The sequence below is a fragment of the Schistocerca nitens genome, chromosome 3 (genome assembly GCF_023898315.1).
Source record: "Schistocerca nitens isolate TAMUIC-IGC-003100 chromosome 3, iqSchNite1.1, whole genome shotgun sequence".
NCBI lineage: Eukaryota > Metazoa > Arthropoda > Insecta > Orthoptera > Acrididae > Schistocerca > Schistocerca nitens.
The window spans coordinates 771670032-771898344 of record NC_064616.1 but is presented as its reverse complement, the minus strand read 5'-3'; the positions used below and the strand labels follow the sequence as shown (position 1 = coordinate 771898344).

The window sequence follows — 228313 nt, the reverse complement described above, 5'->3', positions numbered from 1 at the left end:
TCATCTTCATCTACATCCTCTTCCATTTCCATAATATTGTCCTCAAGTACATCGCTCCTGTATAGACCATCTATATAATCCTTCCACCTTTCTGCTTTCCCTTCTTTGCTCAGAACTGGGTTTCCATCTGAGTTCTTGATATTCATGCAAGTGGTTCTCCTTTCTCCAAAGGTCTCTTTAATTTTCCTGCAGGCAGTATCTATCTTACCCCTAGTGAGATAAGCCTCTACATCCTTACATTTGTCCCCTAGCCACCCCCGCTTAGCCAGTTTGCACTTTCTGTCAATCTCATTTTTGAGACGTTTGTATACCTTTTTTCCTGCTTCATTTACTGCATTTTTATATTTTCTCCTTTCATCAATTAAATTAAATATTTCTTCTGTTACCCAAGGGTTTCTACTAGCCCTAGTCTTTTTACCTATTTGATCCTCTGCTGCCTTCACTATTTCATCCCTCAAAGCTACCCATTCTTCTTGTGCTGCATTTCTTTCCCCCATTACTGTCAATTGTTTCGTTATGTTCTCCCTGAAACTCTGTACAACCTCTGGTTCTTTCAGTTTATCCAGGTCCCATCTCCTTAAATTCCCACCTTTTTGCAGTTTCTTCAGTTTTAATCTACAGTTCATAAGCAATAGATTGTGGTCAGAGTCCACATCTGCCCCTGGAAATGTCTTACAATTTAAAACCTGGTTCCTAAATCTCTGTCTTACCATTATATAATCTATCTGATACCTTTTAGTATCTCCAGGGTTCTTCCACGTATACAACCTTCTTTCATGATTCTTAAACCAAGTATTAGCTATGATTAAGTTATGCTCTGCGCAAAATTCTACCAGGTGGCTTCCTCTTTCATTTCTTAGCCCCAATCCATATTCACCTACTATGTTTCCTTCTCTCCCTTTTCCTACTCTTGAATTCCAGTCACCCATGACTATTAAATTTTCATCTCCCTTCACTACCTGAATAATTTCTTTTATCTTATCATACATTTCATCAATTTCTACATCATCTGCAGAGCTAGTTGGCATATAAACTTATACTACTGTAGTAGTCGTGGACTTTGTGTCTATCTTGGCCACAATAATGCGTTCACTATGTTGTTTGTAGTAGCTTACCCGAACTCCTATTTTCTTATTCATTATTAAACCTACTCCTGCATTACCCCTATTTGATTTTGTATTTATAACCCTGTATTCACCTGACCAAAAGTTTTGTTTGTCCTGCCACCAAACTTCACTAATTCCCACTATATCTAACTTTAACCTATCCATTTCCCTTTTTAAATTTTCTAACCTACCTGCCCGATTAAGGGATCTGACATTCCATGCTCCGATCTGTAGAACGCCAGTGTTCTTTCTCTTGATAGCGACGTCCTCTTGAGTAGTCCCCACCCAGAGATCCGAATGGGGGACTATTTTACCTCCGGAATATTTTACCCAAGAGGACGCCATCATCATTTACTCATACAGTAAAGCTGCATGCCCTCAGAAAAAATTATGGCTGTAGTTTCCCCTTGCTTTCAGCCATTCGCAGTACCAAAACAGCAAGGCCATTTTGGTTAGTGTTACAGGGCCAGATCAGTCAATCATTCAGACTGTTGCCCCTGCAACTACTGAAAAGGCTGCTGCCCCTCTTCAGGAATCACACGTTTGTCTGGCCTCTCAACAGATACCCCACTGTTGTGGTTGCACCTACGGTACATCTATCTGTATCATTGAGGCACGCAAGCTTCCCCACCAACGGCAATGTCCATGGTTCATGGGGGGGTCGGACTATGTACAAACCTATAATATACAATGAATTTGTATCTGCCTGGACTTACCTCAGATTGGCTGTGTCCTGCATTCAATTACATCAAGTTTTAGGTCACTGCCACTTGACCGGACATTACAGAATGCAAGCAAGGAGGTACAAATTTTAAACAAGATTTCCATATAGGCAAATTTCTACTGGGTCTAGTACAAATCATGAGCATACGCTCTCTTTGCCACAGAATATGAATATTCAGGTTGCAACCATCAGTGAAGAGTTGCATCTCCCAACTGACCTATGCAGTGCATAGTTTTGAGCTGGCCTGGAATTTTGATAAGCTGTTCTCATTGCCATCCTATGTAGTTTCCTATCCACATGGCCATCACCAACAGAAACTGAGGCGGAGACTGGCACACAGAAACAACTCTCTCTCTCTCTCTCTCTCTCTCTCTCTCTCTCTCTGTGTGTGTGTGTGTGTGTGTGTGTGTGTGTGTGTGTGTGTGTGTGTGTGTGTGTGTGTGTGTGTGTGTGTCCTCATTTTCACAAGGTGAAGCAGGTTTAGCATCATTTAGCACTGGTTGTTTTATTTTATATGTACAGGGTGTTACAAAAAGGTAGGGCCAAACTTTCAGGAAACATTCCTCACACACAAATAAAGAAAAGATATTATGTGGACATGTGTCCGGAAACGCTTAATTTCCATGTTAGAGCTCATTTTAGTTTCGTCCATCTACGCTCAATGGAGCACGTTATCATGATTTCATACGGGATACTCTACCTGTGCTGCTAGAACATGTGCCTTTACAAGTACGACACAACGTGTGGTTCATGCACGATGGAGCTCCTGCACATTTCAGTCGAAGTGTTCGTACGCTTCTCAACAACAGATTCGGTGACCGATGGATTGGTAGAGGCAGACCAATTCCATGGCCTCCACGCTCTCCTGACCTCAGCCCTCTTGACTTTCATTTATGGGGGCATTTTCAAGCTCTTGTCTACACAACCCCGGTACCAAATGTAGAGACTCTTCGTGCTCGTATTGTGGACGGTTGTGATACAATACGCCATTCTCCAGGGCTGCATCAGCGCATCAGGGATTCCATGCGACGGAGGGTGGATGCATGTATCCTCGCTGACGGAGGACATTTTGAACATTTCCTGTAACAAAGCGTTTGAAGTCATGCTGGTACGTTCTGTTGCTGTGGGTTTCCATTCCATGATTAATGTGATTTGAAGAGAAGTAATAAAATGAGCTCTAACATGGAAAGTAAGCGTTTCTGGACACATGTCCACATAACATACTTTCTTTCTTTGTGTGTGAGGAATGTTTCCTGAAAGTTTGGCCGTACCTTTTTGTAACACCCTGTATAATGGAGTCTAATATTGTGGGCAGACATAAAACACTCTCTCCACCCATCTTAAAGATATTTTAGTCAAAGGCTGAAAGAAAAGGAGGTGTAGAACATAATGAGACATGAATGTATAAATGTGGAAGTTCATGACATTCTTCAAACAATTATTTGATGAAGCATTTCCTGAAATATTTAATGAGATTGTCCAGGAGTAGGGTGATTATTGGCAACAGGAAATCCTCTGGAAATTCCAAGTATCTTCAGGCTTATTAAGAACACACAGAATGACCCAGACTTGTTACTTTATTTTCAGCATAACAAATAGATATAGAACAAAGTGTATATCAGTAAGAATGTAGGCAATTAAAGCTAGTGAGTCAAATAGAATGCAATATCTCTATTTGTCAGTAATTAACAACAGACATATTACCCTTTAATGGAACAGCAGAAACAGAATACAACATACAGTGCATAAAAAATATAGACATACAGATTTGTTTGGTACAGTAATTGAAATTCATTTTCACTATACACATATCAATTAAGACCATGGAATAATGTCCAGCAGGGCACTCATAACAAGAAACTAAAAAGTAGCTAAATATTTAAAATTAATGTTAGTGTGATACTTAATCCTAAGAACTTGGAATATTTTATAAACAAATGCTTTAACAGCGGCGAAACTTACCTACAACACAATTTACTAACACAAGCCGCTGTACGCCATATAACTCTATGTTACCGCTAGAGTGTTCAGTATTAAAAATAAAACTTCTAGAGCTTTAAACAACAGTGTACTTGCCAACAGAATCTATTAACAGGATAGAAGAGCTTTATTTGACAATGTTAATATACGACTGATACCCAATTACAAACCCACTACATTTCAAACACTTTAATTTTCTTCCTGCACACACAGATTAGGTGGCATTCAGAATGTAGGAAATTACAACAATTCCCAGCATTTTCATCTTTCATGAAGATAGTAAAAACTATTCAAAAAACAGGCTTTTGAATTACTTACAGCAGACTTCCCGGTAAAGAATGATTTGACTTCAGATTCAGAAAATGTGAAACATATGTGGTGGCACCATTTGTAATACCGGTAGTATTTCTGTAAAATGTTAAATGAAGAAAACATGTAACAGGCATCTTCCTAGAACCAACTAAAGCCTTTGACCAACAAATTTTGTTAAAGAAACTTGACATGCTTTAAATGTTACAGATAGTGAGGAAATGGTTTCTGTCTTACCTAGAAAACAGAATGGAATGGATTACTGAAACACCTAACTGGATTAGTAAGCATCTCTCAGAACAAGAGTATGTAAACACAGAGATTGCTATGCATTGGGTACAATACTACCCCAAGTTACCATCCTCAGCTCGAACGAATTCTATACAACTGAAGAATTCTTAGAAACTAATCAACAAAATATATGTTTTACCTAAGTTATGAAGAAAATGTTTTGATATTATATCAGCTAGTTATTTACTGTGATTCTTTTCTTATGTGAGTATTTAATTACTGTATAAAACATTGTTTTACATAATGCTGAAGAAAAGGTCTTTAGTTCCTTTTCTGCCCTTTCTGTATCTATTTGAATATCGTACTGAATCTAAAACCCTCTGTAAACTTTGACAAAGCCAATTGTATGAAAAATACTGAAAGGCTAATAAAAATATTCTATTCTATTCAAGTTTACATTAACAATTACACTTAATGTACCACACTGGCAGAAGCAATGGTGTTCTGTTGTGTATACAAACAGTTTGTACCAATAAAAATTACATTTTGTATTCAATGTGCCAAAAATAATTAAATATGGTAATACTGAATTTTTTTGTGATCTATGTTGTAGAGAAAGGTGAAATATTAAACCAAGATGTATGCAGTGCAACTGCAGTTTCCCTATCTCCTCCCACCAAGCACTCAGCCAGCATGGTGTGGTGGTGGGAGAAATGTGCAGTGAGGCTGAGTGCTGTGGCACTCATGCAGGGGCATGGCCCATGAGCCGAAGTCTTGGCCACCACTCACTTAAGGAAACATGTAGTAGCCTACTTCACTTTGTTGAGATATTTTCAACATTTGTAATCCATATAAGATCATCTTGGAGACAAATTCCAACAACTATTGAGTTTCTACTCCCAGTTTTCATTCCACTCTTTGTTTATCTTCATGTTCTCTGGATTATGGGAGTTTAGTGCTATAGTTGTGTTCTCAATTACAGCCAGTTTAATTTTTGTTGACACAGTTGTACAGATACCGCTCAGAAGTTCCTGTTATAGGTTTAGTATTGTGGATTGTTTTAACATTCTCATCGCTGATTAAGACACTTGTGTCATCTGCTGACTGAAAAATATTTTGACATTTTTCATTAGATGTCAAGTCATTTTCATATTATAGCAATAAAATATGCCCAATTACACATCCTTGTCATATACTGTGATGATGTGCAATGTTTAGGCTTCAGCCATATCCAACTGCATGAAACACACCACTCACATTCCATGGGATGTGCTGGTTAATGTGAGCTGTGACTGTGGTGCTCTGTAGTGGCAACTGTTGGCTGCATCTGGTTCGCAGACACACAGTTATTTGACGAAAATGAACACAAGTAAAATTTCTACTTTAGGTCCATTGTCCTGTGTGTAGTATGTCTAAATAAAAACTTCAGCATTCATGAAAAAGTTGTAAGACAAAAAGGAAAGTTCCATGTCCAATCAGAAAGGACACCAGCTTATAAAAGTTCACAAAATCGAAGAAACTCACTCCTGAGAGAAAGTGAACTAATATTTGCAGAACATTGCAGAAAATACTTCTTCTAAACTAACAAGAAACCCCCACATCCTCTCAGAAAAAGTAATAGTGAAAAAATTGCATACAGCATGATGCAAACTTATTACATATTACTTCATAACTCAGTGCCTCTAGTGTGGTATGCTATGATGAACTTCTGTAAAATGCAACCTTGTATTTAATGTTACAATCTCCTTAAGACTTTAACTGCCAAGATGTTACTAACTGACATTTAACAAATAATGTGAAGAACAATGCATTTTTTATTAATCCTAACATGTCTTTGCATAAAACGGCATACTTTCAAAACAGACAGGTTGTAATATGACAATAACTGCAAACAAAAATTCTTTAACTGTCAGTGTGACATTTCTGGTCATCTTGTTACAACAAATTGTGCCAATAACAATGCTTTTTCAAAAGAGCTTTGATGTCCTGGTACTCTGCAACAGCATATATTAGTAGGATGTAAGTTATAATATAAAATCCAGCAAACATGGGCTTCAGTGGAAAATAATGAAATTCAATATGGTGCCTACCAAGTTCTGGTTGTGACATAGAGAGTGTTCTTGCTGCTTATTGGTTCAACCTTCTGGAGTATATTGCTGAGATATCCCCCAGAACTTATTTGTGTTTCACAAGCTCCAATGCCTCCTCAACATGAAATAACAGGAAGTGACATTAAAATTCATACATCTCCACATAAACATGAGCTAACTGGTACCCTGTGCGGATGGCTATACTTTGTGTCCATAATTGTAATTCACCTGTGAAGTTAACAAAGTGCTGTTGTTGTTGTTGTTGTTGTGGTCTTCAGTCCTGAGACTGGTTTGATGCAGCTCTCCATGCTACTCTATCCTGTGCAAGCTTCTTCATCTCCCAGTACCTACTGCAACCTACATCCTTCTGAGTCTGCTTAGTGTATTCATCTCTTGGTCTCCCTCTATGATTTTTACCCACCACGCTGCATTCCAATACTAAATTGGTGATCCCTTGATGCCTCAGAACACGTCCTACCAACCGCCCCTTCTTCTTGTCATGTTGTGCCACAAACTCCTCTTCTCCCCAATTCTATTCAATACCTCCTCATTAGTTATGTGATCTACCCATCTAATCTTCAGCATTCTTCTGTAGCACCACATTTCGAAAGCTTCTATTCTCTTCTTGTCTAAGCTATTTATCGTCCACGTTTCACTTCCATACATGGCTACACTCCATACAAATACTTTCAGAAATGACTTCCTGACACTTAAATCAATACTCGATGTTAACAAATTTCTCTTCTTAAGAAACGCTTTCCTTGCCATTGCCAGTCTACATTTGATACCCTCTCTACTTCGACCATCATCAGTTATTTTGCTCCCCAAATAGCAAACCTCATCCACTACTTTAAGTGTCTCATTTCCTAATCTAATTCCCTCAGCATCACCTGACTTAATTCGACTACATTCCATTATCCTCATTTTGCTTTTGTTGATGTTCATCTTATACCCTCCTTTCAAGACACTATCCATTCCGTTCAACTGCTCTTCCAAGTCCGTTGCTGTCTCTGACAGAATTACAATGTCATCGGCGAACCTCAAAGTTTTTATTTCTTCTCCATGGATTTTAATACCTACTCCGAACTTTTCTTTTGTTTCCTTTATTGCTTGGTCAATATACAGATTGAATAACATCCCGTCCCAACCACTGCTTCCCTTTCATACCCCTCGACTCTTATAACTGCCATCTGCTTTCTGTACAAATTGTAAATAGCCTTTCGCTCACTGTATTTTACCCCTGCCACCTTCAGAATTTGAAAGAGAGTATTCCAATCAACATTGTCAAAAGCTTTCTCTAAGTCTACAAATGCTAGAAACGTAGGTTTGCCTTTCCTTAATCTTTCTTCTAAGATAAGTCGTAGGGTCAGTATTGCCTCACATGTTCTAACATTTCTACGGAATCCAAACTGATCTTCCACAAGGTCAGCTTCTATCAGTTTTTCCATTCGTCTGTAAGGAATTCGCATTAGTATTTTGCATCCGTGACTTATTAAACTGATAGTTCAGTAATTTTCACATCTGTCAACACCTGCTTTCTTTGGGATTGTAATTATTATATTCTTCTTGAAGTCTGAGGGTATTTCGCCTGTCTCATACATTTTGCTCACCAGATGGTAGAGTTTTGTCAGGACTGGCTCTCTCAAGGTTGTCAGTAGTTCTAATGGAATGTTGTCTACTCCGGGGGCCTTGTTTTGACTCAGGTCTTTCAGTGCTCTGTCACACTCTTCACGCAGTATCATATCTCCCATTTCATCTTCATCTACATCCTCTTCCATTTCCATAATATTGTCCTCAAGTACATCGCCCTTGTATAGGCCCTCTATATACTCCTTTCACCTTTCTGCTTTCCCTTCTTTGCTAAGAACTGGGTTTCCATCTGAGTTCTTGATATTCATGCAAGTGGTTCTCCTTTCTCCAAAGGTCTCTTTAATTTTCCTGTAGGCAGTTTCTATCTTACCCCTAGTGAGATAAGCCTCTACATCCTTACATTTGTCCTCTAGCCATCCCTGTTTAGCCATTTTGCACTTCCTGTCGATATCATTTTTGAGACGTTTGTATTCCTCTTTGCCTGCTTCATTTACTGCATTTTTATATTTTCTCCTTTCATCAATTAAATTAAATATTTCTTCTGTTACCCAAGGGTTTCTACTGGTCCTCGTCTTTTTACCTATTTGATCCTCTGCTGCCTTCACTATTTCATCCCTCAAAGCTACCCATTCTTCTTCTACTGTATTTTTTTCCCCTATTCCTGTCAATTGTTCCCTTATGCTCTCCCTGAAACTCTGTACAATCTCTGGTTCTTTCAGTTTATCCAGGTCCCATCTCCTTAAATTCCCACCTTTTTGCAGTTTCTTCAATTTTCATCTGCAGTTCATAACCAATAGATTGTGGTCAGAATCCACATCTGCCCCTGGAAATGTCTTACAATTTAAAACCTGGTTCCTAAATCTATGTCTTACCATTATATAATCTATCTGAAACCTTCTAGTATCTCCAGGGTTCTTCCATGTATACAACCTTCTTTCATGATTCTTAAACCAAGTATTAGCTATGATTAAGTTATGCTCTGCGCAAAATTCTACCAGGGGGCTTCCTCTTTCATTTCTTACCCCAATCCATATTCACCTACTATGTTTCCTTTTCTCCCTTTTCCTACTCTTGAATTCCAGTCACCCATGACTATTAAATTTTCGTCTCCCTTCACTACCTGAATAATTTCTTTTATCTCATCACACATTTCATCAATTTCTTCATCATCTGCAGAGCTAGTTGACATATAAACTTGTACTACTGTAGTAGGTGTGGGCTTCGTGTCTATCTTGGCCACAATAATGCGTTCACTATGCTGTTTGTAGTAGCTTACCCGAACTCCTATTTTCTTATTCATTATTAAACCTACTCCTGCATTACCCCTATTTGATTTTGTATTTATAACCCTGTATTCACCTGACCAGAAGTCTTGTTCCTCCTGCCACCAAACTTCACTAATTCCCACTATATCTAACTTTAACCTATCCATTTCCCTTTTTAAATTTTCTAACCTACCTGCCCGATTAAGGGATCTGACATTCCATGCTCCGATCCGTAGAATTCCAGTTTTCTTTCCCCTGATAACAACGTCCTCTTGAGTAGTCCCCACACGGAGATCCGAATGGGGGACTATTTTACCTCCGGAATATTTTACCCAAGAGGACGCCATCATCATTTAATCATACAGTAAAGCTGCATGTCCTCGGGAAAAATTACGGCTGTAGTTTCCCCTTGCTTTCAGCTGTTCGCAGTACCAGAACAGCTAGGCCATTTTGGTTTGTGTTACAAGGCCAGATCAGTCAATCATCCAGACTGTTGCCCATGCAACTACTGAAAAGGCTGCTGCCCCTCTTCAGGAACCACACGTTTGTCTGGCCTCTCAACAGATACCCCTCCGTTGTGGTTGCACCTACGGTACGGCTATCTGTATCGTTGAGGCACACAAGCGTCCCCACCAACGGCAAGGTCAATGGTTCATGGGGGGGAAAGTGCTGCTATGCACAATTAAAATAATTAAATAAACAATATGGGCACTGGGATACTGTGGGCCAGTAGACCTGTATCTGCAATCAAGGAGCTGTTTGTGACAGTGAATCTGGAAATGAAGAAAAACAATCTGAGAAGTGGATACTGAAATTCTTCTGATTGTGCAAGTCATCCATAGCTTACCAAACATTGATATATGGTCTACTGTTTCACTATAATTACTGCTACTATTAAATGCAGATGTGGCTGATGCATGTGTAGGCAGCACAAGTTAGCAGACAGGTGTGCAGAGCACCCGAGTAGGTGGCATATAAATCTGCTGTATTTGAGTGGATTGTACCTGAAGCCACTGCTATTGGTGGCGTGTACTATCCATGAAGTAACCATGGCTATCAATAGGGTAGATGTAAACTAAAAAGTTACTGTATGTGGAATTTCCCAAGCAAGTGATCATTTGGAGGTGGTGTATGGCGAGAAGGTCATAGAGTAAAAAACCAGAACTGATTGTGGTGTATTTTATGGCTGTGACAAGAATAAAATAAGATCTAAATAAAGTTATAAAACAAGACTATATGAAAGAGGAAAAAAATGAGATGATGATGCACATTTAAAGACCATTTCTGTAGGTGGAAAAGTATCCTGGGGTGACAAAAGTCATGGGATAGCAGTATGTACATATATATGTATATATACTGCTTGCACCAGGTATAAAAGGGCAGTGCATTGGCAGGGCTCTCATTTGTACTTAGGTCATCCACATGAAAAAGTTTCCGACGTGGTTACAGCTACACAACAGGAATTAACAGAATATGAACACAGTATGGTAGGTGGAGCTAGATGCAGGGGACATTCCATTCTCAAAATCATTAGAAAATTCATTCCATGATCCACAGTGTCAAGAGTGAGCCAATAGTACCAAATTTCAGGCATTACCTCTCATCACAGACAATGCAGTGATTGATTGCTTTCACTTAATGATTGAGAGCTGTGGTGTTTGTGTAGAGTTGTCAGTACTAACAGACAAGCAACACTGCAGGAAATAACCAGAGAAATCAATGTGGGATGTGGGATGTACGAAAAATGTATCATTAGAACAGTATGGCAAAATGTGGTATTAATGGCTGTGGCAGCAGACGACTGACGTGAGTGGCTTTGCTAACAGCACGACATTACCTGCAGTGCCTCTCCTGGGTTTGTGAACAAATCAGTTGAACCCTATATAACTGGAGAACTGTGGCCTTGTTGGGTACAACCTGATTTAGGGTTGGTAAGAGCTGATGATAGGTTTTGAGTGTGATGCAGACTGCTTGAAGCCATGGACCAAAGTTGTCAAAAAAGCACTGTGCAAGCTGCTGGTGGCTCTATAATGGTGTGGGCTGTATTTACATGGAATGGACTGGGTCCTCTTGTCAAGCTGAACCAATCATTGACTGGAAATGAGTATGTTTGGCTACTTGGAGACCATTTGCAGCCATTCGTGGACTTCATGGTCCCAAACAACAATGGAATTTTTACACATGACAAAGTGCCATGTCACCAGGCCACATACATTCTGGACAATTCAAGCAAATGGTTTGGCCACCCAGATTGCCCAACATGAATTCCATCGAACATTTACGGGACATGATTGAGAGGTCAGTTTATGTACAAAATCCTGCATTGTCAACACTTTTATAATTATGAACAGCTGTAGAAGCAGCATGCCTTAATATATCTGCAAGATACTTCCAACAACTTGTTGTGTCCATGCCACATTGAGCTGCTGCACTAGTTGGAGAAAAGGAGGTCTGACACAATATTAGGAGGTATCCCATGACTTTGTCACCTCAGTGTATACATAACTAGTGGATGTAACTAGAGATGAAGAAACAATAAACCCTCTTGTATGAACAGACGATAGCAGCTAGGCATTAGTAACTTCTAAATGCCTTTGTCATTTGAAATGCTTAATACATCCACTGGCAGCATCGGATTTCACTTACTGGCAGCTAAATATGATATGAATAATGAGCCAAACTTTCTAAATGTCATGAAAGAAGTACCTCATGGATCTGTGTGCAGACTATGTTTGTTCAATGTTTATGTGAATGATCTGCCTAGCTTGCTACCTTTCAAAACAGTGATGTAAGATGATGATATCACACTTATCATTTCCCATAAAGGCACAAATGCTATGGAGAAAGATGATGGAGAAGACATCTTCCCTGTTTCAGGCAAATGAATTAACACTAAGCAACAGCAAAGCGGGGACTACTGACTGGTTTGATGCAGCCCGCCACGAATTCCTTTCCTGTGCTAACCTCTTCATCTCAGAGTAGCACTTGCAACCTACATCCTCAATTATTTGCTTGACGTATTCCAATCTCTGTCTTCCTCTACAGTTTTTGCCCTCTACAGATCCCTCTAGTACCATGGAAGTCATTCCCTCATGTCTTAGCAGATGTCCTATCATCCTGTCCCTTCTCCTTATCAGTGTTTTCCACATATTCCTTTCCTCTCCGATTCTGCGTAGAACCTCCTCATTCCTTACCTTATCAGTCCACCTAATTTTCAACATTCGTCTATAGCACTACATCTCAAATGCTTCGATTCTCTTCCAGTTTTCCCACAGTCCATGTTTCACTACCATACAATGCTGTACTCCAGACGTACATCCTCAGAAATTTCTTCCTCAAATTAAGGCCGGTATTTGATATTAGTAGACTTCTCTTGGCCAGAAATGCCTTTTTTGCCATAGCGAGTCTGCTTTTGATGTCCTTGCTCCGTCCGTCATTGGTTATTTTACTGCCTAGGTAGCAGAATTCCTTAACTTCATTGACTTTGTGACCATCAATCCTGATGTTAAGTTTCTCGCTGTTCTCATTTCTACTACTTCTCATTACCTTCGTCTTTCTCCGATTTACTCTCAAACCATACTGTGTACTCATTAGACTGTTCATTCCGTTCAGCAGATCATTTAATTCTTCTTCACTTTCACTCAGGATAGCAATGGCATCAGCGAATCGTATCATTGATATCCTTTCACCTTGTATTTTAGTTCCACTCCCGAACGTTTCTTTTATTTCCATCATTGCTTCCTCGATGTACAGATTGAAGAGTAGGGGCGAAAGGCTACAGCCTTGTCTTACACCCTTCTCAATACGAGCACTTCGTTCTTGATCGTCCACTCTTATTATTCCCTCTTGGTTGTTGTACATATTGTATATGACCCGTCTCTCCCTATAGCTTACCCCTACTTTTTTCAGAATCTCGAACAGCTTGCACCATTTTATATTGTCGAACACTTTTTCCAGGTTGACAAATCCTATGAAAGTGTCTTGATTTTTCTTTAGCCTTGCTTCTATTATTAGCTGTATTGTCAGAATTGCCTCTCTCGTCCCTTTACTTTTCCTAAAGCCAAACTGATCGTCACATAGCGCATTCTCAATTTTCTTTTCCATAATTCTGTATATTATTCTTGTAAGCAGCTTCGATGCATGAGCTGTTAAGCTGATTGTGCGATAATTCTCGCACTTGTCAGCTCTTGCCGTCTTCGGAATTGTGTGGATGATGCTTTTCCGAAAGTCAGATGGTATGTCGCCAGACTCATATATTCTACACACCAACGTGAATAGTCGTTTTGTTGCCACTTCCCCCAATGATTTTAGAAATTCTGATGGAATGTTATCTATCCCTTCTGCCTTATTTGACCGTAAGTCCTCCAAAGCTCTTTTAAATTCCAATTCTAATACTGGATCCCCTATCTCTTCTAAATCGACTCCTGTTTCTTCTTCTATCATATCAGACAAATATTCACCCTCATAGAGGCTTTCAATGTATTCTTCCCACCTATCTGCTCTCTCCTCTGCATTTAACAGTGGAATTCCCGTTGCACTCTTAATGTTACCACCGTTGCTTTTACTGTCACCAAAGGTTGTTTTGACTTTCCTGTATGCTGAGTCTGTCCTTCCGACAATCATATCTTTTTCGATGTCTTCACATTTTTCCTGCAGCCATTTCGTCTTAGCTTCCCTGCACTTCCTATTTATTTCATCCCTCAGTGACTTGTATTTCTGTATTCCTGATTTTCCCGGAACATGTTTGTACTTCCTCCTTTCATCAATCAACTGAAGTATTTCTTCTGTTACCCATGGTTTCTTCGCAGCTATCTTCTTGTACCTATGTTTTCCTTCCCAACTTCTGTGATGGCCCTTTTTAGAGATGTCCATTCCTCTTCAACTGTACTGCCTACTGCGCTATTCCTTATTGCTGTATCTATAGCGTTAGAGAACTTCAAACGTATCTCGTCATTCGTTAGTACTTCCGTATCCCACTTCTTTGCGTATTGATTCTTCCTGTCTAATGTCTTGAACTTCAGCCCACTCTTCATCACTACTATATTGTGATCTGAGTCTATATCTGCTCCTGGGTACGCCTTACAATCCAGTATCTGATTTTGGAATCTCTGTCTGACCATGATGTAATCTAATTGAAATCTTCCCGTATCTCCTGGCCTTTTCCAAGTATACCTCCTCCTCTTGTGATTCTTGAACAGGGTATTCACTATTACTAGCTGAAACTTGTTACAGAACTCAATTAGTCTTTCTCCTCTTTCATTCCTCGTCCCAAGCCCATATTCTCCTGTAACCTTTTCTTCTACTCCTTCCCCTACAACTGCATTCCAGTCGCCCATGACTATTAGATTTTCGTCCCCCTTTACATACTGCATTACCCTTTCAATATCCTCATACACTTTCTCTATCTGTTCATCTTCAGCTTGCGACGTCGGCATGTATACCTGAACTATCGTTGTCAGTGTTGGTCTGCTGTCGATTCTGATTAGAACAACCCGGTCACTGAAGTGTTCACAGTAATACACCCTCTGCCCTACCTTCCTATTCATAATGAATCCTACACCTGTTATACCATTTTCTGATGCTGTTGGTATTAACCGATACTCATCTGACCAGAAATCCTTGTCTTCCTTCCACTTCACTTCACTGACCCCTACTATATCTAGATTGAGCCTTTGCATTTCCCGTTTCAGATTTTCTAGTTTCCCTACCACGTTCAAGCTTCTGACATTCCACGCCCCGACTCGTAGAACGTTACCCTTTCATTGATTATTCAAGCTTTATCCCATGGTAACCTCTCCCTTGGCAGTCCCCTCCCGGAGATCCGAATGGGGGACTATTCCAGAATCTTTTGCCAATGGAGAGATTATCATGACGCTTCTTCCATTACAGGCCACATGTCCTGTGGATACACATTACGTATCTTTAATGCAGTGGTTTCCATTGCCTTCTGCATCCTCATGTCGTTGATCATTGCTGATTCTTCCGCCTTTAGGGGCAATTTCCCACCCCTAGGACAAGAGAGTGCCCTGAACCTCTATCCGCTCCTCCGCCCTATTTGACAAGGCCGTTGGCAGAATGAGGCTGACTTCTTATGCCGGAAGTCTTCGGCCGCCAATGCTGATTATTTGTCAAAGTTTAGGCAGTGGCGGGGATCGAACCTGGGACTGAAGACGTTTTGATTATGAATCAAAGACGCTACCCCTAGACCACGGGTTACCCATTGTCAGTGGAAAACAGCTACTTCTGGGATGCTATGGCTTTTTCCACACCATCCTGCATATGCACTTGGCACAGTCATGTGAGGTAACTCTGTTGGAGGCAGATGAGTATTTCTTTGGCAGAAAAAAGCCTTCTGAGGCATGTATGGTGCAAATTTCAAAGCATTCTGCAAAATGTATTTCATTCAAAACAAAATGTTGACTGCACTTCAGTTTCTTATACATACAAAGATTAGTTGAGATGAGCATGAAACAAGTTCAGATATCTATCCTCATAGAACTGTAGACGGAAACTCTTTGAATACTCTGTGGACTGAACTAACAAAAATATTTAAAAAAAGCTTTCTACAAGTAGGAAAATCTTATATTTATAAATTACCAGTTGAAACTTAAAAACTTGCAAAAGGCTGTAGAATTCTAGTTGAAAGAGAAAGCTTCCTACATTACTGATGAATCTGTAAATAGTTGTGTAAGTGATATATTAATTTAACTGTAAACAAATAGCTACTGCCCCTATTATTCTAATAGGTGAGTGTATTGCAAAAATGTATAGCATAACTAAATTTAGCCTATGTACCATACATTTAACTGCAATGTGGTTTTACTGTAGTATGTAATTATGCAGTTATATATATAGCTAAGCAACAGCAAATAATGTCTTGCTGCTAGGAAGCTGTCTGTAGGCTAATAAATCAAAAACTAAAAATCACCATAGCATTCCATGAATATATAGTTCTTCATGGATTGTAATATTTGATTAAGGGTAACACTAATTATTAGTAATTGTGCTCACATAATACGTAAATAATATGATGCATGAAATATTGCACACTGTTGCAAGGATTCACAGAGGATAACATGCTGTGGATAGTCTCTTTGCCAAATCCTCCTCATTTTCTTTCCATTTCAACTGGCAATCTATATTCAACCCTAAGAATCTGGTACCCACAATGCATTCTAAAACATCATCACTAATTTTTAATCTAGCATCATTTCGTTTTCTATTTAACAGTTAATTTTCTTTATGACTAGAGCCAGTTTGTTTTTCATTGACCAGTTGTAGAAACCTATGAGGGCTGCATTTGCCTTTCCTGTCAATTGTTTATTAGCACAGTGTTCATGCTGTCTCTCAATAAATATTATGGTGCTTATTTGCAGCAGACATAGTCTCAATTGGAGTTTATTGTCAACTGTAATTCCCAAAATTTTGTAGACGTAACTTCTTTCAATTGTTTTTTCTATTCATGAACACCAAGAACATTTTCTTTTTTAGATTCATAGTTAACTTTCCTATGTGTTTATTATTAAATTGTCCATTGTGAACCATTCTGATATATGTGAGGTACTGTCTTTTATTTCATTTTGGAGCTCTTCTGTGGTCATTCCTTTGATGAGAATATTTATATCATCAGCATATTTAATGTACTTATTGTTAGGGCTGGGTGGTTCCAAGTCATTTACAAACAGTAAGAATGAGATTGGTCCTAGTATTGAAACCTGCGGCATGCAGTATTTATCACAGTGTTTTTCAGAATGATAGGAAATTAAATTTTTCCCTTCTTTGTACAGGATGTCAACTATTTGTTGTCTGTTTTGTAGGTATGACTTTACCCACTCAAAGGCTGGTCCTCTGACACCAACATTTTCTAACTTTCTCAGCATTAGACTGTGGTTAATGATGTCAAACGCTTTTGAAAGAGCTAGGAATATTGCTGCTATGTGTTCTTTTTGTCTAATGTGTTCAACGTTTCATTCAGGAAATTGATAATAGCTGTCTCAGTGGATTTACTTGTTGGAATCAATGCTGTGTGGAAGAGAAAAGTTTATTTTTTCAGTGAAATCTATAAGTCTTTTGCAAAAGATTTTTTCGGTTTTTAGAAAGAACAGATAGTAGAGAGACTGGCCTATAATTTCTTACATCTATTTTTCACCTTTTTTTTAACAATGGCCTCACTTTAACTATTTTTAATTTTTTCTGGGAAGATTCCCTCAAAAAGTGAGCTATTGCATGTGTCAACCATGGGCCTAACTACTAAGGGCGCACATTTTTTAATGATATGGTCTGGTATGTTGTCAGTCCCAAAGGAAGATTTTGATTTTTAGCTCCTCTATTGTTTTTAGCATCTCCCATTCATTTGTTGCGTACAGGAAGAGTGACTTATTACTAGAATAGTTTTAATCTGGTTTCAGTGGGAGCATACTGAAAGTTTTGCTACACCAGAATCTCAGCTGCCTCAGTGAAATATGAGTAAATATGAGTAAAAATGAGTATTCTTTCAGTTTAATGTTATGGTATTTTCTCTGTTTTACTCTTATTCCAGTTGCTGACCTGCTATTTTGTAGCTAAATGATAAAGGATCTATCTTTCTATGTATTCGCAGCACATTACACTTGTCTACATTGAGATTCAATTGCCATTCTCTGCACCATGCGTCAATTCGCTGCAGATCCTCCTGCATTTCAGTACAATTTTCCAATGTTACAACCTCTCGACATACCACAGCATCCTCCGCAAAAAGCCTCAGTGAACTTCCGATGTCATCCACAAGGTCATTTATGTATATTGTGCATAGCAACGGTCCTACGTCACTCCCCTGCGGCACACCTGAAATCACTCTTACTTCGGAAGACTTCTCTCCATTGAGAATGACATGCTGCATTCTGTTATCTAGGAACTCTTCAATCCAATCACACAATTTGTCTGATAGTCCATATGCTCTTACTTTGTTCATTAAACGACTATGGGGAACTGTATCGAACGCCTTGCGGAAGTCAAGAAACATGGCATCTACCTTTGAACCCATGTCTATGGCCCTCTGAGTCTTGTGGACGAATAGCACGAGCTGGGTTTCACATGACCATCTTTTTCGAAACCCAAGCTGATTCCTACAGAGTAGATTTCTAGTCTCCAGAAAAGTCATTATACTCGAACATAATACGTGTTCCAAAATTCTACAACTGATCGACGTTAGAGATATAGGTCTATAGTTCTGCACATCTGTTCGACGTCCCTTCTTGAAAACGGGGAGGACCTGTGCTCTTTTCCAATCCTTTGGAACGCTACGCTCTTCTAGAGACCTACGGTACACCGCTGGAAGACGAGGGGCAAGTTCCTTCGCGTACTCAGTGTAAAATCGAACTGGTATCCCATCAGGTCCAGTGGCCTTTCCTCTTTTGAGCAATTTTAATTGTTTCTCTATCCCTCTGTCATGTATTTCGATATCTACCATTTTGTCATCTGTGCGACAATCTAGAGAAGGAACTACAGTGCAATCTTCCTCTGTGAAACAGCTTTGGAAAAAGACATTTAGTATTTCCGCCGTTAGTCTGTCATCCTCTGTTTCAGTACCATTTTGGTCACAGAGTGTCTGGACATTTTGTTTTGATCCACCTACCGCTTTGACATAAGACCAAAATTTCTTAGGATTTTCTGCCAAGTCAGTACATAGAACTTTAAATGATGAAACTATCCAAAATTTCAACACCAGCCTGCAAAAGATAGACTGGAGTCCAGTTTTCAATGAAACAGATGTGAACAAAAAGTATAATACATTTCTAAATGAATTTATGTCTATCTTTGAAGCCACATTTCCCAAAAAATAATTAGAAACAGTCATGTAAGCACTGTCAATAAGTCATGGAACACTGCAGGAATAAAATCATCCTACAGAACAAAGAGGACGCTATATTATTCATTCAGAACTTGTAATGATCCAAAGAAATGTCAGCACTACAAACTTTACTGTAGCATCCTAAAGAAGGTAATAAATAAGTCAGAAAATATGTGCATTAAGTCTAAAATTGATAAGTCTGACAACAAAATAAAAACAATTTGGAATGCAATAAAGCAGGAAACTAACAAAAAACGGGGAACAGGACATCCATTGAAATTAAACAAGGTACCAATATTGTAAAGAAACCTGAAATGGTAGCAGAAATCTTCAACAGGCACTTTTTGTCAGCAGCAGAGAAGGCAGGCTGTAAAGGTTCTGTGGACGAGGCATTGGCTCTTTTACAGAAAGCTATCAGTAATAGACCCCCCACAATTATCCTTACCTCATGTTACAGTAAAAGAGATTGAAAGAATTATGACCTAATTAAAAAATAAAAAGTCTGTTGGTGTGGACAATATTTCCTGTAAACAGTATAATATTGCTATAAATATATAAGTCCAGTCTTATGCAACATATTCAATACATCTCTGCAAGAAGGAATAGTCCCTGACAGGCTAAAATTGGCTGTAGTGATACCAATCTTTAAAAAAAGGAGAGAAAAACAATGTTACAAACTATCACCCAATCTCCCTCTTAACAATCTTTTCAAAAATTCTTGAAAAACTCGTGCTCAGGTTGATTGTCCAAACCTAGGAGTAACCCAAGAAAATTCAGGTCCTATGTAAAATCTCCAAGTAGTTTGAAGACTTCTATCCAGTCACTCATTGACCAGACTGGTATGGTAACAGAAGGAATTAAAAGGAAGGCTTAAGTTTTAAATTTTGCATGTAAGAAATCATTCACAAGAAAAACCATATCACTATGTTAGTTGTGACACTCCAGTGGAGTGTCAATATGTTCAGGACACATGTGAAAGAACTGAGACTCATTGTACAGGAAAGAATATCTGAATGTATTTTCAAAAGATACATTTTAAAATTACTGAAATTTTTCTACTTGGAGACTATAGCTTCCATAGAAAAGATGATCTTATTTACGATAGGCCAATGGGAGAGTAGCAATGTTCATCAAGGACGCATACCACTCATCATCTGTGCTCTTAACCACAACACTACAAGCAGTGACTGTCTTGGTTCATACCCATGTTCTCAGTGTACCCGCTAACACATATGTACATTGGTAGTAAAACCTTCATATGGCTTACCTTTCTCATTTTAGGGGATTTTAATATATGTAGTATACTGTATCGTAATCTGATCCAGGGGTCAACTAACAGAGGACCTCAAAAAACTGAGGACATCATGTTGATGAATATGGGTCATGTTACTCATTTCAGTATTCCTACATTGCTGTCTACAGCCATAGATGTTTCATTTTACTCACCTGTCTGTGCATGTACTGCTTAATGAGAAGTAGATCAAGATGTGCATGGAAGTGAGAATTTCCCCATCTCAATCCATCTGACGGATGGAGCAGATACCAAGCAGAGGCTGCTGAGATGGATGATCAGCAAGGCTGCCAGGATGCTTTACAGGCAGTAGCCTGTTTTCAAACAATATAAAGGTGTCCAAGACTGGATGGATCACGTTACAACTGTGAACGACAGGCTGCTGATGGATATATTCCTTAGTCAGCAGAAAAACCTAGGAGTAACCCAAGAAAATTCTGGTCCTATGTAAAATCTCCAAGTGGTTCGAAGATTTCTATCCAGTCACTCATTGACCAGTCGGGTGTGGTAACAGAAGGCATTAAAAGGAAGACTTAAGTTTTAAATTTTGCATTTAAGAAATCATTCACATAGGAGTATCGTACAAACATACTGTCAACTGACCACCACACAGACTCCTGTATGGAGGATGATAGTAGACATCTAGAGAAGCAAATGAACTAGTTGCAAATAAGTAAGTTGCCAGGTCTGAAAGGAGAATATTCTATGGCATTGTCCCCTTACTTAGCTTGCATTTATCATGAATTTCTCACACAGCAGAAAGTCCCAAGCAATTGGAAAGAAAGTGCAGGTGACTTCTGTATGTAAGAAGAGTAAGAGAATGGACCCACAAAATTACAAACAAATATCCTTAACATCAGTTTGCTGCAGAGTTGTTGAAAATTTTCTCAGTTTGAATATAACAAATTTTCTTGAGAGAGAAAAGGTACTGTCCACAAATCAGCACAGATTTAGAAAGCATTGCTCGTGTGAAACTCAGCCTGCCATTTTCTAACATGATACCCTGCAAACTGTGGATGAAGGTCAACAGGCAGATTCCATATTCAGAGTGTTTAACACAGTGCCCAGCTGCAGGCTGTTAACGAAGGTATGGGCATATGGAATAGGTTCCTGCATATATGAGTGGCTCAAAGACTTCTTAAGTAATATAATACAGGCCACTGTCCTTGATGGTCAATGTTCATCAAAGACAAAGGTATTTTCAGGAGTGCCCCAGGGAAGCATGATAGAACCTCTTATTATCTACGTACTTTAGTGGCCTAATGGACAGGGTGAGCAGCAATCAATGGCTGTTTGTTGATGCAGCTGTGGTACACGTGAAAGTGTCATTGTTGAGCGACTGAAGGAGGATATGAGATGACTTCAATAATTTCTAGTTGGTGAGATGAATGGCAGCTTCCTCTAAATGTAGAAAAATGTAGATTAATGAAGATGAGTAGTAGAAACAATCTCATAATGTTCGAGTACAGCATTAGTAGTATGCTGCTTGAGACAGTCACATTGATTAAATATCTAGGCACAATACTGTAAAGCAATATGAAATGGGATAAGCACATAAGGATGAGAATAGTGAAGATAAATGGTCAGTTTCAGAGTATTGGGCGAATATTAAGCAAATGTGGTTCATCTGCAAAGGAGATCACATACAGAATACTAGTGTGACCCATTATTGAGTACTGCTCAAGTGTTTGGGATCCCCACTAAGTCAGATCAAAGGAAGACATCGAAGGAATTCAGAGGCCAGCTGCCAGATTTGTTACTAGGTTCAAACAGCATGCAAATATTACAGGGATACTTCATGAACTCAAATGGGAATCCATGGAGGGATGATGATATTCTTTTCATGAAACACCACTGAGAAAATTAGACAACAGGCAACTGGAACTGACTGCAGAACAATTCTACTGTCGCCAGTACACATTTCACATAAGCACTATGAAGATAAGATAAGAGAAATTAGGGTTTGTGGGGGGCCATACAGACAGTCATTTTTCCCTCGCTTTGTGAGCAGAACAAGAAAGGAAATGGCTGGTAGTGGTACAACATACTTTCCACCATGCTCCATACAGTAGCTTGCCAAGTATGACTGTAGCTGTAGATATAGAGGTGGTCTGATTTTTGGTGGAATGATGAGTAGTCAATTAACGCTCTATGACCAAAAACGCCAAAACCTTTCTGGTGGCAACAGCAAATGCAAGGAGAATAATCAAAAGACAGCAAGCAGAGGTCATAGCAAGAGTTCCTAAATACTATCAAACATCTGTAGGTAAACTAGGGGAAGCCATTAGGATTTACAAACAGCAGTCACAACTGTCAGTAGCACCTGCACAACATCCTACTAACACAAGGGGTATTGCCCAAACAATGGATGAATTTTAGAAGAATATTACAGCCAGCTACAGTCAGGATATGGCTTTCTCTCACTATAATTTAGTTGACAAAAATATTTCCTAATGCCAGGAAGGAAGCAATTTTAATGCTAATTTTAAAAACGAGAAGGGACCACACTTCCCCTAATAGTTACCATAGCATCTGGCTCACTAGGTGTATAAGGATGACATTGGAGCGTATTGTCAACTTGTGCCTACTGTGTGTGTTTCTGAAATCCCAGTAACTACTAAGTTGATTTCAGTATGTTAACATGCCTGGCCCAGCTGAAAGAGGTAATTTAATGGGCTTTTCAGTGGTACTTTTAGATGTATTATTTTATCTGGATAAGGCCTATGATACTACCTGGAGGTATAAAATTCTGCTGCAGCTCCAAAAACAGCATTTCTGTGGATGCCTCATCATCATCATCATATGGTCATTGCTATTGCAAATATTTTTTTAGGTACAGACTTCAGTACAGATTGTTCGAATGTTTCAGGGAGGAAAATAACATCCCTCAAGGGAGTGTTTAAAATGGAATTTCTCATGATAAACAGTATTACACCAGCTGTATTGAGCCCTATATAGTGCCTTTTCTTAATGATTTCTCCAGTGTCATCGATCTCATTCTCTTTTTATCTTACTTGTTTGAAAGCTGAGGGATACTGATATCAAATTTAAGGAAAAGATGAAATTTCTGGACTTTATATTTGATGAAAGACTACTTTGACTCCCATATTTCAATGACCTAAAATTAAGATTCTTCAATGCTTTCAATATTTTAAAATGCATTATTGATAAGTTTTGGGGAGTGTGGTAATGTAATTAGAAACTATGCATGATTTTAAATTAATCTTCATACAAGCAATTTATAATGCATATCTTGAAGTAGATGAGTAATATATTATGCTGTAATTTATGTTATTAAGTTATAGTGTATCTTTCTTTCTTTTTTGGTAGTAGTAGTAGTTGTTAGCGTGGTTTGCCATTGTCACTGTGTAGCAAACATTACATAGTATGGCAAATACATAAATAAATAGATTAAGGACATCAAATGATATTTCATAAAGCCTTTGTGCAGTTTCAGTTCATATGTGGATGCAGATTTATGAATCAGAGAGATCTTTGAACCCTAAACTGCTGGATACAGTACAACATATAGAAATTGTGTTATCAACAAAGCCTTATCGCACAAGCTAAATTTCTAGCTTGTGGAAGGACACTGGCCTCACTTTCCACACAATGGCTTATTGACATAGTGCACCTATCATAAGGAGGCTTGTTTGTTCAGAAATCACCAGCAGCCATCACTGTTGCCAAACCTGCACTGGAAATAGGAAATGAGATCATTTAGTTTACTTGTGTGTGAATGCCTCAAGATCTTATAGGTTTATGGAATTAAGGTCAAAAGTCAGGGGTTGATTATGGGATCCTCATGTCTACCAAGCAAGCCCAGCTTGATTTTAGAACTGATGGGGTACAAGAACACCTGTACCTTAGATCACATTTTGAAAGTGTTTTTAGACTGTCACACAGATATTGCTGATGTTTACACTAATGGATCTAAGCATGGGGACATTATACACTGCTCAGTAACACTCGCTAAATGTATGATCAGGATAGGGATCTTACAGCAGTTTTCTGTATCTTGTGCAGCACTTTTTGTTGTTCTGAGAGCACTTGAGTAGATGAGATTTTATCATGGCTAGAAATTTCTCATCTGTTCTGTCTTCCAAAGTACCATTCTCACAGATGGACAAATGTACCCAGCAGTTGGGATACTCCAGGATATCCAGCATATATTTCAAAGGCATGAGTAGGAGATATATTTCTGCTGCATTATCCAAGGTACATAAGAACTGCGTTCTATGACATTCTCCTTGTTTAGTACCACTGTGAACAGTCACCATATATGTGATAAGGAGGACCATGTGCTGGCGGTATTCACTAGTGAGTGAAAATGGGTCTGAAATACAGTTTTTTAATTGAATGTGGGTTATTTTCTGACCCGAGGGCTGGTCTGTGTTTTCACAGTACTTGTCCACTATTTTAAATAACTATTTGACAAGTATGGTGTGGATTTTAAGGTCTTGCGAGTTGTTTGATCTCCTCAAAATATTGGATGGTTTTTTTTAATGTGGTGCATAGTGGCTGGGTCACCATACATCATTAAGTTGCCACCCAGTTTCAGTAACCTAGTCACTTCTTAAATTTGTTGTCTTGCTGCTTTATAATGGATTTTATTGAGGTATTCTGCATTGTTTGTATCTATTTTTTGTGTTATTGAATTGTATGTCCTTTTTTGGCAGTGTATTTTAAATCTTATTTAAATCAAATTTTAAAGTTCAATTCTACTACCCCAAAATATGGGTAGTACCTATATCTTCAGGGATTAATTGACATACACGAAGTTAAGCATATGAGTCCATAATCTGAGACATGCCAATCAGATTCAGCTTCCTTTAATGAACACATGCTCAATAGGATGAAGACGGAGGAGGTGTGTTTGAATGCATTTCCCACAGTTTTCGCTGCAAGCATTGAACAGGTACCATACAAAAGCAATACACCCAAAAAAAGGCCACTTTGTAAGCTGTTTATATGAAAATAAGACAGCTCATTGATTTGCTCTCTGAAAGGAGTCCCATTTTTGTTGGAAGATGCCTCGGAATTAGAGTGATGAACTGTCAATAAAGGTGTAGAAATAATTCTGTGAAAAATAGCCAGATGTGAGCATTAGTTATTGGAGGTACTTGGATTACTACTACAAGAACTTCACTTACAAGTTTGATAGACATCACATGGACCCATGCTGCGCATGTGAAATGCTGAAGGTGAAGTTACAATACCTCCATCTGAATGATGTAACAAAGCATAGTGCAACAGCTGAATTAATGGTTCACATGAGGAAAAAGGGAAAGTACCATGTTATCTCTGTGTAACAGGGCTTTTCCTGTAGACAGCTTAACAGTTAATGTGTTCTGCCTTTCAAGACATGAAAAATAATCGTGAAGGAAATGGACTCATAAGTCCTGGCAAAGTATCTATCTTTCTAGCTAACTACTTAAGTGAAATACCTTAATAATAACTGAATTTAGATTATTTTCCAGTAACTGTACAACCCAAAATAAAAAGTAATATTCTATGTCAATACTTGCTTCATTTGAAGATTCTGGGAAATTCCACAAAATTCAGCAATTCTCTCTTGTGAGGGAGCATAGTCTTTTTCCTTGTAACTGGACTTTCAGAATCATCAAGCAAATGCTAGCCAACCATGACAGTGCATACACAGCCCAAGCATGACAGGGTATACACAGTCCATGAACTAACCAGACTAATCAAAGTTCTTGAACTGAAAAATTCATTGTGAAATCCACATCTTCCATGGAAGGTGGAAGCGACCCTATAACAAGATCTCTTTGTCTATAGAAACTCGACACAGGCAATGAAATGAACCTATTTCTTCATTTCATCATTTACTTTTTAAAACAGAACTGAGAAGATTCATTGCAGGGTTTGGTGAATACTTTTGGATGGAACCATTCCATGGTCCTGTTATGGCAGATGTTTGGTTTTCAATTGACTGCACCTTACAGGAGAAATAACATTCCTGGTTGTCAAGCAAACAAATACAGATACATTCAAATTGTTTGAGTTATCTTTTCAAGAGGCAGTGAAGAGATATATATGAAGATTAATCATCAAGCTGCAGAAAATCTGTGCGGTTCATTTCTTGAGTAATTCTCCTCAGGGATAAGCTGCACAAAAGACACATTTGTGCAAATAGACATGCTCCCATCAGCAACATCAAGGTTTGCGAGTGCCCACCCCAGTCCTTCATATTTTACACAAAGCCATAAATGAGGAACTCGACAGGCTACAGTAGCAAAATGTATGTATGTTCATTACAACAAACTCTTGGTCTTCTCCACGTCATGGTAATAAAAAAGAACATTAATTGGTCCCTTAGATTTGTTTGATGACTGTTATATCCATAGATTAACACCCATGTGCGAAAAAAAAATTTTATTAGGTGGAGCAAGGCCACCGCTTAATTTTACAAAAACAAAAGGCTTCTTCTCCTACCAAAATCGTATAACAAGCCAAAGAATATGCCACCTTACTGAATTGAAATATTAGCAACTGAATTGTATTTACATTCCTTTGTCAGATTTTCTCTCGACGCTTTCCGGCGGATGCCGAGGAAGTAGACAGGTGCAGAGTCCGGGGCCGATGGCCGGCGTGGCGAAGATGTGGCACCTGGACGTTCCAGCTGCGTCGAAGTATCTTTCGGGCGGCAGTCCACGGCGGGTCGAAAGATGCCTGCTTCCCTTTCTTCCTGCTATTTAACACGGCGACTACAGTCTTCCTCCGCCGATTCCAGAGTGATGATTGGCGGCCGTTGGTGATCCCTGACTGGTGGATGGTGATATCATAGTGTGACCAACCGCGCCGGAAAAAGGCTCGTGTGCCAGCACTAAGTTGCAGGCATCGCTTAACTCTGATGCGGTGGCCGACCATTGCGTATGTGTGCCTATGCGCGCCACGGCAATGACTTTAATGTAGTGAATACGCAAAGTGTTGCAGCCACATTCCCTATAACACCCTCAGAAGATATATTCTCTCATATTAACAGGGATTAAAATTTCTTAAGATAGATCTGGTGGACACTTATCTTTAATTACTGTCAGACGAATAATCTCAAAAGTTTCTAGCACTGAAGAATCCATTTCTTCTATCCAAGTATCCACATCTTCCATTCAGGTTAGCTATTGCTCCACCAATTTCTTAAACATTTCTATAACAATTAATCAGCTGAATTCTACAATGTGGTAATTGTTTGGATGACAGTGTGGCAGCCGTGCCACAGAATTGTATGAATGGACCACAGCTGCTCACAGGTGGCACAGATAGGCTGCGTCAGGTACCTAGCGGCACTCACACTTACCGAAGGGCAAAATTCTGTAAAAGTGTGGTGCATATGGGCGCAGGTCGGCAGAAACCAAGAAGCACGGCAAGCTGAGCCACCATACATCACAGATGCATTTTTCCAGATTCTATTTCTGCAAGCCATAGACCACTAGTCAACCCCAATAGACCACTAGTCAGCCCCAACGTGGGCTCCCCAACGAAGCACACAGAAGTTTGTTTAGCACCCTATACCCATTTTTGCTTTTGTTTCATTGCATTTGTGAAGTACACAGTGTCCCGCAATCGCAAAGAAAGTTTGCTTTGTTCTGGACACACATCCATTAGTCTCCCAAGGTCACATCATTAGGCAACCCACTCATATCACTGATTTGTTCACACTCTCCTTGGCTCGGTGTTCTAGTTGATCTATTGTGCAAACACCCTTACCATGATTGCCAGTTAATAGACATTGCATGGCTCATTTACTCTTCTGTGTAGAATAAATATATTTATGATAAACATTCACTCTGTCAATGCCTGTCACCAAGCTGTCACCGTAGTCTCTTACCTGAGCATAGTGCTTGGGTGCAACCATAAAGATGGCTCACTGGACAACTGACATATGAGTGGCAAAACAACACATTTCTGTTACAACATCATTGCCCAAGATTAAATTCTGCAACAACATCTGCAGACTCAACAAAAGTTGTTTCATGCATTACAGACAGCCTCATCGAAGTACAGCCTACAGAGGTGCCATTTCTTTCAAGACTCAATGCAGTACATAGGGTTTGTTGTAACCCAAAACAAACTATGACCCACAAAGATGAGATGTCGCTCCCCTAGAATTTAAATAGCTTTGCTGAAGAAGGTTAACTATTGCAGTTGTTTTACCCAAATGTGGCTTGCATTTAAAAACCACTAGATGTGCTCTAGCTTTGCACAGGTAGCACTAAGTATCTAAAGTGAGATGACTTGCCTGGTGTAGCAGTAATTTCATTTATGGGCTGCTGCGTAGAGTTATGATTAAAACGCAGGTAGAAGATACATACAAAATAGAGACCTGGTGCTTCATACACATGTGGTTGCCTTTCTCTTCACCTCAGACTCTAAAAAAGTTACCCCTGAATGTACAGTAGGCTGCTGAGAAGAGGACTGCAAGAAATGAGAGGGGGGGGGGGGACTGTGAATCAGTTTTTCTCCTCACTCCCTTTTATCCATGGCTGCAAATTATCAGTGGTATTGACCATTCATAAAAATATCGTCATACTTCATTGTCTGCCTTGTTTTGGCATGTTCCATTGCGTACTTTTAATTAAAAAAAAAAAAAAATTCACGAGCGGTCTGGCGCGACCAGTAACCACCACAATCAATCAATATGGCGCTATGCGGCTAAGTCCCGCTCAAGGTCACCTGACTTAAACAGCGCCATATGGTGAACGCCCACCCACCTCCCCAGGGGTAATAACCCCTGCAACCCACAGAAGACACAGATGCTTCAGTAAATGAATAAGTATTTTTAATATATAAAAAAAAAAAAAATATTTAACGAGCGGTCTGGCGCGACCAATAACCACCACAATCAATAAGAACTCTAAAATACAAGACCAATAAACACTACAATCAACGAGAGCTCTAAAATAGAAGACTAGACGCTCCTCCTAATGAGAAGCCTTATACATCCGCACAGCCCGGCGGTCGCAGAGAGACTGATGGCCAGACCAGACGCGCAGCCAGACCCCTGCAGCGCTCCTTATCAGCGCGTTGCGCAACCGGAAGTGAATTCTTCTGCAAAATAGTAATATTAGGACCCGTGTTGCGCCCCAGCCTTGCTCTGCGGCTAAGTACCGCTCAAGGTCAGCCATCGTAACAAGCGCAACACACGAAGTATGGCGCTGTTTACGTCAGGTGACCTTGAGCAGGACTTAGCCGCATAGCACCATATTGATTGATTGTGGTGGTTATTGGTCGCGCAAGACCGCTCGTGAAATTTTTTTTTAAATTAAAAGTACTGAATGAGGTGTTTACTGTTAGGGTAAGATTTTATAACCTCAATAAAATAAAAACCTCAAAGTCCTGCTCAGACACACAGCCGAAGGCAATCCTATGAAATGGCCTCACGGTAAGTGAGGTCTCCTTGTCAGGGTGATTAAGATAGGTTATTACATTATAGAATCGTTGCTTGAGTGGGCTACTATTTGTAGGTGCGGGGATGGTGGGTGGGTGTCACGTACTTCGTGTGTTGCGCTTGTTACGACGGCTGACCTTGAGCGGGACTTGGCCGCAGAGCGAGGCTCGTTTTCTTTCTTTACATTTTGAGTTATTTATATCTGACCTCCCTGTAGTGGTAGTTCATGCAAGCATGAGATTGCATTTGGGTGGCCTTCTACCTGATTTCTAGGATTACTGTCATTCACTGGTGGATGGCAATATCATCATTTTCACAGTGCCAGGAGGACTTCAATTCATCACAGTTCAGACAATTTTCACAAAAATATTTATAAATCATATACACAGCCTTCCCTCACACTGATAAATCAGTCTATCAATGCAAATAGTATCAAAATCCCTACAGTAGTTCCTGAGATTGGCCCAAACACACAGAGAAAATCTCTCTCCATCTCTGAAACCTCGATTGGGAAATGAAGTCACTTAAAATGAATGGGTAAATCAGCTGGTATCATTAATATAAGGGACACAGGAGAGACCTCTCCAGCTGCCGGATCTGTGCAGATAGTTTCTTCAAAGACAGTAGTTTTCATATTTTTAACCTGTGAATAGGCAGGGCTGCAAAGTTTCAGATAATTTACATTCCATAGTAGTAGTATAATCATACGTCCGTAAGCCATGAAAACAACATTCCTCTTTCCACTTAAAACTGACTGCTACGGGGGAAAAAAAAAAAACAGCACACTGTTGTGTATACAATTTTTTTAAAATATATGTGGAAGAAACAGTTTGTCTAATGGTTTACATGGCCTGGCATCTCACTGTGAAAAAGGAAATGAAACCACCCGTTTTCACAGCACAGCATTTTCATTCTTACAGTGGGTTTTAACAGAAAATCTGTGCATTGTTGTTGAAAAAAACAGTATATTTCTGTCTGAATCTTAGTAGCGTATCAAGTAAAATTTGACGTAAAACAGTCAAGAGTTGTTCGAGATTTTGGTTAACAATGTTTCCCTTTGATATATGAAGTGTATATTTATATATTACACATATTTAAAAAATGTGCAGCCAATGTCTGTCCAAATATTTATTAGAGCACCATGGAAAAATTTGAAATAAATTGGTAAAGAACATTTCAAGATTTTTACTAACAATGCTTCCCTTTTACGTATGACATACGTATTTATGTACCACATATATATTAAAAAAGTATGTAGCCTACATCCGTCCAAATGTTTATTAGAGTATTGCTAATGTCTGTCCAAATTTTTATTAGAGCATTGTGTAAAAATTTGAAATACATTGGCCATAAACTTTTCAAAATTTTTACTAACAACTTTTCCCTTTTATGTACACTCCTGGAAATGGAAAAAAGAACACATTGACACCGGTGTGTCAGACCCACCATACTTGCTCCGGACACTGCGAGAGGGCTGTACAAGCAATGATCACACGCACGGCACAGCGGACACACCAGGAACCGTGGTGTTGGCCGTCGAATGGCGCTAGCTGCGCAGCATTTGTGCACCGCCGCCGTCAGTGTCAGCCAGTTTGCCGTGGCATACGGAGCTCCATCGCAGTCTTTAACATTGGTAGCATGCCGCGACAGCGTGGACGTGAACCGTATGTGCAGTTGACGGACTTTGAGCGAGGACGTATAGTGGGCATGCGGGAGGCCGGGTGGACGTACCGCCGAATTGCTCAACACGTGGGGCGTGAGGTCTCCACAGTACATCGATGTTGTCGCCAGTGGTCGGCGGAAGGTGCACGTGCCCGTCGACCTGGGACCGGACCGCAGCGACGCACGGATGCACGCCAAGACCGTAGGATCCTACGCAGTGCCGTAGGGGACCGCACCGCCACTTCCCTGCAAATTAGGGACACTCTTGCTCCTGGGGTATCAGCGAGGACCATTCGCAACCGTCTCCATGAAGCTGGGCTACGGTCCCGCACACCGTTAGGCCGTCTTCCGCTCACGCCCCAACATCGTGCAGCCCGCCTCCAGTGGTGTCGCGACAGGCGTGAATGGAGGGACGAATGGAGACGTGTCGTCTTCAGCGATGAGAGTCGCTTCTGCCTTGGTGCCAATGATGGTCGTATGCGTGTTTGGCGCCGTGCAGGTGAGCGCCACAATCAGGACTGCATACAACCGAGGCACACAGGGCCAACACCCGGCATCATGGTGTGGGGAGCAATCTCCTACACTGGCCGTACACCACTGGTGATCGTCGAGGGGACACTGAATAGTGCACGGTACATCCAAACCGTCATCGAACCCATCGTTCTACCATTCCTAGACCGGCAAGGGAACTTGCTGTTCCAACAGGACAATGCACGTCCGCATGTATCCCGTGCCACCCAACGTGCTCTAGAAGGTGTAAGTCAACTACCCTGGCCAGCAAGATCTCCGGATCTGTCCCCCATTGAGCATGTTTGGGACTGGATGAAGCGTCGTCTCACGTGGTCTGCACGTCCAGCACGAACGCTGGTCCAACTGAGGCGCCAGGTGGAAATGGCATGGCAAGCCGTTCCACAGGACTACATCCAGCATCTCTACGATCGTCTCCATCGGAGAATAGCAGCCTGCATTGCTGCGAAAGGTGGATATACACTGTACTAGTGCCTACATTGTGCATGCTCTGTTGCCTGTGTCTCTGTGCCTGTGGTTCTGTCAGTGTGATCATGTGATGTATCTGACCCCAGGAATGTGTCAATAAAGTTTCCCCTTCCTGGGACAATGAATTCACGGTGTTCTTATTTCAATTTCCAGGAGTGTATTACATATATATTTATATATCACGTACACTTAAATAGTATGTTGCCTATGTCCATCCAAAAGTTAATAGCAGTGTAGTGTAAAAATAGAGAACAAAATCCATCAAGAGCTTTTCGATTTATTTACTAAAGTTTCCTCTTCATAATTACATGTATATTTTTTTGTACCACATATATTAAAGATATGTAGTCTATGTTTCTCCTCATGCTATTAGAGTACATGAAAAATTTGAAGTAAATAGGCCAAGTCCATTTCAAGATTTTTGCTAACAACATCAATCAATGACTTGTCTTTAAACATTAAGTATAACAGCCTACGTCTGTCCAAATGTTTATTAGAGCATTGTGTAAAAATGTAAAGTAAATTGATCAAGAATGTCTCAAGATTTCCAGTAACAACTTGAGATGATGAATCGTCTTTATGTAGTAGTATCAATTTATATACTGTATATATTTATAAAAATATGTAGCCTATGTCTGTCTGAGGGTGTATTAAAACACTGCGTAAAAATTTAAAGTAATTTCATCAAGAAATGTTCAAGATTTTTGCTAGCTACCTTTCCCATTTATATAGTGTATATATAATTATATCTCGTATATATTCAAAAAATGGGTAGTCTATGTCTACTCGAATGTTTATTAGAGTATGATGTAACAATTTGAAGTAAATTGGTCAACAACTTTCTGAGATTTTTGCTGAAAATCTTTTCCTTTTATATAGTATTTGTATCTACATACCATAGCATTAAAAATGTGTAGCTTATGTCCGTCTCAATATTTACTAGAGTATCACGTAAAAATCTGAAGTAAATCGGTCAAGAACTTTTCAAGATTTTTGGGAACAATGTTAAACTACAGCCTGCCTTTATATAGAAGTAGGGATAGGATAAGATAGATCAAACACACTGCAAAAGAAAGGTGTGACATTCATGTGATCCACAGTGTGTGTCAAAGCTTTCAGAAGATCAAAATGATGCTTTGTTCAGTTCCTCGTTTTGTCATGTATAATCCCAGAGAAACCCCTGTCCATTGGATAGATGCATCTAGCTATGTGATTGGTGCAGTTCTGTCATATAAAGACAAAAATGAGCAGAGTATCGTATTGTATAATTTAGAACTTAATCACACTTGGCCAGTGTAACTACTTACAAATAAAAGAAGAGACATTAGTGATCATAAATGCAGAAAGTAAGTTCCACACCTATTTGTATGATGTAATGTTCCTCCTTGTAACAGACTACAAACCATTCCTTTACATTTCTATCTACTTAGGAGTATTTACCTGCATTACTGGTTCATGATTTCACACTTGTTTTATACTGATAATCTTTCTTTCCCCCATATACTCCACGAGTGACCATTTCTTATCCTATGTCACCCATGCATCGTCACCCATACATGCTTGATAATTCCACCAAGTCTAGTTCTTAGTCTTTTTCATGTGAGATTTTCGCATTTCAATTTCTTAGTCATTTGCATGATATTAGTAGTTGTTCTGCAGTCTCCCATTATGTGCCTCGATGCCCTCTGTTGCACTCCTATCTCATTTGGCAGCTATCTTTGCTGGGTATCCAGTATCCCCGCAGCATACTCAAACTGGGGTCTTACAAGGGAGTGGTGCTACTATTGGCAATTCTTGAAGAGCGCAGCATGCTGTTTAAAGCAACTTGAAGCACATAACCTACTGCTAATCAAACTCAAGGTCAGGGGCTTGTAGAGAGAATGAGAGAGCATTAGCATTATTGTGATTGGTTGCATGCTTGTACTGTATTGTGTATGAGTAAGAACTGAGAAATAATGCCCCACCCTGTATTTGTTGAACTACTATGTCTGGCAAGAAAGACCTAGTGCGATAAGGACCGCCTCACGACGGCAACGAGTCTGCTTACCTAAATATCACACTATCTGGATGACGCCACCCACCTGAATACCTTAACATATTCCAAAATACACAAGGTAAAATATAAAATCACACATATGGGGATTGTTCTGTAATACATTTAATTATTATTTTAAAATTTCTTGTTCTATACACAAAAGACTAGCAAAGAGGACAGAAAACAGAAGCACCAAACTTAGGATGTATCACAGAATGGAGTGAAAAGGGACACTTTTTGTGGTTTTTAAATACTAACCACATATTTGGAAGAAAATTTGACTTAATGTTCCACCCATATGATGTTCAACCCTATAAGGCACTTATTTATGTAGTTGTATAATTTCTAATTAAAATACCACCATATATATTTCTACAAATAGTGTTTGTACCCTTCACCACACAAATGAGGTGAATAGGGACATGATACAACTTACCACTTTGTTTTATTTATTTGCTGTCCCAATGCATAACTTACCAGGATGAAAAAGACACCCGAGAAGGTTTTAAAATAAAGTTTAAGTACATCAAGCTGAATAAATTTAATTTTTAAGCTAACAATACCATTAAACTGCAGCTTACAACATAAGCAGGAAACTGAAAAAAAGCTAATGGCTTTGAAATTCAGGAAAGATGAAATAAGTACACAAACTTAATGACTACTACCATTCATCGAAATTAACATTGAACTTCATCAGATCTCTTTGTAGGAGCTGTGGATAAAGTAGACCATCTATAACCCTGTGTCTCTTGACTGGGTACCATTTCAAAGCTGATCCTGACTTCATTTTGTTTCAGTGAATTTAAGAAATGATGCTTCAGTGTGTTTCTCATTTCTTACATCTGTCACCATACCCATGAAACACGTGTGACAGAGCTTAGTAGATGAAGTAGCTCAACATCCACTCAAGTCCACCACAATTCAGTCATTTTCTTTTAAGATTTTATCTTCTGACACTAATACACTCCTGTAACTGGTACACATAACTGCTTTGTTCTACAACTTCTTGTTCAAGGATATACCCTGAGTCCGAAATTCCATGATTTGATGATACCTGGCATTAATCTTCTGACTCTTCACCACTGACATCTCAACTCAGGTCAACTCCAGAAACACTCTTAACAGGTTCCACATATATTCTTTTCTTGGGCACTCTTACCTTTGGACCACCATATGAATAGTGAAACAATGGAGTCATTTATTAAACTTTTATCTACATTTACATAACCATCAGCAGCAGGAAGCCTATCTAGTACAATCTGAGGATTTAATGGACTCACACCTGATTTTTGAAATCCAGTCATAATGTTTTCTCTTGCATTTCCCATCATGTGCTGTCTTAACTACCTAAGAAGTTAGGGAAATGCCTCTTTTGAAAGAGAGGACTGGTTTCTTCCAGGACCTCTTTTCTGTTTCTCAAATATTTGATGCCTTGTTGACTTTAAGAGTGGAAAAAGCCACATCAGGAGGCTGGGTAGGAAGACAAAACCAGTATCATTCTGCTCACATAACTCTATGGCATCCACTGACAATAAGATGATAAGCTGTCGTCACCTATAAGAATTTTTTGGCCCGGTAATTTTGAAGCATATGGTGTGATCACTGTTTTAGCCAGTCTCAAAAACAATAATGGTCTCAAACCAACCAGATACCTTTCTGCTCTATCTGGCATTTCTTGCTTCTCCCATTGCCCAAGCGTCATGAACATGCAAAGCTTTATATAAAATGTATTCTGGTACAAGCACACCATCACCTGTACCAGCATACATTACTGACATAAATCCTTCAGTATGGTTAATTACACATTTAGGACATTTTGTCCCATGTCCCATAATGATTTTCTTTAATCCAGGATCATCCAATAAATTAGCTTCATCATAGTTTATAATACTTCGTGATGGCACATTTTTAGTGTTCTCAAACCCGATGAAATAAACTTTCAATGTTTCAGGGGTAACTGTAGCTCTGAGTCTCTTAATGTTTTGGCATATCCTTTATGACAAGTCCCCTTTGTGACCTTCCAGGAAACAATATGCAAAATCTTTTTCTGAAAAACTGTTCATAAATTTAGAAACAGTTTGTCCCTTGGATTCCAAATATGCCGTAACTACACATCTTAAATTATAGGCATCTAGAGGGTAGCCCCATTCATCATGTGTTATTAGGTATTGCAGATGATGATCTTCCCCACTTCTCTCTGCAGTATGGGCTGACCACCAACTTTCAGAGGTGCTGTATTTGATCCAATGCATTTCGTATGTCTCTGCAGTACTAACCTGGGGATTTTGTATTTCTCTGCTGCTTAAGACAAACCAGTTACCTTTTATGTTAGGTTTCTAAGTTCTAGACATTTTGTGCCATATGGAGTCAACTACCCTGTAATTGATATTTTGAATTAGTTTTAGTTTTATATTAGCCAGAATAAGATGAATAATAAATTATGGCAGGCCTTCAATTGTCCCTTTTCACCCCAATCAATAACGAAAATTTATCTTAAACATGATTTACATTTTACTAAAATAAATAATGATGATCTAATGTACAAAAAATCACACAAATTAAATATTTTATCATAATTAAAAGAAAAGATAAAAGTAAAATGCAATGTACTCAGAAAGTAGCATGCACTTTCAAAAAAATCTCTGTCATGCCAACCAAGCTGCAATGAGACAGAGGAAACAACTATCTAACGGTACTTTCCCAGAGGAAGTGCTGTCTCAACACAAGATACATCGATACAAGGATATAAAATGAAATAGATGAGATCTTATGATTTCAAGAAATGATGGAATCTATTCAATATTATCATACGAAGCTCAAACTGAATTTGTCACATGTCTAGCTGTGCACGTAGAGCAGTTTGTAGGCAAATTATTTATGTGAATCTCAAAAGCTACATAAAAAAGAAAGGGGCTACTGATATCTCAACCACTTAATAAAACCAATCAAATCTTTAAATCACAGTTTAAAAGTTAAAACACTAACACCTGAAAATGCCTTCTCGGCACACATACACATGCAGCACATTGCCACCTAAACGATCTTACCAGACTGGCATCCATCAGAAAAAGGCCACGAAAAATTCTCTCCGCACCCTCAGCTCAGCAAGTCGTGTGATCACAAACAGTCATTTATGCTTAACATTTTAAATACACACTATTTGGGGGAGGGGGGGGGGGGAAGGGGGGGGGGACGACGACAACAATGCACCATGAAGGAATTATCCAAATGGGGTGGAAATCAGTAGATGAAATGTATGTGTGCAGACAAAAAAAATTATTAAAATTTCAGAAAAAATGGATGATTTATTCAAGAGAAAGAGCTTCACAAATTGAGCAAGTCAATAATGTGTTGGTCCACCTCTGGCCCTTTTAAGCAGTTACGTGGCTTGACATTTATTCACAGAGTAGCTGGATGTCTTCCTGAGGGATACTGTGCGAAATTCTGTCCAATTCATGCATTAGATCATCAAAATCCCAAGATGGTTGGAGGGCCCTGCCCATGATGCTCCAAATGTTCTTAATTAGGAAGACATCTGGTGACCTAGCTGGCCAAGGTAAGGTTTGGCAAGCCTGAATACAGTATAAACTCTCGCCTTGTTCGGACGGGAATTATCTTCCTGAAATAAAAGCTCAAGATGGCTTGCCATGAAGGGTAAAAAAACGGGGTGCAAAATACCATTGATGTACTGCTGTGCTGTAAGGGAGCCATGGAAGAGGTCCTGCTATGCAAAATAATGGCGCTACAGACCCTTTTGTTGCCTTCATGGCACAGCCATCCTCATGTATGAAATTTTCACCACAGACAGTAAATTGCATGATGTAAACTTCATTCCTGCCTCATGTTCATGGTAAGCTACTTGTTGAGTATTGGTGGGAATTTCCTGTCCAGTAATGCACAGTTAACAACTTTAGAGGAAAAATGTTCACAATTTTTCTTCTAAATACATGAATCTGTAATAATAATAGTAATAATAATAATAATGATGATGATGATGATGATGATGAAACTTCCTAGCAGATTGAAACTGCGCGATGAACTGAGATTCAAACTCAGGACCTTAGCCTTTCATGGGCAAGTGATCCACCAACCTGCGTTGTGAGACATGCTTGGGTAGCACAGTCAGTATAGCAAATTTATTCATACTGCTACACATTCATATGATGACAAAATTACACACACACACACACACACACACAGAGAGAGAGAGAGAGAGAGAGAGAGAGAGAGAGAGAGAAATACACATGCAGAAACTTCAGTCATACAACATAAAAATCAAAGCTTTGATACACAGCTAAGGAAACATATTGCATTGTCATTTTGAGACTATATGATTAGCCACACTGATACAGATGAAAACACTGTCCACTTTCTGAGTGGCAGATCAGAAATGGCTCCATTCTGCAGCTTCCATTAGCATGTTGTTGTTGTTGTCTTCAGTCCTGAGACTGGTTTGATGCAGCTCTCCATGCTACTCTATCCTGTGCAAGCTTCTTCATCTCCCAGTACCTACTGCAACCTACATCCTTCTGAATCTGCTTAGTGTATTCATCTCTTGGTCTCCCTCTACGATTTTTACCCTCCACGCTGCCCCCCAATACTAAATTGGTGATCCCTTGATGCCTCAGAACATGTCCTACCAACCGATCCCTTCTTCTGGTCAAGTTGTGCCACAAACTCCTCTTCTCCCCAATCCAATTCAGTACCTCCTCATTAGTTATGTGATCTACCCATCTAATCTTCAGCATTCTTCTGTAGCACCACATTTCGAAAGCTTCTATTCTCTTCTTGTCCAAACTATTTACCGTCCATGTTTCACTTCCATACATGGCTACACTCCATACAAATACTTTCAGAAACGACTTCCTGACACTTAAATCTATACTCGATGTTAACAACTTCCTCTTCTTCAGAAACGATTTCCTTGCCATTGCCAGTCTACATTTTATATCCTCTCTACTTCGACCATCATCAGTTATTTTGCTCCCCAAATAGCAAAACTCCTTTACCACTTTAAGTGTATCATTTCCTAATCTAATTCCCTCAGCATGACCCGACTTAATTTGACTACATTCCATTATCCTTGTTTTGCCTTTGTTGATGTTCATCCTATATCCCCCCGTCAAGACACTATCCATTCCGTTCAACTGCTCTTCCAAGTCCTTTGCTGTCTCTGACAGAATTACAATGTCATCGGCGAACCTCAAAGTTTTTATTTCTTCTCCATGGATTTTAATACCTACTCCGAATTTTTCTTTTGTTTCCTTTACTGCTTGCTCAATATACAGATTGAATAACATCGGGGAGAGGCTACAACCATGTCTCACTCCTTTCCCAACCACTGCTTCCCTTTCATGCCCCTCGACTCTTATAACTGCCATCTGGTTTCTGTACAAATTGTAAATAGCCTTTTGCTCCCTGTATTTTACCCCTGCCACCTTTAGAATTTGAAAGAGAGTATTCCAGTCAACATTGTCAAAAGCTTTCTCTAAGTCTACAAATGCTAGAAACGTAGGTTTGCCTTTCCTTAATCTTTCTTCTAAGATAAGTCGTAAGGTCAGTATTGCCTCACGTGTTCCAGTATTTCTACGGAATCCAAACTGATCTTCCCCGAGGTCAGCTTCTACTAGTTTTTCCATTCGTCTGTCAAGAATTCGTGTTAGTATTTTGCAGCTGTGGCTTATTAAACTGATTGTTCGCTAATTCTCACATCTGTCAACACCTGCTTTCTTTGGGATTGGAATTATTATATTCTTCTTGAAGTCTGAGGGTATTTCGCCTGTTTCATACATCTTGCTCACCAGATGGTAGAGTTTTGTCATGACTGGCTCTCCCAATGCCGTCAGTAGTTCCAATGGAATGTTGTCTACTCCGGGGGCCTTGTTTAGACTCAGGTCTTTCAGTGCTCTGTCAAACTCTACACGCAGTATCGTATCTCCCATTTCATCTTCATCTACATCCTCTTCCATTTCCATAATATTGTCCTCAAGTACATCGCCCTTGTATAGACCCTCTATATACTGCTTCCACCTTTCTGCTTTCCCTTCTTTGCTTAGAATTGGGTTTCCATCTGAGCTCTTGATGTTCATACAAGTGGTTCTCTTTTCTCCAAAGGTCTCTTTAATTTTCCTGTAGGCAGTATCTATCTTACCCCTAGTGAGATAAGCCTCTACATCCTTACATTTGTCCTCCAGCCATCCCTGCTTAGCCATTTTGCACTTCCTGTCGATCTCATTTTTGAGACGTTTGTATTCCTTTTTGGCTGCTTCATTTACTGCATTTTTATATTTTCTTCTTTCATCAATTAAATTCAATATTTCTTTTGTTACCCAAGGATTTCTACTAGCCCTCGTCTTTTTACCTACTTGATCCTCTGCTGCCTTCACTACTTCATCCCTCAAAGCTACCCATTCTTCTTCTACTGTATTTCTTTCCCCCATTCCTGTCAATTGTTCCCTTATGCTCTCCCTGAAACTCTGTACAACCTCTGGTTCTTTCAGTTTATCCAGGTCCCATCTCCTTAAATTCCCACCTTTTTGCAGTTTCTTCAGTTTTAATCTACAGGTCATAACCAATAGATTGTGGTCAGAGTCCACATCTGCCCCTGGAAATCTCTTACAATTTAAAACCTGGTTCCTAAATCTCTGCCTTACCATGATATAATCTATCTGATACCTTTTAGTATCTCCAGGGTTCTTCCATGTATACAACCTTCTATCATGATTCTTAAACCAAGTGTTAGCTATGATTAAGTTGTGCTCTGTGCAAAATTCTACCAGGCGGCTTCCTCTTTCATTTCTTAGCCCCAATCCATATTCTCCTACTACGTTTCCTTCTCTCCCTTTTCCTACACTCGAATTCCAGTCACCCATGACTATTAAATTTTCGTCTCCCTTCACTATCTGAATAATTTCTTTTATTTCATCATACATTTCTTCAATTTCTTCGTCATCTGCAGAGCTAGTTGGCATATAAACTTGTACTACTGTAGTAGGTGTGGGCTTCGCATCTATCTTGGCCACAATAATGCGTTCACTAAGCTGTTTGTAGTAGCTTACCCGCGTTCCTATTTTCCTATTCATTATTAAACCTACTCCTGCATTACCCCTATTTGACTTTGTGTTTATAACCCTGTAGTCACCTGACCAGAAGTCTTGTTCCTCCTGCCACCGAACCTCACTAATTCCCACTATATCTAACTTTAACCTATCCATTTCCCTTTTCAAATTTTCTAACCTACCTGCCCGATTAAGGGACCTGACATTCCACGCTCCGATCCGTAGAACGCCAGTTTTCTTTCTCCTGATAACGACATCCTCTTGAGTAGTCCCCGTCCGGAGATCCGAATGGGGGACTATTTTACCTCCGGAATATTTTACCCAAGAGGACGCCATCATCATTTAATCATACAGTAAAGCTGCATGTCCTCGGGAAAAATTACGGCCGTAGTTTCCCCTTGCTTTCAGCCGTTCGCAGTACCAGCACAGCAAGGCCGTTTTGGTTATTGTTACAAGGCCAGATCAGTCAATCATCCAGACTGTTGCCCTTGCAACTACTGAAAAGGCTGCTGCCCCTCTTCAGGAACCACACGTTTGTCTGGCCTCTCAACAGATACCCCTCCGTTGTGGTTGTCCCTACGGTACGGCTATCTGTATCGCTGAGGCACGCAAGCCTCCCCACCAACGGCAAGGTCCATGGTTCATGGGGGGGCATTAGCATGTACTGCATATCTTTAAAAGACTATGTCCTGATTGTCACTTATTATTGTGTGATTAGCTTCATATTCACATGCCTTTTCAAAACAGTCTGTTTTTTCCACAGTCACAAAAAAAGAAAGAGGTTTTTTTTTTTTTGGGGGGGGGAGTAAGTCACCTAGAACATTACTTACCAAGGTAAAATTGTTTCCAGTGCCACTGAGCAAGCACAAAATGGTGAGGTTTAGTCAACACACCTACTCTTGTTTTCTTGCTACATAAAATGTGATTGGGGTGATATACAACACATTTGAAATCAAAACAAATGTAAAATTTATTTATTTCACTAGAACACAATATAAAAATTGGCAATTTCTGATATGCTGCATAATCACAACCAAATGAAGTGATTCAACACTGATTCTTGCTCAAGAGAATCAGTGTACATAAGTGTATATTCACTACTGTGAGGCAACTTTCCTGTGTCTGTCTTACTGTTTCATTAAATTCCACAACACAGTTTTTCAATACAAAGAATAAAGAAATTAAAACAGCATTTAAAACAGAAATATAATCACATCTATAATCATGATGATAAAAATTCACAACTCTCTCCAATGTTAATTACTAATAAAGTAAAAAATTAAGATTAAATTACCTAACACATATGAGGTGGCCAGCTATGGAACTTTTGCAGCAAATGCAATCTACACATTATCTAACTACCGCACAACAAATTATAATTTTTTGTTTAAAACAATATCACATATAAAATTAAATATGCATAAGAGCACAGCAAATATGCCAGGAAAACTACTTCCACACACTTGTAAAAAATGACTTACTTGTCAAGTTTTTTATTTTGTTAATTGCTGCATTTGTAAAGTCTTTGACCCCTCACAATATACACAATGCAGTTAATACTGAATACATTCAATGAATGTTTTATCACAGGTGCGCCTGCCTCTATCTGTTAAAATTTACTATTGTATTGCACACAACTGCCAGTCAATACTAGCAAAATTGCCAAAGTTCAGGTGTTTTTTTTTCCCCTATAAAAATATATCTTTATATGTGTTTGAGAAGTTTCCCATTAGCCCTTTTCTCCTCCTCTGAATCGTACTGAAAATCTTAGAGCTCCACTCACAACAGAACTAAGCTCCACAGATCACAAGCGAAACTGAAACATGATACAACAGGTAAACACAAATTAAGACATAAGACGTTTCACTAACACACAATAAGCAGTTCTAACATAATTATTTGAGCTGCATAACATTTTCAACATGTAATTATATCATTTTCAATAAAATTTAATACTATCAAAGAAAAGGAACATATTTCCTGTTTGAGTCACTCAATTTTGTAACTGTAGACAGCATTTTCCATATCATATCTGGGTAGGCAAAGGACTACATTCTCTTTGGTTCTTGTTATTTATTCTTCTTTGGTTCTTGTTATTTATTCTTCCAAAACTCAATCAGCTACATACAAATAACTTACAGATTCGCAAAATATATAAACTCTGTAATGATACAGACTTTGCTATCTTATTAAAACATAAAATTTCCTTTTTTAGTGCAAAAAGTGATATGACTTGTAAATGTAAAGTTGAAGGGATGGTTACAGCTGTGGACAGTATTAATACAAATGGTTTTCTGGCAACACGTTCAAAATAATGGAAGCACATGGCTCCAATTTAATCAGATCAGCCCATCAGAATGGGCACCTAAAAAAGGTATGTACTAATAAAGTGTCCCAAAGACTGAGTGAGCGTGCGCCTTCGTATGTTATGTTACAGTTTCAAGAATTTAGAATCTAGCTTTCAAAATACTTATGTTCATAATTCATGAATTTAATGAAAAACAAGGGTTAAACATAAAGGGAACAATTATATGCTGTGCAAATTCCTTAGCAGTCAAGGTCACTATCAGTTTATCTCCTGCACAAAACTAACATTAACTAAAAATCAGTCAAATATATCTGAAGTAAAATGCAGCTTTTGAAGTCACATAAAAGTTCCTGGTAGTATACCTACTGGACTGGTGCCACTGGGAGAATTTCAACATAGCTCTATTAAACTTTGCATTAAATTAACCAAATAAGTTACATATGTTCAATACTACAGTATTTTACACTTGCAATGGCTTATTTCGCTCTTACATTAACCTATGGCTTTGAAATGTTAATCATGTAAATATTCTACATATGTAAATGTATTCCGTAAACTTAATTACTATACATTAATAATATTTATTTGTTGTGATTTTTTCCCCATCATTGGATGAATTTAATAGCAAAAGGTACACAAAAGAGTCACTGCTGGCAAGTATTGAGCAACAAAAGAGCTTTCATATGTATTTTTGACTTCATGAAACAATTTCCTTCAGGGATGACAGTGACACATTAGTCAATTTAGCCTCTGGTTAATAGACACTGTTTATCAGCTGTTCTTTTTTAAACTAAACCCTCTGAACAAAAGTACTATGTTTAGTATATAAACAATAGGCAATGAAAAGTGACAGACCTTCAAAGTTTAGGAACAACATTAGGCTTCACTTTTTTGATTGTTTTACAGCTTAATGTACCAGCAAACATACCTAAGAGGAATATCATGTTCTGCTTTAGGAGGAATCTGTATGCTGTGAGAAAAAATTATTGAATGGTACATGGATTAACTGAATTTCTTTCATTGTGTTCCAACAGTGGCATAGCCTATATGGAAAAATTCTGTACACAGTGGTTCTGGTGCAGAATTCAGTTTTAATAATTAGACTGTGAAATCTGTATCCTGTGAGACTTGGATTACATAAATTTTTTCCAGTTTTAAAATTTCAGATATTCTCATTCTCTTTCCTCTTTGCCTTCCCTCACACACACATAAATTTCTCAGCTTCACTTCAGAACTGGAAGTATTTTGATCCTAAAATACAACCACCTTCCCATATGCATCTTTGCTGTCTTTATCTATCACGTGTGGCATATGTCTTCTTTGTCAATGTTACATTTTGGTTACCTGACTTTTCTCTGTTCCACGCCAAATAAACCACAAATTGGACAGTAATAATATGTCACCATAAGCTCTTTGCTGTTTCAATTAATTCCAATTTGTCCTCCAGAATCTATTCAACCTTCCAAGTATAGTCATCACTCACTGCCATCAAGAACACCAACTTTGAACTGAAAATGTTAAATTGCGACCGATAACCGATTTTTTACAGTTACATACCTAACACAGGGAGAAACTGAAATCAACAATAACACACACATTAAAACACAAAAGTAATCATTTTATTCATTAACATAAAATTAATTCAATAAACAATCAGTATCAAGAAATGAAAGATGAGAAAAATTCAATAATAAAGTAATGAACAGAACAAAAAACCACAAAACAATGACTTCAACATAAATAATATCATATAACAGCTGCTGCTGTTACCATTTGCAGGCAGTTTGTAATTATTAATACAATATCAGTCTTCTTATAGGGAAATCTTACTTCAGGTACTTTTAAAGTTCATTTTCTAAGTAGGTGGAAAAGTTTGTGAGTCACGTCTCTCACGACTTCTCTGCACTGTCTTGCTTGGTAGTGCCTGACCACTAGCACTTTCAGATGATACAGTCTTTGGAGATTCTTCCCTGCTACTAGGATTGCTCACATCATCGCTAGTGTGGCTTGCCTTTCTCGCGCTACATGAGTGGGATTGTGTTCCCTGAGGAACATGAGGAAAATTCACATCTTTGTTACTTAACTTCTTTGGAGAAGGTTTTACATACAAGTCCTTTCGATACCCTTTTTTGGTTGGAGATAGTTCAGGATCCGTAAGATCTGTAACGCCCATACGGCGTGTTAACTCCTGCCACTGTTCTGTGGACTGACTTCCATGATCAGGGCTCACTGGAACCACAATCTCCTCAGCATCATCATCGAAGTCCCATACGTCCTCCTCTGTAGAGTCAGAGGGAGATTTAACTGAATGGCGAACACTTAATGATCTACCATTTCTAGTCAAATCCTGTCTCTGCGACGGAATTGGCGATGTCCTAAGGGACAACTTCCCAAAAGTGTTCTGGGAATCAGGCTCACAGATACCCCAGGCCGCATCGAACATAGTATGCCACTCAGTATATTCTTTTTTATAAGGAAGTAAAGGTATTACAAATACTGATATGTCGTCGATGCTCCCAGCTCGACCTTCGTGTGTTCTCCAATTGTCTCCAACATGTTTCCCTCTGGATTGCATTATCAAATCTTGTGCTGCTGATGTGAACCTGAAAGTGAATATGCATACTGTTAAAGATACTGCTTTGGTACAGAGGCACCAACATTAATGCAGGAAGTTGTAGCAATTTTTCACCAGCCAAAAATTAAAGAATAAAAAGTGCCGATGCTCTGAACATTAAAGGTTGATGTACAGAAAAATGAAAATGCTTGAACAATGATGTCACATAAATGGACTTTGTGGTCATATTAAGACAATTACATCTAACAATACATAACAGACTACTAAATTTCTATGATCATTTAAAAGTCCTATTAATTTTTTACCTGAATCACCTCAGTGATGAAGAGAAAACAACACACAAATTATCAGGGTGGGAAAAAAGAAAACCAATGCTGTTACACAAGAAGAAATGCAAGGATTGGAAACAGTATGTCTGGCTTGTTAATTTGTGAGAACATTTGAATGTGTACGTGTATCCTACATTTACACTGGCAACTCCCTCATTCTTCAAACATAAGATTTACAAAAGTGCTTAACAAACTAAACAAATAGTTTGCAACCTAAAAACACTAATTAATTAATACAATACGTTATCGAAAATTAACACAAAATTATCTGTATATGCACAATGTAATTTCTGGTCTGTTATGATGCCTTCATTCAAACTGAAAAATTGTGGTATAAATATGTGAAATAATTTTTGTGTGTGCAAATGATCATTGTAATTACCCAAAGAATTATCAAACAAATAAAAAAGCAATGTTATGAAACATTTATTATGTTCACGTGAAAACTTGTTTCTAATTTAGTCACAAAAGATGCCGTGAAATACAGTGTGCTATTGAATGGCACAACAAATCAAAATACATAAGAACTGTCACAAATAATTAAAGACAATTATGCAAAGCAATTTCTACTAAAATGAAATTACACAAAGTTGGACAATCGGGAAGATACTGGGTTTGTTTCTTAGTAAAGTTTAGGTAAAGGATGGAAGATCAGGGTTTCTATGTCCTGTTGACAATGTGTGTGTGTGTGTGTGTGTGTGTGTGTGTGTGTGTGTGTGTGTGTTTTTTTTTTTTTTTTTTTTTTTTTTTTTTGCAGAGCTCTAGCTTGGATAGGGCAAGGAAATCAGCCATGTCCTTTTCTAGGAACGATCTCAGAATTTATCTTAACTGATTTAGGAAATATTACGGAGAAGTTGCATGTATATGGCTAAGTTAATATTTGAAGCCTACTCCTACAATTGTGAGCCCAGTGCCTTAAACACTGTGCCATCTTATTTGGTGGACTAGCTGTACTTATTTGGGTTTCCAAATAATGATTTAAATTATTTTAAGCAAGTGCCAGTGTTCTTCAAAGAGGTGGTGACCAATTCCTTCTCACATACTTCCTTACTGATTAAATACTACGTTTCTAATAACATCATTGTGAATTAATTATCCTTAGCCTTAAAACAAACTGGGCTGAAAAATTAATAACATAAATTTGTGTCAATAGGTGGGAAAGAATGCTCATTAAAAATGTAACTATTTACGACTTCTGTTTGATCCATGTCACCAGGAAAACTCTTGATACATGACTGCCACCTTGCCCCCTGGTCAATATGGCACAAGTTGCAATGTTGAATATCAACTGTACCCTCCAATAATTTAACTTCTAAAGCAACTGCTGACAAAACTCCAAATATTAAGCTTCTAATTCCACAGTTATACCACGTGGTATCCACCATCTCCAACTTTTCCTGACATCACTAATCTCAGGAAAGATCTCATGAGATATATGCTGATCTGATCCTAAGAGCACATTGAACTTGGTGTTAGTTGCTATCGCACTCCAAATACAAAGCACATTTTCTTCATTATAAGCTGTTACTGAGTACTTGGTCCAACTTTAACTTTCATCTTCATTGAAGGAAAGAATGACCCTGGACATGGAGGAGGAAGAAGAAGATCAAAATTTAGCATCCTATCAATGACAAGGTCATTACAGTAGGAACATAAACTTGTTTTGGACAAGAATAATACAGGACTTTGGCCTTCGATGTTTAAAAGGGATCATTTAAACATTTTGTCCAAGTAATTTAGTGAAAATATGGAAAACCTAAATCTGGATGGGTGGCTGGGGACTGGTTGGTTGGTTGATTGACTGATTTAGGGCAGGGGACCACACAGCGAGGTCATCAGTCCCATCGGATTAGGGAAGGAAGTCAGCCATGCCCTTTCAAAGGATTTCCTGAAGCGATTTAGGGAAATCATGGAAAATATAAATCAGGATGGCCAGGCGTGGATTTGAGCCATCATCCTCCTAAAAGCGAGTCCAGTGTGCTAAGCACTGCACCACCTCACTTGGTGGTTGGTCATCCAAATAAGTGACTTGCTGATTCTTAAACTACATATGTTGTATCTTCTTCAGACAAGTATTCCTTTACATGGTTATCACTAAAAAAATTATTTCATGGTTATCATTCAAGAAAAGCTTCTACAATATAATGACTTCTACTTTTCAGATATTTTTTCAGGTCTCCTTCAGTATTTTTTAGATTTGGGGCACATTTCTCCTTGTAGATTTTATTTACAAATTTCATGCCCATATAGTGTGGAGTGCAAATTTCATGCCCATATAGTGTGGAGTTCTTTCATATAGTTTTAGTCTGTCGGTATGTAACATGTAGCATACTCTATGTCTAGTCTCATACTGATGCAAGAGGCAATTGCTCTAAAAAAGTTGTGGGTTTCTCTTTGTGAAAATGAGAATCTCATATACACACACACACACACACACACACACACACACACACACACAATTGGAATGTACATTAGACCTAGTTTTTGAAACAAAGGTTTCTTGTGTTGTTCTTTTTTAGCTCCCACTATGGCTCGGATGATTTTTATTCTTTTTTTTTTCCTAGTCTAAAAGCTTCGAGTAAATTGGTTTTCTCAGACTCCCAGAAAATTATACTACAACTAACTACAGAATAAGACATGCATAAAAAAAACAGTTTTTTTTTTAGCTCCATCAGTGTTATATAAGACATTCATGACATACACAAGACCGTTCAGTTGACCATGTATGCTGTCCACATGATAACTCCACAACATATTTTTATCTACTAATACACCAAGGAATTAGACACAGTTTTCTGTGTCCCGTTTTTTGTCAATAAAGCTACTGGTATGGATGTTATAAGTGCTGAACAGCTAAAATATGGAGGCACCCTACTGTAAGTGAGATTACTACACCATCTTGGGATGTCGGGTGTTCTGCCGGATATCAGCGTCGTACTTGCACGATATTTCGGTAATGTAGCTCGTTACCTTCATCAGTTGCGGCCTGAGTGGACCTGGTCCAGTATTTAAGCCTGTGGCCTTCCCCCTTCACCCGGCGCTCCCTCTGCGGTCTGCGCCCATTCGCTGTCATCTTCTGGAGCATTGCCGTTCCCTTTTCCATCCGCTGCAGTCCTGGGTGTTCTCTATGAGGTCTGCGCCCGCTAGACACGCTCCTGGGTGTTCCATCTTTGGTCTGGTGCATTTGGAATCTCGTCTGTGATACCAGACCCCCCCACCCCCCGTGTCACGAGGTACCAGCTAAGTAGAGCCTGGGATCCTGCTCTGGAATTGTTGAAGAAGCAATGGGGACAGCTGCACCACTCCACAAACAGAAGAACTGAAGGCGTAGACATGGAGAACGATCCCCATACAGAAGAGTTCCAGGCGGACCAGACCGAAGATGGAATGCCCAGGGTCGGGTCAGACGAGCGCGGACCGCAGAGGGAACATCCAGAACCACAGCGGACTGAAAATGGAATGGCAATGCTCCAGCAGATCACAGTGAGTGGAGAGGACCACAGGGGGAATGCCTGGTGCCACAGACGTGATTCCAAACGCACCAGACCGAAGATGGATCATCCAGGGGCGTGTCTGGTGGGCACGGACCGCAAAGACAACACCCAGGACTACAGTGGATGGAAAAGGGAACGGCAATGCTCCAGAAGATGGCAGCAAGTGGGCACGAACAGCAGAGGGAGGGCCTGGTGAAGGGGGAAGGCCACAGGCATAAATACTGGACCAGGTCCACTAGAGGAATAGTCTCAGGTCACACCTGATGAAGGCAACGAGCTACATTACCGAAATATCGTGCAAGTACGACACTGATATCTGACAGAACAGCCGACAACCCAACATGTCATTAGATCGTTGGGAAAGCCTAAAGAATTACATCGAGATTGCTACATTTATTCAATATGTGCTGGAGACAGGGAACTACTCCCAAAACATGGACACAAGCAAAGGTGATATCACTATTTAAAAAAGGAGACCACAATAGCTGCGAGAACTATAGAGAAATGAGTTTACTGGACACCACATACAAAGCTTACGCTAGAACAGAGAACAAGAGGGCAAAGGCTATAGCTGACAGTTTATCATGTGAAGAACAAATGGGATTTCAGAGGGGCAGATTGACAACAGATGCAGTATTCATAATTAAACAAATAACACAAAACAGAAAGAGTACAATAGGGAAACCCATCAAGGATTCATTTATTTTACTAAGGCATTCAATAATTTTGACAGAAAGAAACTGTGGAGAATTACGAGGAAAAGAGGATATCCACAACACCTAATAAACATTTTAAAAAGTCTGTACAAATACACAACTGTAATTTTAGGTATAAATAACACTCTAATGCAGCCTACAGTCACAAACAAAAGGAGTAAGACAAGAGTGCATCATTTCACCCACACTTTTTAACATTTATTTAGATGAAACAACCTGGAAATTGAAGAAGATTTTTAATAGGAGAATTAAAATTAACAATAATTCCACTTGAATTATCTTTTATATGCAGATGACACCACAATACCGGTGGAGAATGAAGATCACCTACAAAGGGGAATATATTTATTAGGCAAGGTTTGTGAAGAGTACAATTAGATGATTTCAGAAAAGAAGACAAAATCAGTGGCTTTTAAAAAGAAATACGTTGTATGGACAAAAATTGTGAGCCACAATAGAACAGGTCTAACATTTTAACTATTTAGGTTGTGACATCACATATGAGTATGAAAAAGACATAAAGAAGAAGTTGGTAAAGTTTGGAAATAAACATGGAACAATATGCAGATGTCTAAAAAAATAAACCAATAGAAACAAGATTGAAATTTTATAAGACAATGGCAGTTCTGATGCTTGTTTACGGATGTGAACCATGGGGGCTACAGGTAAATATCGAAAAAGTTACATGCAAGCAACAGAGGTGAAATTTTTAGGAGCAGTAGAGGGATGTACAAGAGCTGACAGATTTCAAAATTCAGAAATTAGGAACAACTGAATATATTTAACATCTTCCATAAAATACAAGAAAACAGGAGAAACTGGAATGAACACCTCATAAGAACGTGTGGAGAAAGATTACTTCTTTAGGTAAGGAGATTTAAGTCAGTTGGGAGTAGTAGTCAAGGAAGATTGACGAGGAGAGGTTCGCCAGCAATGGGATTGACATTATGAAACAATCTATCAGGCGATGAAGGTTAAGGTCCGAAACACACCCAGCAACCATTTGCCCTGGTGGTGCGAGTAATCAGTGAACAAAAATTTCAGAATTTTGAGTGATGCTCTATAGGTTTAAGAATAGTAAGAATTCACTGACTGGTTGCATAGTGTAACTGTTAGGGTACTGACCTGACATGCAAAAGGTTGTTGGTCTGAATCTTGTTAGATATTGATTTTTTTTAAAATCTTTACTGAAATGACTTTGATCACTATTTATCTTTAAGTAACTAATTTACACACAATTCCTTTAATTTGTATTCTTTTGTCACCTCATTTTAATCAAAGTTTTAACTCCTTCAATTACCCTTATTTTTTCCTCCCTATCATTCTTTTGCCACTGGGAAACTTTGTGCATGTGAATTTAAATTTTCATTTGTCTATCATAATATTTACACATTTGAAAATGCCGATCTGTTGGTTAAAAAACAAGAGATGGAGTGATCTATTTACACTGAAGAGCCAAAGAAAAATGTACACCTGCCTAATATCATGTAGGGCCCCCGCAAGCACGCAGAAGTGCCGCAACACAAACCGGCATTGACTCGACTAATCTCTGAAATACTGCTGGAGTGAACTGACACCATGAATCTTGAAGAGCTGTCCATAAATCCATAAGAATACGAGGGAGTGCAGATCTCTTCTGAACAGTAGGATGTAAGGCATCCCGGATATGCTCAATAATGTTCATGTCTGGGGAGTTTGGTGGCCAGCTGAAGTGTTTAAACTCAGAAGAGTGTTCCTGGAGTCACTCCGTAGCAATTCTGGGTGATGATTTTGAACTGTTTCAAGAAATACAGATTCATCAAGGAGCCACAGAATCAACTGCAACAACAAGAGAGCACACAAATGGACTTGTGTTCATGAACATGGTGCCCTTTTCCTGACTTAAGAGACAATGTGACATTTGATGATTTCACACATGTTAACAGTCATGTGGAAGTTTGCAGTGCCCCGACAGGTACTGAAATTTTTTCTGTTTCGGGTGACAAAAATGAAGAGTATGACAAAGTAGCAGAAGAAGAATATCATATGCAAAAAGCAATTCAGGGATGTAAAAAATAACATGCCATTATGAATAAAGCAGATGAAGTAACCTTAACCAGAAATGAAGAATTAAAGAAAAATGAGGACTAACTCTACTGTGAACCAATATACTTTTATTCATTTGTATATATTAATTCCTCTGTTCTTTTATGATTTACACTTAACTACTTTGTGCAGTTATTTTTGTTATTTCAACATAACAAAGATTCTGATTATGGAGGAAGCAAGGACGCATGTAAAATGAAGACAAATCATTGTGCAATCAAGACTTTATGGAAATTATGGGGCAGTTATAATTCAATTTTTACAACTCGAGCCAGAGACGAGATAAAACTATTTACCATATGGGTATCCAACTTTAAAGGAATGAAGGTCAGATTCGACACTGCAGGATTTGCAGTGTCAGTAGTGTCATCACTGTCATGCCTTGCTGTTAGGCTCCAGTACTGGTATCACAAGATGCGTTTGAAACACAAGCATCAGTGTGCATTACAGTTGTGGTCAGTCATCATGAAGCTGGACAAGGTGGGCAGGACTTTACTCATAAAGCTGTTTTATCAAAATAATGGCAACAGTGCTGCTGACCTTCACGAGTATCAATGCATTAAAGGAATATGAAGAGGTCTTCTTGCAGCACCAGGGTTGAAAAACATGATTTGAAAATTCAAAATAACTGGCGATTTGGGAATTGCTCCTGGGAAAGGCTGACGACCAATTGCAGCACAAACTGTTGAAAAAGTTACTGTTGGCATGACTGAGAATGCTGGAAGCAATGAGCAAACTTCAAGCAGCGCATGAGCTGAGTCATGGGAGCTGAACATTTCATGGTCCACCATTCGAAAAGTGCTGCGAAAAACTGTAAAACTATATGTGTATAAACTTCACATTACTCACCACCTTCTGCATGTGATGCAGACATTTGAGTACACATTGTTCTTGGGTTCCTTGACACAGTTAAAGTTCACAACAGCTTTCTGGGGCAGTGAAGGCTCACAATTGTGGCATTTGGGAATCGTTACTGTGAATGATATTCGTGAAGTTCCTCTGCTTAGCGTACGCATCACTGTGTGGTGTGGTTTCACGGCACAGCTCACGATTGTTTCATTTTTCTTTGATGAACTCGGACCCCTGAGACCAAGGACATGCAGTGTGAACAGCACATATCACAGTGATCTGATATGCCAACATGTGATCTGTGCTCTACGGGAGAGAGGTGCTTTGGACTCAACTGTTTTGAAGCACAATGAAGCTCCACCTCACATTGCTCATAGGGTCACTCAGTTACTGTGAAACATATTTGAAAAAAGCAAATCTTGGTCCAACTGTTCCAAATTACATGGCCACAAAGATCACCAGATTTGAATCCGTGTGATTTCTGGCTGTGGGGCTACCTGGGGGACAGAGTTTATCAATGGGACACTAACACATGTTGGAGGTTGAAGCTGAGTATAGCATGAGAGGTAGCCTACACCCAATATGAAATGGTTTGGGCAGCAGTAGAGCAATCTCTAGTGCAGTACCAGGCTTTCGTGGATACAGATGGCCATCACACTGATCAACATCTGTAAGCTGAAATGTAAACAAGGTAAGCAATTAACAAATGTTACCCTCTCATGCGAAAACTAAAACCTGTTTCTTTCAATGGCTTGTTCATTATTTCTCTTCCACATGTCCTTACAAATGTTTTCAAAAAGTTTCATTGTCCTACGATCACTGTTTTTCATGAGGAGCCCTTTCAAGTAGTGGAAGTTTAATTAGAACCACCCTATATTTAAGTGCTTAATAGAATGATCACCTGTCTATACCAACATTTCATGTCTTATTTCATTATAGTCACATAACTTTTCTGAACCTCAATCTGTAGCTTTATATGCTGCTATTAATTATGCAACATCTATATGAATGTATAAATGTTTTAGGAGAGGCAGTCAAGATACGCGTCCGGCTTGCTCTTTACTCATGACCCTGACAGCTGCACAGGAGTGAGGCAGCGATAATCTCATGGGTTGAGCACAGATGCTCACAAGTGAGGCAACTTGGTCATTTTTGCAGCAGAAAGGAAAGTGGCAAAGTAAGATAATGAATGGCCTACAATGAAAATTGCACGCATGATATTTATTTAATAAATTCATTATTTCATCTTCATTATATTTTCATCTTTGCGTTTTCTTGTTACCGGAGTACCAGGAAAGGTGACACAATCCATTTGTTGAGCATGTGCCAAGATATTAAACTTTTCTCTTGTATAATCAAACTCAATTTATGATGTCATTTCATGAGAGTCCATTGTAAGAAGTAACATCTTTTATGATATTTAAATGAATGATAAAATTAAAAACAGAAGATAATGTAACACAGTAAAAAAATATATTTGTAATATTGACTTCAGATAAAAACTACATACTAAATGTATATTATGTAAGTTATGGCTATTTACACAGATTCTTTGTGTTTCATCTTGCATGATATGATTGGCTCCATAAAATAATTCACTTCTCCCTCTTATTGCTATGAATTAACAAAATGTCACTGACATGATCTGGATGGATACAGCAGTGCTTCTCTGATACAACTAAGCCTGTCCTACTAAATTTCTTTTGCTTGCAGCACTTCTGGCAGGTATACACGGGATTTCTTTCACCACTTTGAAAACCTTGGCGAAAACACAAGCATTGGTGTTCCACCAAGACACAACTTTCTTGAAAGTATCACACCAGGGTCATTCATATTCAAATATCTCTCACGTTCATTTCTATACTTAGAAGTTGATGAAGGCCAGGCTCCAGAACTTCTTTATGGGAGAGGGGGTGGGGATCTTCTTTCTCTTTTAGTACAACTACACTATTTAACTACTGATGAACAGTTTTTTTTTTCCACTCGGTACTAATAGTTCCTAGAAGCATGTGCGAAAAACTGTACCCATGTAATGAGAATCCTGCAGTTAATTAAAAACTTTTTCCTTTTAGAAAGTTTCTGACATCCTTTCAGCAATTTAACTACTGCATTGTCATCTTCACTTTGGCATGAATCCAGTAAAATAAATTCCCACAGCACTGCAAAAGGCAAGCCTATTTCACCCTCCAGGTTATCTGTGGCTCCTTTAAAAGGTTTAAGCAATTTAATTATGCCATCGACTACATCAGGGTGCCATGAAGATATCATTTTCTGATTGTTTTTCTACATCTACATATTTTACTTCTCAAGCCAGCAAATGGTGCATGGTGGAGGGTACCTTGTAAAACTACTGGCCATTTCCTTTGGTGTTTCTCTCGCAAATGGAGCAAGGGAAAAACAACCATCTACATGCCACCACATGTGCCTTGATTTACTGGCCATTTCCTTTGGCGTTTCTCTCGCAAATGGAGCAAGGGAAAAACAACAATCTACATGCCACCGCGTGTGTCTTGATTCCTCTTTTTTCATGGTCGTTACACAAAATGTATGTTGGTGGCAGTAGAATTGTACTGTAGTGAGCCTCAATTCACAGTTCTCTAAATTTCCTCATTAATGCCTCATGAAAAGGATGTCATCATCTTCCCGTGGATTCCCATTTGAGTTCACGAAGCATCTCCATAATACCTGTGTGCTGATTGAACCTACTGCTAACAAATCTTTTGAATTGCTTCAATGTTTTTCTTTAATATAACCTGCTGGGTGTCTCACACACTCAAGCAGCACTCAACAATGGGTCGCACTTGTGTTCTTTATGCTTTCTCCTTTACAGATGAGCTACACTTTCCTAAAATTCTCCCAATAAACTGAAGTTGACCGTTCGCCTTCCCTACTACTGTCCTTAAGTGCAAATTCCATTTCATATTGCTTTGCAATGTTGTGCCCAAATATTTAATCGACGTGGCTTTGTCAAGCAGCACAAAAGTAATGTTATGTTTGCATTACGGGATAGTTTTTCCTACTCATCTGCATTAACTATAATTTTTCTACATTTACAGCAAGTTGCCACTCATCACACCAACTAGAAATTTTGCCCAAGTCATCTTGTATCCTACAGTCACTTAACGATGATTACCTTTGCATACACCACAGCATCATCGGCAAGCAGCCACAGATTGCTGCTCGTCCTGTCCATTACATCATTAATGTAGATAGAGAAGAAGAGTGGTCAAATCACACTTCCCTGGGGCTTTCCTGCTGATACCATAACAACATGCTGTGTTCTATTACTTTAGAAGTCTTTGAGCGACTCACATATCTGGGAAACTGTGATGCTTTCTAAATCTGTGCTGATCTGCGGGCAGAACCTTTTGCGTCAAGGCAATGTATTATATTCAAACTGAGAATGTGTTCAAGAATTCTGCAGCAAACCGATGTTAAGGATAGTGGTCTGTAATAATGTGGGTCCATTCTTTTAGGCTTCTTGTGTACAGGAGCCACCTGTGTTTTTTTTTTTTCTGGTTGCTTGGGACTTAGCACTGGGCAAGAGATTTATGATAAATGCAACCTCTGTAAGGGGCCAATGCCAAAGCATACACTCTGTAAAAATGAACTGATATTCTACCAGAACCTGGCTACTTACTTGTTGTCAACTCTTTCAGTTGCTTCCCTACTCCAGGGACGTCTATCTCTATGTCCTTAATATGGGGGTCTGTGCAATGGTATGTTTGTATAATCCTCCCGTGAGAATGATTCCTAAAACGAGAAATTTAAAACTTCGGCTTCCCTTTTGCTATTCCACTGTTGAACCAGACTGATCGACGAGTGACTGTATAGAAGCCTTCAACCAGCTTAGTGGGTTTATGTAGAATCAGAACTTGCTCAGGTTCTCAGCAATATCTTTCACTAAGGTATGTCAGCGGAAGTTGTATGCTTCACACGTCGATAGTCTTACAGATGCAAGACTTTCTACTATCTTTTGTTTGTTGACATTTGTGCATTCTTTTTCAACTGAGAGTGCATCAATCTCTGTTTCCTCAGCATTTTCCAAATTATATTATTAAACCATGTTGGGTCTTTACCATCCTTAAACCTATTTACTCGGTACATACTTATTCATGATGTGGTTTACAATCAGTTTAAACTTTGCTCATAATTCCTCTACAACTAACATACTGGAACTAAATGATGTTCATTCATTTTCTATGTGGGATGCTAACAACTGCTTATCTGCTCTCCCAGATTTCTCGATGGATTTATTAACTTTAATAGCCATACTTGTTATGATGATAACAGAACCACTAATTCTGGCTTTAAAGTGCCACTGTTGATAAGGTCAGGCCTGTTCATAGCTACAAAACCTAAAATATTTCGATTGTATGTGGGCTGTTGAACCAGCTACTGACAATACTTTTCGGAAAATGTGTTGAAAAGTACTTCACAAAATCATCTGTCCATACCATCTACAACGAATCCATACACTTCCCAGGCTACTCATATTGTCACAGAAGAAGCTGAGTAGCACAGTCACCGTGGTGTAGTGGTTATGATACTAGACTGTTGCATGGAGGGTTGTGCAGTTCAAAACTCACCTGGACTGTACAATTTTAATTTCTATATTCAGTTCGAGTACATTCTAGAAGTATCCACAAATGTCAAGACTCATTGTACTAAAATGCTATTTAACTGTATTTATACCATGTGCGTTCTGGCTGGAGGCAGTTCACTCCACACTCTTGTATGTGCAAGTGCTGAATAAACCTTTGTTAAGTGAAGTTAGTGTTTGTCATTCATCTAATTACACCTTCTATGTGACAATATACTCAGTAGATTAAAGTCACCTCTAACTATATATTGCACGATCTGCATATTTCCATGCACAGACTTTCTTTGAATGGTTCTACAACTGTTATGGCAGAATCAACTAGCCGCTAAAAACCTACAATAATTAACTTTAGTTCAGTTAGAACTGCTACTTGCATCCATGTAACTTCACTGTCAGGCTTAATTTCGACTTTCATAGACAATATTTTTGTCAACAGTACTGAACACTACTCCTCCTATGGCGTTCAATCTGGCCTGTCGATAAATGTTGTATATCTTGTTAAATGTTTTAGAGCTTTCTGTTCGGGTTTCAGTCAGCTCTCCAATACCAAGTTCTCACTTTCATTTTTTTGTGGAAGAAATGAATTCAACATCATGTAGATGCTATTCTATCTAGTTCATCTAGTTCCAGCATCTTGATCTCATTTTTTTTCTAATCTTGCCAGCAAACCAGAGTTTTTCATACATCTTATAGTTCTATGCATTGTCTGGATGGATTTGTCAATATCAGCCAATTCCTGACTAAGGAGCTTTTCATGTTATGTGTGCTATAATGCTGGGTTTATACAGGGCACTGCCCATGGCAGACATTTGTGGTGTTGAAGAGCTTTGTCTATGTTCAGTCCTTCATCTGCTACAAATGTCACTCTTCTTAGTTCCAGGACGAGATATATCTATCTACAAGGGAAGGTCATTGTATGTTATCATGAAAATTATATTCATACATGGCACTGTTAATAGAGCAACCAAATATACCTACACCATAAAAATTGTAGCAGTTATGGACTATTAAAGCAGGAGATAACAGTTGTCAAAGTTATGATTAGAATACTGTAAGTATGAATGATGTATTACACAAATGGATTATGTGAGACAAATAGTCAATAATATGACATTAAGACTCTATACCAGAGTTTACTTACTTGATTACACTATCAGAGAAAAAAAATATACAAGTCAGCAATAACAGCAAGGTCAATGGATATTCAATTCTGAAAGTGTACACATTTGATGAAAGCAGGTTGGTCACAGTTCTCATGCAAGAGTGTTTGAAGTACACCAAGAAAGTCTCTGTCTATTTGCTATCAAATGATCATGTAATTCACAATTTATCATCATCATTATTTATTGCATTAATGGGCCTTTGAGGCCCACAACAGAAGAACAACAGGGGGGGGGGGGGGGGGGGGGGAACCACTACAAACACAAAAACCCCAATAAAGGGAATGTCTGTCAATCACAAGAGAGGAGGTACATGCTGCAGATGGTACTCCATCTTTTCCAGTCTCTAGCACAATTTTCCAAGGCGCTGCCAGTTCCACTTCTTGAAGGATCGTCGTCACTCGATCCTTCCATTGCGTTCCTGGGTGTCGTCTTGAGCATTTTCCCATGGGTTGAGAGTGGAGGATTCTCTCAGGAAGGGATCCATCCACTTGCAAGATGTGGCCAAACCATTGTAGTCGCCTCTGTCCCAATAATGGTCCAATGTGCGGCTTTCCAAACCTCTGGTACAGGTCTTCTTTCTTTCTACTTTCCCATTTACCTTCCATGGTATTGTACACGCGTGCACAGATCTTTCGAAGTACCTTTCTTTCAAACGCACATACTGAATCTTCTGTTGTTGCTGATGTTGCCCAAGTTTCACAACCATATAAAAGTACTGGCCTCACCAGTGTCGTGTACAGATGGACTTTGTTCTTCTGGGATATCAGACGAGATTTAAAAAGATTGTTCAGACTAAAGAACACACAATTGGCACTTGATGTACTTCTTTCGTAACTTCACTTTTGTTGGATGATATTGAGCCCTTTAACTCTTCAACTCGTTTGAAGGTATGCCTGTTTACAACAATGGAAGGTGGGAGAACTCAACTATGTGATACTCCAAGGTATTTTGTTTTGTCCTCGTTCACCTCCAGCACAATTTCCTTAGCATTTTGGAGGAATTGGGAAGTATCAGTACACATCTGCTCTAGAGTGCTGCCAAGGATCACAACATCATCAGCAAATGCCAGAACTGTGTCTGCTCCCACCAACTCCATTTCTCTGGTTTGGCACGTGTCACACCTTACGTTTTCCAAGGCTAAGTTGTCATATCCTGCAGAATTTTTGGAGCTTAAAAAATGATGTTGTTTTAGCCTCTTTTCAAAGTTCTGTAACGCAATGTTGCTCTGTATTTTTCTTTTCTGTGCCAGCACTGTTGTAATTTTCAGGCTTGGTGTCATATCAATTGTTAATCCACGACAAAACAGACAGAAGGATCACCATTTACATCTCTTTCCCTTGGTTGTTTTGTCCCTATCTTGTATGCATCAGCAGATATTCTTCTGGAAATTTTGTTTGTGCTCTTAGAGGTAATGGCTGATAAGATGAACAACTGCTTCTCTGGAAATCTGCCACTGGTGTGCTTCATCCCTCACTGTCATGGCACTATCATTTTCTTCATATGATGCCTCTTCATCTATCAAAAGTGTAGTAACCTCTGCAATTACAGCATCTTCTTCCACAACTGTTGCTTTATTTGTTCATAAATAACACACTCTTCTACTGTAGATACGTCCTCTGCAATACCAAAGTACTCCAACAAAAGTTTCACAATTACTGGTTCAAATGGCTCTGAGCACTATGGGACTTAACATATGAGGTCATCAGTCCCCTAGAACTTAGAACTACGTACACCTAACTAACCTGAGGACATCACACACATCCAACCCGAGGCAGGATTCGAACATGCGACCGTAGCAGTCGCGTGGTTCTGGACTGAAGTGCCTAGAACCGCTCGGCCATCGCGGCCAGCTCCACAATTACTGCCTGTCTCATTGTCCATGGTGGAATACTTACTAACACTGCAACACACTTCCACACCACAAAGATAATCTGATCTACTCTAACAGAAAACAGAAACCCATCTGAAATTTGTGACCACTGCACTGCATGCAGAGTGATATGTAAACGGATGGTTTTAATAGAGAGGGGAAACCTGTTACTGCTCCACCTATTCATCGCCTCTCTGTCAATACTGTTGTACCATGGCAGATAAAACTTAACAAATAGTTTTTCTTTCTAATCAGTAAAAAAACAAAATTAGTTTCATTCTATTCTCCATGACAACTACTGTGATTTCCCCTGACAAGACTTTTTTTATATAATTCTAAAAGAATATTTTCATTTGTTTCTGTAACGCCTGGAAACTTTGCTGTGAGAAGCACATTGTTTCTTACTTCACACCTGTCCTCAGTTGACAATAATACTGATGTAGATACTGGATGTAACAGTAAGATAATGTATTTTGCCATTATTGTCAGACCAGAGATTTCAAATCATAGCGTAATCATTCTGGTCAGTAGTTTTCTTTACTTTAGGTAAGATCTCACTTCTCACTTGATTGGCAATCTCTTGTGTATGTCGAGATACAGTTCTTAGTGAATGCAAATTCTCTTCAGCCCTCACTGTGCCATACTTTGCACCAATGCTGATTAGTTCTTGTGAAAGACTAATAAACCCTTCTCCACTAACAATGTTGAAGGGCTGTAGATACAATGTACCCACTTTGTCACTCTATGAAACTGCTGTTGATGTTGACTGTATGACATTTTTGAACTTATGTCTTATAATGGCCATGGTGCTTCCCTTGTATATAAGTAATGCTTCACAACGCCCTCCCCCCCTTCCCACTCCTTTGAAACAGAACCTGACCAACAGGACCACAAGTATCCATTTGAGCCACTATCTGGAACAAAACGTCCGGATACACGATATGAACACTGAGGTGATGAAAGTCATGGGATACCTCCTAATATTGTGTGGGACTTTCTTTTGCCTGGTGGACAACTTAAAGTGGTATGTACTGCACAAGTTGTTTGAAGTCCCATGCAGAAATAATGAGCCATGCTGCCTCTATAGCCATCCATAATTTCAGAAGTGTTGATGCTGCAGGATTTTGTGCATGAACTGACCTCTTGATCATGTACTGTAAATGTTCGCTGGGATTCATGTTGGGCAATCTGGGTGGCCAAACCATTTGCTCGAAATGTCCAGAAAGTATGTGGCTTGGTGACATGGCACTTTGTCACACATAAAAATTTCACTGTTGTTTGGGAGCATGAAGTCGATGAATGGCTGCAAATGCTCTCCTAGTAGCCAAACATAATCATCTCCAGTCAATGATTAGTTCAGTTGGCTAAGAGGACCAAGTCCATTCCATGTAAAAACAGCTCACACTATTATGGAGCCACCAGCAGCTCGCACAGCGCTTTTTTGACAACTTTGGTCCATGGCTTCAAGGGGTCTGCATCACACTCGAACCCTGCTATAAGTTCTTACCAACTGAAATCAGGACTCATATGACCAGGGCACGGTTTTCCAGTCATCTATGGTCCAATTAATTTGGTCACAAGCCCAGGAGAAGCGCTACAGGTGATGGAGTGCTGTTACAAAAGGCACTCGCATTGCTCGTCTGTTATCACAGTCCATTAATGCCAAATATCACCACACTCTCCTAATGAATCCATTCGTCGTATGTCCTACGTTGATTTCTGTGGTTATTTCATGCAGAGTTGCTTGTCTTTTAGCATTGATATATCTACACAAACGTTGCCGCCCTTGGTCATTAAGCAAAGGCCGTTGGCCACTGTGTTCTCTATGGTGAAAGGTAATGCCTGAAATTTGGTATTCTTGGTGCACTCTTGGATCTCGGAATACTCAATTCCCTAACGATTTCTGAAATGGAATGCCCCATGCTCCAACTACCACACTGTGTTCAAAATCTGTTAATTCCTGTTGTGCAATCACGATCATGTCAGAAACCTTTTCACGTGAATCACTTGAGTACAAATGATAGCTCTGCCAATGCACTGCCGTTTTATACCTTATTTACGCGATGCTATTGCCATCTGTGTATGTGCATATCACTATCCCATAATTGTTGTCACCTCAGAGCATACACGAGTAGTTTTAACATTAATGAACACATATTTTTTAGTCCTACTAATGCAACTTTACAGAGACCACTCACCAAACAGCATAGACGTTGTGTTATCGACAGGCACACACCAAAAGAAAGAAAACTTGCTAGCTTTCAGAGTAATCCTTTCACGAGCTAGAATAGGTTGTGGTGGGAGTGGCATTAGGTGGGGTGGGTAGAGGAAGAGGAAGGCTGGAGGCAGAGTGAGGGATTGGGGATGGGTGGCTAACAGCTCAGAGGGAGGCAGTCAGTTTGTTGGCTAGGAATGCTGGAGGGAGGAATGGTAGGTATACGGACTAAGCATGTGATGGAGGGTTGTCAGAGTCACTGGAGCGGTGCATTTTGAAAGTGACCTTGGGACATGAATTGGGAGGGAGTGGCTGAACGGAGGAAAGGGAAATTGTTGGGTGGAGAGTGCAGGGACAGTGGATTACTGGAGGTTGAGGCCATCACGATTACGGGAGTGGAGGATGTGTTGTAAGGACAAAATATAATCACTAAACTAGGAGACAGCTTCACAGTGGTTATAAGCATTAAGGTGTTCCAAGTATGCTGATGTCTTTCATGTCTTCAATCATCCCAGATTTCTCCCCGATTAAGGAGTCTATGTCACAAAATTTACTCTATAGTACAGCAACTATGATACGGGTTGATTCTTGCAGAGAAGAAACACCAACAAGCCACTTTCAATAATCCTATTTATTCACATAACAGCATTGTTACCAGTTTTGAACTGATACACATTTATTGTTGTTTACATTAGTATTCACTTTTTTTCCCTCTTGTGGTGAAAAATCCTTGCAGAGCTGGTGCCTTACAGTCAAAACACAATGTGAGATAAGGTTTGGCCATTCCATGTCAACTCATCTGGGCCCATTATCCTGAATTTCAACAAAATTTTATGTGAACATTCACACATTTTCCCAACAAACAGTTGTTAAGTTTGTCAAAGCAATACTGGCCAAGATATAGACATTTGTTTGACTCTATGTGCAACTTTATGCAGAGCGAGCATTCATTTCTGCTGACTTTGAACTGTTACATTTTGGGCAATTTTTGTCGAAAGGAATGAAATTTGGCCATCTTCTACATATTTATGCACTTCCATAACAATAATAATGAAAAGAATTTTACGAGCCATATTCAACAAGAAAATTTTAGACAAAATCACCCGAAAAAATTTTAAAGTTTGGTTTCTTATATCTCGGGGACTACAGGGATGACAAAGGTGAAACTTGGCATGTAGTAACCTAACAACGTTGGCATGTAGTAACCTAACAACAATGAACAAAAATAAAGTTTCATTTACGTACTGCTTTCCAATAACACATAAACGAAGTGCAAAATTGAATATTTTGTAAAAAGATAAAAAATGCGATTTTTCAACCTGATTTTGCAGAAAACTTTGTCCTTCAAAACTTTCCAAACTGGGCTCATAACAAACACCATGGTTTCAACTGATAAAAAAAGTGTATTTGATTACCCAACATGGGCTAGCAATGCTAGATAATTTGAACTGAAGTTGGGTGTGAATATCGCGACATGAAAAAAAAGTAAAATTTGGATTCTTATATCTCTTACAGTAAATGCATACTGAATGTGAAACTTAATGTGCAGTAGGTTAGTAACACAAGGCCATGGAATACAAAATTTCATTTACCTCCTATTTTCCTAATGAACTACAAATTTGTTGAAAAGATGAATTTTGTGAAAAGGTAAAAATAGATATATTCAACACTGATTTCACAAATACCCTTTTCAATTAAAGCTTCAAAACCAACCCTATTCAAAACAATGTATCTCCCCCCCCCCCCCCCCCCCCCCAAAGAACAGTGGGTTTGCTTTCCTACATGGGCTAACAATGGTACATAAATTGAGGCAAAGTAGCCAGAAAAATCACACTGTGTTTTTAACTTTGGCTTCTTATATATTGTTGATTAAAGGTATGATGTACAAGAAACTTTCTACACAACAAATTAATAACAAAGTTTTTCAATATAAAATACCATTCACTTACTGCTTTCTAAATTTCCACATAATCATTTTTTCATAAAAATTACAAAAATGTATCACATTAAATCTACTTTTAGAAAATCTGTTTTCCATAACTGTCTTCAAACCAATCACAGCTGGAATGACCATGTTTTCAAGCATTCAGAAAATCTCATTTGATTTTCCATTGTGCACTAACAATACCTGAAAATGATAAACAAATTTGAGGGAATGTACCATGGCAAGATGTTAAATTGAAGCAACCCATTGTCCATGTTTCATTGCATGTGGTTTTTATTTTTAAACTGATGAGTAACATCTCACCACATTCTCTTGGCCCATGGTGACACATTGTCAGTGTCCATGTTAGAACATGTACCAGCAACCACATTGCCATAGCGGTCATGCCCGATATCTGGACAACACTAGTCACAGGTGGGTTTATTCATCCAGGTTCCCAATCCTGTAATTTGGTTTCTCCTGTAATTTGGTTTCTTAATTCAGGCTACAAAGTCTTGTGGTGGTTCCTGTCCACTTACAATGCCATTGGGTAAGTACCTCATCTCCAGTTCTCAAATCTTTAGGACTATCTCACATAGGGGGCAAGCAAAAAGTAATATCAATTTCCATTTTAAATTTCTCAACATTGCAACGTTATTGATTTATCAAAGGAACAAAACGATGCACTGATAAAATTTATGCATCCTCTAGGCCTTTCTCAATCATATTATTGGCACCAAACACATGATGCTTGTTGTGTACCGGAACAACCTCTCATTTCGATACTCTCTCTTTGTTCAGTATCAACATTTGACCAACAGTCTCAGTTTCCAGGAAATCAAATGCAGAAAGTGGCTAAAAATTTCTAAAAATGTAAACTGCAATGCAGGTAAGATACTTAGCAAATGACTTTTTAAGCAGACAGGTATCACCACAAGGCTTTGGAGCCTGAATTAAGAAATGAAATTACAGGTTTGGGAACATGGATGAAGAAACTTACTTGTGGCTGATATTGCACAACTATTGGGCATTACCCCAATGGCAATGGGATTACCAGTTCATATTCCTGAACCAGTAGTGACAATGTCACCATGGACCAAGGGAATATACCGAGACATTACTTGTCAATTTAAAAATAAAAACCACATCCAATGAAACATGAACAGCAGGTTGCTGCAATGTAGCATCTTGCCATGGTACATACCTCAAATTTGTCTGTCATTTTCAGGTATTGTTAGCGCACACTGGAAAATCAAACGTGATTTTCTGAATGCTTGAAAACATGGTTATTCCAATTGTGATTAGTCTGAAGTCAGTTATGGAGAACAGATTTTCTAAAAGCAGACAGGTATCACCACAAGGCTTTGGAGCCTGAATTAAGAAATGAAATTACAGGTTTGGGAACATGGATGAAGAAACTTACTTGTGGCTGATATTGCACAACTATTGGGCATTACCCCAATGGCAATGGGATTACCAGTTCATATTCCTGAACCAGTAGCCACTAATCCATTTTCTATACTCCCGCAACCTCAGGAAATCTCTAGCAGTCGCCTTTCTTTCGGCACTCGCGGTGTCACACACAGGGCGCGCAAAATCTCGGACACCCCTGTGTTATGTCACTTGGTGGAAGCAGCGGCCAGTGCCCCTCGCGGCAGGTAGTGCCTAACAAAGGGACAAACCAGTCTGCCACCCTACTTCAGGCTGCTCAGCGGAACGCGTCAGAGCTTTTAGCAGCTCACTGCAACATCCAGTCTTTACCTGCACATTACGAAGAACTTAGCCTCCTCTTCAACCAACTAAACTACCACGTAATCCTCTTATCCGAAACGTGGTTGAAACCACACATATCCTCTGCATCTATTCATCTCCCAGGGTACACATTTCTTAGGGCAGACAGATCAAAAAAGCGAGGTGGCGGCGTCGGCGCGTATATACGAACAGATCTCAAAGCGAAAGTCTTATGTACGTCAAATCCTGCTGAAGAAAAAGAGGCTGAATTCATGTTCATTGAAATAAATATACAAAGTCGGAAATTCTTGACTGGCGTCGTGTACAAGCCGCCAAAAATAAGCTCAATGAGTTCCTTCCAGTCGGAATTACATTCACTTCAGTGTCAATACGAACATGTCATCGTAATGGGTGACTTGAACATAGATCTGCTAAGAGACACTCCCTCCGCAATAAACCTAAGAAGACTGTTTAGTTGCAATAGCATGAACATTCTTCCATTACAACCTACACACCATACGGCGCACAGTCATACTCTTATAGACGTAATCGCAACGAAACAGACTGACAAAGTAAGAGATGTTGGTCAAACATCGGCCCCTGGCCTCTCAGCACATGATGTAATATTCCTGGCCTACTCTGTGCAGCCCCCAAGGATCAAATCGCGTTACATAACTTGTAGGAACATGAAACGTATTGACCTTGACGCTCTAACAGCCGATTGCTCAGAAATCTCATGGCATCAAATAATCAGAAAACCCACAATCGACGGCAAAATTAATGAACTTGGTGATAAACTCACTGCCCTCTATGACAAACATGCACCTGTGCGCACAATCCGTGTAAGAAAATCTCCTGCTCCATGGCTGACAGCTGAATTACGTCAAATGATGACTAATAGGGATGCTGCCCACAGGCGTTTCAAGGCAGATCCGAAACCCGAGCGTTTCGAAGAATATAGAAAGCTACGGAACAGAGTGAAACAATGCATTCGCAATGCTAAAATCAGGCACGCTCGCTCCCTTGTATGCAGCGATCTGACGCCCACGACTCTATGGAAGAATCTCCGTAGCTTGGGGGTCGGAAAGGCAAAATCGGAAACCACTTTTCATGTGTCAGCTAACGAATTAAATGAATTCTTCTCTGCACCTCTGAATACCAGCACAGCTGATAATTACCGTCCACAAGAATCCCTAAACAGGATAACTAACAACGATACCTTCCATCTAAAACATGTAACAACAAATACGGCAAGAAAAGCAATAATGAGAATCTCTTCTGATGCAATAGGCAACGACAGTATCGGTATAACCATGATTAAGAATGTTGCCGATATCTTAGTGCCTGTCTTAACTGACATATTTAATTTTTCCCTCGTGAACGGAATATATCCCACTGCATGGAAAAGAAGCCTAATTCGACCCATCCCTAAGATCGAAAACCCGCAACTGCCTAGTGATTACCGACCAATTAGCATACAGCCTGCTGTTTCCAAAGCACTTGAATATATTGTTCATGACCAAATCACTGAACACTTGCATGAATTCAGTCTATATGACAAATTTCAATCCGGTTTCCGTAAACATCACAGCACAAACACTGCTCTAATTAAAGTAACTGATGACCTGAAATATGCCATCGACAATCAAAGGCAACAATATTGACGCTACTGGACTTCAGCAAAGCTTTTGACACTGTTAACTTTGACATAATGCTCAGAAAAATGCAACAGCTTAATTTCTCTGAAAGTGCAATGAGATGGTTTGAAAGCTACTTAAAAGACAGACAGCAATGTGTTGTCTGCATAAATGAAAAATCTTCCTGGAAACATGTTTCCTCGGGAGTGCCACAAGGATCAGTCTTAGGACCACTTTTGTTTTCTTTATATGTCAATGATATTTCATCGGTTCTGTCCTCCTGTAAATATCATTTCTATGCCGACGACCTCCAGCTCTACCTAAGCGTCAGACCTGAAGATGTAAACACTGCAATCGCTCAGATGAATGATGATCTGTCTTCAGTAGTGACATGGGCGAAAAACCTGGGGCTTAAACTAAATGCAAAAAAGACGCAAGTAATCTTAATAGCCCATCAGAAATTAATAAGTTCAGATTTCCGCGAACGGCTACCTCCTATTCTGCTCGACGGTACTCCAATACCATATCAGAAAACAGTGAAGAACTTGGGTGTAACTTTGGATGAGCATCTCAACTGGGCGGAGAATACAGTCGCAGTGTGCCGAAAGACGTCTGCTTGTCTCTATGCTCTCAAAAAGTTTCGGAACATATTTCCACAGGACTTGAAACGCCAGCTCGTGCAAGCACTCGTTCTACCGAACCTCCACTATTGTGATGTGATTCAACAAGGCATGAGCAGTGAAAACAAAAGACGGCTAGAGCTAACCATGAATGCCTGTGTGCGTTACACCTGCAACATTCGCCGATACGATCATGTTAGTGCTTCATACTCCCAGCTAGGGTGGCTGCGGCCGGACAAATTGCGCGACTACCACACACTATGTCTACTCCACCGACTCCTCGAGGCGCAAACACCCCAGTACCTTGCTTCAGAGATTAAAAACCTGTCATGTCATCATAATCGAAACACGAGGTCACTCTTATTTGGTATCCTAACTGTGCCCACTCACAAAACAAAAACTTTTGCAAACTCCTTCTCAGTTGCCGCTGTCCGCCTCTGGAACAAACTGCCCCTTACCTTGCGCAAAATTCAATCTCCTGCTGCTTTTAAGAAGAAGTTGAAGCATTTCCTACTATCATCCTCATAAAGTTCTCCACAAAATTAATGTACAAGGACAATCCCCTCATCTGTCAAATAGCAAAGCTAGCGTCTCCTATGTTGCTCCTGAGATGCCTTCCTCTTCATCTATCTCTATTAGCCACGCAATATCCTTTTCCTTTATATTTCCTTAATTATGTTTCATCATGTCTCTCTATTCTTCTCCTCCCTTCACCATGAGTCTCCCTCATTCTCCCTGCTGCCAGCACTCCTATCTCAAATCTGTCTGTTCAATAATGTCTAATTATAACAGTACTTGTGATCTAAGAATATAAACTCTATATGTATGTATTTTTCCAGGTGTACCTTTCAAATTGTTTATTTCACTTTTTGTACTAGATGTAGTTTAACATGCCTACTAAAACATATGAATGTAAAATAAGTAGAATGCCTGGTTAAATGTAAGAGAGGGCCTGATGGCCCTAATCTTGCCAGGTTAAATAAATCAATAAATCAATAAAAGCAGATTGAATGTGATCTATTGTTGTAATCTTTATGAAAAACATGAAGTTTTAACTTATTATGTGGAAATTTAGAAAGCAGTATGTGAATGATATTTTACATCGGGTTATCTTATGTTACTATGTCGTTTAAGTTGTTGTGTGCTAAGTTTCACATTTATGATACCTTTAATCAAGGATATATAAGAAGCCAAATTTAAAACTTTATTCGCAGTGTGATTTTGCCGGTTACTTTACCTCAATTTATGTAGCATTGTTAGCCCAAGTTGGAAATTAAACCCACTGTTCTGGGGGGAAGGGAACGCGATAAGTTTTGTTCGTATAAGGCTGGTTTTTAGCTTTAACTGAAAATGGTATTATAAAAGCAGTGTTGAATATACCCTATTTTTACCATCCGCAAAAATCGGTATCTTTTCTACAAATTTGAAGATCATTGGAAAATAGTAATGAATGAATTTGGTATTCCACAGCCTTATCCCTTTGCTCCGCAATGGTATTCTTACAATACCACTATTTTATAAGCTTCTGTGCCTTTTCAACATAGTGGTATTGCCTAGCTACCATGTTCAGTAGCTGCCAGCAGGTGCCATCTAGTGGTGTCTCTTGGAACTACGTCGTAAATTTCATGGCTACTGTTCACTTAGCAGTTGTCCCGAAGTGTGCATTACTAGTGAGTGCCTGTGCCTGCGGCTGTTGATGTCACGTGGAATAAATATCTATATATCGGTTGTTAATACTGCTAAATGTAAGTGGTTTGCATCATTTATTGTTAATATACACAATAATAATATCCAACACTGATATTTAGAATTTATGAATGCCTTTTGTTTCTCTGTTCGGAATCATGGGTGGTATCGTTACAATACCAGTATAACCTATTACAACTATCAACAGTATTTTCCGAAAATAAGATTTACGATGTATCATGTTTTTGATCATTTACAAAGCATCATACAAACAATAGGTACAACTTAGTTAATATATGTAAGTGTGTATTACATAACTAATTATTTTGAAGGTCATTGTTAAAAATGGCGAAGCTAAATAGAATGTCTTGGAAATTTTGTGAAATTGATGAAGCCTTTGTGGAGGAACTCTTCGCAAATATACCCAGTGGGGGATCAGATGATGATCTGTTATCATCTGATGATGAAGAAACTGCAAAAATGAATGAAGCAGTTTCATCACCTTTGATTTTTGATGAGAATCCTGAAGCAATTATTGGTGATACATCCATCTCTGTTGGTGATATAGGCCTAGGTGACCCAGTTCCATGCATTCCAGTTACTGTAAATCACAATAACTCAGTGTGTAACACTACTGTTGATGTGCCTTTAGACAGGGGAGATGATTCTGAGTCCGACTTAAGATGACTTGCCACTAATATACAGGATAGATAGTGATAAACATATGGGCACAAGTAAACAACACAAAACAGAAATTCCTTTTCACAGAACCGACTGGGCCATCAGTCTCTGATGGCATAGAATATCCTGCTGAAATTTTTCGTTCCAGCTAAGCCGATCAAGAGAGGTTATAAAGTCCGGTTGCGTGCAAACCAAAGAGGGTATGTGTGTCAGTTCGAAATTTACACTGGTAAATTAGGAGAGGTCACTGAGAAGGACTTAGGAGGACGGGTTGTAAAAACACTCTGCAAAGACTTAGAAATGAAAGGTTATGAAGTGTACTTCAACAATTACTTCACCTACAACTGCCAAAGGATCTAAAAGATGACAAGGAACTACGAAGAGGAGATTCAGATTGGCGGAGTAACCCAAGAGGAATTCTCTGTCTCAAGTGGAAGGGTAGGAAAGGGATACATTTCTTGGGCAATTTTCATGCACCGGATAAAAAGTGTACTACAACCAGATGACAGAAGAATGGAACAGAGCTGTCAGTGAACTTCCCACTGCTTGTCAAAGACTGTAATGCCCATATAGGGTTTGTAGACAAAAGTGATATGGTGAAATCTTGCTATGGGATTAACGGGAAGAGTAAGAGATGGTATTTACGTATCTTCTGGCACTTTGTGGATGCCGCAGTTCTCAACTCATATATATTATTTTCTGAAGGAAGTGATGGAAACTTGATGAGCCTGAAAGACTTTAGATTAGCTGTGGTTGATGGACTTCTGCCACTGGACACACCAAAACAGACGCAAAAGATGAAGGCAACAATCAACAAATTTAAGCCCAAGATTCCGCAGGAAGTGAGGTTTACAGAGAATAAGTACCTACCAGTCAGAGGAACATGGAAGGGATGTGCCAACTGCAGTTCATCATCAAATCAGCAGCGTTCATGGTGGTCTTGCAAAACATGTGGTGTTGAATTGTGTCTCCGAGATGAGAAAAACTGTTTTTTGGATTATCACAGCCAATAAACTATTTTTACATTTGTTTAGAAGCAGTGACATTGCACTTCAGATTATAATATGGTATGGCATATGTTTGTGTGTAAGTGTAGGATTTTATGGCATTTATGACATAGAGGTATTGTGAGAATACCACCTATACTTTTGTAATTATGTGAAATTAATATCTGAAATTAAACTTGCATATAAACGTTAGTGGTCTTTTTTGTTACTTTGTGCTGAACAGTTGCAGATTTTGAGGAAAGTTTAATCTTACATGCATCAAAGAGTTATACTACTGATCAACCGCACATTCAGTTTCATGTAAAGCATGCATTTATTCTATGAAATATAAGAATTTGACATTTTTTTTTCCAAAATCATGTTAAAAATACTGCATTACCTTTCAGTACATAAATGAAATTTTATATCCTTATGTTGTTAGGTTACTACGTACCATGTTTAAAATTTGTCACACCTTTAGTTCCCGAGATATAAGAAGGCAAACCTTGAAATTTTTTCAGGTGATGATTTTTTCGAGTGATTTTGTCTAAAATTTTCTGGTTGAATATGGCTCACAAAATTCTTTCCATTATTATTCTTAAGAGAATGCATAAAGTTGTACACGATGGGCAAATTTCATTTCTTTGAACAAAATACTGCCCACAATATAACAGCTGAAAGTTGACAGAAATTCACACTCACTCTGTGCAAAGTTGCGCATGATGTCACACAAGTGACTATATCTCAGCCAGTACTGGTAAATTAATGCTAAACTTTACCAACGTTCATTGTGGAGATGGGCGAATGTTCACATCAAATTTCACTGAAATTTGTGATTGATGAACAGGAAAATGTTTTAAAATTAGGCTATTTCACGTGTACTGTCACTGTACCTAATAACAATTGAAAACAACGTAAAAAAAATCATTAAAATACCTGCAAGAATCAACCTGTATTTTGTGCACAACCATGATCTCAAAATATCAGTTTCTGACAAAACAGCATACATCTTTGATTTAGAGTGTCTGCCCATCATACATTTTTTACTTTCTGTTACTGTGAGTACCTGGTGAACATTATTTTAATAAACTTTATTCCTGTTGCTTTTCTGGTCTCAAAGCCCATCTGATATCAGACAGTCAAATTCCTTTGTGTGATCAGCCAGCACATTATCAACTTTGTGCAGACATATGATGGTGGTGTGCTACAATTCCCAAACTTCTTGGACACCAAGTGAGGTCAAAGAAGAGGCATGAGGAGTGAAAGGTCCAGAAAACCTGGACTGCTGACCAATATTGAATGTAATATAATTCCGTGATTCAACTTTTACACCAGTCACCACAGAAGGATTTGTGAATATTCAAATAATACGTAGAGAATCAATTGTGGCTTATAGTTGTAGTTATGAAATGATTTGGATGGTCAGACTGTGTTATTTCCTTTCTCCACTTGCCAGCCTGTCTCTTGTGTATGTCATGTTTCTGCAGCACTTGAAAGAACCTTTCCTCTCTTCCTGTTGGGTTGACAGTAATCTATAGCGGTAGATTGCAGTTTTTAAAAATCAGAAGGTTCTACTAAGGGAGAAAGGAATCAAGGAATTATTATTCAAACAGATCTGTTGTTCATCTGGGGAACACTGTGAACCTTAATTAGATCTGGGACTGGAAACACTGAAGACCTTAATCAGAACTGGGGTTTAAAACGCCGTTTATTAACTCTCTTGTTCTATTCTCTAATATTTACTGAACATATATAAAAATATTCTGTTGAGAACATCTACCCCTGTCATTCAGTTTTCCCACAACTTCCAATAATTTTCTTAAACATATAATGTAAATGGTTTCAGTTTTTGTTTTACTTTCTACCGAGTGCCCCCTTTTTTACTATAAGCATGAAATACTTTTGACATAAAGCCTTATTTTAATACCACTGTTCAAAAAGCATGATAATAACACACATTAAAAATATAAAATGTGAAGTATAGGCATGGACAACTATAACAACAAAAGAAAATGATGTACTAAATAAATATTGTATTCATTATTTACCCGTACTTTGCACGCTGGTCTTCTCTAAAATGGGTTAAGCTTTTCTGCACGATTTCTATAGCACTTTCGTTAGAGGTAACGTCCCATAACCCATCTGTCCCCATGATAAGAACATCCCACTCTGTAATATCCTCTTCTTCAATATCAAATACTTCAATCTGCAATGAAATCAAACAGTGCATTTAAAATTTAATGCAATTCCATAAAATTTTCATTTTCGTTTTCCCAAACTTACATAGTCATGTGGTCCAGAGATAAAAGCATCATTGTATCAATGTGTCACCACTGCTGCTGAGACTGTTGAAAAATTACAGTAGCACATGAACACACCAAGTACCAATCATACAGAGCGAACCCAAAAGACCATCAAGAAAATTTCAGAGATTGTTTAGAGATATTTTCTGAGTGTTTTGGTGTAAGATACTTGTGGTCTCTGGTGGTACATTACAACTGCATTGCAATTTGACTGATTTCTTACCCATATTTATCTTTATATCAGAATAGTACCGTAAATATCTGCTAAAAAGCGCAAAATGTTGACAGTATGCAGTGTGTGTCTTTTTTTGACACAGATTTGTTCCTTTCACTTGTCGTACTTGCTGTTGACAATAACAATAAGCTCCAGCCAATGCAGGGTTCCAGGCTGTGCTCAGTTGAAATCCCGTATCCTTGTTGATGAGATTATCGGCTGTACGGATATGTATTGCTTCCTTAATGACGCAGTTCCAGAAATTTGATGCCAAGGATAAAACATCTTTCTGGGACTGCGTCATTAAGGAAGCAATACATATCTGTACAGCTGATAATCTCATCAACAAGGATGCGGGATTTCAACTGAGCACAGCCTGGAACCCTGCAATGGCTGCTATTAAATCATGATGCAAAAATAAAGATTCTTCGCTAACAGGCCTGTCATAAAACTGGCCTAGTATGGCCGTTGGTGAGTAACGTCTGGCCGCACTTGAAAAACGCAGCGTACAGTGCACGTGCGGGAGAGCCGCTCTGCGATTTTCGGCACGAGAGTTTGAATACGGCAAATCACTGCACATGCGAGATTTCCGCATGCTGTGCATTCTTCACGCACGTGTTCTAAAAATGGGGCGTCGGTGTGCGGATACCGTCGTACCTAGCCACGAGCAAGGTTGAACCACCTGAAGATGTTGGACAGTTGCTCCAAGGAAATATTGTGGAATTTGCACAATGTGATCTGGCGGCAAACCCGTGAAGGCTATTTACAGCACATCCACTGGGGAAGCTTGATGATAATTTATTATTTGCCACTGAGAAATAACAACTCTAATATCCCAACACACTTATAATATGGTGATCTTCAGCAAGTGAAGGTGATATTTTTTGTATGGCGGCTAGTTCTGTATCAAGTAAAGGAGCCAAAATGAACATGTCACTTGAGGATGGGTTTCAGCCATCTATTGGAAGTAAATACCTGGTACGGTGGGTTGACCAGCAATTCATATTCTCTTATTGAAGACTTAGTTTTGCTGACATTAAAATATAGCTATTATCTTGACCTGGGCTTTGATTCTGAAACTCTCTGTGTTGTTGTGACGGCAATTCTAACTTTCATTCATTGATACTGATTTGAGCTTGTGTTACTTTTGGTCATAATGATCATTCTCTACTGCAATTTTGGCTATCGACTTAAGGTCGATCTCTGTTTCCACATATTACATGGTTTGTGGCAGTGATAGCTCAGTGTCAACCCATGACACTTATATGACAATGAAAGCTACAAGCTTTAATTGGAAATATCTATTTGACACAAAGCAAATTGACAGGTTAGTGTCATAGGTACTGAATGAAAAAAAAATCTTTATGCTTGGCAGAACTGCAACCATCTCCATCATGGTAAACTATTTTTAGTCTCCTTAAAGCTCGGTGCAAGTAAGTTTTGTAATATGAGGTTGCATGTTGGTGGTCAAGTTCAGTTAAACAGTACACTCAATTATGATGTTAAATTTATGTACTTCATAATATTATTTGCAGTAAAATATGAAATTTACTTTCTCTACATACAGGCTAAGATAAAAAACTACAAAAAATTTAATTTAAATAGAATACGTAATTGGAGACAAAACATGAACTGATGCAATTAAAACTTCAGATATTCTTTCCATTATTGATACAATACAATTAATAATACATCAGACTTATCAAAAATAATGAAAAACAGCTCACATATCTATCTGACTGAGTTTGTTGAAAATATGTGACACTTAAATCAGATTCATTTCCATTATCATTGGGAGAACTCTTTGCCAGAAGGTGATGGGAGTGAACCTCATTAAGTCAAACTTCCTATGACCTCTCTTAGCTGGAAACTCAAAGACTTTTATACTTTGCAAATGTTACAAATGCACCATCAAAGGTACAAGAGAAAGACTTTGCTAGTCTCCACACAGGAGACACATTTTAAACTGACTGCCACCACTGCGCTCCAAGGATATAGCTTCTACAAGAAGGATGAATTTATTCGTAGGGCAAAAGACAGGGTGGACACCTCTGTGAATGATATGTATCATTCTGCTTGCTCCTTTCACAACAGCTATTTAAGCAGTCAGTACTGAAGAGAGCAATATTATGTAATGTTGCACTGCATAATGCTTTTTGATTCTACTCTGGATAGAAAAGCTCAATTTCACCTTGTTCCACTTTGCTGTTCACCATTCCTGCAGTAAGAGATTTTTAATGCACATAATGTGCAATAGAGATCCAGGTAAATACATCTCAAGGACTGAGTTGTCGAGAATCTCACTGCATGAGAAGAGTCCAAGTGGCAAACTTGCAATTTATTGTTGCTGTGCGGCTATTTTCTGCCACTGGGCTCATATTAAGTTGTCGTGCCTTTGCAGATGCTGTTGAGTGGGAAGTAGTTGATAACTCATATTCAAGTGACCACCTCCCCATTTGGGTCCCACTCTCAGAGCAGTCCCAGAAAGGAAACCAGCACAATGGATGCCCAGAAGTGCATACTGGACACTGTGCAGTCCACTGGAAGTTTTTAAAAATTAAGACGCCATTAAGGACTGTGTGGATCACACTGCATGATCCACCACTAAAGTATGTATCACAAAGACCCTAGGCCAACAGCCAATGGGTGATAATAATCACTAAGCATTTAGGGTCAGGAGGATAATTTTGTGATGATCAAATGCAGACCATCTACACAGAACCTCTCAGTCTTTTGGGTTGTAAGTTTACAAAGAGGAATAACAAAGAGAATAAGCACAGATCATGACAAATGTTTCTGGGTTCAAGAAATCATAAGTAGTATTTCTGGCAAACAGATCAGGTTGCCAATAACTGCTGCAATGAAGCACAGATGCATTAAAACTATACTTGGATAAATCATACAGGCAATGATGGATCATTACATTTTGATCACTGGCATAGAATACAAATATCTACCTTTTAACCACTATGAAATATTGATATATAGAGACAAGTTGGAATTTCTCTTCCAACGTCAATAAGGAACACAGTTGGCCTTTTCCATGAGGAAACTGGATTCCACACTGCCTGTGGACCAGGAAACTGCACCAGAAACGATTAAATCCTGAACAGCATGATGCAATCTTAAAAAGCAGGGAAAACTAATCTGCAGGTGATTTTTAACAAAATCTGGTTGACTGGGAACTCGCCTGACTTGTGAAGCATCTCCCTCCTTGAACCAGGGAGGGCTCTACACTACCCAGTAGTTATTGCAGACAAGCTATTTTTGCTCTTGGGGTACTGGTATCATGTTCAGTTACTGTTTTCAACTACCCTAGAAACAGAAACTCATCAAATGGTTGTATGACTTTGATGTTAATTAGTACTGTTTTATGTTTGATATGTTGGGGCCATCTAAACTGATGAAATTTGGTGTCTAATTCACATCTTCTGCTGTTTGCATAAGCAAGTTTGTTAAATAATTTACCTATTTGTCTATCAATACAGAAACTTTACTTTCTAAATTTTTAAACTTTTTATATAATTTAATATGGTATATCTCCCTACTATTAAAGATATTCTTGTAATCTACATTTCAGACTTCCTGCTTTATGAGTCTGTGGGTGCCCCCCCCCCCCCCCCCCAAATCTTAATTTGCTCTGGATCTTACAAGTCTACAATAATTTTCAATGTGGTCTGGGACTGTCACATACTGTACAATCTATTATTTATTATTTGATGAAATGCAGTGAACTTAATTTTCAAAACTCATTTTGTCCTCATCAAGTCATTTTTTTTTTCCTTCTGAAAGAATGTGTTCTGTACAAAAATGTTGTTCTTGACTAAGTCTACTTACGTATACCCTCTTGACATTTCTGATACCATATTTAAAGTTTTACAAAAAAAGAATTATCCTATTTTCACCTTAAAATCCCCCTGTTATTACCTTGTCTTTGTTTTACACCTCACTTGTAAAAACCTAGCATATGCTATAGATCTTATTTAATTCTTCCATTTCTACTACCCTGTCTTCACAACCAACAGTCCTGATATTTACAGCCCCAAATAAAAAGTAGTAGAAGTTAGTTTTTTATGGTGCTTGTTACTGTTAATTTCACCAGGCTTTACACAGCAAGATGTAGGCACAGAAGTCGCTATACATGCCTCATGGTCTAGAGCCACTGTTTGAGTTAAAATCATTGACAAAACTACAAGCGCAGATTGATACTCATTGAATAGAGAGGCCGTTTAGTTGCAGACAGGCGTGATTGAAAGAATACTAGAAATATTTACACTTTCAAAGTAATCTAGTTCTGAGGAAGGACTTTGTCTGAAAGGCTAAATATTTCAAGTATTCTCTTCATTGTGCCTGTCTGTGACTCAACACTTTCTCTACGTGGTGAGTAGCAATCTATTATTTCCATATTGTTGTTATTCCCTCTTGGACTTTCCATTGTTTCATTATAGAACTACATACACCATGTGTCAAAAAAGTGAATCACACAGAAGGAGAGGAGGAAACAAAACTATATGGACTGAGAGGAGAGTATGTGATGTTATTTCAGTGATTTCAAAATCAAGACAAATTTACAAAGTACTTGGCATAAGCGCCCACTTATACCTATGACTCTAACCTAGAAGCACGCACCCATTTGGCTGGGAAAGATGTCATATAGCTGTAGTATCTTCCCCTGAGGCTACATACACCATGTGCCAAAAAAGTGAACCACACAGAAGGAGAGGAGGAAACAAAACTATATGGACTGAGAGGAGAGTATATTATGTTATTTCAGTGATTTCAAAATCAAGACAAATTTACAAAGTACTTGGCATAAGCGCCCACTTATCCCTATGACTCTAACCTAGAAGCACGCACCCATTTGGCTGGGAAAGATGTCATATAGCTGTAGTATCTTCCCCTGAGGCACGTTAACCCTCAAATGTTGTAACTTGTCCTTGCTCATCTGGATACTGAATGGAGTTGACATCTGAGATGGTCCCACACATGTTCTATTGTTGACCCACACACGTTCTATCGGTGACCCACACACATTCTATCGGGAACAGATATAGGGATTTTGCTCGCAACAGGTGTACCTCAACATCACAGAGCAAGTTCATAGAGACACAGGCAATGTGTGGATGAGCTTTGTCCCACAAACCAATACTGTTGCAGGAGGGGTAAGACATGAGGACACAGTGTCTGTGATGTACCACTGTGCTGTCAGAGTTCCCTCGATAACTACCAGCCATGAGTTGAAGCCATATACAATGACTTCCCACACTACAATGTCAATAGAAACACTGTGGTGCCTTTCCCAAAGTCGCAGCAGTACTCGCCAACAATGCCCATCCACGTAGTGCAGAACCACGATTCACCAGCACGACATGCTTGTGGTCAGACAGCTGTTAGTGTTGTGGTGTTCACGGCAGCCTACACACCGAACAGTAATTCTCAAGTCCACATGCTGCTAGTGTCCGACTAATGGTGCGGAATGACACAGAATGTTGTGGATATACCATTATTTGTTCCCAGATGGCTGCACAGATGAAAAGCGGTTATGATGTGCTTGGTGTACAATATGATGATCCTTCCTTGTGGTGGCTGACCGGGAACCTCAATGATAAATATGCCTGTCCTCATGTTCCCAAGCAGTCCAATACTGGGCCACTGTCACATCTGAAAGCCCCACAAATCTGTATCGTACACGATTTGACCAGCTACCCAATGGAGATCCACAATGACACACCTTTGCGACTTTGTAAGGAGTCTGTAATACTATCTCACACAAGTATGCAGTATTTCCATGTCCTTCAGAGCCCACTCAACATCTGATGCTGTTCGTGCCCCTTATATACCCTACCTGGCCCAGTGACAACACTAAACACAAAAAACAATAATGCACTCTAGTGGGCATTTTACCTGTCATAGAAAATTGGAACCTGAATCATTTACATACCCACTGATGGTGTGTACATGTAAAAAGTTATACCCACTGATGGTGTGTACATGTAAAAAGTTACATTGACATACAAACAGGTGTTTGGCATAATTCACTTTTTTGTCACACAGTGCAATTACAATGAATTGTGTTTCTATAAATCAGTAAGTGTATGTGAAATACTCCTACACTCTACACTGAGTTGATATTTCCTGGCATATTAAGACTGTGTGTGCTCGGCCAGGACTCGAACCTAGGTGAAGTTTGGAAGGTAGGAGATGAAGCTCTAGCAAAATAAAAGCTGTGAGAGCAGGTCGTGAGTCATGCTTGGATAGCTCAGTTGGTAGAGCATTTGTCTACAAAAGGCGAAGGTCCCAGATTCGAGTCCCAGTCCAGCACAGAGTTTTAATTCACCAGGCAATTTCAAATCAGTCCATACTCCATTTCAGAGTGAAAATTCAATCCCGATACAATGAGTTGTTATCAAGTTTTGAAATATTGATTACTGTGTGCCTTCTGTGAATGAAACTGTTACATACAGTTCCATCAATGTCAGAAGACTACAAACAAAAAAGTAATCAATGAGTAAGATATTTTTACTTGATTTATTATTACAACTGACACCAAGGAAAAGATGTAGAAAGACAAAATCTGCCTGCTACAATAAAAGTATATTCACTCTAATTTTATTTAAAATCTACATAAACAATCGAAGAAGGAACGAGCTCAGGATTTCACATTTAAGTCAATGATTAAGTCATTAAGAGATTAGCACAGTTACGAGGGCTGTTCAATAAAGAATTATCATAATTTTTTTTTTTTTGACAACATACCTTTACTCATTCTTATAATTTTGGTGGTCCTCCTCAAAATAGTCTCCCATGAATGCGATGCTCTTATCCCAGCATTTCTGCCAGTCTTCAAATACATGCTGGAAACATTTCTTGACAGATCCTTCAAAATTGCCTCCGCAGCCTTCACCACTGCTTCTGATGTTTGACAATGCCTCCCACGAAGGTGTTTCTTCATGTTAGGGAATAGAAAAAAGTCTCAACGGGCTACATCTGGACTATAGGGAGGGTGAGGGATGCGCTTCACGTTGATTTTTGCAAGATATTCAGCAACAACACTGGCAATATGCGGCCGCACATTATCGTGGTGCAGCATCCACCCTGCTTCACGGAAAAGTGGTCTTTTGCACCTGATATCGATTTGCAATGTTTTCAGGACATCTCTGTAGTATTGTCCAGTTACTGATGCGTGTGCAGGTACAACACGCTGATAAACCACTCCATGAGTATCAAAGAATGAGATGACCATAACTTTCCCAGGAGAAGCAACCACGTTTGCTTTTTTAGGAATTGGTGATGAAGATTTCCACACTGAGCTTTGCTGTTTGCTCTCAGGGTCAAAATGATGTAGCCAAGTTTCATCAGCAGTAATTAAACTTGAAAGAAACTGTGGATCTTCCTCTAACATCAACTTTAACTGCACGCAGACCTGCATGTGAATGTTCTTTTGTTTGGGAATCAACAGTCTTGGAACCTGTCGCGCACAAACATGTGTTGTGTGTAATTTTTCTGTCACCAATGTGTGGGTGGCACCCAATGAAATGTTCAGTATTTCAGAAAGTGACCTTAAGGCAATTCATCAATCCTCTCTCACAAAACAGCAGCAGTGTTGACGTTTTCTTCCATAAGAGCAGTAACTGGAGCACCGGGTCCACCTTCCTTTGAAATTGATTGTCTCCCCTCTTTAAATATTTTGAACCACCATCGAACTGTGCTGTAGGGAAGAACAGACTCTCCACAGACATCCTGTAACATTGTACAGGCCTCAGCTGAAGATTTGTTGAGACGAAAGCAGAATTTCAAAGCCGCATATTGTTCCTCGCGTGTTACCTCCATTGCAGTGGTAGGCGATACTGAACATGTCTGACCTTGCCTGCCTCTCACAGGTGGGAACTAGGGGTCCCAACAATGAAACTACTATGGCATGTTTGTTGCACATTAAGCTTACAGAATATCATTAGATTAAATTTTAGTGTGAGAAATTTTGACCATTAAAAATTATGATCAATCTTTATTGATCAGCCCTCATAGATTGAGAAAGACACAGCACAACACTGCCTGTGTCCTTTCAAAATTAACCATCCCACCCCTCATCTAAGTTACTTTGGGTCACCACAGAATACCTAAACCAGTGTGACCAGATGATGATTTGAATCAATCTCTTTTGAAATGCAAGTCCAATGTCTTAACCATTGCACCACTTTGCTCAGCATATATAAACAATATTCTTATTCATGGTGAAAAAAGGTCCTTCATTTTGCCAGTGAACAGCATTTTCCATGACTTCTCAAATGTTGGACTAGGAGAAGGAAAAGTGAAACAGTTCAAGAACTACTACAGAATGTATTACCACAGGTCAAAGACAGATAAAAATGAAAGCAATGCAATTGCCTGCTCCAATATGAAGCAGGATTATTTGACATACAGCTAGAATTGGATGCAAAACATATATCCTGCAATAGTGTATCCTTCCCTTGGTGATATTCTGCAGAAGAAGATAAAACCTGATATCACATTTGTCTTTTCAGATGACATCTGCAAATGGGGTCTCAGGCATAGCTGTAACAACTGTGCTAGCAACAGAAGTTATAAATGCATAAATTCCAAATCCACTGCACAGACTTGCAAACCTCTCAAGATAAACAGGACAGTGTCAGTCAAGACCTATTCTCTGCACAGCATAGTAGAGGTTATACTTTTATAGCTGACTTTGTTACTGCAGCTGCTATAACTATGCAACAAAAACAGATTCATACTAGATACATGTGGCATTTGAGAAAAGTATTAGCAAGTGTGCAATGGTTCACTATTTGAGGGTCGTTGGTTTCACTTTCAATAGCTCTGTAATATTACCATATGCATACATATGGGATTCTATCAGTCAGTATTTAGACAGTGTGTGCCTTAGGTGGAACTCATGTATTTGTAACTTTCTTTGCTACTGCAACTGGTACAGCTATTTCACATCACTAGATTCATTGGGTCCACAGGTGGTGTCTGATCACCAACAGGGCCATTACGTATCTGTTCTTGACATATGTGTTATGTTACACTCTGATGATTATCTCATACTTTGCATAAAATATTACAGTGGTGTGCCAAAATTAGCTAATATTGGAGATTTATGTACGTATGGCAGCACTGAACTACCACTGTCATGGATAAAACAAGTTATAATATTAGTTTGTTCTCTTTAACTTTGAATTAAGGCACAAACCATGCCTCATATTTTTACCATTAAAACAAAAATTATTTATTTCTGATATGACATCTAAACATCTGAAAGTTCTGGTAATGTTTCTGGAATTATTTTTAGCATTAGAATTACACAAAATGCATAATGTATCCAAACTTACACCATTTGTAAGAGTTTTACAGGGTGTATTTGTATTTAGTTTGAATTAATTAGTTGTGAAGGGGGAAGAGAGAGTAATTTTTATATGAACCACAATGAAATTGTGCACACTCATTTCACTAAAAAGCTCAAACAAACATTGAACCTCTATAGACTTCTATTATTTCTCTACACCAATTACTTATGCTAATTGTGAGACTGGAATATGGTAATTTCATTGTGATGCTATAGCAAGTCTGGTGTGCCAATGTATGCTGCAACACCTTAATAAGTATCACATTTCATTTCACAAGGCCAACAGCAGCCTCATACCAGGACTTGTCTAGCTCCACGAAAAGCCAAATAAAAATGAAGGTCCAATACAAAAATCAACAATTACATTTAATTCAATTGTCTCTCGCACTATCTCACTCCACAGAGCCAGTCAAATAGAAGTCTCCAAATGGCTAATTTCTTAAGTCTTACATTCTTTATACTGCTCTTTTAATTCAACAAATATATTACATAAACTGTTTATTTTGAGTCTTTGAAAACTCTTCAACCTATAGTTATTTCTTTGCAGAATAAGTATTCTCAGTTTTGGTATTTTATTGCTTTTCTTACTTCTATACTAAAATATCAATTCAATAATTGAATTATTGTAACTGTAATGAAGCATGAAAGAACACCTTAACTTTCTATTATACCACTTCATCCAAAACTACAAAGCAAAATTGGTGTTTCAATCATTATTTGTGGCAAATGCCCACATGTGCTCATTCATAAATAGTAATCATTGAACCTCTAAAAGAACTAATTCTGGAAGGAATAAAAATACACTTTTATCATTTGGATGTGTCAGCCCTCATTTACTTGTACTTGCTTTTGCAACTGCCAAAAATTTTTCATTGCTGAATAAAGTAAACATTCATAAAAATGGTTCTGCATATAACGAAATACCAAAACACACACCTCAGGTTGTGAAGATAAGAATGGTTTGACAGGAACATCAGCCACAACAGCCCGGAGATCATGGTCACCGAAACCACGGGTCACTCCGATAGTTCCCAAGACCCGGCTCTAAAGCAAAAATAAATTAATGAGACATGATGAAGTAGAGAAGCTGAAAGAAACAACAACAATAATAATAATAATAATAATAATAATAATAATAATAATGGTGGTGGTGGTGGTGGTGATCATAAAATTATTTAGAAAAAGCAATGAAGATGTACAAGAAGTTATGCTCACCAATAAATAAAACACTGATCTGACGGATAATAATAATAATAATAATAATAATAATAATAAGTAGAAGCAACATTCTCAGTAATTACCAGCTGATGGCAGACCAAGAACTCAGATTCAGTTCTGTTCTCTACCAATGGTTTGGTTGTGCCACAACCTGTTTGTGAACATTTGTCTTCACCCTCATTTGATTCCTTTAGCACCTTCTTAATTATCTGAATGCTCTTATAAAATAATTTCAATATACTTGCTATAAATGGCAGCTAACAATATAGTTGCTAATCTTTTCTTTCCTTAATTGTAATTCAAGAATGTTATTTGAGTCAAATATTTGGAACACTTATTTTCAGAATCAACTACAAATCTAAGGACAACTGATAAGCTACTTTACTGATTCTCAATTAACGTTTAGGGTAACACATGTGATGAAATACTGTGAATGGTCAACATGCTGATCACATGTAACCTGGCTGTACAACTGTCTGATCAGTGCACTGACTGATGTTTGACTGAGTTCTTTTTCAAGGACAGAAAAAGAAGTTGTGACAGTTACTCCCATTTACATATTAGCTTATATTTCATCAAAACTTACTAAATGTGCTTTCCCCTGAACCATGTTAAGTTTTGCCTTTATGAGTTCTATAAACACAAGTGAATTTAATGTGACAACAAAGACAGCTATGACACCTGTTAAAACCCAGATGATACCAACTTGGACTGTCTGTCACACAAACCATTTTCCATCATGGGGTCACACAGAAGGCTATCTTATTTATGTTCCTGTTGACAGTCATTGCCTCAATTATAAGGTTAGTCGCTGCCTTTACTTCATCCATTATCTGGGTTTACCAATTCCATGTATATTTTAACAGTCAGGCTGCCCAGTGTTAGCACATTGGACCCTCCAATTGTTTCATGTAACTGGTTTGCTTGGACCTTCACTGAGATTAATTTAACATATTTTCTCAGTTAAAATTAAACAGTAATTTTCCAGTGCATGTTTCATCTTCTTCAACATTGACCTGTATTGCACTGACAGGCAGCAACATACGTCAACATGTGTAAAGCCCACTAAATAACATCTGCATTTTGAGAGTTGGTGTGGTTTCTATGTGAAAAACTCACTATCATGTAGTGATGGGACCTGTGGTGCATGCAGGTTACCACATAAATACACAAAGAGTCTCTCATTCTAGTGCCATAAGGACTCTTTACTGGAGTAATGATTTTCAAAAGCCAGTTATCACAATAAAAGGAATTTTACCACACAGTCATTCCATACTAATTACACTACTTTGTTATCAACCCAAACCTCTCCACAAACTTTGAGAGACCTTATAACCCTCCACAATCCCTTCAGATGTATCATCCATTCTGATCAGCTTTAATGCAAAAATTATTTCATGAATCACTACTATTTAACCAAGGTCACTTACACAGCTTTTTATGTGCACAAGACGTCTACAAAACTCCATCCAAATTGCACACAGATACACTATGAAATTCTGGCAGCATATGGACCAAAAGACATTTTGCACCAAGCTGTTGTGAAATGGTGTCAACAATTTGTCCAATGTCGCACAGATGTGGGCGATGTTGATTGGGAAGGACAGCTATCAACATCAACTGCAGAGGACAATCTCCAGGCAATTGAGGAAGAACATCTTGTTGTGGGTGGGGGCAGGACGGAGGGGGGATTTTCCAATAATGAGAATGTTTGCACAGCAGTTCTCAAATGGCTCTGTGACCACGGAGTGGATTTCTATCGCCAAGAAATTGAACAACTGGTGGACTATTCAGACTGTTGTTTACAGAGGTTTGGTGACCATGTTGAAACATAATGTCACATTTCTGTGCCACTTTAAAGTTTAGTACAGTATTCAACAAAAGTTACTTGGCCTACCATAATACACTGGTGTCCAAAATAAAAGCATCGGATAGAAATTTTGTAAGGTTGTGTTTATTTTGCCGCAAAACAGTATAAACAGGTGATAGTAAAGTAGAAACAATGTAAAGAATACAGAATGTAAACAACTGCAACATGCATAATGGTAGACAAAAATGTTCTTCATTTTTTCCAACTTAATGGATTTGCACACACATTCCGACAACTGGTTAATGTGCTCAGTATGGGGTGTGACCACTTCTTGCAGCAATACAAGCCTGACAATGATAGAGCATGGAGTGAATGATATCATCAATCTCATGTTGAGGAAATGACACCCATTCTTCCTGGAAAGCTGGTCGCAAGTCTTGGAGAATGGTCGCTGGATGCCGACATGGTGCAACTTGTCTTCCTGGTGCATCCCAGACATGCTTTATAGGATTCAAATTGGGAGAGCGAGCAGGCCATGCCACCCATGCAATATCTTCCGTTTACAACAAAACATCAACGGCTCTTGCTCTATGAGGTTGAGCTCTTGCTTTATGAGGTTGATCATTATAGTCCATCAATACAAAGTCTGAGCATGCTCCAACTCCCAACAACCAAGGTCCCAAGATCTCATCATGATACCTGGCAGCAATTAAACCCTGCTGATTCACCCACACAATTTCATGAAGAGGTGTACATGTGGTCAACATAATCCCTGCCCACAACATTAGGGATCCTTCTCAACATCGGTCTCTTTCCATAATGTTTGGGTCCCAAAATCTTGTTCCATGTTCCCTCCAGATGCAAAAGTGTTGTGAATCACTTTCCAGACCAAATCAGGACTTAGCTGTGAAAAGAACACTGGCCCACTGTTCGAACGCCCAGATGGCATGTTGACGAATCCACTCTAGACATTTCCTTCTGTGAATACACATCAGAGGTACACATACAGCAGGTCTCCAACAACAAAGGCCACTCTGCCAAAGACTTCTGGACACCATTTGTCTCAATACAACACGTCCGGATGATGCTGCGAGGTCAGATGCCAGGTGCCGTGCAGTAATAAGGTCATACTGTTGTGTCCTTACATCCAAATAACGATCCTCTCTTTCTGATATCACACATGGTCAGCCCTGCCCTGGTCTTTGGGGGTCTCTATAAATTGTCGCCACATCCTAGAAATAACAGAATGGTTCACATTAAGCCTTCAGACCTCATCAGTTTGTGACTTTCCTGCTTCCATTCATCTTATGGCCTTCCACTGCAGAGAGTCTGGTCTTCTTTGTGCCTTACTGCACTGTCAGTGACTGTATAAACAACAATTGTGGTTGTGGGGCTACCCAGCAAACACAACCCCACTTGATAGGTGCCCTGACATCATTGTTGATGTGGTTGTCCATTGACCAGAATGCCAATTTCTGTGCTTAACACAACTGTATGGACATCTGTTGACAGTTTGTATGAATATATGAGGTATTAGACACAAGGCAGGGAAATTGTGGTTTGTTGCCTTAATTTTGGACACCAATGTGTGTGTACATAAGAATGTCTCTTCCCATACACATAATCATTTAACAAGGTCCTAAGTCTTGTCCAGCAGCCTGGACGCCTGCCATGGTCCTATTTGTCAATGGTTTCAAAATTCTGTGACTGCCTGGAAATCAGAGTGGTAATCTTCACCCTGTGCAGTCTTCTCTCAGATCGAAAACTCAACTACACTCCTGGAAATTGAAATAAGAACACCGTGAATTCATTGTCCCAGGAAGGGGAAACTTTATTGACACATTCCTGGGATCAGATACATCACATGATCACACTGACAGAACCACAGGCACATAGACACAGGCAACAGAGCATGCACAATGTCGGCACTAGTACAGCGTATATCCACCTTTCGCAGCAATGCAGGCTGCTATTCTCCCATGGAGACGATCGTAGAGATGCTGGATGTAGTCCTGTGGAACGCCTTGCCATGCCATTTCCACCTGGCGCCTCAGTTGGACCAGCGTTCGTGCTGGACGTGCAGACCGCGTGAGACGACGCTTCATCCAGTCCCAAACATGCTCAATGGGGGACAGATCCGGAGATCTTGCTGGCCAGGGTAGTTGACTTACACCTTCTAGAGCACGTTGGGTGGCACGGGATACATGCGGACGTGCATTGTCCTGTTGGAACAGCAAGTTCCCTTGCCGGTCTAGGAATGGTAGAACGATGGGTTCGATGACGGTTTGGATGTACCGTGCACTATTCAGTGTCCCTTCGACGATCACCAGTGGTGTACGGCCAGTGTAGGAGATCGCTCCCCACACCATGAGCTGGGTGTTGGCCCTGTGTGCCTCGGTCGTATGCAGTCCTGATTGTGGCGCTCACCTGCACGGCGCCAAACACGCATACGACCATCATTGGCACCAAGGCAGAAGCGACTCTCATCGCTGAAGACGACACGTCTCCATTCGTCCCTCCATTCACGCCTGTCGCGACACCACTGGAGGCGGGCTGCACGATGTTGGGGCGTGAGCGGAAGACGGCCTAACGGTGTGCGGGACCGTAGCCCAGCTTCATGGAGATGGTTGCGAATGGTCCTCGCCGATACCCCAGGAGCAAGAGTGTCCCTAATTTGCTGGGAAGTGGCGGTGCGGTCCCCTACGGCACTGCGTAGGATCCTACGGTCTTGGTGTGCAACCGTGCGTCGCTGCGGTCCGGTCCCAGGTCGACGGGCACGTGCACCTTCCGCCGACCACTGGCAACAACATCGATGTACTGTGGAGACCTCACGCCCCACGTGTTGAGCAATTCGGCGGTACGTCCACCCGGCCTCCAGCATGCCCACTATACGCTCTCGCTCAATGTCCGTCAACTGCACATACGGTTCACGTCCACGCTGTCGCGGCATGCTACCAGTGTTAAAGACTGCGATGGAGCTCCGTATGCCACAGCAAACTGGCTGACACTGACGGCGGCGGTGCACAAATGCTGCGCAGCTAGCGCCATTCGACGGCCAACACCGCGGTTCCTGGTGTGTCCGCTGTGCCGTGCGTGTGATCATTGCTTGTACAGCCCTCTCGCAGTGTCAGGAGCAAGTATGGTGGGTCTGACACACCGGTGTCAATGTGTTCTTTTTTCCATTTCCAGGAGTGTATTATCTAGTACCTTTACACTTCTTCATGTCACCTGGCGCAAACTGAATCGAATAAGATGTGGGATGGGAGGAACAATTGCAACACTTTACAGCTGGTTATGGTGAGGCTCTTCAAGCTGTGACTGCAACGAGGTAGCACAGGCCATTGAGAATTGCCCCAACATGCTTTCACTGGATTGCTGGGAGAACTACATCTAATTGGCTCAACTATTAACTGGTACCTTTACACTTCTTCATGTCACCTGGCGCAAACTGAATCGAATCAGATGTGGGATGGGAGGAACAATTGCAACACTTTACAGCTGGTTATGGTGAGGCTCTTCAAGCTGTGACTGCAACGAGGTAGCACAGGCCATTGAGAATTGCCCCAACATGCTTTCACTGGATTGCTGGGAGAACTACATCTAATTGGCTCTAAAGTGCTGTGCGGTTGGAAAAAGTTTGACATTAATATTTGATTTACTTCTTTTCATTTATTTAGCTGGCTACTTACAATTTACGTGTTTGTAACTGCTGGTGTACTTGTAATTGTCTAGGAACATCAAATGCTAAATACATAAAATATTATTTTGCGCATTGCTACAAGCAATTAACTGCCACTGCACCACTGTTGCTTTCAATGAAGAACTGTATTTGCTCTTAATATTGCCTGAGAATTAGCTGACACCACTACAAGCAAGTTGTCTACATATGCAACCATACCTTCAGTTAATTTATACACATCCACAATGGTGAGGAGCTGTTCGATGCATGTGTTCCAAAAACTTCAGCCACAGATCAGTCCTTGTGGGCATCCTTTGGTGAACATTTGATTATCTTAAAATTGCTCGCATTCCATTTTAGTACTCTTCCCTGGAGGTTAAGGTACAAAGTGTCTGGAATCAGTATTATCTTTGGCATGCAAACACTGCAGACCACCAGAGGTTGTCTAAGTCACCTGAAATGTCCAATATTATTGCAAATATGTATTTGTGGGTCGAGTTACTAAGACGAGCACAATGGCGGCATCAACAGGGCATCTCTTCTTGAAACAAAGTGCCACAGGTTATGGTCATGTAGCTCACTATATTTCTGCAATACATCACACAGGATATGCTGCTGAACCATGTCCAGTGCCTTGGGGGACAAGAAGGTCTATGAGACTTACAAGCTGCTGGGAACGTATCTTCTGACTTTTTAATTACAACTACTCTTGAAGTTTTTGAACACTCTGGAACTCTTCCCAGTCCAAGATAATTGTTGAATAGCTCCATACCAAAGGGGCCACTCTGTCATATTGCTTAATGCAAAACTTTGCGATGAAGACCAGCAGCACTTGGGGTCTTCTTAGGCTTAAGTTTTGCTAATGTCTTTGCAACGTCGTTTCACATGAATGAGGGCATCCTTACATTTTAATTGTAAGTATCTTCCAGATTTGCTCTTAGTCTATGATATTATGGCTTGTCAGTTCACCGTATGTCCCCAGGGAGGATCTTGCCTAGTAGAAATTCTGCGTTTGTCACCATCCCTGAGCCATATTTATATCAACCATGAAAGTGTTGTCAAAACCATCAGTTACTCTGGTTTTTACATGAGTCCACAGCCTTGATATACAGGCTGATTTTTTCCACTGTGTACAAACTCTCAAGATTAACCAATGAGAGGATACAGAACAAAAAAAGGTCTAATGAACTTATGTCCAGAAATGCATGGTTTCCATGTGCCTCAATGCAAGGATGTACACACCATAGCATGTTCTGTCTCACATGTTCACATTTGCCAGGCTGCATCCGAACAGTGTCAAAGGCAGCATGAATACGCTGTCCCAGTGTCTCCACATCTGGTATGGGCTCTGCATACATGATACTTTTGAGATGAGCCCATAACCAGAAATCACATGTTTTGAGATCTGGTGAATGAGCAGGCCATGCAACTGGACCCCCTCGTCACGACTGAGATGCGTCCGAATATTAACAGCAAAGTGGATTGGAGCGCCATCATGTAGCAGCCACTTAACCCTTCGAATCATCAATGGCACTTCCTCCAGCAGGAGAGACACAGTCACCTGCAAGGAATACCAATAGTTCCGGCCTGTTAGATGACATGGAAGGAAGAATGGTCCCAAAATACAGTCACCAATTATCCCAGCTCACAAATTCCAGCTGCACTGATGCCGATGATTTTCTGTCACCATATCATGGGGGTTCTGTGAAGACACTGACAAAACTTCTCCCAGTGTAGAAGGTCTGTTGCTAGTAAGCCCTGCACATGCTGCAAGTGATAAGGGTAGTAACAATTGTCGGTCACCTGGCTTACTCCGCAGTGGCAGGCCAACTGCCTTCCACAGTGTTAATCACATTTTCATCCAAGTCTGGATCCAAACATTTCAGGTACATCCTTCATGATTTCCTGCTTCCTGAACAAACCTGTCTCAGACAAATGGTGAAACACTGTTGCAAACACTGAATGCTGTGGTTGTTGTCAATGGGGATAGGTCTCGTGATACAACCTCGCTGCCTTCCCCCAATGCCATTTGCCTTTCTGTAAGTAAACAGCCTGTCGGCAAACTCTCGATTCGAATACAGAACCGTTGTGTACAATGCTGTTGTATCAGATCCACTACAACATGAGTCAGCAAGAGAAGTGAATCAGACACAACATTACCAATTACTGTAGCAGGAGAGGGCACAAAGACATGACGTATGAGGTACAGTACCGCCCTCTAGAAGGAAACCATGCATACTGTAGCTGTGGATACATGGTACAGTGTGTATTAGCCTGCAGTCTCTGTAACAATGTAGGACTGAATAAATGGTCTCTATCATGGAAACCATGCATTTCTGGACATAAGTTCATTAGACTCTTTTTGTTCCGTATCCTCTCACTGATCAATCCCTTGAGTTTGTACACAGTGGAAAAAACTCACCCTGTATTTTTCAAAGGTAAACGTTGTACACCATGGGCTGTACAATTTCCAGTTTCATACTATGGTGAGTCTTCCAAGTTCATCCTTAAAACTTATTTTCGTCTCTTAACTGTTCAGTTCTTGCCTTAATGACAGGAGAGCAAATCTTAAGACAGCTAATTTCCAAGTTTTACAGTCTCTTGGCACAGCTCCATTACGGGTCCTTGTAACTGTGCTTGTAGAAATGCTAAGTCCTAGAGTTTTTCCTTAATTCCATCTCTGTAAACAAGAAGAACTCCTCTCTTTCAATATTTGTTTCCAATTAAGGCCATGACCTCATCAATAAAGCCTTTGTGGCTATTTATGTCACTGTACACTTCTCTTGTGTCCATTGATGTCTAATTCCATTGGGAACCGTGTGCCCACAACCGTTTTATTGTCAATACATTTTTTTTATAAATGGGAGCATTGGTCATAAATACTGAAATCCTTTATTTTAAAGATCCATTTCAGTCTCTCCTATGAGTCCCTTCCTCCTTACCCTTTATGGTAAGAGCAATGTTGTCCTACCTCAGCATTAGCAGTACATACTGGCATGGAAATCTATTGGTCCAAGTCACGGTACGCACTCCCAACCCGATTTCCTTGAGGCTGCTGATGGCACAATCAGAAATAATCCAGGCTGTTGCAGCCACATGACAACATGCCCTAGCTGACTACAGCCCTGCACAGCCAAATGCTTTGCCAGAAAGTATGGGGAGCAACTAATAACCATGTGTAAACACTATCACTGTCCCAGGTCAGATGATATCCTTTCAGAACTGCAGTCAGTGCAACATGAAGCTCTGAATCAGCAGCACACACCTCACATACACAAGAAAAATGGTGACCATTGCTTTAAGTAGGCGACTGGCTGACTGTGGACTCTCATTTGGCACTTAATACATGTTCCTATAATATGTGCTCAAGGTTTACTGTCTAACATATACATGTAATAATAAGTAATGCAACACTTTTTTTCTCAGCCTATTTCTGTTGAAGAAATGTGGAATTCGTTGTGGGATATCGTGGCATATTCCTGCTTTAGTGCCCGTAGATTCATGAAGTTACAATAGGTGGCAGCACTACAGTTGTTGTTGTTGTTGTTGTTGTTGTTGTTGTTGTTTTCAGTCCTGAGACTGGTTTGATACAGCTCTCCATGCTACTCTATCCTGTGCAAGCTTCTTCATCTCCCAGTACTTACTGCAACCTACATCTTTCTGAATTTGCTTAGTGTATTCAACTCTTCATCTCCCTCTACGATTTTTACCCTCCACGCTGCCCTCCAATGCTAAATTTGTGATCCCTTGATGCCTCAGTACATGTCCTACCAACCAGTCCCTTCTTCTTGTCAAGTTGTGCAACAAACTCCTCTTCTCCCCAATTCTATTCAATACCTCCTCATTAGTTATGTGATCTACCCATCTAATCTTCAGCATTCTTCTGTAGCACCACATTTCGAAAGCTTCTATTCTCTTCTTGTCCAAACTATTTATCGTCCATATTTCACTTCCATACATGGCTACACTCCATACAAATACTTTCAGAAACGACTTCCTGACACGTAAATCTATACGCGATGTTAACAAATTTCTCTTCTTCAGAAACGCTTTCCTTGCCATTGCCAGTCTACATTTTATATCCTCTCTACTTCAACCATTATCAGTTATTTTGCTCCCCAAATAGCAAAACTCCTTTACTACTTTAAGTGTCTCATTTCCTAATCTAATTCCCTCAGCATCACCCAACTTAATTCGACTACATTCCATTATCATCGTTTTGCTTTTGTTGATGTTCACCTTATATCCTACTTTCAAGACACTGTCCACTCCATTCAACTGCTCTTCCAAGTCCTTTGCTGTCTCTGACAGAATTACAATGTCATCGACGAACCTCAACGTTTTTATTTCTTCTCCATGGACTTTAATACCTACTCCGAACTTTTCTTTTGATTCCTTTACTGCTTGCTCAATATACAGATTGAATAACATCAGGGACAGGCTACAACCCTGTCTCACTCCCTTCCCAACCACTGCTTCCCTTTCACACCCCTCGACTCTTTTAACTGCCATCTGGCTCTGAAAATGGAGTCTGTCAGGGAAATGGATTTCAAGCAGAGAGTTCTCACTGAGTTTCTTTTGGTGGAAAACCAGAGCACCACAGATATTCGTAGGCACCTGCAGAATGTCTACAGAGACCTGGTAGTGAACAAAAGCACAATTAGCCATTGGGTGAGGCGTCTGTCGTCATTGCAACAAGGTCACGCAAAAACCCAACCGATCTCCCGTGTGCCAGCTGGTCACACACAGCTGTGACTCTTGCATTGTTGGAATGTGAGGACATTCTCATTCAGAGTGACTGACACACCACAATTAAAAAGCTCACTGAACAACTGGACATCTCTGTTCGAAGTGCTGACACACTGGTCCAACAGTTGGGGTACTCAAAGGTGTGTGTGCGCCCGCTGGGTTCTTTGCCGCCTAACAGAAGGCCATAAAGAGCAACGAGTTTGGCCCAATGAAGGATGCACTCAGTGGGAAGCAGTACATGGATGGTAGGGAGGTTATTGATGCACCAAGATGTTGATTCCAATGTTGATCAGTAGAGTGGTACCATGCATGCAAACAGGACCTGCCAGTAAAGTCGTGTAAGGCCGTCACATTGAATGGAGATTATGTTGAAAAATGGGGTTTTGTAGTCAAAAGAGTGGGGAATAATATGGTGTATCGGAATCTTGAGTAAAACCAACCTGCTTTCAGAAAAAATATAGGTTGCATTACTTATTGAATGCCCCTCATACAAACTGCTTACATTAATTACTGCACTTGAGATTCAGAGGGCAACACTTGCTTTGTCAACTAGCACAGTATGTAGGCCCACAGGGAGCTGAAAATCTGAAGATAATGCATAATCTATGAAGTCTGTATAACTTTATTAACTGTGATATATTAAATTACTAAATGACAACTGTCACTCACCTGACTCCAAAATAGCCTAACTGAGGTTTTTACTTCAATGCTCAATTTTTTTTGCATGGAATACAGGACATGAAACAAACTACTTCTCCTTTGAGTGGAAGATGTATAAACAAATCCATGACACAGCCATGCGCATCCACATGATATTCTCCTATGCCAACTTCTTTTATGGACTGTCTGGAGGAAACGTTCCTAGCCTGTCAAAACCCCTAACCCCTTGTCTGGTTCAGGTTCATTTATGATATCTTCATCATTTGGATTCAGGGCCAAGACATCCTATCCTCATTCCTTCACAACCTCAAAACCTCTCCCATCTGCTTCACCTGGTCCTCTACAACACATGTGCCACCACCTTCCTGGCTGCTGACTTCCACCTCTCTGATGGCCCCATATAGACCTCCATTCATGTTAGACCCACAAACCACCAATAGTACCTAAGAGTACCTGCATTTCAACTACTGCCATCCCTTCCATACAGCCTGGCCACCCACAAATGACAACTCCTTTGTCCAATATACTGAAGGTCTCACAAGGACCTTCACAGCCTGCAGAAGACCCAGATGCAAGTCCTGTACAATCCACCCACCCAGCACCTTTACTCCAGTCCTGTCATTGACTATCCTATCCCACCAGAGGTTGGGCCACCAGTGCAAGCAGCCATGTCACATACCAACTCTGGTGCAATCCTAGCCAGCCAACCTACTGTCTCCCTCTAAGTGCTCTAGCTACGCACCTCAACCTCTCTATCTGCCTCTCACTTCTGTCTTCCTCAATCCACCCCACGACAAACCTTCACCTCACCCTAGTCCACCAGCTGAACTGCACTCCTAGCATCGTGCATCCAGCCGACACTGTGTAGAGGCACAGGCATCCTCTCTCTTCCCACCATCTTGCTGTAAGTTTGTTCCCCAACTTCCAGCTATCTACAATTCATCCCTCCCACATTTTATGGCATATTCAATTTATTTCCCCTTCTCCCTCACTGAATGATTGTTTTTAATGTGGTTTCCAGTTTCTGTTGTAAATTTTTACCCTACACATAATTTGATTCTTCCTTTTTTGATATATCCAGACATCTTTGTCTCTTATAAGACACAACTCTTTTCATAACTCCAGAAACTTGCTATGTTTCCATTTCCTCTGTCCAACAAGCCATCCTTTCCAATATCTATTCGCATACCTGTAAAGACTCCGTATAACCTCTCCTGACATAAATTTCACACAGCACCAACAATAGCTCCATAATAATTTTTTTAGGCTCCCCAAATCCTTTGTATCTCTTCTAACAAGTCACAGAGAAGCACTAACCTTATAAACAACTACAGTCCTGGCTCGAAAAGCTACATTCCACGTGTGAAAACCATATTATATAACAACTTTGCTGTGATAGCTGTGATACATTATTTACAGGCATTACCATGACAGAGTCAATTTATATGAATGGCCAATGTTGCCACCCGATTGCTGGATCTGCTGCTTGACACAATATAGCTAACCTTCACAGTTGCTTTGCTGCCTTCTAATAGGGACATCTGCCTATTTTCTCTCTTTGTAATGAATGTTTTCTGTCCTTGCTTCGTGTTTTATACACCACACAGAATTTTTTCATTGTCATACTAACAATCATAATTTTGTTCTTTTCATTCTTGGACATTTTTTTTCCAGCTTCAAAATGTTTTATGTATGTTTCCACGCAATTAGTTTTTCATGAAATATTCACTTCTTACAGACTGCTGCAGTACAAATATGTTCAATGCTTTTTAGCATTCACAACCAATCTAACACCTAAGTATAGACAAACTCCAAAAATCCTGAAGAGCGACTTCATTTGCCTTGTGGCCTTGTGCATGGTAAATATCAAACCTACAGGGTAGAGGTAACTCCACAGATGCGGAACCACACTTCTAAAGCAAAACCATGTGGATAAACAGAAATTTAAAGTCAATCAGTAGGAGATGGGAGAAGGGGAAAATCTGACAGGCTATGCTACCAGCATGGTAGCCATTTTGAAGCTGCAATTTTGGACGGAACTCGTAATTTTCAAATGAAAAGGGGGCCATGTGACATACCAAACAGATAGAGAATAACAGGAGAAAAACAATTAAGCCTTTCATGTGAAAACAGCTTTATTTAAGTTATGACTGAAGTTTATTTCTCACAGGTGACGTGAAAGCTGACACTGTTAACACATGTTGAATGCATTAAGATCGTCCTGATATCAGGAGAGAGGAGCACCCGTGTTACCACAGAGGATCAATGCCTCCTAGACAGATCACCCATTACCCACAGTGCAACGATGAAACTTCTTGTGAAATTCCATGAAATTTTCTCTGTCGCAGGCAAATCATAAGCTGGATGAACAAGAACTGCTATGGACGAAGCAACATCAACTGCTCTTTTGGCAACATTCAGTACGAGTCCAGAGGGCAGTACTCGTCGCACCTTGCAGGAAACAGGTCAGCTGTACATCAAAAATAATAATTTCGCCCACACACACACACACACACACACACACACACAATGTGAGTTAACTTGTAAACAAATATAGTTATGCTCAAATTAAAGGACCATTGTTTGTATCGAGTAATTATTTATCTGTTTTGTATATCATATGATAGTCTTTCCGCTGAAAAATTATGAATTCCACCCAAGAGGGTGGTTACAGCATCACGTTTTCTCCCTCTCCCTTCTCATACTACTTGAATTTAAATTTCTGTTCGTCCTGTTTTTGTTTTGGAAGGGTGATTCCACACTTATGGACCATTCTGTATTATTACAAAGTAGCACACCTGGATCCCAAGTTCTTTTAATGATTCCACATGATGTGATACACTAGGATGCATTTTTCATTTCATTTCATATAGACAAATATTCAAAGAGTACATTAGGACCTGATTAATCTCTAATTTGTGAAGTCATTTCACTCAATATTCCATTTTTGACTCAATGGAGAACTTGTGTACAACTACTTCAAACCAAATAACTCACACAATAATTCTGCACAGCTGCAGAGAAGGAAAATAGATTGACCATACACAAAAAAGAACATACCCGTTTTCCTTCACCGACAACAACAGGGTATTTTAAATCATCTCGTGTAACGATTTTGTATGCCCATCCATTCATGAACGAGTCTCGATACAAAATCTTCTTCCCTAAATCGTGCATCGTTGGTCGTCTAATATAATCTAGATGTGTGAATTCATTACCCAACAGCTCAGGTTTCAGGGCAGCCTGCAGTAAGAAAAACATAATTTATTTTAGAAAGATGAAATTCAAAATATGTAAATGATATCAAACTCTTTAAACAGAAAATGTTCATCATCATGTATACTAAATTAATCAATAAGGAAATAGCTTCCATTAAAAAGAGCCACTTGCAGTAGATACGAACGTGACCTCATGTCACACCAATATGGAATTAGTAACGACCAAAGGGACATCCCCATATATGCTCAGCCAAGGAATAGTCAGATAACCTTTCAGGTCAAAAAAATTGTGTCTACACCACAGAACTTCCTTGGTTTAGAAAAATGAATGGTTACATGCCTTATCATGCAGGACAATGAGCTGGGTATGCCTTGGAGAAAAATTTGATTTTCAATATTTTGCACAATTACTGACCGTATTAAATATTTTTAAATGTCGTCATAGTCTACTCATGAAGAGGTATAGTATTATGTTAAAAGTTTAACACAATAAGACAAGTATTACAGTAAGAAACTGTGCGTTTGTCTTAAGCAAGCATAACTGATGGCATGCAAATACCTAGACTTTATTCATACAGTATTTGTGGGTGAGAACATTAAGCGACTTCCCAGAAACTTTACAATTAATTTCAAATGTTTATGAAACTTTTTCACGTTGACAGCTTCACAAAATGATGAAAGCAAAGAAGTTTATCAGTTACTAAATTTTCCCTGTTCATGCAGTAAAACTTCAGCATCAGACATGACATTTTAATTTATTATAAATACATTTGACTTAAAGGAGACTCTCACCAAAAAGCAGAAGCACTGAGTCGTCGGTAGGCACACACAAAAGAATGGAACCTTGATAGTTTTCAGGCTTATCCTTTGATGAGTCAGAGTAAAATGAAACACACACACACACACACACACACACACACACACACACACACGCCTATGCCCCTATGTGATGCCAGCTAGACTAAAACTATTTTTTGGCAGGTGGACTGGTTGTCGTGGGGGTAATGTTGAGTAGGGTGGGTAGAGGGAGAGGGAGGCAGGAGGCAGGGAGAGGGACTGGAGGTGGGTGGCTAGTGGCACGAAGGGGCACAGCTCGTTTGCCAGCTAGGAATGAGGGAGAGAGGGCATGTATATGGGCCGGCATAACTGTAGCAGCTGTTGGAAGTAGTAACACTGAAGGCGAGATAGGGATGTCAATTGGGAGGGGTTGAAAGGACAGAGGAATGGGGAAAATGTTGCATGGAGGGTGTGAGGACAGAGGGTTACCTGAGACTGAGACCAGGGTTATTATGGGAGTGAGGGATATCTGCGCAGTTTGGAGAAACCGGTGGTGGAGAGCAGGATCCAGATGGCTCAGGCCGTGAAGCAGCCACTGAAAATGGGCATGTTGTGCTCCACTCCGTGTTGTGCCACCATGAGGTCCACTTTGTTCTTGACAACAGTTTGGTAGTGGCCACTCATGATCCTTGTCGCAAGGGTTTGGGAGTGAGATTGGCATAGGGATGGACTATGATGATGTGTAGGTTGGATGGATTACAGAACACCACTTTAGAAGGGGCTGGAAGAGCATTGGTTAAGATGTTCCTAATTTCAGCCCTACACCGAATTTTAACTATGCCAGGGTGTTTACATGGACAAGGAAAAATAATTCCCGGATTTTTCCTGAATTTCCCGGTTGAAAATACACTTTCTCCCGGGTGAAAATACACTTTTTCCGTGTTAAGTGACAGTATACTTTTTCTCGGCACTTATCAATCCTTTTATGGTTTATGGTTTTATACACCGGCATAGAATTTCCCGGCACTTCAGAAGATGAAACTCGGGGGAAAAAACACGTTTTGGAAAGATCTTTGATGTGCAGCAACATATACACTGCATATTTCCGTGTTACGAAGGTATAAATTTGAATTCCACCAAACAGCGCATGTTACTTTCCCAAGCATTAAAATCGAGATTGCCACGCGCTTTTGTAAGCCAGTCACAGCTCATGTTACCTGATCTCACCAGCTGATGACAGCATTTGACACGTGATGTAGTCAGCCAAAAGCAAGATCACTCTCAAGTAGCGCGAACACACAAATAAGAAAAATTAGTAGCTTAAATTAATGTACAATTGTTGCTACAAGAAAAGAAAAGCTATCACATATAATATTGGTCTCTAAGATTAATAAGCTGTAAGAGAAGCTCAGCTTCCACATATATTGTTGATCTTTTTTGCGCACCATACAACACATAAATGTGCCAGTAAAATTTTTTAATAACGACGTAAATGTCTGATCTTCTGGGCTCGAAATTCTTCATATGGTCATCCCCAAAGAGTTGATTTTTAAATGAGAGTCAAACGCTCTGTGATTTAAGATATTCGTCGTACACTCTCTCACATAGTTTATCTTACATAAAAGGAAATTTACTTTGAAAGTAACGCTTTTCAAAGCAATATTCGCAATATTTTTCCGTGACCTATTAGAAAGGTACGTTTCAGCAGTTGCCAGAGAGCGCCAGATAACAGGCGTCACTGCACTTGCGCAGCTAAGATGATGCAGGAAGCTCGCATGTTCGTACGTGTGAAACATTAAAAGATCTTGCATTAAAACGAATCTAATGTAAAAAACTGTCACTTCACGCTCATTGGAGGCAATTTGTTGTTAAGAAGCACTGCACAGTCTTCCTAAAGCCTTTGACACACTTTGCTGCTGGCAGACGCTTGTATGAGCACTGTGTTTTGTTGTTGTATATGTCGCATTTTCTTTGCGACTTAAGTTTTATTTTAGTTTTTTTCTCTCGTTCATGTTTTGTTGCTGCAGTATTATTCTGCAGAAGCGGGATACAGTAAATTTTTTTTTTGTTAGAGTATTGGTTCTTACCAGTCAAAATCACAAAAATTTAACTGAAAACTAAAACAATGAAAAATTCCCAGAACACAAAAAGATTCCCGGGTTTTTACCGGATCTCCCGGTTGTCCCGGGTCGTAGACACCCTGTATGCTGAACTAATCAAAGAGCTACTCTCCTTCTCCTGATCCCTACAGTGGAAACACTTCTTTGCTACTAATACCTCCAACCAAAGCCAACCTAATCCCAACACTGAACACTGCCTCTCCCAGTTCATACCACTACCCAACTACGACCATCCCCCCCCCCCCCCCCCTGCCAATCAACTTCTCACACAACTCCCAACTATCCCCAGTCAGCGTCTGGAAATACCTTACCTCCAATTTGGTCTACCTAACCTTCCCAAGGTCCCTTCCAAAGAACACTGACCTTTCAGCAGAAGGAAAGACAGCCATTTACAACCTCAAAACAGATGCTGACCTAATCATTGCCCCTGCAGGTAGAGGCGCTCTACCACTGTCATGATAGGTCACAACCACTGCCTGAAGGAAGGCCTCTGCTGACTGGCTGTCTCCTCCACTACAACTTCTGCCAGATTGATCTCATCGTGTAAGTCCAACAGAACCTCCAATCTCTCCTGAAATCTACAGGCCCTTCCAAGAACCTCTCACTTGAATCCACTCCCTACTCACCATAACACCACCCCAGTCACCTACCTTCTAAATGCTCCCCAAAATTCATAAACCCAAAAATCATGGACACCCCATTGTCGGTGGTTATTTTGTTCCCACTGAAAGAATTTCTGCTCTTGTTGACCAACACCTCCAACCAACTGACTGAAACCTAACCTCCCACAACTAAGAAACTAACCACTTCCTTCACTGACTTCCCACATCGGTCCTTCCTGCGAGCAAGTTTTCTATCTTTTGTGTGTGCCTATCGACAACTCAAAGCTGCTGCTTTGTGGTTAGTGGTTTCCTTTAATCCAAAAGTATTTACATTCTACAGGAACTTTCCTGTGACATTTCAATGTATTACTTCTTTACTAGCAACTCCATTAATGACACACTTTGCAAGCAGTATATACACACATAAAAAAAAGTTTTGCATCACCTCAGTTCTAAGAGTTCCAGAACCCGTACAGAAAATTGGAATACAGATCAACATAAACATCATTTCTGCCCTTTTTATTGCTCATGAAAACCACACATTGCATGTTGTACCACCAAATAGCGAGACCTTCAGAGGTGGTGGTCCAGATTGCTGTGCACACTGGTACCTCTAATACCCAGTAGCATGTCCTCTTGCATTGATGCATGCCAGTATTTGTCGTGGCATACTATCCAAAAGTTCATCAAGGCACTGTTGGTCCAGATTGTCCCACTCCTCAACGGCAATTCGGCGTAGATCCCTCAGAGTGGTTGGTGGGTCACATTCTCCATAAACAGTCCTTTTCAATCTATCCCCAGCATGTTTCATAGGGTTCATGTCTGGAGAACATGCTGGCCACTTTAGTCTCTAGTTAAGTGATGTTACCCTGAAGGAAGTCGTTCACAAGATGTGCATGATGGGGAGCGAATTGTCATCCATGAAGATGACTGCCTTGCCAATATGCTGCCGATATGGTTGCACTGTTGGTCAAAGGATGGCATTCATGTATCGTACATCCGTTACTGCGACTTCCATGACCGCCAGCGGCGCATGTCAGACCGACATAAGGCTACCCCAAAACAGCAAGGAACCTCCATCTTGCTGCACTCGCTGGACAGTGTGTCTAAGGCGTTCAGCCTGACCAGATTGCCTCCAAACACGTCTCCGACAATTGTCTGGTTGAAGGCATAGGCGACACTCATCGGTGAAAAGAACATGATGCTAATACTGAGTGGTGGACGTCAGAAGCCAAGTTGTGCATCATGCAGCCTATCGCGCACAGTTTGAGTTGTAACATGACATTCTGTGGCTGCACGAAACGCACTATTCAACATGGTGGCATTGCTGTCAGGGTTCCTCCGAGCCATAATCCGTAGGTAGCGGTCATCCACTGCAGTGGTAGCCCTTGGGGAGCCTGAGCGAGGCATGTCATCGACAGTTCCTGTCTATCTGTATTCCTTCAGGTACAAACAACATCGCTTTGGTTCACTACGAGACGCTTGGACACTTCCCTTATTGAGAGCCCTTCCTGGCACAAAGTAACAATGCGGATGCGATCGAACTGCAGTATTGCCTGTCTAGGCATGGTTGAACTACAGACAACACGAGCCATGTAGGATTAGTGACATCTCTGGACAGTCAAAGCGACTGTGTCTGTGATACAATATCTACAGTCAATGTCTATCTTCAGTAGTTCTCGGAACGATGGTGATGCAAAACTTTTTTTGATGTGTGTTCATATATCAATGAATGTACCTGTAAAATTATATTACTGTACAACACACAGTTCAGGAGATATGACATCATAAACATTTAGATGTGTGAAAAACTTACTTTTACTTAAAATAGAGTGCAAATTACCCAGACTATATTCACCTAGCATCTCATAATGAGAGCACTTAGCGACTTCCAAAAACTTTAAGCATGCTTTCAAACCATTTTTAAACATTCTCACTTGCATGTTTAACGTCAAATATTTAACATATTAACTCATCTGTAAGGTAACCAGAACTTTGAAGCTGTTTTTACACATGGGAGTTCAGTTCTTTAAAGATTCAGGAATTTATGGTATTGTCTGATGTCCAACAAGTCACACATCACTACCACACTGATTCCTATGGAGGCAAACCGTACTGTGACTTTAACTGGAATCTACATGGAAGCAAGATTCATCAGAGAACACATTGTGTCTCTGCCACAGTAGGCAACTGGGGCATTCTGCACCCAAGTGTCATCTTGCACAATGTAAAATTTAAAGGACAAAATGTACAGTTAAAAAGTCGTGATGAATGCCAGCCTTCCACACGACAGTACTGATGAGGGCAGAGAAAGTATAGCAGTACATCATGAGGTTCTGCAGTCCCTCCGCTTTCTGTTTCTGCCTGGAACACTCGCAGAATAAATGCAGACCTATACTGAATGTGCCCATGAAGCTGACAATACTGAAGAGGCATTAGAAGCTTGCAGAATACCATCTGTCGTACAGCTACAATGACATTTGCTTCTCCATCAGCAACTGAGCTCTGGAATGTCTATATGGTGGTGGACGTGGGGAGTTGTCTCTATTAAACTCATGCTTTACATCTTTCTTTATTATAGCACACTCTGCTAATGCCATTACAGTAAATTACTTACAGCATTTCAAAAACTACAGAACACTCATGAAGAAGAAAATTTTAAGCATAGGATGATTCAAACACGAAACATGTAGTGCAGAGACTACTTTTAATGACATAAAGTCAGAATCAGATATTATACAGTTACTCTCAGCAACTGAGGCCAAATCATAAAAGTCACAAGGAGCATTGCTAGTATTTCATGCTTCATGCCATTAGATGTGTAACAACTCATATAATTGAAATATGTAGTTTATTAGCAATGCCATATTAACAAGGAACCCAACATATTTATTTTCTTCCTCAAATTATTTTGTGAATTGCCCTGGTTTGCTTTCTAATTATATTCTGGGACATGGCATTAAAATAATCATTATGAGCTCAAGAAATTGAAGTTCTTACTGAATTTCCTCTACCCATACACAAATTTTGTAGTTTAGTGCCAATATTTTCTCTAATAATACAGGAAATGCAAATATATAAAAAGTAATTCTTTATACTGGAAAATACAATATTGCAGTTTTTATGGTTTATCATGAATGAGAATTATAATTTCAACTAATGTGCTATACATACCAAGTGTCTTACTCGTGCTCTTTCTGATTCTGGCGTGAAATCATGTGACATCGGAACGACTGTTCTATTTTTCGCTAGAACAGCCCTCGAATCTCCGGCATTTGCCACAAATAGCTTGCCCAGAATAAACAGGGCAACTAAAGCTGTGCATCCACCTTTCATTCTGTACTTCTTTTTATCCTCCAAAATCATTTGGTCCTGATATTAATGAAAAAAAATTACTGAACCAACAGTAAACATAAGCATGTGATAACAAACATTTCTCTGTGTTTTAAGTAAAGCTTTATAAAATAACAAAAAAACTTATTTGGGCTATAAGACATGTGCACATTTTCTTCCTGAAAATAAGTATGGTCTACAAGTGATTTCATTTAGACTACTTACAGCCATTATCACACACCAGGCAACAAGTAACAATATGCAGAAGTGTAGAACTCATAGCCTCCACAAGATTTAGAGAATGAAGTACCAAATCTAATTATAAACCATATTTCTGTAGCTCGTCCTTGTTTCTTAAATTATTTGATGTTTCAGTATTAAAGAAGTAATAGTATCTTTTTCAACCATATTACATAAAAAAGCTAAAAAAATCTACGGTGGTTGCAGTTAATATTAGTAATACTGGCACAGAGAAATCAATTCCCCTATAAATATGTGAAAAGTCACATGTGTTAGAGATATAACAGAAATTGACACTTCACTAGTGCACAAAATGAGCCAAACTACAGTGAAACTGGAACATCAGTTTGCAGCCATACATGACAGTATGCTACATATTTAACTCATTTTATTATGTCCACGCAGGAAGTGTTAATTTTTCTTGGACATACAATAATAGCACACACACGCACGCACACACACACACACACACACACACACACACACACACACACACACACACACACACACACAAAAGCAATACCATGTAAGCATTTGTTAGAAAAGGGTGGGAATGAAAACATATAAAAAGAATCTGGCTTTGGTGAGTAACAGGTACAGATACGACAAATGATCTTGACCCAACACATGGAAACTGGAGGCTTCCCTTAAAAACCATTCCACAAAAAGAAATCTGTGCCTTCACCAGCCAATATACCTTGATTATTGGACCATCTTGAGATGTGGCACTGTACTGTCGGAACACTGTGCACACTCCAGTGGATAATTAAATGAATTACCCAATTAGGCATAATAATTAACAAAAGTAATTATTTGGAAAACACGGTAATTGATGCAGTATTTTATTACACCAAAAATGGTGAACACTGCGTAACAATTGGAGTGCATATAATGCAGATATTTGTGCTTTAATTCCAAGAGTCTGTCAGAATTTACTGAGGTGGCTGGAAGCAAGGGTTCCAGATGGTGCGTTCAGGGGCTGATGTGGCTGGCAGCTCCTAATAGTACCAGTCAGCACAATTGGTAGAGCCAGCATGGGCTGGAAAGGGGAGTAGCAGGTGCACGGATACCGAGAAAGAACCCACAATAGAAGTTAAGACACAGTTTATGAGGGTGGTTACGCCTTAACTTCAGTTCTGGTGGACGAGTCCATCAGTGGACACTGCCCGCAGGAAAAATAGTCCACCTTACTTTCTGTTGGGGTGGACTGTAGCAAAGTCAGAGTGTTTGTTAAAGTAACATTTAGAGTTGGTCTCCAGGTCAGTAAACAGTAGAGAATGATATAATTACAAGCAGAGTTAATATCTAGTAAACCATGGTATCTCATGTCACTGCCACCAATAATTGTGATAAGTGGCACAATGTGCCACTGTTAGGAGAGATCTGGCTTGGCAGCTGAGTGGGAAAGACATCTGTCGAGTATTGCTCTGTCCTGAATGCACAATGAGCTTGCTTTGGGCACATACGGTGATAGTAACATTGTCTAAGTAAACTCGCACAGGCAGTGAACTTTAAGACTGTGTCTAAGTATATTTCTGCTGAGAACCTGCAGAGGCTTAGACACGAATAGTTAATGAACAAAGCTTATGGCATGTGCAATGTTCACTTCCATGCCTGAAGACAGGTGAGCGCGGTGTACTGGCAAACTCTTAGCTATTCAAGTGTTGTAATATTGCCGTTGCCGATGATCCTTTGGTCGTGACTCACAATTTGTGGAATTTATTTGCTTCAAGAATATAAAATTATTTATTTATGGTTTTCCTGATTATCCTGGTGAGGTGCAAAAACTCCCGTGTGCCAAAGATCACTATTGGCATCTCCCCAACATAGAGTAATTCTATTGCGGCATTTTCAAAACAAACTCTTATTCTTATTTGAGGCCTATGTACCACCGGTAGCAGCACACTCCTGTTTGAGCAAGCTCTGTGAATACTGGTAAGCGCCATCTTTGAATTTGTTTCGATGTAATTATGAATGCCCAACCACTTAATCATAGGGCTCTTGGCCTCCACAATGTAGTTCACTTCTACCATAATTTGTTGCTATTCATTCATAGTGATATTAAAATTCCCCAAGTATGGTTGTCTTGAAAACTTAACTGAGCAGAATTGACATTTTGGAGTGCAGTGTACTGATAATTGCACTAGCTGTACGTCTGGTAGGTTTTCAAGGTAGATGAAGTGTGGTTGGCCTGTAAGGGCGTAGTACTGGCAGGTAAATCAGTGTCTATATAGTGCCATGCACACCCATAAACTGCCCCTTTTCGAAGTTGGCTAACATAATTCTGTTATGTTCTAATGTACTTTCGTTGTGTTCGGCACCATCACTATAGTTAGATTCTTAATAAACATTAATCTGACCACAAGAGGATATCAAAAATGTCACAAACTCTTTAAATCTAGGTCATTAAAGGTTTAGTTTGGACCATATTCATCATACAATTTTCCTACAGCCTTCAGTTTCCTGCATCGTGAAGTATAACCTTGTGAACCAAAGAAACTGAGAAATAGTATGTGTGTGCTCTACTGGTCTCAAATTTCCCTCAGACCACATGTGGAACTGAGAGCCAGAGTGGGCCAAATGCAACTTTCTTGAAACAGAGAAAAATTTATCTACAGTTTAGTACATCACATGATTTATTGAATGCATATTATTTGAAATTATTAGTATTATTATGCAAAGTAGACATTGGTGAAACTATACTTGCAACATGAAACTAAAAAACAAATATCTTGTCTTAAAAATAATAATACAAAGTAATATATATTTCAGACCCTTGGAGATGACCCACTATGGCTCTAAGTTTTTGAAGTCAAACTAGAAAAAGCATATGTGGGTCATCTCCAAACTCACTCTTGCTGTTTAGTTCTCCATCTCCAAATTCTGGAAAAATTGATAAGAAGCTGGTGTAATATAAGGTAACAAAGACATTAGGTCTTCATATTTAGTTTTAGTTATTTTAACTGCTCTTTTATAAGCTGGTGGCAGGCACCATGGGAAGGAATAGCGAATGTGGCCTTCACAGTGTTTCTGCCCCTTTTCATTGGTGAAACACCAATAATTTTTCAGCTTTCTATTTCATGTAGTAAAGTGGCATTTAATTTTCATGGGTTCAGATGCTTCAAACATAATCCATTTAATTTGGAACCACTGTGCCTTTCCACCATCTACCGTTTCCTTGCACATTGAAAATTTACATTTTTGTATTATCTTTGATATCAAAAAAGTTGGACTGTTTCTTGTTTTCTGTAAAAGGGTTCTTTGTCCTGCAGTACTTTATGAGATCCACATAATCATCAACTGAAAATAGAGATTGGGCTTTACATTCAGCAGATTCATTACTACTGAAGACCCTGTCATTAGGGAGGAAAGAATAACCTGATTCTACAAATTTTTGATCTGTTATCTTAAACTGAGGGTGGTGGACAAGATAGGCCCACAGGGAAGCTATGTACTGTTTACTGTTTTTTCCACCAAATATGTCAGAATATGTTATTAAATGGTCAGTTTTTGTGTTTACTGAATCGCGGTAAGATAACAGACATGATCCCACTTCATTGGCACCCCTCTGACGTAATAATCAAGTGAATGTTGCTTATGACCATCTTCTCAATTAGTATTTCCACGTCGAATCTTAATATTCATTACATGAACCATTCCTGAAAAATATGCATTTTACTGGTCAAAATCACCAATGGACCATAATGTACTGTGTACTCGTGCCCTGTAATTTGTATTGCACAAACATATGAAACATCGCAAGCCACATTTACGACCTCTGTTTTTTGTATGTTTTCACAGATACACATTTCTCACTTGAATTAACATACTCTTGGTCCATGTTTCTTTTCCTTTTTCTAGTATTTTGTACTCACTGATCACTATTTTGCACATGTTTCCTTGTTTCTGTAACTATGTCACTATTTTATTGCATTATGTCAGCCATCTTGAATGTTTACATCACATGATACGAGTCATTTGTTCCGATTGGCTGTAAGGGAATTGGGATTTTATAGAGACTGTTTTCTTTACTCTGTTATTATACTGCATTATGAGGAATTTAGACCAAGCTAACAGTTTTGTGAAGCACTTAATTCAGCAAAAAATCCACAGATGGCATCAGCTCCAAAAACATGAAACCTGGATTTGTTCACTCTGGCTCTCAGCTCTTCATATACGGGAACATGTACATTGAGTAAACAATCTATAATGTATCTGTATTAATTACACAGAATAAACAACAGAAACATAGGCAAGTGAGACTGCGATTGAATGGTGGTGATCTTTCCACTGGTCATATTGTTTACTAAATTGTAAGTGACAAAGACAAATGCACTAACACAACATCCAAAAACTGGCAGAAAAAAATCAAGCAGCACTACAGGCAGACAAAATTATTATACTTACCAAGTACAATGAAAAAGAAGGCAAAACACTGAGCTTTTGAAACCACGTGTTCGTTTTTCTGCAACTGAAGAGAATATGGTAAAAAGGAAAATGGGGTCAATAAAAGCTAAGTCACGCAGGCCCTTAAATGATGAGAGGGAGGAAAGTGATACAAAATTTGAAAAAACAGACAAGGGCAGAATGCTTGTGGTGTTAAATTCTGTCAGACTACAGATAATAATAATTTCTTGTTAAGTTAACAGAGCACTATTTTATAAAAGGCAGTTGAAGAGTTATGAGAGCAAACCAAGGAAAGTCAGACCAAGTCAATACGCAAGAGTGGTTTCCAAGATTGAAAATGAAACTACTGTAAACAAATTTGTCACAATCAAAATTTGGGAACATAGGGGAAACAGTCTAGGCAGAAAAAGACAGAAAAAATACAGTAAGATCCTAGGAAAGGAAGAAGGAAGGAAGGGCTGAGAACACAGTGTAGAATGAGTATGGAGCAGCTACAGAACAGGTAACGAAATGAAGGAAAGTGGAGAAGAGGATGAAAACAGCACAGGAGTAGAAGAGTGAATCTAAGACCAAGGGAGTGGCAGGAAAAAGTACTTCTGGAAAGCAAGAGAACTAAAACTGTTCTTTCTTAGACAGCATCACCACTGCATTGACTTCTCAACCATCTTACTTTTCTCATCTCCCTCTACTGTTTGAATACTGTTTTGAATTATACTGGGTGTCTGCAAATCCCCTCTGAAATTTCCAAGAAACATAAATTGGAAATTTTTAGAAATACAGAATCATAGTTTGTTGTAAAATGTTTAGCAGCTCTCAATGTTCTTTTCTTTTTCCTGTGTCCCTTGTTGCACATTTGCGTTGGAGTGCGTAAAAATGGCGACAGAGCAGGAGAAGATGCAATGTGTCATGTGGTATGTAGAACCCAAATCTGTGGCAACAGTACTGTGGAATTATTGACAAGTATAGGAGGGCACCACTGGCACAATGATTTGGCAGTTCCCCAGTGTCTTCAGCAAGTGTTGACAGAGTATATGCTGCATTTCAACACAGCCCTCAGAAGTCAATTCATCATGCATCATGCGAATTGCAGTAAGCAATATCAACTGCCAATAAAGTTTTACATAAGTGGTTATGTCTTTCTGTGTACAAAATGCAAGTGGTCCAAGCATTGTAGCCAAATGATCATCTTCTACAGTATGCAGTCATATGTTGCATGCTGACCTCCATAGATGCTGAAAATACTTACACGAAAAAGTACCCATTTTCAGATGAAGCAATATTTCACATTTTTGGACATGTGACTCACCTCAAAATTATGATTTTGAGTTCTAGACACCTATACAGCACACAAGAACAAGAACACATCTGTGATAGCCCAAAGTTTAATGTTTGGTATGGGCTGAATGTACGATAGGATGATATGCCCATTTACCTTTGAATAGAAAACCATAAAAAGAAATATTTACCTGGACATGTTCCAACAGTTGCTGCTACCACAGAATGAAGAACTGCTGCCATCCATCTTCCAGCATTATGATGCAACCCCACAATGGAGTTTGAACAAGCGGAATGTGATAAATTACACATTTGCTGAGGGCCCCTTATCTCTACCAATGTCAAGCCACTAGATTTCTTTTTGTGGGGTTGCGTCAAGAATCGTGCATAGAAAATGTGTCAATGATACTGCTAACCTTTGTGCATGAATTAGTGAAGCAATCAGAACTGTTAATGCTGCAATGCTGACCTGTACATGGGCAGAATTTGAATATTGCCTTGATGTTCTACAAACAATGAGTGTAGCACACACTGAAATTCTGGCATAATAGAAAAAACTTTGAGAGCAACTTAAGATTTTACAACAAATCACGATGCTCTGTCTTTAAGAATGTCCAAGTTATGGTTTTTCACAATGATAGCTGTGGTATATGCAGAGCTGCACCACTGCATATTCAGCCACCACATTCGTGGATACACGCTTTGCGGGCCAGGTATGGTCCCTTCCTTACCTCAGGAGGTTGTTTGTCAACAGTAGAGTCACTTGAGCTGTTTACCTCTAAGCCTCCTGCAGCCAACTAAAGTGTCTGGGGGCACAAACCATACCAATACATGATGCACAGGTTATGGTAAACAGCACTGCAGTCGCAAGCACCTATTTGTGTCCACGTGACACCCCACCTGTATTCATCGCTGATGGGTACTTAAGTCAGTGCTCAGACCCTCAATGGCCAGTTCAGCTTTGGATACTAGACTGATTACCAGCCAGCTTCAAGCCTATGCTTTGTACCACAGTTGCTGCTCAGCCCCTCAACAGCCAGTTCAACTTCAGATTCCAACACAGCTGCTAACCACTCTCGAGCCTCCGCTTCAGATCACACTGTTTGCTGCTGCTGCCATCAGACAGTGCCTTCTCATATGTTCACCAGGATTGCAGCCATTTGACACCCATCAGCTGCTCCAGAAGGCCCCACTTCACTGGAGCTGCTGCTCAACTGTCCAAGAGCCCATTACTTTGTGCGACCATTGTAAACAAACAGTTGTTATTCCAATGCACACATCAATGACTACCTCAGTACACCACTTGGCCAAGGGCACTCCAACAGTGACACTTTGTGGACACCTCAACATGACTAGGTACTCACAAAAAGTTTTGCACTCCCTAAATATTAGCTAATGTATGTGGGCTTAGATTCAATGGGACAAGGAATAAGGGTGTAAGCATTATGAAATTAATAACACCTTTACTCTGAAATAAAAACAAAACAATAAATCAAAATAAAGTCAGCCTGTTTGAAGGTGAACATCTTTGAAATCAAAATAGGCTTCGGGTAACATTAAATACCATGTTGTTACACCTACTACCCCATCCCCTTACCCTGCTAGACCACCCCTCATTTCCCCCAAACCAACTACTGAACAGTAAAATGCTTGGATCCTCATTGGCATGTTGTCCACAGGGTAACTGGGACAGTGTTGTTCCACCTGAGGGTTCCTGTGAGGGTACATTGGAAGTTTCCACCAATTCCAAATGTGCTCAATTGGGTTCATGATAGCAGGTACCACAGGCCATTACACTTAACTGATTCGTTTTCACAATGTGGATGCAATGTACATGGGCATTATCATACCGAATGACAAACACAATACCAAAATGTTGGCTTGACGAGTTGGACAATAAGTAGTGGGATCCTGCCCTAAAATTTCCCTTGGTAATAATGAGACACATCTATCTAGCAACCTATACATGATACTGGCCAAAAACGTGACTGACACAACTTGCTGCTGAAACTGGAACTCCACATGAGAGTCATCGGTAGCTGGCCACTCCCACACTCTTCTATAATGATCATCAAAAGTCTGACAAATCCTGCACTTATCAGTGAAGGTGACCCGTTGCCCACATTATCCATGCACCACAGTGCTGAGAATTTCATACTGTTGTTAGTAATGGATACCTGGGTCATCATAGCCCTTACAGATGTCTGACGAAAGGTAGTGTATTCTCCTTGAGGTAACTATGTGCATGAATTTGTAAGTAGTGGTTATCGGCTGGTGTTTCTGGTGAGCAATATGAGGCTTATCTTCAATGCTTTGTGTCTCATAATAGGGCTGAATGTGCAAATAACTTCACTGTAGAGTACATTAATTTGGAAGGCAACTTCCTTCATTCACAGCCTTTCTTACTACAAAGTGACAAGTGTGCACACAACTTGAAATGATACTATGAGGCATGTTGATGTACTGAACAGTGCTCACGAGACACATTGTCTGTTTATGACTCAAAACACAGGACACCCTGCTGAACTGCAGTGAGAATGCAAATTTACTTTGCCCTACATTACTCTGGTGGCTGTACATAGCAATTTCCTGTGGTCAAAAAGAGTATGGACAAAGAAACCTCTTGCATGTGAGATCTTAGTAAGGCTCATTTGAAAGTGATATGTTGACAATTATGACAGGAAAATTATTAGCTGCCAATGACTTACCATGTGCATCAAGAGGGTGACTGAAAATGAGTGTCTTGGATTTGCAGAGAGCAGCCTTCTATTGGATGTATGTATTACACTTCACAAAATGGCCACCATTGACATTCAAAAAATATTCAAAACAAACCATTAAGTTGCACCATGAACACCAAATGAAGAATGGTGTGCCACACTCATCACAAAGGTTCACATCATCAAGACTGAAGGCAAACTCTTTTGGAGGTACATACCATGCAATATGTTCAGCTAGGTATCCACTCTTAAAGAATTCACATAAAATCATACTTGTGTAAAGGGGTGATGAGAACTGATGGAATTTGATGGCACACAACCCAATAAGAAACAGCCTGTCCTGGAACGTATCATGAAACTGGCTATACTTTAAGAAGTAGCTGCAGATAGTGCGATAATGTGTTTTATAGGCACGGAAAAAACAAACATCCACAGGACAAATTTGTCCAATGGTTTCAGGTGGTATGAACTGCAATGTCACACACTTTTCAGGAGAAACAGTTTGCTCTAAAGAAATGTGATTTTTATATGCAGATCAGGAGTCAAGCAAAAGCAATTTATTTTGACCAGCTGGTGGTCAAAAAGCAGTGCTCATACAAAAGCTGTAGTTCTCTTATGCCCATTTTCCCACTCTTGCTTGCTGTGGTGTAAATATTCCCTACTGCTCATGCAAGATCATGCACATGAGAAGGAATCACAGGGGGTAGAGCACTTCCACTGTTTGCAGAACAATAAAACTTCCCAGCCAATTTACCATCCATATTGTCAGTACAATTGTATATGAATCCGTTAAGGTGATGTTAGTTGATCTTGATACATCTCTCTTGATACCTATATTTCCAGGGTCTCCTTTCATATGCATTTTCTCTTCAAATCCCGATTGGTCAGAGTTAAAAACAAATTCATTACTGAACGACAGGATAAGTTTTTTCATCTCAGCTACAAATTTTTTGGCCAATTCCACAGTTTGCTGTGCATCATCAAGTTGATGCTTTGTATGAAATTTCATTATCTTACATCTTTCAATTCTGTAGCACTGTTTGAAGTTATGCAACCGTCCACTGCTTTCCTGGAGATCACTGTAATCTACATCATGTGCAATTTGATGTTCATAATGTAGTAGGTCACTATCATGCACATCCAGTAAACTGTATCATGCATCCTCGAAATGCGCAAACATAGTTTTTGTAACAAATGCCCCTTGTCCTCCCTTGAATATCTGTAGTTTTTCTTATACACTGCATGGTTATATTGCTGCAGAATTATTCAAAATCTGTTCATAATCGTTTTTTCACTATGCTGTGGATGACCTTCTATGTACATAATTACATTTAGTACCCACTTCTTGGACAATAATTATCCATTACTAGATTTCACTGGACACAGGATTTGTGGCTCCCTGCCTGACGAAGATAATGAAATACATGGCTCAACACCTGTTTCAGTATCACTTTCACTTGATATGCATGTATCAGCATCATTGTACTCCTCATGTACTAATCATATTCAACACCACACATTCCACTGACTCATCTTGCAAAAATGCTAATATTTCATCTGTCACTTCCTTCTCACTCTGTGAAATTCCTTGGGTTCTTTTATGGTGAAATGTCAACTTCAGCAATTGTTGTTGTAGATATAATGCAATGTTTGCTTTGTTTATCATTGCCATTACTCTGCTTTGTATCAACACCACTAACACTGTAGCATTCCTGTCAGTTACTTGTCGACTACGCATTTCAACTACACTCCATAGCCACACACTGCGCTCACCATTGGATACCTCCAGTCCTGCCCCCTGTTGCCATTAGCAGCCAATACAGTGGTTGCAAGGTAGACAATCTGCCGGAAGAACGAGCTAGTCAATCGGCCAGAAGAACGAGCCACTGGTTCTGAAATCTTGCGTAATTATAACTTCCTTTCATGTGCTTGTTCGGCCACCACTTGGTGAGTAGGTTTATCTATCCAATTACATTATATTGTCAAAAATTGATTGTTTTCATTGAAAAATTTAAATGTTATTTTGAAGTGAAAAGTGGCATAATTTGCTAGTTATGGCTCACTCACAAACTGGAAAACTTGTTCTGTTTAAGAACATCTGTGTCAAAAGTATCATCATCTTTATTTCAAAAACATTCCTAGCTCATAATAACTAAAATTAGGGAACTTGGAGGACATGTAGAAAAATCTGTGTCTTTAATTGTTCTACCCATGCAGCAACCACAAATCAAATAGGAAAATGTGTGGGGGTGAGGCTATTAATAGTACCAATTGCCACCACCCGAACACAATGCTAAGCATCTTACTTTAATGGAGGACTGATACAATGACTGATCAACAAGCACAGCACGTGCCTGTGCACACACACAATGATTAAGGGCTGCAGAAACAGTTGCACTGATTTAGGTTAGTGTTTGACAATCAGTTAACAGGGATTTTACTTGGCTTTGGGGGAAGATATTCTTTGAAGTAATCATCAAATTAATCAAGTGGAATATCATCAAATTTTCATGACGTAGTAATCATTCTTACTGAGGATGTACATTGTATCAAATTCCTACAAGAAAGAACCATTATTAGTGATAATACAAACACTTTATTAGCAAATTGTCCAATATTTATGGCAGTATGACTTCACATGTATTCTAAGAATATTTTGAAAATATTGAAATGTAGCTGTATTAACGGATCTTAACACAGCATATGACTTTTTTTTTTTTTTTTTTTTTTTGGGGGGGGGGGGGGGGGCAGGTCATCAGTCTACTGACTGGTTTGATGCGGCCTGCCACGAATTCATTTCCTGTGCTAACCTCTTCATCTCAGAGTAGCACGTGCAACCTACGTCCTCAATTATTTGCTTCACGTATTCCAATCTCTGTCTTCCTCTACAGTTTTTGCCCTCTACAGATCCCTCTAGTACCATGGAAGTCATTCCCTCATGTCTTAGCAGATGTCCTATCATCCTGTCCCTTCTCCTTATCAGTGTTTTCCACATATTCCTTTCCTCTCCGATTCTGCGTAGAACCTCCTCATTCCTTACCTTATCAGTCCACCTAATTTTCAACATTCGTCTATAGCACCACATCTCAAATGCTTCAATTCTCTTCTCTTCCGGTTTTCCCACAGTCCATGTTTCACTACCATACAATGCTGTACTCCAGACGTACATCCTCAGAAATTTCTTCCTCAAATTAAGGCCGGTATTTGATATTAGTAGACTTCTCTTGGCCAGAAATGCCTTTTTTGCCATAGCGAGTCTGCTTTTGATGTCCTCCTTGCTCCGTCCGTCATTGGTTATTTTACTGCCTAGGTAGCAGAATTCCTTAACTTCATTGACTTCATGACCATGAATCCTGATGTTAAGTTTCTCGCTGTTCTCATTTCTACTACTTCTCATTACCTTCGTCTTTCTCCGATTTACTCTCAAACCATACTGTGTACTCATTAGACTGTTCATTCCGTTCAGCAGATCATTTAATTCTTCTTCACTTTCACTCAGGATAGCAATGTCATCAGCGAATCGTATCATTGATATCCTTTCACCTTGTATTTTAATTCCACTCCTGAACAATTTCTTTTATTTCCATCATTGCTTCCTTGATGTACAGATTGAAGAGTAGGGGCGAAAGGCTACAGCCTTGTCTTACACCCTTCTCAATACGAGCACTTCGTTCTTGATCGTCCACTCTTATTATTCCCTCTTGGTTGTTGTACATATTGTATATGACCCGTCTCTCCCTATAGCTTACCCCTACTTTTTTCAGAATCTCGAACAGCTTGCACCATTTTATATTGTCGAACGCTTTTTCCAGGTCGACAAATCCTATGAAAGTGTCTTGATTTTTCTTTAGCCTTGCTTCCATTATTAGCCGTAACGTCAGAATTGCCTCTCTCGTCCCTTTACTTTTCCTAAAGCCAAACTGATCGTCACATAGCGCATTCTCAATTTTCTTTTCCATTCTTCTGTATATTATTCTTGTAAGCAGCTTCGATGCATGAGCTGTTAAGCTGATTGTGCGATAATTCTCGCACTTGTCAGCTCTTGCCGTCTTCGGAATTGTGTGGATGATGCTTTTCCGAAAGTCAGATGGTATGTCGCCAGACTCATATATTCTACACACCAACGTGAATAGTCGTTTTGTTGCCACTTCCCCCAATGATTTTAGAAATTCTGATGGAATGTTATCTATCCCTTCTGCCTTATTTGACCGTAAGTCCTCCAAAGCTCTTTTAAATTCCAATTCTAATACTGGATCCCCTATCTCTTCTAAATCGACTCCTATTTCTTCTTCTATCACATCAGACAAATCTTCACCCTCATAGAGGCTTTCAATGTATTCTTTCCACCTATCTGCTCTCTCCTCTGCATTTAACAGTGGAATTCCCGTTGCACTCTTAATGTTACCACCGTTGCTTTTAATGTCACCAAAGGTTGTTTTGACTTTCCTGTATGCTGAGTCTGTCCTTCCGACAATCATATCTTTTTCGATGTCTTCACATTTTTCCTGCAGCCATTTCGTCTTAGCTTCCCTGCACTTCCTATTTATTTCATTCCTCAGTGACTTGTATTTCTGTATTCCTGATTTTCCCGGAACATGTTTGTACTTCCTCCTTTCATCAATCAACTGAAGTATTTCTTCTGTTACCCATGGTTTCTTCGCAGCTATCTTCTTGTACCTATGTTTTCCTTCCCAACTTCTGTGATGGCCCTTTTTAGAGATGTCCACTCCTCTTCAACTGTACTGCCTACTGCGCTATTCCTTATTGCTGTATCTATAGCGTTAGAGAAGTTCAAACTATCTCGTCATTCGTTAGTACTTCCGTATCCCACTTCTTTGCGTATTGATTCTTCCTGACTAATGTCTTGAACTTCAGCCTACTCTTCATCACTACTATATATGACATAATACTAATAAAAGAAAAACTTATCAATTTTTGTAGCATTTCTATGCTCTTCTCATTAATTATCATTAACTTCTTCATAAAGAGCTGTCACATAAAGCGGCAGTTACACAGCAGTCAGTAAAACACACTTACAAATGCAAAATAATGTTTACACATGACATATTCATAGACTTAGTGTTTACTTTTGGTGATTTTACAGAAGAAAAGTCATGCAAATAAAGAAATCAACGTTTTTCCTATTGAACAATACTCAAATATTTACGCAGGTACAAAGAGACTGGATAGACAAGTGAGGAAAAAAGCTGCAACAAACAACACTTTGAACTGAAAACAACAACAACAGAAGATATTCAAGGCAAATGCTCTCAGATATTAATTAGGTTTGGATGTGCAAATCTGTCAACATGCAACAGGTTTACTAAACCAGTACAAATGACAACTTTCTTTAAACTACATTGCTTCCCTTTACTGTTACAATTTTTTCTCTGATTACTGAATATTTGCTTCCATTGCTTGAAAAGTGCATTATACGCTACTTAAAAACACAGCCGGATCACTATTTTTTATTAATGATCCAGACAATGTTTTTCATTCATTATACCAATGGAGATCACAATTTCCAGAGGCATGTCATCAATTATGAATTGCACTGTATGACGCAAAGTCCTTTATTCCACACCCCGTTCTCTTTCCTCATGTAGCTTTACAAAGGATTCATCCTTTTCTTAATTGTTACCACTTTTCTACAAATTTCTCCTTTTTCTCATTTGATCTTTAATACAAGACATCATTGTCAAAGAAGTCTCAAAATAGATTTGATGCAACTGTTGGTCTTTTATCGAAGTACAAATCTAGTCCAAGGGCACTCTGAAAACAATACACATGAAATCCTGGCACATACATTCTTAGTCTCAATTCTCTAATACCTTCAATCTTCTACACATACTGTTCAGAAACCCTTCCACTGTTGCAGTCTGGTCTGGAATGCTTCTAACAGAACTGGTCTCAGCAAATGCATTGAAACTGGGTATGATATACTTCCATGTGTCACAGACTTTTGACTTTCTTTTTATTCAGGGAGAGACAGAGATCAGAGGGCAAAATATCCACAGAATTTAGATACTAATAAATAAGCAGAATATTGTTATCCATGCTGTACTGCACAATCACAGGAGTGGTGTGAACTATGTATCATGTACAGAGTGCATAGTGTTCTGTGCAGCCATCAACTTTCTAATGCTAAATCAGCCTAAATCGGTGAATTTTAATCACTGCAAAAACACTGAAAGCAATACTGTGCTCCTGTTTTTGTGTTTTGATCTATACAATGAGAGTATAAAAAACTGGAGCAATCTCGGAGACACCAATGAATGTGTTATATGAGGCTATACATACAAGAGCAGGCACAAAACATCAGTGCATTGGATATGTTTTATGTCAAAATGAGTAAATGTAAAGAACTCACTGACTTTGAACATCAGTGAAGAAACAGTACGAGAATGCTTTCACATGGATTTCACACTAGGTACATGTGCTAAAGCCCACTGTTAGGCCAAATTCACACAGAATTTGTGTGGTGCAAACATCTGGCAGGTATGTGGCACTATTTCACATCACATGTCACTTTGTGGTCTGCGCCACATCCACTTGCCGTCATGAGTGGTGCACCGAAGCAACAAGTGCCAGAAGTGTTCAAGTGGCACACAGCTGTTTTCAGTAATTTGAAGTCATCTGCTGTGCCTAAAAAAAACTGTTTTATGTAGACGAAACAAAGCTACATCCACCTCTGTAGATAGTTTCTCAGTAAAACTTTTACTTTCAACACAAAAAATTAAAAACTACTGTTTTTGGATTTGCACATGTTCTCCCCTATGCAGTCTTTCTCATTCTGTAAAAAAAAAAAAAAAAAAAAAAAAAAAAAAAAAAATGATTTTATGTCATCATATAGTCTGACATCACAGATTGATAGTGAACTGGTTTATTTTTGTTACTGCCCATAGTTTTGTGGTAGTTCCCAAATAACTAAATATTTTGAAAGCTTTTCAGTGAGGAATGTCGTCACTGGCCAGTTTACGTTTGGTGGGTCTTAGGACATAGATTGCTGAGTATGATGTATAGCTACCATATCAAAATTGTTTTTAAAGATGGAAGGAGAGAGATACCTCTTTTCAGTGCTGAGTAAATACGTGATATATCTTGACATCTGGCAGCCACATGCTACGACGCAGAACACTCAACATTATGGCTGTGCACTATGTCGATTTGTGGCATGTGTTTCTCTTTTTTATGTCATTTATAAAGTCAGTTGCAATAAAGTTTTATATTAATGTTGCATTAAGAGTTACTCTCATTTTAAAACTAGAGGTAGACAATCGCACACCCAGCAACAGAGTTCGCTATATGCTGTATACGTAAATTTTTCTTGTCTGCACTAACAGTTACATTCACAAAACATTGAATAACTGTTTTTGTTCACATATTGTCGAACAAATGGCATGTGTTCCAGTTAGCAATGATTGCGAAATGAGATTCTGCTACTGATATAACTAAAGTATTCTGTGTTCTGGAAGTTTTATGTTTATCTATTTGCTGACGCATTTTATGCTTATATATTTAGGCTTTCTTGATGCAAGGTAAAACACCATTTTGCATATTTTTTAAGAGTTATTACACGATTACTTACATTATCTTTGAAAAAGTAGCACTATTTTTTTTTTCCTGGACGAACAATATTGAATTTGTGCAGTTAAACCTTATTTTGAGAAAGTGCAACACAGGTCAAAACACATACTGTTTACTGCAATACCAAATCTGCACAAGCAGTACTGGTAGCAGCAGATACGAAAAAATTTAATGCTGTTCCTGTTAAAATTATACTGCACGTGTACAGTCAGCATCACATTTTCTGCCCTTAATCAATGGGGTTTGCCGGGCAGACATGCAAAAATCCACTATTCAGTCGGTACTTGCTCATACAAAATTCGTTTTACAGCTGGGATATCCTGTCACATTTCAAGTAATGCTTTCTCTTGCCACTTTTTACTGGCAGAATTTTATCACACACAATACGCAAAACTGAAATGTTATCTAGTGTCAGATTTCTTTTTCCAGTATCTCTTGGCTTCTTTGCAATGCTTTTACAAATCCATGGTTGCTAGATGTTATGACTTTTCCTTCCCCTTAGTTTACTAGGGTTGTCAGATGAAATGTGTAGCAAGATACACTCAGTTTTTTTTGAATGAGTCTCTGGGCAACCCATGGTCTAGTGCATAAAGATCCCTAAAATCCTCTGGTTCCATCTCGCACAGAAGGAATCCGTTGTCCTTGGAGTTAGCGATGTCTGGAATCCAGTTTTCTGGGTGAAAGGATATTTTGTTCCTCTCAATAAGGGCAAAATCTTTTATCACTTGATAGGAAACTATGCCCTGTTACTAGGAATTTCTGGTCTACAGCAGTGAAATATTTATGGATAATCAGATTTTGCAAAATTGCCCTAATATTTTGAACATCTCTTACAAATTCAGCAATATTTAGGTTTATGTTCACATGAAAGTCTTGAGAAACCGGTATTATGATCAAAACATTCCAGTTTCATTGCTTTTCTCTGAATTCTGTCCTTCACTTTGTCTAATGCAATATAGAAAGACTTTTGAGACACACTGTAAAAATGCTGGAAATTTTCGGGATACACATGCAGTCCTTTCATTACATCAAATGTGCAGTATTTCTTCCCTTTTCCCAACCATAACAGATGAACCCAATACCTTATTTGCTGCTTAACATTTACGCGCTAGAAAAGATCCAATGCATCAGTATCTTCACCTGATAAAGAAGACATATTCTGACCCATTCATAGTGGGGCTGTTCCCCACCTCTCTGACAGTGCCACTTCAGCGTGAATTGCTCAAGCCCTGTCCACACCAAGTCATGTCTTGAGGCCACCACGCATCTGCACCATGCCATTTCTGTGTGAATTGGGCCTTAGGAATGTTATTTAGAACTTAAAGCAGCAGGGAAGCAAAAAACTCAATCATCGCTCCAAGAAATTAGCTTTCTATATACACCCAGTATCTTTCCTATGGGTTGTCGGGTGCATTTTCTCTCCTGTTTCCACAGATATTTGCAATTTTATTTTTGGAACATGGAGCTGGAGTCAGGTCCGGTCTCAGAAACTGATATACGGCTGGGAGAGGGGTGTGCTGACCACATGCCCCTTCATATCCGCATCCAGTGACGCCTATGGGCTGATGATGACACAGCAGCCAGTCGGTACCATTGGGCCTTCATGACCTGTTCGGGAGGAGTTTTGTCAGGCCAAGCAAGTACTGCTCATCTCATCTTTCATATGATGCCCAGCATCAACAGAAAATGTTGGTTTGTTTGCCCATTACAAACAAAATCATTTTTAAAGTGGAATTTTACATGCCCATTCGACAGAGCTGTCCAAAATTAGTCTAGAGCGATATTCATTTTATCACTGTGTATTAACAGGAAGGGTAAAACACAAAGAATAAACAGTACTCTTACAGCAACTCAGCAGGGCTTCTGCATGGTGGTAGCAGTCAGTGCAGGCTAGGGTGGTGCTATCATTGCTGGAGTACTGGTTATTCTTCATGTTCTCTCTGTTAATAAACATTGATAACACGAATATTGCACTAGACTAATTTGGGACTGCTCTGCCAAATGGGCATGTGACAAATTCCACTTTAAAAATAATTCTGTTTGTAATGGGAAACAAATTGACACTTTCTGTTGACACTGGACATCGCACAAAAAATGTAATAAGCAGTATATCTGTCTGGACTGACTCCCGCTGTGCGTTGCAAAAGCAAAATTGCAAATATTTACTGAAACACCAGAGATAATGTAGCTGATGACTCTAAGACACTCTGTGTGTGTGTGTGTGTGTGTGTGTGTGTGTGTGTGTGTGTGTAACGCAGTATGCATGTCTAGCATCTCCTCTTAATTCCCTGGATTGGTTCCAACCAAATTTGGTACACAAAGAGCAAACTTCATGAATATCAGCACTGTGGGATTTACAATCTCCTAGCTCCAGTAGGAGCAGAGATACAGGCAAAAACGTGCTTTTTCAGCCCTTGCAGTGCTGGGTACCCTGCACAACAGGCATGTTGTGTGGGGGAATAGTATCAGCCTGCTTGCAGGACAGCCTGAATGCTGGGGACAAGAAAGGCTTTTCCAGCCCCAAAGTTGCAGTCTGCTCTGCGTGGCAAGTTGTTGTGTTGGAGTAGCATTGATCTGCTTTGCACCGTAGCCTATACTTCAGGAACAAAAAACTGTTTTCAAGCCCATGACATGTAATCTGCCCTGCACAACAGGCATGTTACGGGAATGTATCGGTTTACTTTATTGACCTGCTTTTCAGGTGTTACACATGCGGGAAGGTACACTTGGGGGAATATTGAGATTGACAGAGGAAGGAATAGACAAAGATAGGGGGAAGGAAGGGACGAATAGGAAAAACGGGTAGGAGGGGATGTACAGAGAAGTGGGAGGCAGGAGGGGATGGACACTGAAAGAGGAAAGGAGGGGAGGAGATGTACAGGGAGAGGCAGAAGGAGAGGAGAGGACCAGAGAAAGTGTGATGGAGGAGGAGGAGGACATAGAGAGGAAGGCAGAGGAGATGGACACAGAGAAAGCTGAGAAGGGGGAAATGCAGGAGGAAGGAGGACAGTGTAGTGTAGTAGTGGTCAGATGAAAAAGAAAGAGGGGATGGAGGATATGAACAGATGGAAGGTGGGAGGAGGAAGACATGGACAGAGGGAGGGTGGAAGGAGGAAGATATGGAGAGAGGAAGGGGTGGAAGGAGGAGGATATAGACAGAGGAAGGGGTGGAAGGAGGAGGATATAGACAGAGGAAGGGGTGGAAGGAGGAGGATATGGACAGAGGAGGAGGAGATAGAACATATGTGAGAGTGAGAGTGAGAGAGAGAGAGAGAGAGAGAGAGAGAGAGAGAGAGAGAGAGAGCTGGGAGGATGAGATGGACAGAGAGACAAGACGGAGGAAGAGGTGGCCACAGAAGAGGGAGCAGGAGGCATGGGAAATATATATGTCATACACCAACATGGTTGACGCTGCAGGGAAAATGCTAATCCTCTATAAAGTGAACTGTATGAAACAATATAGTAGTGAACTATTGGAGAGGACTTCTGTTATAGATAGCATTCAAAGGCCTATGATAGATATCCCCAAAGAAAGATTATGGGATTTGGCTTTACGACGGTTTTGCAGCACAGAAGCCATTCGCCATTATAACAAATGAGTGGCATCGCTTACAGCAGTATGAGGAATGGGATCATTGATCTGTGGAGTAGTAGTTGCATGGAGTGATTATGAGTAATGGCACATAGTATAGTATATACATTTTTACACATATATGAGAACATTTAACATTTTGTCTGACAAACCGACCTGTTATCAATTCACGTCTCATCTAGCAAGAAAGAATTTCTACACCTGACTTTGGAAATCAGTATCTTAAAGACCATACACCTCAGCAACAGATATCTTGCTTCTTTATGACTAAGGCGCCCAATAGTTAGTTACTATTCAACAAACTTTAAGGCGGTTTCCTTTTATTGACTTATTTATATGGACACATCAACATCATCAAGGATTAAACCACATGAAGAGTGAAATGAGAGAGAGAGAGAGAGAAAACCAATGTTGCCCCAGCAGATAGAACAGTTAGCCAAATCACATGACGGGGTGTTATCAGATCTTTTACTGGCTGTCAGTGTGACAGCTGAGTGTAACAGCAAGAGGCACTATGTAAGAACACTTGAGCCTGTCAAGATTGTGGGTGCCTGATGGATGGACACACTATCTCACAGATCACGCAGCAGGTGTTTACCAGCCATGACTCAGCCTTCTTCACAGAAGTCCCCTTCAGCCTCTGTGTATGTTGATGTTTCAAAACACATAGCTTTTGTGCCTCCAGTGCAGGCAAACGCAGGTGTAGATTCTCTTGTGGTTGCCTTCGAAATGCCCTTTGAGGCTTTCTTGATGTTATGGTGTCAGCAGCAACGGCACAGCAGTGGCCAGCAGTCTGACCAATCGCACAGCTCGACGAGTGCACTGGCATGAAGGGTGGCAGGTTAGCCCACCAGCAGTTAGCAGCTTGGCTGTTTCTCCAGCAATCTTCATGACAGCAGGCATGCTGCAACAGCTGTTTTCACCAGGCTGCCAATGTCATCACTTCTCACAATATAAGTATAGCTGGTGTTGGGTGTTACATTGTTGCGGCCTGTGACTAAAGCATGGCCACTGTCGCCACCTTCCATAAGGCCGATATCCCACCTAGCCTTCTGGCTCTAGGGGGTGGAGATTGTGGTCTCCAGTTCTACCTTCTCTGCTGCTTGTGCACTGCACTGCAAATCCAGTTCATGTGGGCTGTCCTTCCATACCTGTAGTGGGCATTTTCTGGTGTATGTGTGCCTTCTTCTGGGGGCTGTTATGCCACGGCTGCTGCATCTGTGGTCGGCTGCTGCAGCAGTTCTGTGCTAGTGAATTCCCCCACCTGGCTTGCACTCAGTGGTGCGTATGGGTGCAGACATCAGACAGAGTGCTCCCTCACATTGTTGATGTCTTGCACCTGATGGGGTGCAGACTGTAGTCACTGCCTTCTGTTAGTTAATGCAGCTTTGAATTTCTCACTGCCGCAGCAACTCACTACATTTCCCACCACAGTTCACACATTTTGGTTCTCTCACCTGGGAAGTGGGCAGCATTGACTTGGGTGGCCATGACTGCACTTCACAAAGACACTGAGTATTGTGCCATGGCGAGCCACATGCCCAGCATGCTAACAACTGAAATAATGAGGCATCCCTTGCCTTGAATTCAGATTCTCCACCATGACAGCCATTTTTGCCACCAGGGTGATCTGGAATAATTTCCCATTTTTGATGTTGTCCAAACCAACTGCCAGGAGGAGAGGACCATCATCTGTTGCGTTCAGGGATTTCACTGTGGAAAGCCACGAAAAATAGCCTTGATCACCTTGTCTGTATGTGTGGCATGTGTGTGAAAGGGCCACTGGTGTGTGGCCACTTTCGTGGTGGTCACACTCCTGTAATCTTCACAGGTGAGGAAGTTTGACCCACACCAGATCTTCCTCCACAGATTTCAGAGTGAAGTTGTGCTTGACCTCTCATAGCTAGCCGTGGTAGAACTCATCACTGCATCTACCCTGATGGTGAGCATCATCAAACTCCACCGTGATAGGTGTGGCGAACACTGCTATCTGTCAGTGTGTTGTAGGACAGTCCTCTGCAGATTGGTGTGTGGGCACACCACCACAAAAAACTACCTCTACTTCAACTGAGCGGGAGTGAGTACAACCTGGGATTTCACTCTCTCCACTCCTTTCTCTGCTGATATCATACACCTGTCTATTCAGCATGCCTTGGAACTCCAACTGGTCTCATGACACCTCTCTATGGGCAGCTCATAATGAGTGGAGAAAGCAAGCATGTGTTACCTGCCACTGCGTTTAGGGTGCAGTTTTGGGAAAACTGTCACTAACTTAATTAACCAACAAGGGCAGCAATGAGGATTGTGGTCTACAACTGAAGACTGAAACCGAAGATAAATGGACCACACCACAGAAAAAAATCACTGATTTCATACTGGACAGACAGTACCGTCCAGTGTGCAGTCATATCACTCAGAAACAGTTCCAGGCTGTCAGGTTGCAGAAGCCAGAGCCTCATGCATGTACCTCTGCTTACCCACATCACAGGGCTCAAATATTAACACACATGTAGGAACACCATGGCAGGAAAAAGCATGGCAAAATAAGGCATGGAAAGGCAAATCATGGTACACATGGGTACAAACAGAGATCAGTATTTGACGTGTTAAGAAGCACACGTGGCAATTATGTCAGTTGCCTGCTGGGCACTGTCTAGGCAGGTGGTTAAAGTATTATCTTGTAGGAAATTTTTCATAGTATGATATGAAGCCCTGGGACACTGCCATTGCCTCTGATCAGCACATGATGCAGGAACATACTATTTGACCCTGTACATGTGTTTGTTCACCTACATTTCCCCACATGCAACCAGTAACTTTCAGCAAGAAAATGCATCATCCCACTGCACTTGAATGGTGTCAAAATATTTTGAGGGACTTTTTACACATACGAGGGTGCTTGTGTGGCTCCTTTGTCACATGACGCTAAGTGCTGAAAACATCTGGGATGTCATTAAGGGATATGTATTCTCTGGGTCCAGCTACGACCTGGCTTGGATATGTTTTGGATGGCGAGTAAATGGTCATGGGTCAAGATGGTTTCTCAATTCTTTCAGTGTCTCACAGCATTCACGCCACAATGCATACTCTCTGTCATCAGAGTAAAAGAGGTAGGTTTCTTTAATTGAAATCCTCATGACTGAAGCAACAGATACACTACAGGATATGCATCTAATTAACACTATGAAGCAAGAAGCTCTGAACAACTGCGTGGAATTCTTACATGGAATAAAAACATGGACAACAAGTAAGTTGTTGAAAGCAAAGTATTTACCTAGTGGGATGTGGGAAACTGCCTAAAAACCTCATCCAGGCTGGCAGGCGCAATGAAATTCGCCGGGTGGATTTGAACTAGGGCTGGTGCATCTCCTTGTTCCAGAAGCAGTGTTTTAACATGCACAGCTATATGAACAGGTTCATGTTACTATAGATATGGTCAGACTACTCAGCAGTTGCTGTATTAATTATAGATGACATAAAGCAAACAACAAGTGTTACATTAACAAGTGCTAGTGATAAGTTTTCTGGGTACATAATTTTATTTATGGGAGAGTGTCCAAACAGAAAGAGAGTCCTCTTTTAGAGCACTCCTGTCCCCTACCCATAGTGTTGCCAGTTGAGGTAATAGCTGGAGCACCTGTGAGACAGACACAGAAAGCAAATTGGTGATACTGAAATATTCACCCTCTGTCTGCTTTATAACTCGCACACCACCTGAGATGGGTATCACAAGCCCACATTTGCACAGAGGTGTACAGCTTTGAATTTCTTTTTTCCATAATTGTAGAAAAATATGTGGTGTAGCTGGGAGGGGGGGGGGGGGGGGCGGCATATATGTTGAAAATGCAGTCTCACATTACTGCACAATGCATGCAAACTTTTGGAGATGAGTACATTCTCCTTTGTAACCAGCCTTTCCACCAGTTGCATGTACTTTACATGTAAGTGTGGTATGATTATAGCAAGGTAGTTAATTCCATGTTTCATAGAAAATTTGAATGATTTCTATCAAAATAATGTAGAATCACCAGTTTACAGATTGCCCAAACATGATTTGTTTATGTGTACAGATGGCCACATGTTTATTTACAGATGGCACACATGCTGAATAGCCAGCAATTAGTCCTATGCACTAATTGTGTTACTGCCATACAGCCCTTAAGTTCTATAACCAAACTAAACATCTTTGCCACCTATATTGCACATGCTATTCAATTTTTTATTATAAATTTCTCTACATAACAGCAAGAGTTGTCCACAACAAAAAATTCTAATCTGCATTTAAAGCTTGCTTTGCTACCTGTCAAACATTTTTTATTGCTACAGTCTGATATAAAGTAGGTGCCATTTGACAATGAGCTGGATTGCTTCTGCCACCAATATACCAATGGAAGCCTGGCACTGTCCCAGTGCACATTACTTCCACTGCACAAAGCATTGTGCCTGCCAGTTCTCAGTAAAAGTAACTTTTGTGGATACTAAAATTTCAACTACTTCAAGTAAAATCTCAACTGTGGTCCCAATTAAAATTATGAACAGATTTTCACATCCTTAGAGACACTATAGAGCTCTACACCATAAGTGAATTTCAGAATTTTCACTTGCGTTTTGTAGGAGACACACTTTAAACTTCGTACTTGTTACAAGTTAAATACTGACAAAAAAGCCATTTTCCAAAGCTTTCACTGGACAAGGTATTTTGGTAGTTAAAATAATTAAATAAATAAATTTATTTTTGTGATCTTGATAGTTTTCACAATACGATGATAAGTTTGAAACTGAAACTTCCTGGCAGATCAAAACTGTGTGCCCGACCGAGACTCGAACTCGGGACCTTTGCCTTTCGAGGGCAAGTGCTCTACCAACTGAGCTACCGAAGCACGACTCACGCCCGGTCCCACATCTTTACTTCTGCCAGTATCTCGTCTCCTACCTTCCAAACTTTACAGAAGCTCTCCTGCGAACCTTGCAGAACTAGCACTCCTGAAAGAGAGGATACTGTGGAGACATGGCTTAGCCACAGCCTTGGGGATGTTTCCAGAATGAGATTTTCACTCTGCAGCGGAGTGTGCGCTGATATGAAACTTCCTGCCAGATTAAAACTGTGTGCCCGACCGAGACTCGAACTCGGGACCTTTGCCTTTTGTGGGCAAGTGCTCTACCAACTGAGCTGGAAGTTTGAAACTGTTTCCCAAAAGGGAACATTTCATCCAGTCCAAAAAAAAATTACACAACAATGTCACTAATTAAAATTAAGAAAAGATTTTTTACATACTTAGAGAAAATATGAAGCTCTATAACATACAATATTTTTAAATTTTGTACATGATATTTGTAGGAGACTGAGACTGTCAAGTGATTTTCTAACACTGTGGAGAATGTAGAGCTGTGGCAGCTGCCTGTAAACAGTACTCGTTGTGACAACATTGTGATTTTGGACCTTAAATGTCATATGCCAACTAATTTAAATCTGACTATAGGCAAATGATTAAAGATTTTTGTGGCTACATATTGAATGCAGAGATCAGTAGTATGGGCAATTATTTTGTACCTTTGGACACAACTAGTCTTTTCAAACTATGATGGATTATTTATAATTACCTTTACTTGTGAATATATACACAAGGCCTCCCAAAATACATCAAGAATGAGTAAATACATCGTGACACAGATTTCAGTAACTTATAGAAGACCATGAGGTGAATTTCCTACAGAGCTTAGGCAATTTTAACATTTATAACTGTCAAATTATGACACCAAATTCATATTTTTATAATGTAACTATAACTTTTTCCGCAGAATTGGAAAGAGTCTTTAAAGAGGACTTCAACAACACAAAATGTGTGGAACTAGAGCAATCAGTAACAAAATAACAGAACTGCAAATGACTGACATCAGGAAAAGTGGTCCCATAAACATGTGTTCTAGTGCACCAGATGTAAGAAACAGGTATAATTCAGCTATAAATCGTGTGTTTATTGTTTTGGCTGTCATAACACATGCTCAAAAAGTTGACCCTGAGCACTGACTATAAACCAATTCCTGAAGAATGGACAATAATGCAAGTTGAATTTCATCTGGACATATAAGAGCAAACATCCATGTTCCAAGGCATTTCATGTCTTCATGATTCAATGATTACTGCTTGTAGATCTTTGTTTTATCTTTGTTTGAACTTTCCCCACGGGGCAAAAAAGTCCAGGGGTATTAAATCTGGTGAACATGAAGGTTATTTTGCGTTTCCCAAACAACTGATGTTTTAACAATCTTAAAATGTTCTGTGAAGAATTAATTGTGTGGAATGAGTACAACATATGCTGTGTTGGTACCACATGGACTGTCTTATATCAAGTGGAATTCCTTCCACTATATGTGCTGAATATCTGTTAGGAACTGTAGGTTCTTGTGGCTATTTAGAGTCGCATCAATAAAACAGGAAGCAATGATGTGGTTCTTGTACTGCTTGCACCTCACCTAGCTCAATAGTTATCCACTACCAATAGCCAGTGTGGATTATCATTGTCCAGTAGTGCATATTAGGAAGAGTGAGTTGCCCAAGACTTGTAAACAATGTTTCACCTGTAAAAAAAAATCTTGCATACAAATGATCCCTTAACTTTACAGTTTTCATAAGCATCATTTAACGAAGTGTAAACAACTGCGAAAATCATTGTAATGAAGTAGTTGATGGAACAAAATCTGAAAAACATGAAACGCATTTGAATGTACTATTCACAGAACACTGCTTAGGCTGGTAGCACTCATCCATTCAAGTTGCCTCGCAGTAACATATGGATTGTGTGTTACCTACTACTGAAGTGTTGGTTACATTTTTCTCATGTGTTGCTATTATTTTTTGTTGGACTATTTCATTCTTCGCACTTCCAGTTGCTTGAAAATTGTTTTATGAAGTTTGCAAAGACAGACTGTGAGGACCTGGCAAGCATCAAAAGTGAAAACTAAATCCATTTTTTCGACAATCACATACATTGTGAAAGTCTGAGTAACTTCGCGAGCTGTCTAATCATTACAACAGAGCACAGACTTCCAGAGCAAATGTAAACACACAACCTGCATTTCATATTTTCTAACATTTGGTACAGTAGGGTAGATGTTTGAGAGACATGTTCTCCTTATGACTTGACAGTGGTGTGCAGCACAAAGTTTTTGTTCTTATTTGATCAAGTTCCACAAATGTTATACCACTGAAGTCCTCTTCGAATGTTTTTTCCAATGTTAGAGAAAAAGTATACAGTTACACTAAAAAATGTGCCATGATTTGGCAGCTGTGAACATTAAAACTTACTTGTGTATGTCAGAAAACTCACCACATTATACACTACAGTACAGCTTAGCGAAAAATTCACCTTGATATACATACTCATTCTGGATATATTTTGGGTAGCCTGTCTTAGGTACCTCACACCATACAGAGAAGATGCAACTAGAATGTGGAACTCCTTGAAAAGATATTGACAAGGTGACAGTAACTGAGTACCCTATAATATTCTCTCAGCTATATTTTATGGGATTATCTTTTGAAAGGATAAAGATCCAAGAAAATTATGCCAAAAGACAACAGTGAGATCCTAATGGACTTAACTGTTTGGAAAGCTTAATAATGTGTTTGCCAGTTCAAATCTTCGTCAAAATCAACACTCACAAATATCTTAACATTCTGTGTAACATTCATAAAACTGAATATATTCCTTTTTTCTATAAAAATTAAGAGAGACTCCATACTCAGTGTATCTTTGGGAAACGTCACTGACAAACGTTTCAGTCCCGTGCTACCAACAAGATTAATTATAACACTTATGGCATCTGTACAACTCTGCTTGATATATGTTACGTCACAGGTCATTCACATATTAGGAACAATAGAAGAGTCCTAACTGAACACTGTAGGACTTCTTTTATAACTTCCCCTAGTAACAAAATTTATCTCTACTTTCTGCATTGTGTAAATGTATTTTTGACACCTGAAAAAATGTATTTGGTTAAGAACGTCGGATCCTTACGCATTTTTCAAACACCATTAACTGTCTTTTTACAATACATTCAGATCCACAGCCTATGACCTGTTACCATTTTTTAAAATTGGTTTCAGGAAAAGCCCGTTTCACCAGATAGAATCCTGTTACCAATCTAATCTACTAAAGAGTCCCCAGGAGGGATCTTTGCAGGTTGGGTGTTGGTACTACCCAATGTACCCCATAACATGCTGGGAGCAAATTTTTACAGAACTAGTAGGATTCACGTACAATCCATATGTAACTTGAGAAAGAGAAGCTGAAACATGCAGAGTCTAACATGACTGGGCAGCTACTAATTGTATCACCTCAACAATCATCAACTTTATTACAGAGTTAGCCTATTTTTTTCTACCATCACTGGTTAGCTGTGAATAAAGTACTGAGCTTGTGACAACACACTAGTCTCCAAACCTGGAGTCACCAAACCTAAATTCAGCTATTGGTATATAACTCATTTGTATGCTGTCCATTTTCCACTTACCAGGGAGTACATGTATCTTAGACAATTTTATAGAAGAGGTAAGCATTATGCCCCTCAAAAGTTTAAGATTCAGCAACAATATCCAAGTGTTTGTACCATCAAACATAGGTCTCAAAGTGTGATCCTTGACTACACCGAACAATATAGATGCAAAATGCAGTATGAGAAATGTAAAGCTAAAATGATACATTTTGTCAATAAAATCTCTGGAAACAGATTGCGCTGGGAAAAAGGAATTATACGAAAACTCATTTTCGTACAAAGTTAAGAACAAGTTTCTGGAAGTCACCTTTCCTGTACCTATTATTAACAACTACTTGTTTTTGTCATTTACTTGTAATAAAAAATGAATATTAATGATGTATGATAACAACCGAACAGAGTCAAAGCTGTATTGTGAATATTATTATAAATGTAAAGTTTATCCAGCCAATGAGCTCAGCCAATCACATGGGGCAGCCGACACATTGTTTCATATTTGCAAAGTGGAGTAATGTTACTGTTAGTGAAGTCAGCTTATAGGAAAATGTGAATGGATATGTGGATCAATTTTCTGTGTACACCATAGTCATACAAAAGAAATAGCTTAAGGAATGTCTGTATCTGAGAACTTCTGCCTGTCACTGCCGATTTCCTACCAACCTGTAGGCAGTAACAGAGTAACAACTGCAAAAAATAAAACTAAACTGAAATAAGTTTAATTTATAGGAGTCCATAGAGACAGGATTAAATCCAATAGTGAATCCCTGTGCTATTTTCATACAGCAGTAGCCACTAGTATCAGCAGGGCCTTGAAAGGTAGCTCCAGCAAAACTGAAAGTACATCACAATTGGGTCAGCAGCCAATCCAACTTATGCAATATGTTTATGGTCAAAATGTAGTTTAACTGTTTAACAGCTTTCTCTCCATCTTCTTCCTCATTCTGATAGTTTCTCACTGTCAATGTTGTTGTGTGCCAAAAGCACAGCTGATATAACCATGTTAGTAACAGCATTTAGAAGTTGAATGAGTGTTCCTGTTTCTACAAAGGTCATTTACTCATTAGGTAATCATGATTACACAAGCTGCTGAATGCCGTATCACACAATTTCACTCATTAGGCTTCTCATGTTTAACTACTGTCCTTGCTCATGCATTGTGTAACCAGCAACAATATCAACAAAATATTGCAACCTGTCTACAATTCTCATGGTTTATTTTATTTCAGTATATTCATTCTTGAAATACTGCACTGAAGTATATGACTGACTGACTTACATTTAGTGAATGTAATATAGTAACAACACAAACAAGAGAGAAAACTAAACCTAAGCACTCTAAATACTATGGCATACTGTGGATCAACCAGCACAGAAAGCCCTGAAATACTCTCAGATACACAAACATGGAGAATTAATGTCCCACTGTGTATAAATAAGAATGGAAAATGCACAATAAAAACACCGAACTAAATTTTGTCACCTCATAAAAGAGCACACTTGGTCACTTTATAGAGTGCTGTTGACTGTGTAGAACTGATAACAGGTGGACATATGACCTTCCACCACTGACATAAATTGAAGTGTTGTGTGCCAGTCAGTTGTATGGAATCAGCATAATTAGGTTCATGTGGAGATTTGACAAAATAGCAGGAAGGAGTTATTTATTTGGTTATACCAGCGACCACATCACGAATGAAGCTGCCTGAACTGTTGGTATAACAACACAGACTGTCCAACATTTTTACAAATAATTGTGTAACACTAGCAGCCATGTAACACAGTGAAGGGCACTGTCGGCAATGGACACAAGGAGTCACGTATCTCGCAAAAGGCCAGTGCTCACAGTGGCACATACAATTGCATGTCTTCAATGAGACAAATAATACAGATACTGGACAGTACCTAACTGTAGGCGTGTATTGTGGTGAAGAGAGTTGCAATTTTGCCTCTTTCAAATAATGTGACATGTCATGTGGACAGACGGCCCAACACGATGTTTAAAATTTTGCCTCTTTCAAATAATGTGATGTGTCACGTGGACAGACAGCCCAACATGATGTTTAACTCACAGCGTGAGGATGGTGCCCTTCAGGCCGGAGGTGGTTCTGTGGTGTTTTGGGTGTGTTTTTTGTACCATGAGTTGGCCCACTCATCCAGAACCAGGAGGTTTGTTTCAAAATTCTTGGTGACAAAACGTTGCCCTTTCTTCTATATCTTTACAATGAATATGCTGTGGGTACTCCTGCCGTCCCGGATGGCGACAGCCATGTTCAGAGAGCTGCATGATAATATTCCTAGTTTGATGAACATCCAGGTATCTTATTGTACCTCAACTGGCCCATTAAGGGGAGTTGGAACGCTCTATCCCGACAATGTTAAATTTAGTGACTTGGCTTCCCTGTATTTCAGGAACCACTGTAGCCATTGACAAGAAACTTTTACAGGACATTAAACTGTCTGTTCTGGCTCTATTGAACTACAATAATTGCATTTCAGCCATTGCTTTTGGAAATACAATTTTTTAATTACACAGTTAAAATTTTGTGTACTTTTTTGTACGTTATCCTAAATAATTTTAATTATACATACTTCTTTTAGTTCAGTAGACTCAGGATATGTATGTTATTACTCCCTGAAAATTTGAATACTCTACTCAAAGTGGTTTCTGAGATTTAGGGAAAAATGCAATGGAAAATGTAAATTTTCAGGAACGGCTTCTAAAGTTTCAAAAGACTGTAACTCACTTAATATATGCTTAATTTTTTTTTATTTTTAGTCACTCAGAAGCACCCTGCACCATACTGTATATCAGACTCTTGATCTTTTTGCAAGTTTTTTCTTCTTTTCTTCTTTCTGGACTCCTTAATGGCCAACTGTGCTGCATACTCTGCTTTATCAATACGAACCTTGTCCATCTGTTCAAGTTCTGTGATGCAGTTTGCTCCAGGATTAATTCCCATATGCTGTAGCACTTTCACCCTACCAACGTTGCCGTCATTAAAAGCAATAACAGCATCACTGACCCCCCCCCCCCCCCCCACTTTAGTGTCTTCATTCGAAGAAAAAAATTTTTTGGTAAGCGAGTCCACATAAGATTATTGAACGACTCATTGGGACTTTGAGTCTGACCATGCAGACACTTCTTCAGTAATTCAGGCTTTGCCTGGTCTCTGTAAATAGGTTTTATGATATCCATCTCTGCTGCTGGGAAGGAATGTTTATGGCTGTATGAACTGTTTGAGTACTGGGCATTGCGGTAATTGCACCATGAATCAGGTTCAGGAGGGCAAAGGTGATGTACTGGTTTTTCATCGGTTGACAGTCTGTGGAAGAAGGTAGCCCATACTGTCTGCTTCATTTTCAACAAATCCTCAGTATTATTTCTAACTACCACCCCATAATACTGCTGTAGTTCATCAAGCGTTTTGTCTGTCTGCCTGCCCCTTATGGTTTTATTATCAGAAAGTTTCTTGTCTCTCAAACTTTGTTTCAACTTCCTCAACCTGGTGCCGATCCTCTTTTAGACATGACCAAAACATTCCAGTTTTGTGATAATCTTCTCACCATAAGGCTGAGTGGCTACTACACTGTTATATACTTTTGAGTCTCTATCACCTAAAAATTTAGTGTGACACACTCCCCTTTCATTCACAGATCGATTAAAAATTTCAATAGCTGTAGAGGCCTCCATACCACCACTTGTTCCTTCTTAATTTCTGTCACTGATATGCCCTTCTTCATTCCCTGATTTACACTTCTAACAATTTTTGGTTAAAATCTGGAAATCTATTACCTTTCCAGTATCCACACTGGTCGCCGTAGCAACAGAATTCTTAGAACTGCAGCCACGCTTTTACCAAGTCCCATCAAAAGCTACTGGTATGTAAGTCATACCATCATTTATTTCAACAGCTTTGTTTGCACCACCCTTCATTGACTCACATGCAACAGATTCCACGGCATCTGCATACTTGTCGATTTTACAAGGTGGGTGTGGCATATTCATCACGGCACACATTGTTTCTGCTGCAGTGTGTCCTTTGCCAATAGCTCTCAATCCATAAAACCACCTAACATTTACTTCAAAATAATTACAGAATTCCAAAATGAATGAGTATATTTACAACTGGCACAATTAATAATAAGTTTCCTGACTAGTCCATTTCATACATCACTGTCTTCATCTAAACTAACTGGCCCTACACATATTTTACACGACACACATTCACCTAACACCCTTGTTAGGATGTGTAAATCTAACAGAATATAACCTAACCTACCATTTACATCACTTCCGTTTTGAGAAAACTGTGTATCACAACATTATATTTTAATATTTTCAACATTTCACAGCCCTGTCAGCAACTGTATAAATATTAATTTTAATTTTAATAATCAACAGCCTCAGTTGCACCGTTTACCTAGAATTTAGCTAGGTTTCAGTCAGGATAATCCAACCTTCTTCAGAATAACAGTAACTACCGTTTGTCCATAGTGGACATCGTCAAGCTAAAACTACAAATCCATAAATTATCATCAGACTGTAAAAACTTATCTGAAACTGCCTCGGCCCCACTTCGCGACCATGATGCGGCAGCCACAAGTGCTGTACTGGAACTGTACAGCAGTACGGCACTCGCGGTTGCGAAGTGGGACCAAGGCAGTTTCAGATAAGTTTTTACAGTCTGACGATAATTTATGGATTTGTAGTTTTAGCTTGACGATGTCCCCTATGGACAAACGGTAGTTACTGTTATTCTGAAGAAGGTTGGGTTACTCCAATTGAAACCTAGGTAAATTCTAGGTAAATGGTGCAACTGAGGCTGTTGATTATTGAAATTAAAATTTTATTTTAATCTTCGAATCACTACTGGGTGTTTCTCCAGATACTGACAAGTTTGCCTGTATTTCATTGTCTGTAACTTCATACGCGACATGTTGAACGCAATGTTTCCCTTTATTCGAAAATCTATTACCTGAAACCCACATTTCTTAAAAACACTTCATTTTGGCGTCATACTTTACTTTTTGAGAGATTTAATAGTTTATTCATCACTTTTCCTTGGAAAAACATTAGCACTTCGACATACAATGCATGTTTATACTATGAAATGTTACGATACTGTTCTTGACGGTTCTACCAATACAAACACGTAATTTAACCTTTATAACACAGCAATCCACAGCCTCCTATATAAAAAATTACCAATTTTATTAGATCTTGAAGTATTGCACATAAAAATTTTAACATTTTCAACCGATGAAAATTATATTTAAAAAAAAAATAAAATAAAATACTTCCCATGTGAGATTATAAGTGATATATATAGCATTTTATTCAGAGAATTACAAATTTTATAATGAGATAAAAATCCGAAAATGTGAAAAAAAAATTTTTTTCCTTTCTAACTCCCCTTAAGTCACCAAATCTTAACCCCACACAAATGTCTGGGACTATTTGGAACAGCAGGTAACACGTAATGATCAATCAACATCTTCGCACTTTGGTAGCTCTACAGGATCTAATCATCTGAGAGTTGCTTCGGATGGATACAGTATATTTGAAGAAAATTTTAATCTCTCTTCCTCACCAAACTGAGACTATCAACAAAGGAAGCAAGGAAGGATCAGAGATTAGAGTTAAACATCATTCAACAAAGAGGTCATTATAGAAGCAGTACAAACTCAGACTATGGAAGGCTTCAGAAGGAAATAGGCTACATCATTTCAAAGGAACCGTACCAGAATTTGCCCTAAGTGAAAACCTAAATCCGGATAGCCAGGCAGGTATTTGAACAATTGTCGTCCCAAATCTAAGTCCAGTGAGCTAACATCTACACCACCTTGCTTGGTGCTATTATCATGGCTAGAAACAGGGTTTTACAGTAATAGCTTGATGTCTCCTAGAGGTGAATAATTTTTTATCTCGCATTCCTATGTATAACTATTTCATGATCTCAGAAGATACCAAAGAAACATTAACACATTATATCACATATTAAAGGGTGAAAAACCCTGTGTGATCATTAGAGGTGGAGGGGAGAATGGAGGATTTGCAAAAAAATGATGAGGAAAGGAAGGTGGGGCACTAATTTCATACTGGACAAAGCTGAGAAAGGAAACTGATCATAAGTTTTGCAATCAAACCATACGCCTTAAATTATTTATGAAAATTACAGAAAACATATCTTGATAGGAAAATAGGCACCTGAACGCCATTCCTCTCAAAAGTGAGTGGAGTGTCTTTTACTGTACCATCTCATTTGGTCAGAAGGACAAAGTAAATTGGACATGACAGAGGAAAAAAAAATGGCTCTGAGCACTATGGGACTTAACATCTGAGGTCATCAGTCCCCTAGATCTTTGAACTATTTAAACCTAACTAACCTAAGGACATCACACACACCCATGCCCGAGGCAGGATTCGAACCTGCGACCGTAACGGTTGCGCAGTTCCAGACTGAAGCGCCTAGAACCACTCGGCCACACCGGCCGGCCTACAGAGGAAAGAGAAGACACAGAGGAGAACGAAAAATGGCAATGAAAGTGGAACGGGCTGCAGGAAAAGAATGGGAGGGATATTGCTAAGAATCAAAATGGAGTGGGAAAGAGACTGTCAGGGAGAAAACAGGTTAAGAGACAGAGACAAGATGGAGGAGACTGACGAGAAAGATAAGGACAGAGGCATCTTCCACGATATTCTATTTCATCTCATCTAATACAGAAAGCTCTCAGTTATCTGGGTGTGGATTATTTGTCCATGGTTTAGCAATTTTTGGAGAGATAGGGGAAGGGGGGAGGGGGGGGGGTGCAGCGCAAAGTAGTTTGTTATATTTTCGTACAGCATACACTATTATGCATGTGACTTATGTTTCAACAGCAGAAGATGACGTGGGCACCAATCCCACCACTGGACATCCCTGAATTATTTTCACATCGTGTCCCATTTACTCTTAGGTAAATGTGAAGATTCAATGATTTTAACATACCCATGACTGATTTCCTGTACATGTGTTTGTCTAGTCCTTTTTCTAGGAGATAAAGGTCAATAGTTCCAAACCCACTGAGTCAGGCAAGAAATGAGGAAGTAATGCAGCAGGCTATGAAATCTGATAAGTAGCATGTTTTGCAGATATAGTATACAGAAGCATGCAGTAAAACACATGTGTACTTAGGATTATCCATATTTTTCAGTCGTATGTGCAGTATCGGGTCTGCATGAAACCAAATAATCGGGAACTTTCTGTATTTACAAGTGTGTTCAATGTCTCCCCATGATACTTCAATGAATCCATGTTACAGGCTTGAAGAGAGAGTTCTGTCTTACCATATCGTGGAAAGCTAACTCCAATGCTCCTTTTATTAACATCTCCTTATCGGCTTCTTTGTCTGGAACCCACATGGCGATTCCTCCTTTTTTGCCAGGCTCTACAATATCTTCTAGTCTGGGTAATAACTGTTCGACAACATCCATTAACCTGCCCTGTAAATACAATACAAAATTTAAAGTGCAAAATGTTCACAAACTACTATTGTAAACTGCTATTGCTCACCAAATGAATACTGCATCTAGAGAAGAGTTTTGCCAGATCTATAGCAGGCGGTGTGATTACTGATTTTTTTAAATGTAGAATACGAAATTTTTTTGATGCACAACACAAAATTTTTTGGTCCAAATTAAGTGAAAGGTAATTTTCTTTGTAAAAGAGGAAAATGTATGACACATTGTTATGAGAGATTGTACAACTGTTTAAATTTCTTAAAACATTTATTATAACAGTCTCAACTGCAAATAGTCACACTTAATAAGTAGTTTCAATCAAATGTAATGATCATCTCCAGTCTAAAAACAAAATAGAACAAAAATTAATCAATAACCACACTGTTCTGAAAATTTAAGGACATGATAAATAAAGTACCATAACGTAATAATTACTAAGTAGAAATGGAGGAAAGTGCAGGAGCATGTTTTCAGAGGTCTCCCATTTGTGCACAGAAAGTTGGATGTCACACGGTATGACGTCAGCAAGATTACAGCACCAAATGAAGCTAGCCCTGCAAAACGAGGCAGTTGAAGGAAAAGGAAAAGACAGTGTGTGTCAATTAGTAAGCAGTTATGGTGCACTGTGGTGCTGCACTTCATTACAAAATGGCCCAAAGACAACATCTGGATGACATTACGGGTGAAAAATCATTGAGAAACTGGAAGGAGGATAAAGTGTGATGAGTGCACCCCAGGAGTTTGGTATTGCTCACAGCACTGTTTCCCATGCATGGGGAACATTCCAAACCACAGGCACACATGGTGACTGCATGGCATGGTCTCTTTGTCAGACGAGTAGTACATCGTGTTTCATTGACACCCACACATCAGCAGCACTGTTTGTGATGGTCCCAAGAGCTCTTCTCAGATGAGAGCACATTCAGTCTGAGTAGAGATACTCAACGTACTTTCACATGGAAAGAGGTGGGAACACATAATGCGCCAAGGAACATTGTCAAATGTGATCATTTTGATGGTCCAAGTGTTGTGGTGTGAGGAGGCGTAATGTTGCATGAGTGTACTGATCTCCAAATCTTTGAACATTGCGCACTCACTGGTCATTGTTATTAAAACACGGTACTCCTTCCCATGTGCATCTTTTCAGGGCTGTATTCAGCTCTGACTTCATTTTCATGGACAGCAATGCCCAACAGGATCAAACAGTGCTGGTGGATCAGCTCTTGGAATGAGTAGTTAGTAGGGGTAGTTAGTAATTCCACAAGGAAAAATTGATTACTGTCATATACACTCCTGGAAATGGAAAAAAGAACACATTGACACCGGTGTGTCAGACCCACCATACTTGCTCCGGACACTGCGAGAGGGCTGTACAAGCAATGATCACACGCATGGCACAGCGGACACACCAGGAACCGCGGTGTTGGCCGTCGAATGGCGCTAGCTGCGCAGCATTTGTGCACCGCCGCCGTCAGTGTCAGCCAGTTTGCCGTGGCATACGGAGCTCCATCGCAGTCTTTAACACTGGTAGCATGCCGCGACAGCGTGGACGTGAACCGTATGTGCAGTTGACGGACTTTGACCGAGGGCGTATAGTGGGCATGCGGGAGGCCGGGTGGACGTACCGCCGAATTGCTCAACACGTGGGGCGTGAGGTCTCCACAGTACATCGATGTTGTCGCCAGTGGTCGGCGGAAGGTGCACGTGCCCGTCGACCTGGGACCGGACCGCAGCGACGCACGGATGCACGCCAAGACCGTAGGATCCTACGCAGTGCCGTAGGGGACCGCACCGCCACTTCCCAGCAAATTAGGGACACTGTTGCTCCTGGGGTATCGGCGAGGACCATTCGCAACCGTCTCCATGAAGCTGGGCTACGGTCCCGCACACCGTTAGGCCGTCTTCCGCTCACGCCCCAACATCGTGCAGCCCGCCTCCAGTGGTGTCGCGACAGGCGTGAATGGAGGAACGAATGGAGACGTGTCGTCTTCAGCGATGAGAGTCGCTTCTGCCTTGGTGCCAATGATGGTCGTATGCGTGTTTGGCGCCGTGCAGGTGAGCGCCACAATCAGGACTGCATACGACCGAGGCACACAGGGCCAACACCCGGCATCATGGTGTGGGGAGCGATCTCCTACACTGGCCATACACCACTGGTGATCGTCGAGGGGACACTGAATAGTGCACGGTACATCCAAACCGTCATCGAACCCATCGTTCTACCATTCCTAGACCGGCAAGGGAACTTGCTGTTCCAACAGGACAATGCACGTCCGCATGTATCCCGTGCCACCCAACGTGCTCTAGAAGGTGTAAGTCAACTACCCTGGCCAGCAAGATCTCCGGATCTGTCCCCCATTGAGCATGTTTGGGACTGGATGAAGCGTCGTCTCACGCGGTCTGCACGTCCAGCACGAACGCTGGTCCCACTGAGGCGCCAGGTGGAAATGGCATGGCAAGCCGTTCCACAGGACTACATCCAGCATCTCTACGATCGTCTCCATGGGAGAATAGCAGCCTGCATTGCTGCGAAAGGTGGATATACACTGTACTAGTGCCGACATTGTGCATGCTCTGTTGCCTGTGTCTATGTGCCTGTGGTTCTGTCAGTGTGATCATGTGATGTATCTGACCCCAGGAATGTGTCAATAAAGTTTCCCCTTCCTGGGACAATGAATTCACGGTGTTCTTATTTCAATTTCCAGGAGTGTATTCACTAACTTTATGTGATTTGTCTAACGAGGATGAAAGCTTCAGCAGCAATGTAAGCTATACAATTAGTCTGGAAAGTTGATAAATCTGACAAATCCCAGATTTTTTTCTCTTATGTCCACATTCCATACTTAAACATAGCATCTCAGTTTCTTCATTGTTTACATCTGCACTACTGTATTGACTTTTCATATATGAAACATATCTTCACTGAATTCTACTACTACTTCTTCTTCAATTTCATTAATATATTGCTATTTTTGGCATGCTCCTTCTCAGATTCACTAATAAACTGTAACATCTATTTTGTCATAACAAAACATATCTGTTACTGCAAGTATTTCTTTTTTTTTTTTTACTAAATGTCAATCAGTGTAACTTTAACATAAGGTCCTTCCTCAACTCAAAATTGTAGTTTCCTTGACATATATTCTTCTTCGAAGAGACCAAACTAACTCGGTGCCAGTTTTCAAATTTTACTACACTATGTTTGCTTAGAGGTTGATAGAATCTGTAATTTAGCAACACACATAAACTGATTTGTAAGCTACATCCACCCTCACTTCTGAGTGTCTTATTTACAATTTATCTGGTACTTAATTCAGATTACTATTCTTAGAATTTTGGAACTTTTTTGCAAAATCACTGGCTTTTCTGTCCCTGAAAAATCACAAGTTCAAATATTGAAAAACAATCACAAGGAGAGAAAAAAGCATGTCCAATGATCTAAAAAAGGTGAAAAACAGTTTGTGAAAAATAAAAATAATTACATAACACAAAAAACTTTTTTTCTTTTGGTTATTAACATGTTCTGCCCAAGATTAACATCTTCGCCTTCTTCCTTCGTTTTTTTACAACATGATTATTGTTCATCTGAGTTACCAAAGTGATACTCATAACCTCATTACCCACCCCTTACATCAATAACTACATTCAAACTGCATCCACTTAATGTGATGGAGAGCATACAGCACAATATGCTGCACCACATTTAGTGGAAAAATAACTGCCATCTGCAGAAATATACATGTGGCAAAAAGTCACAGCTCATAACTGTGCTCTATTCATAACACTCATTTACATAGTAGATATGTTTTATGTGGCTACCCTTCAATGACAGATTCTGTAAGATTTTAGAACAGCGCTATGCATGATTGTCTCCAAATGAACTTTATCAGGTATTTCTGAAATGCATTGACAATGACTAAATAAATAAACCACAGACTGCTAAGTTACTTTGAATTTCCTAACAAACTAAATGTTTGATTTGGAGGCAGCACATACACATGAAATAAGTCAAGACTGAGTAATAAGACATTTTTGTAAGAGACTTTCTTGTTATGTGCACCAAACATCTCCATCCTCAGAGCTATTCCAAGACAATCTGGTATTTTTTTTCCCCACCAAAAGTGCTCAGATGAATGTTCAATTCTGTATTACTATGACTTGTACATATGTTTGATGTGAGGTTTACCACTGCCACTGAACTTAAAAAAGAGTATTGTAAATGTTTGTCTAATTAGGTTTAATTCCTAAATATTGCAAGAAGCAGTGGTTCACTCTAAATATGATCAGATTTAACAATTACACCACATCTCCATACAGATGAATGTTAGGCAAAGACCAATTCATCTGCGACATCATTTATGTATATTTTGAATGACAACACTTGATCATATATTCCTCAGCAACCCACTTATTACACACATTTTGTCATGTACTAACCATATATGGGCAGATTGGCATGAACCTGAATAATGTATTGCAGCAGCGCTGACAGCAAGCGAGTGCAAGATGTTGTCACTGTAATAATTCAACAAGGCCAACCCAATGCTGTGAGGCAAATTAGCTTTTTTCACACAGCAAACTCAGCTGCACTGCACAGACTAGCTCGCAGCACAGGGCAAGGCAGAGTTCCACACTGACAGTGGCTGTGGTTAGGATACATGACTGGTAGTATGCATATGCACATCAAGCACACTGCTGCCGAATATAAGTACTGGACATTTTTGTAACTAAATTATTCTTAGTCCTGCAACTTTATCAGGATGACAAGGCTGAGCCACATGAAGTTGCCACACAAAGCTGCCACTAGAAGTCACCAGTCAATGCCACAGCAGGGGAAAAAGCTCTAAGCACTAAGTGCCTCACCAGACTTACTGCCACTGCACAGCTGGCCTTCCCAGGTCAATTCCAGCAGCACGGCCAACTCCTGCCCAGGGGACAGTGGGTTACTCCACACGCACACCGGGTGTCTATCACCATTGCAGCACAGCATCTCATCAAGGTGGGCATCCACTTTAGTTATACAGCTGGGCACCACCCAGGACCATAGCAGATACAACAATATCAAGTGCACACGCTGCTGGCACAGAAACTGCGTGGCCTGTTTACATAGCAGCTGTTTTTCTCTGGACCTCCTGGGCTCTCACCTCACCTCCACCACCCACTCACATCATCTTGGCTCATAGCCGCATCTATCTTTATTGGGGGTGCTATAGTTTGGTGTCAGAATTTGCACTGTCGTCTTCACTCAGCATGGCACCTGGGCTATAACCTGCGGTGTCGACATGGTGATGTGAGTGGTGAACCACTTCGTTATGTTTTGGAAGGTGTAACAGACATGGAAGTGAGACCTGGCTGTCATCGTAATTTAAAGGTTTCCTTGTTTAGGTCAGAGGAGCTGACTGACTTATCTGGGCTAAAGGATAATTGTAGAGAGCAGTATTTGGTGTCTGTAAGGTGTACACAACGTAATTTGCTTGGGAATACTGTGCCACGCATGGAGTCAGTGCCTCTACCTGGTTATACATGTTGTCAATATGGTCATATAGTAAGGCAATGTAGAGTGTCTAGGCGGCTCATGATATGACGTAAAGACTAAACTGTGATGATATTTTGCAGATGTGATTTTTTGCTGAATATTGGATGTAATTAAGATTAAGAGTATCACAGTGCAGAGTCTGTGACAAAGGGTTTGCCAGAGCAGGAAGCTGTACAGACATTTTTATAAATGGTAGTGCAGGTAACAGCAGGTAATACACAGCTACATGGGAAGTTGACAGCTAGGGGCAAAGTGTTAGCATTGCTTCCAGTACTGTAGCATGCTGCAGATCAATCTGCCGCATGATTAATTATTCCATTGTCTGGAAAATCATCTAAAAACACGAAGTCGTTCTTACAAAGAAGGGTGCGTACAGGTGCACCACAGGACCTGCAGTCTGCTAATAGATTTGCGATGGAATGCAATGAAACTGACATATCAGTATGGGTAAGAGATAGATGTGGGGTGTTTTCTGCAAAGATTAAGTGATCCAGGTGTGGACAAAAGGGGCATTTACAAAGGTAGTGTCGCCAGCCACAGGGAAAATAGAGGAAATAGAAGGTGTCAGCAGCAGAATTTTGGTAATGGATGTAAGGGTGGACGAGGAGACGGTAAGCAGCTGCTATATGCAAGGGGGGACCTGAAGTCCAATTAAAGGTATACCCACTAAAATCAGATGCAACGAAAACATATGCAGAGATGGAGGGTGCTGTTATGGATGTTGTAAGAAATAAAGAGTACAAGGTTTTGTTGGACACAATGGGGTATGTGTCAATTGCCAGTAGAAACTCAGTAGGTTGGAGGCAATGGAACTTCCCTAGCTATAGGTTACGTGGGGTCAGCGATAATGATATGTGACTATTGAGGTCAGAAGACGTAGATTTTCTTATAGCAGCTGTTTGATTTAAACAGTGTGTAGAGGTGGTACCACATGCAAGTGAGGACTAAAGCATGATTCTGGGGTTAGATTTCTTGAATCAACACTGTGCTAAAATTTGCCTTCGGCAACATACAGCAGAACTTAGTGGAATGATACTGCAGCTAAGGGCAGCCATTGTCATTGTAGAACTGTCACAAGGGGGCATACACTGAACTGGACAAACAAGTTGAACAGCATACAATTGCACTAAGGCTCAATTCACACAACTGTGTGCCAGGTAGCAAAAGTCACTTTGGGTGGATGTGAAGCCATGTCTAACTGTGAGTATGTTATGTGTTGGAGGGCCTCTGGGAGATAACGACATACTGGATCCAGAAGTAGTTTTATTATGAGAAGTGTTGTATGCATAGAAGAAAGGTGTGGCAGGAGAGTGGTACGTGTAAATAGAGATAATTTTGGCGAAAAGGAACTGAAGAAAAGGAAGGGGGTGTTTAATAGCAAATTTGGACATTCCATATGAGGATGAGTAGTGCAGGAAGAGTGTGAACCACAACCAGCGCCAAGCTGCCATTTATACAGCATTATATAGCAATATGGAGCATCTAAAGGAAGTAAACAGAGAGCAGAAGGAAGAATTGCTGTTTGAATCTGAGGATTTATTTTTTCATGGGGTCTGTTGCCAGCAACATACATGACTCAACACCAAATACCAACAGGGAATGAAGCACATGTGTATTGGAAACCATATCACAAGCCTAGGCATCTGCAGCTGATTATGAACATTTTATTAACCATCAGTTAGCTGACAGGATAACTGAAGAGAGTCCACGGGGTGCAGGAATTGAGGTCATGCCAAAAATGTCTACGGATGGTTGTATACAATACAGATTCTGCTGTGATTACCACCATCTAATAGCAAGACCATAACGGATGCTCACCCCAGCCCCAATACTTTCGATAACTTATGATAATGTACTTTTCAACCTTAGATATGAGGAGTAATTACCATCAATTGGACATTGTTCCTGAAGACCAGCTGCAGACAGCATTTTCAGTACCATGGGGGCATTATGAAATCAAGAGAATGCCATTCGGACTGAAAAATGTGCCTGCAACATTTCAGAGGATATTGGACAGTGTGTTGAGAGGTTGAAACTGCAGCAAATCAAGAGAATGCCATTCGGACTGAAAAATGTGCCTGCAACATTTCAGAGGATATTGGACAGTGTGTTGAGAGGTTGAAACTGCAGCAGTGTCTAGTTACCCCAGATGCTATCACTGTATTCTCAAAAGACATGAAGCAGCATAGAACAATGTGTAAAGGAAGTGTTTAAGAGAGAGACTGAGGGCTGCACGCCTGATGCTGAGCACAGAGAAATATCATTTTGCATTAGAAGAGAAAGGGTATTGCTGTCATGTAATAAGTAAAGACGGAGTAAGGACAGACCTGAGGCTAGTGCAAGTAAGGACAGATCTGAGGCTAGTGCAAGATGTACGAGAGTTTCCATTGCCTAAGTCGATTAAGGAACTGCAATCTTTTTTGGGGCTCTCAAATTACTATAGAAAATTTGTGAAAGGGTTTGCTGACATAGCACGACCTCTCACACAATTAAGAAAAGGTGTGAAATTCATAAGGGAAGAAGAGTGTCAGGGTGTATTTGAAGAATTGAAGAGAGTTTAGCCCACTTCTAGAATTTCCAGAGTTTCATGTAATGCATCTAATCGTGCTCTGTGATGTGTTTTAAGCCAGGAGATTAATGGTGAAGAGTATCTTGTACCCAATGCATCGCCACAGGTGAGTGCCACGGAGAAGAACAATTCAATGATGGAGAAATAGATGCTGAGCTTCATTTATGGTGTCACATATTTTAGATGTTATCTTTCGAGGAAAAAATTTCAAGTAGTGACCGATCACACTACTTTGAAGTGGTTATAGGGACTGAAGGACACATTTTGCAGGTTGACGAGATGGCCCTGACACAGCAAATTTGACTACAAAGTAGTATACATGCCAGGGAAGAAGCACGGGAATGCAGATGCATTAAGCAGGAAGTTCTGGGTCATGTTCTTGCAGAGCGGCACTCGGCAGAGAGCACACACAGTGACAGTAAAAAGTACAGGATGCAATCACAGTATAGCACATGTGATGGGGTGTTGTGCAAGGAAACAAGGCTAGGGCCATGTGTAGTAGTACCAGTGAAGTTTGAGGAGGGGATTTCAAAGGAAGCACATGACCATGTGCTAATTGGTCATGGAGGGTGCAGAACAACAATCCAGAGTGTGGCTGAGAGATACTGGTGAAGAGGAAGGGAAGCAGACATGGATCAATATGTGAGGAACTGTGAACTAACTTGACTCATACACGAGTTCCATTGCAGAGGTTAACAGAAGCATCAAAACCACTTGGAATGCTTGGGATTTATGTATTAAGACCATTCAATCAAACACCAGAAGGGAACCGATTCACGTTAACAATAATAGATCACTTTTCTTGGTATATGGAGATGGTTGCTATGCTGAACCAGCAGGCAGTGACTGTCGCACAAGCAATGGTATGATAATTACAGACCAGCGTACGAATTTCACGTCAGACTTACTGAAGGTTCTGTGTTGGTTATTGCATGTGAATAAGTAAAGAACTAGTCCTCTTCACCCACAGGCCAAGGGTGTTAGAGAAACAGGAGGAATCAGTGAAACATACAGCAAGTTTACTACAATATAAAGTAGGGCAACTAGGGCAACGGGCGATGTTATCCAGTCCTTACACACCAAAGGGGGAAACAAATTTGTCACTAGATACCAAGGACCCTCTCAAGTGGTGGAGACTACTTTGTAAGTTACCATGAAACTTCAGCTGCCAACGACAATGATGATAATACATGTTGGGTGTCTATGACCTTTTCGAGGTAGTCCCGAGTTGATTCCAGGAATTTCATGGGTGGAGCTCAAGGAAGTGTCAGTGGAGTGTGATAAACTACACAGATCCTACGAGCAATTACACGAAGAAATTAAACAGGTAATGGAAGTTGTGCCACATACACAGTGGAAGAGAGAATGGCTGGACACTGGAATAAGATACTGAAAACACTACATGGGATGGAAGAGATTTGGAGACACCGCAAGGTTTCATAATGATTATATAATGGAAAGACAGAGATTTTGGTTCAAATAGCTCTGAGCACTATGCGACTTAGCTTCTGAGGTCATCAGTCGCCTACAACTTAGAACTAATTAAACCTAACTAACCTAAGGACATCACACACATCCATGCCCGAGGCAGGATTCGAACCTGCGACCGTAGCAGTCGCCCGGTTCCAGACTGTAGCGCCTAGAACCGCACGGCCACTCCGGCCGGCCAGAGATTTTGGAGCCAGATTTTAAACTGCAATACATTTCCAGGAACAGATGTGGACTCTGACCACAATTTAATGGTTATGAACAGTAGTGCAAAATTGAAGAAACTGGAAAAAGGTAAGAACCAGAGGTTGATGAAAATTTCAGAGGGAGCATTGGACAACAGTTGACTATAGCAGGGGGACGAAATACAGTAGAAGATGAATGGATACCTTTAAGAGATGAAATAGTGAAGACAGAAGAGCACCAAACATGAAGACAAGGCCTAGTAGAAATCCTTGGATAACATAAGATAATGAATATAACTGACAAAAGGAGAAAATATAAAAATGAAGCAGGCAAAAGGGAATACAAACATTAAAAATAAAAAAAAAAAAAAAAATGAGACTGACAGGAAATGCAAAATGGCTAAGCATGAATGGCTAGAAGTGAAATGTATGGATTTAGAGGCATGTTTCATTAGGGGAAAGACAGATACCACTTAAAGAGGCCTCTGGGGAAAACGGCAGCAGCTGCAGGAATATCAAGAGCTCAGATGGAAAACCAGTCCTAAGCAACGAAGGGAAAGCAGAAAGGTGGAAGGAGTATATAAAGGGTCTAAATTTAGAAAGGGAAGTGGACATGGATGAAGATGAGATAGGAGATATGATACTGTGAGACGAATTGGACAGCGCATGAAAAAATCGAAGTTGGAACAAGGTTCTGGGAGTAGATGACATTTTGTTACAACTACTGATAGCCTTGGGAGAGCCAGCCATGACAAAAGTCTTCCATCTGATATGAACAACGTATGAGACAGGTGAAATACTCTCAGACTTCAAGAAGAATGTAATAATTTCAACTACAAACAAAGCAGTTGCTTACAGGCGTGAAAATTACTGAACTATCAGTTTAATAAGTCATGGCTGCAAAATACTACAGTAACATGAATTCATTACAGAAGAATGGAAAACTGGTAGAAGCCCAGTTTGGATTCCAGAGAAATGTAGGAACATGTGAGGCATATTGACCCTATGAATTATCTTGAAAGATAGGTAAAGGAAAGGCAAAACTATGTTTTTAACATTTGTAGACTTAGAGAAAGATTTTGACAATGTTGACTGGACCACTCTCTTTGAAATTTTGAAAGTAGCAGGGCTAAAATACAGAGAGCGAAAGGCTATTTATAACTTGTACAAATACCAGACAGCAGTATAAGAGACTAAGGGCATGAAAGGGAAGCAGTAGTCAAGGAGTGAGACAGGCTTGAAGCCTATCCCCGTTGTCATTCAATCTGTAACAAGCAAGCAGTAAATGAAAGCAAAGAAAATTTTGGTGAACAAATTTAAGTCATGGGAGAAGAAATAAAGTTTTGCCGATGAAATTGTAATTCTGTTAGAGACAGCAAAGGACTTGGAAGAGTAGTTGAACGGGATGAACAGTGTCTTGAAAAAAGGATACAAGATGAAACATCAATAAAAGCATAATGATAAAATGATAATGGAATATAGTGGAATTAAATCAGGTGATGCTAAGAGAATTATATTTGGAAATGAAACACTTAATGTAGTATATGAGTTTTGCTATTTGGGCAGTAAAATAACTGACAATGGCCGAAGTAAAGAGGATATAAAATGTAGATTGGCAATGGCAAGAAAAGCATTTCTGAAGAAGAGAAATAATTAACATCGAATACACATTTAAGTGCTTCGAAGTCTTTTCTGAAGGTATTTGACTGGAGGGTAGCCATCCAGGGAAGTGAAACATCGACAATAAACAGTTCAGACTAAAAGAGAACAGAAGCTTTTCAAATGTGGTGCTACAGAAGAATTCTGAAGATTAGGTGTGTAGATCATGTAACTAATGAGGAGGTATGGAACAGAATTGAGGAGACAAAATATTTGTGGCACAACTTGACCAAAATAAGGGCTCGGTTGATAGGACATATTCTGAGACATCAAGGGACCACCAATTTAGTATTGTACGGAAGCGTGGGGGCGTAAAAATCATAGAGGGAGACCAAGAGATGAATATACTGAGCAGATTCAGAAGGATGTAGGTTGCAGTAGTTATTCAGAGACGAAGAGGCTCACACAGGATAGAATAGCATGGAGAGCTGCATGAACCACTCTTCGGATTGAAGACCACAACAAAAACATTTGGCAGATGAGTGTGATATTAGAGAATTAAATGAAATTGTGGAGGCAGTAAAAATGTGAGCAGAGGTAACTAGGTCAGCAGAAGAATGGCACGCTATGCAGATAATGTATTTGGGAAGTGAAGCTTAACAATGCATGGCTGTTACGTAAATTAAAAGAGGCAGAGTAATGGATTATACTGAGGCATCAGAGGAGGCGACGACCCAGAAGCTGGTAATGCTGCAAGCAGAGGCTGAAATGTTGGACAAGGGAACTGTAGTGACAAGAATGCTACAAGCATTAGCCGATAGCACACAGGGTGCACAAGGGGTAGTGTCAAACTTGCAAAAAGCCATTATCATCTGCTGCATGGACGAGTGAGTGCTAATCTTTTGTCACCTGAACATTACTTGTAGGAATTACAGAAAACACATATGAGCTAAGGCCTGAGTTAAGCCCAATCATAGAACACAGGAGACAAAACCTGTCCTAGTACTACCACACAGCATCAGTGGAAGTGGAAACTGACCAAGTGTACTCTAATTTGATTCCCAGTGACATGAAGGCATGCACAGTTTAAGTGTTATGCCATTCACACATATCCAGTGAAGTAGGGAGTTCTTGCAAAATTCGTGCACATGAGGATCTATGGGATACTGTTAATTTCGGAAGATGGTAGCAAGCATGCAATAATGACGCACGAGGAGTTGCAACACTGTCGAATGGGGAAAGTCATTATGTGCTCGACCATGTACTACAAACAAGCCAGAATACATACACAGAGTAATTCATCTTAGCCAGACAGAAGGGACTAGATTGCCTGAGGAAAATCATGGAACCAAGATTGAATTTCCAGCAAGCAGGTTTTCATTGGATTTACTACACTTATAATGACATCATAATAGAGGTGAGTTATTATTAGCTGAGGAAGCTCATGGAGGTGAGAAAGAGTGAACTGAAGGGAAGTGGTTACTAATAAATGGGACTACCTGCAACATACCAGGGTCAACCTTCCATCTACCAGGGCGATAATGGAAATCATGGACGTGAACATCTCACAACTATAGCTGTTTTGGCCAGATGTACCTTTGAAATTATTGCCAGCACTGAATACAACATTCCTAAATCATAACCTACAACCTGACTTAATCCATTTCCTGGATCAATTCATTGGCATGCATGAAGGGCATATTTCAGCTGAGCAGTTAATGCAGCACATAGAGCAACTCAGATGGGGACAATGACATGAGACGACGATTTTGAGTGCCACAATACCAAGTGCAGCAGTGGCTGTTACTCTGCTGCATGTAACTTTTATCGTTTTGAGGGGAAGATCCGACCATCAGCATAAACCACCAACAGTCCAGATTCCAGTAGAATGTATCCCTAAAGCATACGACAGCATGGAAGTGTAATCTTATAGTGTGAATATGGAAGAGATGTACATTTCAGGTTAAGAGAAAAGGTGTAATGAAGCAACTAAAAACACTTAAGAAAGGCAAGGCCTCAAGTCCAGATTGCATATCAATCAGCTTCCTTTCAGAGTACGCTGATACAATAGATCCATACTTAGCAATCATATACAACCATTCACTTGTAGAAAGATAGCGTACTCAAAGACTGGAAAGTTGCGCAAGTCACACCAATAGGAGTAAAATGCTGAATTACAGACCAATATCACTAATTTCAACTTGCAGTAGGGCTTTGAAACACATACTGTGCTCGAACATTATCAATTACCTCAAAGGAACCGGTTTATTGACAAGCAGCCAACATGGATTCAGAAGATATCATTCTTGTAAAACACAACTATCTCTTTATTCTCATGAAGTAATGAGTGCAGTAATGAGTGCAGTTGACAGGCAGCGGCAAATTGATCTCATACTTTTAGATTTACAGAAGCTTTTTGACACTGTTTCTTAAAAGTAATTTCTAACTAAACTGCGTGCCTATGTGGTATCATCTCAGCTGTGCGACTGGATTTGTGATTTCCTGTCATGAAGCTCACAGTTCAGAATAACTGATGGAAAGTCATCAAGTAAAACAGAAGTAACATCTGGCATTCCCCAAGGAAGTGTAATAGGCCCTCTGTTGTTCCTGATCTACATAAATGATTCAGGAGACAATCTGAGCAGCCGTCTTAGAGTGTTTGCAGGTGATGCTGTCATTTACCGTCTAGTTACATCATTACATGATAAAAATGAACTGCAAAATGATTTAGACAAGATATCTGTACAGTGTAAAAAGTGGCAACTGACTATCAATAATAACAAGTGTGAAGTAATCCATATGATTTCTAGTAAGGAATCCACTAAATTTTGGTAACACGATAAATCACACACATCTAAAGACTGTAAACTCAACTAAGTACTTACAGATTACAATTACGAATAACTTTTTGGAATAATCACAGAGATAATTCTGTGTGGAAAGCAAACTAAATACTGTAAGTTATTGGTGGAACACTTAGAGAATGTAACAAGTTTACTAAAGAGACTGCTTACATTACCCTTGTCCACCCTCTTCTGGAGTACTATAGTGCAGTGTGGGATCCATGTCAGAAGGGACTGATGGAGAGCATAGAAAGGGTTCAAAGAAGGGCAGCTTGTTTCGTATTGTCGCAAAATAAGGGAAAGAGCACCACCGATACGATACACAAACTGGGGTATCCGTCATTAAAAAAAAGGCATTTTTTTGCGGCATGACCTTATAAAATTTCAATCACCAACTTTCTCCTCAGAGTGCAAAAATATTTTGTTGGCGCCCACTATCATAGGGCAAAATAATCATCATAATAAAATAAGAGAAATCAGAGCTCGCACAGAAAGATTTAAGTGTTTGTTTTTACCACACGCTATTTAAGAGTGGAATGGTACGAAAGTAGCTTAGGTGGTTCGATGAACCCTCTGCCAGCACTTAATTGTGAAATGCAGAGTAAGCATGTAAATGTAAATGTAAATGTAGATGTAGATGCAGAGCAAAGGGACAAGTCATGAAGGTTAAATTGCCAGAAGTGTCAACAAGTGTGATAAATTTATAAGCAAGCAGCAATAAGCAGCATACTAAGGAGACTGGACACAGTATCTAATCCATGTGGACAAATCACCAGTTGTTTTGATTATCAATTTCTCTGTATTTTCTACGAATATGTAGTATAATTTTAAATAGGTTTTAAGGTTGATTTGAGGGACCAGTCCTTGCTCATAAAAGGGGTTTATGTAGCATACCAACCATACATGGGCATATTAGTGAGGCTGAATGATGTACTGCAGCAGCGCTGACAGCAAGTGAGCACAGGATCTTGTCACTGTAATAATTCAACAAGGCCAAACCAATGTTACGAAGCAGGTTAGTTTGTTGCAATGGCGAACTCAGAGGTGCTGCACAGACTACTGCAGCAAGGTGCACAAGGCAGATTTACACATTGGCAGCGACAGTTGTACTTTATGTTACGTGACTGGTAGTGGCACATATTCATAACAAGTGCACCGCTGCCTTCTATAAGTACTGGATCTTTTTCCAACAAAATTGTACTTAAGTCTTGCTGTGCTGGACATGTTCGTCACACGGCCAGCTAGCAGAAGTCACTGGCTGAGACCACAACAGGGTAAAAGCTATATGCATTAAGTCCCTCCCTGGACTAAGTGCCACAGCACGGCTGTCCATCCCAGATCAACTCCGGCAGCATGACCAACTCCTGTCCAGGGGCAGTAGGTCACTCCCGGAGCACACAAGCTGTCTACTGCCATTGCAGAATGGGTGTCTAATCATGGTGGGCACCCACCACAGTGACGCAGCTACAGCATATATAGCAGCACTAAGTACACACACTGTAGGCACAGAAATCGCACAGCCAGCTTTGTGATGAGGCCACTGGCACTCAGAGAGTCAGAATCGTGGGATGTGCAGGCACCTAACACAGCAGAATTCAGCAGCCAGCATGCCAATGACCCAGTGTATCAAAAAGCACAGCTGCATCAACACAGAACTTGTTACATTTGCAACTGCTCATCTTTGGAGCCCACAGCCTCCTGGACTCCCACATCACCTCCACCACACACTCGCACATTTCTGTCTCATAGCTGCCCCTCTCTGCTCTGGGGACTCTATAATTTTTAGTATTGTTTCTCCCATTCAAATATTTGACAGCAGTGGTTCCCCTAAACTTTTAAGAGAAGTCATAAAAGGAATGTATGAAGAGTTGCATATATCTATTGCAGCCAAAAGTAATCCAAATACAGACGGCATCAAGGGTGCAGTTTATAACATGTGCTTTCTAATATCTACAAAAACAAAATCCTTTGAGAATACATAAATAAACTACCATTTTACTCTCTGAATCTTAAAAATCCAGACTATATACTGACAATGTTATTTGCAGATGACCAGGTGATTGCTGCTAACAGTGAGAATAATCTACAAAGAGCAGCACATCAAATACAAAGAATCTGTGTTTCAGGCAGCTTGCAGATATTTGATAAAAACAAAGATAATGGCATTTTATGGGAAAAGAAAATTAGATCCAAATTGCAATACACAGGAAAACAGTAGGGCAAGTAACAAATTTTAAATACTTGGGATGTCATTATTCCATCCTGGATTTTCGATAGCATATAAAGAAAGATTATGCAGTGGATTTCTCATTCAGAAATTCCACATGAAGGTGAAACTGATTTTCAAAATAAGATAGAGAAATTGAATTAAACATACTTTAAGACGAGTAACAAGAAGAGACAGAATGAGGAATGAAATGATAAGGGAAACAGTGAAAGAGGAACCCTTGCGTAGCAGAACAGAAACATCATGGCTAAGATGGTATGGGCACTTAAAAAGAACAGTAAATAAGAGGAGTCCCAAGAGGGAACATGAAATGGAGGTGCGAAGAAAAAGACCCAGTGGAAGACCAATGGATAGGTGGCTGAAAGGTGTGGAAAAGTGTGTTGAAAAAAGAGGTATGACTGGATCAGAGTGAACACAGAAAGATGGTTGGAAAGCATGACTAGATGGTGAGGCTTGTGTTCCACACAGGCCCAGCCTGGGCAGTAAATTTTTCAATATTATCCCGATGATGATGATGATGATGATGATGATGATGATGATGCATATAAAACAAACTTTACAATGGAGAGAAAAAAATAGACACTTATGAAATGTTGTAAAACCTTGCCACTCCCAGTTGTAATGTATGGATAACAACAAATGAGGACACACTAAGAATACAGGGTGCGGAAACAAGAGTTCTTAGATATGTAGTATGATAAACAAGTCTATATCAAGAGAAAAATACAAAAATAAGAGCAGAATTAGGATTAATATCTCTAGATGAAAAAATAGAAGGAACTGGAATGAACACATCAGAAGGATGGAAGGTGACAGATGGCCCCAGTAGCCAGTGGTCACGTGTAAATGTGTGTGTGTGTGTGTGTGTGTGTGTGTGTGTGTGATTTGTCTATTTCGAAAGAAGGCCTGATCAAAGGCTTACGTGTTTAGTAGTCTTTTTGTTGTGCCTGGCTGCGACACATCTCCGCTATATGGTGAGCAGCAATCTATCCTTTTCATAATATTGTCATTATTCCATCCTGGATTTTCAATTGCATATAAAGAAAGATTATGCAGTGGATTTCTCATTCAGAAATTCCACTTGAATTTTTATTGTTTGAGAAAAGATTGTGTTACGTGTTATGTAAGAGGAATAAATGACTAAGAGGACATGTAGGAATTCAACAGCAGCAGGATTATGACCTACTGAGACAGCAGCTTATTTTTCCTTAATATCATTGCTTGCATTTACAAGATCTCCAGACTGTCATTCAAATATGGAATCAATGTTTTAAGGACGACTACACTCAACACCGCGCAATTAAAGGCTGAGATGTCAGACATAATGTTCACTCAGCCGTGCAGGATTGCACAATCACATCACACACTTCAGCCAGGATATGGGCTTTTTTTCACGTGCACTAGTATCCACACTGACAGTGCATTGATGAACTGTCAAGGCTGCGTTACAGAGAGGTGCACTGACAGTGGTGCATCCAACAACATCATTTGACACAGGAGTGGCACTCTGTCGAGTTTTCAGTAGCGTCCCAGTTCTACGTACAGTATCATGACAATTGTATCCATGTATGGGCGACAAAGTTATGGCTAGCGCTACATTGGTTCCAAATTCTTATTTATTACATTTTGAAGGGTAGTGTAATACATGGTAAAATTGCAAAAGTCTTCTGAATCAGTTGACTGAAAAAGTATGTAAGAATGACCACTAATGTCAAAGAAAAAAATTTTTGTTAGGATAATATACATGTTTTAGCAGTGGGAGAACTGAAGTACATGAAACAGAAATTGTTAAATCACCCACTATATTAACCAGATTTGTCAACTTCTGCATTCCTTTTCTTCCCATGTTTCAAGAAATTCATGCTAGAAAATTAAAAGATTAGAGTAATTGCAGATTTTTTCCAGACCTTCCAGAATCACATTTTGAGGGTGGAATCTAATCTCTAAGGACTGGGAGTGGATAAAGTGCATAGAAGTAAAAGAGGGCAATATCAAAAAAAGAAAGGTTACAAAATCACTGTTGTTTTATATTCAGAGTGAGAAATTTTAGCTTTCTCTCATGCACATTAACACTTTTCAGTCACTAGTGGAGTGCACTTTACACAGTATCTCTAATTATCAACTAAGATGGTGTCCAGTTTCATAACGACATTTGTATTTCAATTTTTACTCTCCTCATTTTGGCTTACATTCTTCATGGAATCATGTCAGGCATACCCCAAGACTGTCCGCTCCCAGTAGCTGAATGGTCAGCGTGACGGACTGTCTATCCTCTGGGCCTGGGTTCGATTCCTGGCTGGGTCGGGGAACTTTCTCCGCCCAGGGACTGGGTGTTGTGCTGTCATCATCATCATCATCCTATCATCCTTACCGACTGCAGGTCGCCGAAGTGGCGTCAAATTAAAAGACTGGCACCCAGTGAATGGTCTGCCCGATTGGGGGGGCCTAGCCATACGATTAAATTTAATAAATTAACCCCAAGATTGTTTCTTCAGCGTCATTGATTACAATTCTACCCCAACTGTGTTTGTAGCTGTTATTTGGTAATTATATTATTGGCATGTTGTATACATGGAAGAAGCCTGGAGATACTGACAGGTTTCAGATAGATTATATAATGGTAAGACAGAGATTCAGGAACCAGGTTTTAAATTGTAAGACTTTTCCAGGAGCAGATGTGGACTCTGACCACAATCTATTGGTTATGAACTGCAGATTAAAACTGAAGAAACTGCAAAAAGGTGGGAATTTAAGGAGATGGGACCTGGATGAACTGAAAGAACCAGAGGTTGTAGAGAGCTACAGGGAGAGCATTAGGGAACGACTGACAAGAATGGGGGAAAGAAATACAGCAGAAGAAGAATGAGTAGCTTTGACAGACAAAATAGTGAAGGTAGCAGAGGATCAAGTAGGTAAAAAGACGAGGGCTAGTAGAAATCCTTAGGTAAAAGAAGAGAGATTGAATTTAATTGATGAAAGGAGAAAATATAAAAATGCAGAAAATGAAGCAGGCAAAAAGGCATACAAACATCTCAAAAATGAGATCGACAGGAAGTGCAAAATGGCTAAGCAGGGATGGCTCGAGGACAAATGTAAGGATGTAGAGGTTTATCTCACTAGGGGTAAGACAGATACTGCCTACAGGAAAATTAGAGAGACCTTTGGAGAAAAGAGAACCACTTGCATGAATATCAAGAGCTCAGATGGAAACCCAGTTCTTAGCAAAGAAGGGAAAGCAGAAAGGTGGAAGGAGTATGTAGAGGGTCTATACAAGGGGGATATACTTGACGACAATATTGTAGAAATAGAAGAGAATGTAGATGAAGATGAAATGGGAGATATGATACTGCGTGAAGAGTTTGACAGAGCACTGAAAGACCTAAGTCAAAACAAGGCCCCCGGAGTAGACAACATTACATTAGAACTACTGACAGCCTTGAGAGAGACAGTCCTGACAAAACTCTACCATCTGGTGAGCAAGATTATGAGACAGGCAAAATACCCTCAGACTTCAAGAAGAATATAATAATTCCAATCCCAAAGAAAGCAGATGCTGACAGCTGTGAAAATTACCAAACAATCAGTTTAATAAGTCATGGATGCAAAATAATAACACGAATTCTTTACAGACGAATGGAAAAACTGGTAGAAGCCGACCTCGGGGAAGATCAATTTGGATTCCGTAGAAATATTGGTACACGTGAGGCAATACTGACGCTACGACTTATCTTAGAAGCTAGATTAAGGAAAGGCAAATCTACGTTTCTAGCATTTGTACACTTAGAGAAAGATTTTGACAATGTTGAATGGAATACTCTCTTTCAAATTCTGAAAGCGGCAGGGGTAAAATACAGGGTGCAAAAGGCTATTTACAATTTCTACAGAAACCAGATGGCAGTTATAAGAGTCAAGGGACATGAAAGGGTAGCAGTGGTTGGGAAGGGAGTGAGACAGGGTTGTAGCCCATCCCCGATGTTATTCAATCTGTATATTGAGCAAGCAGTGAAGGAAACAAAAGAAAAATTCAGAGTAGGTATTAAAATCCACGGAGAAGAAATAGAAACTTTGAGGTTCGCCGATGACATTGTAATTCTGTCAGAGACAGCAGAGGACTTGGAAGAGCAGTTGAACGGAATGGATAGTGTCTTGAAGGATAGTGTCTTGAAGGGAGGATATAAGGTGAACATCAACAAAAGCAAAACAAGAATAATGTAATGTAGTCGAATTAAGTCGAGTGATGCTGAGGGAATTAGATTAGGAAATGAGACACTTAAAGTAGTAAACGAGTTTTGCTATTTGGGGAGCAAAATAACTGATGATGGTCGAAGTAGAGGGGATATAAAATGTAGACTGGCAATGGGAAGGAATGCGTTTCTGAAGAAGAGAAATTTGTTAACATCGAGTATAGATTTAAGTGTCAGGAAATCGTTTCTGAAAGTATTTGTATGGAGTGTAGCCATGTATGGAAGTGAAACATAGACGATAAATAGTTTAGATAAGAAGAGAATAGAAGCTTTCGAAATGTGGTGCTACAGAAGAATGCTGAATATTAGATAGGTAGATCACATAACTAATGAGGAGGTGTTGAATAGGATTGGGGAGAAGAGAAGTTTGTGGCACAACTTGACTAGAAGAAGGGATCGGTTGGTAGGACATCTTCTGAGGCATTGAGGGATCACCAATTTAGTCTTGGAGGGCAGCGTGGAGGGTAAAAATCGTAGAGGGAGACGAAGAGATGAATACACCAAGCAGATTCAGAAGGATGTAGGTTGCAGTAGGTACCGGGAGATGTTGAAGCTTGCACAGGATAGAGTAGCATGGAGAGCTGCATCAAACCAGTCTCAGGACTGAAGACCACAACAACAACATTGCTGGCATAGCATAAAATGATGCCAAAAGAAAATAGAAATAAGCATGTGTATCAACTACACTCACACCTATTAAATCTGGAACACCAGTAAAAGTAGCAAATAAATGAATTTTTACTAATTGTGCTTGTACAGTATAATGAGGAGAATCCATGATTAAATCTGTAAGTGATTTACGGGTGTATAGGGTGCAAAATTTAGGACTGCCACTACTGGCAGCAACAATGGCTCTAGCCTGGCTGAGCTTCAAGGTGAACTTGGATGCCACGTCATTCTGCTTCCATTCTGTGCCAGAGATCATAAACTGTAGTGGCTGGCTGTTGTTACACGCCAGTCTCTTGGCAAACCGTAACCAGATGTCTTCAGTGGGTAAGAGTTCTGGAAAATGTCCAGGCCGGGGCAGTTGTCAAACAAACTCTGTACCGAGATAGGTCAGAACAGCATTGGCAGCATGCAGTCTTGTGTTATCTTGTTGAAAGATAATGTCACAGAATTAATCCTATTTTGTTATTTCTCATGTGTGTTTCTTTTTATACAGTTGACAAATTAATCTGATACACCAACAAGTTTCCCACAAGTTATTTACAGTACACAAAATGTTTGATTATTATTATTATTATTATTATTATTATTATTATTATTATTATTATTATTATTACCATTATTATTCACGTATGGGCCCAATAGGACCATGCAAGGTGCAATCCATCAATGTTACTTTTTTTGGTCCAAATTTGTTTCATCCTTTCAGAATGAAGTTTCTTTCTTTCATTAGACCATGGTGTTCCAGTCTGTTTTCTAATTTCCCTCTGACCAACTTTCCTAGCAAATATCTTTTGCCCAAATGTTTTTCTGTCTGTAATGTTTGCCTGAGTTATACCAGCTACTTTAAGATCCTCCTTAATCACACCAATCCATTTAACTGGATCAGTTTTGGTCTTACTTCCGTTTTTGTAGAATTCTGCAACCTAGTGGGTGCCATTCTTTTAATGTGCCCATAAAATTTAAGTCTTAGTTTTCTCATGTCACCATATATGTCTGTGTATTCTTCTATTTCCTTATCACTTCTCAGCCTGTAAGTTTCTCCATCAGTAATTTTGGGGGCTAATATTTTCCTAACAATCTTTCTTTCTTTCTTTTGAATTTCTTCAATATCCCTCTTTCTACTTAAAATTAATGTGTGTGCTCCATAAAGACATTCAGGTTTGATTACAGTGCTGTAATGCCTAAGTTTACTAAATTTAGAAAGTGATTTTTTAGAATAATATTTTGTGTTAATCTGAATGCAACTGCCATTTTTTGACTGTTGATCTTTGTTGGTAGCTTTTTACAGATCGTTTTCTTGTATGATTTCCACAAAGCATTTAAACTGAGAAATCTTTTTTTTTATTTTTCCATATTTTGTGTTCAAAAATGTTGGTGCTTGTTTGTTGAATATCATATATTCTGTTTTTTCGAATAATATTTGTAGTCCTACCTTTTCCACGACTCCTTTAAGAATTTCAATTTGTTTTTGAGCTGTGGTAATATCCTTAGTTAAAATTGCCCAATCATATGGAAAAGCAAGTCAATCTATTCTAATATTACTTCTGCCTAACTTGATTGATTGCTCTACATTTTTACTTGACATCTGCTCTCGTCATTCTGTAATTACCTTTTCCAGAACACAGTCAAACATTAATGAGGAGAATCCATCTCCCTGTCTAACACCAGTCTTTATATCAAATGGTTCAGAGATTTCTCCCATGAATTTAACTTCTGAGCTAGTGTTGTTAACATTTCCTTAATCAGTGTTAGAGTTTTACGAGGGCAGTTCAATAAGTAATGCAACACATTTTTTTTCTGAAACAGGGGTTGTTTTATTCAGCATTGAAATACACCAGGTTATTCCCCAATCTTTTAGCTACACAACACTATTTTTCAACGTAATCTCCATTCAATGCTACGGTCTTACGCCACCTTGAAATGAGGGCCTGTATGCCTGCACGGTACCATTCCACTGGTCGATGTCGGAGCCAACATCGTACTGCATCAATAACTTCTTCATCATCCGCGTAGTGCCTCCCACAGATTGCGTCCTTCATTGGGCCAAACATATGGAAATCCGACGGTGCGAGATCGGGGCTGTAGGGTGGATGAGGAAGAACAGTCCACTGAAGTTTTGTGAGCTCCTCTCGGGTGCGAAGACTTGTGTGAGGTCTTGCGTTGTCATGAAGAAGGAGAAGTTCGTTCAGATTTTCGTGCCTACGAACACGCTGAAGTCGTTTCTTCAATTTCTGAAGAGTAGCACAATACACTTCAGAGTTGATCGTTTGACCATGGGGAAGGACATCGAACAGAATAACCCCTTCAGCGTCCCAGAAGACTGTAACCATGACTTTACCGGCTGAGGGTATGGCTTTAAACTTTTTCTTGGTGGGGGAGTGGGTGTGGCGCCACTGCATTGATTGCCGTTTTGTTTCACGTTCGAAGTGATGAACCCATGTTTCATCGCCTGTAACAATCTTTGACAAGAAATTGTCACCCTCAGCCACTTGACGAGCAAGCAATTCCGCACAGATGGTTCTCCTTTGCTCTTTATGGTGTTCGGTTAGACAACGAGGGACCGAGCGGGAACAAACCTTTGAATATCCCAACTGGTGAACAATTGTGACAGCACTACCAACAGAGATGTCAAGCTGAGCACTGAGTTGTTTGATGGTGATCCGTCGATCATCTCGAACGAGTGTGTTCGCACGCTCCGCCATTGCAGGAGTCACAGCTGTGCACGGCCGGCCCGCACGCGGGAGATCAGACAGTCTTGCTTGACCTTGCGGCGATGATGACACACGCTTTGCCCAACGACTCACCGTGCTTTTGTCCACTGCCAGATCACCGTAGACATTCTGCAAGCGCCTATGAATATCTGAGATGCCCTGGTTTTCCGCCAAAAGAAACTCGATCACTGCCCGTTGTTTGCAACGCACATCCGTTACAGACACCATTTTAACAGCTCCGTATAGCGCTGCCACCTGTCGGAAGTCAATGAAACTATACGAGACGAAGCGGGAATGTTTGAAAATATTCCACACGAAATTTCCGGTTTTTTCAACCAAAATTGGCCGAGAAAAAAAAGTGTTGCATTACTTATTGAACTGCCCTCGTATTATCTAGCCCTTGCTCCTTTAAAATCTGGAAAAAAAAGATTCACGGTTGACTGAGTCATAGGCCTTTTTAAAATCCACAAATGTACAGTCTTAGAGATAAAAACTGACCGCCAGCTGGCGGCCACAGAGACTACGTCTGAATTGTTCACTTAAGATGGTCAATAAAACCGATCGCCCTTGATAACACTAAGTAGGGCAATCTGCACACACTAGCAACACTGTAAGATGCAGAAGTGGCAGGAGGAAGTGTTGTCTACTTCCGAGATGTTCTCGTGGTGTGTGAGCACGTGGTCTAGTAGTAATTGTCATGCATTCTAAACTAACAGTCACGTGTTTGCATCCAACCGTATTTCTTTTCTTTTCCACATTTTGGCCCTCATCTAAAGTTATGAGATTGATTGAACATCAAAGATAATTCGTTCCACATTCTACTCACCAGTAATAACAAATACTTCCAGAAACAATTCCACAGGACAGCTTGTGGCTGTGCCGCGATCAGAATAGCTTACGCTCAAGCGTTTCCTCTTACTGCAGCAGCTACTGGCCACAGCCCAGCCACCACCTGCCACCTGAAATCGGGCACCGCCCAGGCGAATGCAGCGTGACGCTGTCAGTGTATATCTGAACTGTCATTTTCGAATTTAAAGTTCTAGTTATCATCTTGCAGTTAAGCATTGGATTTTGCATACTTGAAAATCATGAACTACAGTTAAGCGTCATAAAATTGGGTCGCAGGTGGTAAAAGGTGTAACATCTTCAACACAACATTAACTTTTTGTATAATACAGGGATTAATGCAGAGGAGGCAGCTCGAAAGGTTTGAACTGTGTGTGGAGCGAGTGCTCAAAAGTGTGTTTTTCACTATGAATTCTTCCCCAAAGGTGTGCCCCCCACAGCTGGAATTTGTTGCCAACAACTGAGACACCTTTCAGTCGCAGCGTATCTGCGTAATTGATCTGCGCATGTGTTGTTCAACACACAGCAGTTGTCACTCTCACTGGAACCAATGACTCTCTCTCTCTCTCTCTCTCTCTCTCTCTCTCTCTCTCTCTCTCTCTCTCTCTCTCTCTCTGTGTGTGTGTGTGTGTGTGTGTGTGTGTGTGTGTGTGTGTGTGTGTGTTTTCTCGTGTTCACGCACACTCTGAATCAATACTATTAACATTAGCGAGACAAGCAACAATAAATATTGCATCAAAGATAATTGTAAAGTATTTTAATGCAATAGCTAATTGCTAAAAACTGAATTTTTACCCAACCCATGTCTTGCATATTACATTAAGTAAGATGTATTAACTCCATAATACCATTAGCAGAGACAGTGCACGCTTGTCGCAGCTCGCGACAAGTGCAGTGATTAGCAGTGCACATTGCCACCGTGATTTCTATATGTTGTCTGAGCGTGGACACTGCAGCAGATGCTTTGCCATAAACAGGAAGAAATCACCTTGGCTCTGACTGCAGCAATCGGACACCACTGCCTTCATGTTCTTATAGTAACCAACGTGAGATTCTACTCACAGGTGCCATGGAGTAATTGGAACGGGTGTCATGTCATTAGTCATCAGAATATTAACCAGTGATGAAATGTCCACTCTATTCGAATCCCAATAACATAGGAACCTTTTCACAAAGTAATGTGAGGCGATATCAAAATTTATCCAACACACAAAAATTAACTGCAGAGCTTTCATGCACGCAGTGGTAACACACAAGGAAATACACTATTGGCCATTAAAATTGATACACCATGAAGATGACGTGCTACAGATGCGAAATTTAACTGACAGGAAGAAGATGCTGTGATATGGAAATGATTAGCTTTTCAGAGTATTCACACAAGGTTGGCGCCAGTGGCGACATCTACAACATGCTGACATGAGGAACGTTTTCAAAAGATTTCTCATACCCAAACAGCAGTTGACCAGCGTTGCCTGGTGAAACGTCGTCATGATGCCTCGTGTAAGGGGGAGAAATACGTACCAGCACGTTTCCGACTTTGATAAAGGTTTGTAGCCTATCGTGATTGAGGTTTATTATATCGCGACATTGCTGGTCGCGTTGGTCAAGAGCCAATGACTGTTAGCAGAATATGGAATCGGTGGGTTCAGGAGGGTAATACGGAACGCCGTGCTGGATCCCAACGGCCTTGTATCACTAGCAGTTGACATGACAGGCATCTTATCCACATGGATGTAACGGATTGTGCAGCCACGTCTCGATCCCTGAGTCGACAGATGGGGATGTTTGCATGACAACAACCATCTGAATGAACAGTTCGATGACGTTTGCAGCAGCATGGAATATCAGCTTGGAGACTGTGGCTGCGGTTACCCTTGGCGCTGCTTCACAGACAGAAGCAGGTAACACAACTGTGAGTGCTCTTCAGACTTCATTCAGTAAGTCATCAGGAGACAGACTGAAACGTCAAATTAATGTCGCTTCCTGAGTCATATTCAATCCAAAATGAGGTGTTATTAAGATAGTTGAGTGTTCCCATATGAATATTCCAATAGCCAGAAGAACCCGTTAGTGTGAAACCATCAGGAACTACATTAATATCAAACTGCAAGAACTTGAGACAATATGTGGACTCTTCCCTTCGCTGGGTAACCTTTTACTGTTATTTAGTATTCTCTCCATCCTATGCGTAATGCAAATGGAACTTCACATTCATGAGGCACTTTTCGCTATTCTTGACAAACATCAGCAACTTGTAATCACTGTGAGTAGCAACTGTGTGATGATAATGGTACAAGTTGGTTGGTTGGTTGTTTGGGGTTGGGGTTTAAGGGACCAAACAGCAAGATCATCAGTCCCTTGTTTCAAATATGGTCCATTCCACTAGTGTGACATCTCAGAAAAGTCAGAACAATAAAAGGGACAAGGCTAAAAATGTAAAAGGGCAGTCATGTTGTCAATGGTAAAAACAAAATGAGGGAAGTCAGCAAGAGAACGAACCCAACGCTATGCTGAAGCAGCAGAGGCAAGACCACCTGTGACTTAAGAGGTGCAACCACTAGAATGTAGAAGTACGTATGGGAAAAGGAGACTAACCAATCCTTTTCAAAAAAAACCACACAACCCTCGCTGCCCTGCCCCAACACCAGAGTGAGATTAAAAACCTTAAAACTGAGAATAAAAACCACTTTCCTGGAGGAAACCGAGAACCAGGGAGACCATCCGGGAATCGTCAGCCAACATCAAAGGTAAAGTGCGGGGGAGTCTGTACTGAGCACGCAGAGCCAAAAGAAGGGGGCATTCAACCAAAATGTGGGCTACTGACTGGAAGGCTCCACAACCACAAAGTGGGGGTGGCTCATCACGCAAAAGAAAACCATGGGTCAACCTGGTATGGCCAATGCGGAGACGACACAGAGTGGTCGAGTCCTTTCGGGAGAGGCGAAAGGAAGAACGCCACGGGCCTGGTGTCACCTTAATCGCACGAAGTTTATTAGACAGGGGATTAGCATCCAAGAGTTGGCCCATGATTGTGCGAACTGGGATTTGATGTGAAGCCGTAAATCTGCTGCAGGAGGGGTTACAGAAAACGGGGGGTAAGTGACAGCTCCCCCAGACAAACGATCAGCGAGCTCATTACCCGGGATACCCACATGGCCAGGGACCCAAAGGAAGTCAACGGAACAAGCAGCACGGTGAATATCAACGAGATGGTCATGGATGGCAGAGACCAAGGGATGGCGCGAAAAACACAGATCAATAGCCAGAAGGTCACTCATTGAGTCCGTACATAGCAAAACGCGGTTGTGTTGGGACTGTTTAATAAAGCCCCTTCTTTTGGCTCTGCGTGCTCAGTACAGACTCCCCCGCACTTTACCTTTGATGTTGGCCTGGGAAATTTCCGTAAATTCCGCTGTAAACACCCCGCATGTAGGTGGCAGCAGATGATTTTCCGTTCCAACAGAGGATGTGAAGGCATACCCCACATGATCAGCAGATTTAGAGCCATCAGTGTAAAAAACAAAAGCATCCCGAAACTCCCATAAAATTCGGAACACCATCGGGGGGATGAAATCTTTCGGACCTCGGCGAAGATCCATCCGAATTCGAGGGTGAGGAACTAACCAAGGGGGTGTGGAGGGGAGGGAGCAAGGAAGACAGGGCAAAGAAGGAAGCTGAAAATCACAGCAAAGAGACGCAAGGTGGAGCCCAACCGGTAAACCCGCTCGAGGGCGGGAATCGGGTGGGCGACGTCCATGGTCTGGGAACAGGATAGAATAGAAAGGATGAGTAGGAGAGGAATGGACAGCAAGTGCATAAGACACCAGAAGCTGGGACCGCCGAACAGAAATGGGGAGGGGGGGGGGGGGGGATCCCAGCTTCAACCAGGAGACTATCAACAGGGCTAGTAGGGAAGGCACCAGTGGCCAAACGGATACCACGATGGTGGACTGGATCCAGTATGTGCAGTGTGGAAGGAGCAGCCGAGCCATAAAATTGACAACCACAGTCCAAGCGAGACAGAACTAGAGCACGATAAAGACGGAGAAGGAGGGAGCGGTCCGCACCCCAAGAGGAGTGGGCAAGGAAGCGAAGGACATTGAGTTTACGGAAACATCGTACCTTCAGAAGTCTGATATGTGGCAGCCAAGTGAGCTTGTTGTAGAAAAGAAGACCCAGGAAATGAAACTGTGGGACCACAGGCAATCGTTGTGCATCAAGATAGAGCTCTGGATCAGGGTGGATCATAGTACGGCGACAGAAGTGGACCACCCGCAATTTTAAAGGAGATAATTCAAACCCGTGTGAGAAGGTCCATGCACAGGCACGCCGTATAGCTCCCTGGAGCTGCCACTCTGCAGAGGCCATCGAAGAGGAACTAACCCAAATGCAGAAATCATCCACATACAGGGCAGGGGCGACCAAAGGACTGACAGAGGCCACAAGTCCATCGATAGCAATGAACAAAAGAAGTACACTCAAGACAGAACCCTGTGGGCTGCCTGTCTCCTGGGTCCGTGGAGAACTAAAAACAGTACCAACCCGAACCCTGAATGACCGATGGAACAGGAACTGGCAGATAAAAATTGGGAGTGGGCCCCGAAGACCCCGCTGATGAAGTGTAAGTAAGATGTGATGGCGTCAGGCCGTGTCATAGGCCTTGCGAAGGTCAAAAAATACTGCAACCAAATGGCGGCGCTGGGAAAAAGCCTGCCAAACTGCGGATTCCAAGCAAAGTAAATGATCGATCGGAGACCGTCCCTCTCGGTAGCCACACTGGTAAGGGGACAATAGATCCTACGATTCGAGGACCGAATTGAACTGACGGGCTACCATCCGTTCAAGTAAATTACAAACAAGATTAGTCAGACTAATTAGCCGATAGCTGTCAACAAATAGGGGGTTCTTACCAGGCTTAAGGACAGGAACCATGATGCTATCTCTCCACTGAGAAGGGAAGTCACCCTGGAGCCAGATACGATTAAACACCCGGAGAAGATGTTGCCATTGTGGAGCACTGAGATGTTGAAGCAGTTGGTTATGAATGGAGTCTGGGCAAGGGGCAGTATCATGAGAAGAAGAAAGTGTGGAAAGAAATTCCCATTCAGTAAAAGGTTCGTTGTAAGATTCTGACTGACAAGGGGTAAAACATAAGGCGGAAGCTTGGGCCCGCTGTTTCTGGTGAAGGAAAGCAGCCGGATAGGAGGCTGATGCTGATGCCATTGCAAAATGGGTCGCAAGATGTTCCCCGAGAATCAACGGGTCCGTACAAAGGCCATCTGGGAGGTGAAGGCCTGGGAGGGTGGACTGCCGATGGCAACCTTGGAGAGAGCGAAGTGTAGCCCATACCCGTGACATAGGGACAGTAGAACCGAGGGAAGAAACAAATCGTTCCCAACACATCCGTTTGCTCTGTTTGATTAAATAACGGGCTTTAGCGCAAAGGCGCTTAAAGGTAATAAGGCTGGCGACGGATGGGTGCCTCTTAAGGTGTTGCAAAGCTCAACGGCAATCACGGATGGCGATGGCAATGGCAATGGCAATGGCCGTACTCCACCACGGGACTTGCCAGCGACGAAATGGTCCAGAAGAGCGCGGTACAGCAAGGCTAGCAGCACGAACAATCGCGTCAGACACGTCACGTACGATGTCATCAATACGACCCGACAAAGAAAGAGAAAACACGACCTGTGCAGTGTATAGGGGCCAATCGGCACGTTGGAAAGACCAACGAGGTAACCTGTCCATCGGAGAGCGGGAAGGGAGAGAGAGAACCAACAGGAAATGGTCACTATCACAAAGGTCGTCGTGTGGTGACCAGTGTAGTGAAGGGAGGAGAGAGAGAGAAGAAAGAGAAAGATCAATGGCAGAAAAGGTACCATGACCGGCACTGAAATGAGTAGGGGAGCCATCATTAAGAAGGCACAAGTCGTGGTCTGTAATAAACTGATCTAAGAGAAGACTTCGTCTAAATGGAAAAATGCACTGCCCCACAAGGGATGATGAGCATTAAAATCCCTGAGAAGGAGGAAGGGAGGAGGAAGTTGATGAAGAAGGGCAGTTAAGGCAGCAGGTGTAGAGTCCTCTCAGGAGGGAGATAAAGATTGCAAATCATGACCTCAGAGTCTAAGTGGACCCTAACAGCAACCGCTTCCAATGTAGTTTGGAGAGGAATCCACGTGCTAGCAATGTCTGTATGGACCAACGTACAAACGCCACCAGAAGCCCGCAGGGGTCCAACCCGATTTTGACAGAAAACATGGAACCCACAGAGAGTTGGTGAGTGATCATCAGTAAAATGAGATTCTTGTAGAACCACACAAGCTGCAGAGTAAGACGAAATAAGGGATTTCAATTCCAGAAGGTGACGGTAGTATCCATTACAATTCCATTGGATAACCACAGAACGATGATTTAAATGGGGGTTGAACAGGCTAAAGCCAGTCATACCGCCAGGTCACCACCCGTCACCGACAAGGAGGGGGCGACATCCATGAACGACAGGTCAGAATCTGGCGGTGAAGCTGGTGACACCAGAGGCTCTTTGTCCCGGGACTTATGTTTCTTCTTCTTTCCTGGTTGAGAACGAGGAGGGCTGTGTGGCATAAAGAAGCCAGCCGCAGCAAGATCGAGAAAAGAAAGAGATCGGGCGACCTGGGGGCCGACAGACCGCGGTTCTCGCGGTCGTCGCGTGGCAGCAGACCTTTGGCCTGGAAGGTGCCGGGAAGGGGCATCCCGGGAGGGGTGCCCTTGACCAGCAGATGCCGAAGGAGTGGGACACTTCTCCGGCTGGGGAGGCGGAGCAGTGCCCAGAGGAGAAGGTGTGGGAGCCGCAGGGGAGGGGGGGGAGGAGAGGGGTCCAGGATTTGGGTAAGGAAGGGGTGAAGATGTAGCTAAAGCATAACTAGACATCATGGACACAGGGTGAAGACGTGTATACTTCTTATGAGCCTCTGTGTAGGTTAAACGATCAAGAGACTTAGTCTCCTGTATCTTCTTTTCCTTCTTATATACTGGGCAATCTGGTGAACGTGGAGAATGATTGCCATGACAATTAACACACACAGGAGGAGGAACACAGGGACTCCACTCATGGAGTGGACGTCCACAATCACCACAGAGAGGGGCCTGTGAACAGCGGGAGGACATGTGTCCAAAACGCAAGCACTTAAAACACCTCATAGGAGGTGGGATGTACGGCTTCACATCACATCGATAAACCATGATCTTTATTTTATCAGGGAGGGTATCCCCTTCAAAGGCCAGGATAAAGACACCAGTATCAATGTGATTATCCTTAGGACCCTTCTGAACATGCCGAACAAATTGAACACCCCGCCATCCGAAATTGTCCCGAAGTTCCTCATCAGTTTGAAGGATGAGGTCCCTGTGAAAAATCACACCTTGAACCATATTTAGAGACTGGTGGGGGGTAATGGACAAAGGAATTGTGCCAAGATGGGTACAGGCACGAATGGCCGCAGACTGGGCAGCTGAAGCAGTTTGATCAGCAGCGAACCCGACCACATCTTGCTCAGGGAGTCCACTTCGCCAAACTTGTCTTCAATGTGTTCCACAAAGAATAAAGGTTTGGTATCGGTGAAAGTATCCCCATCAGTCCTGGTGCAAACCAGATAGTGGGGGAAAGGCTTTGCCCCTAGCCAACGGGCCTGATCCTCTTCCCCGAGGGTAGCCACGGAAGGGAAGGCCGAAGGGGCAGGAGAAGCAGCACTAGAAGAACCAGTTACACACAGAGAGACGGCCGCAGAAGAACGGCCAAAGTTCTGGACCTGTATGTATTTCATTTGCATAGCGTCCGTCCGCCCTGATACCACCCACTCCGATCAGGGGCTCTCCTCACGGGCGCCACCCAGCCACAGCAAGGGCCGTCTGGCATGGCGGCCATTGCCGGGAGTTCCGAAGCTCCAGGGCTCCAGGATGACGAGCAACCACTCCAAGGCTTGCATGAGGAGGTCACAGTGCAGTGTGATCCCTGTGTGCTCAGGGGGCTCAACCAAAAGGGTACATAGCAACCCCACCACACGGGCTGGCTACCGTGCTGGCTATGCACCCTAGCATCAGAAGACGACGTGAAAGGAAAGGTGAAATGAACTAGGAGGGCACACGTCAGAGACACTAGGTAAGGTGCTCTTCCCCAAATGGCTCACACTACGGAAAAGAAATTTAGTAATGGAGGTCAAACCCCAGAGGGGGACCAGGGAGTGCCAAAAGGAGGAGGTGATTATGCAACAAAGCTAAATTGCAAAACCAACATTAACAGGAGGATAGCGGGGGCCAACATAAGCAAGGACACCAAGAGAGGGAGAGGAGAGGGCGAGGGGGAAGGAGCAAGGAGAGGAAAGGAGGGGAAGGGGAAGGAAATGTAGCCCTGGAAAGAAGGAAGGCTGCAATAGCTCGGGGCCCCGTGCTCGCCACGCACGTATCCACAAAAGATGTTACAGGTTGTCAGTGGATGTGCTGGTGTTATGCTGTCCAACTGCTTACAGTAACGTTAATGGTGGGGCACAAAATCTAGCACTGACTACCTAAGTAAAAATAGTGTGGTGGCGTCGTCGCTTCTCTTTATTTGGCATCATCTTGAGTAATCTGGTTTAATGAACATAGTAGTCCATTCACGAGCTGCTAATGATAAAGTGTCACTACAGAGATCATCGTGTGGGTATTACATTAATTCTGCAGTAAGTGGCATGACAAATATTACTGTCAGCTATGCAGCTGAAATGAGTCACTACCCAGGTACTCTTTTGTTGCACTTGGTTAAGCGATCAGTTCACTGCAATCCTGCTTCTACTGTTCACAAATATTTGTATACTGACCATTCGTTATTTGACTAAATATGCATTGCAATCTGATTGGCATGTATATGACATGGGTTAGCACCATCACAAAGCAATGATTAAGGAATGGATGCCATGGAAGTCCCGTTACATTGATGGTCAGACAAATGTTCGCAAATCACCTGTATTGGCTCAAAAACCAATTGCATCTTAAATATCGAAGGACAGACGTCCACACTGTCACAGGGCGTTGAAATACAGCAACGGCATCAGGTGAAAATTCGTGTCCAACCAGCGTTCAAACCTGGACCTCCTGCTTGCTAGGCAGAAGCGCTGATCATTGCTCTATCGGGACACAACAGCCAACCTTCCTGCAGGACCTATCTACACACATTCCTCATCAGACATAAATTCTCATCTTTCCTGCATACCACATATGTGGTACGCCCCCTTCCCTGTCATTATTCCACGCGCTCACAGATACACTGTATTCCCTCGAGGGTTCGGACGATGACGTGAGTCTAGCACTGGCCCATCGAGACCTGAATAATTACACAAGATGCTTCAGGAGGAATAGTAACTATTGTAGGAGGTGGTAGTATAAACAAATTGCAGAAAAATGACATATAACATATGTCCAATTTTTATTGAGTATATATAGCTGGGTTCAATGCATTTTCATTTCATTTATTGGTCCTTACAGGACCCTGTTGTCTACACTTCCTTGAAAATGAGTGTATTACTGGAAGAGGTTCCTTTGTCTACAAGAATGCATATGTTCCTCCAGTATGATAGGGCTCCTGCACATTCTAGTCGTCAGGTGACACATCATCCAAACCTAACATTTCCTGGAAGATGGATCAGTAGATGTGGGCACTTTTCTTGGCCACCAAGGTCCCCGGACCTCATCTCTTTGGATTTTTGCCCGTGGAAATGGTTGAAAGGTGAAGACTACAAAGAAAAAGTAAACCCATGAGTTGATTTGATCATTCGGATTATGAATAGTGCAGCTCTCATAAAAGAACGCAAAGAAGATCTCGGAAGAGCTACACGTGGTGTTATCAAGACAAGTAACTATTTTTCGAATGTTAGAGCTGGAACAATAGAAACATCAGATATTCGCCATGTAGAATATTTGAATTCACATTTAAGTCTTCACGTTTCGAGCAACGGCAGAATATCCGTCAGAAAAGCTGACAACAAGAGGTCGTTCATGAATGTCTTCTGGCCGGTGTGCCAATGACAGTGATCTCAATAATAATACTGTATAGCAAAGATACATTGCCAACTCAACCACTGGAGAAGCTCCAAAATTGTTAATTGTGTCTGGTGAATATGCTTTCAAGGCTTTGGTCCGATTAAGACAGTAAAACACAAATAATTGTCACAGTTATTCATTTATGACATTTCGTTTGCACACAGTTAATTGATGTATTACAAGTAATTACACTCAAGCCCCTAAACCTAGTTACAGAAATGCGAATAAGACTCACTGACATATAATGAGGATGTCCCGGCCCTTGCCACCCACAACTTTGCGACGAAGCTATAGTCACTTCCGGGGTCACTCACAGAACACATCAGCTGGTATCCTTCCTGGTAGTATAACTGAAACTTGGCAACAATGCAGAATACGTTTGGCAACTCTGTGACCGACGAGTTACTTCCTTGATGGCACAGAACTATCCTGCTAAATTCACTTGATATTATTGTGTCATTTCAATTGAAAAACATGAGTGATTTTCTCTTGAGATGTGATATAAGGATATCAGTTAATACTTTTGAGTACACGAAATTTTTTTCACACAGGAAATACCACTTAGTCTCGGCCCTTATGTTGTGAGTTATCTGTTGTAGCGGCTACTGGACCCTACTGGGTCAATAAGTAGACACAGACGCCGCACATCTTCACTAACTCCGAGGTAATGTGCTTGCCTACCAGGTGCAAGCTGCTTTCGTTTGCCTTTTGAGACTCGCAGAAAGCCATAATTTTAATTCTTTTGTAGCAGGCAGATAGAAGCTAAATAAGGGAATCATAAAACAATGCTCGAGCAAACTTCGTCTTGCTACTTTCAGTACCCCTTAGTGTCAGAGCGAAAACCTAATGGTACTGCAAAAGTCATTATGCCACTTTTGTTTTCTGTCGACATATTTCTTGTTGTTGTAAATACATAATTGTAGCTATGAACTGCCATATTTACATAATACTTGAGTATAATACAGGATATGAAGTAAATAAAGACCTTTTCAAAGTTAAAAGTCAGTAATATCAAAATAAAGACCTTTTCAAAGTCAAAAGTCAGTAATATCCTACTATTCCATGTTAAAATAGGCACAATCGTCTTACAGACAAGATAGACTGCCATCATGATGTTTTTGTAGTAAGTTGAATTTAATTTGTATTAGTACAGTGAGTATTTTAATTGCATTTTCCATTAGTTTATTGAACACAAGAGTAATCAAAAAAGGGAAGTTAATCAGCAACAGTATATTCTTTCACAACATCTAAAACAATCTGACAATGCTAAAGTAGTTAACAAATTCTACACCTGCAGAAACCTACTGGTTTCTAACAGTGTCATAACACCAGTGTAGCTTCAAGAGCATTTTCATCTAGAAATGAACTGCCTTGACAGTTGACTGATCAAGAGTGGGAAAGGCAAAAGTTTACAAGTATACAATCAGAGGGATAAGTACCTGAGATATGACTTCCCTATCAATACAAGTGCCTGAAAGATGACTTCCCTAACAATCTCTTGGAAAGTTTTGTTTCTCAAATCAACAGAGTGCGTTATCATGCAGTAGCACACGTGACATAGTTTTGTCTCAATTGTTGACAACAAATTCCAGCTGTGATGGACACACCCTTGGGGAAAAGCAAAACACACTTTTGGAGCTATCAGATAGAAAATATTATGTTCACACTACTCTTTGCTCAAGTTTACGTCTCTTGGTATGGCTCAGTCTTTCATTTCTTCTTAGTAAGATGATGATAAAGGCATCATAACTCGTCACCAGTAACAGTATTACATAGGAATGTTCAATGAGTGACCTGATGACGTTCAAGCAAAACTGCAATCACTCCGTTGATTTTTGTTATTTTGAATTAGAGCATGCACTACTACTACACCAGACTTTTGAAGCTTTCCTGTTGAATGCAAATGTCACATGATGGGTAAATGGTAATCCATCACTTATATCAGTAACTGAAATGTCTTTAATGTGGAAAATCATTCATGCCAGAACGATTTTTGTTGAAACAAGAATATCTTCTTCTGGCGTATTTTTACCAAAAGCAGTTGTTCCACACACAATTCAAATCTTTCGAGCTGCCTCCTCTGCATTCACCCCTCTATTACACAAAAAGTAAATGTTGTGTTGAAGATGTTACACCTTTTACCACCTGTGACCCAATTTTATGACGCTTAACTATAGTTCATGATTTTCAAGTATGCAAAATCCAATGCTTAACTGCAAGATGATAACTAGAACTTTAAATTCGAAAATGACAGTTGGGACTTACACTGACAGTGCATGCCACATTCACCTGGGCGGCGCCTGATTGCGGGTAGTGGGTGGCATCTGGCCAGTGGCCGGCAGCCACTGCAGCACAAGGAAACGCTTGAGCGTAAGCTATTCTGATTGTGACACAGCCAGAAGCTGTCCTGAGGAATTGTTTCTGGAAATATTTGTAATTATTGGTGGGTAGAATGTGAAACGAATTAGCTTCGATGTTCAATCAGACTCATAACTTTATATGAGGGCCGAAACATGGAAAAAAAAGAAAAGAAAAGAAAAATACGGTTCAACACGAACACGTGACTGTAAGTTTAGAATGCATGATGATTACCACTACACCAGGGGCTCAGACAACACAACTGAAGTAGACAACACTTCCTCCCGCCACTTCCACATCTTACAGTGTTGCCAGATTGTAAAGATTGCCGGACCTAGTTTTGTCAGGGTCTGTTGGTTATGTTGCCCACCTCAAGTGAACGACTCGGACTTAGTCTCTGTGGGGGCCAGCTGGCAGTCAGTTTTTATGTCCAAGACTGTACATTCAATATTGTTTCCAGAAATCCTTTGGTGCCTAAGGATTAGTTTTAAATTAAGAATCTGTTCCGGACAGGATCTATAAGGTCTAAAGTCTGCTTGGCATTCACCAATTTTAGGTTCTAACTGTTCTTGGGCTCAATCAAGTAAACATTGCGTGAGAATTCTGTATGTGACTGGGGGGGGGGGGGGGGGGGGGGGGAGGGGGGGAGATTCCTCGGTAATTATTAACATTGGTTCTATCCCCTTTTTTATGCAATGGAGGTATTAGGGCAGTTTTCCAGTTCTCAGGTATTTTTTCAGATTGTCAGATACGTCCTATTAGTTGAGTGATCTCTTGTGTAGTGTTAGGCAAGCTGATTTTAGTAATTCTGCAATTATACCATCTTCTCTGGATCCTTAATTCTTTTAAATATCTTAACTTGCTTAATTATTTCAATTTTGTCATGTTCTTTAGAGTTAGGGTTGGTGTTAATAGTTTATTGTGGTTCCAAAAGTTGGCTCATGCAGTTAAATGTAATCTACAGGGTTATTACGAATGACTGAAGCGATTTCACAGCTCTACAATAACTTTATTATTTGAGATATTTTCACAATGCTTTGCACACACATACAAAAACTCAAAAAGTTTTTTTAGGCATTCACAAATGTTCGATATGTGCCCCTTTAGTGACTCGGCAGACATCAAGCCGATAATCAAGTTCCTCCCACACTCGTTGCAGCATGTCCCCATCAATGAGTTCAAAAGCATCGTTGATGCGAGCTCGCAGTTCTGGCACGTTTCTTGGTAGAGGATGTTTAAACACTGAATCTTTCACATAACCCCACAGAAAGAAATCGCATGGGGTTAAGTCGGGAAAGCGTGGAGGCCATGACATGAATTGCTGATCATGATCTCCACCACGACCGATCCATCGGTTTTCCAATCTCCTGTTTAAGAAATGCCGAACATCATGATGGAAGTGCGGTGGAGCCCCATCCTGTTGAAAGTTGAAGTCAGCGCTGTCGGTCTCCAGTTGTGGCATGAGCCAATTTTCCAGCATGTCCAGATACACGTGTCCTGTAACGTTTTTTTCGCAGAAGAAAAAAGGGGCCGTAAACTTTAAACCGTGAGATTGCACAAAACACGTTAACTTTTGGTGAACTGTGAATTTGCTGCACGAATGCGTGAGGATTCTCTACCGCCCAGATTCGCACATTGTGTGTCTGTTCACTTCACCATTAAGAAAAAAATGTTGCTTCATCACTGAAAACAAGTTTCGCACTGAACGCATCCTCTTCCATGAGCTGTTGCAACCGCACTGAAAATTCAAAGCGTTTGACTTTGACATCGGGCGTCAGGGCTTGTAGCAATTGTAAACGGTAAGGCTTCTGCTTTAGCCTTTTCCGTAAGATTTCCGTGGTACGTTTAGCTCCCTGCTTGCTTTATTCGTCGACTTCCGCGGGCTAAGCGTGAAACTTGCCCGCACGCGTTCAACCGTTTCTTCGCTCACTGCAGGCCGACCCGTTGATTTCCCCTTACAGAGGCATCCAGAAGCTTTAAACTGCGCATACCATCGCCGGATGGAGTTAGCAGTTGGTGGATCTTCGTTGAACTTTGTCCTGAAGTGTCGTTGCACTGTTATGACTGACTGATGTGAGTGCATTTCAAGCACGACATACGCTTTCTCGGTTCCTGTCGCCATTTTGTCTCACTGTGCTCTCGAGCGCTCTGGCGGCAGAAACCTGAAGTGCGGCTTCAGCCGAACAAAACTTTTTGAGTTTTTCTACGTATCTGTAATGTGTCGTGACCATATGTCAATGAATGGAGCTACAGTGAATTTATGAAATCGCTTCAACCATTTGTAATAGCCCTGTATATACGTGCAGTTGAATATGTTCAAATTTTTACTCTTTCTTAACTGTTTGTACACAAATTCCCTAATTGTAATAATCTGTGGATTATTATTAAATTGACATGGTATGCTCCCTTTTTTTTCCTTTCCCAGAGTTGTCAATGCAGGAAAATCGACATGGAATATATATACAGGCATGTGTATTTATCAGTGTTAAAGTTTGTCTGAAATATACAAATCTTTGCTGTAGTGACCAAATGATATAGATTACTCACCTTGTGTGGATTGCTCTTTTTCTATTTTCCTGTTTTGTTGCATACAAGAGATTATTTTATTGATTTATGCAATACTCTTACAATGTCTGTGTTGAACTATTATTTATGTTTTTTTTTTCCTTTTTTTTTTCTCAAAAGCATAATCTATCATCAGCTGTGACATAGTCGCGAATATGAACAGTGATCCATTAATGTCAAATGTTTTTTATTCCAGTCTTTGATCACAATATCAATTCCTTTGATGATGACCGGTTTCAGTCAGTAATGACCATCTTCCGATCTACAATATAAAAATATATACACCTAGTGGGCAGTCTGTCTTTCAACACAATACAACATTACATATCACAATATACTATCATATAACCAGGGAAATATACAGATAAAATATGGTAAAGTGGACCTGTTTTACACCACATCCTAATGTGATAAGGCCATAATGGCATCATTAAAACATATAAATATACTCAGCATGGCATCGTCACATAGATCTAAAATATGGTGTAAAATAGGCCACATAGTCCACACAGTCATTTTGCAACTGGCTACTGAAGTGCAGTAGTTACCAGACATCTGTTTCCCTACACCCTTGCTACTGTGAGCTTAGATGTATTCGTCATTTATGTAAGAAACATAATCTGATAAAAACACATTAGGTAAATACATGTAGCAGACTTTTAAATATCGATAACAGTTGCAGAACCCAAATGTGACACAGTAAAAGGCGAATACAGTTACCCATATAAAATTATTAAAAGGAAATACATAAAGATAATACGTCTGACACTTTTATGGTGAATTTACAGTAAAAAATAAAATATACGTAATACATTGCCTGTATCGACCTATAAATTACATATGCATACTGTTCTCAACATAAATTAGCAAGCAAGGCTAGGTATAAACACGCAAGGCATTAAATGGTTATTGTAGTTTGTTATCAAACACAGCAAAGCAGCCATTTGGCACAAAATCGCTTTGTCAATTGAGTACCCTAGTGGGATCAAGCTTTTTGGCCTTGTGAATCTCCAACAAGTCGAGAGCATGACCCTTCTCTGCCCTGTGTAGAATACGCATACAACTCTCAATATTGCCTACAGTGTGGCCAGTTTCTGCCAAATGCATTCCCAATGCAGTTTTGTTATGTGCCTGCAAATGCTCCCTGAATCTTATTTTAAAAGTACGGCCAGTCTGACCAATATAAAATTTGCCACAACTACTACAAATGATCTTGTAAACCCCAGAACCATCAAATTTATCAGAATAATTACTCAATTTATGTTTTACATGGAGTTTCAGAGTGTTGTTAACTTGAAAACTACATCTAACCTTAGATTTACTGAAACACTTTTCTATTTGTTGGGACATTTTTCCGTAAAATTTCATTGGAATAGTTTTCATGTTTTCTTTATTATTTCTTTTTTTCTGGATGATTGCGGGTCTGCCTACTATTTACTTTCTGTTTATTTATACTATTGTACGGGCGTGTAACATCATTTGCTGAGAAACCGTTGGCTACTGCAATTTGCATTAATGTACTAAGTTCTTAGCATGTTTCATTATTGGCCAATGGTAATCGAAAGAGTCAGTGGATCATAGAGGTGAAAAAGGCCCTTTTAAATCATGGCGGATGCCATAAACTGACACCGATAATAGTGTCTGTACATGTAAGCTTTCTGAAAATCGAAAATTGATGTCTGTTATCAAACTTCTTAATAATAAGGTCTAAATAGTTAATGGAGCCTATTTCTTCAATTTCTGTAGTAAACACTATTTTTTGGTGCATGCTGTCTACGGCTTGAGCAAATGGGGTAACCTCGTTCTTGCCCCCTCTAACAGTAACAAGTTGTCATCGACATAACATTTGTAATATATAGTCTTGTCTTTCAGTCGTGGAAACTTAGCAAAGAACTTACATTCTAAGTTGTTCATAAAAATGTCTGCTAACTTACCAGCCAAACTGTTACCCATCCCAAGAGCATCTTTCTGTTGATATATTTTGCCATTGAAGGTAAAATAGTTATAAGTTAATGCAAATTCTAAAAGTTCTATTAATTTTGTGTATTCTGCAGTACTAATCTTGTATGCGTATTCTACACATGGCAGAGAAGGGTCACGCTCTCGACTTGTTGGAGATTTACATGGCCAAAAAGCATGAGCCCACTAGGGTACTCAATGGACAAAGCGATTTTGTGCCCAATGACTGTTTTGCTTTGTTTGATAACATACTACGATAATCATTTAATGCCTCATGTATTTATACCTAGCCTTGTTTGGTGATTTATGTTGAGAACAGTATGCATTTGCCTTACTTCCATACATTCATCGCTCTAATCCTGTAACTGGTTATATCCTACCTATTCATGGATTGTATGGCCAAACTATATAATTTTATTTATTGACTATTAATATGTTGTATAAAGGTTTTCTGTGGGAGACATATGCTCCCTGCCGCCGTTGGATAAGCAGCTGCCAGCAGAAAGTCGTATAATCCTAGCTCACTCATTTGTTACATAGTTTAATTCTTAATTTCTTTGCGTGTTTTTGGTACTTGCAGTGTTCAAATTCATAAGTTTCGGGCGTATTATAGTATTTGAGAGTTGTAGCATCGCGTTTTAGTACCTGAATAGTGTAAAATCACGTAGTCTCCTTCCGCCGCCAAGCAGTGTGTCAGCAGTGCGCAAGTAGCAGCATTACTGCATTTACTAGGCAATCTTGTATTTTAATAACCATTTAAATTTTGTGTCGATTTGTTTGTGGTCTCTGTAGATTAGTTCAGACGTTCTTTGCACAACCGTTTTTAGCATGGATAGGGACTGCAACTGCTGTGTTCGGATGCAGGCTGAGTTGGCATCCCTTCGCTCCCAGCTTCAGGCAGTGTTTGCTTCGGTCACACAGCTTGAGGCTGTTGCCAATGGGCATCACTGTGGAGGTCTGGATGGGGGTTTGTCGGGGACGGTCAGCTCGTCCCACGCATCCCCCCGATCGGACTATGACTGTGGCTGCCCGGGATACTGCCCACATTGAGGCCGATCCCTCACCTGTGATAGAGTGGGAGGTCATCTCGAGGTGTGGCAGGGGGCGAAAGACATTCCGAAGGGCTGAACGGAAGGCCTCTCCAGTTTGTCTGACGAACTGGTTTCAGGCTCTGTCTCCGGATGATACTGATGTTCAGCCGGTGATGGCTGCTTGTCCTGTTCCAGAGGTTGCCCCTCAGTCTGCAAGATCCGGGCAGTCGCAGAGGGTGGGCTTACTGGTAGTTGGGAGCTCCAACGTCAGGCGCGTAATGGGGCCCCTTAGGGATATGGCAGCAAGAGAGGGGAAGAAAACCAATGTGCACTCCGTGTGCATACCGGGGGGAGTCATTCCAGATGTGGAAAGGGTCCTTCCGGATGCCATGAACGGTACAGGGTGCACCCATCTGCAGGTGGTCGCTCATGTCGGCACCAATGATGTGTGTCGCTATGGATCGGAGGAAATCCTCTCTGGCTTCCGGCGGCTATCTGATTTGCTGAAGACTGCCAGTCTCGCTAGAGGGATGAAAGCAGAGCTCACCATCTGCAGCATCGTCGACAGGACTGACTGCAGACCTTTGGTACAGAGCCGAGTGGAGGGTCTGAATCAGAGGCTGAAACGGTTCTGCGACCGTGTGGGCTGCAGATTCCTCGACTTGCGCCATAGGGTGGTCGGGTTTCGGGTTCCGCTGGATAGGTCAGGAGTCCACTACATGCAGCAAGCGGCTACACGGGTAGCAGGGGTTGTGTGGCGTGGACTAGGTGGTTTTTTAGGTTAGATGGCCTTGGGCAAGTACAGAAAGGGCAACAGCCTCAAAGGGTGGGGGGCAAAGTCAGGACATGCGGGGACCAAGCAGCAATCGGTATTGTAATTGTAAACTGTCGAAGCTGCATTGGTAAAGTACCGGAACTTCAAGTGCTGATAGAAAGCACCGAAGCTGAAATCGTTATAGGTACAGAGAGCTGGCTGAAGCCAGAGATAAATTCAGCCGAAATTTTTACAAAGGCACAGACGGTGTTTAGAAAGGATATATTGCATGCAACCGGTGGTGGCGTGTTTGTCGCTGTTAGTAGTAGTTTATCCTGTAGTGTAGTAGAAGTGGTTAGTTCCTGTGAAACATTATGGGTGGAGGCTACACTCAACAACCGAGCTAGGTTAATAATTGGCTCCTTTTACCGACTTCCTGACTCAGCAGCATTAGTTGCAGAACAACTGAGAGAAAATTTGGAATACATTTCACATAAATTTTCTCAGCATATTATAGTCTTAGGTGGAGATTTCAATTTACCAGATATAGACTGGGACACTCAGATGTTTAGGACGGGTGGTAGGAACAGAGCATCGAGTGACATTATACTGAGTGCACTATCCAAAAATTACCTCGAGCAATTAAACAGAGAACCGACTCATGGAGATAAGATCTTGGACCTACTGATAACAAACAGACCCGAACTTTTCGACTCTGTAAGTGCAGAACAGGGAATCAGTGATCATAAGGCCGTTGCAGCATCCCTGAATATGGAAGTTAATAGGAATATAAAAAAAATGGGAGGAAGGTTTATCTGTTTAGCAAGAGTAATAGAAGGCAGATTTCAGACTACCTAACAGATCAAAACGAAAATTTCTGTTCCGACACTGACAATGTTGAGTGTTTATGGAAAAAGTTTAAGGCAATTAAAATGAGTTTTAGACAGGTACGTGCTGAGTAAAACTGTGAGGGCCGGGAAAAACCCACCGTGATTCAACAACAAAGTTAGGAAGCTACTGCGAAAGCAAAGAGAGCTTCACTCCAAGTTTAAACGCAGCCAAAACCTCTCAGACAAACAGAACCTAAACGATGTCGAAGTTAGCGTAAGGAGGGCTATGCGAGAAGCGTTCAGTGAATTCGAAAGTAAAATTCTATGTACCGACTTGACAGAAAATCCTAGGAAGTTCTGGTCTTACGTTAAATCAGTAAGTGGCTCGAAACAGCATATCCAGACACTCCGGGATGATGATGGCATTGAAACAGAGGATGACATGCATAAAGCTGAAATACTAAACACCTTTTTCCAAAGCTGTTTCACAGAGGAAGACCGCACTGCAGTTCCTTCTCTAAATTCTCGCACAAACGAAAAAATGGCTGACATCGAAATAAGTGTCCAAGGAATAGAAAAGCAACTGGAATCACTCAACAGAGGAAAATCCACTGGACCTGACGGGATACCAATTCGTTTCTACACAGAGTACGCGAAAGAACTTGCTCCCCTTCTGACAGCCGTGTACCACAAGTCTCTAGAGAAACGGAAGGTTCCAAATGATTGGAAAAGAGCACAGGTAGTCCCAGTCTTCAAGAAGGGTCATCGAGCAGATGCACAAAACTATAGACCTATATCTCTGACGTCGATCTGTTGTAGAATTTTAGAACATGTTTTTTGCTCAAGTATCATGTCGTTTATGGAAACCCAGAATCTACTCTGTAGGAATCAACATGGATTCCGGAAACAGCAATCGTGTGAGACCCAACTCCCTTTATTTGTTCATGAGACCCAGAAAATATTAGATACAGGCTCCCAGGTAGATGCTATTTTCCTTGACTTCCGGAAGGTGTTCGATACAGTTCCGCACTGTCGCCTGATAAACAAAGTAAGAGCCTACGGAATATCAGACCAGCTGTGTGGCTGGATTGAAGAGTTTTTAGCAAACAGAACACAGCATGTTGTTATCAATGGGGAGACGTCTACAGACGTTAAAGTAACCTCTGGCGTGCCACAAGGGAGTGTTACGGGACCATTGCTTTTCACAATATATATAAATGACCTAGTAGATAGTGTCGGAAGTTCCATGCGGCTTTTCGCGGATGATGCTGTAGTATACAGAGAAGTTGCAGGATTAGAAAATTGTAGCGAAATGCAGGAAGATCTGCAGCGGATAAGCACTTGGTGCAGGGAGTGGCAACTGACCCTTAACATAGACAAATGTAATGTATTGCAAATACATAGAAAGAATGATCCTTTATTGTATGATTATATGATAGCGGAACAAACACTGGTAGCAGTTACTTCTGTAAAATATCTGGGAGTATGCGTGCGGAACGATTTGAAGTGGAATGATCATATAAAATTAATTGTTGGTAAGGCGGGTACCATGTTGAGATTCATTTGGAGAGTCCTTAGAAAATGTAGTCCATCAACAAAGGAGGTGGCTTACAAAACACTCGTTCGACCTCTACTTGAGTATTGCTCAACAGTGTGGGATCCGTACCAGATCGGGTTGACGAGGAGATAGAGAAGATCCAAAGAAGAGCGGCGCGTTTCGTCACAGGGTTATTTGGTAACCGTGATAGCGTTACGGAGATGTTTAGCAAACTCAAGTGGCAGACTCTGCAAGAGAGGCGCTCTGCATCGCGATGTACCTTGCTCGCCAGGTTTCGAGAGGGTGCGTTTCTGGATGAGGTATCGAATATATTGCTTCCCCCTACTTATACCTCCCGAGGAGATCACGAATGTAAAATTAGAGAGATTCGAGCGCACACGGAGGCTTTCAGATAGTCGTTCTTCCCGCGAACCATACGTGACTGGAACAGAGAAGGGAGGTAATGACAGTGGCACGTAAACTGCCCTCCGCCACACACCGCTGGGTGGCTTGTGAAGTATAAATGTAGATGTAGAACAATGTCTGAAAAGCCCTCTAGTGGTTAAGTTCTTATAATCACTGCATGCCTATGTAACATCTGGGTGGCCAACCCAACAGAGGGTGCTGATCATTGATCTGTCTTTTCTTCAGTTATTTAGTCATATAGAAGTCTTATCTTTTTATAGCTTGCTACAGACGGTGTATTATGTATATTTTATTTTTGACTGTAAATTCACCATTAAAGTGTCAGACCTATTATCTTTATATATTTCCTTTTAATAATTTAATATGGGTAACTGTATTTGTCTTTTACTGTGTCACATTTGGTTTCTATAACAGTTATCGATATTTAAAAGTCTGATACATGTATTTTACCTAATGTGTTTTTATTAGATTATGTTTCTTACGTAAATGATGACTACATCTAAGCCCACAGTAGCAGCATCTATGAAGGATGTAGGCAAACAGATTTCTGGCAGCTACTGCACTTCAGTAGCCAGTTGCAAAATGACTGTGTGGACGATGTGGCCTATTTTACACCATATTTTAGATCTATGTGACGATGCCATGCTGAGTATATTTATATGTTTTAACGATGCCATTATGGCCTTATCACATTAGGATGTGGTGTAGAAGAGATACACTTTACCATATTTTATCTGTATATTTCCCTGGTTATATGATAGTATATTGTGATATGAAATGTTGTATTGTGTTGAAAGACAGACTGCCCACTAGGTGTATATATTTTTATATTGTAGATCGGAAGATGATCACTACTGACTGAAACCGGTCATCATCAAAGGAATTGATATTGTGATCAAAGACTGGAATAAAAAATATTTAGCATAATCTATGTTGCACTGACAGACTGTGTAGACCAAGGTCTAGGTTAGGTTGAAAGGTGACAATTTGATTGCAAGTTGGCGAAGCCAACAAATGTTAAATTATGGTTGAGGTAAAAGACTCATATCTGTAACATAACTGGAGGTCTATGTTAACCTGGAAATTGATAGTTTGATTTTCCATTACTTTCTGTTTACTTGCTTACTTCCCCTCCCTCCCATACACACAGAGAGGACTCTAGACACAAGTAAACAGAGAGAAGAAAATGAAGTCAGTCTTAAGTTATTTATTACATATTTGTGTATATTTGTCCTAGCTTATGAAGTGTTTCTCTCCAAAAATTCAGTCTGATCACACTCTAAACCTAGTATGTTGAGGGGGGTTGTTTCATTAAACACTTAGTAGTTTCCCACAACTAAAATGAAAAATATCATTACACGACTGGCTATGCAAATCAGCTGTTCCACCACCCGAACTTCCCATGACCGTTTGCGAGAGGTGTTACCAACAAACACATCGAGGTTAGTGAGCGGATGGCCCCTACCCAATACATATGCTGAAATGTTACGTTTTTCGTTTTGCAGCTGTCTTCATTATTTATCCCCTCTCTGACGAATTATTTCCTCATAGTTACCTCATGTATCATAATCACTTCACCAATATTCAGTATTAAAGACTTAGATAATTAACTTCTTTTGATGTTACACCCTCTCATTTGGCTGTATAACATTAGTGTGTATCAATAGGTAGGTATATTTTGACCCGAGATTCTGGCTGGCCTTGGACCCTCCAACACTTTTACCTTTATTCCTCTTTCCCTTAAGTAACAGAAAAAGTAACTTACAGTTCTGCAAGCTACAACTATAATAAGCGGCCAGTTGTTATTTCTGCATCACAACAGCCATTATTTTTACACAATCCATGTCTATGTAAGAAATTATATTTGCTTTCTCATGTAATTTTGCAAGGAAATTCCCTGAAAATTTTGAAACAATGGTACTTTATCATAATAGATCTTGGGGTAGTGAAACAATTTAATTTTAGGTATTAATATACCATCACAACCACTCACTAGTCACTTTCATTATGTTGTTGTCGAAAAAGTTCTGATTATTTTTTATCTAGTAGAAAATACGAGGATTGGAACTTTAGTTGTGGCAACTATTTATTTACAGCTCATACAAAATAGATATGGGTTTCAAAGTTTTACTGACCTTCAAAGTAGACACCAGCATTGTGTATAACCCATTGCCAGTGATGTGGAAGTCATAGGATACCCTTAGCAGTGCCAGTTGTGTTGACACTTCGAGCGGCGCGGTCTATTGCCTGACGAATTTGTTCTGAAATGAATGCTGTGAAGTGTTTCCTTCAGTTTAGAAATTGAGTTGAACTAACAAGGGCTTAAGTCAGGGAATTGCAGTAGGTGGTATAGCACTTAGCAGCCCCATCAGTCAAACAAATCAGTAACAGCTTGCACTGTACGTGCTTGAGCATTGTCCTGCCAAATGAGGGTCAGGTCCTCCAGAAAGTGTCATCACTTCTGTCTCTCAGCTGGTCATAAGTTGTGTTCCAGAAACGACCAGCTGAGAGACAGAAGTGATGACACTTCCTACAGGACCTGCCCATCATTTTGCAGGACAATGCTCAAGCACGTGCAGTTCAAGCTGTTACTGATTTGTCTGACTGATGGGGCTGCTAAGTGTTATACCACCTACTGCACTCCCCTGACTTAAGCCCTCGTAAGTTCAACTCGATTTCTAAACTGAAGGAAACAATTCACGGAATTCGTCTCAGAACTGCTACAAATTTGTCAGTCAACAGACCGCGCCGTTCAAACTGTCAACACAACTGGCACTGTTAAGAGCATCCTATGACTTCCACATCACTGGCAATGGGTTATAAACAATGCTGGTGACTACTCTGAAGGTCAGTAAAACTTTGAAACACGTATCTATTTTGTACGAGCTGTAAATAAATTGTTGCCACTACTAAAGTTCCAACCCTCGTATTTCACCAAAAATGTCATGAGGCTGCATTTCATTCTGCAGCTTTACCACTATATGGAAAAGTTGGTCATTTCATTCTGAATCACAAACTTTTTCACAGCTACTACCACCAAGATCAAACAAAATAAAAAAGTACCACACAAAATTTACACAAATCAGCAGTTAGCACAAATACTTTTAAACTTTTAAAACCTAAATTATTTTAGAGATTACAAATAAGTAACACAAGTTCAGACACCTAACCTCTCGGCAAAATAAAACTTACATATAAGAGATGATGTAGTTGATTTGCTGCGGCTACTGATGCTCCAAACCCAGCATGCCCATCGAACAAGGCAAAATATATGTAAGGCAGGGACATCTCATTTCCAATAGATGACGTGGCTAAGGCTTTTGAGGACTCTCCTGCCCTGCGCAGCTCTCGTCTTTCTAGGAATGCCTGGTCTTCATTCCACGTCGACTTCCCAGCATTCACTGCTCTGAAAAAAAAGGAGCACACCATGCCAATTTAATAATAATCCATAGATAATTACAATTAGGGAATTTGTGTACAAACAGTCACGAAAGAGTAAAAATTTGAACATATTCAACTGCAAGTATATAGATTACATTCAACTGCGCAAGCCAACTTTTAGTGTCTAGAGGGATGATACATCATGTACCATTATGATTTTCACTTCCTCCTGCTCCATTCATGAATGATGGGCAGCTAGAACAACTGTCAGTAAGCCACTGTACCAGCAATTTTTTTTTCTCATTTCACTGTCATGGTCATTGCATGTGACATTAGTGGTACGAAGTGATGTGTTTCTTGACTCTTCCTGAAATGTGTACTCTAAATTTTAGCAGCAAACCTCTCCATGATGCTTTTGCACAGACTAAATGCAACTGTTACGAAATGCACAGCAGTACTTTGAATCTTCTCTGTCTTTGCAGTTAATCCTACACAATAACACTCCCAAACTGACTCAAGAAGTGGCTGAATGAGGATTTTATAAGCTCTCTTTTGTGGGGATGAATTACCTTTCCTTAGGATTCCTTCAACGTATCTCAACCACATCTACCATTTTTGTACTTTCAACATTGCAGCCCAGACAGCAATCGTGATAATCTAATATATAACAAACTATCAGCCTCCACTGCGGTAATGAAACCAACCTTTACCCAGGTTTCAGCCGAAATAATTGAGCCTTCTTCAGAAGATATACCTGAATCTATAATTTATCAAAGAAGGCATGGTCTAGTTTTATTTCCAGACCATGCCCTCTTAGACAAATTGTAGATTCAGGTATGTCTTCTGAAGAAGGCTCAATATTTGGGCTGAAACCGAGGTAAAGGTTGGTTTCATTACCGCAATCAAGGCTGATAATTTCATATACATTACATCTACCATTCCTGTAGTTAGTTTTATGTGGTCATTTCACTTTAAAGCAGTCTGAATAATTATTTTTAGGTACTTCACAACATTGATTGTTCCCAGCAATTGATTGAGAATGGTGAAGTCAAACAGCAAAGGTTTCTTTCTATACAATTATTCAGAATAAATTACATTTATTTACTTAGTGTACATCACAGTGGTGACAATTTGAAGTGCTGACTACTGGCTGCATTAAATAATATTTAGTATTAAAAGAACTGCTACCACATAATTTGCTAACCACCAGCAGTTTGACCAAACACAACACTTATGCGACAGGGCAGACTTCTCCATTCTCTCCGTCACTAAATTAAATTAGTTTGTAAGTAATAATGGCAATTTGCAATAGGCAGTGAATGCAGGAAAAATGTTTGTAATAAAATAAAATGCACATGTAACTGTTTAAACACCTAAAGTGAAGAAAATGTATTAACAAATTTAACACAAAGTGTGTGATTACTTATAGGATTCACTGACTGGGAATGTGTATTAGTTTGTGGCTTATGAAAGCTTTGACATGTTGAAGATATGGAATGTAAAATGGTTGTAATGGTATTAGAGAATAACAGGCAACTATATGAGTGGTGACTAAAGGTTTCCATTAAGTTAAACTTAGCAACTGAGTGAATATGTCTCCTTCCACAAGATTGTTTAATGTACTGACAAAAGAGATGTTTTTTTTTTTTTTTTGGGTGGGGGGTGGGAGGTTTAGGGTGCTCAACTACGAAGGTCATTAGTGCCCAGTCACAAATATAAGTGCACATATAATCTGGTAAAACTCAAGGGGGGGCGGGGGGGGGGGGGGGGACACCAGAAAGTTCTTACAAAGACGCAGATAAAATAATTAAAAGAACTAGGTGTCTTTGGATAAGTCCGTCAAAGCAATAAAACGAAAAACACGAGCAGCTGCTCGAGCATCATCAGCTAAAATTTCCTGTAAGGTAGATGGCAGAGACAGGACAACACGAGATTGATTAAAACGGGGACACGACAATAAAACATGGCGCACTGTCAATGCATGACCACAAGGGCACTGCGGGGTGGGGTCACCGGATAGCAGGTAGCGGTGGCTAAACCGGCAATGCCCAATCCGCAACCTGGCCAAAATGACCTCCTCTCGCCGAGATGGTCGGGAGGAGGTTGTCCAAGCTGTTGGGAACAGTTCTATGGCCCGGAGCTCATTTTCTTGAAGTGACGACCACGTATCCCACCATAATGACACAAACCTCTTACAAACAACCCCACTAATGTCAGACGATGGGACACAAAGGGAGGCTGGCCGAGGCAGGAGGACTGCAGCCTTGGCTGCAGCATCAGCAGCCTCATTCCCAGGCACTCCTACATGGCCTGGAACCCACATAAAGCGAACAGGAGAGCCATCATCAGCAAAAGAATGGAGGGATTGCTGGAACCGTTGCACCAAGGGATGGACCGGATATGGAGTTCCAAGGCTCTAAAGAGCACTGAGTGAATCAGAGCAGAGTACATATGGAGAATGGCAGTGGCGGCGGACATAGTGAACGGCCTGACAGAGAGCAAAAAAGCACAGCTGTAAAGCTGGAACATTGATCGAGGAGCCGGTATTTAAAGGTGACGTCCCCAACGACAAAGGCACAGCCGACACCATCGTCAGTTTTGGAGCCATCAGTGTAAATAAAGGTGTTACTGGTGAGTCGCACACAAAGTTCGACAAACCGTGAGCAATACACTGCATCCGGAGTACCCTCCTTCGGGAGCGTGCTGAGGTCAAGTTGAATGTGAACCGGAGCCTGGAGCCAAGGTGGTGTCAGGCTCTCACCTCTCTGAAGGTGGTAGGGAGGGCAAAATCCAATTGTCGAAGCAGGCGACGGAAGCGGACTCCAGGGGGCAGCAGGGCAGACACATACAACCCATACTGACAGTCGAGAGAATCGTCGAAGAAGGACTGATAAGAAGGGTGGTCGGGCATTGACAACAGCCGGCAGGCATACCAACAAAGCAGTACGACGCGCTGGTAGGTCAATGGTAATTCGGCAGCTTCAGCATAAAGACTCTCGACGGGACTAGTATAGAATGCTCCGGTCGCAAGACGTTACCCCCGATGATAGATGGAGTTGAGACGGCGTAAGAGGGATGGCCGAGCAGACGAGGCTCACATAATCCAGCTTTGATTGGACTATGGACCGATATAAGCGAAGCAGGACAGTGCGATCCGCTCCCCAAGATGAACCACTAAGAACACGGAGGACATTAAGGGAACGTGTACAACGGGCAGCCAAATAAGAGACATGCGAAGACCAACAAAGTTTCCTGTCCAGTGTGAGCCCTAGAAACTTCGTTGTCTCCACGAATGGGAGAACAACGGGACCGAGATGTAAGGATGGTGAAAGGAATGCTTTGTATCACCAAAAGTTGATGCAAACCGTCTTCTCTTCAGAGAACTGGAAGCCATTAGCCACACTCCATGAGTATAGGCTGTGAAGACAACGATGAAGGCAGCGCTCCAGGAGGCATGTTCTCTGGGCACTGCAGTAGATTGCGAAGTCATCGACGAAAAGAGAGCCTGAGACGTTAGGTGGAATGCAATCCATAATTGGATTGATCGCTATGGCAAAAAGGGCTACGCTCAAAACAGAGCCCTGAGGCACTCCGTTCTCCTGGAGTGAGACGTCGGACAATACGGAACCCACACGTACCCTAAACATTCGATCTGTTAAAAATGAATCAATAAAAAGGGGCAGGCGACCACGTAGGCCCCACCTGCGCATAGTGCGGAGGATACCTCCTCTCCAACAGGTATCGTAAGCCTTCTCCAAATCAAAGAACACAGCTACCATTTGGCGCTTTCGCAAAAAGTTGTTCATGATGAATGTCGACAAGGTCACAAGGTGGTCAACAAAGGAGCGGCGTCGACGAAAACCGCATTGAACATTGATAAGTAGCCGTCGTGATTCAAGAATCCAAACCAACCGAGTGTTAACCATGTGCTCCATCACCTTACAGACACAGCTTGTAAGAGAAATTGGGTGGTAACTAGAAGGAAGGTGTCTATCCTTCCCAGGTTTGGGTATGGGAACAACAACGGCCTCACGCCAATGCATGGGGACCTGACCTTCGGTCCAGACGCGATTATAGGTACGAAGAAGAAAGCATTTGCCTGCCAGAGAAAGGTGTGTCAGCATCTAAATGTGACTGGCATCTAGCCCCGGAACAGAGGACCGGGACAGTACAAGTGCACGGTCGAGTTCCCACATGGTAAAGGGGGCATTATAATCTTCCAGCTTCAGCGAGAGGAAGGAAGGTCGCCGAGCCTCTTCTGCCTCTTTTCTGGGAAGGAAGGCAGGGTGGTAATGGGCGGAGCTTCAAACCTCCGCGAAAAAGTGGCCGAAGGCATTGGAGACATCCAGAGGGTCCACAAGTACCTCATTACCTGAAGTCAAGTGAGGTATCGTGGAGGGGGCCTTAATGCCCGACAGCCGGCGCAGGCCACCCCAGGCGACAGAAGAGGGAGTAAAACTGTTAAAGGAGCTTGTGAAAGAGGCCCAACAAGCTTTTTGCTGTCTTTGATGACTCGACGACATTGGGCTCGGAGTCGTTTGTAATTAATACAATTCGACAGCGTAGGATGGCGGCGAAAGGTACGTAAAGCACATCGTCGAGCACAAATAGTGTCTCTGCAAGCCTCATTCCACCAGGGGACTGAAACGCGACGTGAAGAAGAGGTAGTAGGAGAAATGGAACGTTCGGCAGCATTTATGATAACAACCGTGAGGTATTCGACCTGACTGTCACAGCTGAGAAAATCTTGGTCCGGAATGGTCACCAGGGAGGATTAAAGTCCCCAGTCAGCTTTCGGTATGTTCCAGCTCGAGGGACGTGGGGATAGGGTGTGGTGCAGGAGACTAACGACACAGGGGAAATGGTCGCTCGAATAGGTGTCAGAAATGACATACCATTCGAACCGACGGGCAAGAGTGGTAGAACAGATCGAGAGGTTCAAGTGGGAGTAGGTATGAGTAGAGTCCGAGAGGAAAGTTGGGGCACCAGTATTGAGGCAGACAAGATTGAGATGGTTGAAAACATCCACCAAGACGGAGCCTCTCTGACAGGATGCAGGAGAACCCCAAAGGGGATGATGGGCATTGAAGTCGCCAAACAATAAAAACGGCGGAGGAATCTCAGCAATCAGCCCGACTATCTGTGGATGACGATGGAGTGTAGACAGTACAAGCAGAAAAAGTAAAGGCAGAAAGAGTAATACGGACAGCTATTGCTTGGAGTGGGGTGGTCAATGGCATGGGATGGTAATAGACATTGTCCCGAATGAGCAACATGACCCCACCACGAGCTGGAATACCGTCCAAAGGGGTTAGGTCAGATCGCTCGGAGGTATAGTGGGTAAAAACAATACGGTCAGTTGGGCGTAACTTCGTTTCCTGGAGACCAATGACGAGCGGAAAGTGCAGGCGTAGGAGCAGCTGTAATTCCTCACGATTAGATCGAATACCTCTTATATTCCAATGTAACAGAGCCATCGCGAATCAGAGAAAGGGGGAACGAAATGGGTGAAGAGCTGGTCACCTCGGCGGCAGCGGAGAGCCAGATTTCGAGGGAACATCGCTAGAACCGTCGGGAGGCGGATCCTGTTCCAACGAGTCGTTGCCAGCTGCGGCCACAATCCTGGGTTGCGCACGAGGGGCAGCATCTTCTGCCGACAACAGGCCAGCTGAGCGCCTGGCAGCAGAGCATCCCGACGAAACTGAGGACGGCCGGGAGCATAGACTGTCGGATGGAGCATCAGACGAAACGTGCCGGGGTGGAGAGGGGGATAAAGACTTCTTCTTTGAGGCCTTCTAGGAAGACCAATGAGTCATAGGGATGGTGGGCTGTGGGGGCTGCACCCGAAGAAAGTCCTCACACTCGAGGTCCTTTTTTGAACGCCGGACCTCGGAAGCCGGGGTCCGTAATATTTCCCCGATGGACACCTGAGAAGAGGATCGCTTCTCAGGCGGCGGAGGAGGAGGAGGAGGAGGAGGAGGAGGAGGAAGGGTGGCCCCTGGGGCAGAGGGGGCAGTGGCCGCGAGGGAGAGGGATTTGGAAGGGAGGGATTTGGGAGGCAGAGGCATAGACCCCGGATGGGGTGAGGAGATGGAGGGGGGACAGGATGGGGGTGAGGATACTGCGGAAGGAGTGGACACGACCGAAGCAAACGACGTTGTCAACATCACGGGATGGAGGCGGTCATATTTCTTCCTGACCTCAGAATAAGACAGACGGTCCAAGGTTTTCAATTCTTGTATCTTCTTCTCCTTCTGATATGCGGGGCAGTCGAAAGATCTAGGCGGGTGGAGGCCAGGACAACTGACGCACCGAGGTGGTGGGGCGCATGTATGTCCCTCACGAAGGGGACGTCCACAATCGCCACAAAGGGGCTCAGCTTCACACCATGACGACATGTGCCCGAAGCGCAAACATCGAAAGCATCGCATAGGAGGCGGGACGTAAAGTCGCATGTCGCACCGATAGCACATCACCTTTACCTTCTCTGGGAGAATATCCCCCTCAGAGGCTAGGATAAAGGCCCCAGTGTCGACGCGACGATCTTTGGGGCCGCGCTGGACTCGCCGGATGAAATGCACGCCATGATGCTCCAGGTTGGCCGTGAGCTCCTCATCAGATTGCAGCAGGAGGTCCCAATCGAAAATAATCCCCTGCGTCCTATTGAGCGCCAGATGTGGGACAATGGACACTGGGACGTCCCCTACGCAGTCGCATGCCTGGAGCACCGCCGACCGTGTAGCGAAGGTAGTCTTTATTAGAATGGACCCCAAACGCATTTTACTGTTGTTGTTGTTGTGGTCTCCAGTCCTGAGACTGGTTTGATGCAGCTCTCCATGCTACTCTATCCTGTGCAAGCTTCAACATCTCCCAGTACCTACTGCAACCTACATCCTTCTGAATCTGCTTGGTGTATTCATCTCTTCGTCTCCCTCTACGATTTTTACCCTCCACGCTGCCCTCCAAGACTAAATTGGTGATCCCTCAATGCCTCAGAAGATGTCCTACCAACCGATCCCTTCTTCTAGTCAAGTTGTGCCACAAACTTCTCTTCTCCCCAATCCTATTCAACACCTCCTCATTAGTTATGTGATCTACCTATCTAATATTCAGCATTCTTCTGTAGCACCACATTTCGAAAGCTTCTATTCTCTTCTTATCTAAACTATTTATCGTCTATGTTTCACTTCCATACATGGCTACACTCCATACAAATACTTTCAGAAACGATTTCCTGACACTTAAATCTATACTCGATGTTAACAAATTTCTCTTCTTCAGAAACGCATTCCTTCCCATTGCCAGTCTACATTTTATATCCCCTCTACTTCGACCATCATCAGTTATTTTGCTCCCCAAATAGCAAAACTCGTTTACTACTTTAAGTGTCTCATTTCCTAATCTAATTCCCTCAGCATCACTCGACTTAATTCAACTACATTACATTATTCTTGTTTTGCTTTTGTTGATGTTCACCTTATATCCTCCCTTCAAGACACTATCCTTCAAGACACTATCCATTCCGTTCAACTGCTCTTCCAAGTCCTCTGCTGTCTCTGACAGAATTACAATGTCATCGGCGAACCTCAAAGTTTCTATTTCTTCTCCGTGGATTTTAATACCTACTCCGAATTTTTCTTTTGTTTCCTTCACTGCTTGCTCAATATACAGATTGAATAACATCGGGGAGAGGCTACAACCCTGTCTCACTCCCTTCCCAACCAATACTTCCCTTTCATACCCCTCGACTCTTATAACTGCCATCTGCTTTCTGTACAAATTGTAAACAGCCTTTTGCTCCCTGTATTTTACCCCTGCCACCTTCAGAATTTGAAAGAGAGTATTCCAGTCAACATTGTCAAAAGCTTTCTCTAAGTCTACAAATGCTAGAAACGTAGGTTTGCCTTTCCTTAATCTAGCTTCTAAGATAAGCCTTAGGGTCAGTATTGCCTCACGTGTTCCAATATTTCTACGGAATCCAAACTGATCTTCCCCAAGGTCGGCTTCTACTAGTTTTTCCATTCGTCTGTAAAGAATTTGCGTTAGTATTTTGCAGCCATGACTTATTAAACTGATAGTTCGGTAATTTTCACATCTGTCAACACCTGCTTTCTTTGGGATTGGAATTATTATATTCTTCTTGAAGTCTGAGGGTATTTCGCCTGTCTCATACATCTTGCTCACCAGATGGTAGAGTTTTGTCAGGACTGGCTCTACCAAGGCCGTCAGTAGTTCTAATGGAATGTTGTCTACTCCCGGGGCCTTGTTTCGACTCAGGTCTTTCAGTGCTCTGTCAAACTCTTCACACAGTATCGTATCTCCCATTTCATCTTCATCTACATCCTCTTCCATTTCCATAATATTGTCCTCAAGTACATCGCCCTTGTATAGACCCTCTATATTCTCCTTCCACCTTTCTGCTTTCCCTTCTTTGCTTAGAACTGGGTTTCCATCTGGGCTCTTGATATTCATACAAGTGACTCTCTTTTCTCCAAAGGTCTCTTTAATTTTCCTGTAGGCAGTATCTATCTTACCCCTAGTGAGATAAGCCTCTACATGCTTACATTTGTCCTCTAGCCATCCCTGCTTAGCCATTTTGCACTTCCTGTTGATCTCATTTTTGAGACGTTTGTATTCCTTTTTGCCTGCTTAATTTACTCAGTTTTTATATTTTCTCCTTTCATTAATTAAATTCAATATTTCTTCTGTTACCCAAGGATTTCGACTAGCCTTTGTCTTTTTACCTACTTGATCATCTGCTGCCTTCACTACTTCATCCCTCAGAGCTACCCATTCTTCTTCTACTGTATTTCTTTCCCCCATTCCTGTCAATTGTTCCCTTATGCTCGCCCTGAAACTCTGTACAACCTCTGCTTTAGTCAGTTTATCCAGGTCTCATCTCCTTAAATTCCCACCTTTTTGCAGTTTCTTCAGTTTTACTCTACAGTTCATAACCAATAGATTGTGGTCAGAGTCCACATCTGCCCCTGGAAATGTCTTACAATTTAGAACCTGGTTCCTAAATATCTGTCTTACCATTATCCAAACTATCTGATACCTTCTGGTATCTCCAGGCTTCTTCCATGTATACAACCTTCTTTCATGATTCTTGAACCAAATGTTAGCTATGATTAAGTTATGCTGTGTGCAAAATTCTACCAGGCGGCATCCTCTTTCATTTCTTAGCCCTAATCCATGTTCTCCTATTACGATTCCTTCTCTTCCTTTTCCTACTGTTGAATTCCAGTCACCCATGAGTATTAAATTTTCGTCTCCCTTCACTACCTGAATAATTTCTTTTATGTCATCATACAGTTCATCAATTTCTTCATCATCTGCGAAGCTAGTTGGCATATAAACTTGTACTACTGTAGTAGGCGTGGGCTTTGTGTCTATCTTGGCCACAATAATGTGTTCACTATGTTGTTTGTAGTAGCTTACCCGTACTCCTATTTTTTTTATTCATTATTAAACCTACTCCTGCATTACCCCTATTTGATTTTGTATTTATAACCCTGTATTCACCTGACCAAAAGTCTTGTTCCTCCTGCCAGCGAACTTCACTAATTCCCACTATATCTAACTTTAACCTATCCATTTCCTTTTTAAATTTTCTAACCTACCTGCCCGATTAAGAGATCTGACATTCCACGCTCCGATCCGTAGAACGCCAGTTTTCTTTCTCCTGATAACGATGTCCTCTTGAGTAGTCCCCACCCAGAGATCTAAATGGGGGACTATTTTACCTCTGGAATATTTTACCCAAGAGGACGCCATCATCATTTAATCATACAGTAAAGCTGCATGCCCTCGGGAAAAATTACGGCTGTAGCTTCCCCTTGCTTTCAGCCGTTCACAGTACCAGAACAGCAAGGTCGTTTTGGTTAGTGTTACAACCCCAGATCAGTCAATCATTCAGACTGTTACCCCTGCAACTACTGAAAAGGCTGCTGCCCCTCTTCAGGAACCACACGTTTGTCTGGCCTCTCAACAGATACCCCTCCATTGTGGTTGCACCTAAGGTACGGCTATCTGTATCGTTGAGGCATGCAAGCCTCCCCACCAACGGCAAGGTCCATGGTTCATTCGGGGAGAGGGAGGGGGGAGGAAGGGAGGGGGGGGGTTGTGGGGGGGTGAGGGGGGGGGGGAAGGGGGAAACAGCACAGATACTAAGCCCACGCCTTAGCTCTGCAGATGATGAAGAAATTGATGAACTGTATGATGACATAAAAGAAATTATTCGGGTAGTGAAGGGAGACGAAAATTTAATACTCATGGGTGACTGGAATTCAACAGTAGGAAAAGGAAGAGAAGGAATCGTAGTAGGAGAATATGGATTAGGGCTAAGAAATGAAAGAAGAAGCCGCCTGGTAGAATTTTGCACAGAGCATAACTTAATCATAGCTAACACTTGGTTCAAGAATCATGAAAGAAGGTTGTATACATGGAAGAAGCCTGGAGATACTGGAAGGTATCAGATAGGTTGGATAATGGTAAGACAGATATTTAGGAACCAGGTTCTAAATTGTAAGACATTTCCAGGGGCGGATGTGGACTCTGACCACAATCTATTGGTTATGAACTGTAGAGTAAAACTGAAGAAACTGCAAAAAGGTGGGAAATTAAGGAGATGGGACCTCGATAAACTGACTCAAGCAGAGGTTGTACAGAGTTTCAGGTAAACCATAAGGGAACAATTCACAGGAATGGGTGAAAGAAATACAGTAGAATAAGAAAGGGTAGCTTTGAGGGATGAAATAGTGAACACAGCAGAGGATCAAATAGGTAAAAACACGAGGGATAGTAGAAAGCCGTGGGTAACAGAAGAGATACTGGATGTAACTGATGAAAGGAGAAAATACAAAAATGCAGTAAATGAAGCAGGCGAAAAGGAATACAAACATCTCAAAAATGAGATCAACAGGAAGTGCAAAATGGCTAAGCAGGGATGGCTCGAGGACAAATGTAAGGATGTAGAGGCTTATCTCACTAGGGGTAAGATAGATACTGCCTACAGGAAAATTAAAGAGACCTTTGGAGAGAAGAGAACCACTTGTATGAATATCAAGAGCCCGGATGGCAACCCAGTTCTAAGCAAAGAAGGGAAGGCAGAAAGGTGGAAGGAGTATACAGAGGATCTATACAGGGGCGATGTTCTTGAGGACAATATTATGGAAATGGAAGAGGATGTAGATGAAGATGAAATGGGAGATACGATACTGCGTGAAGAGTTTGACAGAGCACTGAAAGACCTATGTCGAAACAAGGCCCCCAGAGTAGACAACATTCCATTAGAAATACTGATAGCCTTGGGAGAGCCAGTCCTGACAAAACTCTACCATCTGGTGAGCAAGATGTATGAGACAGGCGAAATACCCTCAGACTTCTAGAAGAATACAACAATTCCAATCCCAAAGAAAGCAGGTGTTGACAGATATGAAAATTACCAAACTATCAGTTTAATAAGTTACAGCTGCAAAATACTAACGAGAATTCTTTACAGACGAATGGAAAAACTGGTAGAACCGACCTTGGTGAAGATCAATTTGGATTCCGTAGAAATGTTGGAACACGTGAGGCGATACTGACCCTATGACTTATCTTAGAAGCTAGATTAAGGAAAGGCAAACCTACGTTTCTAGCATTGGTAGACTTAGAGAAAGCTTTTGACAATGTTGACTGGAATACTCTCTTTCAAATTCTGAAGTTGGCAGGGGTAAAATACAGGGAGCGAAAGGCTCTTTACAATTTGTACAGAAAGCAGATGGCAGTTATAAGAGTCGAAGGGTATGAAAGGGAAGTAGTGGTTGGGAAGGGAGTGAGACAGGGTTGTAGCCTCTCCCCGATGTTATTCAATCTGTATATTGAGCAAGCAATAAAGGAAACAAAAGAAAAGTTTGGAGTTGGTATTAAAATTCATCGAGAAGAAATAAAAACTCTTAGGTTCGCCGATGACATTGTAATTCTGTCAGAGACAGCAAAGGACTTGGAAGAGCAGTTGAACGGAATGGACAGTGTCTTGAAAGGAGGGTATAAGATGAACATCAACAATAGCATGACGAGGATAATAGAATGTAGTCAAATTAAGTCAGGTGATGCTGAGGGAATTAGATTAGGAAATGAGACACTTAAAGTAGTGGATGAGGTTTGCTATTTGGGGAGCAAAATAACTGATGATGGTCGAAGTAGAGAGGATATAAAATGTAGACTGGCAATGGGAAGGAAAGCGTTTCTGAAGAAGAGAAATTTGTTAACATCGAGTATAGATTTAAGTGTTAGGAAGTCGTTTCTGAAAGTATTTGAATGGAGTGTAGCCATGTATGTAAGTGAAATGTGGACGATAAATAGTTTAGACAAGAAGAAAATAGAAGCTTTCGAAAGGTGGTGCTACAGAACAATGCTGAAGATCTGATGGGTAGATCACATAACTAATGAGGAGGTATTGAATAAAATTGGGGAGAAGAGTAAAACAGTCTCCCATTCGGATCTCCAGGCAGGGACTACTCAGAAGGACGTCGTCGTCAGGAGAAACAAAACTGGCATTCTACGGATTGGAGTGTGAAATGATCGCTGTATCTGGCAGGTAGGTTAGAAAATTTAAAATGGGAAATGGATAGGTTAAAGTTAGAAATAGTGGGGATTACTGAAGTTCGGTGACAAGAGGAACAAGACTTTTAGTGAGGTGAATACAGGGCTATAAATACAGAATCAAATAGGGGTAATGCAGGAGTAGGTTTAATAATGAATTAAAAAATAGGAGCACAGGTAAGCTACTATGAATAGCATAGTGAACACATTATTGTAGCCAAGATAGACACGAAACCCATGCCTACCACAGTAGTACAAGTTTATATGCCAACTACTTCCGCAGATGACGAAGAGATTGAAGAAATGTGTGATGAGATAAAAGAAATCATTCAGATAGTGAGGGGAGATGAAAATTTAATAGTCATGGGTGATTGGAATTCGATATTAGGAAAAGGAAGAGAAGGAAAAGTAGTAGGTGAATATGGAATGGGGGTAAGGAATGACAGAGGAAGCTGCCTGATAGTTTTGCACAGAGCACAACTTAATCATAGCTAACACTTGGTTGAAGAATCATGAAAGAATGTTGTATACATGGAAGAGGCCGGGAGACACTGGAAGGTTTCAGATAGATTATATAATGGTAAGACAGAGATTTAGGAACCAGGTTTTAAATTGTAAGACATTTCCAGGGGCAGATGTGGACTCTTGACAAGAACGGGGAAAAGAAATACAGTACAAAAAGAATGGGTAGCTTTGAGAGATGAAATAGTGAAGGCAGCAGAGGATCAAGTAAGTAAAAAGATGAGGGCTAGCAGAAATTCTTGGGTAACAGAAGACATACTGAATTTAATTGATGACGGGAGAAAACATAAAAATGCAGAAACTGAAGCAGGCAAAAAGGAATACAATTGTCTCAAAAATGAGATTGTCAGGAAGTACAAAATTGCTAAGCAGGGATGGCTAGAGGACAAATGATAGGATGTAGAGGCATATATCACTAGGGGTACTGCCTACAGGAAAATTATAGAGACTTTTGGAGAAAAGAGAACCACTTGTTTGAATATCAAGATCTCAGATGGAAAACCAGTTCTAACAAAGGGAACCTCCCCATCACAACCCCCCCCCCCCCCCAGATTTAGTTATAAGTTGGCACAGTGGATAGGCCTTGAAAAACTGAACACAGATCAATCGAGAAAACAGGAAGAAGTTACGTGGAACTACGAAAAAAATAAGCAAAATATACAAACTGAGTAGTCCATGCGCAAGATAGACAAAATCGAGGAGAGTGTGAGCTTAGGAGTGCCGTGGTCCCATGGTTAGAGTGAGCAGCTGTGGAATGAGAGGTCCTTGGTTCAAGTCTTCCCTCGAGTGAAAAGTTTACTTTCTTTATTTTCGCAAAGTTATAAAGTTATGATCTGGCCGTTTGTTCATTGACGTCTCTGTTCACTGTAATAAGTTTAGTGTCTGTGTTTTGTGACCGCACCGCAAAACCGTGCGATTAGTAGACGAAAGGACGTGCCTTTCCAATGGGAACCGAAAACATTTGATTGCAAGGTCATAGGTCAACCAAGTCCTCCACAGGAAAACACGTCTGATATATTCTATACGACACTGGTGACGGCATGTGCGTCACATGACAGGAATATGTTGTCCACCCACCTAACTTGTACACTTGGTGAATGGGTAAAAAGATTCTTCTACCTTCCCCAATTTAGGTTTTCTTGTGGATGTGATAATCACTCCCAAAAAAGTGATGAAAACATAAGAGTTTGTCACATAAACTGCAACAAATGAATGCAACAATTTCACAGTCGCACAGTTTTCCCTGTGCTCTGTCAAAACATATGTTTTTTACGTTTTCAAATTTTTCCGTGTGTAAAATGGTTCAAATGGCTCTGAGCACTATGCGACTTAACTTCTGAGGTCATCAGTCGCCTAGAACTTAGAACTAATTAAACCTAACTAACCTAAGGACATCACACACAACCATGCCCGAGGCAGGATTCGAACCTGCGACCGTAGCGGTCACGCGGTTCCAGACTGAAGCGCCTAGAACCGCACGGCCACACCGGCCGGCTTTTCCGTGTGTAGACCGTCAAATCCTGCATATGTCCAAGCAAATCTGAAAATGTCCCGGAATTTTGGAGAGCGAAGTTGATTATGTGTGATTGCCTGAACTTTGATAATTGACATACGATCACGTAAACAATACTGGTCTGTGTACCTGTGCAGCTTTGCAAAATCATAGAATCTTTTCACAAAGTATTTCACTTGCCGAAAACCAAACACATCTAACGGTTGCACAAGAGGTGTACAACCTGGAGGAATGGTAATCACGTCTACTCCCACACTAAAATTGTACAATGCTTGAGCCTTCTGTCCTGTATAGCTGTCAAGGAGTAAGGCAAAATCTGTGTCCGCGTAAGGAGCAATCACACTTCATTAAAGTCTTTCACTAGTCTTTTCAACCATTTTTCCTGACGCACTGCAATTCACAATGACGTTCGGCGTTTGCGCAAGTACCCTATTCACCTGTTGCTAAACTTGCGGTCCAAATACACCATTTTTTTCCTGCAAACTTAAATAAAATGCAGGTAAAAAATCCTGCTTTGTCCAGAGCATATTGTACGGTATAACTATGTGAAGTGGCATGCAGCTGGTCTACAGTGCATTCCATGTCGCTTTCTCCTACTAACGATAACGTGCGGGTCAATTTCATTTCATAGTTAAAACCGGACTGATCTGTGTTAATATATGCGTCTTCATACTGTTGGAATCTGACATTAGTTTCTGTAACAAACATCTAGGAACACTCTAAAAGTTCTTCCAGTTAATTCGCATAGTTCTTGCTTACATATTTCGTAATATTCCTGCTTGTGATTTTGTATTTTCTTTTGAACGTGACAAGCCAATGAGATGAAGCCTTGAAGTCCAGGCCGATTTGTTTAGCGTAATGCAATCCCCAAATCTGTAGGTCTGTATCATGCACTGCACTTACTTCATTTCTGGCTTTAACAAATTGTCGGTATATATGGTTTTCTAGTTCACTGAACTTCTGTCTTCGGGTTCCACCTCATTCCACGACGTCTTTGCAATATTTAATTGTGCTTTTTTCCTCCATCCCTTTACATTTCTTAAATTTATTTGTTACTTCACTCCATCTATATTTTCTTCTTTTAATTGGTTTGGACAGTAACCTGTATTGGAGCATTTCCTTCAAGTAAGCCAAAGAAATACCATCAGATTGAAGTCGTAGTATTTCCTCTTTGTGTTCTTCGTATAGATCATCAACAATCTCATCATCTGGTACATACAGCCCCGAAGCAATCAGCAAGGTATCGTCATCACCACAAGTACTGTTTATCAACAAATGTAGGAAATAATCATACAAATGTTCGACAATCGTTCGATCCCTTAAGGAACTTTCCGATTCCTTAAAGTTCGGAAAATATTCATTGACCTTGTTATTGAAGTCGCGAGCTATATTTGCTGGATTCATATTGCCCACGGAATACATCTCACGTATTTAATGCACTCTTGTCCAAAGTAGCGAACAGCCAACTGCCAGCCAGGGAGCGTCGTTAGCAGGAATACTCTCTCTTCCGTGCGCTGTAGTCGACTGACGACATGTGTTTCGATGTTTGTTTAGGTGTAGTGTCACCATACTACAGAGCAATTACCTCACATCGGATGGACAGATAATAATTGTCTGAAAATAAAAAATTAAACTTCTCACTCGGGGAAGACTTGAACCAAGGACCTCTCGTTCCGCAGCTGCTCACGCTAACCACGGGACCATGGCGCTCCTGAGCTCACACGATCCTTGATGTTGCCTATCTAGCGCATGGAGTACTCAGTTTGTATATTTTGCTTATTTTTTTCATAGTTCCACACAACTTCTTCCTGTTTTCTTGATTGATCTGTGTTCAGTTTTTCAAGGCCTACCCACTGTGCCAACTTATGACTAAAACTGAGGGGAGTGCGATGGGGAGGTTCCCTTGTAAGCAAAGAAGGGAAAGCAGAGTGGTGGAAGGGGTACATACAGGGTCTATATAAAAGGGTGATGTACTGGAGAGCAATATTATGGAAGTGGAAGAGGACGTAGATGAAGATGAAATGGGAGATATGACACTGTGTGACGAGATAGACAGAGCACTGAAAGACCTGAGTCGAAACAAGGCCTCAGGAGTAGACAACATTTCATTAGAACTATTCATAGCCTTGGGAGAGCTAGCCATGACAAAACTCTTCCATCTAGTGAGCAAGGTGTATGAGACAGTTGAAATACCCTTAGACTTCAAATGGACTATAATTATTCCAATTCTAAAGAAAGCAGGTACTGACAATTGTGAACATTACCGAACTATCAGTTTAATAAGTCACAGTTGCAAAACACTAACACAAATTCTTTACAGAAAAGTGGAAAAACTGGTAGAAGCCAACCTCAGGGAAGACAAGTTTGAATTCTGGAGAAATGTAGGAACATGTGAGGCAACACTGACCCTACAACTTACCTTACAAGATAGGTTACGGAAAGGTAAATCTATATTTATAGCATTTGTGGACTTAGAGAAAGCTTTTGACAATGTTGACTGGACTATTCTCTTTCAAATTTTGCAGGTGGCAGGGGTCAAATGCAGGGAACGAAAGGCTATTTACAATTTGTACAGAAACCAGATGGTAGTTATAAGAGTCGAGGGGCATGGAAGGGAAGCAGTTGTTGGGAAGGGAGTGAGACATGGTTGCAGCCTATCCCCGATGTTATTCAATCTGTCTATTGAGCAAGCAGTAAAGGAAACAAAAGAAAAATTTGGAGTAGGAATTAAAATCCACAGAGAAAAAGTCAAAACTTTGAGGTTTGCCAATGACACTGTAATTCTGTCAGAGACAGCAAAGGACCTGGAAGAGTAGCTGAACAGAATGGACAGTGTCTTGAAAGGAGGATAGAAGATGAACATCGGCAAAAGCAAAACAATGATAATGGAATGTAGCCAAATTAAATCAGGTGATGCTGAGGGAATTAGATTAGGAAATGAGACACTTAAAACAGTAGATGAGTTTTGCTATTTGGGGGGGAAAATAACTGATGATGGTCGAAGTAGAGGATATAAAATGTAGACTGACAATGGCAAGGAAAGCGTTTCTGAAGAAGAGAGATTTGTTAACATCAAATATAGTCAGGAAGTCTTTTCTGAAAGTATTTATATGGAGTGTAGGCACGTATGGAAGTGAAACATGGACGATAAAGAGTTTAGACAAGAAGAGAACTGAGGCTTTCAAAATAAGGCGCTACAGAAGAATGCTGAAGATTAGATGGATAGATCATGTAACTAATGAGGAGATACGGAATAGAATTGGGGAGAAGATGAATTTGTGGCACAACTTGAGTAGAAGAAGGGATCAGTTGGTAGGACATGTTCTGAGGCATCAAGGGATCACCAACTTAGTATTGGAGGGCAGCGGGGAGGGTAAGAATCATAGATGGAGACCAAGAGATCAATACACTAAGCAGATTCAGAAGGATGTAGGTTGCAGCAGGAACTTTGAGATGAAGCAGCTTGCGCAGGATAGGGTTCAAATGGCTCTGAGCACTATGGGACTCAACATCTGAGGCCATCAGTCCCCTAGAACTTAGAACTACTTAAACCTAACCAACCTAATGACATCACACACAACCATGCCCGAGGCAGGATTCGAACCTGCGACCGTAGCGGTCACGCCGTTCCAGACTGAAGCGGCTAGAACCGCACGGCTACTAGTGGCTGGCAGGATAGGGTACCATGGAGAGCTGCATCAAACCAGTCTCTGTACTGAAGACCACAACAACAACACACAGAGTATGTTGATCAAGCTAATAGGCCGACAACTGCCGAGACACATCGGATTCTTGCCTGCCTTAAGGACTGGGACAACTATGCTATCTCGCCATTGCGAAGTGAAGACACCTGAGGGCCAAATGTTGAGATGGTGTCTTTGGGGAACATTCATGTGTTGGATGATCTGATCATGAATTTAATCATGCCATATGGCTGTGTCATGGGACAGGGCAAATGTCTGAAGTAATTCCCTATCAATGAAGGGTTCATTATATGATTCAGCTTTGACGGGCAGTGAAATGTATGGGGATGTTTTCAACTTTTTGCATCTGCAGTAGAAAAGTAGCTGGACAGGAAGAGGATGCTGCTAATGTCCCAAAGTGGTTCGCAAGGTGTGCTGCAAGAACTGATGAGTCGATACAAAGACCACCCTGTAGGACAAGACCCAGAACAACTGTTCAACGTTGGTGGCCCATACCAGAAATGAAGAGGCATACTTTCCCAGGGAGAAGAGAGAGCACTCCAAGCATTCCTTCTTAATGCATCTGATTACATAGGAAGACTTAGCATGAAGTTGATTACAAGTGATAAGGTTGGTTTGGGAAGGATGTCATTTCAATCGCTGCAGCGCTCATCAGTGATCCTGAATAGCTATTGCAATTTTTTGGGTCTGTCATGGGAAGTGCCCAACACAGTAGCCGATTTGTCTGGTGGCAGCAAGGTCACTGTCATAAAGGTTATCTTGTAGTGAGCAATGTAGTAAGGCCACACAATTGGGGGAAGAGATCATTAGACCTATACCTGAAAAGGTGTCACGGGCAGCCCTGAAGTGGGCAGGAGAACCATCACTGAATAGGCGCAGATCATGGTCTGTAACAAGCTGATCAATTAGAAGGCCACTACTAGCCAAAATGGTACTCCCCATAAGGGGTGGTACAGGTTGAAGTCCCCCAGTAGGAAGCAGGAGATGTTGGGTGGGTGGAACGAGTTGTTGGATTAATGTGGTCAATTCAACATAAGGAAGTGGCCTGCCTGGAGGTTGGTAAACACTGCAAATGGTAACCACTGAGGTTGTTTGCACCCACGCCGCTATTGCCTCCAACAAGGTGTGAAGTGGAATCCATTCACTGATGACATCTATATCCCTCCCGAGACCAGCAAGATTCTGACAGAATGCACAATATCCACAGAGCATTGGAGAATGGTCATCGGTGAGGCGCATTTCTTCGAGAGCAATGCACACTGTAGAAGAAGAAGAAATAAGGTGTTGTTGTGAAAGTAGGTGACAGTAGTACCCATTACAATACCACTAAATGATCACGTTACTGGAGGCCAGGTGGACCTGTCATGCAGCATGATCATTGCCTGTCACCAGTGGGGATGGAACAACGTCCACAAACATTGACTCACAATCCTACTGCACAGAGGGATCTGGCATCTATGGGGCACTAACATTCGATCTTTGACAGTAACATCCGACAGCTGGCAACACAAACCAAAACACAGAATCAAAACAAGTGTTCAGTTCCTAGTGATGTGAAGTGTGGAAAACAAAACCCAAAATGGCAGTTATAAGAAGAAGAACAGTGCCACAAACAGAACTAAAACACAACACGTACAAAATCACCCACGGAACCTGTAAGTAGAATTTAAAATATTACTACCCCATAGGAAAACCAGCCACCAGAACTGTTTATAACCTATGTATACACTGCCCCAATATGTAAACCAAATAGTAAAAATACATACATATTCCAGGCCACTAAAGATGCCTTGCAGAGAATAAAGGCAAAACACGTATGGCACAAAAATTGTGTTTCAGTTGCAGTTAGATGGTCAACAAGTAAAGACTAACAATATACCATAATATTACAACTGAGGAAGACAGGACTACGAAAGTTGAAGATGTCCTATATTTAGCTTGACCTTGTCCCCAACCCATTACTTCCTGTGGTTGGCCTGTTGGTTTCATTTTATTGCTGGTGTCAAATATTGTCATGTCATTTTTAGTTTTTTTCACACGCATATGTAGTGATGTTATGGTTGGCATATGTTGGAAATAGGGGTGGCTGCCACCTTGATGACAAAGCAAACAGGTGGAATCGAACGCTTCCATAATGCCCGGAATTCTACCACAATGGACTGACAAGGGACCACAAATAAATACACAGAACGGGATTACCAAAGTGTCCGATTCCGCCTGCCTGCTTTCACCCATGACGTCATCAATATGGTGGAAATGGCTATTCTAAGCGTCTCCAATATGGCGCCTATGATATCACTTCATACATTTGCAAAAAACACGAAAATATGCACAAATAAGACAATAACATCTCCCTCCAAAAATACAATCAACCTAACGGGGCAGCCGCGTGAAACTGAGGGTTTTAGGGAGGGGACAAGCTAAATATAGCAGTAAAAAAAAAGGACATACCACGATCCCAAAACACACAAAAAAAGAGAAGAAAATAATTACAAAATCTGCAAGAATCAGACACTTCCCATGACCTATATAGGTCAACCATAACTATTGATACGAAAAAACTACCATATACAACTACGAAAAACAAAACCAAAACCACAACACCTCAAAAATTCATGAGCCAAACATCCCTACGTAAATTAAAACACGTTCAATACACAATAAATACACAACGAGATGACATCTACAAACACAACCAACTCATACACTCCACATCGTAATGACATCACACACAACAACACCCTTACACCATGGTCAAAGCAGATGGGTGGAATCGGTCGCTTCCGTTGGCCCCAAAGAACGGCAACATCAAACACAACACATACATCAATCTCAGGAGGAAAGGAAGGTTAGTGTTTAACATCCTGTTGATGGATCTCTGATTGGGAAAGGAAGCTGAATGTGTCCCTTCAACAGGAAGCATACCAGCACTTGCCTTAAAATACCCACGGAAACCCTGGTTAACCAGCACACAGCAGTACTTCTGAATGTTCAAGTATATGTAAACAATAAAAATTTGTGTGGCCTTGTTTAAGTAGCCGTAGAAAAGCTAAATAATGCTACCCGGAGGTGGATATGAAGCCTATGATTACTGAACAAAATTACACTCTTAACTGCTGTTCCATCTTGCTCCATAAATTTGACTGAGATATACACAAGATTGTGTCTGCTAGTAAGAATTATGTTGTGCTCTCCCTACCACCCCCCCCCCCCCCTTCATTTTTCATAGTTGGAGCCCGACATATGCCAAAAATACCCATTGGAGATTTGTTTATTATGTAATGCAATGTATCTTTAACAGCATTGCAGTTTTATTTTTTACCACAAAGAATTTGGCTGAAGTTTACAATGGGCCACCCATGAGCAGATGCTGGCAACGCCAAAGCATGTATGACTAAGAGTGAATGTGTTATTACTTCTGATAGTAAAAATTGATCTCTTATCTTCAAAAATCCACCTCTCTAGTCCCATGATTAAAAAAAATAAATAAAAAATAAACAGTGATTCTGAAATTCAGTTGTTCCGCCATCTTCAATTCCCATAGTTTTGCCTTTGATAATGCTTTGGCAACTCACAAAGCATAATGCAACAGATCAGCAAATCACCTCAACTAACATTTCGCATACACATCCGTTGGCTTCGCCAAATCACAACCACAATGTCACTTATGAACTTTACCTGCACCACGGACAATGCAACAGATCAGTCTGTCACCACAATCTACATCCCAAAAAGCAATATGGATGCAAAATATTATTATCAGTGCTCTATTTATACACATCACACACGCCAACACCATTATGACATACAATGAAGCCAACAGCAGATATCTGTGGGTTTAGTTGGTCTCAGATCAGTCTGTTATCACAAGTTCTATTTCATATTCACAGATGTTTGCTCCACTGTTATCTTCCAATATAAACTAGTGCTGGAGTTACACTACATAATGGTCCGTCACCACTACCTAAAATTCAGGGAGATTGGAGAGTTATCAGACACTAGCCCATAAATCACCACCTAGAATCTGCTGGACAGAAAGTCTTCAACTGAGTTATTGGTGTTTCTTCGTATCTGTGAGTAGAATGGGTATTTCACAGACAACCAGAATCACAAAAATTAATAACAGAACATAAAGTCTACAAGAAAAATGGTTAACAACTACGGAATGGGTGAAGCTAATCTCAATTATTGAATAAGCAGAACAAGGGAATCAATATACACAACTTAACTGACAAATCAGTTAATATATTGTAAACAACACTTCACAGAACATGAACACACCTCTACATTAGTTTAACACAGTGAAAATAAGACTAAAATAACCCTACAACAAAAAATAAGAGTAATTACACCAATCAAACCAAAAAACAACTAATCCCTTAAAAGCATAAATAACAAAATAAGGTGATTAAATGTATCAAGTTTAAAATGTGTGGCAGCCTGGGACTTACAATCCTGTCTTTCTTAGGCAACACAGCATAAATATCACTACCCAAGCAAGCCATGTAACTCAAGTCAAAACCTCAATTTATAAAGGAATGACATCACTCCATACACATAAATTCACTATCTTAGTAGCATCATCGCAATCCAAATCAGCTCTCAAATTTGGGTGGAACTATCATTGTTGTATTATTGGCTCTGAGCACTATGGGACTCAACTGCTGAGGTCATTAGTCCCCTAGAACTTAGAACTAGTTAAACCTAACTAACCTAAGGACATCACAAACATCCATGCCCGAGGCAGGATTCGAACCTGCGACCGTAGCGGTCTTGCGGTTCCAGACTGCAGCGCCTTTAACCGCACGGCCACTTCGGCCGGCTGTTGTATTATTAATGGCTGACACGAACAGCTTATCTTAGCTATATGACACATATTTAAAACTTGGAGGTAGAACTTGCTGACGGTTACTATACTAAACAAAATTAACAAACAACAGCAGAAACATGGGAGTATAGAATACGGCTTTTTGGAAACATACCAGCAAACACTTTTTTTAGCAGCATTCACATAATACAATACTATAAAATGCACTACAAGATTGATCATCAATTTTCACGGCAGCATCTACATTGACATTGACCTCCCTATTATCACGCATTTTTGTTAAAGCAATTCATTGTTACAGGATAAAAAAAAAAAAAAATTAGCCAGTGAAGTAAGTGAACTGAAGACAAAGACAGGAACTGTAGCAAAATAGAGTGTCATATTAAGAGTAAGCTACATACGCCTACAGCTAACATGCGCATTTTGTAAACAGACACCCCATAAAAGAAATTCAGAAACAAGGAAATCACAAATCTGGACTGGTGTGGGAGATCCTCAGTTACATAGAAAAGTCAATTCCAGATTCAGAAAGAACTGTTCTATAGTGTTAGCTGTCACCCAGGTCATATACGTTACAGACTCCAGTTCTGAAATACGTCACATTTCATCAGTATCAACTACACGACTGCAAATATAAACTTTCTGATTGCTACCATGACGAGAGCATACAAATGGGTGAGAACGTGGCTAATTATTTAGGGTATCTTTGCAAAGTAAAAGTACTGAATGTGAACTGTACAAGAAAGATATGGAATAACGCAATATATGTGCATTCAACAAGATTTTCACTTACAAGCGGCGAGTGAATGGCAAGTACACCAACTACTTGTGTACGTATATGGCGAAGTCTTATTTGTTATACTTACTCCGCATATCCACTGTGCCAAGGCAAACGCGAGGTGTCTCGTGGTACTATGATGGGTCTCGAATGATGATCTGCAGAAACCTGGACCTCTTCGTCAGAAGTAAAACTTAGAAAAAAGGGGCGCTTATATTTGAATTTAAGCGGTTTCTCAAAATCTGGTCCTTTGTCTGCAATTCCTAGCTGTGCACCATGATCTATATCACCAGTGCCACTTACAGCGTTAAAAACGGCAACTTTCAGTTTATTAAACATTTTTCACTACTGTTAGCTCACTAATGTCAAACACAACACTCAAATCACACAACACTCACCCAAAGACTCTACAAATATAAACATAAGACAACTGAGCAACGCACCAAAGACTTCAGAACAATAGAACAACGGCATTGTTAAGTTCATTCGATAGAATATAAATAAAAAACAAACACAAAAAAATTCAAAAGTACTTAACTTGAAAATGCAGCATGAAAAAGAAAGTTCTCGTGATATGGACGTGTTACATGCTACACATGCAAGACTACAAACACCTCTGTCCTATACTTCCTGTTTAAAAAAAATAAAAAAAATGTTTCCAGTTCCTATTATTCATAACCGCATCCACTGAACAAAAATACGTCCATATAATTAAAAATCTACAGAATATGATTCTTTTAATTAGTTAACTTAAAACTTGCTATGAGGAGAAAAACTCGTATGCCTGAATAAAGTACAATCAAAAAATTTTAAATGATGTACCTTATTTCTTTATTTGAAGTCCAAAGACAGTCATGCAACGTCAGAAAAAGTTACCCGTAACCATTACTAACACGACGGTGACATTAACGTTATAGTTTGGCCATAATAAAATAAATTATTTCGATGTTTGTTGAATTTTACATTCAAATAAAAAAACAAAGATAGATAACAAAGTTTTAGGTACAAGGGAAATAAATTTTAGTTATGGTTGAAACATGAATAAGACACGCCACAATTAGTGCGGGATCAAACAATACCCGTTTTCTGTAAGTTGCTTGCGAGTGAAAATTTCCTAAAAACTGCATCTTGAATAAAACATAGCATAATTCAACGTAACTAAAAACATCGAAATGCGAACTAAGATGTCTAGCAAACGAACACACGAAAAAGATTATCAATATTTTACATTCTTTTACTTACTCCGCATATCCTGAGTTCCATATTAAAGTACCAAGTCGAGGTGATAAGACAGGTCGTGCATGATGGTCTTGACAGTTTAGTAAATCTTCACGCGTTCGAATGTCTATGAAACGCGGTCTACGATATCTATATTTTAAAGGTTTTCGAAGTTCCGCTTCTTCTGCTGCTCTTCTGGCACGTCGAGCTTCAGCGATTCGATCATCATCGCCATGTGGCCCTAACGCATGCATTAATGCGCGTCTCCACTTTCGAAACATCATTCCTCGTCCTCGGCAATCGTGTAGAAGACTCAACAATTAATAAAGTAACCGCCACTTCTGGTCTGAGTATGTCACACGAAGAGAAACCAATACACAGGATTTCAGTGATCTTACAACGAAGTATCTAAACTGCGCTTTCGTATGCAGCGATAGCAATAGTTGGAACTATTTATAAGCAGCGAATGTACCCACCACTGCTCCTTTGAGAATAGCATTGATACCAGACTCACCATAAAATAATCTTGGCTTTTACATAGAGACATTAGTGACGATGCAGCAAGTTCCAGCATTGCAGCTTAGGAACTTAGGAACCAAAGAACAGAATAATCGCTAACAATACGTATAATCGCGATTTTCTCATAGTAAAAACACTGCAAACCTCTCAAAAGACAGACCTGTACAGAAACTGGACTCGTTTTTAGGACGATCAGAGTTCCACTCCTCATTTAATATATAGCCTCTACTGACAATGTTATTGTTCAGATGTTAAAATCTAATATTCTCTTTCTTGTACTAACAATAATTCCACATAAGAAATATACATGTCTCAAAGAAATCGAGCAAGTCGGTAGTATATGGGAATGTTGGGTGCACTAGTGCATAAATTTGTGCATAAATTTCGTAAAAATTTACACCCAGTTCGCTCAATTTAGATTGAACTACAAAGTTTTCAGATCCTACCACACTAGGACATGCTTTTGAATACAAAATAAAAAATTAAACTAAAAATTCAAAATCAAGAAATTCATAATCATTATTTTCACATACCTTTTTCTTTCCTTTGTATCTTAGTTTAACATTTCCATCTTCAAAATACTGAAAATCCCAAACAATCAAATATTTGTCTGGCAAAGCATTTTTAAAGTCATCATTCAGCTCCTCAATAACTTTTTCCTCCATATTCAGTAACGTTATATAAAACATTTACTGCCAACACACTAATTTTTAGATGATTTATAATAGACTGTGTTGTTTAGCTTCTGAAGTAGATTTAATAATAAAATTTAAATTTAATCAGAGTGTTTCATGGCAGCCCACTCAACTTATATATGTTTCAGACTCCCTGATCCTATGTACACTTCATATATGAACATTAACTTCAGAATTAACTGAAGCACTTCATTCATTTGTGCTGTTATTAAGAACATAGCCAAGGTTGAAGATCGTTTTACCAAATGACTAGCTCTCTCTAAACATAGCGTTATATTAACCACTGGTATGATCATTCGCTTCAGTCAGTGCATATAGGAGAGTATGGCTAATGTAGCTGTGTTCGAAATTTTATATATATACACACATTGAAGACCTAAAGAAGCTGGTGCACCTGTTTAATATCTTGTAAGGCCCACACGAGAATGCAGAAGTGCTGCAACATGATGTGGCACGGACTCGATTAATGTCTGAAGTAGTGATGGAGTGGATTGGCGACATGAATCTTGCAACGCTGCCCATAAATCCGTAAGAGTGGTTGCAGACGTCTTCTGAACAGTACGTTGCAAGGCACCCCAGATATGCTTGGTAATGTTCATGACTGGGAAGTTTGGTGGCCAGTGGAAGTTTTTAAATTCAGAAGAGTGTTCCTGGAATTGCCCATGTCCGTCAGAATGCTAGAGTGATGTCAGAGATCTGATGTTTTATTCGATTCCTGATATTCACGGTACACTCATGAAATGGTCATTTGGGGAAATTCCTACTTCATCACTACCTCAGCGATGCTGTGTCTCATCGTTTGTGTGCTGACTGTAACACCACATTCAGCAGGAGCTATGCTAATGTGTTCTAAAGAGGTCTTATTTCGATAAGTGATAACTGAGCAGTCTTTGGACTGCATCTGTACTTGAATAAAATCCATTTACTAAAAATATGTAAAAGGACATCAATTAATTAAAAATTCTTAATTACCATTGTATTTTGTACATCACATGTAAGATTTTTATTTCTGTATATAACTATGTAGGCAAGTGTATCAATTGGTATTTTCTCATTGAAATCATTGTAGGTATTTTTGTAGCTATGACTTTTCTCCACATGTCATGTTAATCACATAGATAGGATAGATTAGTTATGAAATTATATGGACTTATACCATCATCTCTTCTTAGTCGTGTAACACATTTAAATTTACTTAAAGCATCATAAGCCTTCAAATAACTATTTGGTGGGTCTAAATTACACATTTCTTGGAGAAATACGTCATTTCTCCCATGTTTCAAACACAGTGTATGTAGGTTAACATTTTCATTTTATCTGGTTATTTTACTATTAGTCTCAAACTCAAAAGTATAAAAAATGACGCATCAGAATTCAGTGAATTATAGTAATTTGAGATATTTGGCTCAGACATTATTTTTTTCTTATTACTCAATCGAACTACTTCTATAGTATGGAATTCATAGAAAAATATTCGTAATTTAGGGTTTTCCATAACAATTTCTCATTGTTCTAACTCATGATTAGATTCACATTTGACGATAATTTCCATGTTTTCTACCATAATTTCCCTTCAGTTGGAAGTGCATCTTCTATTTCAACTCCAGCTTCATTGTAATTGTCCCATCTAAGAATCAATTTTATTGAAACACCAAGTGAAAATTAAATTAAATCATATTCTTATTTATAATCTTTAAAAAATCCACCAAGCATATATGACGAATAAAGTGCTATATTTTCCTTTTTTATGCTATTATTGCTGCAGCAAAACTGATGATGAAATAAAATGGTGTTCAATTCTAGATAAAATATTATTTCCTTTCTCTATGTTTACAAGTCGAATAGCTTTGCTACAGAATTATCATTTAGCTTTTTATTGTATTTGCTTTGATATGCTAAATAATCTCTGCCATTAACTTGAACAGTACTTAAGCTCAAGTAGAGCTGAGCATAATTTGGAAAGATTGAAACATCACCAGTATGGATGTCAACCTCTGTATCTTTGTTAGGAACATGTAGGTTATTTTTAGATGTCTCATAACAGGGAATGAGTGGAACTGATACCTTTCAATTTTTTCATTTATAAAGGAAAGAATTTATTAAAAATATTCTAAAATAACTGTCACAGTAGCGTCATTGTATTGAATCAAATTATAATTTTATTCAGTTATAGTTATTTCTAAGTTGTGAATTTTATCATAAATTAGCACTAACAAAGGAAGATGTGGCTAATAAATTATTGGTGATCCTAACACTGCATTAATATGGAATGAAGCAATAATGTTAGTTCACTATGCTTTCCTTATTTTTCATCATGAAAATAATCGGTTGGCGAACGTAAAACTGGAAGTAAGTTTCAGAGGCAGAATTCTTCGTCGTAATTATAACCCAAAATATCTTGGTGTCATCCTGGACCATTCACTATGCTTCAAACAACACCATCTTAACTTAACTCAAAAGTTGATGACTCAAAACAACATCCTCCATAAGCTTTCATCTCCTGAAAATTCGCATCCATACAAACATGTGATGACATTTTCAGTGTATACAGATGCAGGTATCCTACTATTGGTATTTTCGAAAATAACAGTTCCACCATGTAGTGAATGCATTAGTAGTTGCAATTAAAGTGGCATAAACTGCATAAAACCATTTACATCAGTTCCTGAGACAATAGCTGCATTAAAAAAACACCCTACCATAATAAAAAGAGTTTACTGCTTTATAATTTCTTCGTTTACTTAGCTTATTATTTTCTTTTCTGAAGTGTAAGAGATTAAATCCAAAACTTATAAAAACTCATGAAATTTAAAAGTCAACTGATAACTCCATTTTACAGAAATACATAACAAATTCTTGTTAGAAACTATGTAGAAGATGTTTAAATGAACATCATACAAAACTGTAGAAATAGAAAATGCATTACTAGTGTACATGGGAAAAAATTATTCATCATATTATTATGTGAAGAATTAAAACGAATTATGAGTCATAAATCTTTTAATATATTCTTGTGAATGAAAAATGACGAGCAACAAACTGAGTGTGATAGAAATGAGTGGTAGCTGAAGTTGGGAAGGAAAACATAGGTACAAAGAAGGTAACTGCGAAGAAACCATGGGTAACAGAAGAAATACTTCAGTTGATTGATGAAAGGAGGAAGTACAAACGTGTTCCGGGAAAATCAGGAATACAGAAATACAAGTCGCTGAGGAATGAAATAAATAGGAAGTGCAGGGAAGCTAAGACGAAATAGCTGCAGGAAAAATGTGAAGACATCGAAAAAGATATGATTGTCGGAAGGACAGACTCAGCATACAGGAAAGTCAAAACAACCTTTGGTGACATTAAAAGCAACGGTGGTAACATTAAGAGTGTAACGGGAATTCCACTGTTAAATGCAGAGGAGAGAGCAGATAGGTGGAAAGAATACATTGAAAGCCTCTATGAGGGTGAAGATTTGTCTGATGTGATAGAAGAAGAAACAGGAGTCGATTTAGAAGAGATAGGGGATCCAGTATTAGAATTGGAATTTAAAAGAGCTTTGGAGGACTTACGGTCAAATAAGGCAGAAGGGATAGATAACATTCCATCAGAATTTCTAAAATCATTGGGGGAAGTGGCAACAAAACGACTATTCACGTTGGTGTGTAGAATATATGAGTCTGGCGACATACCATCTGACTTTCGGAAAAGCATCATCCACACAATTCCGAAGACGGCAAGAGCTGACAAGTGCGAGAATTATCGCACAATCAGCTTAACAGCTCATGCATCGAAGCTGCTTACAAGAATAATATACAGAAGAATGGAAAAGAAAATTGAGAATGCGCTAGGTGATGATCAGTTTGGCTTTAGGAAAAGTAAAGGGACGAGAGAGGCAATTCTGACGTTACGGCTAATAATGGAAGCAAGGCTAAAGAAAAATCAAGACACTTTCATAGGATTTGTCGACCTGGATAAAGCGTTCGACAATATAAAATGGTGCAAGCTGTTCGAGATTCTGAAAAAAGTAGGGGTAAGCTATAGGGAGAGACGGGTCATATACAATATGTACAACAACCAAGAGGGAATAATAAGAGTGGACGATCAATAACAAAGTGCTCGTATTAAGAAGGGTGTAAGACAAGGCTGTAGCCTTTCGCCCCTACTCTTCAATCTGTACATCGAGGAAGCAATGATGGAAATAAAAGAAAGGGAGTGGAATTAAAATACAAGGTGCAAGGATATCAATTATACGATTCGCTGATGACATTGCTATCCTGAGTGAAAGTGAAGAAGAATTAAATGATCTGCTGAATGGAATGAACAGTCTAATGAGTACACAGTACGGTTTGAGAGTAAATCGGAGAAAGACGAAGGTAATGAGAAGTAGTAGAAATGAGAACAGCGAGAAACTTAACATCAGGATTGATGGTCACGAAGTCAGCGAAGTTAAGGAATTCTGCTACCTAGGCAGTAAAATAACCAATGACGGACGGAGCAAGGAGGACATCAAAAGAAGACTCGCTATGGCAAAAGAGGCATTTCTGGCCAAGAGAAGTCTACTAATATCAAATACCGGCCTTAATTTGAGGAAGAAATTTCTGAGGATGTACGTCTGGAATACAGCATTGTATGGTAGTGAAACATGGACGGTGGGAAAACCGGAAGAGAAGAGAATCGAAGCATTTGAGATGTGGTGCTATAGACGAATGTTGAAAATTAGGTGGACTGATAAGGTAAGGAATGAGGAGGTTCTACACAGAATCGGAGAGGAAAGGAATATGTGGAAAACACTGATAAGGAGGAGGGACAGGATGATAGGACATCTGCTAAGACATGAGGGAATGACTTCCATGGTACTAGAGGGATCTTTAGAGGGCAAAAACTGTAGAGGAAGACAGAGATTGGAATACGTCAAGCAAATAATTGAGGACATAGGTTGCAAGTGCTACTCTGAGATGAAGAGATTAGCATAGGAAAGGAATTCGTGGCGGGCCGCATCAAACCAGTCAGTAGACTGATGACCAAAAAAAAAATAAAATAAAAGAAAATAAAAGGGGTTCAGAATATTGTTAAGAGTGTTTGATGATACTGAAATATATGGACCTGCGAATTAAATACAAAGCATTAAGCATGAAAATTATTCAGATGAAGTGTATCTCTGTTTTAACAATATGGAAAAATTGGATGCTCACACATCGAACTGTTCAGTTAGCAAAGTATCAAAAGTAGAATTACCAGAAAAAGGCTCATCTCTACATTTCAAAATTATCAGCAAATTCAGATACATTTGTCATTTATCCTATTTTTTAGACCATGCTGCTAAAGATGGACAACTGACAGTCATATCCAGAAATATTAACTGCACATGATGATAGAAGGTATATTTTCGAATCTAAAGTAAATAAATTACATTATGGGCTTTACATAATTAAATAATTGATATTCAATTAATGGCATGAAGGACTGAATAAATTTAATTGATCTTTATTAATTTTTTCTGTGTAAAATGGAGGTTCTACTATGGAAAATAATTCTGTACGGAGTGAAATGTGATTTGGCAGAGAGATATTTGGAATCAATAAGTGGGGCTTTTCAATTTCTTCAAGGTGCAAAAGTTTAATTAAAATGTAATACAATCAAAATAGTATCTCAAAATAATGGTAATAAATATCATGAAATAGAATTCACTAAATGAAAGCCTGAGAAAAATTATTATGAAAAAATTTGTTTATTTTCTTGCCAACATTTCTAACCTTTATTGACCAACAACAGACAGTGTATCAGATTGTTACTATAAAAAATACTGAAGTATTTCATGAAGATAAGTTTCAAAAAGTTGGATCTCATAGTATATACAAGGAACTTTTGTAGAGAAAATAACATGTAAAATCATTAATTCATAACAATTTCACATATACTAAAAATTCTCAATAATTTTTTTCTGTATAGTAGTAGAAATCTATATCTTCTGGATGACTGTCTCAAAAATTAAGAATTGATACTTGAACGCCACACACTCTACCTTGCCTTCCATATCCACCTCCTGCCCTATCACATCTCCTGCACAATCTCATCCCCCTCCGCAACTCCTCCATTTCCTCCAACACATCTACATCCTTTACACTGTCTGCAGTCTTGATCCCCCACCCCCTGGTGTCCTCCTTCCTCTCCACCACGGCCCATTGCCGCACCTCTGTCAGTGTATCGCACCCTCTCTCCACCTCCACTACCTCCATAACCTTCATAAAGGCAATTTCCAGCACCTCCACCTTCCAGATGATGAACGTTGACATGGCATCAACCTTTCTTACCAACTGTAGCTCGGCTTTGCTACCCCCTCCCCCCAGGCCCACTTTCCCATTCCCTACTGTGTCCTGAGCTGTTTTTCGTCCTCCCCCCTGAGTCTTTGTACTCCCTAATCAGCAGTTTTCCTCTCCCATCCTTCCCTTCCCGTCCCCCTTCGGTGTGCCCCTCCCCATCCCCCATCCACATCACCCTCTATTCTCCCCCTTCTAGCACCTCCCCTTCCCTCCTATCCCCTTCTCCCTGATATCCCCACCCCTGGCAGATATTTCCAGTTTTTTTATTCATCCTTGATTGTGCTGCATCAGTGTTGTGTTTGGTACAGTTCTACAGTGTCTTTAAGTGATGTGACTTTTAATCATGTGCTCGACTTATATATAGTTTTGCTGTCCGTGGTTTTTCTGTGCTACACTGACCATCGCATGAGTATTTTAATAGCCCTCCGACTTTTTATGCTCTGGCCATACTCGGCTTTGTGCCTTTTAATTCCTACAGTCTGTGGTTTTTTGTGTAAGATACTTTTTTGTTTTTTATCTCCATTTTACAGTCACAATTTTGGTATAGTTTCTTCCACAATGTTCCCCCTTTTTTACAGCTATGCTCTACCATGTTTTCTCCTTTTTATTGTTTTAAATGTCCTCCAGCACACTTGTAACGTCTCTAGGCAGAAGAGCAGCGTCTATGCTTCTCCAAGCCCGCCCCAGATGGGGAATTGAAAATACATTTAAGGAAAAAAGTGTTTGGTGTCGTATCTGCCTCACCTAAGTGTTAAGTAATGTCCTTAAATCTATCATCTGCTTGCTATTACCCAGTAGGGCCTCTTCTCTGTTCATCAACTCATGAACATCATCCATCACCTATCCCAGCAGCATAGATAAATTTCTCAGGAATAGCATTGGATTGGATTGTTTGGGGGAAGAGACCGAACAGCGAGGTCATCAGTCTCATAGCATTAGGGAAGGACAGGAAAGGAAGACGGCCATGCCCTTTCAGAGGAACCATCCTAGCATTTGCCTGGAGTGATTTTGGGAAATCACGGAAAACCTAAATCAGGATGGCCGGACCCGGGGTTGAACCGTCGTCCTCCCAAATGCGAGTCCAGTGTGCAAACCACTGCGCCACCTCGCTCGGTTTAATTTTTTAATGATGTAGTTGCCACACTGGTAAACTTATTATTTATTATTGACAAAAGCCTAAGATCATCGATGACACAGATCTCAAGAAAACTTCTTATTTATTTACCAGGCCACAGTTGTATGTAAACATTAGGATAACACTGTTAACAATAGCGATTTGCGTTTGAACCATGAAATGATCATCCCCAAACATAGATGGACATTTCTGAATTGTTGTTCAAAGACTGTGGCATGTACTTGGTCAAGAGAAAAATACAGTCGCTGCTCATATCTAATCCTGCTAAAGACAGATCTGTACTTGACAAAACAGAAATTCACATCAAAACATGCCATAATGTACAATGGGCGTTCTGTATGTAATGCAACACTTTTCTTTTCTCAGCCAATTTCAGTTGAAACATGTGGAATTTTTATTGCACTACATCGTGAAATATTCCCGTTTCAGTAGCTATAATTTCATGAAATTCCAATTGTTGGCGGCATTACATGTACTCTTAAAAATTGCGTATGTAACGGAGGTGACTTTCTGGCACAGAGCTGTCATCGAGTTTTATTTGTCGGAAAACGATAACATTTCAGATATTCAGAGGCGATTGCAGAATGTCTACAGAGACCTGTCAGTGAACAAAAGCATGATCAGTCGTTGGGCAAGGCGTCTGCCATCATCGCAACATGATTGTGCAAACCTGTCCGATCTCCTATGTGCTGGCTGGCTAAACTCAGCTGTGATTTCATTGGACTGTTTTTTCTAATCCACCCTACAGCCTGGATCTCCCACCTTCTGAGTTTCATCTGTTTGCCCCAATGAACGACGTCCTCTATGAAAAGCAGTACGTGAATGATGGTGAGGTTATTAATGCAGCAGGACGTCGGCTCTTATGTCGACCAGCAAAGTGCAACCATGGGGGCATACAGACCCTCCCAGTGAGGTAGCATAACGCCATCCCATTGAATGGTGATTATGTTAAAAAATCGGGTTTTGTAGCCAAAAAGTGGGGAATAATTTGTTAGATTATAACCGTAAATAAAACCAACCACCTTCAGGAAAAAAATGTATTGCATTACTTATTGAGTGTCCCATGTATTTCAGCAATAACATAGATTGACAGAAGTATGAAACGGGATGGATCGGAACGGGATTTCACCGTCAAAATTTCTTTGAAATAAACTAGTAATGTTGATGCTAGTGGGGAGAAATGTGTCGTCGTCCACTAACTTCTAAAATTAAGCGATATTCGCCAAGCTCACTAAAGTCACGGTAGTGGGTTCTGTGCTTTTGCAACTTCGTGACCTTATTTTGCTTTGTGCTCGTGACGAACTGCGAATGTTCCATGATGATTTGCGTATTTTTTTCCATCATGTGTCCTTCCATAAAAAAAAGGCCAGATATCTGTAAGCGAAAAATGATTTAGATCTTACAACAACCGAACAGAGTTGACTCCTGATTTAGGTTTTCTGTGATTTCCGTAAATCGCTTCAGGCAAATGCCGGGATGGTTCCTTTGAAATGGCACGGCCGATTTCCTTCCCCATCCTTCCCTCACCTGAGCTTGCGCTCCGTCTCTAATGACCTCGTTGTCGACAGGACGTTAAACACTAATCTCCTCCTCCTCCTTTCAAGTGGTCGTGATTTGGAGTATTATATGTTGTAGCTGGAATGTTGTTGGCATTTTTAGAACTTTTATGGAGAATTATACAGTATGTGGAGCTGAATTAATACAATCCTATGGTCAATTTCCGTCATTGATAGAACAATCTAACCACATCCATAATAAAGGGCACTTCCTCAT

The 228313-nt window shown here is 40.4% G+C and overlaps 1 protein-coding gene and 1 non-coding gene across 3 annotated transcripts; both read right to left on the bottom strand.

The window, feature by feature from the left end:
- Positions 1-42593: 42593 nt before the first annotated feature.
- LOC126248775 (protein phosphatase 1H) lies at positions 42594-217057 on the bottom strand. Of its 2 annotated transcripts, none has more exons than XM_049950143.1 (8): positions 216754-217057; positions 192544-192757; positions 142742-142897; positions 106936-107133; positions 100105-100287; positions 85865-85972; positions 75096-75253; positions 42594-46486 (listed from the first exon to the last, which is right to left on the bottom strand). In XM_049950143.1, the coding sequence occupies exons 1-8, from the start codon at positions 217002-217004 to the stop codon at positions 45739-45741; spliced, it is 2016 nt and encodes a 671-aa protein (XP_049806100.1). In that variant the 5' UTR covers positions 217005-217057; the 3' UTR covers positions 42594-45738. The 2 variants fall into 2 exon arrangements, with proteins under 2 accessions (XP_049806100.1, XP_049806101.1); XM_049950144.1 differs by having other exon boundaries at positions 75102-75253.
- Positions 131722-131796, bottom strand: Trnas-cga (transfer RNA serine (anticodon CGA)). Its single transcript has one exon. It is a non-coding gene; the product is annotated as a tRNA-Ser (tRNA).
- Positions 217058-228313: the final 11256 nt, after the last annotated feature.

What these genes read in the sequence shown, in the direction of transcription:
- LOC126248775 (XM_049950143.1), bottom strand. Translation starts at nt 217,004, where the DNA reads ATGTTTAATAAACTGAAAGTTGCCGTTTTTAACGCTGTAAGTGGCACT. An exon ending in TGGCACAGTGGATATGCGGA is followed by an intron (nt 192,758 to 216,753) that starts GTAAGTATAACA and finishes CTTTTTTTTCAG; the next exon opens with AGCAGTGAATGCTGGGAAGT. An exon ending in AACTACATCATCTCTTATAT is followed by an intron (nt 142,898 to 192,543) that starts GTAAGTTTTATT and finishes TTGTATTTACAG; the next exon opens with GGCAGGTTAATGGATGTTGT.